General features: G+C 38.4%; 19 protein-coding genes, 7 long non-coding RNA genes and 2 pseudogenes across 48 annotated transcripts in view; 14 read left to right on the top strand and 14 right to left on the bottom strand.

Moving 5' to 3' along the window:
* Positions 1-4,614: 4,614 nt before the first annotated feature.
* LOC113681072 (GATA-binding factor 2) lies at positions 4,615-25,090 on the bottom strand. Of its 10 annotated transcripts, XM_089192001.1 has the most exons (7): positions 24,929-25,090; positions 22,603-22,679; positions 22,310-22,374; positions 10,125-11,012; positions 9,204-9,352; positions 8,429-8,554; positions 4,615-6,017 (listed from the first exon to the last, which is right to left on the bottom strand). In XM_089192001.1, exons 4-7 carry the CDS (start codon positions 10,984-10,986, stop codon positions 5,658-5,660), a joined length of 1,497 nt encoding a protein of 498 aa, XP_089048127.1. In that variant the 5' UTR covers positions 10,987-11,012; positions 22,310-22,374; positions 22,603-22,679; positions 24,929-25,090; the 3' UTR covers positions 4,615-5,657. The 10 variants fall into 10 exon arrangements, with proteins under 10 accessions (XP_089048127.1, XP_027053939.2, XP_027053941.2 ...); XM_027198138.2 differs by lacking the exon at positions 22,310-22,374 and having other exon boundaries at positions 24,929-25,032; XM_027198140.2 differs by lacking the exons at positions 22,310-22,374; positions 22,603-22,679 and having other exon boundaries at positions 24,929-25,057.
* On the top strand, positions 15,146-34,917 carry LOC113681073 (uncharacterized). 7 transcript variants are annotated; one of them, XR_016182429.1, is made up of 4 exons: positions 15,146-15,283; positions 20,907-20,977; positions 22,145-22,263; positions 33,758-34,917. It is a non-coding gene; the product is annotated as an uncharacterized LOC113681073 (long non-coding RNA). The 7 variants fall into 7 exon arrangements; XR_016182431.1 differs by lacking the exon at positions 22,145-22,263 and adding an exon at positions 19,638-19,808 and having other exon boundaries at positions 15,184-15,283; XR_003447144.2 differs by lacking the exon at positions 22,145-22,263.
* Positions 34,918-38,533: 3,616 nt separating this feature from the next.
* LOC113681126 (synaptotagmin-10) lies at positions 38,534-46,702 on the bottom strand. The gene is made up of 8 exons (XM_089192003.1): positions 46,380-46,702; positions 45,639-45,859; positions 45,129-45,366; positions 42,939-43,115; positions 42,000-42,076; positions 41,440-41,569; positions 40,367-40,498; positions 38,534-39,532 (listed from the first exon to the last, which is right to left on the bottom strand). The coding sequence occupies exons 1-8, from the start codon at positions 46,584-46,586 to the stop codon at positions 39,461-39,463; spliced, it is 1,254 nt and encodes a 417-aa protein (XP_089048129.1). The 5' UTR covers positions 46,587-46,702; the 3' UTR covers positions 38,534-39,460.
* A 151-nt stretch (positions 46,703-46,853) lies between these two features.
* Positions 46,854-51,960, top strand: LOC149035747 (uncharacterized). Its single transcript, XM_089191999.1, has one exon. It carries the CDS (start codon positions 47,643-47,645, stop codon positions 51,273-51,275), a length of 3,633 nt encoding a protein of 1,210 aa, XP_089048125.1. The 5' UTR covers positions 46,854-47,642; the 3' UTR covers positions 51,276-51,960.
* A 1,754-nt stretch (positions 51,961-53,714) lies between these two features.
* Positions 53,715-63,892, top strand: LOC113681128 (importin-9-like; annotated as a pseudogene). The gene is made up of 12 exons (XR_016182427.1): positions 53,715-54,092; positions 54,240-54,394; positions 56,174-56,235; positions 56,886-56,972; positions 58,060-58,131; positions 58,541-58,670; positions 59,207-59,293; positions 60,226-60,345; positions 61,127-61,286; positions 61,508-61,524; positions 61,833-61,940; positions 63,362-63,892. The product of XR_016182427.1 is annotated as an importin-9-like (transcript).
* Positions 60,511-68,249, bottom strand: LOC113681129 (synaptotagmin-10-like). Of its 3 annotated transcripts, none has more exons than XR_016182426.1 (6): positions 67,913-68,249; positions 67,166-67,386; positions 66,657-66,894; positions 64,473-64,649; positions 62,554-62,782; positions 60,511-62,082 (listed from the first exon to the last, which is right to left on the bottom strand). XR_016182426.1 is itself a non-coding variant. In XM_089192005.1 (6 exons), exons 1-5 carry the CDS (start codon positions 68,114-68,116, stop codon positions 62,756-62,758), a joined length of 867 nt encoding a protein of 288 aa, XP_089048131.1. In that variant the 5' UTR covers positions 68,117-68,249; the 3' UTR covers positions 60,511-62,084; positions 62,717-62,755. The 3 variants fall into 3 exon arrangements, 2 of the variants coding, with proteins under 2 accessions (XP_089048131.1, XP_089048130.1); XM_089192005.1 differs by having other exon boundaries at positions 60,511-62,084; positions 62,717-62,782; XM_089192004.1 differs by having other exon boundaries at positions 60,511-62,782.
* A 1,348-nt stretch (positions 68,250-69,597) lies between these two features.
* LOC149035746 (uncharacterized) lies at positions 69,598-73,910 on the top strand. Its single transcript, XM_089191994.1, has one exon. The coding sequence runs from the start codon at positions 69,659-69,661 to the stop codon at positions 73,502-73,504; it is 3,846 nt and encodes a 1,281-aa protein (XP_089048120.1). The 5' UTR covers positions 69,598-69,658; the 3' UTR covers positions 73,505-73,910.
* Positions 73,911-76,746: 2,836 nt separating this feature from the next.
* On the top strand, positions 76,747-78,057 carry LOC149035745 (uncharacterized). The gene is made up of 3 exons (XR_016182423.1): positions 76,747-76,878; positions 77,130-77,282; positions 77,962-78,057. It is a non-coding gene; the product is annotated as an uncharacterized LOC149035745 (long non-coding RNA).
* A 1,714-nt stretch (positions 78,058-79,771) lies between these two features.
* On the top strand, positions 79,772-101,112 carry LOC113681127 (importin-9). 3 transcript variants are annotated; one of them, XM_089191995.1, is made up of 30 exons: positions 79,772-79,972; positions 81,737-81,798; positions 83,310-83,396; positions 84,430-84,501; positions 84,903-85,032; positions 85,543-85,631; positions 85,770-85,856; positions 86,567-86,686; positions 87,258-87,417; positions 87,529-87,680; positions 87,829-87,927; positions 88,465-88,571; positions 89,074-89,213; positions 90,037-90,115; positions 90,382-90,462; positions 91,045-91,192; positions 91,584-91,662; positions 92,022-92,089; positions 92,735-92,815; positions 93,298-93,426; positions 94,255-94,313; positions 94,629-94,755; positions 94,951-95,040; positions 95,385-95,551; positions 96,003-96,106; positions 96,824-96,853; positions 97,178-97,302; positions 97,521-97,608; positions 99,007-99,089; positions 99,874-101,112. In XM_089191995.1, exons 1-30 carry the CDS (start codon positions 79,837-79,839, stop codon positions 99,988-99,990), a joined length of 3,096 nt encoding a protein of 1,031 aa, XP_089048121.1. In that variant the 5' UTR covers positions 79,772-79,836; the 3' UTR covers positions 99,991-101,112. The 3 variants fall into 3 exon arrangements, with proteins under 3 accessions (XP_089048121.1, XP_089048122.1, XP_089048123.1); XM_089191996.1 differs by lacking the exon at positions 85,770-85,856; XM_089191997.1 differs by lacking the exon at positions 81,737-81,798 and having other exon boundaries at positions 79,821-79,972.
* A 551-nt stretch (positions 101,113-101,663) lies between these two features.
* Positions 101,664-111,881, bottom strand: LOC113681132 (uncharacterized). The gene is made up of 2 exons (XR_016182425.1): positions 111,785-111,881; positions 101,664-102,647 (listed from the first exon to the last, which is right to left on the bottom strand). It is a non-coding gene; the product is annotated as an uncharacterized LOC113681132 (long non-coding RNA).
* Positions 101,794-111,268, top strand: LOC113681130 (protein boule-like). The gene is made up of 11 exons (XM_089191998.1): positions 101,794-101,895; positions 102,388-102,481; positions 102,920-102,985; positions 103,695-103,789; positions 104,611-104,665; positions 105,492-105,551; positions 105,772-105,814; positions 106,184-106,266; positions 108,030-108,068; positions 108,225-108,297; positions 109,503-111,268. Exons 2-10 carry the CDS (start codon positions 102,461-102,463, stop codon positions 108,291-108,293), a joined length of 531 nt encoding a protein of 176 aa, XP_089048124.1. The 5' UTR covers positions 101,794-101,895; positions 102,388-102,460; the 3' UTR covers positions 108,294-108,297; positions 109,503-111,268.
* Positions 111,700-112,729, top strand: LOC149035744 (uncharacterized). The gene is made up of 2 exons (XR_016182424.1): positions 111,700-112,023; positions 112,121-112,729. It is a non-coding gene; the product is annotated as an uncharacterized LOC149035744 (long non-coding RNA).
* A 1,314-nt stretch (positions 112,730-114,043) lies between these two features.
* Positions 114,044-116,052, top strand: LOC113681131 (uncharacterized). Its single transcript, XR_003447149.2, has 2 exons — positions 114,044-114,185; positions 115,302-116,052. It is a non-coding gene; the product is annotated as an uncharacterized LOC113681131 (long non-coding RNA).
* A 2,451-nt stretch (positions 116,053-118,503) lies between these two features.
* On the bottom strand, positions 118,504-121,652 carry LOC149035743 (uncharacterized). The gene is made up of 2 exons (XR_016182422.1): positions 121,273-121,652; positions 118,504-119,160 (listed from the first exon to the last, which is right to left on the bottom strand). It is a non-coding gene; the product is annotated as an uncharacterized LOC149035743 (long non-coding RNA).
* On the top strand, positions 121,456-127,123 carry LOC113681069 (COMM domain-containing protein 5). 2 transcript variants are annotated; one of them, XM_089191993.1, is made up of 7 exons: positions 121,456-121,538; positions 122,232-122,315; positions 122,948-123,137; positions 124,008-124,058; positions 124,680-124,775; positions 125,216-125,291; positions 125,845-127,123. In XM_089191993.1, the coding sequence occupies exons 2-7, from the start codon at positions 122,261-122,263 to the stop codon at positions 125,944-125,946; spliced, it is 570 nt and encodes a 189-aa protein (XP_089048119.1). In that variant the 5' UTR covers positions 121,456-121,538; positions 122,232-122,260; the 3' UTR covers positions 125,947-127,123. The 2 variants fall into 2 exon arrangements, with proteins under 2 accessions (XP_089048119.1, XP_027053930.2); XM_027198129.2 differs by lacking the exon at positions 121,456-121,538 and having other exon boundaries at positions 122,143-122,315.
* An 82-nt stretch (positions 127,124-127,205) lies between these two features.
* LOC113681086 (LON peptidase N-terminal domain and RING finger protein 3) lies at positions 127,206-137,315 on the bottom strand. Its single transcript, XM_027198150.2, has 13 exons — positions 136,491-137,315; positions 134,836-134,954; positions 134,360-134,482; positions 133,693-133,867; positions 132,932-133,019; positions 132,479-132,593; positions 132,222-132,242; positions 131,972-132,072; positions 131,599-131,769; positions 130,623-130,719; positions 130,218-130,302; positions 129,720-129,796; positions 127,206-129,320 (listed from the first exon to the last, which is right to left on the bottom strand). Exons 1-13 carry the CDS (start codon positions 137,059-137,061, stop codon positions 129,120-129,122), a joined length of 1,944 nt encoding a protein of 647 aa, XP_027053951.2. The 5' UTR covers positions 137,062-137,315; the 3' UTR covers positions 127,206-129,119.
* Positions 137,316-138,489: 1,174 nt separating this feature from the next.
* Positions 138,490-146,624, bottom strand: LOC113681070 (uncharacterized). The gene is made up of 7 exons (XM_089191992.1): positions 146,362-146,624; positions 144,661-144,968; positions 143,459-143,659; positions 142,386-142,735; positions 141,948-142,222; positions 140,804-141,061; positions 138,490-140,023 (listed from the first exon to the last, which is right to left on the bottom strand). The coding sequence occupies exons 1-7, from the start codon at positions 146,495-146,497 to the stop codon at positions 138,801-138,803; spliced, it is 2,751 nt and encodes a 916-aa protein (XP_089048118.1). The 5' UTR covers positions 146,498-146,624; the 3' UTR covers positions 138,490-138,800.
* Positions 146,625-151,446: 4,822 nt separating this feature from the next.
* Positions 151,447-163,855, bottom strand: LOC113681087 (integrator complex subunit 9 homolog). The gene is made up of 24 exons (XM_027198151.2): positions 163,760-163,855; positions 163,547-163,674; positions 163,351-163,423; positions 162,486-162,548; positions 161,885-161,968; positions 161,453-161,508; positions 161,025-161,111; positions 160,675-160,734; positions 160,149-160,209; positions 159,770-159,859; positions 159,222-159,378; positions 158,823-158,872; positions 158,185-158,315; positions 157,524-157,584; positions 156,807-156,849; positions 156,130-156,258; positions 155,951-156,006; positions 155,392-155,460; positions 154,902-154,985; positions 154,385-154,471; positions 153,233-153,369; positions 152,784-152,874; positions 152,589-152,645; positions 151,447-151,900 (listed from the first exon to the last, which is right to left on the bottom strand). Exons 1-24 carry the CDS (start codon positions 163,766-163,768, stop codon positions 151,781-151,783), a joined length of 1,983 nt encoding a protein of 660 aa, XP_027053952.2. The 5' UTR covers positions 163,769-163,855; the 3' UTR covers positions 151,447-151,780.
* An 84-nt stretch (positions 163,856-163,939) lies between these two features.
* On the top strand, positions 163,940-167,347 carry LOC113681088 (COMM domain-containing protein 6). Its single transcript, XM_089191991.1, has 8 exons — positions 163,940-164,040; positions 164,130-164,188; positions 164,298-164,363; positions 165,155-165,222; positions 165,623-165,734; positions 166,218-166,268; positions 166,776-166,928; positions 167,112-167,347. Exons 1-8 carry the CDS (start codon positions 164,010-164,012, stop codon positions 167,160-167,162), a joined length of 591 nt encoding a protein of 196 aa, XP_089048117.1. The 5' UTR covers positions 163,940-164,009; the 3' UTR covers positions 167,163-167,347.
* Positions 167,348-168,444: 1,097 nt separating this feature from the next.
* LOC149035742 (uncharacterized) lies at positions 168,445-169,714 on the bottom strand (annotated as a pseudogene).
* A 4,110-nt stretch (positions 169,715-173,824) lies between these two features.
* LOC113681119 (uncharacterized) lies at positions 173,825-179,135 on the top strand. The gene is made up of 5 exons (XM_027198191.2): positions 173,825-174,011; positions 175,535-175,676; positions 176,085-176,135; positions 176,628-176,840; positions 177,554-179,135. Exons 1-5 carry the CDS (start codon positions 173,958-173,960, stop codon positions 178,033-178,035), a joined length of 942 nt encoding a protein of 313 aa, XP_027053992.2. The 5' UTR covers positions 173,825-173,957; the 3' UTR covers positions 178,036-179,135.
* A 281-nt stretch (positions 179,136-179,416) lies between these two features.
* On the bottom strand, positions 179,417-182,118 carry LOC113681120 (uncharacterized). The gene is made up of 3 exons (XM_027198192.2): positions 181,887-182,118; positions 180,550-180,648; positions 179,417-179,613 (listed from the first exon to the last, which is right to left on the bottom strand). Exons 1-3 carry the CDS (start codon positions 182,016-182,018, stop codon positions 179,497-179,499), a joined length of 348 nt encoding a protein of 115 aa, XP_027053993.2. The 5' UTR covers positions 182,019-182,118; the 3' UTR covers positions 179,417-179,496.
* Positions 182,119-184,001: 1,883 nt separating this feature from the next.
* On the bottom strand, positions 184,002-186,205 carry LOC113681102 (uncharacterized). Its single transcript, XM_027198171.2, has 3 exons — positions 185,898-186,205; positions 185,057-185,173; positions 184,002-184,256 (listed from the first exon to the last, which is right to left on the bottom strand). Exons 1-3 carry the CDS (start codon positions 186,075-186,077, stop codon positions 184,134-184,136), a joined length of 420 nt encoding a protein of 139 aa, XP_027053972.2. The 5' UTR covers positions 186,078-186,205; the 3' UTR covers positions 184,002-184,133.
* Positions 186,206-189,599: 3,394 nt separating this feature from the next.
* On the top strand, positions 189,600-222,328 carry LOC113681098 (sushi, von Willebrand factor type A, EGF and pentraxin domain-containing protein 1). The gene is made up of 34 exons (XM_089192901.1): positions 189,600-190,385; positions 191,202-191,363; positions 191,938-192,099; positions 192,304-192,492; positions 193,214-193,417; positions 193,899-194,111; positions 194,718-195,011; positions 195,691-195,936; positions 196,822-197,034; positions 198,044-198,288; positions 199,852-200,182; positions 200,963-201,124; positions 201,610-201,771; positions 202,113-202,274; positions 202,991-203,160; positions 203,467-203,980; positions 207,403-208,029; positions 208,575-208,811; positions 209,613-209,938; positions 210,762-210,900; positions 211,622-211,756; positions 212,264-212,434; positions 212,996-213,109; positions 213,486-213,608; positions 214,224-214,346; positions 215,128-215,307; positions 216,070-216,261; positions 216,842-217,033; positions 217,753-217,929; positions 218,837-219,010; positions 219,681-219,854; positions 220,186-220,521; positions 221,174-221,360; positions 222,021-222,328. The coding sequence occupies exons 1-34, from the start codon at positions 189,674-189,676 to the stop codon at positions 222,217-222,219; spliced, it is 7,947 nt and encodes a 2,648-aa protein (XP_089049027.1). The 5' UTR covers positions 189,600-189,673; the 3' UTR covers positions 222,220-222,328.
* LOC149035741 (uncharacterized) lies at positions 204,214-207,159 on the top strand. Its single transcript, XM_089191981.1, has one exon. It carries the CDS (start codon positions 204,229-204,231, stop codon positions 207,034-207,036), a length of 2,808 nt encoding a protein of 935 aa, XP_089048107.1. The 5' UTR covers positions 204,214-204,228; the 3' UTR covers positions 207,037-207,159.
* A 1,215-nt stretch (positions 222,329-223,543) lies between the features above and the next one.
* LOC149035740 (melatonin receptor type 1A-like) lies at positions 223,544-224,756 on the bottom strand. Its single transcript, XM_089192902.1, has one exon. The coding sequence runs from the start codon at positions 224,609-224,611 to the stop codon at positions 223,691-223,693; it is 921 nt and encodes a 306-aa protein (XP_089049028.1). The 5' UTR covers positions 224,612-224,756; the 3' UTR covers positions 223,544-223,690.
* Positions 224,757-227,844: 3,088 nt separating this feature from the next.
* LOC113681145 (uncharacterized) lies at positions 227,845-234,086 on the bottom strand. Its single transcript, XR_016182559.1, has 2 exons — positions 233,981-234,086; positions 227,845-228,498 (listed from the first exon to the last, which is right to left on the bottom strand). It is a non-coding gene; the product is annotated as an uncharacterized LOC113681145 (long non-coding RNA).
* Positions 234,087-234,741: 655 nt separating this feature from the next.
* LOC149035739 (protein KIBRA-like) overlaps positions 234,742-241,120 on the bottom strand; it is a 7,657-nt gene continuing 1,278 nt past the window's right edge. Inside the window, exons 3-13 of one of the 2 annotated variants that reach the window (XM_089192388.1) lie at positions 241,105-241,120; positions 240,033-240,554; positions 239,515-239,586; positions 239,198-239,278; positions 238,896-239,021; positions 238,260-238,559; positions 237,697-237,849; positions 237,363-237,473; positions 237,020-237,157; positions 236,605-236,678; positions 234,742-236,256 (exon numbers count right to left, since the gene is read on the bottom strand). The exon at positions 241,105-241,120 is cut by the window's right edge and continues 465 nt beyond it. In XM_089192388.1, coding sequence (XP_089048514.1) covers positions 236,178-236,256; positions 236,605-236,678; positions 237,020-237,157; positions 237,363-237,473; positions 237,697-237,849; positions 238,260-238,559; positions 238,896-239,021; positions 239,198-239,278; positions 239,515-239,586; positions 240,033-240,554; positions 241,105-241,120 — 1,672 coding nt within the window. In that variant the 3' untranslated portion in view covers positions 234,742-236,177. The remainder of the gene's footprint in view (positions 236,257-236,604; positions 236,679-237,019; positions 237,158-237,362; positions 237,474-237,696; positions 237,850-238,259; positions 238,560-238,895; positions 239,022-239,197; positions 239,279-239,514; positions 239,587-240,032; positions 240,555-241,104) is intronic. The other variant, XM_089192389.1, reaches the window with a different exon arrangement.

Raw genomic sequence — 241,120 nt, 5'->3', positions numbered from 1 at the left:
TTATACAGCGTCTTCATCGGCCTCTTTGCTTTCGTTCTCATCGGGTTTGTCTTCGTCGTTGCAGCAAAAAGCGATCATCAAGTTTAGTTCCTGTGTGAAGAAGAACATGAATGCTTGGTTCCTTTTTTTAACTACACAGAGTCGAGGTTGAGCCATTTTAGAAGCCACGTGGATTAGAGCGCGAGAGAGGGTGTTCTTGGCCGGTGGCCACACCCTCTTAACCTCTCCCTACTCCACTTCCCCCTTCCCCTAGATCAAAATTTCTTGTTGGCTTTCATGGCGATTTAACTGTTGTCGCTTATATAACTGGGATGAGAGAGGCGCAGTGAGAGAGTAGCGGGTTCTTGAACGCAAAGCTATTCATCATGCTTCCACCAGAGCTACACGACCAGACCTTTTTCTCTCCCTTTTGCCAGAGAGTCTCGCCTCGCACATGTTAAGCAGGAATCAAATGTGATCATGAAGACGTAGATGGAATGTTTTAGCAGTTAGTAATCTCAAGCATTTCCCATCCAGTTGAAGAGGAGATCAAGGAATTTAATCCATCAGGATGGTGCCTGAATGTGTTTAGATTCGAAACCTTCAACCCCAAATTCATGTTGATCAAATTCCTTCGATTAATTCTATGGTATTATTGTTATCAGCTTCTAACAAGTAACAGAATCGGTTTTAGGTCCTTACCATTCTAATGAAAACGAAAATCTATAGATTTAGAACAGTTAATAATGACCCTTAACACTCAGTTAGATATCAGCAAAAGTCAAACTTCTAAGAGTTCGATAATTAAACTGACCTGTAGAATTTTTGCTGTTCTGTTTTCGTTTTGTGTTCTTTTTTCATTGCGCTCTTCTTTTTTTATTTGTTTAGTTTCTTGCTTGCATTTGTTTACTTTGTTGAGAATTTATAATACTCCACTGGAGAGTGGTGCGAGAAATGTTAGGAAAAAAATTAATCTTGATTTTTCTCGGTCATACAAAGAGGTGAACAAAAACTGTACTGGGGCATCTCACGCCCCTTTCAGGCCCTGCTAACAATAATGAACATATTTTTTCAGTCTCCCGAAATAAGGGGGAGATGTCTTTCGACCAGTAGGAAGAGGAATATATTCAGTTCGTAATTCTGAAAATTTTAGCTCAACTCTCTCCGGTTTATTAAATCGATTTTCTCTTGAAAATGCAGTTTTTCCATGGCTATAGCTGACGCGTTCTTATTAGTAAGATATGAGATGTTTGTTCTACATGAAAAATTTAAACTTCAATCTGAGTAAAACACAAAACTTGAAATCTACCTCACAAAGATATGACCTAAATTTAATTACACGCAATTAGACTGGCTATATAAAGAATTATGTTTGCAACTAGATTTCCCATCAGTTGATCAGTGCCAAGGAAATGTCAAAAATACGGAAAATATTCAGTTTTCGAAAGAAGAATATCAAATTTGTTGCACGTTTCGAATTGTTATCTTGCATCACTGACAAATTTATAGAAAGCGAAAATATATCTATGATCGCTGCAATTGTCAAAGCCTTAGTTAGTTCAAGATTCGTCTGCAATGGTCGGAGATGATACTATGAAATTATATTCCTTGTTAAAGTTGTGCTCAAGAAATGGCATAATTCAAAATCTTTATCAAAATTTACCGCGAAGGCTTGCAATTTTTTTCTTTTGGCTTGTTCGAAAGTAAGCAGTCACACAGCGGTTTTAGATTTCTTTTTAATCCCGTTAGAAAGTTAGGAAAAATTGAAAATAAACAAGGCTTAAAGTTAATTAAAAAGTCGGTCAGCAACTTTGAATTTTAAATTTGTCTTCCCTTTAATATTTCTGTTATCGCTGTATTTTTTTCTCGCCTGATGTTGATTAAAAGATAACACCTTGATTAATGGTATTTTCAGATATAGGAAGAGCTTAGAAAACCCATCGGAAGCTACTCTCGCCACATCGGCCGATTTTAATGCTGAAAAAAAACTTTTGAATTCGTTAAAAGCCAAAGTGCTAAAAGACGCTAAAAGGCTATTATGATTCAAAATCACAGACATGTTCTGACATATCTAAGAAACATCGAATTTTGGCACTTCGTCTATTTCATACTTATTTGGGAGATACCACTGAAAATCTCTGGCCAAGACTCACCTACAAAACAAACAGAACTTACACTTTATAATTAAAAACTCATTTGACTTGAAGAAGTGTTTGCGAACTTCGCCCGCAAGCACAGGTGAAGGAAATGCGTAGTTTGGCCTTATCTTGATGGAGATAACACGAATCGTGCGAATCTTAAGCATATCGCGTGTGAATCGATTTCATTAACTGCACGCGTATTGGCGCACCGCGCGCGCGTGCTGTTGACAATACGTCAGTTTTACTTCCATCCCGACTGCCATTCATGAGGCGATGGGCGCACTGATAAGCCAGTAAATGGGGTACAAGCCGAGAGCGGTTCCGACCTGACAATCAATACTTTTTATAGCCGCTATCGAAAGCTTTTGTACAAGAAATGAAACTATAAGCTTCCAAAAAGCTTGGAAGCGTGAATTTTTATCTCAATATCTGTCCATTCTTCTTAGACGAGTCTTAATACAATATATTTTTTTTGCAGTGAAACATGGAATAACTATTAAGCTAGTGGATCCAAAGAAACAAAATTCTTCGGTGCATAAATTTTACGAGATATATTTCCTACTCTGAAATTTAATAAGTGTAAATAAAAATTTTTCTTTACTCTCGTCTAAATCGTGAACAATCTAATCACTTCATCGCGAATGCTGAACATTAAGAAAGATTTGGCAGGTTTGAAAAAAGAAATTTACCATAACACACTCTATATCAGTTCGATAAAACCATATCACAGAAAGTACTTCAAAAAGAAATACGAATCGGGCCTACTACTTTATCGTTTTTAATTCCAGTTCATCTACGATCGACATGCAAGATTCACAGACCTTCCAAAATCTCATCATAATTCTTGTTCACGTAAACGAAAATAGATTTATTTCGTTTTATTCCGCTCAACAAAAATAAACGGCAAGGTACAGTTCAGTGTTCTGACTCCGCGATAGCGATCCACGAAAGTGTCAATCCAAAAAATAGTGCTCATGTCGTTGATAAAATGAAATAAATTTGACTGTGTAAATACTGTTTTGGCTTCAATAAGTTGTCCTCTGTTCTTGCCCATACACACTTCAGTCTTCGCATCGAGGATTAAGATTCCATCGGGTTCGTGGGCAGGGATTTGACATATTCCGAAAGATTAAGCGACTTTCCGACTTCTTGCGCTAAATATGTACCATTTGTGTGTCACAGTACATTACACAGTACCTTACATTCGTGAAAACTGAGCGAGATCCCTTTTTTAGATTTTCAGAAATGGAAAATTTGTTATTTCCCTTCTTAGTACTCAGTAACATTTTGTTCTTCAGAATACAGATTTTTTTTCATTTCCTTAAATAATTAATGTTGCATCAAGGAGTTTCTCGAGGCGAACGAAAAACAAAATCTACCAGTTTGACTGAATGAAATCACTTGTCGCTGTCATTGTGAATTCTATTCGAGCACCGAAAAGTTCGACAAAAACCTGTGCCTTTCTTGCCACACGACAGCTTTTCTCTGAATAAAGAAGTCACAGATCTAAGAGGTCGGCTATTTTGCTGCGCGAAATCGAGAGGCGCGGCCGTTTTTTATCACAGAATGTCGTCTTCGTGTCTAAGGACTTGCCCTCTATCGTGGCCTTTTGGGTAAAAAGGATGCTCGGTATGTCTTTCCCGCACGAAACCATATTTATTTTATAATCTGTTTGTGGACTAACCCCTTTTTCGTTTCCATTTTGTGAAAAGGAGAGGAAATTTTATCAAAACATTTCAATGTTAAAGGGATTTGACATGAAATAGAGTGTTTTGTTTTATGGTTTGTGGTGAGAAAAGCACCAAATTTTGTGTTTCGAGGGAAAACATATTTTAAAGGGACGAGCTAGTATTTGCGAATTAAAAAAATATATATATATTTCTAAACATGGTTAGAAAATTTGTTGAAATCATATTTTGAATTACCTCATTTGATAACTGACAAAGAAGATATTGGCTTTGAATTGAGAAGAAAAGAAAGTCAGATTCGTCTCCAGCACAATTGTCGCATCACAGAAATTCAACTGCCGCACAGTAATTAAAATTACAATTTATTTCTCGTTTAAAGGTGATTATAGCTTCTGTTTATATCGCCAGTTAGACCATTATTAAGAATAAAACCCCGAAGCTGTTAAAAGGAACAAGTCGATTGGGATAGCTTAATAACATGCCACTGACTTTTCACTTCCCCAATCTTTTTAAGTTGCCCGCAGTTCGAACACAGTGGAAATTACAGTGATGTACACGTACATTTGACATGGTTTATGTCAAGAGATTTTCAACGTTCTAATTAGAAATATTAGGGCTAATTTACACCTTGAGTTTGGTTTTGTTTCCGTTTCTGCTAAAAGCACAATCTAGTTGAAGATATCATGACGAGCACGCTTTGATTTCTGAAAGAGTTTTCAGTTTTCGGCTGACGTTTCATCCTTAAAAACCAAAACACGGTTTTCAGTAATTAAGTTACCACAAAATAAAAGCAGTAACCTCAGACATTTTTCTGTGGACATTTTGCTTTATTCTTCTTCTTTCTCCCTTGTTTTCATCTTGAATGTTCATATATTTATATAGATATATATAATATTTTAATGTTTTTCTTTATCGTCTTAATACGATTCACAGAGTAAAAGATATTCATACAGGTTAAGGTAAAGAAGACTTGGAAATAACTGGAAATTTTGTAATTCAACTAAAAACTATTATACTAATAAAGAACTACGATACGATAAAAAGAACTTAACATCAAGTAAAGATATCACAGAATCTTCCTTGACGATAAACAGAATAGCCTATGGAAGACATCAGTACCGCCTGATAACACAACCTGCATGAATTCATTCAGTATTTTCTCGAGTTTAATATTTACAACGAATATCTTCTCTTTGGGGCGATACGGTCTCATATCTCACAGATTTTTCGAACCTTGAGACAAGGAGCGATATACGAGTATTCGATAAAGCTTTTAATTATACACAAATATCATGAAATCAAATATGAGAACTTTTATCGTCTCAGTGAGCAGAGGCAGGGCGGCTTTATCTGTAAGAAAGTTAAAATTCTCCATCCTAACACCTAATCTTATCAAAGCCTTGTACAATATTTAAACTGTCCATAACCCTAAAAAGAATATCATCAAGAATATCATTGCATTTTGTACAAGCGGTTCTCCTTTCAAGATCGTTTGCGAAGCAACTTTTCAGTTCCTTAAATTCTCGCGAGGCTATTCCAGCGCGTGAATTGAAACCCAAGACAGAGCATATTTCGGCTAAGGTACGCTTCGTTTCAACTTAAATTGTACCTGTTTCTCCTTTTCTTTTTCCCTCGGCCTTTACGTGGACGAAAGTTCACTGATTGATTTATGTTAAGATATAGGTGAGAGTTTGTATTATAACTTGGAACGGACTAGCGGGCGTGCCGACCAAATAACGGTTAAAAAGTTTTCCTCTGAAGCGGGCTTGCTAGTTAGTTCCAAATGTTATTCTCGCTTCAAACGTTTAAAGGTCCCTTTAAAGAATCTGCTAAGTCTTTCCGTAATGTCCTACGAAGCGTTTATCGATACAGACGGAGGTGCTGATAAATAACCTGACGGATTGGTGGTAGCAGTCGGAATAAGCGGTCCATAAAGACCTGGGTGAAGCGTCGGAATTCCTGTCATGGATGGCCTTGAAAATGCCGTCGGTGTATGAATCGTAGGACTTATGACAGGACTAATCATGGAAGATGCCGAACTCCCTTGACTGATGCTTGGCATGGAGTCTCTGCCATGACTCATAAGCTTGTCTTCGCTGCCGTGTTTCTGTTCTTGTTTCACTCCCTTGGACTTGTTCTTGTTTTTGGAAGAAACTTTTCTGTTCCTTGTTTGTATACCGTCTTTCTTCATCGAGAGCGGGCGGTTCACCTTCCAAAGGAAAGAAATACAAAAGTTATTCCCTAATTTCCGAGTAATTACAGAATGAAGATGAACGACCACTAATCCCTTGTGTCAACTATTCCCAAGAAATTTGACTTTGGGAACGATCCACAATATGTTAAATTAATTATCACCCGCGATTTAGCCTATAGTGTTTAACCTCGAAAGATCTCAACGACACGATGCTTAGAGCCGAAAATTACGTTAAATATGAACAAGCTTAAGAATCGGTGATCGAAATTCTGCTCGACCAAGCGAGATCAATGAAAAATATCTCGAGGGAAAAAAGAACGTAATGAAAACCCTACATGCAAAATCGGATAACTGTCGTGACTTGTGAAAGCCTGTGAAAGCACTCTATATTCTCATCCATTAGGAACGGAAATTGGATTAGAGTATGAAGTGGAGAACAGAGAAAAATTCAAAAGCCTGACAGCGTAAAGTCTCGTTTTTCATCAAACTTCAATTGCGGTAAAGATTTCTTTAATCTGCCTTATTTTCCTGACGTTTACACCCAACAACTTAATTTGCTTTCAATAGGCGAAATTTGTAGGTTTAAACACGCGCTAGTATCAATGGTCATTTCCCGCTTGCTGGCAATTTTCTTTTTTTTCCTGCTCTTTTGTTTGTGAATGCGCTTTTTTTTTTTTTTAGTAAAACGGAATATTACATGACAATCGCTAAAACAGCAAGAAGAACGGAAAATGTGCCGAAAAGAATCGTCTAGAGTTCAAATCGTTTCGAGGCAACCGATTGTAATTCACTGAATTTCTTTCTTTCATGTCGTAGGCCGCGCTCTTGTGAAACAAAGAAGCCTTTTTTCTTGACATGGCAAGCCATACGTTTTCAGACTGCATTTACCGCGGCGATTTAAACAAAATACAAAAGGAGGTAGGCAGGTGGTCTTTGGTTTAAAATACCAAGCATCTTAGGTTGACCATAGAAGAACCGTTTTACTTTTCAGAGTATTAAAGCGAGATTCTAAATCACGATTTTACATTAGAGAATAGATGTCGAGCTTCCCAATGGAGCGGGTCGCTGTTAAAGCGTTCGTGTACTCTGAAATCAACTCTCAAACGGGTGATAAAGAACAGTACAATTTCGCCAATTAAAAATTCATGCAAGTAACTCATTATATGTTAGGACAACGCGAGAAATAAAAAAAGGCTCACCACAGTACAAAAAATTTAAGGAAGCGAGTTTGATTACCTAATAAACAATCACACAAAAGTATTTTTTGAAACCACAATTACAGAGTTGGCGTTTATTTGAAAGCTTAAAATTTTAGACATTTGTTTCTATGAAAGCCAGATAACATAACAAATATTAAACTCTCATTATCCGCGAAATGCACAGGAAATAGAACCGAATCCAATTCGCCTTAGCGTATGAAAAGGAAGCTATTAATTCGATATAAGAGACAACTTGATCTTTTGAGTTCAAACTTTAGGCAGAAAAACAAAGGGTCTCCCTCTACCAGAAGGCTTCTGTTCTGACAATTAAATTAACGCAGGAAATATGAGTTTTCTGGTGTTTAACGGACACACAAGTCATTAAAGATTAATACATTAAGATTGATTAGCATGGAAAGTCCAGCTTTAAACCATTGAAAAGGTGTCGCAGCCGTGTTTTTGTGAAATTACGAATGTACACAATGCAAAACAAAAAAAAGCCCCTCTATTTGCTTGGAGCTAGCCATGTGAAATACTTCTGGCACACGGAACCAAACAAACTTCATCGGACATGTTAAAACATTTACAAGCTTGCCAGAAAATAATAATAAAAAAAAGGATCGGAAGCCAAAAATGCACCTCACATTAAGCTTTTACTCAAAATAACTCAACCGGATATTGAGATGAAATTACCCCAACTTTGCTAAAGACTAATTGATGAGCTTTGTAATAAAATATAATCATCCCACATAACGGCTTCTGCAACAGCTGGGCACTGTCTCATCGAATACTCCACGGAGAGAGGAGAGACAGAGAGAGAGAGGCATACAATTGGTTCGAGAGACAAATTTGCATTACCATTTAGAATTTTACTTCCCCAAACGCAAACGGCTGGCATGGATGAAGAAAAAAAATTAATTGAAATCGAAAATTTGAACGATTGCACTCGGAACTTTCTTATCTAAACCGAAGGAAATTCGCTTTTCTTGACGTTCTTAAATTCTGTTTGTTTATCGTTTCTAAGCCATTAAGGATAAATGAATTTCTGATGGTGTGTGTGATAAACAGAATCAAGCAGCCTGCGGTTATCAGGGACATCTTATCTTTTATGCTTATTACGTCCATCTCGACGCTTTTCTTTTCCACAAGAAATCCCTTTTTCTCAAACACGAGACGTGTAAAGTGTTCCCTAGCCGCGTGAACACACGCGCGCGATTTTCAACTTACCGCGTGTAATTTCCAGTAAAGTCCACAAGCGTTACAGACAGGATCCCCATTTTGGTTTCGTCGCCACAACGTCGTTTGAGTAGTATGGCAATTAGCACACGATGTTCCAGCTCTGCGGGCTGCCGACTGTTCGAAACAAAAAAAACGCAATTTATAGTTAGAATAGAAAAATTCACAATCCATGAAAGTATGAAATGGAAGCTGTGAGGAAACCCATTTGCTGAAGCGTGGTAAAAAAACTCCAAGGCTGTAAGCCTTGTCTTGAGGCATCTTGTCAAGGGTTCCATTAAAGGCGTTGACAAGTTGCAGTTACGCGTTTGATGTACTTTACACATAATCTGGTCGTAAAAGAGCTCGATTTTAATAAGTGAAAAAGGACACGAAAGCTCTAATTGGCAAATTACGCATCGCCTTAAAATTTTAATCAAATCTCCCATGATGAAGAACTCTAAGATAAGTAAAATTAAAAATTTTCTAACCCTCAGAAAATTTCACATAGGCTTGCACGCGTCAAATTTCCCTCGTCTTTTGGTTAGCAATTAATTTCGAAAGCGCTTTGAGAATTTTCACACTCTTTTCTGTCAACGGTTGAAAATCTATCATGAAAATATCGGCCACCAAATCTGAGATGCGACAATTTGAAAATTAGCTTATTTTACTACCAACAAAATGAAGAGGTTTTGACTAGGACGCGCGCAAATTGTCATTAAAAAAAAAAAAAACTCATGTCTCCCTTTTCTCTTCTTTTTGCTGGAAAACACATCGCGCTACTCACCAATCTTCGTTTAGGTTTAATAAGCGGCCGGCTGGCTCCGTTCATTTTATGGTACAAACCACAGGCGTTGCACAAGTAATGACCGCCACCATCTCTCCGCCATAAAGGAGTTGAAGTAGCCCCACAGTTGACACATTCGCGCCCATCGGCTGATTTAGAAAGACGAAGAAGCCAAGATCAGTTGTCGAGCTTGACGAATTTCCGCGTTTCGAAGTTTTTCTACCCTCCTCTATGGTAACCACTCGCGAGAAATTAAAAAACGAACCGATCACTAAAACAAATATTGCACCAGGTTTTACATTTGTGCGCGTTTGGCCATATCAGATAGAATCGTGTTGCTCAGAGTAAACAGCTTTCCCCAAAGGTCATCCTTAAAGACAACATATAGTGTAATACTTCTCGTCCTCTTTGATCGGCTAAAACTTGTTAACTGTCTTACAAACAGCCGTTCCGTACAACAAAAGCTCCGTTCGCTTTGTGAAATATCAGGAATTCTACACGCGATCACGAAAGTCGAAAACGGAAGATGTAGCGAGAGTTTTGACGTTTGGCCCGTAATCTGTTGAAACTGTCCACCAAAAATTTGCGAAGTGGTTACCATACATAATCTGAACTACAGAGCATAAATACGAAAACGACAAATGTACATACATCATATGGTTATTAAAGAGTCTCTGAAAGCTGGAATGCCGCAAGTAGAAAAGTTTCAACTGTGAAAATTACCGCATTGTAATTAGATTTATTTAAGGGCATAATTAAAAGAGGTAGAGGCTAGAGCGAAATTTTGCGGAGAGGAAAAACTTCAACTCCCGCAGTTTTGTGGAAGGAAGTAACGCTAATCTCGCCGGGAAAGTGGCATTTTGGAGATAATTCGATTTTGGCGATTAATTTTTGTTTGCTCGGGTCTAAATCCTTACTAACCTGAATTCGATCGGCTCTTGGTTCTCGTTCTAGGAAAGTTTCTATTCGCCATTAGCCCGGGCAAACCAGGCAGTGGACCGAAAGAAGACATATTTAGCTCTGAGCCAACGTAATGTGGGAGAGCTTGTGAAGGATAACCTGCGAAAGGTGTTGTGTCAGGTCTCGGGGATACAAGCGGCATTCCGGCTTTCAAACGCGTCTTCTCTTCACTACCGTAGCTGAAAATTTCACTCCCAATGACTCCGCTCTCACCAGAGCTTTCCTTTGGCGGGGTAGGAGGGAAAGGGAACAAGTGCGCGGAGCTGTGAGACAACGACATGGAGCCTGAAACCGCCGAAGGTGGCATTGAAACAGGCACAGGACTCGGTCGATGTCCCTGCTGGAAGGAAGAACACCACACTGACGGTGGAGTTGCGGTGGAACACCCGTGCGACATCAGACCAGGAGCTGGCTTGCTCTCGATCCACTGGATCGGCGTGTGGAAGTGAGGACGACAAACCTGACCGGGAGGAACGCGTGCCGTTGGCAAGAACACCCGGCTACAGCTTCCTTGAGGCCCAGACTGGCTTTGAGGATCTTGAAAAGCTGTTGCACCGTGCGCAGCCATTTGGCACATTGACGGGCGATAGCTTCGGCCGCCAGAAGCGTACGGCCAATTTGTTGCGTTTCCCGAACTGTCGAGGTGGTGAAAGAAAACGTCGACCTCGTCTGGTGGAAGAAGTTGGTTCGTCTCAACCAAATTCATGTTGTTTGCTGCGCAGTTCGGGGCAGATGGCTGCATTCTCTCGCTTGCATGAGCGCTTTCGTGTTGCTGACTAACTGTCGGATGAATCCATCTATGTTCAGGAGTCACAGCTTCCATCTTCAAAGTGCCAACTCGCGAGAAACCTTCAAGAGAACAGAGGTGTTGCTTAAGGCAAATAGAACGCAAAACTGACAGTGAGGCGTATATTTCAATGGTTTAATAAGTCCTGTAACAATAACTACAGGAAATAATAGGTAAAAGGAATTTCATTGTCAAGGCATTATATTCAATGGGAAATTCGGCGAACGGTGCAAGACGTTAAGAAATAGCGTGCATCACCAAACGGAAGTCTCTATTCACAGTTTTTTACAAGTAAAATGAAGCCTACGCTACTTATCTGATGAACACACTCTAGAAATCTGTAGAAGCTATTCAAACAGATATGGAATTTCTCCAGGGCCCCTAACACACAAAAGGAGATCTCCAAAGCTGTAGGGAATGATGAGTGGGCAGATAAGGCGTTAAAATAAAGTGCGTGGCATTAGCTTTGTAAGGCATTAATGGTGCGCTACTTGATTTGTACGTGACGCGCAAGACAGTCTAAGAAAAGAGGGAAAAAATCTCCCAAGGGTCTAATTCCGTTGTGCGCACCTCGTGAGAAACCAGTCCTTCACACGTAGAGAGCCGTTCAAGAACCTGACGGTGTTTTGTAAATAGCTCACTGTTGAGTCTTATGGGTTAAACCCCGCAATGCGCAAGCTGAGATGTGGTGTCTGGTTAAATTCAAACATTATTTGAAAGGTTTTGTAAGCAAACCAGGTTGAAGTTCGCTCCCGCTTGGTCGGCGCCAACAAACCTGCTTGCATACACATTAAGAGTGACAGGTCAAGCTAAGAACCAATCAGATAGCGCGCCCGTTGACATTTTGTTAGATTCTCTTTTCCATTCAAAACTTCATTGGTACACAAATCAAACAATCAATTCTTCGGCTAAAGTGAGCTGCCAATCAAGCGGTTGGACGCCATGTAAAGTTTTCAAACAGTAAATTAGCGGCAATGTTTCACGTGCGCCCTGTTCAGCATCTAACACTCGTGACGGACGCGCGTTCTACGTTGATGGACGCGCGACTTCGCGATAGTGAGCTTTCTGCAAACTTTGCCAGGAAAAAAATACTCGACACACCGATGTATGATTTAAATTCTGACGTGGACCACTAAAGCACACTACTCTTCGAAGTCAGATTTAAATTTAGATCGGTAGTTATCGATGTAAAATCAACGTGTTTGACTGTATTTATTATCATCATATACTGTTCTTACAAGCGATAAATAATCTCATATTTGACGAGTTAAAATTAACGGCTCAGAGAGACGCATTAGGGATGGTTGAGTGGTTTTCCATGACGTCCCGAGAAAACGTCCCATTGAGTCTATTTGTCGAACCTATTTGGTCAACTAGAGTTCATCTGGTTGGGCATATCCGCCATTACGGATCAAAGAAAAACAACCTGGGTGCTTTGCTTTTCAACTAATTATTCAATGCCGCACGCTGATTGGCTACGGTGTTAAGTTCATTGTTAGGACAGGTGGAACGTGACCGCAAGATAAAACCGATAACAAAGATAAGCCCCACAAGGATTTTATTGCGTATTTCAAGGCTTGTTATCTGTGTAAATGTTTGCAGACGAAAACCTCTTTACGGATGATAGGAAATAAATTGAACTCTTAAAGCACTTTTTAGCTCCGGTCAGCCGTGTGATGGCTTTACCGCATCTCGGTACTAGTCGCCCCACGCTATCATCTGTACGTGGTGACCTTTCGCGCGAAGAATGAATAGAATGGCAATATAATTGGTCAGTGTTATCTGAGTTTTCAAACGTTCAACAATGTTGATGATTTGCGTGCGTGGCGATCACTTTCTACAGACAACTTGACGCTGGTTCGCAGCCTGTTTAAACGAGATCTCGACAACTCGAGACGAGGATCATGAACCGTTCCTCGACCTCCGGCGTAGCGTAGTTTTGGCCCATGACATTTAATATTGACAAAAAAATTCCTGTTTTAAAACCACTTCTTTAATCGTCGGTCAGATTCCTGCAGAGTTTGTATCTGTAGTAATGAAAATATTTATGCTTTCGTAATCATGAAGCAGCAGAAATTCGTAAACAAGTAATAAACATAATCGCTGTAATCACGACCGATTACCTAGACAGTACAAAGTTTGACCGGTCTGATAAGAAAGAATCGATCATGCAATTTACACTCTACAGTGAGAGTGTTTCAAATGTACAATGTTTACCGCAGGGATCGCTCTCGCGAAGTGATATTGCAATCCATAACTAGTAATATAACGGAAAAACTCGGGCCTCCTGGGAAAAAAATTCTTTTCTTCTAAATGCTGAATCATTAAAATTTCCTCGCCTCACCTGGAGATAGAACGAAATACAATCAAATCATAGACAGAATGTTTCGATGGTGTGGTTTATGGTAACATCCCACGTGCGAAGTGAGACTAACATGAAATCGACCCAAAGCACGCTATGCTTCAATAAATATAAGAAATTCTTTTTTACGTGATGTCCTTAAAAGTGCTCAAAATAGCCTCTATATTCCCCCTAGTATTCTTAGGTTATCAACATTTCAATTATTTCCCATTATAAGTCATAAATTTTTTAAGCTAAAACTCTTTAGGATAACAAGAAATAGAGATAACCCCTTTATGAAAAAGAATAATAGTTTTTGAAAGAAATTAGAGTATTTATTTCAACAAATGAGAGGCTTCGTTGTTGAAAAAACAAATTGGTCTGAGAGCACGAAAGCTATCCGGCCCTTAGAAAAAGTAGGTTCTTTTAAGATGGTATTAGAATTTAGTACATTTAATAAATCGCACGAGGAATTAAGCGTCCCTAAAATGAGTAAATTCATTTTATCACAATTAAGATCGAAAAATTGAATTACTTAGATGCGCGGAAGAAATAACTTTTTCATACATAATTGATGTTCGGTAAATTCGCACAACTGCTACTGTTACTGCGGTTTTTTCAATTAAACACAGCTTTCGCCTACCGACAAAAAAAAAAATCTCCCACTCCTTCATTTTAAAGGATTAAAACTGTTTGGTCCTCTATATATCCGAAATGAAGCTACGCAAAAAAAATAAGCCGTTTTCTGAAATGGAACTCTAACTGATGGATTTCTTATGTCATACTGGATTAATTTAGCTGAATGCCTGCGCCGTTGTACAGTTAGGACACTATCTAAATTAAAGAACATAAAACATTTACCAGGAAAAGGTGTTTGAAGGCTCTCAGGCAGAGTTTTGCCATAAAACATTGGACACAGACTCCCCAAGAAGCATGTTCCTTGGTTAACAGGCTCCGCAGACATGGTGAAGCGTTCCTTGTCTAGTTTTATCACTAGTTATGCACTCGCACTTAACTACAACGAGATGAGTGGTCGGCCGCTCATCCAAGATCGTGATGTAGACACGATAGCTAGTGTAGTTATATCTATTCTTACACATTGCTCGCGTCTAAATCCATAAAACACACATGCATCGCTTTGCTTAGTAAAGATAAGTCTAAAGAGTAACGGGGGTTATCAGTGTAATATTCCTATTTTTCTTTGTACAGGTTGGCGATGAAATCTTTTGTATAATCGCCAAAGGGCTTGATTGCATTGCTGATTTCTGAAAACACAACTGTTTATTACGTATTTCGCCGTCCTGTTTTGAAAATTTAATCCTAGCAAATTCTTCGCCTCCCAAAGCCGCCGCCCACAAAAAAAGAGAAAACCAAAAGGTTTCATTTTAACGTCGACGGTTCGCGGGTGTAAAATCCATAAAAGCAGGGTGATAATTTGAAAAGTTTTCGAAACAGGAAACTGCGTTTAGTTTTATCAGATGAAGGGGGCTGTCGTATCTTGCTCTCATACTGTGCAAGGGTCTTGTACAGTATCATTTGATCGCTAAAACAAGTCTTAATGTCCGTGATCGATTTTATATCTGGGGACCGAACAGAAGGGCTTTAAAAGCGCCCTCAACAGGGCCAACTGATAAAGCTTCAATCGTGATAAACTCGGATTAAATTCATAAAACGTCAAAACGTTTACGGTTCCAACGGACTCTCTATGGACGAGAAGGAGATAGCGGCGCTTTCGTACTTACGTGCTAATTTGTACTTGTCCATAGTGACACCAAACGTGTTGCGTAAAAACACGGAAAAACAGATCCTTTCCTGGGCCAAAACAAAGGTTGTAAAGTGATATATTTTTATAGCGCCACGACAACTTATACGTGTGCGATATATCGCTTGCACGCAGATGAATATCAAACGCTTTTGGATAGCTGGAGACGTTGTACATGTAGGAATTTTTGTGGCAAAAAAAACCATCTGTGACTAAATCAGTCAAATGCGGTAGGTAGCTTTGATTTTTCTTCTGTTGCTATGTTGGAGGGCTTTAGCTGTCTTCTGTTGGAAAGGGCAGGATATTCTTTATAATGAAATACAGGAAACGCTGTCTAGGGAAATTAGAAATATGCTGACAATATGAAAGAGCTAGTTGCAATGAAGCACGACCACAAGAATTCATACAAAGAAGTGCACTAAAAATTGCGGCGAAACAGCTTCAAAACACATTTACAAACCATCAAGAGAATTATTCTGATTAAATAATACGACATCGTAAGGCGAGTGCGAAAATTAGACCGATGATTAAAACATTTCAGAAAAATTTCTGGCTACTGTTTTCTCTTTCCGTTAGTGGGGTAAACTAAGTGTTAGAAAAATCCATCAACGTGTTCGCAAGTCGATAATTGTGACAGCAATCGAGAACAGACACTAAACAGAATTTATACCACACAAGTGAACAGTGAAGCATGGTTTATTTCAATTCAAACTGTTGAAATCCAGTTTACCGCATAAGGCAGCTGAGCAGCTTGCATTTTCGTGGGTTTTCCTTAGGCGTTTGATCTGGTTAGGCCAGTTTCTAATACTTGAAATAGGATTGCCTTAGTAAACCAAAAGTAACCAAACAGGAAATTCTTCCATTCTATTCGATTTTCGTCTGTTTCTATCTTTAGCTTGGTTTCAGTATCGAGGAAATAATCGGTTGCAATGACTTTTTAAGCTACATGTTTTATGTTGTTAATCTAAACCAAATATCCATTCTCTGATATTGAGTCGGTCCGAAACCATATATTGCGATTAAAAATAGATCGATGTCAAGAACTCCGTTTCTATGTCTGCGTGCAGAAATTCGATTTTAGCTTAGAAAGAAACTAATCTAGTCTCCCATTACTCAATATTGATATTGGTCGACAAAACTCTTAACTCAACCAACAAATCTCGCACACCAAAACAGAACCCTTATCTGCACGAAAAAACCAACAAAAGGTTAACCTAACAAAAACTAAGAGAAACACAAAAAACCGAGCGATAAATCTGCGTCGCGCGCTCCATTGACGCGCAAAATTTCCATAACAATGACAGAGGAGCTGGAGCAACTTGTAAAACGGAGAAGGCGTTTAATAAGATAATATTGGGCCGGATATATCTTACAACACAAATCACTGAGAAACGTTAAAATTTAACGTTAAAAGACGAAATTTTGCAATGAAATTCATGTTGTTGCTGTTGCTCTATCATAAATAGGAACTTCTTCGTGTTTTCGTGCGGTAAACGCCTGTTTTACGATCATTTTCTAAATGCAAATTTAGTTCTTGTGATCTCGTTGTGGGCATGTAAAATGCCTTATCAGTGATAACCAATTTACTAGTCCTTAAAACTCATCATTTCGCCTCAGAGGGGTTGAAAATTACAAAGCGGACCGACTTAAGGTGGTTAATGGCGTACATGAGAACCGGATTTCTCTTTAAGAGATTTCGTGATTGACAATCGGTCTCCTAGACACTTGAATTAGACCTACTTCACCGCGTTTCTAAACGCCTCTCGAAGAAGGATTACTTTATACAAGACATGTAAAGCAAGCCAATTCAGTCCTAAATGCCTTAAATGCGAGGCTCTCTTAAGGGGATAAGATACATTTCTCTCATCGAAGGAACTCGCAAAAACTCTTGAACTTTTGTTGAGAAAAGCAAAGTTGTTTGTTCAACAGGATGTTCCTTTGTCATTTGGAAAAAAAAATGTGAGAGCAAATAATCCTTTGTTTCCTAAGTAGGTAAATTCACTTAAATTAAGATTCCTAACTACAAATGAAGGAAGTAGTAATTACAGATACGGTATACGTTGCTAGTTCCTCGATGTCGCACTATCGAAAACCCGCTTTTCGTTGCCATCCGGTGGATACACGCTATTGCGTGATCTGTTTGCGCTAAAATTCAAAAAAACCTATTGTGTATAATTCGATAAAAATTACAACAAGTTTGCATGTTTCCTAATCGCCATACTGGGGACAAAGCTAGGATACCTAGAGCGAGCTCAAGAAAGCACAGTGGAGAACAGATACTCAACGAACTTTAATTAAGAGGTGTTTTCGGTTCAACACCGTTGAAGACGAGACATTCCCTCTAGAAACAGGGACATTGACGCGTGCTGAAGCCGCTCTAGAATAATAGATGTTTCTAAAACTAGTGATTCTGTTATCTTTTCAATTTGGTTAAATTTTAGGGCCGAATGACCCGGAACACTTCGCTCTATTGTTCTGTGACTACAACAGTTTTTAATTTATAAACGCGCTCACGAATGCGTAGCAAGGGCGTAGTATGGCAGTTTGGTCGAGAGCTAAGAAGCTTTTTTCGCAAGATTATCTTGTCCCCACGAGTCCGCTAGGCTACCTCTGAAAGCTGGCCCGTCAACTGCTCTCGAAGTAGCTAAAGTAGCGGTGTAAAATAGCATTTTTGGCTTAATGGGAAAATTCTTCAGGGGTCAGGGTGGCGACGTGGAGTCGGTTGTCGGTGTCTTTGATTTCTCAACACTATGATAACCTCCTCAACAGTTACAGTTTGTGCAGAGTGTGTCTTAGTTCCAGTACCAGAAGTTTATTTATTCTGCGCAACGCAACCAAAAACAAATCCCCTCTAGCTTTACCACAGATCAAATCTAGAGAGTTCACTCTCTCGAAATTAGGTTAAAGGGATGTGATCGTGGTCCGGTGCCGGAAATGCCAACGGGCTCTCGATATAGCAAGCCACGTTCCTCGGTCATACAGTACTTGCCTCAGCTGATGTGTCTCACGTCAGAGAACTAAAGCCTTGCTCAACTTATCAATCACTCTATCTAAAATCGATAATTGCATAATTATCACGCTTTTGGATCTACGCTTGATACTGAAAGATATGAATTTTTACCTACCAGGATTGTAATGTTTCTCTCGGTTTGATGTAAACTGGCTTGAAACAAGGATGCGACTCTCGTTGACGATATTTTTCTCCTGTTTGCTGTTTTCGCGAATCGCATCGCACCTTTAACCCGACCACATGGTGGAAAATGCACTGGTTTGCAGCTTAAAATTTATTGCCAAATAAGCGCGCTAAATAATTCATCTCGTGTCGTCTGTTCTGATTTCCCACCCTTTTAGCTTAAAATTCAATAACTCGGTGATTTGATGGTAATAATTGTTTATTCAAAGGGAGAGAAGGATAAATATTTCTCGATATTTGCACAAACGTGTGCTGATATGATTGTCACAAGTGAGAACATTTCCCTCCCACTTCATTGGCAAAAGTTATGAAAGCAAACCTTTCTTAGGAGCCGATTTGATAGGTTGTGAGCTATTATGCCTCTCATTCACGGGTTTTGTCGATCCATTAATTTTTGATAACTTTGGCTATCCACTCTCATTTCGCGACTAATTGAATCTTCGCAAACGCATTTTAAGTTTTTAGGAAGACGAATGAGTCGCTGTCAGAACCCCGCTTAGTTTTGGTCAATTCTGTGTTGTCAGTGTACTTGTATAATGGCTTAGCGACACAAGTTATCCGCATATCAATGGCAAAAGATAATACGGCTAATAATAACGACCTAAGTAACTTGTAGCAAACGGGGTAACAGATAATTGCTCAATCGAAAACCGAAACATTTTCCCGTCTAAGTTTAGCAACATAGGGCCAATCTATTTTCAACGTGAACTGGTTGGTTGTCACAACTGAATCTCAAAAGCTTCTCGCAATTAACTGAGCGTGGTTTTTCAATATTTGCGTGAAGCATCTGCCTGAATAAGTGAGGTAAAAAAGCTGTTTGAATAAAAATGAACGTAATTTTATAATGGCAACCCTTTTGTCCAGTGTGTGAATAATCTATGCATAAGTGATGAAGCAAGCCATCAAGTCTCACACATTTCTAATGGTTTGATAATAGGCTTTTGGCAAATTTCGTATTGAAACATCTGTTTTTTAACCTCGAAATTGTAAGGTGTTTCTAGAGAAATGTTTTTTCAGAAACCGAAAATTTACCAAGGAAAGAATTCGAACGTAGTTTGATTCAAAGCTGTGATCACCTTGGCTCGTAATAAAATCACAGTCTCTTACAAACTACATAAACTATCAGTTAGATACGAGTTTGAAAAGTCGACCAATTCAAGAAACGGAACTTAGATATTGGATTATCGACAGCACTTAACGATAAGGCGGGTGGGTTTTATTAATATTCTCCGAGAGTGATGTGTAGGTATTTACAGAAATCAGTTTGTTGTTTCGTTGAGCGAAGCTGCATCCTTATCGAGATAAACTCATCAACCTCCCGTTGTGATAGCGCAGATACAGCAATTTTCATTGATCAGCGTGATAAAACGAAGTCAAAATCTATCTTTCAGCGCTACAGGGAGCTTGTTCGTTCAAATTAGTGTGTACAGAAATCTGGCAGGAACTCGTTACTGCTCAATGCTGCGGTTCGTTGGATAGTCAGAGACCTTTGCTGCCTTGCAGTATAGAAATTGCTCAGATGAACACGCAAAAAACCTCACCACAAACCACCGAGGCGCAAGGTAATCCGATTAGATTTTGCTCAAGTAAAACAAAAGCTACTCACCTCGTCGGAGATTTATTTGTTCAGCGAGCTCCAGCGAGCGGTGACTTTTTCTCCTAGAGAAAGTACACTTTGAAAGCCAGAGCTAGTGTTACATGCTATTTATATGACTTCTGAGCTTCGGCGCCAATGGGGCGCCAAGCGAACCGGTCTAATTCACTGCTTTGTCTAACATACACATGCTTTGCTTTGCCGACTTCTAAGCACGCAAGATGTAGCTGAGATTTGTGCTAAATCAACCTATTTTCTAACTGCAATGTGTTAAGTTCGACCGAGCGAGTCACTGCATTTAGAGCGAATACCGCACAAGATGACGAAGGTTTAATCAAGTGTGACGGATTTGTGGTGTTCATATCCGCGCGAAGTGTTGGCGCCGAAATTGTGTATTGCGCTGGATACGCTATTTTGATTGAATCCATTCGTTAAGCAGGGCAAGAATTAACCGGCGTTGTACACACGGTATTTAATAGCTCTTAACTCGTGCATGAGTGTGGAGATTCGAAAGCCACAGTGAAACAAGCAATAAATTTCACACATTAATCTTTACAGTGAGCGTTACATGTCCCGGTGTGACCCGATTACGAACGGAAATTGAAAATTGTTCACGTTGACAGTACTCGAGGGTAGGTAAGTGAGACACGCAAGGAGAGGAAACCCAAAATTTAGCGTCAAATGACAAAAAAGAAGGCCCACTAATTTTTGGTTTAGAGGGAGTTGACAGACTGACGGTTTTTTTTCCTGGATATTGATCCTTGGGATGTGACGTACGTTTTATCCAGTTATTTTCTTTTTAAATCGATCCTTCCTGCTCTCTCTCGAGAAGGGAAAAATTAACATCATGGGATCAACTCTATAAAACCGAAATAACTGCAGCAAAAATTTTGATTGAAAAGCGCTGTTAAAATTAAATTACGAAACACAAGAAGGTGTGTTTTCTGTAATAATCGAGATACAAAGCCGCAAACAAGACATTTTTAACACGAGGATCGATTGAAAGACGTAAAAGTTTGTCACTTCAATAATTTCTTAAGTCATGTAGTGATTTATCTCTTTACAGGACAGCTAGGAAACTGAAGTATGACAACAGAAAAGACCGCCTTCATTCATTTCTGTTGAGGGTAACTGATGGTAAGGCTAATTATAAATACATTGTCAGTTTCTGACTAAATTCTTTGATCCCATCTGGCTCGTTCGGAGCCACAAATCTTGTTTCCGTATACAAATTCGCCCACCTATGGTGACTTAGAGCGAAAAAAAAGTTCCTCAATAAAAAACTGAATAATAACAAATTAATGAGCGTGTGCGGAATTTGTAAACACCGTATTTAGACTGAGCAAAAAAGCCAAGGCGGCCATGCTTCAAACATCTGCAGTACCGTACTACCAAAACTGAACGCATTAAAAAAACTGATCTGCGCTTCAATTTCGCTGCCGCCTTACTTCGTTTTCAACAAAAGCTGCGCTTGTAACGGGATCTCTTAATTTTGACATTGATATGTTGTATATTAGAAATTGTTTGAATTTCTGCCTCGTCTACCAAGACTTTTGACGCCAATGGGTTATTTTGTGAATTGGTTGCTATACATCCCGCAAAAGGCGGGGTTTAGTGTCTTCTGGAAAGTTCTAAATGTCCTACACGAAAACCTAAAACGGGATATGTTACGCTAGTTCTCTTCAATTGCAAAAAATTATGATAAATGGCAATTTTACGCGCGACAATTAAACCATTTACAATGCGTAGGCCTTACTGATGCGTCTTTTTAGAACAAAGTTTCCTTTAGTTCGTTTACAATGATTTCAGGCCTTGAATTACGCAGATGATGAATTGAAAACCACACGCCTAGCAGATTTCATCCCTTTTTCTACATAAACTGGGATCACATTTGAAAGAGAACAACGAGCAAGCTTGTACCATCGCAATATCTCGCTTCATCAAGCATCTTGCTAGCATTCGACGAGATGACCATTGAAATTTAGAATTGACTGAGAGGACGTAATCATCTACATACGATAACTCTTAGCTTTCATAAATTATTGAATTTAAAAATATGTTAAGGTTATCTCTGTTTGCAGGATGGAAATAATCCTCCCTAATACAGTTACTCCTTCTTCCTTCAAACTACAGTCTACTCCGTACTCATTTGTTGACGAAATAAATGTTACGAAATTCGTATCAGCTCTTAGCTGCAACATCGCCTATCCGTTAGAGGAAAAGGCCTCTTAAATATATATTTCCTAATTCTGCCCACCACGTACATTCTCTCATATCGTAAACATTTCTTTCTTTCCTTTCCAGAATTCTCAACCATGTTTCACATGGACAGTCGGCAAAAATTCCGCGCAATTTGGTGTCATTACACTAAAACAACAAACTACATCCTAAGAGCGCCTTTGGGTTTATCTAAGATTTGAAAGGTAGATATTTAAGCTTAAGTTTCATAACAGAAATCTAGAATCTCACCTCAGGAAAGATTAGAAGGTTTCGTGAATGATTTAGTTTATCTTTGAAGCTGATGTCTCCGACTCCTGGGTATACAAAATTCAAGTGTTTGCGCTTACGAGTTTAATAAGGTGATAGGTGTCAGAGAACAGTTTTGATTTGCGGAAAAAGACCTGAAAGGTCACCTAAACGAAAAAGTGATCTCATAAACAAGGAACGCATTCAAAACTTGCCTAAGTAAAGAGAAATAAATTGGACGATCTTAAGTCCGAGAAAAATTGAAAAAACAGCAAAAACTTTATCCAAATGCTTACCGTGTTGTAGACGATGGGAAAGATAATCGAGACTTCTTGTTTTGCCCTTGTGATATTCGCGTTCAGAGTGGTTCAGTCTAAAATATGGCGAGATTCGATTAACTGAGGGGAATTGAAATATTCTGCCTATATTTATAAAACATATTAACCACATAACATAATGGGACTGGTTTCACATGCATGGCTGCTCGACCAATCTCCCGCGCGCGTTGTGGAGCTGCGCGAGCGATCCGCCCACGTGACAAACTTCGTGGAAGCAGATGTACTACATCGGTCAGTTGCGTATGAATTGAAAGATCAAAGTGACCCTGTTTTCTTTGTGATAAAAATAAAACGGAGGCATCACTCTGAGAAAATGGAAAATTAAAGAGTCTTTTAAGACATGAAAGAACACAGTTTACGTCGCAAACGGCTTTTCGTAATTAATTAAAAAGATTTCTTCGCTGCATGGGTTCGTTGGCAGCACCGACCAGTTTGCGTGTCAGAAATAAACTTGCGTGCTCAGAATGACAGTGGCTTTTACTGGACTTGCACGTTAACTGTATTTAGTGTCAGATTTCATAGGATTAAGCATTAAAATTTAACCTGTACACGACCTTTGTTCAGTAAGAGTATTACGCATGCTGGCTGTATTGGAAATATTTTAGGGGTAAATGTTTATACCAACAAAACCTGCCGGTAAAACTGAAGCTCACCTCGAAGACAGAGTCTCTTTAATATTAAATTTTTTTGAATATCAATCCACCTTCTCAAGAAGATGTTATTAAAACGATTTACCTTTGTGAAATAGTGTCAACTAATGGAGATATAAAGATATTTTAGTTTATTCATCGAAAGGTATGTGAATCAAATTAGAATCTTGTTTTGCAGTCACTCAAAGAATCTATAATAGTGTTAAATTGAAGAATTATTCCTCTTCAAAAAAACACAAATCTGCCATTTTGTCGCATGAAACGTAATAACCTTGTTAATGCTGGATTTTTCGTTGTAACACTTCTGGGATAACTGTTTCTTACTTAAGAAAATACATATCCTGAATACCGGAGAAAACAAGATGGCCCATATCTCCGTAGATTTCGTCGTTTGCTAAATATTGTATCTATGAATAAAGAAGGAGAAAAACGTTCCGTCGAACACAATTAACGAGAAATTAATAGTGTTGAAAAATTACCTCAAAATTTAAACAGGGTTTTCTATTCAAAATATGGATTAAAATCTTTATGGATAACCTGCTTGAGTACTTTAAGATCGACACCGCGTCTAGTGCGAGCGATTTTTAAGTGTGAAGTAAATTCCGACGAAATCGGAAGGGGTGCGTTTTTTGGAGTTTGCCAAATAAAACGATAAAAAGCCTCTCTTCTGAGTCTGGTGAATCAATGCCTGTCAATAGTTTTGAAAAGAGAAGGTACGGTTAGGAGGGAAAGCAGTATCGAGATATACAGTTGTTTGGAAATAACAATAACAAACCAAGAAAATAAGTACATAAGGTGACAAAAATTCTCGCTCAGGAAGCCAGCGAGATCCTAAGCTTTCCTCTCAGAGACCATAAGAGGATCAGATACGTAAAACCCAAAAATATAATCCTCTGGGTTTCTCTGGCAATCAGATCAATGCATATAAAACACGAATAAAGTTAACAAGTGAGGTTTAATTATGAGATAAAACTCTTCGGCTTTTACATGCTGTTTTTTCAAGGGTCTACACCATAAAATCACGATATGTTTGGGAACTTTGGAAGAGAATCGAAAAAAGCCAACATATGACAAAGCAGTCTCGATGGAAAAAAAAAGTTATGAAACTTGCCCTGTGAAACATGTTTGGGTTTTAAAATGAAGTTTCTTTCTACCTACCAATGTCTCGCTGCGATATGACGATGGCAAGACTTAAGCTATCGACAGAGATTTAAATAAAACAACATAGGTACGAACTAACTATAAATTTGTCAATAATTTATCGTGATCGCGCTTTGAAAAACCTATCTCCAAAAAAATATATCGCGAGATGTCTTCGCAAAACATTTAATCAGTTATGTAGATATTCCAATTTTAAAGTCCTATATTGAGGTAATATTTTTCACTAAATTCATGCCTTCTTTATCGATAAGATGTCTATTATGAAACTTAAGTTTAAGTTTTGTGGAGAAAACTTGTGATGTATTTGAGATATATGTTCAGTACTAAAAATGCAGGGACATGAGGAATCGAAAGATCTGTCTATATTGTCCAAAATCTTTAAAGGGACAGCTGTAGTGACAGACATTCATTTTATCAAGGAAAATACAACGAGGATAATGAAAGAGAGAAAAAAAATTGAAAAAAAATCCCACCTTCTCTATCTTGGACAGTCCACAGGAATCAAGGATTTGGAAAATTTTAGATGAACAGCTAGTCTTCTGGGATCGACTGGATTGAATCGGTAAAGCGATTGAAAACTCTATTTAAGGAAGTTTTTCTTCTTTTTAATAACCGACCACTCTTGAGCTATTTCAATAATCGAGACGGTATCAGCACTTTTTTGCATGATCTTTAATTTGTTTATATCAGAGACTAGGGTGCGGCAGTAAAGTACAGGGATTTGAATTAAAACTATGAAAACACAGTCTCGGCCCAATTTATTTATTTTATTTTTCCCCCTTACCATTGCCGCATTAGTTTCTAATAGGAAAGAATCAGTTGAATACATAAACATTAGTGCAAAGAATAACTAGACAAAAAGCGGTGATTTGAATCGAATGAGATTTTCATTAATCAACGGGAAACGTTCGCCACTGTCAACAGAGAGGCAATCTCATTGTGTCTTGATAACGATCACATCATACATATTTCATGTAGGAAACACATTTTCAAAAACCCTGCCAAGCCTAGATTTTTCACTCTGATACGTTGTGTTTTGGTTTGTTAGGTGCACTTTGCATAAACAGTTCGGCTGCCGAGTTCCAACTTCCGTTGACAAGCATTTTGGAAGATCTTCAATCGCTCCGGCGTAAAAGCGATCTCTATCAATTGATCTTTTATCTTCGCTTTTTTAAAGTTTTCATCTCGAGAGGAGATGAAAATTGAGAAACCTAATATCACGTTTGTTTCCTGTTTTCTTTTTGAAACTTTTCCCTTAATCTGATGTCTCAAACTCAAGTAAGAATGGCCCCACCATTGTACCTTTCTTCAAGTAAACCGAACGGGAAAAATCTTCGAATTAAAGCAAGGAATGACCTTAGTAGCTGCTTCAGTAGAAGTAACTCTATCGATGAAAAATGTCCCATTACCCAAACATTAATAACTTCTTTAACCATTCTTTTCAAGAATCAAAACTGGCTTTCCCTGTCATCAGTGTCAAAAATCTTATCGGTCGAAACCTGACATTCGACATTAAAATATTGAAAGAAAAATCAGAGGGAATCGGGAGCCTTCGTTATAATTTAACAAAAATTCTTCTTCAGGGTTCGAATTTCATTTCTTTCCTCGGTAAAAGTTTTAGCTCTGTATACCTAATTCAATTTTTTACCTCGCCACATGTACATCATTCAGAAAATATTTTTCTCACGAAAACTGCCGTGTCGTTATTCACTGATCTCGGTCAATAGTCTAATCACAGACACGTATCTCTCACTTTAAGTGGCTCTTCTAACACTTTCATCAGTGTCATGAAATATCTGACTTGGAAAAGATATTAACAAATGGTGTTCCCGAAAATTGCGAGTGAAAACTGATCTTCTCGAGAGTTATTTTCACAAGGTGTTTCTCCCTTAATCGAATTGCGCAATCTTCACGCGGTATCACGCGTGAAAATGCGACATGACACACCACGGTTTTAACGCACGTTTTTAATCACTTACACGATCTCATGTTTATTCGCTATGTTCGTGAAATTTCTATAACTTTTGGGTGCTAGCTTAAGCCTGGATGAAAGCAAACTTAACATAACTTGCTCATTTTCCAAATCTTCGTGAAGAAAATTTCACACGATGTAATCACTATTGTGAACAACGACTAGGCAGGCATCTCGCTGTCTGAAAAGTTTTCCTTCAACCTTACTTTCCAAAAATTTGTATTTAACAGGGTTTTCGCGCCCCCTTGAAGCAAAAAAGTATATTTGCCTTAGCCACTACAGAGATTTGTAATTAGGGGTAAAAATTCAATTTAAGAATCTTTTGAAAAAATTAAATTTTTTCAGAAAGTAACCGAAAGAAAAACAAAAGTCACTAAAATTGTACCTATCGTCATTCGATAGGTAAATGAGCTTTCCGTAACAGCTCGCCTGAAGGAATAATATTCAGAATGTGCGGGTCTTTTTCGAGATAAAATCTCTTTCACTGCTTAACTACAAGCGCATACAATAATTTACAGAGAATCACGGAAGGTATAACTTTAAAACTCAATTAAGATGCGAAATTGAAAGAAAATAAAGTTAAAGTAACATTGATTTCTACTCGCAGATGGCGAAAATGCCGAAAAAATCTCTCAGCGAAAATTGCGTTGTCTTTATCAACTCTTGAATTCTAAGGGCATGAAAAAAAGTTGCTGAGAAGAATTTATTTAAACTTTTTAAATAACTTGAGGTGAACGAAGAAACTTTCATGAAACAGTTATATTCATCGATGTAAAATAACCTACGAGGGAAGTAGTAGTGTTCTTTGAGAAAGAGAAACGTGTCCAGTTTCGATCAAAAAAAATTCATAAGTGCATTGAATCAGTAAAGAACTATTATTTTAACTCCCTCTATATAATCATATCTTGGTGAAAAACTGATAAACTTTTCAAACCAAAACAAAAATACCTGTTTTTGCAACACACCCTTGCACTGAACAAAGTCGAAAATTTAATAACCTTTTCTAGCAGCTCGCTAGTAGAATTATATTAACACATTTTTTTAGGTGTAGCAAGCTTTCCCACGCTATCTAATTAACTAGAAAGTCACTCCTGAATTGGCGTAAACTGATACAAACTTTCTCTCATTTTGACCCCATATTTACAACACAAGTTTTTTTTCGAGGCAAGACCACATCCTAAGTGACAACTTGCCATTAGTTAGACAAAACATAAAACCGCGTTCAGAATATTTTCTAACTTGGCAGAGGCAAGCCATTAATTAAAACAACAAATAAAGATTACCAGGTCTGAATCAATATTTTCAGAAAACTTTAAAGGAAAAAAATGCTTCGGAATTTGGTGGAAGGGGCAAGCTCATCGGATGGCTTTGAAAAACTTGTTTACTGTTGAACTGGTTAGTAAATATCGGTTGTATCGCACAGATACGTGGGAAATTCTGTTCAGGTCCACTATGTTTGATAACTAATAACATTGTGGGCGAAATTAAAAACATTCTTTCTGGCTTGGGGCAAGGTAAAAATATGTAGGAGCGGAAATCCAGAAAAAACAAAAGATCTGCGTGATTACGCATTTCCTTTGGCATGAAACAAACCTTGTTTTTAGCGCAAGACCACAAGGCACCTTTTTCCAGAAAAAAATCCGTCATCTTGTCGGTTCAAATTGATAATCATATCTACCCTAGTTACGATTGTTAATTAAGGAAACTACAAATGTTTCAAATAACTCAAGAGCAAACCACAAAAAAACTAACGTGGGCAGGAGTTAAGTGCATTTGGTTTGAATTTCAGTGTGTCAGCCAAGACCTTGAGCTATTTCAGTTGTGAGAAGCTACTAGCATTATTTCCTTCATCAGTTGATGAATTCTCATATTCTCTCTACTTGTCTACCGAAAAGCACTGAAAAGCACTCGTAATAAAGTAACAAGATTTTGAAATTTGAAAACACCGTGGAGTCAAAGGTTTAACGGTACGTGCCACGATGGTTGTTTTTAGGTCGCGACGGTATCGAAGCTAAACTTTTCCGCCTTTGTTGTCTAGAACTAAATTATGATTTACCAAACGTTAGGTAAAGAGAAGAGGTATGATAAATGATTTCTGCCTGAGTGGTAAACAGTTGATGTCGGTTTTTAAGGTAAAAATGTCTGGTTCGGTCATCTACGACTGACAATGTTACCAAAGAGTTTTAATTGATACAGTAGAACCTCCCTTAGTCTATTCACTCCAACTTTCTAACAACTCGGTCCAATTTACTTTCTGGTGTCTCCAGTGACTCAACTTTGTTTTTAAGTACTAGAAATACGAATTAGCAGTGTATTTTTTGGATAAAATGTAAGTTCATGAAAAACAGTGAGCGATGAGTTGACAATTAGTTGAAGTACTGCTTCCCGTCATGTGCATCAAATTTTCCTGTGTTACACGTGAAAATATTCACAGCTGATGAGTCGGTCCAGCATTCAAAGTTTCAAATAGTATTGCCATTTATCTGATTAAATCGAGATGTTCTTTTAAGGCGCCGATTGTGACACAATAGAACATTGGCACATTCCCATAATCGCTTCAAGGTGTTGAGACTTTGTGACGATAAGCTGAGACGGTTGTGAAATCAATATTTGGCGGTTACAGCGACATACTGCCAGGATCATCTGATTTTGGCCTGTACTTAACCCCGACTAAACGAAAGAGACTCGCAGAAACTCTGACAAGTTTAAGGATTCTCTTAGAAGTAAACACACTAAATGACTGTCTAAATCTTTGAAAGAGAGGATTTCTGTTCCTAAATCGCTGCAGAAATTGTTGACTTGACAAAACATTGCCAATTTCTGCCATTTTTGTCGTCGGACCAGTAAAAAAGCAGGATATACACAATTCAGCGTGCTCTATTACTAGACAAAAAGCCCAATTTTTTTTCCAGGGTGCCCTTTGATAATCGCACAATTAAAAAATCATTTCAAGATGAAATAATTTTTGAAATATTTTTGGGAAGGTGTTTCTTCATTGAGAAATAAATGTATCATTTATTTCCTTTTTTATTGATTCTGGGGTTCAGGTGTAAAAAAATGTAAACGAAATTGAAATGAAAAACTTTTGACAAAACGAGTAGAATTATGTGCAAGCCTTGTGACATTGTAAGTGTCTTCACTAGTGAAGATCATAACATAGTGGCATGGGCTAGCAATCGAGGTATGGTCACACGCTATCCAAGACACGATAGTTCAACAAAAACTGCTGGAATTAAACAATAAGCTGAAATAAAGTTAGAGTTGACTGGCAGAGACCATCAGACTAAAGCTGATACACAAATGTTTCACGGTTTAGCAAGAACGTTTCCTGCTACAAAAGCGCAGGTATAAAAAAAAACAACATTCGAGATATAGCTAAATGTAAACGTTTTAGACAATCAAGAAAATCCAAAGCGGACGTTTGTCTAAGTTATTCGTCAAACCATCTGGAATAAAGAGTAAGTTACTCACAGTTCTTCACTTTTTGCTTTCTGTTTGGCTATCCTTAATGTGTTTGTGGCGTGTTGAAGTTAAGAATTTGGATCTCATGTATATGCTCTTTCTTAGCTGTTTGTAACAAAACAAAGTTGGAAAACACTTTCAGACCCAGCTGTTGTTAGGCTAAAATAAGTTTTTTTACTTTTCTAGTAAACAGCTGTCCCACGAATGGCATTTAGTTCTTTTTATAAAAATAATAATAATGATAATCGTTATTTCTATAGTGCCATTTCTACTGATTTACCAATTGTGTTTAACACAGTTGCTAAGAAATATATAAAAATTGCATCATAAGCTACGATTTGTTAACAAACAAGTCTGAGGAGAGAAAAATCTAAAAGGAACGACTGAATAAAAAGTTCTTTACTGTAAAAAAAGAACTTAGGCATGCTGTAGTTCTTAGTTGGTGTGCTAATTTGTTCCATGGTGAGCGAGCAATAAATGAAAAGGTGGGCTTTCCATAGGACTCAAGATTATACTTAGGGGCTACTACCATTTTACTATTTCCACGACACTTTACCTAAAGCGACTACAATGTATGTATAACTTGTCAAAATGTATATGGAGAATCGGTTCTCGGCCGGGATGGTGTCATGATCCAACCCGCCCCATTTCCCCTATTTCTCGGTCGTGAACATGAAGGGGGTTAATTTTAGGATCTTTGAAAATTCATTAAACTAAAATAGATGCGACATTAAGTTTTTCGACTTTGTTAACAGTAAGACAAGGAGATTTATTTTGTCTTAAAAAAATTTTGAGGTTGGCGGCACTTTAAGAAAGATTTATTTTATTTAACAAATGAATCTGTCAGTTTATGGGCCCTCAGTTTTTTAGGGTCTCAATGGTCTTTACCCTTAACACCCTAACATCAGAATCCATATCTCTTCACTCTTTATACAAATTCATCGGTACTGACGAAGAGAATTTGTTCAACAATCAAGATTTTCTTGGGTTGGTAATCGTTTCTGTTATTCTCATGATCTTGATGAATGATTCAGCAATATTATAGAGAGGAGAAATTAGATTTCGGTCAATCCTAGGGTTTAAAGGGTGAACCGTTAGCAGTAAAACGGCCAAAACAAGTAACCGTTAAGCGTAAATACTAACAAATTTTAACCGTTAGTCGCAAAAAAGCTAACCGGGAAATCTTTTCGGCTTTTTTATAATCATAGACATCGAAGAAAGTTGACCGTTAGCCGCAAAAAAGTTAAAACCTTTTCTTTGTATCACAGAGGAAGTTAACCGTTAGCCGTAAAATGATCCAAATTTTAACCGTTAACCGTAAAAGCCATCATCCCATTGAGATCCTTGTTTTTCGCAGATAACATCGGAGGCTTTTTGAAGGCGAGCTCGGTTCTGCAACCCGGAGCTATATTTATCTATCGTAATACCTATTTCTAGGGGAGAATTGGTCAAGACGATCGATTTCAGAAAGGTCACGGTTACTGGGAGGTGCTGACGTGCATGTCAAAAGGTTGTTCCATGTCGATGTTTACAGCTGGACTTTTACGCTTACAATGTAAAGCGTATTGTTAGTTTGTTTTGCTATTTTGTATACGGCTATTCATTGCTGTGCCTACTTAGCGTAATAACTTTTTTTTAAAGGTTGTAATGCAGTAACAACTGCAAATGAGTGGCTCTATGAGGTCATCAAAGGTCATGACTGTCATTTTAATGTATAACGCTAGAAAATTAATGCTCTTTACCTCAGATAAATTTCAGGCCTGTTGCCTGAGAGGTAGATAATACTAGATATCATCTAATAAGTCGGAGACTTCACCACAGATTTCTTCGTGGTAAATTTTTCCGCGATTGCCAACGAAGACAGAGTTAAGTATGACAGTAAAACAAATTTGGAAGGACTTGTTTGAAAATGGATATGAAAACGTGAAGCGTCAGTAAATCGTGCACGTAGCGTGGGAATGGGTACGATAAAAATGGTTAACGATAGTGGGCGAGGCAGTAACGCGTAAATTCGGGCCCATTCCACAGATCGGTGGTTTTCCTTTGAGTAAACAGAACGGGAAGTCTCTTGTTTTTTTGGCCAAGTTGTTTATTGTGTATATATTTTTCCTTTATTGCTATGATTTAATAAGATTTCCTTTCATAATAAAAATGTTATTTCTTCATCCATCTGTAACGTTTGCGAAAAATCACTGAATTGGATATCACTTTATTCGGACACAGAAGACGACAACAGATTCTTGCACCATGCTTTTTATGAAGAAATTCAGTTACTAAGATTCACGGGATTTGTAAAAGTTTCTGATAGTCTTCTAAACTGTGCCTGACCTTTTAAGGCTTTTTGAACAATAAGGATAAGCCAACGTAAAAGGTATAATATGCAGAATACTGACTTGACCTAAAGCTCTGTTGTGAATGTGAATACCAGTTCTCATGAACGATAGTATTTCCAGATCAGTGTCAGAATCTAACTGCGCATCTACCCCTCCCATAACTCAACATTAACCCTAAGTTGTAATCAGTGGGCTGTTGTTGGGTTAGGGGAAGGGGTGGTCGCGCAGTTGCTCGGATGCTGACATTGATCCGTGTTTTCCTTACTGTACAGCTGGTGATCCGCAGGATCAATTAAAAAAAAAAGTAATTTCAAAATATGTAGGATTCAGAGCAAAAACAAAGGCAGATTTGCTGATCTTATTAGGTTAAAACTTCCTCCAAGTTTGACTCATTTTATCTTTCTGGCATCCTCACCATCGAAGGAAAAAATTTCCTTTTTTCAAATGATCGTTATATTTTCTATACTGAGCACTGGGATGAGCGATATCATAAACAGTGAGGTGTCACAGATCGGAATCCTTTTGAGTGTGGCGTCGGAAAAATAAAGGAAATTAAAAATAGAGAAAAAAATTTATGCTTTGGCCCTTTACACCCTAACATCAGTATGCATATTCTCCAAACTGTTCTTGATAATTTTCTTAAAGTGCTTACAAGGAGAATTTGTTTAAGCTTCTAAATTGGGGATCATTCTTGTGACTTTGATGTTTGATTCAGGGTTGATATTGTAAGGAGAAATTAGATGTTAGTCACTCAAAGGGATCAAAGGGTCAACAGGGACCTTGAATAAATCTTGTTGTCCAAAGCAATGCACAAAAATTAGGTTTCTTGTCATAAACAGCGCTAGCGTTTTCAGCGTTATGCTCATCTTTATTTTGCGAAAGAACGCCTCTTATATGTTGATCAAAATATCTGAATATCATTTTTCGTATATCTAACCATTACCCTACATGCTTGCTAAACTGAAGCGGAAAGGACACTTTTTAAGTTATTTTTTACTCTTTCGGCTCGGATATAACGAGATGAATTTTCTAGCCCTGAAATACTCATATTGATGCAGCATAGGAGGTCAGGATGAGCTAAACCTCTCTGCGCGCTTTCACCAATTTGGAAGTTCTCTTTCATGGTGAGTCCATCAAGTAGAAACATGTCATGTTGGCATGTGTACTCAGAGAACTTTGAAGACAAGTGACTAATGCCCGGTGTTCACTCGGTTTCAGAAACTAAACGTGCTTAGTTTAGCGCTTTCTCTATCATTTATACATGTATAGGAGTAAGGGAGTGGGAAAGTGTCCGTGGACAAACCGGTCAGCGGTGCGTACAAAAATCATGTTATAACAAGAAGTGAGAAATGGGAAGTGGAAACTGAGGAATTGGAAGTGAAAATTAAGGAATGGTGAATAATGAATTGGAAATAGGGAGAGGAAGTGGGAGTTGGGAATGAGAAAATAATTTTGATCGATTGTTTATAGTACGGAATGCATTCTCTTCAGTCTGTGATTATCGATATTCATGTTTTTTTTTTTTTACTTTCTAGGTAAAAGTGAAAGAGACGGAAAAAATCCATGAGTTCAAGACTGCTACTCGACACCTGAGAGAAAGGACTCGGTTCCCTCTGCTGTTAAAACAGCCGGAAAATATGCAAGGATGTGGTCAAAGGCATTTAAATGTTCGAAAAAAGCAAAAAAAAAACCTTGTCCTTCCTGGAGGAAAATAAAACCAAAGGAAAATCAGCAAATATGATACAGTTTAAGTCACGTGATAAAGCACGTATCAAACACGACAAGGCTCGGCTAAGATGATCTCATGCAACTTTCGTGCGCTTAGATCGGCCTCAACGAGATCGCTTAAGACTTTTGGCCTTTTTTTTTGACAGTTACACCACGGAGTTCGATTTTGGAGAAGGTTCCACTCAAAGAGACGCTTAGATCTCAACCTTTTTATCATGGACGAGTGTCTGTTAAAGGAATGGTCCTTAGTTATCGCCTGTGGGGGTAGGGGGTATCAGAGGATTTTGGTTGTTTCAGGATAAAATTTACCTGATCCCTTTAAGAGGCTCTGTAATATTCTTATGACCCTCCCTCCCCTCCCCTCCCCTTCATTGGTGGGTAATCAGCAATCAACTTTCTACCGTCCCCTCCCCCTTTATACTCTGTCGGAGACGACTGACCCCCTCTGTCTGAAAACTATGTGATCCCGCCAAAATTGTCCACTCCCTGACCCCCCCCCCCCCGACGATAAATATGACTGGCCCCGTAACAATTCATTATTTACCTACGTGAAGTCATTTAAGGTTGGAAATTGACTTTGACATTGTTTTAATATTTGTGTGAAAATGTTTCTACAGATTTTATTTACAATAAGCTTTAACTAATCGACATCTCATAACAACGTGTTAGCGGTATTCCATTATGTAAACATTCCAGAAGAAATTGAGATAATAGAACCTCAAAGGTTTGTTGATTTATTTATCCAGAAAACACTTGGCAATTATGTTGTACACCAAGCCTTTTATGATGGAATGTTTTCCTTTGTTTGCTCAATCGAGGATGATATCAGGCTACTTGAAGTGTGCAGCATCAACTGCTCTCGCGACGAAGGATAAATCTCTTCGTCAAGAAATTATTGTCCTAAGGACGATTGCTTAAATAAGATTGATATCAGACTAACGAGAAATAAAAATCAGTATAATCACTATGTTATATCTGTATTTCAAACACGCTACTTTGATAAAACTTGGCGTGTTTACATAAAATCATGAACTGTGACATGGGATAACTTAAATAGCAGCGTCTCTTAAGAATACAGAATGGCTCATAAGCCAATCTTTAAGAGAATGATATCAAATAGTTGAGTTGAACGTGCGACGCGCGAGGCTTCCGCGTTTGGTTCCTACGGCGTGATGACGCGCGTGACCAACTTGCGCGTGACCGTCGCGCGCGATTAACCGGCGATGCGCGAAGCGACTCGAGGGAGACAGAAGAGCTACCTCTTGCAAGTCGCCTTGAGCAGAATTAAACATCAGAGAACGAAAGGCTCACAGAATTTCAGTGTTGTGGATTGTTTCTTCCAAGAGGATGCACAACAGACCAGTCTTTTGCAACTGCCATCGACTAAACTGACTTATAATAACTAGAACAGGACCGCTGCATGAATTTATCTTATGTTATCTAAACTGCACATGGATTTAACTTCAATATGCGACAATGAGTATTCCTCTACGGGTGGGTTGTCTTTTCTGGTTTAATTCGTCAACGATCACAGTTGACATGCTACCCACTTTCACCAGAACGAGCAGAAACGTCTGACTATGGCTTAAGACTTTGTACAGTATAGTGTAGTGTAGTGTTATCATCGGATAACATCGAGAGTACCAAATGAAAAAACAAAAATTCAAATGCGGATCCTAAAAATTAATCAATTAATTAATTAATTAATTAATCTCGAGTCGAGGGAACCAAGAATATGTAATGCTAGTGAAGTGCTACCGAAATCCATACTGACGTTACAATATGTTCTCAAAATATCTTCAGCTACAAGAGAGAAAAAAAACTAATAATCCTATAGAGAAGGGGGAGGGGATGGGATCCGCTTTTGACAAATGAAAACCGCGAACATACGCTTTAATCGGGATTCCTATCAATCTTAATTAAATACTTTTTTTTTCCTTCACACCTTGACAACGAGGTTGGAGTCGTTGGATCCCTATCAGTACCAAAAGCGCAATACGTTAATGTTTCATTCCTGAAGTTTGATTCCTCACAATGACTCAGAGTTATTCTCTGTCACAATTTGTATGCTGTCGCTAAATTGCCATTTTTGTGCTGCGATCTTTTCCATTTACAATAGTTTCTTAGCTTCCTATCTGTCATTATTTATTTGTGTTTCTTTTCTCTTTAACAGTTCCATTCAATGTTCCCTTACGTATTAAAATATCTGTTTCATTCGAGTGGCAACGTTTGCTTTACAACAACCTCAATGTTTATCCGCTTTGAAATGTGTTAACAAAAAGCCTCCACAGAACTCAGTCAACGTAATTCGGAAACGATGAAGGGCGCTTTTATTTCGTAAATATTTGCTTGGCACGTTGGAAAAACAATGCCAGAGTGTTTCGTCTAGACACTTTGTTTCTGTCGTTAGAAAAAGAACACGAAAAAGCCTGTTCCTCAGGCTGGAGAGGCCAATAAATAAGGATAGAACTCTCAATTTTTCTTGTCTAGCAATCAACTCTATCCAGTACATATTTAACACCTCAAGTATAGTTTGAATTCAGAGAGTCATTTATGGAATTTTTAAACAACGCCTCTCTCACTGATGCCTCACTGATGTGAGTGATCGATTGATTCACTTCCAAAAAAATCTCTTGACAGGCAGTTGGATTTCCATATTTATCATTATTTTGTTAACGCTTGGCTGCTATTTTGTTCAATCATTATCAGTCTGTTTTTGCTGAAAGCAAGAAAACAAAAACAGTCATCCTTGCAACTAAATATGAGTTATTTTGGCATATTTCACATAATAACAATATGGCAGTCTAAGTGTGTTTCTCAATTTCATCGCCGTACTGATTGAATTTTAAATGATTCAAAACGTTTTCGAGATTGTCTCAGCGTTCTTTTAAAGATAAAGAGTTTGTTTAATATATTCTATTATTTTGATAGCAAGGCCTGATAGCGTTTATAATTGTTCTGGACAGTCATGTTTCCTTACAAGAGCAGATCGGAGTACGGCGGCAAAGCAAATGCTCCACTCCTCAGTACCGCCGTTTTCAAAACAGAACGTTAGAGCAAGCTGGAATTTTATGCTAAACTGGAAGGAAAGCCCTGCCTTGCTGATGCCTCGAATTCCTGTAATTCAAATTAGTAAAAACAAAAATTGTTGAATGGTAACTTGGGATAATGTTGGGCCGGAAAAATGTAATTAAATGCTTTATTGGAGATAACTTATGGAAACCTTTCTCTTATTTTGATAGCTTATCATTCTCAATTCTAAGTGTTTAAGCAATTTCTATAGGCGGGCGACAATAACTATATTTAAAAGTAAATTAATCAAGGTTTTAGAAAACACTCGTGTCCTTTTAGCTAGACAAAAGAACACGAGTCGTTTGTGTTCCGCTTCGCCAAATTTGTAACGGAAAAAATGATTCCTGAATCTTCGATTGGCACTTAAAGGTTACTTATTTCAGTCGTTTTTTCGGCTTCGCAAAGCTTTCTTCATTGCTAGGGAGATCATGGTATACTAGTGCGGGAAGATAAAAAAGAAGACACAAAACAAAACAAACAAACGACGCAACTATTAACCAACAGAGAACAAAGATGGCAAACAAAGTGGAAGATTGAAACAAATTGCAAATGGAGTTGACAAGTCAGCCTTACTTTTAATTAAATTCATCACTGTAATGAAATTATTAAGAGTTTAAACCGTTCTTGTTGTCACCGCATTAACTGTTGAGAACATTATCGAAGCTGTTTGCAAACAAGCGCTTTAGGCTATTTACACCGCGTGTAATAGACACCTGACCAGAACGGTGTTTTACAAAGAAAGAGACCTGTTTGGCGCTACCCCGGAATCATGCAACAATTAACAACAGAATGAACAGATGACGGCAAAATGACCGGCAAAATGTCGCCTGGATGACAATTCCGTTACCGCCCTCCTACCGAGGCCAAGTGAGCTGTAACGAACCTTATTGTTCAATTGTTGTGCCTCCGTGGGAATCAAACTTGTACAACAGCCAAAACATTTTGCGCAAAAGACAGCATGTCGCAAGTTGAACAATTTATTTTTCGTCACCCACTGAGCGAAAGTGGCTGGTCTACGTGCCGAATTGTTCTCCGCCTGTTAGATAAGTCACTTGTTGCCGACCAACTGAGTCAGCCAAGTTCCTTTGCGGATTTCCGACAATATGGTCTGATACATGTGGGCCCCATGTTTTGAATTATTAACACACTTCTAAAATGTTCATTTCCTCAAAGAGACGGAAAATAATGAACTTTCTGAGTGATCAAGTAGAGCTCCTTTAAGAACATGATATACAAAATTGCTCAAAGAAATCTTTCCATCCAAATTAGGTGCAAATAAATAAAGTAAGTTTCATCCAACGAATGCGATAAGCCCTAAGCGAACTCACACTAGGTTCGAGTGTTTTCTGTCCCTACAATTTCTTTTGATGAACAGACTGTGGTGAATTGCCGAACTACACAGCTACAAGTTTATGTTTCACTACATTATAAACACACTTTTAAACAATTACATCTTTGTCCCTCCACTCTCTCTACAACATACTTATCATCACACCACACAGCCACGCGAGTGACGTAAAAAAGCGTTTAATAAGAAACAGTGACTATAAATAATCATAAAAATAAATAACAAACATCACTAGAAACTAGAACTTAACTAATACATGTCTCTCACGAGGAGGTGAAAACCAACCTTGGATACTACTTTACAAGGGTCTATAAATAACTTTTTCCTTAACCCTTTACACACTAATATCAGTATGAATATTCTCCGTACTGTTCTCTATACATTTCCTAAGGAGCTGACAAGGAGAATTAGCTTAACGATCCAGAACCTCTGTAGTTGTTGATCATTTCCATTATTCTCCTAACCTTAGTGTGTGATTTAGGAGAGATATTTTGAGGAGAAATTAGAAACTAGTCACTCTCAGGGGTTAAACTACTGCTGCTGTAATAAGCGGCTGTACCCGCCGAGGAAACGGCCGTCACGTAAAACCAAGCCCGCAGGTTCAAAAGACGGTGGTAAGAATGCTTGTAGGCGGCGGTCCACAAGCTGGCTTTTGTTGAAACAGTGAGTTATTAACAATGACATTGGTGGAAAGAGTGAGTGAAGTTTAAGTCGATTCGTAGTCATGAAAGTGTTGAACAAGATCGAGCGGAGAAACATGAATTCGATTGGTTCATTACGTTTAACATTACGGACGGAATTTAACTATTCAAAGTCCTGAAAACAACTTACCGAAGCGATAATAAAATTTCAAGATACCTACATGTCCATATCGCTATTTACATACAGTTTACCTTTTTCCACGTGCGAAAATAACGTACTCGAAGAGTGCTCCGAACAATTCAGCTCAAAAGCAACTGAGTTTAGCTACAGGAGTATATAGATAAGGCCATTGATAGGACACGTATGTGCGTTTGCAAGTAAGGATGTTAAAGCTTCTTAGTTCTCTGATAGGTCATAAAAAAGACTTCCAAGAAGAACGACGGTTAGTTTAACCGGGTATGCCATTGACCAGGAACACTTTGGAGGATGAACCGGCGCTGCGACTGCTCAATGAGTACAACTAAAACGAGAGAGAGACACAAGGATGTTATGCGAAGCCACAAAAGACCAGACAAACAGTAAAGGAAAATACTTGAAGGATAAGTTTCTTATTCGAGTCACTAACTTCCTATCCTTATGAAAGAGTGGTAAAAGATAACTAGACACAATTTTAACAATACCGCATAAAATCGACGAAGCTTACGCCACTTTTTTTTTTTTTAACTTTTAGTAGATTACCACCATTAAGCAGTTTTTTGCGTTAACCCTCACACCTTCAACCAGCGGAGGGTGAGCTACACCGTTATGAAGAAAACGAAAATGCGTCTTGAAAATAAAGACTGCATGCAGTATTTACGAAAAGGTAAAAAAGTTTTGTATCGACCTTCAAAGATCATACGATAAAACGGGCAAAAGTGTTCCGGACACACCCTTTCATCTTGAATTCCTTAAGATATTAGAGTTTTCAATGACTTTTTCTATGAGTGACTGCTGAGAGAGCCTGGTCGCAAGGTAAACAGACGGTGGTAGATAGCCTACGTGTAGCTGTACTCTCTCCCTGAAGGGGAAACGTGTCCCATCCCCTTGGGAGAGGGGGTACGTCTACATGTAGGCTAGGTAGTAGACAGTCGGTTAGCGACTTTTATTGAAACCCCAGAGATACACAAATAATACCAGGTACCCCGAGAGGCTGAGCCGGGTTGATTGACACCCCATTAACACTAATCGTGATTTAAATAAAAATATCAGGAGACGTGTTGCTGAAGATCGCGCTTCAAAACATCAGGCCCAGCAATGCATGATTTCTAAGCTGTCAAGGTTTACTTAAATTAAAAAGCTGTCTCTTTAGTCTTACCTTCCGCCCTTTAGTTTCGATACCACGCAAGAAAATGGGATGTCTGTACAACGCATGCGCGTACATGGCCTCCCTGAACTCCTGAGCTACGGCATTCTGTGCCCATTCTGCTCTCTTGTAAGATTCATTTTTCTACCACAAAAATTGGAAAATATAATAAGAATTTTTAAAAGTTAATTCTTAGCTAACTCGTCAAGTACGTCATGTGGACTCCACTTGAACCCCGCCCATCCTTAGAGACACTACTTGCCGATTACTGATATCTCCATCTTATCATACGGTCATATTGTATTGTCTCTTCACCATGAAGGAAGTTTGACAGAGCGTAAAAAAAAAACTAGACCCGAAAGAAATAACAGAAAGTGGTTACTGTAAAATCGTATGTCATGTGACAGAAATTGGACCTGCAAGAAAATCTCTTCGAAGAACCGAAGATGAGCCATATTCAAGTTTTGCATGTGAAACGCGTAGGTCCTGGAACCTAGACACCACATGAGTTTCGCACCACCTCTCCACCTAATCAAACCTTTCAATTAGACCAGCAATTTTTAAACTGAAATGAATAAAGGTTCTTGTTGACCAACTTTAAAAATTAAAACGGATTCTGTTCGATTAAAGATTTATCTACCATTCACCGCGCGTGACAATTTGGAGTGCAAGTAGGATTTTTTTTTAACAAAATCGCTATTGAAAATAGCTTTTAAACTAAAAATGACCGAATTTTGGGCATAGTCCTTCTAATCGTTAAATGTCTCGTATTATCAATTTGTATCGATGGTACATCTTTAATCTTCAAACATTCGTGCGTAGAAGCCGAACTTTGCTCTTTTGCACCTCAGAAAAGCGAGTTTTAGGAAGCCCGGCAGCTAGCCAATTTTGAGCCCATTCTTCTCTAATTTGGAGCAAAGACGACTTTAAATTTGCCTCCTCAAACCAATCATAGATCGTCATTACACTAAACCAACGCAAACCAGATTTACTTCCGACAATTCATGGAAATTGTTCCAGGAAGACAAAGTTTATCTTTAAAATTCTCCACATGCGAAGGACGCAAAACTAATTATCTCAGTTACCAGATCAGCTAGAGGGTATCGTTTTCTGATTGGCTCATCCAAGTCTAAGTACTTGAGCTCTATGTTGACTTGTCCAAGTGAATTGTTGCTACCAACAGTTTCCTTGTCGAAAATGTGAAACAGCACAGCCCTGCAGACAAAACGAAAAAAAACAAGAGCGGAAACAGCAGTGAATTGCAATTACATGTCCACCACCATAACGTTTCCGGCAAAAAACTAACTTTGGACTATAGAACTTGGTTAACTTTTTAAAAGTACAATTGCGGAGATCTAGGACATGCAGAGAATTTAAACAGCGAATATACACCCCACTCACCGTCCGCTCTAACTCTAAATAAAACATGTGATTGCGAGCTCGTAACGTTCCCTCGCCCTAAAAGGACTCCGTTTCTGCAGGCTAGGATTGACGTCCACGTACATACAAGTAACTTTGGCTAGGATTCTAAATTTTGTATTCTAAATACTAGGATTAGGATTCTAAATTTTATATAGCTTTCCTTTCCCACTAGCGATGAATTATGTTATACAAGGAATTATAAATAACATACACACTTATTTACCTCGACGAAAACTCCTCAGGCGGAACAGTAAATTCAAACGTTTCTTCAAATTCTGGAAACAACGTACCACTAACAACCTGTAGTTAAAAGGCACAATATTTGTGAGATTGGAGATTTTCATACAAGAGCCACTGAAATAGGGAGTTGTGGAAAACAGTGAAGCCTTGTTTAGCTTGAGGAGCAGACAATTTACGGCGCTCAATTTTCAGAACAACTGAATTATTCAATCGCTTTTTCTTTTAATAGCTCAATCATAAAAAGGAGGTATACACAAGGGCTTATTTCATTCAGAAGTTTAAAATGGGGCGCAACTGACTGAAGATACCAACTTTTGGTTTCTTGTAAGTTTTTGACGAGTGGTTGATTTGTGTTAATAAACACCTTAAAAGAATAATATTGTCTAAGAATACTTACTTTGTAATATGTGACTTTTTACCTCAGCAGATCACATCAAAATATTATTTAAAAAAATGTTGAGTGAATTAATTGAATAAGGATGACATTGAAACAGATCAAAGCCTAGAAATCTTTTCAGAGAAGGAGTAGTGCCCATTGGAGAAGGAAGCTTGAAGAAGAGGAGGCTCAAGAGCATGTTCAAAAGTATATACAGTATAACAAATTAAACAAATCAATGTGACCCTTTGACTCCCAGAAGTGATTAACATGAAACTTCTTCCTATAATATCCATACATTGTACAGCAAACAAAGTTATTATTCCAATCGAACACCAAATTCTCATAACTAATTTACAAGGAAATGTGTAGCAGCTAGAGGGGAGAATTAACAGTCAGATCTTGGGAGTTAAAGTGATTTAGTGATTTAGCAGCTCTGTTCTAACTGGGGACTGTGAAGAGGAGTAGATACAACACAAAATCATAAAAAAAATCCCCAATGGCTGGGAAGTTACCCAGTTGGCTTTTTAAAGATCAAACACACACCTCAGTTTCATATTGAAAACTAGTTCCAGAAATTGCACAATTGACAAAGGCATCAGACGTGTTCCTCAGCGTGTTTCCAGCCTTGATGTTGAATGCTTTGTGGATGGTTACTATCAGAGTTTCAGGTTCTTCATATTCAAGACTGATTTCTATTTCTCCTTTGATGCTGAAATCAGTCTGCAAATGAAGGTTGATGAAAATGAGCTTAATAACAATTTCCTTGTTTGTGTTTAAAAAACTCCTATTTTCCACTAATTCACTTGCCAAGTTGATATTGGACTGTTCAATAAGCCAATCACATTCAAAGTTGTAGTTTAAATCAAAATTATACCTTACTTTCATAACTTGGCTATTCTTCTTTCATCAGAAATTGTAATTTTTATGATTAATTGGTAATAAGGCTTCATGTTGTTCACTTCAGTCTGTAATCATACTCTGATGCCGGTTTTTTTATCACTTACATGATTACAGACTGACTTGGACTCCACTTAGTCCTATTAACATTACTTATTATGATATCATTATTTTTTTGTTTCATCAACAGGTGTATTCCAAATATAGACCTTAAGATTCAAATATGAGATATCCTCAAAGTCTTAGACTTTTCAACCACAAAACAGTGGGTAAGCACAAATCTCTCTTATTTTCAAATTAGTGGGAAAAGTACAAGGACCCTCAACATTATCCCCTAGGGTGAGTTTTTACAAAAATGATGCTGTAGCCTAAAAAGATACCAACAAGTTGGCAGTCTCATAGTTTTACAGCAGAGAAAGAGTTTGATTGTATCTGATGACAAAAGCTTTGCAAAGTAAGTTGCTCAAAATGTGCACAATAGAGCTTCATGAGGGATATATTCCATTTGTATTTATCATAAAACTTGAATTCAAATCTAGTGCTTGTAGCCAAACTGGTCCTAGAATTTAAAAATCTCTAATAAAACTTCAGTGCTTACATGTATATTGTTGCATTATCAAGATGCTAGGGATTAGGGTTATGGAAAAGACGGGGTTGAATTGGATGTCAACACTAAGAGAGATCCTCCAGACAAAAGACAACTTACAGGCACAAACAAACTTGAAAATGCATGGGGAAGTATTTTATCCACTTTAAAATAACACATAGAGAAAATTCCCCCCAAACCTGTTTTTAATCTCTAGTTTTCCAACAATGTATAGAAAACTTTTGCAAAATAGTGGTCTTTCTTTTCCTTAACCAAGAAACTTGGGTGAGGTTTAGAAACAGTTCATATTGATTTCCTTCTTTCAAAAAATGGATTAATTGCTTTCCCTTTAAAAGGGTTAATAACAAGTTAAACCCCTATCCTCCTTACAGTAATTTGTCACATTTCCCAGGCAGTTTATTTCACTGGTAGATGTTCATAATCTTGGGCTAGGATGTTCAAAACTGGGTTAAGACTAAACCCAGGGTTAGTGTGAAATCTGCTTTAAGATATGAAAGCTTTGAAGTAAAATTCAGTATAATTTTTTTTGTCTACAATTTGCTGATTGCATGCTCTAAAGAGAATAGAGAAGGTTAACTGAAAGAGGCTTTTGAAATGAGGAATCAAGAAATCTGTGTTGAAATTTAACCCTAGGTTAGCACTTATAGGCCTAGTCTTCCCCAAGAACACAACACCATTAATTCTACCAGAAAGGGCTCAAACCCAGACCTCTCTGTGCAATACAAAGCACAAACCACAGGGCCACTAAGTTTCTCATGTTTCTCTACAAGGTCAAGACACATCAAGTTCATATTCAATCATTCAAAATTTCTGACATTAATTAGATGCACATATCAAGCAATTATTGCATGGGGTTGAGCATGATACCAATGGTAAGGTCTGTGTTATCTGCCTCGGCCTCTGGCTTCAGCAGATAACACAGACCTGAGGCTTGATAATTCATTATATCATGCCCAAATTGACTTCAATAATTGTTTTATTATTCTTTTTTTACACAATCTGCAAAATAACACACTTGTCTCTGATTTTGCAAAAGTTTGAGAACACTTCACCTACTAGGGGGCTTGGAAACTAAGCAGACTTTAAACTCAACATGATATCCCAATATCTGTGGCAGATATTGGGTTATCATGTTAACTTCACACGCCATAATTGTATATTGACAGTATGCTCTCGCCCAATCAGAGTTTTAATTGTAAGTCTTATTTATAATAAAAGTAATAACATACCGCAAGTTGAAGCATAAACCAATCGGTATGAGTTCCCGAGTTAAGACTGATTGCAGATAAGTCCACTACACCTTCACCATTAAAGTCATCTTCACCAAAAAAATCATGGTCCCAAACAGCCACTCTTAGCTTTGTGTCTGCTATGCGTGAATGATCCAATTGGAATGAAAATATTTCATTGAACACAGGGTTGAGTGTCTTGGACTTGTATCCAGTCTTTTTCTGTCCTTCTCCATTTCTTATTAAATAAATTATACAGAAGATATTAGACCAAGTTATGACAGTCATGCAAATAAAAGTAGAAATAGCTACATGTGTATCTATTCTGAATTTTGAATAAATTTGTTTGATGAGTGTGTAACTTCTAGTGTGTATGAGAACTCTGTAAATTTTGATGAGGGTGTAAGACCAGGCCTTTTTGACATGATGCAAAAATGAAAAGAAAGTACTGTATTTATCATCTGTAGACTACATCGCTTGCCAAATATTGTAACAAAATATCAGACTTACACATCCGGGACTAGATCTAACACAGCATATGGGTCTGATTTTCCATTCAGATCTCTAGGAACAAGGTCTCTAGCTCGAATGACTTTAACCAGTAAAAGCTGTTGTTTGTGATTGTACTTGAGAGAGAGTTGTATATCTCCTTTGATATCTCCTGTGTCAGGTTGTGTCACAGTTGGGTCCATGCGCTTGTAGAGTTCTTTGATAATATCTGTTCCATCAAGCTTAACAAAGAGTACTTAATAAGCAAGTTTATTTACAATACATTTTCAAAACAACAGTTCAAAAATTTTAGGCCTGTTTCAAGAGTTTTACTTTTAATGCATCCAAGTATATCATTTTAATCTCTCTGTGACAAGAAAAAAGCGAAACAGCATCCTTTTGATAAAGATGAGACAGCATGTGAAAGTGTGATTACAACTGAGTGGTGTTAACCTTACAGAAGGGAAAGTTTTGTAAAATTTTGTTGAGGCGAAGGGATAGAGTAGAAACGGCATATTACCCCAGTGTAGAAGCCCCTCCCCCCCTGTGAAAAAGATAATAGAGAACTTCACAGGCGAATCAAAGTTATCAGTTATCTAATAATCATTCCGTAAGGAGTAAATCTTAGAAAATTTTGCTCAAAAGTAAAGCTCTGCTGTTAATTAGTCGTACCTTGGAAATTTTTTTGTTATTCAAAAATATATCAAGTAGCCAGGGAAATCATGAAGGGATTTTAAACTGCAAGTTGTAAACTTCAGATACCTGTTTCTGGAAACACGCCGTGTTCTTCTCTTTACTTTTGATCTTCAAAAACTTGTTTTTAGCCTCCACTAGTTTCGTCATTCCAGTCATGTCGTTTGTAGGAAGGTTCGCATTTGCGGCCGTACGCGGTCTTACATCTTCAACAGCCGTATTATCTTCATCAGCTGCGGTCCACTGCTGCCTTGATGCACTAGCTCCCGTCCCCATTACTAATCACCGAACCTGTTTACTTCTTGTACACGATTTTAGGTCATTTTCTTTTAGACATACATTGTTTACTTCACTACGGTGGAAGCCATACTTCAAGAATATGTCGATTTTATGACGTACGTCGTGACGTCATTGCCATAATTTGTTCTTGGGTTAGGCCTGAGTAAAACGGGCCGGTGGTTAATTTTCTGACATTTTTCGAGTAGGATTTTTATCATCCATCCTCTGTAATCAAAGGAATTTTGGTTAAGAGGCCTAATTTATAGGAGTGTCTTGACTTTTTTTGGTTTAACGCAAACGGAGACTGAGCCTCCCTTAGGTAGGTGCCTAGCCCAACAACGCCCCATGGCGTGCCACAAGTATACAGCGGAGTTTTTTTTACTAAATTAATCAGCAGGACTTTTTTTTCTTTTCCCCAATTTAGTTAGAATTCTGGCCGTGGCATTTATGACACCAGCGTTTTAAGCGGAGTCTGGCGTTTAATCTAGACATCATGGTATGTTCAAAAAAGATGGTGTATGTTTACTTTTAAGTTCGCCTTTCTCTTTTTTCCATGCTAGATTAAATTAAAGAAATACATTGTATCTCGAATTGTATCCATACATTAGTCAGCCTTTTAAAATTCCCCTTTCCCGGACATGAGCAGATAAGGGAAATGACGAATCAAAGAATCTTGATTACATTAAAACTGTTCTGTCGCTTCCTGCGACTCCTCATAAAATCTTTTCAAAGCTCTGCCTTAGCCTTGCACCCTATTTGATCCTTTGACACTCCCATGTTTTTGTTTTTTTTATGGGCTCATCCCTTACAGGTCCGGTCTCAAATACCACAACAAATTTAAATGTACATATTGAACTGCAATCGTAACGTAAACTCTAGTGTTTATAATATTCCCCCAGAAGAAAAAAAAGCCTCTCCGATCGAGCTCTTTCCGATAATTCCGAGGGAGTCTGAGATGAGCGCACCTTGGACACTCCTAGTCACGTGAATTCTTCAGAGTAAAATTCCGAAAGAATTTCCGTAGTTGCGTTGAAGGAATAATATACGCTTTCAATGGAGACTGTCAAGGAGTATTTTCTGGTAAAATACTTTAGCTGCGTCGGGTACATTGGTGCAGTTTTTCACCTTCTAGCTTTGCTCTCACTCTTATTACCCACTTTAACCTTAAGAAACAATGAACGACTTAGATTTAGCTGCCAGTCTGCTACCCACCTTCGTGATCATTGTTTGGTGAGATATGACGAACAGTACACCCCTCTTCCACTCTATGGATTTGTCTTACTTTGCTTCGTTCCCTCGGTGGTTGTGTGTATCACTTACTCCTGGTGCTTGATGAAATCCCGTGTAGATGAGCTTGAAACCGCCTTGAAAGCAGATCCGGAAAACCCTCGCCGCCGGCCGAGGAAAGCATCTCACCGAGTGTTTTGTTGTTACTTCATACATCTCCTTTTACGATGTTTAGGGGGAATTTTGTGTGCTGCTATACAAAAGTCTCTGCTTTATCCCGCTGGATTTCCAGCAGAATTCGCTTGTGTTTCCCCGACCGTAACGCCAACTGTAAATTCGACGAATTCGAATGCAACCAAAGATTATTCCTCGGTCATGATCAACTGTGACAATTCTGTCGCATCAGACAAGATGTGGTATGCCACGGTAATTTTGGTGGTAAATGTTGTGCTGGCGCTGCTGGTTTTTGGAGAGATGGGCTATCTTTTGGTTCGAGCGTTATGCAGTAAAAATTTTACCTTCGACTCTGAATTCTGTCAAAAACACTTTTGGAACAAGAAAACCATTTCACTCACCCTGGGTAACTCGATTTACCTCTTGAAGGCGCAAATTCTGATGGAAACGGATACCATAGAGCCTTTGATTGCTGAATCCGATGGCAAATTTAAGTTGGACGATAATTTTGTCGACCTTGTTATTTACACGGGAAGGGCAGAACACGAATTTGCTGACTTGTCTGTTAGACACGAAATATTCGATGTCTATTTGAAGCCACAACGTGGATCAGTGGCTATCAACACAGTCAAAGAGTTATTTCTTCCCAACAAAGATACTCAAAATCCATCTAAAATTCTTGTGATTGGTCGCCCGGGGATTGGAAAGTCCCTGCTGTGTACGAAAATATCGCGTGACTGGGGCAAGGGTGACTTGTTGCCTTACTTTCACCTATTTTATTTGATCCGATTTAGATGGTTCAACGATGAGACATTACAGAAGATATCTCTCAAAGAATTGTTACGTCGTTTACACCCAGAAGGCAGCGATGATGATGAGCTACTCCAGTACGTTTTAGACAACCCTAAAAAAGTAATCATTGTGTTTGATGGCCTAGATGAATTTAAGAACCATTCACGCTGTCTGGAAGATGATGAAGCATATGGTGGAAACAATGCAAAGGAAGAAATGCCTCTCTCTGCTCTTTATGTTAAGCTAATGAAAGAAAAGCTGCTTCCAGGAGCCACAATTTTAACAACCAGTAGACCTAATGCAGTACAGAGCATTGCACACCTCACTCAATTGCGCTTTAACAGGAAGGTGGAGATAATGGGTTTTACAACTGAGAAGATCAGGAAGTATGTGGAGAAACATTTTGATGAAGAGAGAGTAGATGGAATATGGAGTCATATCAGTAGCAATTTGGAGTTGCTGTCATTATGCTACATCCCAGTGAACACGCGCATTATTTGCTCTCTGTTGGAGGAATGCCTCAAACTCCAAGAACAGAATCCAACTCACATGGCTTTGCCATCAACTTTAACCAAAGTTTACAAAGGAGCTCTGAAATTGTTTATCTTCAAACATCATTCAGAATTTAAAGGTAAACCATTAACAGAGGACTTTCTTATGGGAAATGTTGACTTCCCCGATCCTGTAGAGAAAACTTTGATTAAGGCAGGAGCATTGGCAATAGAAGGCATAAAACAAGGACGACTGGTCTTTTATTCACACGAAGTGCAGGGAATAGAGAAATGTGGTTTGTTTAACCGCATGCCAAACAAAAAAGTTTCAAGCTCCAAATTTAAGTCACAATACTGCTTTCTTCACTTGACATTTCAAGAATTTCTTGCTGCAAGGGAAATTGCTAAAATGGACCCTGGTGAGCTCGAGAGTTTTGTCAGAAGAAATGCTTCAGACCCAAACTGGCATCTGGTGCTTCAGTTTGTAGCAGGTCTACTTGGTGATGAGAGAAATACAGCAGCTATTGTTTTTGTAAACATGCTTGATGAGTCCATGAAGAAATCTGAATGTAAAAAACCATCATCGCAGATGGCTCTCCTCATGATGAAATGCTTGCATGAGTACCAAGACGAAGTTACAGTAAAGCAGGCTGCTTCTGAAATTCAGAGGAGTATCACATCTGAGAAAACAATTTATCTGAGCCATTGTAAGGTCACAGCTCCTGACTGTGCAGCAATTCTTTTCTTTATAAAACATCTCCATAGAAACAATGTGTTGCACCTTGATCATAATCATATAACAGACGAAGGTGTACCATACTTGTGTGCTGCACTAAAAGATGAACATTGTAAACTCACAACATTGAACCTTTTAGCCAACAATATATCAGACAAGGGTGTATCACACCTGTGTGATGCACTAAAAGATGAACATTGTAAACTCACAACGTTGGACCTTACAAGCAACAATATATCAGACAAGGGTGTATCACACCTGTGTGCTGCACTAAAAGATGAACATTGTAGACTCACAGAGTTGAACCTTGCTGCCAACAACATATTGGAGCAAGGTATATCAGACCTGTGTGCCGCACTAAAAGATGAACATTGTAAACTCACAAAGTTGGAAATTTCAAGCAGTGACATATTAGACCAAAGTGTATCACACCTGTGTGCTGCACTAAAAGATGAACATTGTAAACTCACAACGTTGGACTTTTCATACCCTGAACCAGGGCAAAGTATGTCACACCTGTTTGTTGCACTAAAAGATGAACATTGTAAACTCACAGAGTTGTACCTAAGAAACACTGATATATCAGACCAAGTAGTATTTCACCTGAGTGATGCACTAAAATATGAACATTGTAAACTCGCAAAGTTGGACCTTGAAGACAACGCTATATCATCGCAAGGTGTATCTTACCTGTGTGCTGCACTAAAAGGTGAACAGTGTAAACTCAGAAGCTTGAACCTTAGTCACAACAGAATATCAGACACAGGTATGTCACACCTGTGTGTTGCACTTAAAGATGAACATTGTAAACTCACAGAGTTGAACCTTTCAAGCAACTGTATATCAGACCAAGTTGTATCACACCTGCCTGCAGCACTAAAAGATGAACATTGCAAACTCACAGAGTTGGACCTTTCAGACAACTTTATAGCAGACAAGGGTGTATCACACCTGTGTGCTGCACTAAAAGATGAACATTGTAAACTCACAAGGTTGGACCTTACAAGCAACAATATATCAGACAAGGGTGTATCACACCTGTGTGCTGCACTAAAAGATGAACATTGTAAACTTACAGAGTTGAACCTTTCACGAAACAATTTATCAGACCAAAGTTCATCACACCTGTATGCAGCACTAAAAGGTGAACATTGTAAAATCACAAAATTGGTCCTTTTGGGCATAAATATGTCAGACAAAAGTGTATCACTCCTGCGTTCTGCACTGAGAGATGAACATTGTAAACTCAAAAATTTGTGGCATTGAAGGATTAGTAGATCAGATCAAGTTGTGCTACACCTGTCTGCAGAACTAAAAGATGAACGATATAAATCTGACTTTAACCTTATTGACAACAATTAAAAACTAGTTGTATCACTGGTGTGATGCATTGAAAGATGAACATTGTAATCGACATGATTTGAAGCTTGCTCGCAAGACAATATGAGACCAAGGTGTTTCACGGCACTGTGGTGCTCTTGAAGTTGAACTAACTTATTGTTATTTAAGAAAACTATGAAATTGAACACAAAGCTAATTTTAAGAATTATTCATCTTTTAAGGCAAGTTTAAAACTGAATTATGGATGTTTCAAAAGGGAAGGAATATGAACTCCACAGCTCCTAGAGACATGTATGATGTCAGAGAGAGCGACCTCTGTTTTCCCTGATGATGTTAAAATTTTCCCCTGTACAGAGGCCTTTAAACAAATTGATTCTTTCATAAAATAATTGAGAGACTATGTACACTATCCTTTGTTTATAGGTTTTTTTGACAAGAGTGTGTAAACATGATTTTGATGTTTTAGATTTGTTGCAGCATATCAGCTCCTTGTTTGATAAGGTCAAAGGTATTTAATTGCAAAAGAAGACAGAGAAGAAAATAATTTAGCATCATCATTGCTACCAAACAGAAAGGCAAAAGTAAATGTTAAGTTGCAATTAAAAACCAAGTCTTTTGTTGTTCCTTTTGGAGTAGAACTGAGATTTTACTTAGTTACAAGGCAGGGCTTTATTAAGAAACAAATCTGGGCATTAGAACAGAGATGTGGAAAACACTCCTCGTATGAGTCCACTTAACGACAGATGATGGATAAGGAAACAGATAAGCTAAGGACGATCAACTTAAACCCATCAAGGCATAGGTCATGCTGATCAGTTAAATTTTGTCTTCCTGTCGTGCAGTCACTTTGTCAATTAACTGTAGATTAGTGGTCCACATTCCAGTTTTCACTCTCATTGCCAGAACCACACAGTGATATCAACTCTGCCATAAAAGCATTAGGTCAGCACCTCGATCACATTACATCCGCCGGGGTTACTCAAAATTACAGTCTCTGGCCACCATGCCTTAAGGGTCGCTAGGGTCATTATACCAAATTAAAGTTTCCACGAGACGTGATTCGGTAAACTTAAATTTTCAGCATACCTTCTCCACCACCAGAGGCTTTTCCGAGAGTTAACTTTGTGACTAAGTCGCGTTAGAATTCTTGTGAATTGATATGGCCTCTCCCAAAGTTGCCAGTCGTTTCTTTCCGTTGACATTGAGACCTGCTAGTCAGCGGTCAAAACTCTCTTGAAATTTTTCCCGCTAAAGTAATCGCATGCGCAATTGCCTTCTTTGATCCGAATTTCCAAGATGGCTGCTGCAACGACACAAGCGACTAAATACAGGAATGGCTCCGACCTGTAATTGGATGATAAAAATAGTAAAAGTTAATAAGTTATATCTTAACTCTTTGCTCGTGAGTATTGTTAACCGCGTGTCTCAAAGCGGAACAATGAAATATCAATGCGAGTGAAAACACCGATCTGTAAAAAAAGGAATGATTACTTACGCAGCGAAGGGAAGGCAGCCTTTCTTATTCAGCGAGGTCGTTCAGCGATATTCCAGCGATGAAAAAGTCATCGGCTAACAAGCTCCGCTGACAAAACTCATTTGGTCAGTTCAGGCGGACGACCAGAGACTGGAGCCATTCCTGTATTTCACCGCTGACAGGAATAGCTCCGACTCAAACGTTTATTAATTTTTTTTCAATAACTTTTTAGTAATTTTTAAAAAAAAAATTTTAAAAATTTAAAACTAAAATGGTGAGCAGTGCTGTACGAACAGTAGTTGTAAAACTTCTTTATTCTCTGACGCGTTTCGTCTAACTCTCGTAACTTCTTCGGGGAGTTTTACGAGGTAACACTAAACGCGTATAGTTATAAACCATTGTTAGCAGCTATGACCAGTGACCATAAGGGCTTACCTGGACCTACGAGCAGGAATAGGCAAAGTTGTGAAAATTTGAAAATTTCTTTTGAAAATTTATTAGGCAAGATGCGAAATATTTTTTGGGAGCCGCGGTTTTAGCTGAAAATTTTCAAATTTGAAAAATTGAAGAGGTTTTTTACAGATGATGCCTGGAAAGCAGTTGGAAAATTAGGTTAGGATGGCTCGTACAGAAAATGTAGTTTACGGTCCACTCATTCTTTCTTAAATTTAAGTGGTATAAATACCTTGTCTAAAACAGTAGTGTGATACGATAACTAATGAGATATACTCGTTCCAGTACTATGTCATGTGATGAACAGCCTTCATTAATTTTGGAACATATTTTATAAAATCATTTTACTCTTTCTTGTTATAGCCAAAAACTGTTCAAAGATACTTCTCCAGTAGAGCATACTGTAAATTAAAAACATCGGTGGCAGCGTCACGCAACCTTGCGTGATCTTTCAAACATGGTATGCAGTTGCTGCATTATTTTAAAACTTAGAAACTACATGGCCCTGTAAAAATAAAAGAGGGCTTCATTTGCAAGCACTGTAGACTTCAACATAAGAAGAACCTAATAAATAGCTCTTTCACTTTTTATCTGTATATAAATTATTTAGCCAGAGCTAAAAAATTAATATACGCATGAGTTGGAGCCATTCCTGTCAGCGGTGAAATACAGGAATGGCTCCAGTCTCTGGTCGTCCGCCTAGACAGACTAAATTAGTTTTGTCAGCGGAAATTGGCAGCGGATGACTTTTTCATCGCCGGAATATCTCTGAACGACCTAGCTGAAGAAGATAGACTCTGCCTTATCTTCGTTATGTAAGTGGCCATTTCTTGTTTGACACGTCGGTGTTTTCGCATGGATATTTCATTGTTCCGCTTCGGTACACGCGGTTAACAATACTCACGTGCAAGGAGTTAACATATAACTTGTGAACTTTTACTATTTTTATCATCCAATCACAGGTCGGAGCCATTCCTGTATTTAGTCGCTTGTATGGACGACAGGAATCGATCATTAAAACAGGCCCTCATAGATAGCCTGACGGTCATCCTGTCGCCAGATCAACAGTCTAGACAGATGGCTGAAGAACAGCTCAAGGTTCTCGAGGTCACAGAAGGTAGGATTTGTGAGTTGCTGTAAATTCACTGGGAACGCTGTGCTCTCCTAAAGATCAAAATGAAAAACGTGCTGGTAGATTTACATTTCACGAAATGGTCACTTGTATGTTAGCCGGATAGTTTGAGCTCAGCTGGTTTAGTGATTGTCATTTAGAAATAATAAGCTACGTATTCTGACCGTTCTTAGGCTCTCACGTGTATTTTTCTTCGTGCAAGTCAATGAAAAACTTTCAAGAAAGCTGAAGTAAAAAAGTTCACTCTGCAAGCAAACTTTCTGAAATAAGCTCTGAATGGTTTCCCAAGCCGCCGTTTGTATGGAAATCAGTCTACAGGATTCATTTTTTTGCGTTATTACCACCAAACCTTAAATAAATTGGTAATTTTTCTGTCAAATTCAAATTAATATATACACAGTGTATTAGGACAGTAAGTGCATAAGTTTCTCATGTTGCAGTTATTGCATAGTATGCATTATGTATGGAAATATGTTGCATTCTTCGTTTGATGAAAAAATAGAGTGGCTTCAAATGCTGTTTGTGTCCTTCCATCCTCTTCCAGTGGCACCTTCAGGGGTCTGGTAGCTTTCTTTTCAGGGACCTTGGATTACTATTTTCAATTGCTTTCTGAAGTTGGATGGAATCCTCAATATTTTACAATGTTTGTTCAATGGCAAACCTCAAAAATTATCCTTCTTTACTTCCTAAATGTGGTGCTTTTGATACTGCTGGTGTTAGTACTATGCATAATGCTTCTCACATATTCTCCTTGTTAGTTCAGGTTATAGAGCACCAAACTGTTGTGTGGGAGGGCTAAGGTTCAAGTCCCAGAGGGGACCAATGCTCAAGGTCTTAAAATAACTGAGACAAATGTGTTGCCTTTGCTATGACATCTGCAAATGGTTAGATGTTCTAGTCTCCTTGCATAAGGATGATAAATTGTAGTCTCCTTCTTCTGCATCTTCCTGGTGCTGGTAAGCTGGTGATGTTAGAGAACACAAGCACTTCTTGTTAAGATAAAGGAACATAACACTGGGTGTAGTGATCTGGGCTTGTTTCCAAAAATTCTGGGCACCTTCTAAACTTCCTTTGAAAAAATGTAAACTGCTCAATGCAGTTTGGCCAAAGTGGTAGGCAAAGTGTTGTAAAGCCTGTTAGAGCAAATTAACATGGAGAATATGCTCTATAAATTCATTATCATTATCATATGATTTCATTGCAAATCATCACCCAGCACAGCTACAAGTCATTTGTGCCAAAAACTCAGATCTTTACTCAAGGATTTCTCACACTAATGGCTTAAGTTTAGAAACTTTTTCACCTTACTTGTGAAACATTTTCTCTTAAGAAAAACCTGGAGTTATGTAACATCAAAGATTCATCTAATGTTGTTGAAAAAACTCAGCCAAAATTTTGAGGCTTCAGTAATACCCCTTGTTTAGGGAAAGCTTCCTAATCTGGTGGTGAAATTTGGACTTCTTCATGATTAATTAATCCTTCTGTTTTAGTTTTTATGATCAGACTCAACAGATCTACTGATAGTGTAATGATCAACATTTTCCTGTAAAAACTACCATTAGGATATAATCTTTTCCTCTCCCCTTCCCATGTCAGATGGTCTTCAAAACCTCTCCTCACTGATCAAGAAATTGCAGTCTTGCTTGTGTGTTCTCTTCATTATTTTACATGTGCAGCATCCCCACCCTTCTTATAACTCATCATGGTTTGCCAGATGAGAGACACTTGCTAATCAAAGTTTTAACTTTACTTCATAATTTTTAGAATTTGGTGTCCATTTAGCAGAACTCACAGTTGACAGAGAGGGAGCTCTTGCTATCAGACAGGTCAGTGACAGCATTTTTCAAAATAATAAGTAACAATTAACAGAGAGATGTTGCAATTTAATTAAAGTTTGTGGGTTACAGTTTAGTCACTTTTAAAACCAGAAGGCTCATCTTGTAGATTTAACAAATAGAGAAATCTTTTCACTCCCCACTTCTTGAGTTGGGAGAAATACCCTATATTCTCATAAAGAAAACTACCATAAGCCAATTGGAATCCTTGGTAGAATGGTTGAAATAATCTGATTGGCTGAATGAGACTAAAGCTGTCAAAAATTTTAAACCACCAAAGTTCACAATCTGCAATAGTTTACAAACTGAAATTGTTTGGCAGTTTGAATTTAACACTTTTGTCTAAAGCTGTTTAGTCTTGATATGGATTCTGAAGGCATTGATAGAGTTACATGTACATCTAAATGTCGTGTGTTTGAACAAAACTGATAATCTTTCCTGAGCTTGCTTGGTTGGTCAGTTTGTCTTGTAATTTCACTAAAAGATGAATTTGTACTAATTTGACATGATCACTATTTCTTTTAACTGTTGCTATCAAGCTTGCATGAATATTAAGTCTGATTGAAGAATAGTCTTTTGCTTATTTAGTGTAACAGAGAGTAAAAAATTTGATATTTTCTTTGAACATAAATCAATTTCAGCTTGCCTCAGTCATTCTAAAGCAGTATGTTGAAGCCCACTGGAATAGCAGTGCTGAGAAATTTAGACCTCCAGAGACTACAGATGCTGTAAGTACATTTTGAGTATATTTCAAGTCTTATACTGTAGTAAATGTCAGTCCTCTCTGTGGAGCAATTTAATGAGTTTTCTTTTTCAAATTCCATATATAGGTATAGAGCTATTTTCAATTTTTTTAACCCTTTAAATTCCTAAAGGGAGAAGTTTCTCCCATGAGATAGAGTTTTTTCTTAATAAATATTGATTAGGGCATTATAAGTTGACTTAACACCAAATTCTGAGCACTTATGTCATATGAATTGTATGGCAGACAGTAAGGAGAATTAGTATGAAGATCTTGATGGTGGAAAGGTTAAAGAGGGTTGTGTATTGGGGAGGTTGATTCTTGAAGGGAGGGCTTGTGAAAGATTGGGTGTTTTAAAGTGAATTCTCAGAAATAAGTATTTGGGTAGTGTTGCAGAATGGCGACAATGTTTATCATAAAAACTTGAGGTTTTAATAGCCAAGTTCTTAAGTACACAACAAGTATGAGAGTACTATACCAGTGAATTAGTAAGCAATATAAACAAATAGACACACAAAAAACAAAACTTTGAAAATCAATTCATGCAGATTCTAGCACAGAATGTGTAGCATTTTACTTATAAAGTTCTTTGCATCAAGTATCCAGTATTTTAATTATGGTATACAACAGGCAGTTCTATACTAAGGAATAGTATAATAGTCCTTTCCACATGTTCAGTGGAGAGGAGGCAATCATGAGGTGTATAGTAGGGTAATTTAGTATTATCAACAGAATTGATAACGTAAATTGGCCATTTTAAAGAGTTTAAAAGCTGATGTTTCAAGCGTTAGGCCTTTGTCAGAGTGATTCAGAAGGGCTAATGCTCAAAAAATCAGCCTTTAAAGTCTTTACTGTGGCTAATTTAAGTTATCAAGTCAGTTGATAATACTGAGTTAGCCTGTTGTACTCTCCCACTGATGCGCACCACAGTTTCTTTAGAAACTCACTCCCTTTATTCATAAGTTGCACAGACATAGTCAATGGTCGCTTATTTTAGCGACATTATTACCATTCTCTCCTACATTGCTAATTATCAAAGGTTACTGATATCTTCTCTTTTCATTGTATTTCAGGCCAAGGAAGAGATTCGTCGTCTTTTACCAGGGGGTCTACAGGAATCAATCAGTAAAGTCAGGTCAAGTGTGGTAAGTTGTTTTCATGCTCAAAGGGTAATCTATCATGAGAGGTTATTCTTGGCATCTCTCATGATCAACTTAGTGTGAAAGGTTTTTTTCCCCTCATGGCCTGGGGGAAAACTCAAGCTCTAGAAGCAGTTACTTGTGTGTGACTGTTTTTACCGGATGACACCATGAGTTACCAGGTATGCTACGAGTTACACTGAGAGAGCAGGTTCAAGAGAGGAAATGACATTGAGACTTACAAATGTAAATTTGCAAGGACCTAACTCTCAATGTACTTCTGAAAGTTTAAAAAATCTCTTGCTCCATAAGAAAAAAGCAATAGTAGGTTCACAGTCTTTTAATAACATTTGTACATCTGTAAGTCTTCCTCAACACTTGTAGATTTATACTTATTTCCACTATATATATTCAGGCATATGCAATCTCAGCCATAGCATACTGGGATTGGCCGGAAGCTTGGCCACATTTGTTTGGAAATCTGATGCAAGCATTGACAAGTGGTGATGGCAATTTGGTTCATGGAGCCATGAGAGTTTTAACAGGTATGAAAAACTGTACTTCACTAAAGCTTATCAGGGGTGAAGGAACAGCTACTGGAAAATGGAACCTTTTAAAATGGTGTAATCCTTCCAACTTGTTCGAATGACGGTTAACACTTTCACTCCCAAGATTTTAATTTCCATTTTCCACACTGTTTGCTATACATTATTTTCTTATAACTTTAGTTCAAGAATTTGGCTTTTTATCCTAATATTATTATTTTTTCACTTCTCATCACCTTCTGTTGGATATTGTATGGATATTGTAAAGAGAAATTCATCTTTGGTCACAGCTGGGAGTGGAAAGGTCAACTGCCCCTTATGTCCAAGGAAATGTGCACTGTGAAGTAGGAGACTGTAACATGAGAGTTAGGAAAGTTTAAATTGTAGGTTTAGAAAATTATGCAAGTGCATATGTAATGCACTTGCATAATTTGGGAATATCTGTCGAAAGTATTGTTGTCTAGCCTGTTAAGGGTTTCTATTAAACTCACTTATTTCTGAGCAGCAGTGTGAAGTGTTTGTGAATCTATCCTCAGAGTTCTGCTGTGAGGTGACCGACACACAGATGCCACGTTGCACCTGTGATCCTGCCTGAAATGTATAAGATATTCATTCATGCAGAGGTATGTTGGTGGAAATTGTGCACTATCTGTTCAAATACAGCTGAAGATTGAAATGTTGTTGAGGTCTGCATACCTGTATTAACCTCTCAACATAATGTGGTGTGGTCATTCGTGTTTGAATCTTTTTTGTAGAAGTACAGTATCAGAACAAGATCCCGTGCTGTGGATATATTTAATACTTGTGCATCACTAATCTGTGCAATGGAAGATGCTGCAGTGAGATCATTTGCCACTTAAGGGAATTGGGTCCAAGATTATTCTTTTTCTTTTGCCCTCTTGTGGGATTTTGAATGGAATGCTGGTTACCAGAGTTGAGTTCTTATTTGAGAATGAAATTTAACCCCTATACTCTTGGTGAGACTCTTCCTCTCCTAAAGGAAGTACGTCTATTACAAAGACAAGTGTGCTTATGTAGGACCATTCCATCATTGTTTCTATATTATTTTCACAAATATAGAAGGGGAAAAATAGGTTTGGGGAAAAAGAAATTACTCACTTGGCTACTGGTATTGTTTTTTGTTTTGTTTTTTTTTTTGGTGGGGGGGGGGGGGGGAATGGTGAACAGTGGCATTAGGGAATTTTGAGATCTTGGAATCATACAGGTGTTTCATAAACCCAGAGTTGTTGTGTGGGAATAGGGAGGGGGTTCTGGGGAAATCCTGTTAGGGTAGAGGGGGAGGTAGACAGGTAGTTTGTTTCTGTTGCTGTCAGAAGAGGTGGAATTTTCTTTTCAACTTAACATGAATTCTTATAGATTTACCAGAGTGTGCTGAGCATTAAATGTTCTTACCTCTGGTTATGCTTTGGTATTTATTGTGATATGGAAGCTGTCAGACTAAAAGTTTTGCATGCAAGCAGTAGTATTACAATTTTGTTTGTTATTCATTTTTAATTAGAAACTGGACAATATTTTTAACAAATTCTCATTACAGGGTATTGCAAAGGATGTCCTCTTTCCTCTTCTTCCACAATTCACCCAAGCATTTGTTGAAGTTCTGGCAATGTCTGATAGGTCCACACTTGAATGTGGCCTGAAGATGGAAGTGCTAAAGGTTGGTTTTTGATTAGTCTGATTTTATATAGCAAACCTTTTTCTGTGTTTATTGTATGGATTGCTTCCTTATTCCTTGTTTCATGGTATGCTGGCTTCCTTTTGTAATTACACAACCCACACTACCTTTGGCTGGGAATGAGAGTAAGAATGTAGGCCTGCAATGCATGTATGAATTGAAATTTATTGTTATTATCATATCATTATCTTATGCTATATATGCATACTTGGTACAATGGATAAACCTTCTCCTCACAAGCCAAGAAGTTAAAATGTTTTTTTTTCCAAAATTTACATTCCTCATCAAAAGCATATGAATTTCTCATTCCATCCAGAAAGTCACTATTTTTTGTGCAATCATTGGCATTCAAGAAATCATTTATTGAAGCACGGCTTTTTTTATTTACTTTTCCTGCTCAGAAAATGACATGCTTCAATCCCAAAGATGAAAATTCCAGGAAGTGTATTAAAGATTCCAAATTCCCTTTTCCTTTCTTTTTGTAAATCACCAATAAACTCAACATATCAGCTCTGGTTCATTCATTGTACTTGTACATAATTGAGCACTCTTATTCAGTGTTAATCCAAGCAACTTTCCATCTTGTATTCATTAAAAAACAAAATGTCATTCACTTTATCCCCATCAAGGCATTAATGACATTGGCTAAGAACTACACAAAGCAAATGGCACCACATTCATTGAACAACAACAATTATTGTGCTGAAAAAATCAGTTTGTGGAACATTACCTCTTCTTACCATCCCTACTTTTTCTTTTCTAGTATCTTAGGAGAAGCATTGGGATTTGAAAATCTTGTTTTCAGTGTTTTTTAGTTTATCTGTGGACTTACAGAAACACCAAAATGCAAGAAAACTGTCAAGAAGTTTTTAGATGAACTTGTTTATTTCCTAGTGTTGTACATGCAAATCACAGAAGAGCAGGTGGGTTTTGTTTTTCATTTTTATTTCCAGCCTATTATCTCTAGTCTATTTTGCACTCACATAATCAACAACAGGTGGCTTCTAGATACTTGTCACATTGATCAAACGATAACCTCTTTTGTTGTTATTTGCCTCCTTCAAGGCAAGTGTGACATCCAATCCAAATCAATTTGCTGAAGATGAGGATGATGACACCTTTTCGTTTTCTGTTTGCATTGCAGCTCAAGATGTTCTCTTGGTAAGTGAATGGAACAGCTTCAACATTCAATTCACACCTTCAGTCTTAGTGTGCACACCGTTTTCTTATGGGGCTCACTTATTATGTTACAATTGGCTGATTGTGCGTAATTTACCAGTGCATTACACAAGATTGCATTTGATTTCAATACACCCATTGGTGTGTTTCAAGCATGTAAATTGGATGTGAAACACACACACAAGATGTGCTTGTAATAATTTTATAAACGTGTCCAGGTAATTATATCGTGAAGTGGTTTCAAGGAATTGTAATAAACTTTTGCATAGTCTTCAACTGATATTTTGTAGGTGTTGCTGCTGACTTTGTAAAAAGGAAAGGGCAGTCACATTGACAAAAGCACTCAACAAACGCTTACAGGAATCAAATGAAAGAAAAAGCCAAGGAGATGTTAATTGGTAAGTATGGTGAAGTCAAACTGAGTCAAGCGTGTGTGGTTTTCTTGCCTCAAATGATGGTTGTGGCTGAAAGACAGTGATGGCCTATTATAATGCCCAAGTTTTAGCATGGCTTGAGTGCACACAGGCAGAGGCTCCATACCTAAGAAAACATGGTAACCATAAAGCTGGAGAATATGACTGTTGTTATGCAATGTGTCTGATCATCCTTACTGATTTCCAATTGACTGACTTGCTAAAAGACAGTAATTACTTAATATAAATGCCTTAGTCTTTGCATAGCTTGAGAGCGTACAAGCAGAGGCTCTTCACCTAAGAAAATATGATTACCAAAAATATGCTGGAGAATTTGTTGTCATGAGATGCGTCTGACTGTTCTAAGGAACTGACTTACTATTAACTGACTAGCTAAAGAACAGTTATGGCATACTACAATGCCCTAGTCTTAAGTGTAGCTTGAGTGGTTCTTTTTCTTTTTTGATTCTTGAAATTCTCCAGTCTTTCATGAGTTTTGAGAGGCCACCAAAAATTTCCTACTGCAGAAAATGCCAGGCTAAGATAGATGTTTGGGGTCCTTCAATAAGTAAAGCTGAAGCAAAAATATGAAATTTACCTTGTAACAGAAAGATGAAGTTGTTTTGGAAGAAGTACTACCTTGTAGTATCGCCTTTTGTTAATGGTCACGCGGTATGGGTGGCAAGTCATCTTACTCCTTATTGTGGGCAAGGATCCCTCCATTTTGATGCTACAAGCAGTTTATCTTTGAGCTCTTAGCTTGTTAACATTTCTCGTGTTCAGCTTCATCAAAGCATCCGTCACAATTCTTCAGTCAGCACAGTTGCCTGCAGTTAGAATATTAGCTGTAAGAGCTATTGAGGAGTAGGTGAACCAATTTTTTTTCTTTTTTACTTATTATTCTTTTATTGAAGTCAAGAAATTGTTGGCTAATGTCAACAAACACTACTTCAGTGAAAAAAAGATACCAGCCATATCCCCCTGAAAACCTGGATTCTGAAAGGCATAAACCAAGATGCAAAATTCTAAACTGGGATTAACTTTTGTCACACTAAAGGGCCAAAATGCAAGTAAGTTTTTTGAACTTTGCACCAACTTAGTTTTTAAAAGAAGAGCCAATAAGATACTAACCACTGAGATGTTTCTTTTAACCCTTAATTCTCAAGATCTGATAGTTAATTCTCCCCTCTGGCTGCAACAGATTTCCTTGTAAATTAGTTATGAGAACTTGGTGTCAGATCAAGATAGCCACTTCTACCTGATAAGTTTGAGTATTCTCATTACCTATTTGCTGGATATGATATTATAGGGAGAACTCAGATGTTTATCACCTCCAAAGGGTTAAGCTTTGACATCATGTGTCGCCAATTAGTCTTGTAGTCCTGAATTTTAGTGAATTTTTGCAGATTCTGTGCCCACCTTAAGATGTCAAATAATACACAGATCCTAACACCTTACCTTGTCAAGATCATGGAAGTGTTACTGACCTTGGCGACTCAAACAACAGATGATGGGCTAGCTCTCATTCTTGAGTCTCTTAGAATAGTCATGTTGATGAGATGATGGCTAAGGATTGTTTTGTTGGAGCAATTTTCAGTTGAGTTTTGAAAGTAATTGGGAATCGCATTGTCCATGCTTCACTGCCATTTGTGATTGGTCTCTAAAATTTGTGGCACCCTCTCAATCAGTCAGATGTTAATCTAATATAAGACACAACCTAGTCAATTGCCTTTTTGCAGCCTATGTTTTGCCATATTCCCACCCAGGAGTTTTTCAGCTAAAAGTAGGGTAGCATTTTGGAATCCTTATTAATGGCTCCTTTTGATTTCTCATTTTATTTTGATAGGCTGGTAATAATTGTCAATGCTAAGCACCTGTCACTAGTAATGAATGAGTAGTTGATTTGTATTAATAAATACCTTTAGAGAGTTACCTGACAATAGTTACTCTGTAGTATGTGAATTTTTACCTCTGCAGATCACATAAAAATATTATTTAAAAATGTTGAGTGAATTAATTGAATAAGGATGACATTGAAACAGATCAAAGCCTAGAAATCTTTTCAGAGAAGGAGTAGTGCCCATTGGAGAAGGAAGCTTGAAGAAGAGGAGGCTCAGGAGCATGTTCAAAAGTATATACAGTATAACAAATTAAACAAATCAATGTGACCCTTTAACTCTCAGAAGTGATTAACATGCAAATTCTCTCTATAATATCCGTACATTGTCCAGCAAACAGGTAACGAGAGTACTCAAACTTATCAGGTTAAAGTTATTATTCCAATCTAATGCCAAATTCTCATTACTAATTTACAAGGAAATGTGTAGTAGCTACCTGTAGAGGGGAGAATCAACAGTCAGATCTTGGGAGTTAAAGGGTTAAGCGATTTAGTGGCTCAGTTCTAACTGAGGACTCTGTAAACAGATAGTTGAGGAGTAGATACAACACAAATCATTAAAAAAAATTCCCAATGGCTGGGACATTATCCAGTTAGCTTTTTGAAGATCATACACACACCTTGGTTTCATATTGAAAACTAGTTCCAGAAATTGCACACTTGACAAAGGCATCAGACATGTTCCTCAGCATGTTTCCAGCCTTGATGTTGAACGCTTTGTGGATGGTTACTATCAGAGTTTCAGGTTCTTCATATTCAAGACTGATTTCTAATTCTCCTTTGATGCTGAAATTAGTCTGCAAATAAAGGTTGATGAAAATGAGCCTATAAACCTAATCATAAAAATTACAATTCCTTGATTGTGATTGCTTTCAAAAATTCCTTTTATCCGCTAATTCACTTGCCAAGTTGTTATTGGATAGCTTGTTTTGGACAGCTCAATAAGCCGATCACACCCATAGTGTAGTTTAAATCAAAATTTTCCTCTCTTTCTTCTTTTATTCTATTCGTCTTTTCTCAGAAATTGTAAGTAATTTTTTATGATTAATAGGTAATAAAGCTTCACGTTGTCCACTTAGGTCTGTAACTTCACTCTCCACTCAGTCCTATTACCATTGCTTATTCTGTTATCATCATTTTTTTGTTTCATCAACAAGTGTATTCTAAATATAGACCTTAAGATTCAAAAATGAGATATTCTCAAAGTCTTAAACTTTCCAACCACAAAACAGTGGGTAAGAACAAATCTCTGTTATTTTCAAATTAGTGGGAAAAGTACAATGACCCTTGACATTATCCCTTAGGTTGAGTTTTTGCAAAAATGGTGCTGTAGCCTAAAAAGATACCAACAAGTTGGCAGTCTCATAGTTTTACAGCAGAGAAAGAGTTTGAGTGTGTCAGCTGACAAAAGCTTTGCAAATTAAGTTGCTCAAAATATGCACAATAGAGCTTCATGAGGGATATATTCCATTTGTATTTAACATAAAACTTGAATTCAGATCTAGTGCTTGTAGCCAAACTGGTCCTAGAATTTAAAAATCTCTAATAAAACTTCAGTGCTTACATGTATATTGTTGCATTATCAAGATGCTAGGGATTAGGGTTATGGAAAAGACTGCGTTGAATTGGATGTCAACACTAAGAGAGATCCTCCAGAAAAATACAACTTACATGCACAAACAAACTCGAAAATGCATGTGGAAGTATTTTATCCACTTTAAAATAACACATAGAGAAAATTCCCCCCAAACCTGTTTTCAATCTCTAGTTTTCTAACAATGGATAGAAAACTTTTGCAAAATAATGGTCTTTCTTTTCCTTAACCAAGAAACTTGGGTGAGGTTTAGAAACAGTTGATATTGATTTCCTTCTTTCAAAAAATGGATCAATTGCTTTCCCTTTAAAAGGGTTAATAACAAGTTAAACCCCAATCCTCCTTACAGTAATTTGTCGCATTTCCCAGGCAGTTCATTTCACTGGTAGATGTTCATAATCTTGGGCTAGGATGTTCAAAACTGGGTTAAGACTAAACCCAGGGTTAGTGTGAAATCTGCTTTAAGATATGAAAGCTTTGAAGTAAAATTCAGTATAATTTTTTTTTTTTGTCTACAATTTGCTGATTGCATGCTCTAAAGAGAATAGGGAAGGTTAACTGAAAGAGGCTTTTGAAATGAGGAATCAAGAAATCTGTGTTGAAATTTAACTCTAGGTTAGCACTTATAGGCCTAGTCTTCCCCAAGAACATGACACCATTAATTCTACCAAAAAGGGCTCAAACCCAGACCTCTCTGTGCAATACAGAGCACAAACCACAGGGCCACTAAGTTTCTCATGTTTCTCTACAAGGTCAAGACACATCAAGTTCATATTCAATCATTCAAAATTTCTGACATTAATTAGACGCACATATCAAGCAATTATTGCATGGGGTTGAGCATGATACCAATGGTAAGGTCTGTGTTATCTGCCTTGGCCTCTGGCTTCAGCAGATAACACAGACCTGAGGCTTGATAATTCATTATATCATGCCCAAACTGACTTCAATAATTGTTTTATTATTCTTTTTTACACAATCTGCAAAATAACACACTTGTCTCTGATTTTGCAAAAGTTTGAGAACACTTCACCTACTAGGGGGCTTGGAAACTAAGCAGACTTTAAACTCAACATGATATCCCAATATCTGCTGCAGATATTGGGTTATCATGTTAACTTCACACACTATAATTGTATATTGACAGTATGCTCTCGCCCAATCAGAGTTTTAATTGTAAGTCTTATTTATAAAAAAAGTAATAACATACTGCAAGTTGAAGCATAAACCAATCAGTATGAGTTCCAGTGTTAAGACTGATTGCAGATAAGTCCACTACACCTTCACCATTAAAGTCATCTTCACCAAAAAAATCATGGTCCCAAACAGCCACTCTTAGCTTTGTGTCTGCTATGCGTGAATGATCCAATTGGAAAGAAAATATTTCATTGAACACTGGGTTGAGTGTCTTGGACTTGTACCTAGTCTTTTTCTGTCCTTCCCCATTTCTTATAAAAAAATTATGCAGAAGATATTAGACTGAGGTATGACAGTCATGCAAATAAAAGTAGAAATAGCTATATGTGTATCTATTCTGAATTTTGAATAAACTTGTTTGATGAGTGTGTAACTTCTAGTGTGTATGAGAACTATGTAAGTTTTGATGAGGGTGTAAGACCAGGCCTTTTTGACATGATGCAAAAATGAAAAGAAAGTACTGTATTTATCATCTGTAGACTACATCACTTGCCAAATATTGTAACAAAATATCAGACTTACACATCCGGGACTAGATCTAACACAGCATATGGGTCTGATTTTCCATTCAGATCTCTAGGAACAAGGTCTCTAGCTCGAATGACTTTAACCAGTAAAAGCTGTTGTTTGTGATTGTACTTGAGAGAGAGTTGTATATCTCCTTTGATATCTCCTGTGTCAGGTTGTGTCACAGTTGGGTCCATGCGCTTGTAGAGTTCTTTGATAATATCTGTTCCATCAAGCTTAATAAAGAGTACTTAATAAGCAAGTTTATTTACAATACATTTTCAAAACAACAGTTCAGAAATTTTAGGCCTGTTTCAAGAGTTTTACTTTTAATGCATCCAAGTATATCATTTTAATCTCTCTGTGACAAGAAAAAAGCGAAACAGCATCCTTTTGATAAAGATGAGACAGCATGTGAAAGTATGATTACAACTGAGTGGTGTTAACCTTACAGAAGGGAAAGTTTTGTAAAATTTTGTTGAGGCGAAGGGATAGAGTAGAAACGGCATATTAGTGTTGCCCCAGTGTAGACGCCCCTCCCCCTCTGTGAAAAAGATAATAGAGAACTTCACAGGCGAATCAAAGTTATCAGTTATCTAATAATCATTCCGTAAGGAGTAAATCTTAGAAAGTTTTGCTCAAAAGTAAAGCTCTGCTGTTTATTAGTCGTACCTTGGAAATTTCTTTGTTATTCAAACATATATCAAGTAGCCAGGGAAATCATGAAGGGATTTTACACTGCAAGTTGTAAACTTCAGATACCTGTTTTTGGAAACACGCTGTGTTCTCTTTACTTTTGATCTTCAAAAACTTGTTTTTAGCCTCCACTAGTTTCGTCATTCCAGTCAAGTCGTTTGTTGAAAGGTTCGCGTTTGCGGCCGTACGCGGTCTTACATCTTCAACAGCCGTATTATCTTCATCAGCTGCGGTCCACTGCTGCCTTGATGCACTAGCTCCCGTCCCCATTACTGATCACCGAACCTGTTTACTTCTTGTACACGATTTTAGGTCATTTTCCTTTAGCCATACATTGTATACTTCACTACGGTGGAAGCCATATTTCAACAATATGTCGATTTTATGACGTACGTCGTGACGTCATTCCCATAATTTGTTCTAGGGCTAGGCCTGGGTAAAACGGGGCCGGTGGTCAATTTTCTGACATTTTTCGAGTAGGATTTTTATCATCCGTCCTCTGTAATCAAAGGAATTTTGGTTAAGAGGCCTAATTTATAGGAGTGTCTTGACTTTTTTCGGTTTAACGCAAACGGAGACTGAGCCTCCGTTAGGTGCCTAGCCCAACAACGCCCCATGGCGTGCCCCAAGTATACAGCGGAGTTTTTTTTACTAAATTAATCAGCAGGATTTTTTTTTTCTTTTCCCCAATTTAGTTAGAATTCTGGCCGTGGCATTTATGACATCAGCGTTTTAAGCGGAGTCTGGCGTTTAATCTAGACATCATGGTATGTGCAAAAAAGATGGTGTATGTTTACTTTTAAGTTTGCCTTTCTTTTTTTTCCATGCTAGATTAAATTAAAGAAATACATTGTATCTCGAATTGTATCCATACATTAGTCAGCCTTTTAAAATCCCCCTTTCCCGGAACTGAGCAGATAAGGGAAATAACGAATCAAAGAATCTTGATTACATTAAAACTGTTCTGTCGCTTCCTACGACTCCTCATAAAATCTTTTCAAAGCTCTGCCTTAGCCTTGCACCCTATTTGAGCCTTTGATAGATAGATAGATAGATAGATAGATAGATAGATAGATGAATGGTGCCAATTTCCTCACTTGCAGCCAAGGGCTGAATTGCGGAGGAACCAGAGAGGTGAGATCGGACGTCAGCATATTAAAGGCGCCTCTGGCAGCCGCTTTAGTCCATTGTGATCACACCTCACCCACCCAGACCTACGACGGCACAAATCGAGATAGACCACAACACCGGGCACTACGTGCCCTACTCTTTGCGAACAGTGCGTGCGTTCTTTTACGTCCCACAATTTATTTGTAACATAGAAGGGTTGTGAGACGGGACCTCCGGCTTTACGTCTTATCCGAGAGACGAAGCAAAGTGGGTAAAGCATCTTGCTTAAGGATACAGCGACATGTCCCTGGTAGGACTTGAACCCGGGCCCTTCGACCCAGAGTCCAGCGCACTAACCACTGGACCACTGACGCCCCACGACACTCACCCACACCCACACCCCACGACTTTGACACTCCCACGTTTTTGTTTTTTTTTTTATGGGCTCATCCCTTACAGGTCCGGTCTCAAATACCACAACAAATTTTAATATACATATTGAACTGCAATCGTAACGTAAACTCTAGTGTTTATAATATTCCCCCAGAAGGAAAAACAAGCCTCTCCGATCAAGCTCTTTCCGATAATTCCTAGGGAGTCTGATATTAGCGCACCTTGGACACTCCTAGTCACGTGAATTCTTCAGAGTAAAATTCCGAAAGCACTTCCGCAGTTGGGTTGGAGGAGTAATGCACGCTTTAAATGGAGATTGTCCAGGAGTATTTTCTGGTAAAATACTTCAGCCGCGTCGGGTACATTGGTGCAGTTTTTCACCTTCCAGCTTTGCTCTCACTCTTAGCAGTCACTGTAGCCTTAAGAAGCAACGAACGACTTAGATTTAGCTGCCAGTCTGCTACCCACCTTCGTGATTACTGTTTGGTGAGATATGACGAACATTACACTCCTCTTCCACTCTATGGATTTGTCTTACTTTGCTTCGTTCCCTCGGTGGTTGTGTGTATCACTTACTCTTGGTGCTTTGTGAAATCCCGTGTCGATGAGCTTGAAACCGCCTTGAAAGCAGATCCGGAAAACCCTCGCCGCCGGCCAAGGGTGGCATCTCGCCGAGTGTTTCGTTGTTACTTCATACATCTCCTTTTACGATGTTTATGGGGAATTTTGTGTGCTGCTTTACAAAAGTGTGTGTTTTATCTCGCTGGATTTCCAGCAGAATTCGCTTGTGTTGCCCCGACCGTAAAGCCAACTGTAAATTCGACGAAATCGAATGCAACCAAAGATTATTCCGCGGTCATGATCAACTGTGACAATTCCGTCGCATCAGACAAGAACTTGAATGTCACATTAATTTTGGTGGTAAATGTTGTGCTGGCGCTGCTGGTTTTTGGAGAGATGTTGTATCTTTTGGTACAAAAGTCACGCAGTAAAGAGTTCACCTTGGACTCTGAATTCTGTCAAAAACACTTTTGGAACAAGAAAACCCTTTCAGTCACTCTGCGTCACGCGATTGCCTACATGAGGGAGACAATTCTGAGGGAAACGGAAACTATAGAACCTTTGATTGCTGAGTCCGATGGAAATTTTAAGTTGGACGACAATTTTGTCGACCTTGTTATTTACACCGGAAGGGCAGAACACGAATTTACTAACTTGTCTGTCAGACACGAAATATTCGATGTCTATTTGAAGCCAAAAGATGGATCAGTGGCTATCAACTCAGTTAAAGAGTTATTTCTCCAAAACAAAGATACTCAAAATCCATTTAAAATTCTTGTGATTGGTCGCCCAGGGATTGGAAAGTCCCTGCTGTGTACGAAAATATCGCGTGACTGGGGCAAGGATGATTTGTTGCCCGACTTTCACCTATTTTATTTTATCCAATTTAGATGGTTCAACGATGAGACATTGCAGAAGATAACTCTCAAAGAATTGTTGTGTCATTTACACCCAGAAGGCAGCAATGATAATGAGCTATTCCAGTATGTTTTAGACAACCCTGAAAAAGCAATCATTGTGTTTGATGGCCTAGATGAATTCAGGTACCATTCCCACTGTCTGGAAGATGAAGCATATCATGGAAATAATGCAACGAAACAAATGCCTCTGTCTGCTCTTTATGTTAAGCTAGTGAAAGGAAAGCTGCTTCCAGGAGCCACAGTTTTAACAACCAGTAGACCCGATGCAGTGCAGAGCATTGCACACCTCACTGCAAAGCACTTTGACAGGAAGGTGGAGATAATGGGTTTTACACCCAAGAAGATCGAGGAGTATGTGCGGCAACGTTTTGCACATGATGAAGAGAGAGGAGATAAAATATGGAGTCATATCAGCACCAATGAAGGGTTGTGTTCACTATGCTACATCCCAGTAAACACGCACATTATTTGCTCTCTGTTGGAGGAATGCCTCAAACTCCAAGAACAGAATTCAACTGACATGGCTTTGCCATCAACTTCAACACAAGTTTACAAAGAGGCTCTGAGATTGTTTATCTTCAAACATCATTCAGAATTTAAAGGACAACCATTAACAGAGGACTTTCTTATGGGAAATATTGACTTCCCAGATCCTGTAGAGAAAACTTTGATTAAGGCAGGAGCATTGGCAGTAGAAGGCATAGAACAAGGACGACTGGTGTTTGATTCACATGAAGTGCAGGGAATAGAGAAATGTGGTTTGTTTAACCGCATGCCAAACAGAAAAGTTTCAAGCTCCAAATTTAAGTCACAATACTGCTTTCTTCACTTGACATTTCAAGAATTTCTTGCTGCAAGGGAAATTGCTAAAATGAACCCTGGTGAGCTCAAGAGTTTTGTCAGAAGAAATGCCTCAGACCCAAAATGGCATCTGGTGCTTCAGTTTGTAGCAGGTCTACTTGGTGATAAGAAAAGTAAGGCAGTTATTGTTTTTGTAAACATGCTTTGTGACTCCATGGAAAACTCTGAACTGATGTCAGGGTGGATGACTCTTCTCATGATGAAATGCTTCTACGAGTACAATGATGAAGCCACAGTAAAGCAGGCTGCTACTGAAATGCTGAGTAGTATCGCATCTGACATCAACATTGATCTGCAAGATTGTAGTGTCACAGCTCCTGACTGTCCGGCAATTGTTTACTTGATAAAGCATCTCCAGGGAAACATTGTGTTGCACCTTTCTCATAATCTTATAACAGACGAAGGTGTATCACACCTGTGTGCTGCACTAAAAGATGAACATTGTAAACTCACAAAGTTGGACCTTTCAGTCAACAATATATCAGACAAAGGTGTATCACACCTGTGTGCTGCACTAAAAGATGAACATTGTAAACTCACAAAGTTGGACCTTTCAGCCAACAATATATCAGACGAAGGTGTATCACACCTGTGTGCTGCACTAAAAGATGAACATAGTAAACTCACAAAGTTGGACCTTTCAGACACTATATCAGACAAAGGTGTATCACACCTGTGTGCTGCACTGAAAGATGAACATTGTAAACTCACAGAGTTGGACGTTTCAGGCAGCAATATATCAGACGAAAGTGTATCACACCTGTGTGCTGCACTAAAAGATGAACATTGTAAACTCACAAAGTTGGACCTTTCAGACAATATATCAGACAAAGGTGTATCACACCTGTGTGCTGCACTGAAAGATGAACATTGTAAACTCACAAAGTTGGACTTTTCATGCATCAATATATCAGACAAAGGTGTATCACACCTGTGTGCTGCACTAAAAGATGAACATTGTAAACTCACAGAGTTGTACCTTTCAGACAACAATATATCAGACAAAGGTGTATCACACCTGTGTGCTGCACTAAAAGATGAACATTGTAAACTCACAAAGTTGGACCTTTCAGACAACAATATACCAGAGGAAGGTGTATCACACCTGTGTGCTGCACTAAAAGATGAACATTGTAAACTCACAAAGTTGGACCTTAGATACAACACTATATCAGACAAAGGTGTATTACACCTGTGTGCTGCACTGAAAGATGAACATTGTAAACTCACAAAGTTGGACCTTTCAGGCATCAATATATCAGACAAAGCTGTATCACACCTGTGTGCTGCACTGAAAGATAAACATTGTAAACTCACAAAGCTGGTCCTTTCAGGCATCAATATATCAGACAAAGGTGTATCACACCTGTGTGCTGCACTGAAAGATGAACATTGTAAACTCACAAAGTTGGACCTTGGACGCAACCATATATCAAACCAAGGTGTATCACACCTGTGTGCTGCACTAAAAGATGAACATTGTAAACTCACAAAGTTGGACCTTTCAAACAACAATATATCAGACAAAGGTGTACCATACTTGTGTGCTGCACTAAAAGATGAACATTGTAAACTCACAAAGTTGAACCTTTTAGACATCAATATGTCAGACATAGGTGTATCATACCTGTGTGCTGCACTGAAAGATGAACATTGTAAACTCACAAAGTTGGACCTTGGATACAACAATATATCAGACCAAGGTGTATCACACCTGTGTGCTGCACTAAAAGATGAACATTGTAAACTCACAAAGTTGGACCTTGGACTCATAAATATATATACATCATATATGTCAAACCAAGGTGTATGACACCTGTATGCTGCACTGAAAGATGAACATTGTAAACTCACAAAGTTGAACCTTTTAACCGTGTGAGTTAAAGGGTAAATGCAAGGTTAAAACTGAATTATGGAGGTTTCAAAAGGGAACGGAAAAATATGAACTCCACAGCTCCTAGAGACATGTATGATGTCAAAGAGAGTGACCTCTATTTTCTCTGATGATGTAAAAATTTCCCTCTGTACAGAGGCCTTTAAACAAATTGATTCTTTCATAAAATAATTGAGAGGTTATGTGCACTATCATTTGTTTATAGGGTTTTTTGACAAGAGTGTTTAGACAAGATTGTGATGTTTTAGATTTGTTCCAGCATTTCAGCTCCTTGTTTGATAAGGTCAGAAGTATTTAATTACAAATAAAGACAGAGAGAAGAAAATAATTTAGCATCATCATTGCTACCAAATGGAAAGGCAAAAGTAAATGTTCAGTTGCATTTGAAAACCAAGTCTTTTGTTGTTCCTTTTGGAATAGAACTGAGATCTTACTGAGTGACAAGTCAGGGTTTTATTAAGAAACAAATCTGGGCATTAGAACAGAGATGTGGAAAAATGCTCCACGTATGATAGGGAAACAGATAAGCTAAGGATGATCAACTAAAACCCATCAAAGCATAGGTCATGCTGATCAGTTAAATTTTGTCTTCCTGTTGTGCTGTCACTTTGACAATTAACTGTAGATTAGTGGTCCACATTACAGTTTTCACTCTCATTGCCAGAACCACACAGTGATATCCACTCTGCCGTTATAGTATTAGGTTAGCACCTCGATCACACTACATCCGCCTGGGTTACTCAATATTACAGTCTCTAGCCACCAAATCAAAGTTTCGACGAGACACGATTCGGTAAATACCTTCTCCACCACCAAAGGCTTTTCCGAGAGTTAACTTTGTGTGTAAATCGCGTCAGAATTCTTGTGAATTGATATGGCCTCCTCTTTCGGTTGACATTGAGACCTGCTAGTCAGCGGAAAGCACTATATAACATCGTCCTAAACCAGATGAGCCCACGACATATCAGCGGCATCTTGTATGAGTATCCGCAGTTTACAATGTGACTTCCGCTTATTCTTGTTAAAGCGTATTTTACAGTTTACTCATGGAATAGGAAGTGCGTTTGAGCCAGTTTCTGGCAGATTTGAACAGAAAAGCGGGTCTTTTGTTGGAGTGTAATGACATTTTCATCGATGGCGCTGTTAACGAAATGTTTGGCTGGTTCGTAAGTTGTCGACCTGGTTTCGGTCGATCTGATTAATTGACAACACCCCTAGGGCAATACATATCATCGTCCCAAACCAGATGAGCCCATGACACGTCAGAATCGTAGCGAGAGTCTTCTATTTTTCTGCTCGTTTCCAGCGAATCAAGAGACCGTGACCTGTGTGACTGACGATAAAGCGTCGTATTCTTCAATATTTTATTGCGAAAGTATTCTTCCCATAACTTGTACAAACTAATTTCTGTCTAGATCACATATTTAAGAAAAAATCTAGCCTGTTATAAAGGCGTTAAAAGGAGGATCGACACTTAAATATGACCGGCCTAATAGTTTCGGTCGATGTTATCCTCTGACCTCGCTATCGTCGACCAAAAGCAGATTCAGGTCAAAGATCATTTGCATAACTTTGCACTGTAAAATCTTTCGATTGGAACAAACATACAGTTCTTTTCTGTTTGTAATAAATTATCTTTACGTTTTATTTGACCATGATCTCTTGGTTTTTGTTCAACATCTTATTTGCCACTAATAAATATATTTGCCAAGGGGTGGTCCAGTTAATATTTAACACTCATGCATTTATGTTTTGCGGCTCGCGGGTAAATATTGGCGGGAAATCTAAATGTTTGGTAGAAGAACAAACATGGCTGATAACAGTACACCTTGGGCTTCAAGATGGACAGTACAGTTTGACCCTTATTCCGGGTATGTTAACGATGAAAGCAGCGCTGACGAACTCATAAAACAGTACGAGATAGCTACGACGACACGCTTCACTGTATTTAAACAAACAGGAGGATTTTCTAATTGCAGTAGGCTGGGTAAGTAAGCTCACATGTAAAGATTTACAAAATAAACCATACTGACAGTAAAGTAAAGTGAAGTATAACTTTATTTAGACACTATAGGTATTTAAAGCCAGGGGCGAGTGAGATCGTGTTATTAACATGAAATATAGATAAATCAAAATAAAAAAAAGGATTTAACTTTTTTCCAATAATTATTGATATCTTAAGAATACATGTACACATCATTATTCTTCGGTTTACCCTGGTCAGTTAGACTTTCAAAATTAACATGTAATTAAAATTCAACTTAGCTTCAAGTGTCAATTTACTGTGAGCCTGCAGCAAGAGTTGACAAGAAATGCTTAATTAATTAAGATCAAGCTTAAAGTGTCAAAACCCTACTCAGTGCTATTGACACACAGCTGCCAGCATCCCCATCCATTACACCAGTCCTTGGGCTACATCTGGGTGGGGCAGGCTTGATTTTCAGGCCCTCCATTTTAAGCACCCATGTGTACATATGTACGTATGTGTTTGTGTACATGCATCGTATTGCTAACTTAGCTTGGTTCCTCTTCTCACATAAAAGAAAATGCAGATAAAAATGCTAAGAACCACCGTTTACAATGGGCTGACTCACAGGAGATGACAGGATGCAGACTAAGTTTTGATGGCATCCCATTCCAAATTGTGGGGGTCAAAGTTTTAGAATGCCAAAATGGGCCAGACAGAAATAAGGCACTCAAAAGGAAGGAGGCTCAAAAGAGACTACAAAAAGATGTAAGCATGCATAATAATTAACTAAATAAGAATGTAAACAAGATGATATTATTACTTAAGGACTCCCAAAGAGGATATCATATGTAGGGCATTACATAGTTATTGATTTACCTTCACCTATTTGCTCTTAAGCTAACAAGGTGGTAAGTCCCAACTGATTTTTCTAAGCAAGTTGGTGGGCACTCACCTCTCCCTCAGGGCTAATAGCAGGCAATAATGTTTTCTTTTTTACCACTTGCAAGTAAAAGGACATATCACATTTTATTTGTTAAAATAAGCAAAGTCGCAAAAAAGGACCACTGTGACTGCAGTTTACAAGGTAGGAATCAAGTACTATTTTAAAGGATACTTTTCATTACTTCTAAGTTTATTGATAACTTGACTATTCCCATATGACTGCTCTATCTAACAATCCAATAAATCTATTTGGTTTCAGAAGGAGAATGATGATCACTGCTATAACAACACCAAACAGCGCTTTATAGTACAGGATACGAAGAAATGTGACTGTCCAGCAAAGATCCACCTAAGGAAAATAATCAAGTATCCTGAAAATAAGGTCAGTTTATTTTAATTATTGAATAAGGGTTCAGGGGGCACTACCATTAACATGAATGATCACTAACCTAATAAAGGGTGCTTAATCCTAATGGGCCTTGTGTTACATGTAGGTGAAGTGGACATATGATAAGACAAGCTGGACATTTCGTATTGCAGAATTGAAACAAATTTACCTGTAATGGAAACAGAGTGAATATTTTAGAAACCAATTTTTCAAATATTATTTTAATTAAAACATTGTATCGTTAGATTTCAGAGAACACAAAGAGTAGAAGGGAGACAATGTCAAAATTTCTGAGAACATCCCTAGAGTCAGAAAAGAAGCAAACAATAGCTACAGAGGAGCGTATTTACATATTACTTCCTAAACCTACGGATCACTTATTTCACCCCATGGGGAGGGTAAGCACTTGGCCATCAATTAAATTTTTTTTGGAACCAGGAAACTGAAGTTTGGTGGGGAATTGAAGGTGACTTAACTTCACACAGATCATCAGTCTACTGTAGACTGTGCTGCTTCCACTGTCATGTCGAATATATATAAAGAATGAATAAAGATTATACATCACAACAAAAGACCAATAAAATGTACTACATGTAGAGCTTCTTTTAGCTACACTGGCACTCATTCCTCAAACTCAATGTCAAGACTATAATATCACAATTTTATCGGAGAGGGATTTCCACTGGCACTGTTTTAATGGAATGCTGTCATGGACTTTTTAAATGGATTTTCTTAAAAAATACAGTGTTCAGTACTCTGTAATTATAACATTCTGTAACTATTACTGAAAAGCCCTACCAGAGGACTGCCGATAGTAATGTTGGTATAATTTGCATTAATATTCATTCAAAATATTTCCCTTTTCTGAAAGGTTAAAACCACTCACATATTTCATCATAACCAGCTGCTGTTGACCAAATTTGGAAAAAATTTTCTCATATTGAACCAATGACATCAAAAGCAGCCGGCTCCAGGTTATTGAACCGTTGACCAAGAAAACCTGGGGATGAGGTTGTGTAATTTTTTAAATGAATAAATAATAAAGCAATTATTCTTTCTTTCTTGTTGTGTAACCAGACTGCTGGGCTACTTCAGCCTATTGATGAGACACTGGTTAAAAAAATTCATGAGCTTGTTGGAAGTGGTTTGTGTTTCTGAAATGCAACGGCACCTGCATCATTATGTAAAGAAGGAACTTTTCACAGGCCAACAGCATCCAGATCTAACCAACAGACGGTTCTTCCCAACAACCATGGATGTCAGGAACCACATGTATTGTGCCACAGTGGTGTGCAGACATTCACAAATTGATCAAGAAAACCTTGACTTAAAAATCAAGAAGTGGAAAGAAGAAAGCCCAGATGATAATTTCTTTTTCAGGCCTTACTGCCTTACAAGTGATAGTGAGTCCTATCAACAACCACAGTCACTGAAGGAAGAAGACGGCACTGATGTAATTAAAATAAGTATAGGTGATCCATTTTAAACAAGACAACATGGCTGTGTGATTCTGAGATACATGCTGGTCAGATCCTCCTAAAACAAAAATTCCCTCTTGTAGATGGTCTAAGGGACCCTGTTATTGTGGGTGCATTAGTCACTCCAGCCATTAGTGAGTTTGTACAGATCATAAACACTGGCTCACACTGGGTTTGCCTGAGCACAATAGCTACTAGTCCTGGAACTGTCAAGGTGTATGACAGCTTATATCAAAATGTAAGCGCGGTTGCCATTGATCATTCATGTCGCATGCTATTGTATACTGGTTCTACAGTCACTTTTTGTAATGAAAGAGTACAAAAGCAAACAAATTCAAATGACTGTGGCTTGTTTGCACTGGCATTTGCTACAGATTTATGCCATGGCCTAGACCCCACAGCGCAGTCTTACGACTAAGACAAAATGCGCAAACACTACATCAACTGCCTGGACTTGCATGATATGGTTCCTTTCCCAAGAACATCAAGACGGGTACCATATCATGCAATCACCAAAAGAAAAGCAGTGACAATCTAAAAGTCTATATGTGGCTATGGTCTGAATGATTTTTAATTCAAAATTATGAATGAATTCAAAATTATGAAAACTATGAATTTCTCCGTCAGTTTTCTGCCTAACTCAGTTTTCTGCGTAACTTATTTTTCCTTGTTCTTGAGTTTGTGGTGCTTTAATATCATGATGAAAATTGCCTGTAAGAATTTCATGGATGATACTTATAGACCCACATTTAATCCATAGGTTATATTCTACAAGTTCAAATTGAAATACTTAACATTTAGGAGGAAGCTCAAGCTGAATATTCGAATGTTGACCGTCGGTGTATTGTCATCACACAATCATCTTAAAATTGTGAAATATGTACATCAATTTATTTAATACAAGTTTGAAGGCTTATCATGTGATAAACTTCTGATTAACTACCTCTTCAGAAATTTCTGTACATATAAGTTTAGCACAAATGCAATTAAAATTAATACTTATCTTTCTCGAGTATTTTGATGTCATTGTTCTTCTGCTCACTTGGCAGCTATGAGGCTTAGGTCGATGGTGTGTAGGATTTTCAAGAGGTGTTGCCAATCAATCAGATCGACCGAAACCAGGTTGACAACTTACGAACCGGCCAAACATTTCGTTAACAGCGCCATCAAAGTATCATTACAGTCCAACAAAGGACCTGTTTTTCTGTTCAAATCTGGCAGAAACTGGCTCGGACGCACTACGTGAACTTCCTAACACTCGAGTACACTGTGAGTACGCGTCAACAAGAAAAAGCGGAAGTCACATTGTAAACTGCGGATACTCATACAAGATGCCGCTGATATGTCGTGGGCTCATCTGGTTTAGGACGATGTTATATAGTGCTTTCCCTAGTCAGCGGTCAAAACTCTCTTGAAATTTTTCCCGCCAAAGTAATCGCATGCGCAATTGCCTTCTTTAATCCGAATTTCCAAGATGGCTGCTGCAATGGAAGACAGGAATCGATCATTAAAACAGGCCCTCATAGATAGCCTGACAGCCATCCTGTCGCCAGATCAACAATCTAGACAGATGGCTGAAGAACAGCTCAAGGTTCTCGAGGTCACGGAAGGTAGGATATGTGAGTTGCTTTAAATTCACCGGGAACGCTGTGCTCTCCTAAACATCAAAATGAAGAACGTGCTAGTAGATGTACATTTCACGGAATGGTCACTTGTGTGCTAAACGGATACTTTGAGCTCGGCTGGGTTAGTGATTGCCATTTAGAAGTAATAAGCTATGTATTCTGACCGTTCTTAGGCTCTCATGTGTATTTCTCTTCATGCAAATCAATGAAAAAACCTTCAAGAAAGCTGAAGTAAAAAACTTAAGTTTACAAGCAAACTTTCTGAAATAAGCTCTGAATGGTTTCCCGAGCCGCCGTTTGCGTGGAAATCAGTCTACAGAACTCGGATTTCTTGCGTTTTACCACCAAACCCTAAATAGATTGGTAATTTTTCTGTCAATTTCAAATTAACATATGCACAGTGTATTAGGACAGTAAGTGCATAACTTTCTTATGTAGCAGTTATTGCATAGTATGCTTGATGTATGCAAATGCGTTGCGTTTTTCGTTCAATGAAAAAACTATTGAGTGGCTTGAAATGTTGTTCATTTTGTTCCATCTTCTATTAGTGGCACCATTGGGGGTCTGGTAGCTTCCTTTTCAGTGACTTTGGATTACTGTTTTCAATTGCTTTCTATAATTGGGCAGAATCCTCAGTATTTCAAGGCAAACCTCAAAAAGTATCCTTCTTTACTTTATTCCCACATGTGGTGCTTTTGATACTGCTGGTGCCAGCACTATGCATAATGCTTCTTACATCTTCTCCTAGTTAGTTCAGGTTTTAGAGTGCAAAACTGCTGTGTGGGAGGGCTAAGGTTTAAGCCCCAGAGGGGACCAATACTCAGGGTTTTAAAATAGCTGAGAACAATGTGTTGCCTTTGCTATGACATTTGCAAATGGTTAGATGTTGTAGTCTTCTTGCATTAGGATGATAAATTGTAGGTTCCTTCACCTGCATCTTCTTGGTACTGGTTAGCTGGGGATGCTAGAGAACCCTAGCATTTCTCACAAAGATGAAGGAACATAGCTCTGGGTGTTGTGATCTGGCCATGTTTCCAGAAATTCCAGGCACCTTCTAAACTTCCTTCAAAAAATGTAAACTGCTCAATGCAGTTTGGCAAAAGTGGCAGGAAAAGTGTTGTAAGGTCTGTTAGAGCAAATCATCATGAGAATATGCTCTATAAATTCACTATCATCATCCTATGAATTCATTGTAATCAATGCCCAGCACAGCAACAAGTTATTTGCGGCAAAAACTCAGATCTTTATATGAAGAGTTCTCACACTAATGGTTTAAGTTAAGAAACTTTTTCACCTTACTTGTGAAACATTTTCTCTTAAGAAAAACCTGGATTTATGTAACATCAAAGATTCATATAATGTTGTTGAAAAAAATTAGCCAAAATTTTGAGGCTTCAGTAATATCCCTTGTTTAGGGAAAACTTCCTAATCTGGTGGTGAAATTTGGACTTCTTCATGATTAATTAATCCTTCTGTTTTAGTTTTTATGACCAGATTCAACAGATCTATTGATATTGTAATGATCAACATGTTCCTGTGAAAACTACCATATAATCTTTTCCTCTCCCCCTCCCATATCAGATGGTCTTCAATACCTCTTCTCACTGATCAAGAAATTGCAGTCTTGCTTATCTGTTCTCTTCATTATTTTACATGTGCAGCATCCCTACCCTTCTTACAACTCCTCATAGTTTGGCAGATGGGAGACACTTGCTGATCAAAGTTTTAACTTTACTTCATAATTTTCAGAATTTGGTGTCCATTTAGCAGAACTCACAGTTGACAGAGAGGGAGCCCTTGCTATCAGACAAGTCAGTGACAGCATTTTTCAAAATAATAAGTAATAGCAGATAGATTTTACAATTTAATTAAAATATTTTGTGGGTTAATTACAGTTAAGTCAGTTTAAAAACCAGAAGGCTCATCTTGTAGATTTAATAGAGAACTCTTTTCACTCCCCACCTCTTGAGTTGGGAGAAATGCTCTATACTCTTATAAAGCAAACTACCATAAGCCAATCAGAATCCTTGGTAGTATGGTTGAAATAATCTGATTGGTTGAACAAGAAAGCTGTCAAAAATGTCAAACCATCAAAGTTCAAAATCTGCCATGATTCACAAACTGAAATAGTTTGGCAGTTTGAATTTAACACTTTTGCCTAAAAATTTTTAGTCTCAATATGGATTCTGAAAGTGAAATGTTCTGCGAAATCTGGCCAAATTATGGCTTATAAAACACAACAGTTTTTTCACATGACAATTAGACAACAAATTGCCTAAGGCCCGTGTTTTATGGATGAACGACAGCTAAATTCACAGGAAGATGAAGCTTGCCTGGGATGACAGCATCATAAAACTTGGCTGCTGTGACAGATGTGGCCGTCCACTCAATATATTGGAAAGGATATCTGACAAAGCTCTTGGTTGTTCACTCAAATGGTGGCCAAGGCTTGTTGAGGCTTGCCTCACTGTGATGACCGTAGATCATCGCAATGAGCTACTAGTTATGGAACATAGTGTGATGGTGGTCGCTCTGAGACTGCCATGGTTTGCATGAATTATAACAGTTATGCCAGTTTGGCTATATTTTTCATTATTCATGTTTTGTTCTGTTTTGTTTTTCAACATGAAACTTTATATATATTATGCAAGAGTTGGCTGTGTTTGATTCTTATACTGTAGGTATGCTTACAATCTAACTGAGCATGAATACCTGGAAAACTTGGGTTGTCAATTTTGTTTTCTCTTTGAGGAATTTTTCATCTCTGTTCACATCATTATAACCTCAATTACAGGGCTTGGCATGTTTACAAACCTTTGTTTGGTTGTACTTGTGCTACTTGGCAGCTCGCTTGTTGCGAACTTTCACTTTCAGTTAACGAAACAAAGCCAGTCTAAGAGAAAAGTTCAGGAAATGGTTGGACATAGTAAAAATTGGCAGAAGGTGTGACGGCTTTAGCTCAGCTCCATGCTTTGGACTCTGATGGAACATGCTCTGTCAACCAATGACAGCGTGCTTTATATCCAAACTACTTGGATTGTATGATTGCATTGAAAAGTTACATATACATGTAAATGTCGCATGTTTGAACAAAACTGATAACCTTGCCTGTCAGCTTGATTGGTTGGTCAGTTTTTTCTTGTAAGTTCACTAAAGGATGAATCTGCTCCAATTTGATGTTATTACTATTTCTTTTAACTGTTTCCATCAAGCTTACATGAATATTAAGTCTGATTGAAGAATAGCCTTTTGTTTATTTATTGTAACATAGTGACATAGAGTAAAAAAATTGATATTTTCTTTAAACATAAATCATTTTCAGCTTGCCTCAGTCATTCTAAAGCAGTATGTTGAAGCTCACTGGAATAGCAGTGCTGAGAAATTTAGACCTCCAGAGACTACAGATGCTGTAAGTACATTTGAATATACTTCAAGTCTTACAGTGGTAAATGTAAATCATCTTTGTGGAGTAATTTAATGAGTTTTTTTTCAATTTCCATATACAGATATATAGCTATTTTCATTTTTTTAACCCTTTAAATTCTCAAAAGGGAAAAGTTTCTCCCATGAGATAGTTTCTTCTTGAAAATATCAATTAGGGCATTATAAGTTGACTTAATACCAAATTCTCAGCACTTATGTCATTTGAATTGTATGGCAGACAGTAAGGAAAAATATTATTAAGATCTTAATGGTGAAAAGCTTAAAGAGGATAATGCATTGGAAAGGTTGATTCTTGGAGGGAGGGCTGGTGAAAGATTGGGTGTTTTAAAGTGATTTCTCAGAAATAGGTATCGTAGTGTTGCAGAATGGCGACAATGTTTATCATGAAAACTTGAGGTTTTAATAACCAAATTCCTTACTACACAACAAGTACAAATGAATAATTAATATAAACGAATAAACACAAAAGACACATAACTGTGAAAATCAAATTATGCAGATTCCAGCACAGAATGTGTGGCATATTACTTATAAAGTTCTCTGCATGGAGTATCCAGTATTTTAAGTTATGGTATACAACAGGCAGTTCTATATTAAGGAATAGTATGATAGTCCTCTCCACATGTTCAGTGGAGAGGAGGCAACCATAAGGTGTGTCGCAGGGTAATTTAGTATCATCAGCAGAGTAAATTGGCCACTGTAAAGAGTTTAAAAGCTGATGTTTCAAGTATTAGGCCTTTGTCAGAGTGATTTGGAAGGGTTAATGCTCAAAACATCAACTTTTAAACTCTTTACTGTGACTAATTTAAGTTATCAACTCAGATGTTGTACTCTCCCACTGATGCAGCACCACAGTCTCTTTAGAAACTTACTCCCAATATTTATAAGTTGCACCGACATAGTCAATGGTCGTTTATTTTAGCAACATTATTATCATTCTCTCCTACATTGCTAATTATCAAAGGTTACTGATATCTTCTCTTTTTCTTGTGTTTTAGGCCAAGGAAGAGATTCGTCGTCTTTTACCAGGAGGGCTACAGGAATCAATCAGTAAAGTCAGGTCAAGTGTGGTAAGTTGTTTTCATGTTCAAAGGGTAATCTATCGTGAGAGGTTATTCTTGGCATCTCTCATGATCTTAGTGTGAAAGGTTTTTTTCCCCTCATGGCCTGGGGGAAAACGCAAGCTCTAGAAGCAGTTACTTGTGTGTGACTGTTTTTACTGGATGACGCCATGAGTTACCAGTTATGCTATGAGTTACACTGAGAGAGCAGGTTCAAGAGAGAAAATGACATTGAGACTTACAAATGTAAATTTGCAAAGACCTAACTCTCAATGTACTTTTGAAAGTTTAAAAAATCTCTTGCTCTATAAGAAAAAAGCAGTAGTAGGTTCACAGTCTTCTAATAACATTTGTACATCTGTAAGTCTTCCTCAACACTTGTAGATTTATACTTATTTCCACAAATTCAGGCATATGCAATCTCAGCCATAGCATATTGGGACTGGCCCGAAGCTTGGCCACATTTGTTTGGGAATCTGATGCAAGCATTGACAAGTGGGGATGGCAATTTGGTTCATGGAGCCATGAGAGTTTTAACAGGTATGAAAAACTGTACTTCACTATTAAAGCTTAATAGGGGTGGAGGAACAACTACTGGAAAATGGAAGATTTTGAAATGGTGTAATCCGTCTGACTTGTTCAAACAGTGGTTAACACTTTCACTCCCAATGTTGTAATATCCTTTTTCCCCACTGTTTGTCATACATTATTTTCTTATAACTTTCTCATCACCTTTCTGCTGGATATTGTATGGATATTGTTAGGAGAAATTTGTCTTTGATCACACCTGGAAGTGAAAAGGTTAGGAAAACCTAAGGTCAAATGCCCCCTATGTTTAAGGAATGTGCACTGTGAAGTATGAGACTGTAATTTGAGAGTTAGGAAAGTTGAAATTGTAGATTTTGAAATAGAGAGAAATGCATATTTGTGATGCACTTGCATAATTTTGGATGTTCATTGTAAGTATTATTGTTTAGCCTGTTAAGGGTTTCTATTAAGTCTCACTTATTTCTGAGTAGCAGTGTAAAGTGTTTGTGAATCTATCCTCAGAGTTCTGCCGTGAGGTGACAGACACACAGATGCCTCATGTTGCACCTGTGATCCTGCCTGAAATGTACAAGATATTCATTCATGCAGAGGTATGTTGGTGGAAATTGTGCACTGTCTGTTCAAATACAGCTGAAGATTGAAATGTTGTTGAGGTCTGCATACCTGTATCAACCTCTCAACATGGTGTGGTGTGGTCATTTGTGTTTCAAACTTTTTTTTTTTTGTAGAAGTACAGTATCAGAACAAGATCCCGTGCTGCAGATATATTTAATACTTGTGCATCGCTAATCTGTGCAATGGAAGAAGATGCAATGGTAAGATCATTTGCCACTTTAGGAAATTGGGTTTAAGATTATTCTCTCTTTTTTTTTTCCCCACTTGTGGGATTTTGAAGGGAATGCTGGTTACCAGAATTTCACTTGTTAATTTTGAATTGATTTATTCTTATTTGTGAATGAAATTTAACCCCTACTCTTGGTTAGACTCTTCCTCTCCTAAAGGAAGTACGTCTATTACAAAGACACAAGTTTGATTATGTAGGACCATTCCATCGTTGTTTCCCCATTATTTTTGCTAAAATATATGAGGGGAAAAAGAAATTACTCACCTGGCTATAGGTATTCCTTTTGGGGGGGGGGGGGGAAGGGGTGAAGAGTGGCATTAGGTAATTTTGAGATCTTGGAATCATCCAGATTTTTTAATGAACCCAACGTTGTTCACTGGGAGTAGGGAGGGGGTTCTTGGGAAACCCTTTTTGGGTAGGGTTGGGGGGGGGTAGGCAGATAGTTTGTTCCTGCTGTTGTCAGAAGAGGTTGAATTTTCTACTTGACATGAATTTGTATTGATTTACCAGAGTGTGTTGAGCACTAAATGTTCTTACCTCTGGTAATGCTTTGGTATTTATTGTGATATGGAAGCAGGAAGCAGTCAGACTAAAAGTTTTGCATGCAAGCAGTGGTATTGCAATTTTGTTTGTTATTCATTTTAGAAGTTGGTCAATATTTTTAACAAGTTCTCATTACAGGGTATTGCCAAGGATGTCCTCTTTCCTCTTCTTCCACAATTCACCCAAGCATTTGTTGAAGTTCTGGCAATGTCTGATAGTCCCACAGTTGATTGTGGCTTGAAGATGGAAGTGCTTAAAGTTAGTTTTTAACCAGTCTGTTTTTATATTGAAAACTTTCTTCTGTGTTCATTGTATGGATTGCTTGCTTATTCCTTGTTTCATGGCATCCTGGCTTCCTTTTGTAATTACACAATACATAATGCCTTTGGCTGTGATTGAATGTGAGAGTGTAGGCCTGCAATGCATGCATGAATTGAAATTTATTGTTAATATCATATCATTGTCTTGTGCTATACATACTTGGTGCAATGGATAAACCTCCTTACGAGCCAAGAAAGTAAAATGTTACCATCATGGTAGCATCAATCTTCTTTTGTCTTTTTTGTTTTGTTCTTTTATTTCCTTTTTCATTTTTTTTCTTTTTCAAAATTTACATTCTTCTTCAAAAGCATATGAATTTCTCATTCCATCCAGAAAGTCACCATTTTTTTGGTGCAGTCATTGGCATTCAAGAAGTCAATTACCAAAGCACAGCTTTTTTATTTACCTTTCCTGCCTAGAAAATGACACGCATCAATCCCAAAGATGCCAATTCCAGGAAGTGCATAAAAGATTCTGAATTATTATTTCCTTTCTTTTTGTCAATTAGGCATTAACGACATTGGTTAAGAACTACACCAAACAAATGGCACCACATTTAATGCAGATTCTTCCTCACATGTGGAATACATTGACGCAGAGTGCTGATCGATATGTCCGCACAGTTGTAAATTACACTGATGATGCAGATGACCCTGTAGATTCTGATGGTGAGTTAATTCTACAATTGATTGAAAAACAATTTTTGCGCTGAAAGAAAATCAGTTTGTGCAACATTACATCTTCTTACTATCACCAATTTTTCTTTTCTCGTATTTCAGGAGAAGTGTTAGGATTTGAGAATCTTGTTTTCAGTGTTTTTGAGTTTATCCATGGACTTATAGAAACACCAAAATTCAAGAAAACCGTCAAGAAGTTTTTAGATGAACTTATTTATTTCTTGGTGTTGTACATGCAAATCACAGAGGAGCAGGTGGGTTTTGTTTTTCGTTGTTTCTTTTTTTTTTTTCAGCCTATTACCTCTCGTGTATATTGCACTCACATTTCCATCCACCGGTAGCTTTCAGATACTTGGCTCATTGACCAAACAATAAATTTTTTAGCTGTTATTTTACGTACAGGTTCAAGTGTGGACATCTAATCCTAATCAATTTGTTGAAGATGAGGACGATGATACATTTTCGTTTTCTGTTCGCATTGCGGCTCAAGATGTTCTCTTGGTAAGTGAATGGAACAGCTTCGACCTTCAATTCACACCTTTAGTATTAGTACGCACCCCGTTTTCTTATGGGGCTCACTTATTATGTTGCAATTGGCTGATCGTCTGTAATTTACCTGCACATCACACTAAATTGCATTAGATTCAAATAGACCCGTTTGTGTGGTTGAAGCGCGTAAATTGGATGCAGTCACGAAACACAAGCGCGTCAGTATGCGCTTGTAATAATTTTATAAACGTGTCCAGGTCTGTATGGGTCACGCGCGTTTTTTGCCCGCGTGAAGATTAACCAGGGGTCTGGCACAAATAACTATTGGTGCCGGACCCTTTGCCGACCTCTCGCCGGCTCTTGTTGCCCAAGGCCTCGTTCTTTCCGGCGGGCAAACAGACGAAACGCTGACAATGAGGGTGTGCCCGTAGGCGCGAGTCAACACCTACCCCCCAATTACCCTCGGCCTTTGTGCAGCTAATTCTATCGTTGAGTGGTTTCGAGGAATTGTAACAAATTTTTGCATAGTCCTCATTTGATATTTTGTAGGCAGTTGCCGCTGACTTTAAAAATGAAAGTGCAGTCGCATTGACAAAAGCACTCAACAGACATTTACAGGAATCAAATGAACGAAAAAGCAAAGGAGATGTTAATTGGTAAGTGAGACGAAGTTTAGCCGAGTCAAGTTATCTGTGTGGTCCTCTTACCTCGAATGGTGGTTGTGGATAAAAGACAGTCATGGCTTACTATAATGCCTAATTTTTTAGCGTTGCTTGAGTGCACACAAGCGGAGGCTCTTTACCTAAGAAAATATGATTACCAAAAATATGCTGAAGAATTTGTTGTCATGAGATGCGTCTGATCCGTACGAATTTCTGGTTGCCTGACTGGCTAAAAGACAGTTATGGTGCACTATAATACCCTAGTCTTAGCGTAGCTTGAGTGCATTCAAGCGGGGCCTCTACACTTAGGAAAAGATGGTAATCTATTAAACTGGGAAATTTGTGGTCATGAAATGCGTTTGACCGTCCTTACGGATTTCTGACCGATAGGAAAATAATGGCCCTCGAAATTGCTCCGTGGCTAAAAATTAACCCACTAAAGCTCCCCTCTTGGGTTTGGTTAAATCCATGTTTTTATAAAATTTATTTTCTTCAGGTGGAAAATACACGAGTCGTGCATGTTGGCAATGGGTTGTATTAAATCACTTATTATTGACAAAGTCTCCAATGGCAAGGTTTCTATAGATATGGCGTCATTTCTCACCCAGGTTGTGCTAACAGACCTTCAGGAATCAGGTAAATACTCAATTTATTTTGAGAAGCGAGACCGTTAAAAGAGAAATTATGGGATTCGGATGATAGAAAGTGATTAATATCGAAAAATAGCTTGTGGTTTGTCATCGTGGTAAATAACACATTCAAAGGAGAATTATAATCGTTTGTCTCACGATGTGATCACGATGTGGATCGCGACGTCTCGACGACATACTGCTAGTCTTCTTCACGTGATTATACGTCCTTTGAAAGTACATAGCAATTATTTGCAGGTCTTTGCACCCTATCAAATTACCTAAGAACTTGGAAAAAAGCTGGGGAAACCGAAATTGAGCTTTGAAATTTGCAATAGTAGCAACTGCTTTATCTCTAAAATGAGCTTTAATCCTACTCCCCCATATTCAAAGTATTTCAAGGCGTTAAGTCATACGTTGTAGTTAAGACCACAAAGCAACGCCGACCAACTTTGATTCTGAGGTGGAAAGGGGTAAAGTTACAAAAATATTTTTGGCGTGGAAAATGTTGCAGTGATAATTAAATGAAATGGCTCACAGAACATGATGCAACAAAAGCAATTAATTCCCAAATTACTTTCGAGTAGGTATCTACGAGAAAACAGCTTTTAGTTTTTTTTTTTTTTTTAGTTCTTGAAACTCCCTGGCCTCTCACGAGTTTCGAGAAGCCACCAAAAATTTCCTGCCGCCCTAAATGCGCGAACGGAGGTTTGGGGTCCTTCGAGGAGTAAAGCCGAAGCAAAACTTTGAAATTTACTCTGTAAAGGAAAGGTAAAGTTGTTTTTGAAGAAAAATTTTATTCGAAGTGTTTTCTTCCTGTTATCTCTCAGTATCGCCTTTCCTCATCGGTCAAGCGTTATGGGTGGCAAGTCGTTTTACTCCTCTAATGTCTCAAGAACTTTTAACAAGGTAAGATGACTAATGCAGAGTAAATTTCTCCAAAGAATTGACGTTTTTTTGTCAGAATCTTCTTGAGCTCAGTGAAATTAATTTTCTAAGCATCCAAAGTATTACCTCAGAACATTAGTAGCTCATAGACTAATAGGCTTACTCTACAATGATAAAACGAAAAAACAATTTTCATTTCAATGTTTTGTGTGCGAGGTTCCCTCTCTTTTGATATTACAAGTCGTATATCTTTGAGCTCTGAAACCGTTACCATTTCTCATGTTTAGCTTCATCGAAGCATCCGTCACGGGTCTTCAGTCAGCACAGTTACCTGCAGTTCGAATATCAGCTGTTAGAGCTATTTATGAGTAAGTAAACCATTTTTTCTTCTTTTTGATTTATCATTCTTTTATTGAAGTCAAGAAATCGTTGGTTAGTGTCGACAAACACCACTAACGTAAAAAAGGCGAGGAGGCTAGAGAATACCAGTCATATGCCCCCGAAAACTTGCTTTCAGAAAGTCATGACCCAAGATGCAGAATTCTAAACTGGGATGATTTTTTATCACACTAAAGGGCCAAAATGCAAATTAGCTTTTTGAACTTTGCCCTAACTTAGTGTTAAAAGAAGAGCCAATAAAATGCTAACCACTGAGATGTTTCTTTTAACCCTTAACTCCCAAGATCTGATTGTTAATTCTCCCTTCTAGCTGATACAGATTTCCTTGTAAATTAGTTATGAGAACTTGGTGTTAGATCAAGATAGCAACTTCTGCCTGATACGTTTGAGTATTCTCATTACCTATTTGCTGGACTAAGTATGGATATTATAGGGAGAACTTACATGTTTATCACTTCTGAGAGTTAAAGGGTTAAGTTTTGACGTCGTTTGTCGTCAAGTAGTCTTGTAGCCCTGTTTGTTATAGACTGGATTTTTGTGAATTTTTGCAGATTCTGTGCCCATCTTAAGATGTCAAATAATACTCAGATCCTAACGCCTTACCTTATCAAGATCATGGAAGGGTTACTAACCATGGCGACTCAAACGACAGACGATGTGCTGGCTCTCGTTCTCGAGTCTCTTAGAATAGTCATGTCGGTAAGATGATGGCTCAGGTTTGTTTTGTTGGAGCGATTTTCTGTTGAGTGTCGAAAGTAATTGGGAATCGTCTTGTTCATGCTCCACTGCGGTTTGCGATTGTTTTCTAAAATTTGCCACACCCTCTCGACCAATCAGATCTAAATCTAAAACAAGACGCGACTTGGTTCATTGCCTTTTCTAGCGTTTTGTAGCTTATGTGTTGCCGAACCCTCCCTTCCCCAAAGGAGTTTCTCCTGGTTGGGGGGGGGGAGGGTACGGCTACATGTAGGCTAGCGTTTTGGAGTCCTTATTGGCGGCTCTTTGTGATTTGTTCTTCTATTTTGATTGGCTGTCAATAGTTGTCGATGCTAAGCATCTGTCATTAGTGATGAATACTGCTTGCTTTCAGGTTAACAAGGAATTTACAACGTCTTGTGAAGGAAAAATAACACCGCTGACGATAGCGCTCTTTATTAAGTATGCTCACGGTAAGTGTGAGTGATAATGAAAAAATTGAAAACAGAAAACTAAGTTCTCGCGCCTGACTTATCTCACTAGTCAAAGATGTTCGTATGAGATTTTGCATTGACTTGTTATCAATTTGTACTTGTTTCTCAAGAGTATGATGACGCTATAACTACATTATAATCACATAAAACTATTGGAATTTTTCAAAAGAAATGCTGTTCCCGGGATTTTTCTGTACACAACGTAATATTTACACAGCTATTCAGGCGAAGCTCTGCACACAATAAGTCCCGAGATTACAAACGCCCCTTCGTGTCCTGTGTTGAGAGTCAATCCAAATACCCCGCCACTTCGGTGTTAACTTTGTCTTTGTTTTCAGATGCGGCTCTTATTCCGTTGATAGAGGACTTATTCAAAGAACTTGCCATGATAGAGGCTTGTAACAAGGTAATTCCTTTACTTCCATAAAAGCTTCAAGTCGGGGAAAAAAGCGCAAGGTTTGTTTGGAAGTGTGACCTAAATGGGCTGCAACCTGCACAAAGAAGGCAGATCCTGCCAACACTCAAATTTAGACGAATCCTCCAATATCTGACAGGAAATCAGACAAAGCTGCTGGAAATACGAAGGATCTGATCGGAATCATATGGAACTGTGCAAAATAAGACAACTTCCTTCGATATCAGACGGAATCAGACCTAACTGCCTGATTTCAGACGGCACCGTCCGACATCGAACAGAAATGTCTGAAATCAGAAGTAATCTTTAGAAATCAGACAGAACTGTACAAAATCAAAGGAAACCGTTCGAAATCAGACGGAACGGTCTGAATCAGACGAAACTGTCCGTAAATAAGACGAAATGATCCGAAATCAGACGAAACCGTACGAAGTCAAACGTAACGGTCCGAAATCAGACAGAACTGTTCGAAAAAGGGAGAAAAACATCCGACATTAAACGAAATTATCCGAACAAGGACCGAACAGGAGTCCTTTTATGCTTGACGTAGTTCTCGTGCTATTTCTTTGAATCTTTACTTGTTTACTCCTCTGTTCATTCTTAACAAAATTCTCTCTTTTTTGTTTTCTTTTCTAGCTTCTACAACAGAGGTTTCTGCCGACTTTAATAAGTATTTTTCAAGCACCGCCAGAAAAGACACCTTTAGGAATAAATGCTGTAAGTTGAAAACACAGAAACATTTAAAGTTAAGAACAAGCTCGAACGAATTTTAGATATTGTTTTGTAATGTTTCGACAGCTTTCTTGTTTTCATTTTCCTCCCTCGATCCTTAATGCTCCCTTACAGGAAAAACGAAAACATATCCGCCATGTTTTCATTTTTCCTGCGTGAAAAAATCGATTAACTCTTCAAACCCTAAGAGTGACTTTAAAGGACATGATCGCCGACCTTAGAAGCTTTGATTGTTAAACAAATTCTCCTAGTCAGCACCTTAGGAAATGTGTAGATAACAGTATGGAGAATATGCATGCTGATGTAAGAGGTAAAAGGTTACGAAACCAAAGAAAAAAGTTCCTCGCCTGTGATCGTACGTTGCGCCTACCATTCGTGTAACTCAATGTCGGTTAAACGTATTTCTTTAACCTGTTGAATTTCCACCTGTCGCTCGATGTCACTCGTCCGTATTTACTTCTTTGCAGGTCTGTATGGATATCCTATGTAACATCATTCGGTGCACACAGCCTCCCCTTTCCGATCTGCTACTGAACTCTGTGTTTCCTGTCGTTGTCAAAACAATACTCGGCTCTGATGACAATGCGGTGTTGCAGGTAATTTAGACATCACTTTTATTGCTCAAAGAACGTTGGTGTGTTTGCACACGGTTCGCTCTTCATTAAAGAATATAACCTTAGCTAGTTGCAATCCTTATCAATATTCTGTATCTGGAACAGTTTTAGTGTCTTTTTCGGTTTCCTCTAGCCTTGTAGGTGTTTTTTTTTTACCCTGGCAAATAAATATGTAAGGTTTTTAAAAAATTAACCTTCATTTTCAGACACACAAAAACAACTCAGGTTATTATTATGTGACGTAGCTTCATTTACGATGATTAATCAAGAATGAATAATTTTTCGCTACGAAGTGAATAGCCTCTCCCAATTCTTACACGCCTGCCTCTCCCCATTCTCACAAGCTTGCCTCTCCCCATTCTCACAAGCTTGCCTCTCCCCATTCTCATAAGCTTGCCTCTCCCCATTCTTACAAGATTGTCCTTACGTTGGTCTTTTGATAAAGTTTTCAAAATGACAGCATATCTAAGTTTCTCTCGGACACAGTCTGTTTGTCAGAGGCGAAAAGATCTGCATACTTGTATTTACACTTTGAACTCGCAGGTCGAGACGTTCGGGTTCGGATCGTAGCCCTTTTCATTTTGTTGTGTCCTTACGTCATACAAGATACTGAGGTTGGGGGGGGGGGGGGGAGGGGGTTGGCTTCTGATTTACAAGAAAATTTGACAGAAAGCCTGAAAGGTGACCTTTTATAACAACAGTATTATTATAACGAGGAATCGTACTATTCAGAAACTCAGTTCCCTTTGGTTTGAACCATTTTTGCCTGAGTGCTGACTAAGAGCATAAATATCCTCGTTTTTACTCTAGGGAGGCGGACAGTGCCTTCGTGCATTTGTCTACGTATCTCCTGAGCAGATGAGTGCTTGGTGAGTAACCTTCACCCTCTCATTTTTCCTTGAAAATTACATTCCCTACAGTGATGAACTCAACTGTAGTGAGTTTCTTTTTTACAGACATTCTCTTTGGTAGAGACCTTCCCATAACGATCGCCTTGACAAAGCCTTCTAGTGAAACGAAATTCGATATGATCATCATGGCCAACCCGAATAAAGCACTGATTTCTCTATTATCTGGTGTACTGACACTGTACCGTAACCCACTTGCTTAAATGCGAACACCTTTATTTCTTACAACTAAATCTTGAACTGTGCATTTCTTTCTAATTTAATTTTGGTTTCTAGGCGGGATTCTCAAGGAAATAGCGCCATTTCTTACGTTGTTCGAGCAACTTCACACCTACTCGACCCCAGGGCTCCAGAGTTCACGGCCTCCTTTGTTGGTAGACTGGTGACTACTTTAATCAGTAAGGCAAGTGACAAAATCCCTCGTACTTAATGAGTTTGTGGATACATATTAAGGAAAACCTGTAAAACATTTTTAAATGCTCTTGACTGTTGGTTGATAAATATTCTACACTTTACTCACATTACAACTTGGAATTTTCTGTGGACGCACTTAAATCCCTTTAAATCACCAGACATAATTTTCCTCTTCTCATTGTAGGTCGGAAGTAACCTCGGGGACAACCTTGATTTGCTTTTAAGAGGAGTCCTTAGCAAACTTCAACAGGCAGAAACGTTAAGTATAATACAGGTGAGACACTTCATATGAAATTATTATCAACCAACAAAGTTTTTCGTTTCTGAAGGTTAGATTATTTTGTGGGTTATCTCAATCTATGAAGTTTCCCCTGTAGTGCAGAAGAAAAGTTTCCAAGTAAACGTTGAAATTTTTTGTCTCAGCCAACCGCCTCCACTTGTGAATTACTTATTTTCGATGAAATCTTCTGCGTTAGAGCTCTCTCCAAGTTTGCTTTGTCTATCTTTTGGGAGTTCAGTCACGGTTCAATGGTAAATGAATTATCCTGATATATAAATACATACATATGTCTACATATATATATATATATATATATGTATATTTTTTTTTTCTTTCAGTCACTGGTCCTTTCGTTTCTTCATTTAATGAACAGTCAGCTAGAAACGATCCTCAATTTTCTGAGTGGAGTCCCAGACCCAACTGGCAAGTCAGCGCTGGAGTATGTGGTCAGGATATGGTGTGCAAGACAACCCGAGTTCTTTGGCGTATATGACAGTAAAGTGAGGTAACTCAGAGGCAGAGTAGAGCGAGTGTCGCAGTTGAAAGCCAAAGTTAACACATTGTTCTATTAGAATTAAGGAAAGCATGCTAAGGAAGCGCTGCGAAAGAAAGGAAATGAGCCAACTGGCTAAAGCGCACGGAAATGCGCGTGACCAAGTTGTTTAGTTTTTCATCTAACTGGTTGAGAAAATGGCGTGAGTTTTCTGACCAATCACAGAGCTGAGGTCGTGAGCTTTGTTACCATTTTCGCCTGGGTGCGCTCTTTGTGTTAACTTACTGTATACCTTCTCATTTTATACGAAAGTACATAATGCCCAGTTATCAACTCCCTGTAAGCACGCCGTTGGAATCAAAACTTGTTTGGAAGAGGAGTTGGTGAGGTGAGGAGAAACGTTTCGTCTGAAGTATTCAACTGTTTATCGATTCCTTTTTTTTTTTTTTTCTTTTTTTTTTAGTACTATGGCCCTTTGTAATGTACTACAGTTTTTCGTGAACACTGGTGACAAAAGACTTTCAAGTATCATTGTGAAAGGCGAGAGGATTTTTCAGCAAGATGAAGGTACCGACCTGAGCTTTTGCTCTAATAAGCTGGTAACCCTGTGAGAGGCTCCTGCAGAGAGAGGGGAGTACTTTAAGATCTAACTTCAGGGTTAAAATTTTTGCCAAATTTTATTTCCAGTCTAAGCTCTTGTCTTACTTCAATATTATGCCCATTTTTTATCGTTTGTGATTCTCAGTTCCAGAGACCTAAAAACCCATGTTCCCCATGAATAAAAACAAGGAATACAAATCTTAGTTTTAATTTCAATCGCTCAGGTCCCCTCCTTAAACCCCCAAGACATGATTGACAATTCTCCCTTCCTGTGGCTATACATCTCATTTTGAATTAGTTAAGAGAATTTTTTACATTTAGCAAGAGAAATTCTCTTACATCAAGATAACACTCTCTCTGGGTTAAGTTTGCCCTTTTTTTTTCATCCCCTGTTTGACGGATAATGTATTGAAAATGTGACAAGAAGCCCCATGTTGATGACGTTTAGCGGCTGGGGATTGCATTGTAAATACGAGTTGCGAATGCGGATAAATGTCAGTATCTAAACAACTGCACACCTACCCTTCCCCTAACCCAACAACAGTCGACCGGCAACAAGTTGGACTAGGGGAGGGGTAGGAGCGAAGTTGCTCAGATACTGGAATTGTGAGTACTATGCCCAGAGTTTATACCAATGGTGTGTCATATTAAACTCTAGAGGTTTCCTTTCTGTCTTTGTGGTAGGTATCCGAACAAGATCAAGAGCTGCCAAAGGTAGGTCACTGATAGCTTCACCCAGCTTTTTATGTGGTTGTCAATTATACACAATTTTGCATCCTTTTCTCAGCAACTCCCTGAAAATATTTTTTTAAATGCCTTTATTTTCCCGCCAAAATTAAATCGGTCGGCGCGTAGAGCATTTTTCTCGCCTAAATATGAAGTATTTTGTGCATTTTCCCGCCCAAATAGTGCTAGTAGTTGTGTGGCGCATTTTAGTGTCAACTTGAGTCTATTGAGTACGCAGAACAATTTCCTGCCTTAAGTTAGTGGGACCTTGTTACTCTTTTGTTTGATTTTTAACATTACTTCTTGTGTCAGCTCCCGAGCAGTGGACATTGATCCCCGTTCCAGTCAAGCTCTTTAAATTAATCATCAATGAGCTGGGCACGTTACTGGAAAGTGCTACGGCGGGTGACGAGCATGAGGACGGGGACTCGGACGACGTAAGCATACGAGTTCCTTCCTTGATATAGAGCCTAGCTGCTTGCTCTATGAGACTTTTCTTTTTTTTTGCGCAGTCTTTGACTCACACTTACGATTAACCACATAATTTTCTAAGCGTGTATTTCTTCTCAATATTTACGAAATTATGACAGAGCTGTTTATTGATCGGTATTAAGCTGATAGTCCTGTTAACTCACTGTGCTTCGTTTGTCTCAAGGGAGAGGAGGGTTGGGAGGACGTGAATGATGAAGAAGAAGGCATCGATGCTTCTGGATCACCTTTTGCGCCTGCGTCGGATTACTTAGGTACGATCTTTTATTCAGACCACAAGTAGCCCAAGTTCACACAATGAGCCTCGGCAAACATGGAAGTATGATCATCTTGCACAATGGGCGAATAGTGTGCTTTAATACAAGAATGAACGGTTGCACTCTTTACCCAAAAATCTGAAGTAGTTTTTCATGAAGAGAAACTCCCTTCACTTCTTCGTTTGTTCCTTTGAATATGGAGAGTTTTATAGGCTGGTTTAGGGCTCGTTTTAAACTGGCAACCTCTGCACACTCCTTAGAATATAACACTCGTTCATGATTATTCCATGATTTACCCCGCGCTTAGCGAAAACAAACGTTCATGAAATTATCACGAATTTGTAAGTCGCCTGAATTTTTGTTAGTCCTAATATCCGCGCCAGAGCCCAGAAGTGGAAGCCATGGTTTTATTTCCGCGACGATTATTTTAGTCCCATTTTCTCATCACCTTCCAAACATTTTTGACGCGTGAGAAACAACAGCTTTTTATGTCGCACTCTGCAATTAAACTTCAACAAAGTCGGTATAATTGTCCTTACAGATATAACCCAAAGTGACGAGATTCTGCCCATTGACGACTACTTTTAACGTTAATTCTACGCCCATTGTTTACGTTAGTAATTTTTGTGTCTAGTTATACCAAGTGTTTACACAAACTTCTTCCTGTTGTCTCCAAAAATTCTCTTTCCTCGCACAAGACGCGTCACTTTTTCTCATTTTAGCACCTCCAATGCATTAATTTTGTTTATTCAAATTGAAGCAATTTCCTCATCAGTTCGCGTTTATCTGAAAGCCCTCGTTTGTGGTGTCTGGTTGCTGCTGAGGAGGAGCAGAATACAGTAAATATGGACGGAAAATTTTGAATAGCTTTCGAAGAGGCCTTAATTATTAATAGGGAGCTTAAGCACAAACGTTTTTGAGACGCAGGCGGAAGCCGGAGGTTAAAATATTCTCTTCATAGTGCTCACCACACTTTTTTTGGATCGGCACAGTTTGGTTTAAAATGCTAAAGCGACCACCTTACAGTCGCTGCATTGACCTCAAAGTGCGCAAGAATGAGTTTTATTCATCTTCCTGTAGCTGTCCAAGTCTCAAAAACGTCTCATCTTAAGTTCTCTATTAGCGTCGTAGAATGCGCGTTTCACCGCACGGGAGAAGATACGAGACGAGTCGGGAAGAGGTTTTCCCGGAGTCTGGCACTAATTTTTAGTAGTAGAACCTCCGGTTCGCCAAGCTCAAAGCCTCATTTTTTACTGCGGGCAAAGAAACGCCCGCAACGAGGGCCTGCTCGCTGGGTGAGATCTGAGTTCGTGTAGCATGACGTGTGGTGCACTTTACTGGTTTGTGTACATAAGAACAGCTGTCCTTGATTATCTGAAGCTTCTTATCGTCCAGGTTTTGATCAAGAAGACTTTGAAGATGAAGATGATGATGACCCAGAGATAAAGAGTGATCCTATTTATACACTTGATTTACAGGTAAACTACTGATTATTTTATCCTTCTGTGATTTAACCTCCCGCTCTAAGATAAAAGATTAAAGATGACAAGTGCGAAAATTGACGCAAAGCGTCTTTACAAACAAACCCTTCACTTATCAAAATATTTATGCAATGGATACTTCTTTTTCGTGCCCGAAAAGAGCCCTATCAGTATGAGCAAAAGGGGTAAGTTTCCGAGAATCTGTGGTGCTGCGTGGGTGGGGTGTTTTTACAAGATAAATTCGTTGAGAATGTAAATTAACCACCGCGAAGAGTTGTTAAAGCTGACGTTTTGAGCGTCAGCCCTTCGTCAGAGCGAACGGGAGTTTGAGGCCGTATCACCGTATCAATTTTTGGTCACCCTGCACTGATTTCCTACATTTGTGTTAATTTCCAAGGGTCCATCTCGGCTTGATGCTCAGGAAATGTTTCATAACAACTCGCCATTCGTAACCTTTGATTCTTAAAATGCCTGTTAAATCAACATTGGCATACTCTTGTTAGCCTGCTCGTTATTAGCACTGCCAGACGAGCGTTTCTCCGTCTCCGGGAAGATTCGAGACGAGTTCGGGAGGGGTTTTCCAGGGATCTGGCGCTAAAAATTTTCAGTGCTAGACCGCTGGCAGATCTTTCGCCGATTCGCGTTGCTCAAAGCCTTTAACAACTTTCCCTAGACGAAAAAACGTTCGTGCCGATGCGCAATAATACCAAATTATCTGTTATATTCTTGTTGGTTTTTCATTTTGAGTGATTGGCCTCATCTCAATTTTCCTTTCACCCAGAGTCACTTGATCAAGTTTCTACAGACGTTCGCTCAACAACAGTGTTATCCGAGCTACTTACAAGCACTGAATGCACAGGAGCGACACACCTTATCCAAGATCGGAATTGCTTCGTAAAAAGCTGCAGGGGTTTCCTATTATAAAATACCCTCAGTCACAAGACAAGACAAGCAAGGAGAAAAATACTGCGTTGAAGCGTGACTTTCTACTGTTGTATCTGATGTGACTGCGAACTTGCACAAAGGCGGGAAACGCGGTCCATTCGGAGCTCAGAGTGAAAACTAAATGTGAACGGATTTGCAAATGAACTTCTAGGTAGCGGCTGAAAATACAGTAATATGAGACACGAATAATTTATTTGAGAAAAAGAGTGCGGTTTGGGGTGCAGAAAGCCGGATTCGCTGGAAGCAGCGATAGAGGAAATTAGTGGTTAACTGAGCTCAAGCTTGCGCACCAGGTAATATTTCTTTTGGCAGGTAGAATTCTCGAGGCCGATCTAAATGTGTGAGAGGGAGTGTAGTTCGATGTTAATCTAGCAGAACGTCTGTGACATTGAACTGTTCGTAAAAAAATTCAAGTTTATTCGCGATTTTTAGAAAGTATTTGTAGAATGAAAACTTGAAAATATGTTGACAGATAATATCAAAATTAACGGAGCCTTTTGAGCCTATGCTGGCGAGAGACTTTAAGAGGCTGGAGCTTTACACATTTCCTTCCTTCCTTCCATCTTACAGAGAAATATTTTTCCCCTTTTTTTTTGTTTTTTGTTAAAGACTTAAAGACTAGTTGATATATTAGCTATATCCTTGTTGCTTAATCGACGTAAAACTATCCGCAGGTGGAAATGTTTGAAAAATGAAGAAAAAATGTTTTAAAAATGCTGAATATTTACCAAAGGACTTTTGCAGGGCAGAGAGGTTCTAGGAGATTTTCATGTGAACTGCTCTGTTTTGTTGCAAAAATGATCACCACCACCAGGACTAGAATCAAAAGGATTAGAGGCAAACGATAAATGATACGTTAGCCCCGACAAATCAAAGTCCTGTGAAAAATAGCTACCTGAACGTATGCCCTTGGCAGTTGAAGAAATTTTCAGAATTTTCGAGCGAAACTTCGCGTTATGTTTCCGGCCAAATCGCTGGCTTAACTGCGCTATTGCACATTTGTGATTCCCTGTTTGTAAATGGTATAGTGTAATTATAGGTAGGAATTTGCAAATAAAGAAGCTCGTTAAACCAATACGTCAAGGTTATTTTTTTGGTACAGGCCTTACTTCGTCCTTGTACTTCTTCAGACATCGAGCTCTTAAAATCGCGTTACTAAATGGATGCAGTACACTGACCCTCAGAGAAGTACGTCAAAGCTGCATATAGTTTTGCCTTCGGAGCTCGAGATAAGCGTTCAAGTTTTCGGCTTTCTTGCAGCTTTGTGTCGAGAAGACTTGCCTTTTACACACGCAAAGCCTAAAAGTGGTCCTTAACTAATATATCAATGGAAATATGATACTCGTCCGCTTAGTAGTAATACTTCTCAAAATAGCTCACAACGATCAACTTTAATTTGTAGTACAGCCTAAAATAAATATCTAGCAGCATTTGAAAATAAAGCTTTTCTCATGGAGACAAGAATCTTTCGTCTACAGTGCAAAACTGATGAGGCTCCGCCCGAGTTTCTACGAGCTACACTCAAACAGTGTCTGGAAATTTACCATCCGAAAGGATGTTTGGCTGGTGGTTTATTAGCTGAGTACAGTTTTTTTTTTTCGGTTTTCTAAGTTCAAGTTTGAAACGAGAGACTTTTTTTTACGTTAATACTGTGGTAAAAAGTAAGCAGTGACGTCATGGTGTCACTCAGGAAACACCCACCCGCCAGATAGTCTGGGAAAAGTTTCGACCCCCCTGTCATTTTACGCAACACTTAAGTTTCATTTTCCGCAATACTTCAGTTTCTTTGAGCGTTTTAACCAGATCACCGAGGACAATTCACTCTTCAAAACACCTCAGCAGGAGCAATGTGTAAAAGGTACTTTATCTTGGGTATCGATTTCCTTTGACATTGTTATCTACGGTCTTTAAAACATTTGTTTTCTTTAACACTTTAATTGAGAAGTATCAGTTAGGAATCTGGATTGATTGATGGTATATTAAATACTCGCTAATCTCAGATTAAGGTCTTCTTTTCTGCGATTAATATCATATGATTGACATTTTAAGGAAATGGTATCCTTTGTGGAGCTGTCATCAGTTGTGTTTTGAAACACTTTTCCTTTTACGTTGACAAGTGTTGAGTCCCTCCCACGTAGATTTGGAACACACTGTTTTAAGATGATATATCGTCGTTTCGATGCTTTCGTTAGATTTCTCTTCCTCGATCCACTTATTTGTTCTTCCGCACGGCTTTCATTACTTATTCTTCCAAAAATGGAATCTGACGCGTTGCTTTACGAAATTGACATGTTATTTCTGTATTAACCAATCACATTGCGTAACGTTGACAGTAAACGTTGACTTTTAGCATCAGCAGTGGAAGTTTACGCAAAATAACGAGCGTACGACTGTGATTGCTTCTAGAAGGCAAAGTACTGGAAATGAACAAAACAGCGAAGTCGGTACGTATGAAGTTATAACTTGGGATATTTTTTCCTTTTCTTCACTCTGTGTCTTGTGATGCCTTGCCTTTTTGTAAATATTGCGATAAAGATCTTAAGACCTTGTTAGGGTGACTCCGTGATGGTTGATTCATATTGGACTAGGAAAAGAAATAGTTTACTTGAACTGAAAGGGTCAAGAAACATAAATTGTTTGAACAGTCTCTTGAACTCGTTCACTTCTTTGTTAACTATTTAAACATTACAACTACATAATTTAGAGTAGCTTTCTTCATCTTTAGAACAATGAACCCTGAGAAGCTTGTATAGTTACGTAAAACACCCGTACTTTTCTGACAGTAATCGCTACGCATTCCTTGGTTTACAGTTGAATGAATGGCGCTGAAACTTCTAAGTATCACATTTTAAAACTATTTTTCTTTCATGCGTTTGTTCAAGGTTTCAACTGTACCCGATGGACACGAAATTATCAACCGGGTCTTCATCGGAGGACTTGCTCGCGATGTAAGTTGAGCATATTTCTAGAGCATCCTCCGAAGTGTTATTTACTTTTGTGGTTCCACTGGAAGTATCCGATCTTAAAGATCTCGCGTTTATCATTCGAATGATGGTGTAGTTGTTTTCAGTTGCGAACGCATAATCGTAAGGTACATTTCGAAGTTCATTCTGCCCAGTTCAGTTGTGCATACTATTGCAAAGCAGAGTTTAAGCTTAACGTCATTTTTTTCAGATAAAGAACTGCACATGTTTGTATGTTTTTTTTGTTTGTTTGTTTGTCTGTTTGTTTTTTGTTTGTTTGTTTGTTTGTTCTATCTCATTTGTTACGAATTGAAGTTGTGTTAGAAGTGGCCATTTCGCCCACTTGTTGTACACCTGTTTACGTAGTGAACTGTAAACAGACTTTTTGCTTATTTTATTTGCATCGAAAGATTATTACAACATATTTAACATTGAATTTAGATGTTTTTCGAAATATTTTTTCAGCTATTCTGACAAAATTAAGTAAGTAAAGGCGTTGTCGATCTGCGGCCTTGAAGGCACAAATAAGTAGTCTTCTGGAGAGACGTAATCACAACTTTGGTTGTAGAAACTGATTTAGTGTATTTGTGGAATAAAATAGCTGCAACAATTCTTGCTTATTATCAATTTAGCCAAAATTTCAAGCTATGTTTGTGGCTCAGTCTGACAAACCAGTTTTTTTTTCCGCTAACAGACAAGCGAGTTGGAGCTCGAGAATTTCTTTAGTACGTTTGGTGAAGTGACGGATGTTCGCATTGTCTGCGATAGGAAAACTGGCTTCAATAAAGGGTAAGTTAATTCAAGTGAAGAACTAAATTTTCCAAACAGGAAGTTCCACTCAGTTATTTTTTCTGTCAACCATGAATATGCAAAGGAGAGAAGACGTTACAGCGAGAACGATCCCAAGCTCTCGGTTCATCGCGCCTCCACCGGTAACTCTTTGACCTATCAGAGGAGTCGGGTCGTCAGCAAGGCGCCTTAAGGTATATCAAGACATTGCGATAACGGCGCCGTCGAAGAAACGTTGGGAAAAAGACCTGTCTTTCAGTTTCTTGAACCAAAAATTTCTCTAGTGGCTATAACTATGTTCAACATGGCTGTGACAGCGTTAGAGATATCCTCGGCAGAATAGTTCAAAGAAATGATTCACCTTTTAATCAAGAAACTCAAAATTTGGCCGTCAAATTAATTACGCTTATGAATCGGAAAGAAATATACACTGTGGTTTTAATGTGCGTGCAATGCCACAGTTGGGCCAGTTGTTAATTTCGGCTGTTTTGTCATCGTCTCTGTTTGCCTGTAAGATCGTAATACAATCATTTCGGATGGGAGGCCTTTTCTTTTTCACGTAGGGTCAGCAATTTAGCGAAGGTTCGCTCTTTTAAAAACAGGCGTAGAAGCCCCAATATGTGAACTGAACATGGCAGTTAGCCTTTGAAATAAATGACTTCTGTTACATTTCAAGGTTGAAACCGGTAGCCGTGACTCTGTCGATTGTGTTTCTTACAGTGGCACGGAAATTTTTCTTTTCTTAACCTAACGTTCTCTCTCAAGTTTTTAGGGTTACATACGTCTGTAGTTTTGAAGATGTATTTTTTTGTCTTTTGCAGTTACGGTTTTGTTACATTCAACACAACGAAAGCTAGAGATGATCTCATTGAAAAGGTATCTTTATATCTGTTTTTTGTTAGTTAGCCAGATCTAACTGAAGGTCTATAATATTTGAAACAGATGCAGAACTTACAAGCATCATTCAAAGAAGGAAAAAAAATAAGCTTTAACCCTTTCACTCCCACAAATGACCAAGACAGAATTTCTCCTTACAATATCAATACAATATCAAGCAGGCAGGTGATGAGAATAGAGAAGAATATCGATTATGGGATTATTATTTGATCCAACACCAAATTCTCTGAACTAACATCATAAGAATTGTATGGCAGATAGTAAGGAGAATTACTAATTAGATCTTGGGAGTGAAAGGGTTAAAATTGAAAGAAAACATGACCAGGATCACTCAGAGACTTGGAACAGACCACACTCACCACAACTTCTGCAGGTAGTTGTAGAAGTCTTTGAGTGGTTATGATCATCTAAGATTTGATATATTTTTTTGGAAAATTTTCAGAGATTATTTAATGGTCTTTGATGGAGTAAATGTCTTTCATGATTGATCTGAATAGCTTCTAGGTCCCAGATCTGAGCTTAGTATTCTACAGTTAAATGACAACAGCTGTGTATTATTTGGAGCTCACAACATGAATCACATGCTACTTTCAGTCCCTAAATGCAAGGGGTCTGGATCCTAACATATTACCAGCCGCAAAACTAATGGAGATAGCAGTAGGTTATATTAGTTGTGTAGAATTGACTCCTGACTGTGCAAGTCCAAAGCACATAGCAGCATATATGAAATCACAGTGTACTGAGGGGTAGATATCAATTTTGTGTTTCATATAACAATATTATTCAGTAATATCTACCAATTTAGGGAACAATTGATTACAAGGGTGGAAGGAAACTGCGCCTCCGAAAAGCAGTGAAAAAAGAGGTAAGAATCAACTCATGGGACTGGCCCTAATAATAAAGAAAAAACAAGAGTCATTTTTTGGTTTAAGCTCCTATCCCTCTCAAGTGCAAATTATTTAGATGACAATTGTTTTTTGTTAAATTAAAGGGGTTCTCCCTTGAGTACCAGAACAATGTTACAACATCTCCTTGATTTCTGAACTGTGTAATATGATGTTCTATAAAAATGTTTTATTTTTTAGACAGGGGGACAGTTCTTTTCAACAGGATCCAGTAATCAAATAGGTTAGTTCAGGTTGCACATGGTGTAGATGCAAAAATTACAGTGATCACGATGGATACTTTTTGGTCCCAAGTTGTCAGTCACTCACTTCATGTGTTTTTTGGCATTTATTACAAAACAATGTAGAGTGTTAAGTCATGAGGCTATCTTAACACAGGAGAAAAAAAAAGTACTCTATTCCTTTAATGAAAGATATTCTGTTTTCCAATTTTAATCATAGAAAGTGTGATGTCAGAACAGTACTGTGCTTACAAGAAGAAAAAGAAGCTACAAATTATGAAAATTAACATTTGGAAAATAATTTTGTATAATACATCAACATAGCTTCATTAAATTTTGACTGAGGCATTATGTTTTGATTTCTTATTCAGGGACACAACCACAACAACTGGTTCTTGTGCCTGTAGAGCCAAACATGAACATGAATATGCCTCCTTTGATAAATTGCAATGCGGTTAGTTCAAATTCTGTTGTATGGCACAATGCACCAATTATGGAAGCCTTAGTTAACAAACTTAATTGCTATTAGAGACTTTTTGGCTGTTTTTGCTAATACTTATTTATTTTATTCCTCTTTTGTTTTATTACTAACCATTGTTATCTTTTTAGTTTTTAAGAACTATGCCATGCATCTTTTAATATCTTTTGGAAAATTACCTTACAAAGAATTAAACCATGCAAGGCTGTGCTCTAACGGCGCCCGGTCGCCTGAGGCGACTAACATTTGGCCTCGGGCGACTGAAAATATTTTCTTGGTCGCCCGGCCGGGCGACTGGCTGGCGTTGGTTTCTTGATTTACAGTCAAAAAAAAAAAAAAAAAGAAAATGTTGTTCAATCGGGCGCGCGTTGATATTCAAAGGTCGTTCCACGTGAATTTACGTGTAACATAATCATCGACTTTGATCGTGACAAGCTGCACAGTTTTCGATTTTAACCGCTTTTCCAAATAGTATTATAATTTTTCCTTTAAATTAGGATGGCTCGTTAGTTAGTTTTTGAAAAGCAATTGTTACTTCTGCTCTGACAGGCGTAAAGTACGGTCGACGATTAATAAATCGCTAAATGAACACGGGAGTCGTTCTTTTAAAAGAAAATGTTGTTCCATCGGGCGCGCGTTGATGTTCAAAGGTCGTTCCACGTGAATTCACATGTAGCATAATCCTTGACTTTGAACTTGACTAGCTGCACAGTTTTCGATTTTAACGGCTTTTCCAATAGCATTAAAATTTTCAAAAGAAGTTGTTACTTCTGCTCTGATAGGCGTAAAGTACGGTCGGCGATTAATAAATCGCTGAATAAACACGGGAGTCGCTCTTCTATGCTAATTTAATATTTTAGCCGGCTTTTTACTGCCGTGTCTGCGAGGCAAAAACATAACTTAAGATTGTTTTTCCAGTAAAACACGATGTATTGTTATAATATGTTATTATTATTGTTGTAATATTGTATTGTATAAAAAAGAAAAGATACGTTTTTTTTGTGATTGTTTTAGAAACGGGTATAAACTCTATAAGTCCCGCATTGTCCTTGGTGTCGTGACAAGTTATTACGTATCACGCACTAAAAATAAAATCGACCGAATCCACAAAAAGCTCATTTGTCTTGAACATTTCACCGATAGGTTTTCAGGAGGTCAAAGGATACGATGTTTCATGAACATAAAAACAATAAATAAATGCACATAGTTCTATTTGACTCGTTACGAAAACAGTTTGTTTAATTTTTAATAATTAACTGACTGATTTATTAATTTGGGCGACCAACTAGGAGGCCCGGGCACCTCAGCTAAAATGTTTGGGAGCCCTTCGGGCTCCCCGAAATTTTGATTTGGGCGACCATCTTTTAGGCCTGGGCACCCAAGCTAAAACGCTTGGGAGCCCGAAGGGCTCCCTGAAATTTTCCTTAGAGCACAGCCTTGCCATGTAATCCAGAAAAGAAATTTGTGTAATGTTATTTCACTCAACAATATTGTTTGGAATTAATTAACTTTCAGCCTCTTTTTTGTTCAACACATTAATGAATTCAGAGAAGTTTAGAAAGAAATGTTTGTTGAAACTGAAAAAAAGGTGCCAATTTGTTTTGTAAGGCATATAAAAGATGGGTGAAATTATGTCTATTCTTCATGACTTGTGTCAAGGCCATTCAGCAAAGACTTTACATTTTCTTTAGAGAATGCCTTAGACATTTTCATTCACATCCTATTCATTTCATGATTAGGTATACAATCATCCAATTCAGCAGCCCATCAATTATGTGGTATGTAGTGTTGAAATACGACAGTGTTGTTCCCTAAATATTGGCAATGAATATGTTAAAATGTTTTCAATTTGTTTTATATGCAAACCTTCCAATGGTTAGTGTAAAATATCATAATTGTAGCTATATCTATATAATTTGTTTTTTGTTTTTAAGGCACCCCAGTATACCGTGCCAAGCACAACCCAATATACTGTACCAGCATTTTATTATTACTGTTATTAAAATGGTAAGTATTGGTATGGCAGTTTGTCTTAATTCCTCAGTTACATAGTTTTACATCACTTGGTAATTAAGAGGTGTTTTGGGGAGGCTGTGTGTTTTACTCTAAGAATTAGAAACAAGTAATTTGTTCTAGTTCCTTTCATGCATGAAGAGGGTAAATATCAGGTTCAAAAATGGTCTTGTCACTAGAACATAAGCTTTGTGGGTATAACATTGCAAGGGAGCATCTCGGCACAGATATCTGGCGGGTTATGGTGCAGTGGGAAAGTATTTAAAGTGTTCTGTGGATTCCCTGTAAACTAGCAGATTAAGCTAAGCAGAAACTCCTCTTTATATGAATTGTCTAATATCCTATGACTTGTAAGCATCCTTTCTTTGAAGCAATTACACCTCATGTCTCATCATAGGCGGCCCAAGCTCACGTCTCGAGAAAAAGCCAACGATGAATTCATGAACGCGTCACGCGTTGTGTGACTCGGTGTTAAGTTACGGGAGGAACCGTTGAAAATTTGAACACGTTATAAGGCATAGTATGGGGAACGAAATATGGTCGATTTATAACGATAAATATTTCGAAATCTGAATATTTTACACGTAAAATCAATAAAAACTTACTCATGCCCTGTGTATCCGTCGAAGTTTCTAGCGATTTCTGCTGTTTTAAGCTTGCTTTACCGTCACTGTTAACCATGTCAAAAGACGAAATCGCTAGAAACTACGACGGATACACAGGGCATGAGTAAGTTTTTATTGATTTTACGTGTAAAATATTCAGATTTCGAAATATTTATCGTTGTAAATCGACCATATGTCGTTCCCCATACTATGCTTTATAACGTGTTCAAATTTTCAACGGTTCCTCCCGTAACTTAACACCGAGTCACACAACGCGTGATGCGTTCATGAATTCATCGTTGGCTTTTTCTCGAGACGTGAGCTTGGGCCGCCTGTGGTCTCATGTCCATTTAATTTACAGTTGTGTGCTTGGTTGCCAAGCCTTTGAATAGGAGTGAGGCTAAGGTTGACCTTGTTTTGATACAAACCTTGCTGCTTTTCAAATGCAAATTGCTTTGTTATCATGCCAACTAGATACTGGTCTCTATCACGGTAAGGTCACCTTCAGCCTCACTCCAAATCAGAGGCTCGGCAGCTAAGTACACAGCTGTAAAATGGCCAATGTGTTAATTCAACCACATTTTGCATTTTTAGGTGACTAATGATCCCTGACCGTTTTAGCTCTATGAGCTACATGAATGTCCAGTGTCAAGACTTATTTTTGTTCAAAGTGAATGATGTGTGGCTGCATTAAACAGTGGTTGAAACATGACTGAAAGCTATCGCATGTTATGTAGCTGTTTATTCCTTTCTGAGGGGTGGACGGCTACTGGTTAAGTGTGATAACAATTATTTTAGTATTGCCAGACATTTATACACCTTCTTTTAACCGATATATATATTTTCAGGCATAAGACAGCTTTTTACTTTCAACACAAACATTTTTATCTGTATTTATGGTTTTCTTTTGGTTTGAGTGATGATCATTTTAACTGCAATTAACTAAGGAAAAATCTGAAGTGCAAGCCCAATTGCCATATAGCCTTATAATCAAGAGCAATTTTTTTTCATTCATATTTTTAGAATAAAATCTACATTCTTCTGGAAGGGAAGTTTCAAAACTTTTCATCTTTTGCTCTCAGGATTATTCACCGACATTGACGTAAAATATCAGAGATTTATACACCTTCTTTTAACAGATATATATTTTCAGGCACAAGATATAGCTTTTTACTTTCAACACAAAATTTTAAATCCTTATTTATGGTTTTCCTTTTTGATGCAAATAATAATCATTTTAACAGCACTTAACCAATGCAAAAATCTGAAATATAAGCCCTCACTTGTGAGGAGAAAATTTTAATTTCCCATCACTAGGTATTCAATTTTCTTGAGTAACTAAATCTGGTCATCTGGATGAAATTCCTTGTGGTTCTTCCTTGGGCAGAGTTGATTTCCCCCCATTCAGTCAAGGCCTGCCTGTAAACCTCCTGTGAAGGAATTTGGGAGGGGTGTGAGATCATTCCCACTACAAGGGCAGGTAATAAAGTCTTAGTTGTTGCCTTAAGTAGGTATTCTTTAAAAAAATTCTGGTAAGCTGTGTAATTCAGATCAATGGTGATTTGCAAAATACACTAGTTGTACAGAGCTTAAGTGTTGTGTTTTTTCTTCAGATGTCTGAAGCTATTCATAGATGCAAAATTGAATAATTATTTCTTAGATTTGTATGCAATCTGGTATTTGTAAACTGCTTGCTGTTGATTGTGATTGCTGGGTTAATCATGTTGACTTGTATTTGCATTTTTCATTCAATCCAAGAAAATTTAGATAAATTTTGAAGATTTGTATTTGTTTTGTTTTTTTAAATTTTAAGCCTCCAACATAATTTATTACATAGATTTGTATGTGAATTTGCTATTGCTGCTTGCTGTTAACCCTTTATCTTCCAGAAATGATCAAAATGTAACTTCTCGTTATATTTATACATCATCAGCAAATAGGCAACGAGAATACTTAGTTACTTGATAGAAGTTGTCATCTTGATATAACCCCAAAGTCTTGCAACTAATTTACAAGGAAATGTGGAACAGATAGAGGGGAGAGTTAATAATCAGATCTTAGGAGTTGAGGGGTTAATTGTGATATTGCAGCAGGTTAGAACTGATTGATTAGATTTGTTTAGGAATTCAGAATCTGTAACATTGCTGATTTTCGATTGTGATTGCTGGCTTCATCGTGTTGACTTGTATTTGCATTTTTCATTCGCTTGAAGTAATTTTAGTCACAGATTTTTGAAGAATTATATATTTTTACTATTTAGCATCTAACATATATAACATTGCTTTTATCCATTTTAAATCCATTTTATATCTGTAATGTTTACAAAATCTTCATTAAAGGACGGTATTTTGACAGTGGTACGTGTCGAAGCATTGTGCATTTGTGTGATCTGCTTTCAAAGTAGGGCGTCAAGGATAACGAAGGAATACCTTCATGGGTTTTTTCCAGAAAGGGAAGAACAGTGGATTCTTTTTTCTGCTCAAAGAAGTCACTGAGACTCTTAGCATCCTATTATAGTCCAAGGTTTTCAACCTCACCTAACTATTCGGTGTTGCATTCAGTATTCCATAACCAGCTCGAATAACTATGTTATGGTGAATGAGGCTTTTCCCTCAGACAACACCGAAGAGTGCTTTTACTTACGGCACCAAAGAACACTAAAAAGAGAACTTTAAGGCAGGAGGCTAAGACAAATTTTACTTTCGAAGTAATAGATCGGAGCAACTGCAGAATACCCGGCCACTCATTTACATGTCATTGAATAAGAATACCGTCTATTGTGTTATGTCTCGATCTTTAAAGCCTCCCGACACATGTAAGTGAGGCGGAACAAAGTGGCCGGGTATTCTGCAGTTTAGCAAATAGGGATTTCATACCTTAAAGAAAACTCACTGAGTTTTTGCTTAAACCCTTGTTCATAGCGTGAAATACAACACCGCCCGTTGGAGAAGTCGTGTTCGTTCGTGTTACGAGCTTGGGGTAACTGTGGTTCAGATAGAGGAGTAACGCAGTTACAAACAAAGGTAATCTTTAAAAGGTCACACAAGAATAGCTTTGAACTAAAGCGGAATTCGAGAAAGCCAGGTTAACTCTTGAGAGAGGAGAGAGTTCACCCGTGAGTAAGAGCCACGATTGGATCTTGACTTTGTTTATCTATAGAGTATTTTCTACGCCTTTTTCTAAATATTCGTGTTTCGGGTTCATATTGTTAGGAATTCGGCCACGTTGCGAAAATGAACGTGCTGTGGGCAATCATTTGGCTTCTTTGTCTCTGGTTTCTCGCTTGGCCTATTGGATTTTTTTGCGCTGGTTGGTACGTGTGCCTTTCACCATTTGAAGCTTGCATCGATGCCATGAAAGGAATTACAGAGCTTTTAATGCGTGGCGTCAAATTACCGCTTGAAGTGGCCCAACACATGGTCGAAGGAAAGCAAGGCTGGTAGTTGAAGCTCGATGCCCCCCCTAGTTTAGAGTTTATCTTTGTGGAGTATAATATATGTAAGAGAAGATGCACCTATGGGACGTTAGAACGATAGTATATGTAAATGCTTGATATCTACATTCGCTGATGTAACAACTGCAGTGCTTTGAAAGGACACCGGTATGGGAATGATACACTCGTGTTTCCTGAAACCAATCAAATTATCTCAAGTGTATCACTGTAATGAATTAACTTCAAAAGCCTACTGCAAACTTTTGTAGCATTTAACTCTTCAATCTTAATGAGATCATCTGGACTAAAACAGGGCTTTATATCACCATCTCATTCGTATTTTTTGCATGAGTGGCGTAGCTTCTGAATAAAATTTACACAAAGACAACAGTTTTCGGACCCGTTCAAATTTAAATTGTAATAACCTCGTTCGTTTCCACCGATCTTTTGCTTTTATTTTGCTTAAGCATTTCCAAGGAATTTTTTTTATTACCTTAATATAATTTAATCGAAATATTTAATCCTGTAATGGCAGGTTGAAGCCTTTTTGCGAACAAAGCTAACTACGAAAGACTGTTTACTCGTCAAAGCGATATGCAAATTGTTCTGATCATTTGGAGGTTTCGTTTATCCTTCCAGTCCAAGTAATCATTTTATAAATGAAAAAATCTCAATATCGATGTTTATTCGACCTTTTTTTAACCTTGCAAGCGGTAACGAATTAAATGAGCTAAGATATTTCGTAAATGTAAGCTAATAATTTAAATTTTATTCCTTCGGCGGTCACGTTTCCTTCACGAGTGTACACATGTCACGCAAGCTTTATGGAACGAGAACTGCAAATGACGAGGCAGGCGGCAGTGTGAAGTTACCATGGTAGAAAAAGTGATCATTTGAGACTTTTTCAAAGGCGTTTCAGGTTTTATTTTGTCATCCTATTCATTGAAATATTATTGACTGAGACATAATATCAGCTTAGCAAGTTACTAATGGCAGAAGCCCTTGACAATCAGATGGTCAGAGAGGTAAATTGAAAACGTATAACGGTATTCAAACTCGAAAGAGATAACTTTTGATGTCTCTTTGCAACTTTCAGAGGATTGTTTCTTCCGCGAGGGCTTGCCCAATCCTTCACACTTCCGGGATTTGTCTCGAAACTGAAATTTTATCTTTGTTTTTGGAGGGAGGCAGGCTTCTTTCGGATGTTTATTCCTTTTTCGAATTATTTTTCAGAGTCAATTGAGGATCACGAACTTCGTGCAAAGACAATTCTGCGAAATAACTTTATTGGCAACTGCACGAGAGTAAAAATGTCGGATTAAAAAATTCGGATCGCAAAATAACGCAAAAATAAGAGAAAACAAATAAACAAACTCGAAAATTTAAAGTGAAAAAAAGGAAATCGATTACCCAGCCTCCCGTCTTATAACTTTCTTATGGTCCGTTCCGTGACGGAAATCGATACAGCATGCGCGTGTCATAGGCAGCCAGTAATCATATGACGATGCTCTCTACGAACATCTTAAAACTGGTAAAACTATTGCAATTCATATTCAAGAAATACTGGGCTTGTATAAGGCCAAAATGGATATGCATAACCTACTCAAAGTCCGTTGCTGTACGCAGTCATGCAGGCATTAAAGTCGTTGCGTTACCGTATGATGCTGTATGTTGGGATGATGACGGACAGCACAACTCGTGACTCGCGTAAGTCCCAGCTGAAGCGGAAGGCAGGCGAATTGTTAGTCGCTGAAAAACTAAAACTTTCTGAGTGAGACCGATTCCTTCCATTCTTTGCGGGATGTTCATGTTTTGATTTATCGACTCACCAACTGCAAGAGGAGGTGGGTTAATTTTTGATTGGTTTTTTTTTATTTTTAATCTTCACCATTCCAATGCAACCGAAGGAGATGGCAGTTACAAAACACTACAATCACAAATTACACAGAGCGGTTACGAACCATAATGAAAAACCATAAGCGAGGAAATGATCTTTGAACTGATGGTTTAAAACGACAAATTACATTCGCTTATGGCGCAGTCTACTTTAGATAAGATTACAAAATTTCATAACAGAACCACAGGCAGACAACCCTGTGGGTCGTCACTTATTTGATACGCTAGTTGAACTCTTACATTGTTTGTAATTTGCAACCGTCGATCTCGGCTAGACGGTAGTGATCCCGATAAATGTTTCATAAATACCGCAAATCGAAACATTTCATCTCCAAAATGACAGTCAGATAAATAAAGTTTACTTACCTTCGTTTTTCTTTGTCGTCTCGAGTGATTTTGCGGGGTTTTGGGACGGTTGGTTCCCCACTTTGCACTGATGCCCTTCCAAAGGCAAAGGAAAAACACAAGGCGTGCAACTTCCAGGACCGTCTGGGCCGAAAGCCTCCAGAACTTCGCCGAATTTCTTCCGCTTCCAAATGTCGCTCACCTCCCTCACCTCAACTTCGGGCACGTTAAATTCGGTAAACGTGTTAGAGCCAAGCCAAAAATCAGTGCAATTGCACGCCTCTAACCACCTAAAAAGCCTTCTCGATTTTCGACATCCGGAAGCGGGGGAATTGGGAAGGGGAAAATCTTCATTCCCCTACCCTCACCCTCTCCTTATTTTTGACCGTCGACCGCCCCCTCGGTACAAATTGATTTCTCTCCCCAGCCTTAAGCTGCCATTAAAATTAAAGATGACGGCCATAATTTTCGTTATGAAATTACTGAGCACTCGCTCACCAAAATTACGCCTGCTCTACAGGCTAACCCACATCTAACCCATGAGAACTGTTAATGAACATGGTAATTAAAGAGCTTAACTGCGGTTAAATCCCTAGTGAAGACCCTGCGATTGGGAAATTGCGTGTATGTCTCAAATTGCCTTGCTGAGCCGTCAAAAATGTGAGAAATTAAAAGGAAATATCTGGAATGATAACAGTAAACGATTTTCTCCCATGCAGGAGGGAAACTCCTCGATCGGAGGACGTCCACTGAGCCTAGACAAGACAAGTAACTCAATTACAGCGCAGGCTGAGCCGATTTGAAACAGATCAACAATCAATTCTTACATAGTTTGTAATGGATGGAAAGAAGATTCTTTGGGGGATCGTCTGGTTCTTTTTCCTAATCTTGATAGCCTGGCCAATAGGATTCTTTTGTGCTGGTTGGTACGTGTGCTTGTCCCCATTTGAGGCGTGCATCGATGGGATGAAGAGCTTGACAGCGTTACTGATGAAAGGCGTGACTCTACCATTTGACATCACGCATCGCATAATTAAAGGCCAAAGTTATTCGAAGATTTGATCATTTATTGAAATGAGATAACGATAAAAAAAATGGTATTTACGTAATTGGAAGAATTTTGCGGGATGGCTACGAGATATTGAATTAAGTAAAGAAGAAGAATTGTATTTGTAGCAAAGAACACCTAGTGCTCTAAGCTCTAGACTCACGCTATTTTTACTCCTGTCACTTGTAACTTTAGTTACCCCTCGCTTGTGCACATTCTAGTGGCACCAGTGCTAATAATTCTCTTTATCGGAAGAAGTTGTTTGAAACCTGATTCACCTTAACTGGGAATTGCCACTTAGCTTCGTGAAAAACCCTTACCTCACCATGGCATTTAGATGTGGATTACATTCCCTTTATTTGTAACAAAGTCTAATTGAATTTGAAAAGGTTCTTATTAAAAATAGAAAGATAAAAAGAAAAGAGTATAGTCAGGTGATCATGTTAGCGTCGAACCAGGATTTGCAGGCGAGGATGGGGCGAGGGGGAAGGCGGGAAGAAAAATAGCAAAAAGCGAGAAAAGGCGTTTCACTCGTGACTAGTACTAGCTCGGCCGTTCAAACCGAAACCTGCTCATGGGCGAGCGTCGAACGATTCTACTTGGATAGACTCCATCTATGTAATATATGTGTCTGCCCTATAGAATTACGGAGAAAGGCCAGGGTTCTTTAGCGCGAATACCTCTACCCCAGTTCCAGGACGCTGAAATTATGTATAAACCATGATTTCTTGGAATTAACCTTTGAACTGAAAAAAGATTTGCTGACGCAGTAGAGTTTTGCGATTAAATAAAGGCGAATACTCTTTGGTACCGGTGGTAAGCGTTAGTTTCGGCTCCTTAGAACCTTATAAAAAGTCCCCAAATTGTTAGAGAATTTTGGCTGTGTTCCAGTAGAATTCTGGTTGTGTTACAATAAAATTTATAGAATTTACCTGGTAATGGTAGCTTTATTTATACACGGTAAATCCTTCAGCAAATATTATAAAATGATACAAGATCAACTAATAATCCTTAACTAAATTAACTAGCCTAAACTACATACTAAAAGCTGCTTTACGAGGATGCCGTGCTAAAAATCATTCAAAACTGTGGTGACGTATTTTAAGTTTAAAATCATGTAAAGATGTTGCTGCACCAAGGTCACCAAGGTCACCAAGTAGGCCGTTCCACAACCTGGCTCCGCTGTAAGAGAAACTCTTCTTCAAATAATTGGTGCGGGGCTGCGGAGGAGCCAATTTCTTTTCAGTATTCCTTTATCGATATGATGTTATGTCGTTCCGAAACACAAATGTAGAACTCAGATACTCAGGGGTCATCCCATGTAAAGATTTGTGCATCATAACAGCAGCTGATTCAAATCTTTGATATTTGAGTTTACGCCAACCCAGTACCCAGAACAATTCATCGATATCAGAGTTATAATTGGCACACATCAAAATACAGGCTGCATAATTTTGGAGCTTCTGAAGCTTTTCGGAGAGACCACTGCCACAGTCACCCCAGACAACACTACAATAATTAACATATGGCTGAACTAGGCTATCATATACATTAATTAATATATTAAACGGTATAAGATGTCGTATTCGCTTGATTGCGCCCAATGCAGAAGCAATCTTTTCGCAAATGTTCTGTATATGACATCATCAGTTCATATTTTGATCGATGTGCACACCAAGAGATTTCGTAGATGACACCTGCTGTACTGGATGGTCATTTCTACTGAAAGAAGGAATTTCAGGAAATGTTGATAACTTTTGTCTCGACGCGACTAGCATGAACTCAGTTTTTGTTAAATTTAAGGTCAATTTATTGGCCGACAGCCATTTATATACCCTGTTTAAATCATAGTTAAGACAGTCGTCAATATGTTTTAAATCTACGCTAGCGAAGGTGAGGCTGGTGTCATCCGCATACATTCTAGGTTGTAAAAAATACAGACAATCTGGCAGGTCATTAATATATAATAGAGGAAGTAAAGGTCCTAGAATTGTTCCCTGGGGGACACCACATTTGACTAATTTTGGAGTAGACATAAAGGAGTTCATTAGACAAGTTTGTGTGCGATTGCTTAAATATAATGCAAACCATTTGTGACAAAAACCGCGTATTCCATAGGATTGCAATTTTGTTAATAGAATATTGACGGTGTCGAAAGCCTTTTTTAAATCTAGAAAAACAACGACATTGACAAAACCGCGATCAATATTCATAGCCCAACTATCCGTAGCTTGGAGTAACGCAGTAACCGCAGAATGTAGAGAACGAAATCCGGATTGATAACGAGAGAGAATACAGTCTTCACTAAGATGGAGGTATAACTGGTCATGCACTACCCGTTCAAATATTTTAGCCATGACTGGGATTACTGATATTGGTCGATAGTTTGTGGGATCATTGCGTTTTCCAGAATTTTTATACAATGGGTCTCTATAGGGCTTTGCAGTATTTTTATGGGGGGGGGGGAGGGAGGGGGGAGGGGGGGAGGGGGGGAGGAGGGAAATCGGAGAATTTTGGTCGTGTTCCACTAGAATTTACCTGATCCACTTTATGGCTTTGCAGCATTCTTAAGATCCTCCCTCATTTGCAGTCAATTTTCTTAGCCATCCCATTACTCTGTTAGAATCAACTTACTCCTCCCCCACCGTTCCCCCCTGAAAACCATGCATTTTCCTCAACCCTCCCCCCCCCAGTAATCGGTACTAACCCTTAGGGCAGTTGTTCAGTAATAAAGCAGGAGGGTAGCCTTTCCAGCTCGGACAAAAACACCCCTCCTTTATTGCCCTAAATTATAGAGAGGAGCAGTTCACATTGCACAAATGGCGAATCAAATATGTCATTTAACACTGATATCGTTCGACAGGTGAGTACAGTTTCAGTTAAATTTTTTCGCTTTATTTTTGCTTGTAAAAAATTTCTAGAAAGGTAGTGCAATACTGACGACACCAACGGGAGATAGTGATTTAATGACAGTCAAACTCAACTAAAGCAGGAGGCTAACGCATCTGCTATAAAAGAGAAGTACAACCCTTAAAAAACAGATGAATCCACAACTAATATGCTGTGACAAGAGAATGCTTTTCGAATACCGGTCATGTGCGTAGCTACATAGTTGCAATCTCAATAAAAGTACAACTGACATAAGATAAAAAATTTATCAATGTACAATTTTTTACTAAATGAGATTGATGAAAAGATTTTTAGAATTCGTATAAATACATTAATTGTTTATTGAAACAATATGAAATTCAAGTAGCTTAGGTTTCCCTTTTTTTTATCACCATCCAGCTTTACCCTCTACCATATGCTTTGCGACCTCTAACGGTAACATTACACCCTTCATAAGGAGCTCTGTGACGGCCTTGATGGCATCGACGCAGGCTTCAATCGGCGACAAACACACGTACCAACCAGCACAGAAGAACCCAACAGGCCAAGCGAGAAACCAGAGAACGAGAAACCAAATGATTGCCCACAGAACATTCATGTCTTCGTTGTCACTTCACTCCTCTTCAAACCGTCTCGACTGACTGCAAACGTTAGAGGAAGTTAAAGAAGGCAATTAATCAAATTTTCAGCCACATTCCCGGAGACGATATTCGATTAAGAACATTGAGTATCGTAAGTGATCCGGAATTGGATTGTGTTTATACTTTAGTTAGCTCTGTGATTGCATGGTCGATACTTTTACCAACTTTTCTACTAATCAAATGAAAAACCATATAACCAATCTTGACGCCACGTTCTCTTAATTTTAGCTCCTTGTGATATCTTCATTTTATTATGATGTTGGTATTGGTTTCATTAATCAAAATCGCTGGAAATATGAGGATTCTGTGTTCCCTGAGGAGGCTCGTGTTTCAGTGCAGAACACGAGTCAGGTCAGGCTGTACTACTGCCCATTCAAGTCCATTTAAAATATCATTTAGAGAAATAGAATCGTGATAACGATACTGACTTTGAATAGTCTTTAATTTATGGTGCTGTCATAGCATTTTGTGGTGAAACAGTTCACACGCTAATTTGCCCCGCTTCAGGGGTCTTTTCCTCTACTGACCCGAAAGCGCTTAAGGTGCAGGGTAAGGAGGGAGACTGGACCATAGGAACGGATAGTTAAAGCTGAGTAAGGGTCACAAGTGTTTTTTTCTCTTTTGAAAGAGCAACCAACTTTTCGTAAATCATTTTCAAATATGAAAACAGTCGAGTATGAACCCGCCATTTTGAGAACTTAGTAACCTGGCCACACAAGCGCAGGTCTGAAACGGCTTGCTGCTCTAATAGCGAAAAAAAAAAAGTTGTCAACATTTCAGTCATAAGTGGCTTTATTTGCAGCTTTTCATTGTTCAAGGAAATCGCTAAACTTCGCTATGTCGCAAGTAGGTTGTTAGGCCAGGTTTTAGGAATGATAAAAAATAGCTGCTTCTCAGTGTAGATGATTTGGATGTCAGACAATTTCGGATTGGGTTGAATTACTCTTGAGAACCTTACAGAGCAGTCAGTGTACATACTTTTCTTGGTGGAGATAAAAAGTACACGGTTTCTAAAGAACTATTCTCTTTGTTAGGACGCGAACAAATCGTGACTAACTAAATTTCGGATATTCGTTACTCAGCAGCTTCAACATTAATTACTATCTCCAATTTTCTCTTGTTTATGTTTGACGTGTTTCCAGGGTTTTTAATCTGTCCCTGCGAATCTCAGCAGATGGTCATTAATTTTTCCATGCAATAGAATAATAAAAAACTCTCATTAACACCACCAGAAAATATTTAAATCTGCCACCAGTCAGAACCTTCCGTACTGAAAGACAATGGCCGTCGACGGCGGCGCTGTTGCCATTTTGACGGACATTTTGTTGATTAAGTCATTTTTACTCAATATTGAAAAATGCATGATTTTTTGGACCCGCCTTTCACATGAAAAAAGAAATGGAAAATGGCCTTAATATTAGATTTTCTGCGTTACTTTGTGACGAAATTCAATTAAATGATCGAGCGGCAGACACGACAGTTTGATAAAATTGCAAGGGTCAAGCTTTCTGGCTCAAAACAGTTATCAACTTGTTATCTTATCTAACTTGCAGAGTCAATACCATGTAAACATAATGATCCACTTCACGATTTGTGTACCTCAGCCAGCCGTCTAGAAGTGTCAAGAACATTTTAACGGCCGCAGGGTCATGATAGCCTAATTTATTCATCGCGTGTGAAATCTTTGGGGTTAGGAAGGAGCCCTCAATGTTGTCGTTATCATGTTATGTTAGGGTTACCGGCTGGCCTTTTAGCTGTTATTTGCTGAAACTCATATCCCCTCGTTAGACAATTCAGAAGTACTAAAGTATTGATCGTCGAGACTATTTCGGCTTCACTGCATTTGCACTACATCTGACGGTCACGAACTTCGCAGCGCTAGACGACTGTAACCATGAAATTAAAATACAGCGGCGCTTTAACTCAACTGCCCTAGGCGAAAACCTTTAAATGCGAAAAAGTAAATAAGACTGAAGAAATTATGAGACGAATTATCAGTTAAAATGCGTTTTAAATTGCTTCAATGAATCAGCAGCTTACAAAGCTAAATTCTCGCCCTCACTCAAGCACGCGTAATAAATTCAAGTTACAGAATAAAAATATTCAATTTACCTTGTTTTCGCTTGCTGTGATTTGGCTCTCCCGGGAGATAGTTAGACGCCAAACGACTTAACGTGCTAACGTCTTTTCTCGCAAACACAACGTCAATAAATGAGATATGATAATGCTATCCCTCTGATGCAAATTGACTTTTTCTAGAAGAGTGTCACGCCCAATATGTAAATATTGTCATATGTTGAAACAATAACTCCAAAAGACTAGTGTTGTCCTGAGAAATCTTGTCCCAATCATCCCGAAAATGAATTTTTGACGAAAAGGTTCGTTCAGCGAGGTAAAGAATATGAATTCCGAGTTTTATAACCATGAAAATCCGAGGTATAATTGTGGCTGGCTGGCTTAATGAAATTCAACGTTCATAAATCATTTAATACAATGCAGTAATACTGAACAAAGGAGCAAGTCGTCGTACTGTTTTTGCTTTTGTTTTATATCAGCCACAAGGGGCGATTTTAAAGCAGCTCGCCAAGAGGGTAAGAAATTTCCGATACAAAGAAAGAAAAATACACTTTGAGATGAAATAGCTTGCTAGTAACAAGTTAGGCGGGCAATCAGTTGATTAGATATGCTTCTATTAAATAGTTACCATCGATTTAAATAATATTTTCCGCAGATTAAGATACCAGCAGTATTCCATCCTGGTTACTCAGCCAAATTAGGAGCGTTTGAGAGCAAACAATTTGCAATTTTTACCGAGTGACCACGTGGTTGTGCCTTCGTGTCAAAGTTTCAAGGAGTAATTTAAAAAGTTATCAAGCGTACATGTAAAATAAAATGGTGTAGACGAGGAAGGTGGGTGCGTTAGATGATATGCGGGGAGGGGGAGGGAGGGGGAGTATGTTGGACCAAGAGAAATGGAGGCTGGGAGGCCTGGATCGAGGGGAAATCCAAGATGGCGCGTGAACGCGCTAGTTCTGCATTAACTCCTTTGACGGAAACTACTTTGTTTGTAGGTCCAAAAATTCCAGATGAAATCAAACGAATGATACCTCATCTAACAAAGATAGATAAGGCTTTATTCAGAAAGATTTTACAAGGTAGGTTGCCGAAGGATCCCCCTAAATTATCATTGTAGCATTTGGCTCTTCAAATCTCTATATATTTTTATGCCTGGGGAGGTCATATCAAGGACTCGTTAGGAAATTACATCATAAATCTCAGGGTCTTTCTTATTATATTGATTTGCTTTTGCTGACTAAGTATGAGAAAAATGTGTTTCTTCGTTAGCTACGTTTTTCACCTATAAATAATGCGTAATAATGCTTTGTAGCACTCTGGAAGCACACAGTTGTATTTCACTTGACTACATATTTGTCAACGATAAAGATCAATTAACACAGAATTGATTTTTAGTTATTTTCCTCTAGATTAGAGATATGATGTCATCTGACTGTAATTAGGCCGAAATTCAAATTAGCTGGCTTTACTTTCACGAGTTTCCTCTACCCTACGTATGATCCCCAATTAGGGATCACTATCTTACAATCCTAGACAGGAATAACAGAAACAACCATAGATCTTCATCTCCTGTGAAGCTGAGTAGGAGTTGCACTGAGAACATTTGAAAGAACATTGGCATCACTTAAATATAGGGGCAGGGGAAGGGAGAGTGCATACAAATGTTACATTCATTGTGAGTCCCTGAGTTCTTGTCTTCGGCTCTTGGCAGTTATTATTTCAGTTTTGGAGGGAAAGGTTCCTGATGATGGTCTGCTCCAGAAGCTTCAGTCAGAAACTGTAACAGAGGATGTCATATCCTCTCTATATGCTGGGCTGTACTCACTATTGCGCAGTGCTCTGCGTTTGCCCCAGACATCTTTAAAACCAGAACAGTTTAAGGCAGACCTTGGAGAACTGAAGTAAGTAAGCTCTTGAAACCTTTGATTTATATATCACAAGCAATTTTAATCACTGAATGTGCTAATAGTATTAACTTTAACCCTAATTCCTGGAAGTGATGATCAGGTAACTTCTCTGTATGATTTCTATACATTATCTTGCAGTTAGGTAATGAGAATACTCAAACATATCGGTTAGAAATTTGTTATCTTGATCTAACATCAAAAGTCTTGTAACTAATTTACAAGGAAATGTGTAGCAGCAAGAGGGGAGAGTGCTCTAATAGGCCCTTTGAGGAGAGTTTACTAATTTCTAGGGTCATTTAGGAGAAGGTTAGGCTAATTAGTAACAAGAGTGTAAAAAAAGATTTCGATATGGGCCAAAATGTAAATTATGACTTTTCTTCGGGCCATCATCCAGCTCTATTGAAAGTTGTTTATAGCATGGATTTCTTGGGTAGGAAAGCTACAATATTCATGATGCACAAATATACATGTAGTTTATAAAGCAAGGCTATTAGCCCAAGTGAAAAACAACACTTTAGTTTTTGTTAAGAGGAAGAAAGTGGAGGCGCAGCTTATCATAGCATTCAGCAGTTTTTGCTTAATTTTGATTTCATGTTTTTACACTTACCTTGAGAATTGTGTCAGTTAACACCGTTATACAGAACTCTGTAGTTCTCTTTTAGTTCTCTAGGAGAAAGGCAGTGTTCATGCCAGTGAGTCTCTCTTTTTATTTTTAACAATAATTCATGTGTGTACATGTCTACCCATGCATCCACCTGTGCTTGATTCAACCTGTTAGCCTGGAATTTATAAAATTTCAAATCCTTCCTTATGCTTGAATGACTTCACATGGTACCAAACTGGTTTTATTGTTTTGTCTGAAAGGATTCCTACTGAATTAATTCCTGATCTCTCAAGCATTGTGTTTGGAGAAAAGTAAGTGTGTTTATAAAATATTGTGAAGTTTTACTCTGTTTATTAGGCAAATGCCTCTTTGCTTTTGTGGACTGGTAACCATAAAATCTTAGACGTATGGATAAATGAGATATTAAAGAAATGTTTCACAATGATTCCACGAGCACTTGTTGGATATGAGGTGGTAAATATAACCAATCTTACATCCAATTTTGTATTACAGGGTGAAAGGAATAATTGTTTTTTTAGTTTTCATTGATTGAATCCTTAATGTGTGAATGGTTTTAGGCTTTTTACATCTCCACAACAGTTGGTGCAATACATTTCAATATTAGGTGACTCTAAATATGAGCTGATTACCAGAATTGATGTGAACCAATCAGAGCACTAGAAATACTTTATTTACAGTTGAGAAATTACCAATAATCTGTGGTGCAATTTGATATTCTCATTTGTTTGCATGTGTTTTTTTTTTCAGAGTGTGATAGTTCCAAAAATACTTATTTATATGAAGAAAACATGCACTTGCATCCAATTTGCTTCATATGGACTGATCTGGGATGTAGCAACAAATGAATACCAAGTTACTGTATCGTGAAAGATTATGGATGCATATTTTTTTATCAATATCTTATTTTGTAGAAGACCAGCATTTGATGCAGCTGCTCTTCAAAACAGAAATCACCTTCCAACTTTAGATTCACTGCGATGGCGAGTCGATGTTGCTATATCCACGAGGTAAGTCCAGGTTATCATCTGGGGATGAATTGATGAATTGATTTTAAATCATTTATTATTTGAAAAATTAAACTTCTTCTAACATGAAGTAAATATGTTGCAAAACTGTTGGGACATTTTTATGTTTCTACACACTCTTTCTGATATAGAGAGATGGGAAGATGGTGAAAATTTATCTGTGTGAGTCAATGCTCAACTTTTGACAGAGTTTCTTTGCAACTGTGTTGAGAGGCTCATTACATACCAGCAACCATTTTTTCTGCGTGTAGTCTTCATAGTATTTATAATGGGTGACAGAAGGTTTGTATGTGATGCGTGATTAAGGCTAAAACCAATTTGTCTAAAATTTGTGTGAAACATAATCAGGACCATCCTCCCCTCCTCCTTCCCTCCTCTAGTTAGCCTCTTTATAAGGTTTATGCAGTGTTATTATTTTTCAGTGCCCTGAACAGAGTGTTGGAACCAACAGTGCTTATGGAGCTGAAGCTCAGTGATGGAAAGGTCCATACATTTGAGGTACAGGTGTATGTGGTCAATTATTTCGTAGTCCTACATTCATTTTATTGTGACATTGCTTAAACAAAAAATTTCCAATATTTGTTTTTATGTGAAGAGCCTTGTTTGTGAATTGTTATTGTTGTTTTTTCAAAAGATTGACTTATGTTTTATTTTGTGATTATCAAGAAATTAGACTGCTCTTATAGAACATAGATTGAATAAAAACAACATCATGAAAGAGGTGTTAAATTAATTTTTTTGTGGGATGTGAGGCATAGGAGGAGTGTCTAGCAAGATTGCGTAAAGTTGATGGAGTCCATTGACCCTTCAGTGAACATGTTAAGTCCTTCTTTACCAATAAGGAGAAAAAAGGAAGCCAATGAGTTGGTAGCTGTAGTAAAGTTTTATGCCAAGAGACACTATATGGGCTGTTGTCTTTTTTGAATAGGCTTGTTAATGACCCCAGTCCTAATTTAGCTCCCAGAGTTCTTGATCTTGTTCAACTGTGCTGACTGTCAGCCCACAGACCACCCAGTCTCAAATCATGCTGATTTAATTTCTTTTATTACAGGTGTCCTTGTCCAAATTTCATGAGTTACGTTATAATGTGGCATATGTGTTGAAAGAAATGGAGGAAATTGAGAAAAAGAGCATTTTGAAGATACAAGATTAATTTTCAGCCTCTAACAGTATAGGTAGGCTAGGAAGCTATAATTTTTTGTTTAGTGGCCAGTATTTGATTTAATAGAGAGCAAAAGGATAAAATGTTTGTGAGATGTGGACAGTGGCTGAAAGTAGAAAGTTCTTTTCCCAAGCTTGATACAGATCTTGTCTGTGATGCTGAGAAATTTGCTTTCTAGTGTGCAATTGTGCCAAAGTAGGTGTACTCGCCTTCCAATTACTTTTCATTTGTCTGTGCTCAACTTTCCTCTTGCCAAGTTGCTTCCTGACAAAATCAAGTAACACTGAATGCCTGCACTATCTTAGTAACGTGTTATTGTGTTAATCAGGCTGGAGAGCAGCAAGACTCATGAAACAACCACAGAATTTGACTAGTTATGGTTTACTTGTCATTGTTCCAAGGGAGGGTTTGCAGTGTGCTTATTGTTTTTTTAGTTGACAATAGCAAAATTTTGTGCTGGAGAATTATGGTATCTTCTTGTATTTTTCAGATTACTCTAAAATTTGTTGTACAAAAGTTAGAAATAATCATGTGTTGAGAGACCATTTCAATCTTATTTTAGACAAACCCAAATAGTTTTTCTAAGAAATAAGGCAAAAAGTGATGGAATAAAAAGGTGCATGCTAGTTTTGAACACAGCTAGAAAGTTAAATATAACACAGTGTGGGTATACTGTAGCATATACTCTCCTTGTGTCAAAAGCTTTCTTGTGTTCTCTACGGTGTTTGAAATCTCTCCAGCAATCAGTCATAGACCACAACTCTACATGGTAACGACAAAACACCACAGATGTAACAGAAAATTGTAAAGTGCTTGATGTTCAGTAGATGTGATAAATAGGAAAATTGTTTAGTAGTGGGGCATAAGTATTTTTGCCTCCCAGTTTTCCCAATTAGAAATATTTCTGATAAGAGCGAAGCATAAGAATGAAATTTTAATTGTCATGTTCAGTGCAAGTGTACCCAATGTCTACTCTTCCAGCTCTGTGGAGTTTGTGTATTCTTGTAATTAGTTACTTTCTGTCATCAGGAAAGGTATCTAATTTTTTATGAGATATTTCTAACCTTTTGAAATATAATTTAAGACTTGTTGTCATCGTGATAAGAAATTTTAGACCCTTCTTGATGTAGACTATACTTATGGAAAAATAAAAGTTAACCAGAAGTAACTAGGTTGGCTGGCTAATGATAGAAAAGATAATTGTGTTAAGTTATGAACTTGAAAGATGCACATGTCAAGAAATACAACACTTCCAGTGAGTGATTTTATTACACTTCCAATAATCAAGATTTACTGACAACACAATGCAATGCAAAGGATTACTTATTAAAAACTACTGTACACATAGCCTTAACTTAATCATTACAAACAATACAAGTAATACTGTGTAGTGTTGGATCAATGTCACTGTCTGAGCAACTGCACTCTTACCCCTCTGCTACCTTAACATCCTTTGCGACTTTTTATCAGTTGACTGTTGTTGGGTTAGGGGTGAGGTAAGTGTGTAATTGCTAAGATACTGACATGGAACTGTAAAAATTGACCTGCACCAGATTACCAGACTCCATGATGATCATCACCATTAGTATTATCATTGTCAACCTTATTATCAACTCAATGCCTTCACCAGCATCATTACCATGACCATCCTTAATTTAATTCTTCCATGCTGAGACCCATTTGCATTAATTAAGAATGGATTTTTCTTTATTTTGTCTCAGAAATGATCTTTTCAGACCGGCAAATATGTTTGAGGCTAAAGATTTTGATGAAAAGATACATCCAATGTCAAAGTTTATTTCATGTCCCTCAAATAATGTTTTCAGGCAGCCTCATTTGGAAGATGGAACTTTTGCAGTCTAATGTGAAATCACTCTTACTATGATTAAGTTGGCACTAAATACATTCTTACATTACACTCAGATGTCTCTGCTAGAAACACTAGAAATAAAAAAAATATTAACATTATATTATCTGGAGATTGAAGAATGTCATTATGATACAAGTATGATCTATTAAACTTTTGGCTATTTTCAGTTGCATTTTAATAAGAGTTCCCTACAGAACTAGTTAAATAATTCCCTTCAGGTGTACTGGTGGATAATGCCTACTATTAAAAGATCTATTGGTAAAAAGAACTGTTTCCTGGGGAGAAAAGCTGTGAAATTTTTACAGGATGATTTTTCTGCACATTTGAATGAGAACAATAAGTTAGTTTAAAAAATGACCTCAGAATCAGTGTTACACGGTTGATCTTGAGAGATTACAGTGATCAGTGTAATTGGTAAAATTAATTCACCATGAAAAAGTAAGGGTTATCCATTTGCCATCCAAATACTCCTCAGTGATCATGCAGGTACTTGTCTATTTGAAAACTGTCACAATAAGTTATTTACAAATTTTGAGAAATACAATTTAAAGTATGTTCTTCTTTCATCAGCTAAAGTCATATCAATGCAGACAGTAAAATAATATAACACGGCTAACCTAAACATTTACCCTATAGAGTTGTTAACAATTAACCCTTTGACTCCCAAGATCTGATTGCTATTCTCCCCTCTAGCTGCTAGACATTTCCTTCTAAATTGTTTCGAGGAATTTGGTATTAGATCAAGCAAAAACAACTTCTATATGATAAGTTTAAGTATTCTCCTTACCTGTTTTTCTAGAAAGTGTATGGATATTATGGGGAGAAGTTACCTATCAATCACTTCAAGGAGTTAAAGGTTTAACTAAATTAAGTTTATAAAGCCATGCAAGATTTTCTTCAGTAAAAAGTAGGTAAATTTGTGCCATCTTTGTGGCGACAAATTTTCCTGATATTCTGCTATGATGATGTAGCTGTATAAACTATAAAATTGTCAAGATATTTTAATTACAAATTTGGAGAAACGTAATTTTAAGTATGTTTTTCATTCATCAGGAAACTAAAATTAGATCTATGTAGACAATAAAATACTAAAACATGCTCATCCTCAAAATTAACCCGGAGGAGGAGTTTAAAATTAATTAAATTATGTCTCAGCTGTCCAAACTTTGCTGCAGTACAAGTTGGTAAGTTTGTGCCTTTGTTGTGGCAACAATGAACAGCTGTATTATTTACAAAAATACTCATAACATATTCTAATATCAATTCATAGGATCATTGGTTAAATTCCTTTCATTTATGTTTGCATGGAGGAGATTATCTGTTGTAATTTTTCAAGGCGTTTTTTCAATGAGGACATGGAAATGAATTCTAGCTGTTCATCAAGGGGCAGTGGACAAACAGAAAGAAACCACCAAATCCAAACAGGTCCCTGAGGTAGATTCTGAGGCTCTGCATCACAGCTTGGCATTTCTGAAAACATGTTTATAATCCTTCTCTAAATGGGACAAATTGAAAATAAAACATGATTATTAATACCACAGACAAACAATAGCTGTCTTTGATAAACTTTCATATATTTATAGTAACAACTATCATATAATCATCATAATTGTTGACAGTGTCACTGAATCCCATTATTTCAAAATACAATTTCTTCATTTTTGATTAATTGGGAGTAACATCAATGGTTTTAGATATCATTAATAATAATAATAATAATAATAATAATAATAATAACAATTGCCATAATCATTTAATTTTTTATCAAAATTTTCATCATTCTCATTGTTCATTTATTTCCTTTTTTTTCTTTTTGGTACATCAGTATTTTACCGTATAGAGATCTTGAGGTACAGCCCTACAAATGAGGAAAATTCTTTAATTTATGTCTTACCCTTGGAAGGAGTGGTAGATTATTAAACCAAGATTTTGTTTCATCATAAACTTGTCGATGAAGAGTATTTACATGTTCTGAAGATAATAAGATATACAAAGGGTTAATTATAACATCCAAGATTTATTTCTAGAGTGCGAAGTTAATATGTCATAGGGGTAACTGGAAGATTTAAATTCTTGCCATTCATAAAAACACTGTACAATGAATATAGTAGCACAGTTCTCTTACTTTTAAGTGACATATACATGCATGACAGATAAATTAATCCTGTCCATTTTTAACTTCCCAGATATGAATGGTAATTCTCTTTTTCAGTTACAGAATGTTTTGGCAGTAAAATAGTTAGTAAACAAAGGCATAACATTGGAAGGGTATCTTTAAGCTGATGCAGTTTTCCTTTCTCATGACCTGCTTCTCAAAAGATGTTCTGGCAGTGAGAGGAGAAATTACAAGTTGACCATTTCTGCAGTTTTAAAGGGTTGCCTATATAGTTACCAAGTTCTTCCTCTGGAATTGTTTCATCCTTGATCCATTCTACTTTAGCAGTGTGGTATCCATTTTGCATTCCTCTTTTAAGAACCTACATAAGCAAATAAAAGAAAGTTCAAATTCATTTTCCAATTCATTGAATTTAATACAATTTAATACAAGTTAATACAAGTCCTATTTGAGTTTGAGATGATCAATGTAACTAATGAGGAATTTCTCCATATATAGGTGTTGTTCAAAGGTAGAAATGATCTTTAAATACACTATGACCATGGCAACTTAGAGTGACAAATCAACCTTGATTAAAATTATTTTAACTTGAAGTTGACATGTTAAACTACTAATTAAATAACAACCACCATGTCATAATGCATATTTATGTGTACAAGGAGAAAGAGATGAAACAATTACTTTAAAACGTCTTCCACCAACACAGTCAACAAAAGATCTTCCATCTGGAAGGTATTGCAAGTCTCTTATCTCAAGCATCACACCATAATCAGCAAAACTACAAAGAAAACCAACAATAATTAAAACAATCAGTAATGCTTCCATTGAAGACAAGAGCTTGGACTGGGAATGAAATTTAGGAACATTGTGCCCCTAAAATTGGATCAATAATTACTCTCCTCTTTCTTCAGGAGCCTCTAAACCTTTTTGCTCTAAAGATCTAGAAAGAATTAGTAATTCCCTTACTGTTTTCCATACAACTCTTATGATGTTAGTTCAGAGAATTTGACATTGGATCAACTAATAATCCCCTAATTTATATTTTTCTATATTCTCCTCACTTTTCTGCTTGATATTCTATTGATATTGTTAGGAGAAATTATGTCCTGGTTACTCAAGAGGAATATAAGCTAGTGGATTTGCTTAGGAGATAATCCTATCAGCCTACAAAATGTGGCTTTCTATAAAAACAGGCAGAAGTTCTGTTCTGAAGCAAAAAGAGATTGGGATGAAACACAGCTGCATTCCTTCAATCAGAGTGGTTAAAACTTGTTGTGTATCAGCAAAACTGCTGCCCACATCCATTTGCTTTTCTTCACTGGCAACTCTGCTTTCAAGTTCTCAGTAAGAGAAATAGGAATCAATCTTAAAACTCCAATATTATTAGGATGTATATTGAGTGAAAATGATGTAAGGTTCATCTGCAAATATCTAAACTTCTTCATAGTTCACCCTTTGATTTCTATAATTTTGGAGAAGAAAAGCCTCAAGAGGGCTGAAGATAACATTCAGGAGTACCTTAATTGAAACAAAAAAATTTGAGCCTTTCTTGATCTACAACTGTGCATCTGTTGTTAAATGATCTTCTTTCAATCTGTCTAACAGCAATGTTAATATTAAGCTAACAGTCATCCACAGCACAAGGGTTTGGTCTTACCCTTTCTCTTCATCATGCAGACACATGCCAAACTGCTGTGACCCTGATTCCATGCATTGCCTAACCATCAGACGATACCGAGGCTCAAAGATATGCAAAGGGCATGGCTGGGATGGAAAGGCTAAGGTGCATACAAAAATAGGCACATCTTCTGTAGTGTCACTTGCCACACTGTTGGAAATATAATGAAAATAACTATGTTATTAGTAATTGCAATCTTGTGAGTTTTCTTGAAAACGAAATCTAACTAAAAATCAATAGTCTAAGAGTTTACAATTGATAATTTGATCTACAAAGTAACAAAGGGTTTTGTGTCTGGTAACTATCACGAATGACAAAAAAATTATCAAAAAAAATTCGGTACAAACTTCACCTGGCTAACTTTTCCATTTCTTCTTCGTGTAGTTTCTTCCTTTCTGCAAACTCCTCTGGTAAAGCAGTTTCTACAAGCCTGCTTATGGCAACTGTAACAGTCTGTTGAGACATGTTGGCCTTAGCGAGCGTCACAAGTATGATCTCTTATGTATAGTTAAGCAATGCTATTTAAATCTTTCACTTCCTTTTAATGCATTCTTTAAAATATGACTGACATTTAAATTATCTAATCCGTGAGCAGTTCTCACCTGATTTCTCTCAGCAAGAAACTGAAATATCAAAACAAAGATAAAACATACAATTAGGATACAATTAAAATACAATAAAACTAAATTAATAAAATATTTTCACCCCATAGTCGTGAGCCGCAGTGGTATAATAAGTTTATTGATACCTTCATTATATAAAAATCAACTGCTATTACAAAGCAAAAAAAATGTAAGGTTTACATCATATGCTCTTGGAACAATAGCCAAGGAAAGATTATGGACAACACTTGCTACACCTTTCTCAAGGAAAATCTGCAAATTGGACAGGTTGGTCTGTGATCAAGATTGCAATTGAGGCAGGAACGACAAAATGCATGGCCACAGGGTGTGGTTACAGGTTCATAGAGCAACCTAAACAAAAAAGTAAAAGAAGATTTTGTTGTGAAAAATCATATTATTCAACCCTGAAGCTTGATGAATTGATTGTCACTTATTAGTGCCTAATTAAAAGCATTTGGAGAAAGTGAGGCCTGACCAAAGAATTCTCTTTGTTCTCAACATGTGGCTATGAAGCCTAATTGATATTGGTACCCAGTTGCATTATCTGTAAGTCATGCAATCAAGTAAGTTCAATATATTACTGGTGATTCTAAAACTAAACTATAATAATTCTAAGTATTACACACTTTAATTCCTTTGACAACAATTCAATTTGGAGCAAAGATTGTGCAAATTAGAAAAGATAATACCTGCAGCATAGTGTACATTCCACATCTTCTACGCAATATCGCTTGTCAAGTCGTAACTTTTTCAGGTCAGGCTCACCTTCCATTTCATCTGGAAAAAAAACAGAATGATTTCAGAATACAAATGAGGAAAAATACCTAGTAAGCTAGACTGGTTTACCTCTAAATAATATTAATGGACAGTTTTGATAGCTTTAAGCTTCTGGCTTCAGTTATTTGAAGAGAGGATACTGTTAACCCTTTAACCCCTAAGAGTGACTAGAATCTAATTTCTCCTTACAATATCACCCATGAATCACTCACTAGGTTCATGAGAATAATGGAAATGATCTGCAACTACAGAAGCTCTGGATTGTTGAGCTAATTCTCCTTGTCAGCACCTTTGGAAATGTATAGAGAACACTATGGAGAATATGCATACTGATGTCCGTGTGTAAAGGGTTACTAATAAAACCTGCACACTAGCTGATCAGAAAGAAAAGATGAAGGAAAATATCACAAGCAGGTTTTTAGTGAAAAACTCAACACAAAAAAAGCAAATTGCCCAATGCACAGGAAAATTCAAGTGTCCAAGTTGCCACTGATTTTAGTTTTGAGTCTGATTTGTTGAGAAAATGGCACAATGAGTTTTCTACGCCAATCACATAGCAAAGGCCAAACCAAAACAATCCTGTATTTAACTTTCCACATTCAATTGGAAATTTTTCTAACACAAACACTCAACATCACCACTTCCTGATGATCTATATCATGCAGTCACTTACCAGTGCCATTTTCTTCTTTACTTTGTTCTACTAGTTCCACAAGGCTTGTAAATCTGTGAAGAATAATGTTGTTGTTGTCTTCATCTGTGGAGGTACTGTCACTGTTTGCAGTTCTAGCCCGCTTTTGGCCTCGGCTGGAGCAAGAAATTCCTTCTGTAATCATCTCATGTAGAAGCTGTAAAATGAATGCAAAATGTGGCTGGTGAGGTAATTTTCTTTGATGAATGAAATTATGCTTATTGCTGCCAGAAGTTGATCGTTAGGAAAGAATAGATTTGGGCACAAGTCTTTCCTCAAATCTTTAAGAGACTATGTGTCCTTTTGGTGGCTGAAAACACTTTCTGAATCTTAAATGCAGTCCAACTTCTCTGGGAACAAAACAAATTGCATAGAAATAACAAAATGTAAACTAACTGCAAGCATTTTTGTTTTCTGAAGGATCAAAGTAGGTACTCCTTAGAATTGAGGCAAGATATGCCCATCAGATGCCACGATTTAAACTAGTATTAAGTTTAAAATGTTCAAACCAGTTTGATGTTTGTATTTTAGAATTCTCTCCAATGATGAATATGGAAAAGGATCAACAACATATAACAGTTTCACAGATTTAACATTTTAATCCACAGCTAAGTTAACCACATTATTGCTCAAGTTCCTTCAGCCGCACCTTTGCTATTGATTTTCTAACAGCTGGTTTTTCTGGGTCCCTTGCAAGGCAGTGCATAAAAGCCACGACTGCTTCAGCCTTTTTATTGAGGCCAAGCAGAGCACAGCCTTTCCTGTAGTACCCCTACAAGTTGAAAAAAAAAAAAATGGAAAGAGATACAGCTTTTTAGAATTGCATTAATTAACTAAGGCCTCCCTTTGCCTTCTGCTCACTGCCAAAATGAACATGAGATTGTTTGCAGGACACAAGAAGTTCTCTCCTCTTTCATCTATTATTTTTCATCAAATTTCTCCAATTCAACAATCATAAAGCCAAATATCCGCTGAAAAAGCAAAAAAAGTTGCAACACCACAACAGTTCATGGTTTGAACCTGGAAGTCTTCATGACAAGTTGCTCTAGTGGTTGTAACAGTTATAAACCTTTGATCCCTAAGAGTTAGAGAATGAGCACATCTCAAGGTTAATACAGCACTTGCCTTTGGCCATGTTGGCTGAAGTTGACAAGTCTTGTTGGCTCTGAGAAAACCCTCCTCAAAACGACCCAGTGAGATAAGAATACAGGCAAGGTTACTCTGAATCAAGTGGTCAGACTTGTCTGTAATAAGAATTAATTCAAAATAGGCATGTCATCAAGTCTGATCATAATAGGATATTGGTAAGGATGGACCTATACTGACAACAAATATTCAGTACCAATGATACAGAGGTCTGATTGGAAAAACATCAATACTAACGAAAAGTATTGGTGTTTTCAATTCTGCAAGTGACCTGTCTGCCCTTTGTCTTGCGCCAGTGTCCAACCCCTAACAGAGCGCCAAAAAACTCTGGCCTCGAGATCAGGAAATGAGCACCGCAGTGTTCAAGTCTAAGTAGCGGCATGTGAGTGCTGCAAGAGTGAACTCATTGATGACAAGGAGTTTCGACTTTATTACCTCCATAATGTGCTTTTAATTTTTTACTATCTCATTGATGATTTTGTAGAGTTCTAAACACTGCACAACTTGAACAGTGCAAGATAACCCTTAATTTCTTCAATCAAATCACTTATTTAACTCAATGACATCACAATATCGCTATGGATTTCGATATCGAAGAAAAAACATCAGTATCTACTTGATGTAGTATTGATTTCAAAAAATTGTATCGGCCCATCCTTACCAAGTGGCTCATCTTACAAACAGTCATCAAAGTTTCTGTGGTATTCAACAGCTAAGCAAATATGTAAAGTTAGCCCTTTAGCCCCTAGAAGTGAACAACAGCTAATTTCTTCTTGCAGTATTACGGCTTAGCCAAACATTAATGCTATTAAAACAGAGGAAATGAAGGCCAACCAAAGATTGTTTCGTTGTCAAACATGCTATCCCTGTGAGCACCGTGAGAAAAGTGTTGGAAATATCGAGGAGAATATCCATACCAATCGATGATAGGATTTAAAAAATATATTGAAGGGAAAGCAAACAAGAACAATACAAATTATGTATGCAGATCACAGTGCAAATCTAGAAAACAGTCTGTTTTCATAGAAAGAGGGAATTGTTCAACGATTGCATGATGAAGACACCTTTTCAAAACGGCTTCTTTCCTTTCTCAATTCCACGGACAAAAAGCGAAGATTATGCAAAACGCATCTTAATATAATTAACATTCAGTAACGTAACAGTTGTAGTTTCGTTTCTTGTTCTCGAATGGCAAAATAACATTTTTTTTTTTTTTGGAGAAACAGTTGACGTCGGGATCGAACTCATCAATCCAGTTTTTCTTTCAAATGGCTTTTATCGGCGACGATATGGATGGTTTCATTTTTTGAAAGAGCAACTTTAAAATGTTGCAGTAAAAATGTACCATTCAATTGAAACTCTAAAATTAGCACGTTGCGTCTTAACGCCATTTCAAGGGTAGACGATCACATTTCATATCACAACAGCTATAAAATGGCTATTAATGAAATTTTCAGGATGAGAGAAATTATCGACAACTGATATTTTTACTTCGCGCTATTATTATCGTTACGTAATTCATTTGCTCGACATTCTTGTTGTCATATGGTAGCTGTTCGCGGCAACACGAGCTCGATTCTACAGGTTGAAGAAATCCAATTTAAAATTATAGAGAGAGATACTTGAATACTTACTTAGTTTCTCTGCCTCGAGGTATTTCTCGATCGCGGCAAGGCTTTGCCTTTTTCTATGCAAATTGTTCCCCTCTAGACGCAACCGAGTTGCTCCCAATTCCTTTTCGAACGACTTCTCAAGGATGTCTTGCAAGATAACATTTGCCTTTAAAGACATGTTTGCAAACGAACTTTCACAATGTTCGCATTTCTTCGCCTCTTGTTTCTCCAAGCACAGTTTACAGAACGAATCTCCACAGGGAAGAGTAACAGGATCGCACAAAATACCCGTACAAATCATGCATTGCAAAATCGTGTCATAATCGTCGTTTGCCTCATATTTGTCCAGTTTGCTTTGTATGATAAGTGTCAAAGCGTCGACGAACTGAAGCAGACGATTGGGCTGAACTTTTCCGCTTTTGAAAGCCTCGCTGTAGATGGGCAACGAATCCATCAAACGTCCTTCTAGAACAAAACAATCAGCCTTCCCCAGCAGGTAATGAACTTTGCTTTTGTCTTTCCTGAGCAAGTCGTCGAACAATTCGTGAGCTCTGCGGAAGTTCCCTTTCTTCATTTCTTCCTCAGCTTCCATGATACCTTCGATGAGTTCAAAGTTGAATAGTACTGCTGGCCTTTTGAATGAAAAAGGCCGAAACTTTGATTCACGAGCGATGACATAACTTCCTACGCTGCATACTAGATCAGTACATAAACATGTGTTTTAATTGGTTCGCAATTGTTCTCTATAGGCCACACCTACAAAAGATCTGCTGTCCAGGCTCCCAAAGTTTACGCAAAAAGACTTTGGACACCAGTAAGAGTTGCTCTCTCAAACAGTTGTTGCATGTCTTAAGCCGGTGGCGTTAACCTTTATCAACACATTTTTTCTGACTTTTAAATGAGGTGATAAAAGGCAGTTGATAGTCGTTTGAATTCACCTCCTGACTGAAATGACCTCGCAAATATGATTGGCTAATTGGATCACGCTAAAAGGCCGGATGTAAATAGCATGAATACCTGATTAACTTTGAAATGTTAAACAGTTTTGAGATGAATATTCGAACAATACTTTGCACTTCCTTCGTAAGCATGATTTGATCATTCAGAGGTTTTGGCCTATTTCGGAAGTAATCAAGGATCAAGTGCACATTTTTGAGAGCACTTGCGTTTCTACTTTATTCGTTCTTCTTTTGTATTAAACTGCTATTGTAAATAAGCAATTCCCTTTGAAGGTAAAAGGAATGATAATAAGCTTCTTTTTAGCAACAGGGCATCGAGATTTAGTTGTATTTTAACCTGCGCGGAGCCTCTCGTTATTGGTGCTAGATTCAGTAAGGGCGCTTCTTTGTCTGCGAATAAGTTTAAGGCCTTAAGGCGCTCAAGCCACCGTCTGGAATTGAGCACTAATGAATGCCAGATCCCTTGTAGACGTCTCGTCTGCCCGCTTGTGTCAAACGTTTGTGCTGCAACGCCAAAGTCAGCACATTAGCCAAAGACCAGTTGTTTAAAACGTACAAACTTTTCATCTGATAGGTGCTCGCTTCATTTAAAAATTCCAACCTTGCCTCGGTGGGGATTTTGAGTCAGAACTTCCAAATCTTTCCTGCGGATAAACGTGTTTATCTCTACTGTGAAGTGTTTAAAGGTAAAATTTTTCACTCTAGCGATCAGATGGCTCGGAAGAAAGGGCATACAAGAAAGTCACGGTCGCTAATCTTGCCTTTTACAAAAGAAATGACGTTCGAATCTGGCCCTTGGGTGGGACATCTCAACACAAAAGTTCAAATGCCCAAGGGATAGGTGTTGAAGCTTCGAATCGATCAACGCACTAGTCTTACATAACTTTTCAAGTATTTGTTATAAAGTCAAGTTTATAGACAGGTTATTTATGCTCTAGATGTTTCTCATTGAAGGCCCTGAGGTGTAAACTGGGTAATCCTTAGGGAAACGTAACGTAATGTAATGTAACGTAATGTAACGGCACGACACGAATAGGGAATGACACGAATAGGAAACAAAATTAAGTGCAGAAGAGGATTGTATATTATTACTTCTTTACTGGCGTACGAGCTCTAAATTCCCTGTTTGTGAGACTTCTTCACGTTAAGTCACCATTCATCTTTTGGTAACAAAATAAACTTACTACTTGCTGAAAATGGTGAAGTGTGAATAAGCGCACAAACTCGAAAAAAACGCCAACTTCGAATAAGCGCCCACTCGCAAGGCCCTAACGTGTAACAGGCGCGCAGAACGCTCGATTGAATAAATACAGTGTCATATATTAAGTATACTGGCACGACAGGTGCTTCCTAGAAGGAATAGTACCGCTGTTTAGATAAGTAAACAAGCTTTGGATTCTGCTTGTGTGGAGCTATTTGAACCGTCCACTTCACCTCCATCCACATTAAAATGGACATTCTTGTGCTCTTTTGGAGACACTGGCTCGTTGCTTCCAGCCTCCACTCCGTGTTCACTAGGGCCAGGCTGATCACAAGTATTTTCACTTTCGTTGCTGATGTCATTTCGATGAAGTTCTACTCCATTTGATTCAATTTCTTCAGCCATGGTATCGTCAGTGTTAACTTCTGGCTTCACTTCAAGTTCTTCAGTATTTCCGGCTGGTTTTAAATCGTCCATATTGGTCTCTATCTTAATTCCAAAAGCTGCTTTCCACGACACCGCTAAACCGTCCTCTCGTTGAAGTGCCATCTGTACCCGCCTCCATTTTTCCTCCACCTCGTGAACATTCAATAAAACTCGATTATCAAGATCCAAGTCCTTGCTCTCATCTCCTAAGAGCCTCTCAGAAATTGAAAAGGCGGCGCACCTCAGACAAAACGCGAGATCTACATCTATGTCGTTTCCGTGTGCCAGCCTATGGACCTCATTTTGCAAGGCCTGATCTAAAACTTTGCACGCCCATCTGTAATCGTTGCATGAAAATTCACTTGGGATGAGATGGACGTAAGAGGGCTTCGGAGGAACTACACCTACTGGGACAGGGAACAGCACTCGTCGCGAGGAACCACGGTTTCGACAAATGGCAATATTAAGTTCTTGAACAAGTTCGTTCGATGTCAAGAAAGCCGACGACAAGAGCGGCACAATCACGCGGGCCACGTCCAAAGACTGCACTCTTGAGAAGTCTTCTGCTTTAGGTTCACTAATTTTTAACGAGGGAATTTTCTCGAGAAGTAACTGCTTCAATACCATCGCTGATTTTGAATCTCCTGATGCGAAACTCAGTGCCACATCACAAGTAGCTGAACTCGAAGATTTCAATTGTGATGATGTAGAACTTGATGATGTCACTTCTGTTGATGTGTTGTGCGTTGACGGATCTACACCAGCCTGCTGTCCATCGACAGACGTGGCTGCATCACTGGTATGACTCGCCCTTAAGGAATCCTCGTCGTTGGAGGTCGTGAGATTTACAGGCTTACTAAGGACACCTGAACGAAGCACAAACACTGATTTCCTGTGGTGCTCCATGGACGATTCCAGCGTGAGACTTTCTTTCTTCAGGTCTTGCACCCGTTGGGCGTTATTGGCACCTATGAAAATAAAGCGGTTACCAAGCTGCATGGAAACAAGGTTTGCGAAATGGAAAACAGGAAATATAAGCTAAAACTCTGTTTACAAACACCAAACCCACAGATGTTTAGTGACCTAATGCTCAGTGCGCTGGACTCCTGTTCGAGAGGTCTGGGTTCCACACCTGGCCGGGTCATTGTGTTGTTTACTTGGGCAAAACACCTCACTATCACAGTGCCTCTCTCCCCTCGCGAGTTTAAATGAGTACTGGCAAGTTGTCAGGGAAGCCTGATGAAATAATGCTGGGGGAACCTTGAGAGGGACTGGCATCCTATGAGGGGAGGGGGGGGGGGGCCCGCGGGCAACAGTAATACTCCTAGTCACTTCATGCCATGAAAACCGAAATAAGCTTGGGGTGAATGGGCCCATTGGCTCGAGTACAGGGTTAATCATGACAATGAACATAAAATTATTGAAAAAGGTAGAAGGTAAGTTAATAGATAGACCTAATTATCAGTTACTTCGACGCTAATGAGGAAAAGCTTAAGCATAGAGGTCCTTTAACCTCGAACGATGGTCTACATACCAGGCGCTCGGAAGAAGGCAAGAAAGACGCACACAAAAGGGAGAGAAGAGAGCAATACTGATAATGAGTCAATCCTTGCTTGGGGCGGTGTAGATCTGGCACCCTCTACACAAGCTACTGAAACAGTAGCAAAATGGAAGACTTTCTCTTCCATGAAGCGTACATTTCCTGCTACAATTAAAAAAATTTCGACAGCAATTGTAAATTCACTCACCTTTCAGTCTGTTGACCAAGTCAGTACACACCGAAGAGAGAACTTGGTCCGCGTCCACTTCCGGAGGGGTACAGTCTACAGGGAGGGGCTGTTCACACCACAAAGGAAGTTTCTCCACGGGTTCCACCAACACACTCACCAGATCCATCATACTATCTTTATCCATAAACAAAGCGTGTGAAAGGCAGAATTCCTCATAACAGACTCTAGATTTGATGTAGTCAGGCGACAACAGGGCAATGGTACTTCTGGACGCATCTAGGAATAAAAGAGAGAGAAAAAGTGTTCAAGTAGAACTAAGGTAACGGTCGAGTATTACTACAACGTTGAAGATGTATCTCAAGTTCTTATATCAACTTAGGTAATTAAAGAGATGCGCGCGCTCTGATTGGTCGAGGATTGCCTCATATCTCGCTGTAGTCACCTCGCTCCAATGCTTTACCACTAAGCACAGAGACTCTACGGCGAGTAAGGTCTATTACGAAGTTTATATGACACACGTCCTGCATATTGCTAGGAGCAGCAATGTCGATAGCGTCATATTTGCGCTCTTACCGCGCTCACGTGGAGTCTCTGTGGTTCAGTGGTAGAACATCAGAGCGCGGAATCCGAAGGTCTGAGGTTCGATTTCAAAAGGGAACTCAGAATTTTTTCTTTGTCCCACGCTCGAGACAAGACGAAAAACATCTTTCTCAAAACTTTCTATCTCTCTCAATAATAATAATAATAATAATAATAATAATAATAATAATAATAATAATAATAATAATAATAATAATGACTTTATTGGATAACACAATTACTGGTAGAACCAGTAGTTCTCCTTGTGGTCCACTAAAACTTCAAATTCAAATAGCAAAAATACGAAGTAAAAATACAGTTAAAAATTAAGAATTAATTAAAAAAATTCTGCTTATAGTAAAATTATCAACTCTGGAGTTCCAATCTATATATTTCTTGTATAGTTGATTTTTAAATTTACAAAGGGAAGTGAGACCCTATAGTGATCATGTAATCTATATGGCTATTCCAATTAAGATGCTTGTCTATTTTCACACCAAGCAGCTTTTCGTTGACGGCCTCTTCGATTTCAGTGCCTCTTAATTATTCTATTTACAAATTCAATTAAAAGTTTCTTTCTTACCCAGTGAGTTGTACAGCTTTTGCTGCCAAGATGTTCCAGTATTCAGACCAGATGTATCAATAAAAATCTTTAACTCTGGATCAAGAGACGTAAGGGTTTGTAGCACTTTCTCCGCGTGAGCTTTGTTCTGATGTGAGTATGAAATGAACACATCATAATTTAAGGTTTCAATGGTCTTGGTCTCCGTCACACCAGTTAGAACATCTTCTTGCGGCCTCTTCAACGAATTTGCCACATGATGACTGGCTGCTTTGATCTTTTCTGTGTCCTTTTGCCTAAAATAAAAGTGCAAAGACAAGAGAGCAAACTTAAGTACTGTTTAAGTGTGCATTTTTCAGCATGATTGGGTACATAGAAAAGTTGTAAATTAAAATGAGAGGATGATATTTTAAGTCTGTGCTTATGTACTCCTACTATAAGCAGTAATCGGTAACATACCTACAGTCTTCATACTGTATAAGACTCATATATGTTGGCATATAGTCCATTGAGGTGATGTAAAACGGAGCCAGAACTGTTTCTTGCGATCGTCTGTTTATACACAAGGCCATGTTGTATTGTTCTATACAACTCTCTGTCTCCAAGTAACCTGGACTTAACAGAGCAATGACACGAGCACACTTGCTCATGATGTTAAATATCTCCTCTTGCCAAGAATCATCATCATTTAGCTCTTGGAAATCATGAAACACTTTGATTTTTCTCTCAGTTCGTAAAAACTTTGCAATGTTCAGGGCAGTTTGGTGGTCTTTGGGACAATGGGACATATAAACATCGTAGATGATCTCCTACGGAACATCAAGGAAGATCCAAGTTATCATAATGATTGCAAATAATGAGTCAAGGAAATGAATACTGAAGGAAAAAGACAAATGATCCAGTCTTGTGTTGGTTCCAAAAGAGCCAAGTTGTTTGGAACCAAAGTTACCTCCTGTGAAGGGGATGATGGCTTTTTGTTATAATCATTAATAATAAATATATCACAACTAATAAATTTTAGCATTGCTGATCACTTAGGAAATTTAGCTTAATTATTTTGTAGTTTGTGTTGAGGTGAGCGGTAACTCATAACCCCTCCAAGATAAGTAAATATCATTTGAAGATATTTTCATTAAGAATTAATGTACAATTGGAAAGAAAACTCAGCTAGGATGACAGACGGGGGTAAATCAGCCTACCTCCTTAACCCTTTAACTCCCAAGATCTGTTTGTTTATTCTCCCCTTCAGTTGCTACACATTTATATGTCCATAAGTAACAAAGATAACAACTTCTACCTGATAAGTTGGAGTATTCTCATTACCTTATTTGCTGGATGATATATGAATATTATAAGGAGAAGTTATATGGCAATCACTTTTGGTAGTTAAAGGGTTAAAGGTCTCTTCCGTGCAGATAAGCAGGGAGTGGAAACATATCAAGAAAATGAGAGTATCATTTAGCAATAAACCGAAAGTTACCCATAATTTATAGTTCTTGTTAAAAATATCTTTTACATAAAGTTTTACTAACCTGTACAGATGTTAATTCTTTGTCTCCATAAGTGTCTTTCAGCTTTTGAAAGCTTTCAAAGAGTGGCTCATGTGACTTGTCAGGCTTTGTAGGATTTCTTGAAAACAAAACAACTTTCAGGGTCTTCAATTCTAGGCCAGTCTTGATCCATTGTATTGCAGAGTTCATTATGAGTCTTAACATCAGTGCCTTAGAGTAGCCCTTTATGAAGATAATGAAAAAACACTTGTAAGTTTTAGTTGTGTGTACATCCCGAAACAATATCACAATTATTATTAATAACTACTTCTTAATTCTCAATCTGAGCAATTTGCACCCTTTGAGGCGAAGAAGACAGCCTGACATTAGGAGAGAAGGAGGATCACATTCTCTACCCTATAGTGTATGTTTAATATAAGGGGAACAAATGGGACTAAAAAAAATGTTTAACCTTTTAACTCCCAGATTAAATTTGTAATTCTCCTTACTGTTAACCATACAATTCTTAGAACGTTAGTTGAGAGAATTTAGCATTGGATCAATTAATTATCCCAAATTGATATTTTTCTTTATTCTCATTATCTGGTTGATATTGTATTGATATGGTAAGGAGAAATTCTGTCTTGGTCACTCATGGGAGTTAAAGGGTTAATAGGTAAGTGTTAACAACTGGGTTAAAAATGTAAATTAGCCACCGTAAAGGGTAAAAAAGCTGTCATTTTGAGCGTTAGCCCTATTGCTCTGATGAAGGGCTAACGCTCAAAACGTCAGCTTTTTTACCCTTTTATGGTGGCTAATTTACGTTTTCAACCCAGTTGTTAACACTAAATTACCTCTTATACTCTCCCACCGACGCAGCTCCACAGTTTCTTTAGAAACTTACCCCTTTATTAAAGGGTTAATAGTTTGTCTCAGGGTGTAAGAGTTAGGCTAATCAATTGGATATTGATTGCAACACTTCAACTGCTATATACTTCTAGACTTCATTGTTAACACATACTCCTTGTCAGTACCATGATGAGAAATATATGGAGAACAGTATAGAGAATATGCATACTGATGTTAAAGTTAAGAGAGATTGAGAGAAGAGCAGGAAGCACAATCACAGGTAACGATTTCCTACTTTCATACAAGGAATCTGGAATATTAGCTTGATACACTGTGGGTCAAAAATCTTTCCTCTACAAATCAAAACTACTCCAGAAGAAGCTGAATTAAAATACCTGATCCCCAGATGCAAGGAGAGGCATTATCACTGACCCACCCTTGGAATCCTTCCCACTAAGAATTGGTATGAGACATCTAAACACAGCCCCCACTACTTTCGGTGGTGAGCTTCCACGGCTGCCAAATCCCCCCTCAAAACAGAGGATCCTTCTGAAACTGTGCCGTTCATGAAGTGGTTTGGACCACCAACAGAAATACTGTTTACGAAGGTCTTCTTCCTTGTCCTGCGAGAGATTACGCACACTGATGCCAAGATTGATGGAAAGAGCTCCTATTAGAGAACTAGGTGTGGGGGAGTAGTCACCTGTAAGAAAAAGTGGGTTCTATTTAATTCTCTCTTCTATCTGCTATACATTCCCTTGTAAATTAGTCATAAGAACCCAGTGCTAGATCAAGATCGCAGCTTCTACCTGATAAGTTTGAATATTCAGTACCTGTTTGTGGAATAATGTATGGATATTCTAGGAAGAAGTTTCATGTTAATTGCTTTAGGGGTTAAAGGGTAGACCAAGATCGCAGCTTCTACCTGATAAGTTTGAATATTCAGTACCTGTTTGTGGAATAATGTATGGATATTCTAGGAAGAAGTTTCATGTTAATTACTTTAGGGGTTAAAGGGTAGACAAATAGATTCCATGTTGCTGATTGTATGTTCAAATAAAGCAAATTGATGGACAGAGGACAAAACTTTTGATGCTTGTTAATTAAATCCATTTTGCCAGATATGGGACTGGGCATTATGCCCCAATCAATTTGAAGATTCAACATCCCCCATTGACCCCTACCCCTCCCCCCAGTGGTTACTTGAAACATTTAAGAGACAAGTAGTAGCTCCTTCCCTTGTCTCAAATAACCACAGGCAGACCATTCAGCTTCCAAATGCTGTTTGAACAGTGAATTTACAATGAATCTATTGAAGCACTGGCTACATATCCAGCCCTAGCTCAGTTTGAACACTTGTACAACTTACAGGAATTTCAACCCACAGATCTCCTTTAATTCATAATTCTCCTTGCTGTCTGTCATGTAGTTCTTTAGACGTTAGTTAGGCAAGTTTGGTATTGGATCAACAACTAATCCCCAAAATTACCTTTTTTAAAATTTTTATCACTTGTGTGCTGGTGATTGTATTGATTGTATTGTAAGGAGAAGTTCTATCTTGCTCACTCATGAGTTAAAAATGTTTGATGTTGTAATGATTCTATAGTTCTTTACTTCTATAATCATAGCTCTATATTTCTATATTACTCTATAATTCTAAAACTTTTGAATTCTGCCATCCTAAACTAAAATTCTACTTTGCTTTGTATCGAGCGTTATCAAATAACTGCTTGCTCATTAAAACAATATTAATTTTGTACATCTTAAGTCTTCAAAATAATCTTCAAGATTCAAAAACCACAGTGGCGTTACTGAAGCGATTAGAGCTGGTAAATATGTGATGTTTTTTTTTCCACGAAAGAATCTAAGCTGTTTTTTATAAAAGCTTATCTGGATATTTGATATGTGGGCGACGTGACAAACATCTTAAACATCTCCTTTGCATTAAACATCTCTCATTTAAAGGTCTTCATCGACTCGTTATCACATTATCAACTTACAGAGCATATGTACTGACATCGAGCATTTGGAGCTCGAAATCGCCTAAAACTCTTCTAGTGGTCTTGTTGACCTTCTCTGTTTACATCGCACCTCACCTGGGAACGCAGAAACAACCAAAACATTGACTTGTTCTTCCTTCGACAGCTTCGTGATGTCTCCGATACACAACTGAATACTGCTTACTCCGCTTGAAGTTGTTAGCGATATCGTGTCGTGAACAATCAGCGACATTTTGGCTAAAACTGTGTTTACATCCCATGTACATGTACCTTTCCGCCGGCCCTTATCCGGAGAAGTTGTGTCGAGTTCTCTGGTCAGAAAGCATATTGATCACATGGGTTATTTAAATCGGCATACTTAGATACCGCCAATCACAAGGCGCGGCATAATTGATGATTATTGAATGATTATTCCGACGACAATTTATTGCATGAGGTGCCTGTGGCATATCACGGTAAAAATCCGGCCTCTGTTTCTTTTTCGGTGCGTGGACAAATTTCAAAGCCAGCCAAATAGGAATACGTAAAATCTTTATCAATTTTTTACCTAGGATAAACATTGGCAGCTGGATTGATTAGAGGCGGAAGATATTAATCGTGTGCTTTTCTGACAAAAGAAAACCTGTGAAATTCACTTCTGCGTATCTTATATTTCATCCAGTCAAAAGAAAAAAACAGCGGTAACATTAAGTGCGTTCTGAGGTATTTTCGTTCCGAGGCAGAAAAAAGCTAGAGAACACTGTGTAAACAAAGATCATTGCATTAGAATGCAAATGTATATTGAGCCATCGTGAGGCGATAAGTGACAGAATTTGAAAATAGTGGAATTTGGTTCGTGCAGGCGAAGTAAGATTTTGATTTCAGCGGCTACATTTGACGAATTTTGCAAACGGAAATTTGATAGAGATCAGTAGGTGGTGTTACAGTTTGTTTCAGAAAGTCCAAAGGTTTTTGAGCTGCCACTCTCCACTATTTTCAGCTACAAAAACAGTCACGGTTTTTTTCAACACTAAGATTTTCTACAGCGATTTCTTCGGCTGATCAAACTGACTTATCATAGTAGTTTACAATAGCTGCACAGTTCCTTTCAATGCTATGCACAGCACAGGCGGCCCAAGCTCACGTCTCGAGAAAAAGCCAACGATGAATTCATGAACGCGTCACGCGTTGTGTGACTCGGTGTTAAGTTACGGGAGGAACCGTTGTTGAGTAAGTTTTTATTGATTTTACGTGTAAAATATTCAGATTTCGAAATATTTATCGTTATAAATCGACCATATTTCGTTCCCCATACTATGCCTTATAACGTGTTCAAATTTTGAACGGTTCCTCCCGTAACTTAGCACCGAGTCACACAACGCGTGACGCGTTCATGAATTCATCGTTGGCTTTTTCTCGAGACGTGAGCTTGGGCCGCCTATGTGCACAGTAGCCAACGCATCCCACGGTGACGCCTTTAGGCGTCTTGTATTGGTAATACGACCGAGTGGAGTCAAATAATGAAAATTAGTAAGAATTGTAGAATTAGTCGAATTATGAAAGAAAGGGAAACTTTGTATTAAAAGATTGATTTAAACTACAACTTTGAATGCGATTGGTTGATTTAAACTACAACTTCGAATGTGATTGGCTTACTGAACTGTCAGCTAATAAACTGTCCGATAACAACTTGGCCAGTGGAATTAATGGAAAAATAAGTTTTAAAACCAATCACAATCGAGGATGATTAGTGAAAATAAAGAATTTAATTCACCAATCACATTTGAGGAATTGTAATGGTTATGATTAATAATGGTAATAGATCCGAGTGGAGTCCAATTCGGTCAGTAATCGTTCGAGTGATTAACAAAATCGGACTACCGTCAAGCGGGAGTCCGATTTGTTAAACACAAGTATCGTACCACGAAATCCTGTCACCAATCATCAAAACTATGACAAAATTTGAGAAGGAAACCAGACATCGCATATATTTTGTCTCACTTAAATATTACTTTGAGTTGGAAGATGTCAATTTAAAACATTAAAAAAAAACAATAATTATATATATTTTTCTTTTCTTTCTTTATTCCATCATAAGATAAAACTACATATCTTATGTTACAATGAATTGAAAAACTACAGAAATCTACATACATATTATGAATTAAAAAGTATATCATCACAATAAATGGAGCTTAAATATCAACCTATTTACAAATGTGTTCATAAAGCGCTGTGTATTAATTTTCGGGCGCGCGCAGCCTTTTTTCCTGAGATTGTGTAGATATGTCTTTTGGACAGGAATGATATCTTTCAGGGGGTGGCAATCCGTTGATTTTAGTTTCTTCAAAATGTTTCTGTCTTGTTTGTTTAAAAGGTTCTTGATAAAGACTGGAAATGAGATAAAACCGCGTTTATGACATCGGTCTAAAAAATTTTGTACAACCGTAAGATCGGACTCAGATGCCCCATAGACTGAAAGTGCATAGCTAAAATTAGCCAAAACAATCGATATAAAAAGATGATCAATCTCTGCCTGAGAGTAATGTTCCTTTCTCAATGTTCGTAGGACTTGTAAACACTTGTTTGCTTTGACAAGCTTAGTTCTTACATGCTCATCAAATTTTCCATCACTCTGTAAAGTTACTCCTAGTAGAACGAGGCTATTACATTGGGGAATATCATTAATTGGAGAGTAGAGTACATTATGATTTTTCTTTCTAACAACCAGCTCTTTACATTTGCGAGGGTTGCAGACCATTCTATTGTCTTTACACCATGTTAAGAACTGTCCTACTAAGTCGGCAGACGGGTCACTATTCCTAGTGATAGGCGAAAGAATAGTGGAATCATCGGCATATTTAAAAAGCACAGGGCAACCATTAAAAAAAATCTCCAAATCGTTCAAAAATATATTAAAAAGATACGGTCCGCTTACACTACCTTGTGTGGTTCCTCTATTGACAAGTTTCCACTGTCCCAAAAAATTATAACTAACAACACGTTGTTGTCTTGCATAGAGGAAACTATGATACCAATTGATAATGTACGGATTTAGAGGTAGCTGTTTCAGTTTGGCAGACAAAATAGCATGGTTCACAAAATCGAAAGCCTTACTGAAGTCCATGGTAAAAATTCGCACTGCGCCATAGTCACTACTATCTAAATACTTGTATTTCTGGTGCTGGATAGCGAGCAAGGCATTTGTGCAACTACCCGCCTGTCTATATGCAAATTGGGTGTGGCTCAGGTTGCTCTCAATGACTGACTGTGCTTGTGTACGATACACGACCTTCTCAAACAACCGGGCAATAACGGGAGTAACATTAATACCACGGTAGTCTGAGTCCTCTATAGGCATGTTCACTTTGGGGAGAGGATTAACATTTGCCCTTTTCCAGGAGTCTGGCCATGTATGAGTAGACAGCGACAGATTCCAAACGTGAGTGACGATTGGTGTGAGTAGCTCAGCACAGTCTTTCCAGATCCAGTACGGGAGGTCGTCTGGTCCCGTTGCGGTTTTCTTTACATGAACTAAGGTATTCCAGACACACCGCTCAGATATTTTCGGGGGCTTTACACTGTCCGGGATATCCATATCACTAGGTCTAACGTAAGTGTCATCATAGCACAGGTTGGCGAAGTAGTCGTTCAGACGAACTAGAGAGTTCTTGTCCAAATTTATCAACGATGACCTGCGACGCTGCGATAGGGCGTCCACGCCCTTCCACCACTCACCGCTACCAATGGCAGCCAGTTTTCTTCTGTTCTCGGTTATCAGCTCAGAAATGCGCTTATTAAATAAAGACAGGCGTTCCTTATTCTTTAAAGATATATGGGACTTAGTCCTCAGCATACACTTGACTAATGGGGACATCCAAACTGGGTCACGCGATAACATGCGTACAGATTTTTGCGGCATAAACTTATTCATCACTGCATATTCTTAGATCTATTTTAGCGTATGGAAAGTATACGAAACAATCAGTTATTGGATATGGCTGGTGTAAGCATGCTAGAAGAAAGAACGAAATTCCAGGCTTTAGTTTTGGTATATAAATGTATTCATAAAGAAGCCCCAAGGTATATAGAAGAATTTTTTAAGATTAAAATCTGCAATTATGGTTTAAGAGGATCGGGGACACTTTTCACGTTATCCAATTTCAATCTGGAATGGCGCCACAAGTCATTCTCATTTTAGGCAGCAAAACTTTGGGATTCGTTACCTACGTATGTTAGAAACGCTAAGGATATTTCTACTTTTAAATGTCTTTCAAAGAAGCAAGTTTTAAGATAGATTTAAGAATGGTAACTTCAAATTATTTCCTTTTCTTTTAACGTTTTTCGTTTCACGCACATGTTTTAACGAGTTTTTGTCACTCGTAGATCTAGCGTGGATAAATAAAATATTGTCGGAAATGAGACTAAAGAATCTTCTATGTTCCGAAACTTCACGTTTTATTCATAAAATGAACTTGATCTCCCTTTCTCTATCACCGTTCTCGTCTCGCGCTCTGGTCTCTCTCGTTTTGTTCAATCATCTGTCACTTACCGCAAAAAATCAACCGGAAATCAATTAACGCTGAATAATCTCTTACAGTATTGTACTGTATGGTATTGACACCAGTTATACATTTTCATAAGATAACAGATAACTCGGCGAAAGTTATTCCCCTCAGTAACATCAACAGGGATAGCGGAACCGAAATTCCTGAAGCATGGATACCAACAATTAGGAAACACAACAGGAGACCGGAACGACGGCAAACCGCCTAGGGAACAATGCAACTTGGAGTCAGACCTCTCTGAAATCCAGAACTCACCTGAACAATGGAGATCGAAATCCGCCAATCGCATTAGATCGCCGTAATACAAATCATAACGCGTAAGCAGTCGACTCTATTACCCGATGAAGACTGGGAGTAAGCAGTCCAAGCGTCGCGATCTACATCTCAAGTGACTTCATTGTGAGACAAACGATTAAACAATTTATTATTAGTTTATAATCTCTTGGTACTGTTTGGTTATTTTGTATGTCTTAGACCTTTTACATAACTCTGTTTGTGCACATAATGGTCTAGACATTGCAGATCCTGGCAGTATGTAGATAGTTGGTTAATAAACCCAAAAAATTCACTTCTGGTTCGTCTTCTAGATCTACGAAGCCCAGGGGTAAGCATCAGAAAACGAAATGCGAAGGTCTGAGGTTCATTCTGCATCGGACCGTTAGCAGATTTTATTTCTTTGTACCACGTTCGTGACAAGACGCACACCATAATCTTAGCTGACTCTACAGTTATCTAATCTTTAATGTTTGTATACGCATGCAAAACTTATGTACACTTTTCTCTTTGTACTTAAAAAAATTGATAAAACGACTTAAGACTTCGTTCTTTGCGCGCGCTTCTTCAACCCAATTGAAACTGATGCGACGTTTGCACTTTTGCAGTTCATTTGATGACGGCATGTCCGGCGTTGAACACAAAAGTTTTTTCCCTAGAGGTAACCACCGAACTTCCTGGACGTTGATACGCGTTTAAAACTGTGACACGCACTCTAGAAGCGAATCCCGGATGTCGATTCTAAGAGCCTCGTTCCCGTGCGTGATAATATGCGTCCCACTACGATCCAGTTGAATCATAGCATCGTGCTGGGTCTGCAAACAAAAATAAAAAAGCTGACCTTGACTCAATAGTTATATGTAGGGAAGTCCAAAAAGTAAACTGGAATACTTACATACTTACATAAATTTCTCACCCATTGTAGGCGAAGCAACCGAGGATGAAACGCTTTACATCGATATTAATTATGAGCAAATCGTGTGCGCATGATTGTTTTCAACGTTTTTTTGGAAGGGAGGGGTTGGTGTTTGGCTTAAGCGTAGAACAAAGAAAAGCTTTAAGTTAAATACTTCGGTGTTTTTTAAAGATTTCCAGCCCTGAGTGAAGCAGTAACCGTACACGTGTAAAATAACGATAATGTTTTACGTGTGTTGATTTCACCAACCAGCTACTGACACATCACTCGCCTTGGGACTTTTCTCGCAAGTAAACTCCTGTGGTGTTCAAATCAATGTATACTCATAAATAGAGTCTGGTACATGGTTGCATGTAGATATAGAATTTCTCTTCTCGTCTTCAACTCAATATCTCACCCGCACGCTGCGCTCACTCCTGAGGTATCAAATTGAACACTCGAAGAGAAATTCCATATCCACATGCGCCCAAATAATATACTCGATTCATTGCCTAATATGCGAGCGCTCATTACATATAATCTTAATAGTATCAAGAACGCCAACTTAAACACTGGAAATGTCCTTTATTGAGTTAGCTTTCACTCACCAAGTGGAGAGTGTGTCCCCCGTGATCAGAATCCACGTTAACGTCCTCAATACCACGCTGAGAAGACAAAAACGGCAAAAAGTGAGCAAAATTTGGGCGCTGAGAAAGTAGTCATAAAAAATCTCTAATAAAAATATTTCTCCGTATTGATGAGATTCGGCAGCTATGCGAGGCAGCCTTGTAATGACACTTCACCTTCGCTAAAGACTTTACGAGATCTTCCACGAGTACGCTCCCCCATAAATGACAGGACTTCTGGCCTGTTTTAGATTCCGCCTTTGAATCCCTGTATGAAGAAAAAGAATTTCACATTAAGACAAAAAAGACTTAAATTCCAGAAAAAAAAAGTATTGCGAGAGAAATATTCGTCAGAGCAACATACACTCTATTTTAAAAGACACTTAAAATTGGTCCTAACTATAAAATTAACCCTTTGACCTCTAGAAGTGACCAGCATCTAATTTCTCCTTACAATATCACCTCTGCATCACACATTATATCCTGAGAATAAAGGAAATGACACCAGCTACAGAAGCTCTTGATTGTTAAGCAAATTCTCCTTGTCGGCTTCTCAAGAAATGTATGAAGAACAGTAAGGAGAATTTGAATACTGATGTAAGGGTGTAGAGGTTTAAGCGACTTACTTTGTCTTGTTAAATCCGTCGCCCGTCAGATCTAACGGTTCAAGAGTGTATCTGTTGTCTTTCGATACCAAGGTTCCCGTAACAGTGGTTACTGCGATACCAGGTCTCACTTCCTGAGGGTGGAGCCCGCTGGCCAACTGAAAAAGGAAAGCAAATCAAAATGTATCCACATGTTTTGACTGACTGACTTGTTTGGTAAATATCATCAATAAACATAGCTTTAAAGACGCCTCTCTTCACCGAGAAATCAGCCAACTGAGAGCCAAGGAAACCTAACAGTCCACTGGTGTGTGTGTGTGTTTAAGAGGGCGTGGAAGAAAAAAAGCAATGAGCTGGCAATCCTATCGAAGGAAAGTTGCAACACTTCTGGTCGATTTATGTTACAACAGTTACTATTTACTTACGATCGAAGACTAGTGTCTAAAATCAGGCCCTACCGTCTAAAATCAGGCCCTACTGTCTAAAATCAGGCCATACTGTCTAAAATCAGGCCCTACTGTCTAAAATCAGGCCCTACTGTCTTAAATCAGGCCCTACTGTCTAAAATCAGGCCATACTGTCTACAATCAGAAACTAGAATCCGAAATCAGACACTTGTGTCTAAAATAGGACACTAGTGTTCAAAATTGGACACTAGTGCCTAAAATCGGACACTTATGTCTTAAAGCAGACACTAGTGTCTTAATCGGACACTAATATCCAAAATCGGCCGATTGTGTCTAAAATTGGACACTTCGGTGTAAAATCGGACACTATAGTCAAAACTCGGACACTTAAGTCCAAAATCGGACGCTAGTGTCTAAACACAGACACAAGTGTCTAAAACTGGAAATAATGCTAAAATCAGACACTAGTGTCCAAAATCGGACACTGGTCTAGGCTCTAGTGACCATTCAAATTAGAAATTAAGTAAGGAGGGCGGCATTGTGTTGTTTCATCGAGTGTTTAATGCGATCAGTACAAGCGAACCCCGCTTGGCTTCGGGTGAGCGCAAAAAGACTGCGCTTCGAAGGCCAACCTTACTTTGCACACCTATTCTCTGGCCTCGCGAAAGCTTCGTAAATTCTTAACTATGAAAAGCAGCACTTGACATCAAACGCCGGCGAAGCATTCTTTGCGTAGATTGTCTCTACCTTAAAGACGCAAACTAACCTCGTTCGATAAGACAACTTTCTCAAACTCTCTTTTCACCGACAGCGATAGAACATCCAAATGGCTAAACGTCGAGATCTTGCACTCCTAAAAAAGGCAAAATAAAAAATCGTAAATCAAATTTGCTCTCAAAGGCATTCCAAGGGACAATCGTTCTCCAGTGACACATGCAACACGCGAGGTTCACATAACATTATTGCCGCAACGCCAGACACCTGAAGTCTAAATAAAACTTGAGAGCAGCTTAGCTTGCGTTGCTGGCAGTTTTACTCGCGCTATGAATCGTAGGCTGCGATGGTCTGGGAAGGAAACTGTCCAACACTTTCATAGATCGATTTTCAACCTGCGTCGAAAAACCGCTTGCTAAGCATGCTAATAGTAGTTAACATAGGAGTAAGGCCTTTCGGGTGGTTCAGTCTAGAAAATCGCTCCTCTCTTGTTCACAAGTGATTGCTCGTGCAAGGACGTCTTCTGATCATTGCCCGCGATGAACATCTGTTAGAGCAAAATTGTTTACCGTATCTTGAATAGTTAAGTCTGTTCTGTGCGGCAATAAATCCGGTGCTCTGGTGTATGTGTCCGGTATAGCAAGCTGACCAGGCTGAAATAAAAACGAACAAAAAGTAATAATGATACCGTATCTTTCTCTAAAGATCACATTCGAAAATTTAAAATAGTTAGGACTGAAGAGTAAAAGTAAAGAGACAATTATCACAATTGACCCCATTACAACCTTTAAAAAGCTGTAAGGGAGCTAATAAAAACGAGGTTTAGGAAATGAGGAGTTCAGAAAAATGGAGGAAGGAAATAACCCGAAAAGGTAACAAAAACATAATCGTTTTAGCGAGAGGTGGGATTTGTGGAGGATGCAAGTAACCAGAGAAATTTTCAATTCGCCGCCTAAGCTACGTGACCTAGAGTACAAGAGAGCAATCTTCCGCGAAGGAAAAAGTTTCACTGTTCCACTCAAAACTCTCTATAACTGTCACCGGTGTAAAAGAACTGACCTGAAGTTCACGAATAAGTTTGTTAGCTTGTGTAAAGTTAAGTCTTGGATCAATCGGACAGTAACAAGCCTAAAAAAAGAAACAGATGAACAATAACCCAAATTGAAATTTAATGTGTGTTTGTGCGGAAAAATACAACTTAATTACTTTTGTTTGCAGCTTTTAGTCTAAAAGTTATCGAGGTACATAGAACAATTCCCTAGCTCCTAAAAGAGTGGACGAGGGCGCTCGAAGCACAAGCAAGAAGGTCGACCTTACCTCCTCTCCCTTCCGAAGATTTTTTCGCCCGTCCTCTCAATTGATTCGTTAATTTATTTGTTTAATTACATTTAACACGATTAACCCTTTACTCCCTCACATCAGTATGCATATTCTCCATAATACTCCCTAGACATTTCCAAGGGTTCTGACAAGGAGAATTTGTTCAACAATCAAGAGCTTTTTTAGTTGCTGATCATTTCCTTTATTCTCATGACCTTAACGTTTGATTCAGGGGGGATGTTGTAAGGAGAAATTAGATGTTAGTCACTCTTAGGGGTTAAAGGGTTAACACACCTACCTTCATTGCTAGAGGTTGATATGGAGCAAGAGCCTCGAGGTATGGAAACTCTGGCTCTAAAAGGAAGACATTTAATTTGACTCGTCAAACTGAAACAAAATTATATAGAAAACGGCATATGGTTTTCTAAACAAAGCGGTTTCTAAAGGGAGTGTCATAATCAAGGACACTTTTCTTACCAGTGAATATAACAGTGTTTCCATTTGATTTTCCCCAAAGTTCCATGAAGTGCACTACATCTCCATATCTTAACGATGGATGTCCAGTAAATACGACACAGGGCGTCTTGAAACAACTGCTCAATCCATCTGCAAAAATCACTCTTTATGAAACTGACGATGTTCACAGGCATAGTCACCCCAATGGCTTATGCATCGATCAATTCGAAGCTTTGACACACCCCCTCCCGCCCCCCGGGTCACCCACGGGCGGTGGGGAATATAAGATTTTAAACGTAAGGAGTCTCCTTTCTAATGGCTTAGAAAGACAATTTCACATCGTAGAGGAATGATGCATAGAAGCGAAAAACCCAAAAGCAACACCAAAAACTAATACGTGACTTTGCAAAATTCTACAACATTCGGTGATCACACAAAGAACCGTTCAATATTGGGTGGGGCAGCTGAATGCAATGTTATTATCATACCGATGTAATTGGGCTCTGGTGAGGAAGGAAGAACTCTAAAACTTTCAAGGATTAATTAAAACAGTTGCAGTTGTATCGGCTGCTCACTGGTTTAAAATGGTCTGCTCGAGTTCGAGGTCATTATCGGCAACAATACTCAGTTTATAGCACTTCACTCAAAGATGATAATTTACTGTAAAACGGGAGAAGTCAAGATGTATGCTATCTTACCATGGATGCTGGGAAAGTGTTTCAGACGGTTTGCTTTTACAAGCTGTTAAAAAAAATAGAAAATGGCTTAAAAGGTGGTAAGAATATCAGTGCCACACTTGGCTGTGCCTCGAGTGCCACTTTTCCGACTTTCGTTCTTCCCCATTTTTTACGTCATCTGTTATCTTTTCCGGACGGACGCATAGAAAATCGGAATTTATTTGTTCAATTGACACAAATACGTTTTCAACTGGATATCGAAGGTAATCCGCAAATATTTCGGTTTGTTTGACTTCCATTTTGACTGATCCAAAAAGATTCGCGCCACTTTTTCAACCAATCAGACCCAGAACTAGAACCAATCTCTTACGTTTTCCCGCGCTTGAAGCTTTTTGCGTTTCTTTACTCTGGATTCTCACTGGCTCCTCGTGATATTTTTCGTACACCTGATTGGCTGCTGTGATATCGTAAGTTTTGTTTTCCGACGCTCGAAAAGCGCTCAATCAGCAAGGCGATGTGGTTAGGGTGTCACGCCATCCTCGGAGACCCAGCAATTGTTAGTCGATTTCAATTCAGGGCGGGAGAGCCCGACTTGAAATCGACTCAAAACCCCTGGATCTCCGAGGATGGCGTGACACCAAACCCTCAAGACGATCCAAAAGGGAAGTCTTTCGTAGATAGCTGGTAGATCTGGAGGGTTAAAATTGGTAAAACAAGAGCAAGGCTCTGTACATGTACCTCAGCATGTGGAAATGGTGGCTCTGGTAGATAAACTTTGCTTTGCTTACTCTGACAAAGCCTTAAAAAAGAGAACAAATTGGTCAGTGTCTTCCACAGAAATACAAGAATACATTAGGAGGACTTCATTTTCTCTCTGACGAAGGGGTGATGCTTTAAATGTTTACTTAAGACCTCTCCCCCGTAGGCCGATTCAAATTAACAACTCAATTGATAAAACCAAATTATTTTGTAATACCTTTCACCGACGCAGCAACACAATTTCTTTACAAAACCCCCCCTTAATTTTTACACCTTAACATCAGTATCCATATTCTCCTATGCCTTCTCTATACATTTCCTTTGGTACTGACAAGGAGAATTTGTTTAACAATCAAAGCTTCTCAGGTTGGAGATCATTTACTTAATTCTCGTGATCTCAATGAATGATTTTGCACTATTTCTGTACGGATCAATTTAGATGCCGGTCACTCAAAGGGATAAAAGGATATATACAATAAGAAATGCTTGTTTGGTTGTATCTTATTACTGTCAACAATATTTCAGAGCTCCTTCCTTTCTTGGGGCCTCTTTCAATGCTGATCACCTCAGGGAAACAATACAACTAATTTTTCCAAAGGGAGAAAACGATTGCAAAGTTGAGTCAATTCTTTTCACTTACCACTCTGCAAAAATATTAGAGTAAGCTAAAGAACTATCAGCAACAGGAGAGATGAAGTAGATAGGGATGGCTGAAAGATTGGCACCATCCATATATGAGTACAAACACTCAAAAAGATCATAGAGAACACCCTGTGATTAAAAAAAAAAAAGAATTAGTTGGCATGAGGTAATTGAAAGGAAGGTAGAGAATGTGCCATGAAGACATGGAAAGTGTTTCAATAACTTTTCCCATAAGCTGCAGTCGCTGCTGCAATAGGTGGCTATGCCATAAGGTGAAACTCAAACATGAGACTTTGCTGACAAGCTAAACAAGCTAAACAAGCTAAGGCGGTGAAGGATCTTATAGGTGAAAGATTGCTTTTATTTAAACCTCTGATGGAGGAGGAAGTTTGGAATGGAAGATAAAGAGGCTGGGTAAGGAAGACAATTAAAGCGTTGCCTTTTTATCCATTCTCTGATTTCAAATACTTTACAAACTCATAATTCAAGGAAACTATTATTTCTCCGCAACCATTTTTGTACATTTCTATATCATTTTGCATTCTTGCCTTTACTCATTGAATTTAACACCATTTTGATGTTCTACTGGTGTAATTAATGACTGTTGGTCAATACAAGCCTTATCAAACAACTTACAGAGGGGCAGCAAGGCACAAGAACATTTCCTCCATTTCGTAAAGTGGTAGCTGTAGAATAAGAAGAAAACAAACAATTATAAATCATATCACTATACCATGCTTCTCTTAACCCTTTACACCCTAACATCAGTATGCATATTCTCCATACTGTTCTCTATACATTTCCTAAGGTGCTGACAAGGAGAATTTGTCAAACAATCAAGAGCTTCTTAAGTTGGTGATCATTTACTTTATTCTCATGACCTTAATGTGTGATTCAGAGGAGAAATTGTAGGGAGAAATTAAATGTTGGTCACTCTTAGGGGTCCAAGGGTAATACAGCCTAGATTGCATAAGATATTTGACTTTGAAACACCTTAACTGTACATTCCCATGTTGTTGTATTTGTTGTACTTACCTAAGTGAGTGCAGAATTCCCCCAGCATGGCATCAGGGTTTGCAGTGGGAGCTTGTGTGATGCCAGTCATAATTAAGGCATCACTGTTCTTCAGCATGGACTGGTCCATTGGAAGAGGATGAGTGGTGAATGTCGATGAACAAGAAATATAACTGACCTGTTATAAACAAATATCTTGTGTTTATTAAAAGTTAAGTTTTTTCATTTTGTACTGCACATGTGTTATAGGAGGGAAAATGAGTTAAACATATACATAATGTCATAAAAATAGTTTGTTTTGTTTTGTTTTTCAATTTTTTTTTCTGTACAATAACATTACTTCTTTAATAAAAGGGAAAACCAACCAAAAGAATGAAAAAGGTACAAACATTATAAACTATAATAAACTTTAAACACCTAAACACCAGCTTAAATTTGATACACACTGTAAAGGTAAGTTGGTTTTGTACACCAGTGCTTCAATTCAAGTTATAAAAAAGTATTAGTAATACTAAGCTTCCCAATATTGTGTTACAATAACAAATCAAACCTAACTTCATTTAACAAACCTTTTCATAGTCAGATTCTATGACCCAGTTACAGCTTCCCAAACAATATCCAGAACTGAGGGGAGTGAGCTTTAGAATACCAAACAGATCCTACATTGAAAAGAGTTGAGATTTGAAAGCAGTCAAACAAAATTTTTCCTTGGTTTAAAACTATTCAAATCAGTTTGATTAGACATTCGTTTGTTTGGAATTCATTGTCATCAATGGAAACAATGAAAAGTGAAATTCAAACTGGTTTAAGATTGAAAACCAAAACAAGAGAAATTGTAAGCACAACATTTTGGTATTAGCAATCTAATCCTGCTCTCTTTGGATGGAAGTAACAAGGAGTTAAAATTGTGAAATATAATACATTTCAGCCTTTTCTGACAATACTTACAATTCTCTCTGAATATCCAACATTCTGAATCTTTGATACTGAAGCCTTTACATCTTTTTTGCTGTCATAAGGAATGTGCCAAAGGAAAGAAATCATTTTGCAGGAGAACAGTTATTTCAAATGACAAAAGTTACAAAGATGATTTTGAGCAGTGATTTTGTTTCAAATTCATATAGGCCTCCCTGCATTCCTTAGGATATTTCATGAGCCTGGATTACAAACTGTTCTGAAATGGGTGTTTCTGAGGCACATTCTCAGAATTTCATACTTGGTTCAAAAACTCGTCCATGCAACAAACTAAATTTCATCTTTTTGCAAGCCTCAATTGAGTATATACCAAGAATTTGGTGGCTCTCAATGCTTTTGGAGCTGATATGATCTACATGTAAATCTTACCTGAAGGGATTGATCAATTTTTAAATTTTTTTTTATCAAGTTAGAATACAATACACTAAAACAGAAGCTGTCAACTAGAATATCATTTATAAATCACCTTTCAATAACTTGTTGTAATTTCAAGATTCACCTGTAAAGTACTTTCCATGACTTTGTCCCCTTTAAGTCACACAGAGGAGGAGGAAGACATCTGAAACAACAAAATATTAAATGAAAAAAAAAAAAAAAGAAAAAGAAAAAGAAAAAAAAATTAAAGGTCTGCTAAAGTGCCAGCCCCAAAAGTATTGTGACCTTGTTAACTCAGTCTTCACTTACTTTGGTTGACCATTCCGGGATCTTAAAGGAGATGTGGTAGCCTAACAGAAACGAGCTGAAAATCCTGCTCGAAAGGTCCATTTTAAGACCTGACTAAGTCATTGTGTTGTGTTGACTCATTGCGTTGTTTTGAGAACCTGGGAACATAAAAATAACAAAACAAACCTTAAAACTTCATTGTCCTTCCACATGTTTCCTTTGCTCACTTTTGGAACTCGCTCTGCATACACCACCATCTCTAACATTAGTTCTCTGCAGATAAAATTCCTCAATAAAATAACATGCTTACACATTTTAACTTAGATTCTCACAATCAAGGACATAAGCAAGAAACAAGGTCTCAGACTTTTAAAGGACACTTAATAAATTACCTGTCTGTACATCACACAAGGTAATTAAGTATTGTCAACTGATCTGATAATGTAAATTGGCCACTGCAAAGAGTTAAAAAGCTGATGCTTCTAGCATTAGCCTTTCAACAGAGCGATTTATAGTACTTAGTTACCCTGTTATACTTTCCCACCAATGCAACACCAGAGTTTCTTTAGAAACTTACCCTCTTTGAACACCACACAGATCAGCACAATTCTTACCTTCCAATCTGAACTGTTGGTTCAGTGGCATAGATTTTTCCTTTGAATCCTGAATGCTAAGGAAAAGTGAAAGAAAAGTCACAACAAAAACATCTACCATGCATTGCCATTCACATTGTCACTGCGCAGAAGCATTACATTTTGACATCATATCAACCTCCCTTTCCTAGAAGTATATGAGAAGTTCATCATCAAGAGCCTAATTAAACAGCCAGCCTGCCACCGGACTCATACAGTTTAGTGGTGAAGTATCCAAGATACTAATCAGAAGGTTGTATGCTCTCCTTGAAGTTCCTTTTCTCCAAGTATGCCTGTTTTGTTCACTAAATAACATCACCTTTCACTTACACATTGATAATTTGCTGAAATGTTTGTTAGGAATGATCCAAATTATCCATGGACTGACCCGCGACATTATCAATTACAACTTACCTCTGTTATGAAAGGTAATGCCAACATGAAATGGTAATTAGATATAAGAATGATGTCAATGGTGGAAATATCCAGCAGACAATCCTATCAAATTAAAGTAAATAATCACCAACAAAAGTTAATATCCTAATTAACCCAAACAAAAATTAAACTTAACAAAGACTGTCAAGCTTGAGATATCTCCATGGCAATCTTTCCTTCTGTTTTTCAAAAGGTGCATTACTTGCTTTGACAACAAATTGCTTCCTCTTCTTCTTTGGGTTAACTCCTTCAATGAACCCTTTGCACCCTAACATGGGTATTTATATTCTCCACACTGTTTTATATACATTTCATATGGTGCTGACATGGAGAATTAATTCACCCATCACAAGTTTCTCTTGTAAGCCATAATTTCCTCTAATCTCATAACCTTAATGTTTGATTCAGCAAGGACACTGTAAAAAAATGTTAGATGCCAATCACTCTTAGAGGTTACAGGGGTTTAAAATAAGAGGTTTTCTTTCTCCAATTCAAGAATGTTATATTTTTACCATACTTACTGAGCACTTCATGAGAGTTTAAAAAGCAAAGTGTTGCATTTCAATATCATCTGAATTACCTCTGGAGGGCAAATTTCTGGTTCCTCATCTATGAATACTTTCCCACCAATTTCCTTTAAGTTCTGAGGAGTATTAAATTGAGCAGTGTCAGGTACATAGACATGTTAATTCCTTAACATTCTACCATCAGTATGCATTTTCTCCATACTTTTTCTAAGTTGCTTACATGGAGAACTTGTTTAGCAATTGAGAGCTTCTTTATTTGGTGATCATTTCCCTCATTCACATAACCTTAATGTGTGATTCAGGGGTAATATTGTATGATAAAATCGAATGCTTATCCCTCTTTCAGGCCAAGGGCTAAACAACAGCATAACAGACAGCATGGAATGATATAAGGAATTATGGAAAATATGGGATCATATGTGCCAACTCTCGCAGATTATTCTGAAGTCTCCCGGATACAGAGCCAATCTCTGGCCCCCCTGTACAGAAGACCAATATTCCTGGATAAAAGGAAGTTTGGATCAGTTGCCCACAAAAAACTAAGCTCCATATATTCCAAAATTTCAAAATCATCCGACTTCTTATCCTTGTATTTCGTTTCTGGCTTCATTTTCTTGTGTGATGCATGTTGTTCATTCCAAACAAAAAGAAGAAAGTTTCTTGTTTGTTCCTCCTATATAGGGGAGAAACTGATTAGATTGAGTATTCAACAAATTGAAGTCATTGACAGATAGATCCATATTTTTCCTGCAAAATTACCTGGAGGGGGGGGAGTAGGGGGTCTAAATCAAAAGAGAAATTTTCGGGGGGGGGCCGCATTGACGAATTCGGTCGGGGGGGGGGGTGCTGGTCTGAAAAAAAATCTCCAGATTTTAGATCTCCATCTCTGGGAATGAAGTCATATCATAAACAACTTACATTCTGGGCAGAAAATCCCTCAATATCTTGGAGTTCCCTGGTTGTCCATGGTTTTAGCTGACTTGTTCTTTCACTATTTACATAAATATTACAAGGAAAAAATGTTACTCGCACACCTTCAGGTTTACTGAAAACCATGAATTCTTAATTGAAATTGTGGTTGTAATTGTAAGTACCTCAAAATCGATAAACTCACTTGTTCACTAATGAAAGAGGCATAAAGTGCTGCAGAGTTGACACATCTAAAGAACAGTCCAACATTATACTTGCTCCTTTGAACTGCAGTACGAGACATGGCGCCGAGCTGGTTCTTCCTAGGGAATACTGTAAAAGAAAATGAAACAACCCCAAAATTAAGAAGAAAAAATAATTGTAATAAAATGAATCAGAAACACCTCCATATCCTTACCAGCTTCATAGTTTATTTTGATTTTCCCAAAAGATTCCTAAGTTCATCCTAGTCCTGATTGAGCCGCCATTTTGAATTATTAGAGTTAACCGCTGGACAAATACCCAGTCCTCCCAAAAAATACTCATCGCTAAAGTTCACCTCTTCCGGATAAAATTCATGTCGCATAAACAACCAAATATCTCTGCAGGAGCAACTGCTGTTCATATGAAGGAAGAATTCTGCGCCTCTGAGGCCAGAGGAAATAAAGATGTCTCAAGTGTTCGTGGATTTACCTCAAGGTTGTTTCATGTCTTTCTCTCGATTGTTGAGGAGTATTTTCAACTCGTATTGAATTTTAACCTCTTTCTTTTTGTTGGTTGATCGCTAGGTTTTAACTCTGCAGTGGAGGCACTTAATTCTGTACCACAAGACATCCTTGTTGAAATGGTATATGAATCATAACCCTATAATTACTTGCAAATATTGCAGAACGATGCCAGTATCACATGTTTGAGCTCCACTGTGATTTATTTTTATGTGCTCTTTTGTGTTGTAGTGCCAGGATGTAGCAGCATTTCTTCAGTACAGAGTTGCACTTCTTCCTGAGGAACATTATCAAAAGGTACTGAAGATTTTTGCACAACTTAAGTTTATCATGAATCAAAGGATAGATTACTTGTAACATTTATCAAGTGAGGCAGATCTTTCAGTGCTGTGTAATAGCCAGGACCCCATTAAATAAGAATCTTTGCGAGAGACATAATGCATTTGTCAAATGACGTAAAATGACTAAACACAGGCCAAACGCGTGGAAATTGGTCATTAATTAGTTAAACCACCCGAAACCAATTGACAGGTTACCAGTGAAACATACTGCACAACAGATAGACAGCTTTTCATTACTACTCTCTCCAATGTTTAGATCGGATCCTATAGTCATTTTTTGTTCTTAGCTTCTTACTGGTTGTTCCTAGTTGTCTATGGTAACTGATTTCCAGGACACCTTTCTTTCTCAGTCTTTCTCAGCAGAATGCCCTTATGTCCTCAATAGGGACACAAGCACTATGGGTAATTCTCTTTCGCAAGGACAGGCTCTTATTGTAATGAAAGGTTACATAAATGGAAACATGCATGTGCAAAAAGATCTTGCTTAGGATCCTGAATATACAGCACACAATTCTTACTAATGGTTGAACTGAACCACTTCTTTTGTTTTGTTTTTTTTGTCATCATTCTTTGAGGATATGTCATTTATCTTTTTTCCACTGATGACAAATTTTCAGGGCCTCCAAAGGAATTTTAGTTTTGTTGATTTTCACCTTATCACAGCAATGTTGTTTTTTTTTTATTTAAAAAAGAGTGATCAATATCCAAAAAATTTACTTGTACCTGTTATGGATTTTCTTCTTGAAGTGTCTTAAGGATGCTGGAATATCATATGATGCCAAGCTGTTACTCAATGCCATTAGCTATGTATTCAGGTAAATGCTTATTTCTAATGTTAGCACACTTTCTAAAATGTTCTAGCTGTAAGTAAAATATTATTCTGCACTTAAGCCAGGTAGTCTATTTAATCAAAGCTTATCGCAGTTTCCACTGCATGAAGTAGCTAGGAGTGTTGCCCCTCCTCCCTGGATAGGATACCAGTCTATTGCATGTTAAACCCCAGGATTTCATCAGGCTTCCCTGATAGTTTGCTGATATCTGTGTATCTCCTGGATGGAAAGAGGCATTATGAAAGTTGAGTCTTGCCCAAGAACACAACACAGTGACCCATTCAGGGCTTGAACGAGGACTTGTCAACCTTTAGGTATTTGAGTCCCCCATAGTTTACCACTTTATATTGCAGATAAGATTCAATCTGTTACTATTTTTCAACAGGTCTGCTGCTAAGGCCAAGTTACCTTCTGAGAAACTAATTGCAGAACTGAAATCATCTTTATGCTGGAAGGAGAATACTCTTTCAGTTCTTAAACATGTTTGGAATGAACAGGTAATATGCTGCTTTTCTTAAGTTTCTCTTAGTATTTCTTTAGTTATCTAGTTCAATGGATTATTAATATTTTTGGATTGTTTTTAAGTTTGTGCAGACTTTTGTAAGTGTTTGTTTTTGAGTCAGTTAGTCATGTTAAGGTAAGAATATTATTGTCATGTAAAGTTCAAGGTGAACTGTCGCAAAAACTGGAAGATGTCATTAGTTTCTTCTGAAATGCAATAAGTGTTTTGTTGCCAGTTGAGATCTTTCTAAGGTTGCTGAATTTAGATAAATTATTTTGGCCAAAACATTTCTTTAACATTATCTGTGGTGAATTTTTTGATTTTAGAGCCCACCCATGGCAACTGCTTTTCCATTACAGCTAAATGATTTAATAGTCTTGAGTCTGGAAACTGAAAATAATGATTCATTTGAATTTGATTTTAATTTTGTATCTCAGTTTATATGTGTTCAAACTCCTGTCTGCAATCTCTCTTTCAGGGAAAGATTTTAAGCAGCTCAGACTTAACACAAACCCTGAATGTTGGGCAGGTATCAAAAAAATGGTGTCAAAGTAATTGATTTCGATAAATACACTTGAAAGCTATTTTGAGAGATCAGCACAGTACAATGCAAGTACTGCTAAATTTTTTTCTTTTCAAGAATGCTACTGACAGTAATTTTAGGTTTAAGGTGTAATCAGTGATTTTTAGTTGGGTGCCATAGAGGGAAGGGGGAAATAAGGTCAGAAATGTAGGAAATATTTGTTCAGGAAGTTCCATGCCTTCTCATCAAAACTTGGCAATGCCTCTTCTTCCTTTTTTTGAAACCTAATGCTCACAATTTTCTTTTGACACAATTCATGAAACATTACTTTAGTGATGAAAAAGATAACTGTTTGGTGTCACAGAATGCCAATTGTTGGGTTTCTTAAGACTTTGAACGTTGTATGCAATTATTCATTCAACCAATATGCATATGATACTTAGGGTTTTCTTTTTTTTTTGGTTCTCTCAATGTTGAATGTAATTAATGATACAATATAATTGATCTCTCTAGTTACTTGACATGAAATGGAAACTTTCTGTTGGAGTGAGTTCTAGCTCTTGTCGCAGTCTGAATTCTCCCTACATCACAGCTTTAGTAACAGTGACAGACCCCTCTGGGGCGATCACTTCAAAGTCCTTTGAAATGACCATTGGCGAATTTAAGGTGAGTTTCTGCAAAAGTGAGAAGTCTCAAATGTCTCCTTACCTGAGCTTAACTTGATGAAAATACAATGTATGCAACTCCTACAGCAATTTTGGTATCAGTCGTATCACGGACGGTTTTTCTAAAAACAGTTTTCTGACTTATAAACAAGCAACAGTTCTCCTTTCTTTTTTTTCCTGCCAGAAATTTTCCAGTCAAATGAGGGAGATTGCATCAGTTCTGGAGACGGTCTAACGGAGGAGTTGTAAGAGAAACATTCGTTCTGTGGAAATTGTCAGATGTGTAAAATACGATTGGGAAGAAATAACTCTGTAGGACAAAACCAACCGAACAAGTGTAAAATACGTTTTATAGCAATAATTTTGTAAGAAAAATGCGCCTTTAAAATATCAATGAATTTCAAGATGTTTGAGTTTGAACCCTCGTTTTATTGGTTCATCGTTTACGATTGTAAAGGTTATAAAAACTTACAACTGTAATACACATTTTAAAGATATGATTCAGTAAGGAAACCATGCCTTTAAAATATTTATACACTATAATATGTTTTGAGTTTAAGAAGTCTTGTTTTATACATGAACCTCTCCTATTTTGGGCCAGAGGTTGAACTTCTTCAAAATAACTAAAATCGCAAAATACTGCGAAAGACATAACTGCATAATTATATTGAGATTTTATGACACAAAGCTCAGACTTATGGCAAAGTAGAAGACAAAAAAAATTCTTGTCAGTTCATTTTTACAGAAAATGCAATCCTTTTTACCTTAGTTTACAAAAACGATAACTAGAGAGCATAAAGCTCACCGTTTGCCTCTCAAGTAGCATTGGGATGTTTTGACCCTGGGGAAAAAACCCTTTCATTTCAAAACAGCTTTTTGTTTTGTTTTCAATATAACAGTATTCGATTACTACAGTACTCGATTGCCACAGCAGGAGTATTTCTAAGAAAAATAATTTTAAACAATGCAGAACTCTTCGCAAACCAACTAAAAATTGTTCACACGCAGTTGTCTGGAAGGAATTTGAAAGTGCTAGGGGATCACATAGGAGAGTTTTATTTATCGTTCAGTAAAAAAAAAAAATGCTGACAAGTTGAGAATTTTGAAAGTGCTAGGGGATCACATAGGAGAGTTTTATTTATCGTTCAGTAAAAAAAAAAAATGCTGACAAGCTGAAAATTTTGAATGATGCGTCAGCTTGCAGCTCTAGTGATCATTAGGATAAACATCTAATGACAGTAGAAATATCGCAACAAGCTTAGACAGGTGAAATTGTCCTATTTCGGGCCAGAGGTTGAAGTTCTTCAAAATTTCTCCAATTGCAAAATACGGCGAAATGCACGTAACTCCATAAAAATGATGATATTTTATCACACAAACTCTACCTTAGGCATGTCTTAGACTTCAATATGACATGTTGAGATAGACACAAAACCAAAATGCGTTCTAATGACTTCAAGCTTTCCTAAACAAGTACTGACAAAATTTTCGTACCTGACTAATGAAAAAGATTAATGGCAGGATATAATATGTTAATACCTATTTCAGTTCTAAATGCTAAAGGACAAAACATGTCGGAAAAGTTCGTTGTTTTGGTGTAATTTCCGTCTTTCTTGCCCTTCATTCGAGCGTCTTTTCCACGGCCGTAAATAGTCGTTAGAAATCATTCGTTTTTCTTTTCCTCTCCGGTAATTCCGCCATTCTTGTCGACACCAAGGGCACGTACCACGTCTTCTCCGTGGTTCATGGTTTTCAAAACATAATCGCAATGCTTCACAAATCCGTCGATGGCCTGCTTATGGAAGAACGCCATGAAGTCGCTCCTCAGGTTCATAGAAATTCCCTTCTTGGAGTTTCCTTTCGCCTCATCATCATTCTCGTTGTCAAGGCTTTCCGAGAATTGCTTTAAATTTTCTGCGTTGTCATGTTTTGAGATGAGCTCATATTCCACCGAGTGAAGTGAGTATGCCATGTCTAGAACTTTCCCTCGACGGATGACGGCTACTCGACCAAAGACTAGGCTACCATCGTCTGCCTTGAACCCCAGCTTATTAACGGCAAGGATATTTCCACCGGTAAAAATTTCTAGCTCGCTTGATTGTCTTCTTAAGTTTTCCCGGCATGCCGGTCAGATCAGCAATTTCGTCGACAGTCACATCGTATTCATTGTCAGGAATGCCCTCTTTGAGGTCACACAGGTTATTCTCATCGTAACTCGCAAACGTCAATGAGTTAATTATGCTTTCTGCTTTCGCTACGTTTCCTTTCACTTCTGTCGTCTCTTTAGTAAAATCAACAGCACCTTTTTTAGCTACATCTGGGTTCTTCTGCACAGTACCACCATCTTGAGCGCGGTCGCTTTCCGGTCCGTTAGAGTACTTTTCTAAGAACTTTACAAATGCCTCCACAAGGTCGTGAGGAATGTCAGAAACTACCTCAAAAAACTGGTCTATGGCAACTTTGCATTCGTCTGGCTTATTGCAGAACACTTCTGCGAATCTATGGGTGGTGTTGCGGAGCTTGGACAAACTTCCTTTAGCTTGGGCGAGGCTCCAGGCGAGTGCGGAACCATTCTGTGGGTAATACTTCATTGCGATCATGTCACCTATTACGGCAAATGCCAGTGATCCAAAAATCATCTTTAGATAAGCGATATTTAGCTCAGTACTGAGAAATAACTGTAAACCTCTTCGCCAAGCAGCCTGCAGGTTTGTTATTCAATAGATTGGTGCAATGCCTGCGTTAGGCTATTTATACGTGGATCCAAACTATCACGTAACAATTACAGTTGAGGGCAAATTCCCTTGCATCATCCCACTTTCAAAATATTGTACTGTTTACATTTCAATATGACCACACTCACCCGCTTTAGTGATAACGTTTCATGGAAAAAATGTTTCAAACAATTCAATTTCCTTAGCCAATACACATAAATTGTCTCTTGAGTTGTATTTCGTTAGATATGTTACCAACGGGGCTGAAAAATCACTTGTCTACGACTTTGATCTCAGAATGAAATACTCGTTCAGTTTGTCATATTTCAGTTTCTAAAAATGCCTGGATAAGGTTGTTTGACAAAACTGAAACTGTGATAGAGAGAGTTAGTTTCTAAAGAAACTGTGATAAAGAGGTTAGTTTCTAAAGAAATTGTGGTGCTGCGTCCAAGATGATTTGTTTTAATCAACATAGCTAATACAGTAAATTGGCCATCGTAAAGATTTTTTAAAGGTGCTGACATTTCGTGCGTAAGTTCTCCATCAGAATGAATCAAATATCCACCGTAGTATCGTGTTATTGGGGAAAATCCTTTTGTTAGAAAACAAAATCACAGCAAAGGGGAATCCAGGTTCCGTATTTCTCAGAGTGAAAATAACCCCAAAAGTTCCCTCCAATTCATGCTCAATCAGATGTCTCTTTCTCGTAAGTGTTACAAATGGAATTTTTAACCATGACCATCACGAGGCCAGAGCGAAAGCAGAGGTAAATTCCCTTATCATCTTAAGCTCGCTGTAGTCGCAAATATTTTCACCTTGGTTTACAAATAGCCGAAACCAGAGAGTGGGAAGATCACCGTTTCCCTCCCAAGTAGTATTGGCAAGTTTGACCCTGGGGAAAAAGCCCTTTCATATCAAAACAGTTTTTTGTTATTTCAATATAACTGCTTACTTCAGCAAGCGTATTTCCCAGAAAATTACTTCAACAATGCAGAAGTCTTCTCCAACCAGTTAAAAATTGTTCACGTGCTATTGCCGGGTAGGATTTTGGAAGGATTACGGCTTCACACAGAGGAGATCCTGAAAAGGAACTTTTTCGATGATGCGTCGGCTTGCAGGTGCAGTGATCCTTAATATCAGATATGCTTCTGATAACGGGGAAAAATATCACGGCAAGCCTAGACAGACAAAATTTGTTTATCGATACGTAACTGGAGCGCTTGCATACAAACATTCAGCTGCAAAGTGCCCTGTCAACTAATATTTTGTATATGAGGTTCTTTCAAAATTCTAGCACTAAAATAAAAGGAACTTTGTCAGTTCATCATAAATTGTATATACTGAAATAAAACTTGGATAAAACGTATTGTCATTTCCCTAAAGTTACTAAGACCGCTTTGAAGATTCTTGTGTTAATCATCAAATTTTCAATTACGAGGTAGCGTTGTAAGTTAAAATTTTGTTTACATTGACGTTTTTATAATTTTTGACCTTCTTGCTGCTTTTAAGCGTTTACTTTGTAACAGAACGTGGGTAATTTTTATCTTGTGAAGAAATTAAGGCTACCGCTTGTATCTTTCCATCTGTCTCTGCCTCGGATCTCCGAAGGCGACAAGTGGTTTCGTGTGGACACGAGACCGGTCATTGTCTATCGGGAATGGTGAGTGGGGGGATTATCTATCCACCTCGATGTCATACGAGAGCGGAGTTGAATCACGTTGACTAAGTCCCGCGGGCTGGAAGACGGATGGCTTGAAGATATGTGGATAAATTGCAACCATTTGATCGAAGGACATGAGTTACTGAAAATCAGAACTGTGAGCCGCCCCACCATTTGATGTTTACAAGTTCTATTGTGCCCTGGATTTTATTACGCTGAGACAAAAATAGGCTAGATCGAGCGTACTTTACTAATCCATGATTAGTACTAGTCTTATCATTGGATGTTAGTTATTTTCAATTTTATCAAGGAGCAAACGGCTCAAATATATAGTTGTAATCGTATTTCAATCTAAAGTCTTTCTGTTTCTCATTTTCAATGATCTTAACACGCGTGATGTGCTTGAAAGACGACCGCAATATCCGCTCGGGCGCCACTAGGGTGACCTTTCCTCTGAGACTTCCGGTCCCTCCCGACTGAATTATTTCCTCTGAGTGAAGCGGAAGTTTCTTTTTGTGGACTCTCTGTATGTGCTCTTTGAAACTTTGGGTTAGATCCATGTGAATTCAACTAATTTATTAGCAAGGAAAGAAGGAAGTACATCCCGAGGGAGGAAGGGGGGAATACTTCCAACCCGCCTAGCTCTCTGCTCCTGACCGTCTTTAAGACCAAAACATGCATGTCATTTTGCACACTCACCTCCATACATGGCCCCAAATCCACACCAATGTTCCGGCAGAGCTAACGTCTTTCAGATGTGCTTGGTTTTCGCACCATTATTAGTACTCTGTTAGCGGCGACTGAGATCTGAACTCTTCTTGGTTTTTCCTGGAAACCATGTCTCCCTAAAATCTTCCTCTCCCCCCCCCCCCACCCCCTCCCCTACTAAACCAGGGGATAAGTAATGAATGCTCCCTTAAATTGTGTGAGTTTTCTCTTATGGTTCTGCCGACGTGAAGAAAAAGCAAACTCTTAATCTAGTAACTTCTTCTTTAAATCTCTTCTCTTTCAAAGCCCTCACTCCATATCGTGAGAAAAACGGACTCATCGAAAAAAAAACCTCCAAGATGACCACTAGAGAGAAATACAGTCACGCCTGCATGAAACTGAAGAAGGTTTAAGAATCGAGAGTATGAAGCCAACTCCTTGAAAGGTTTTGTTGTAATCACTGGCATTTTCTCCTTTAATGTAATTTTTGAATCTACAATATGAGTAGTCTCTTATCACAATTTATTGTAAAATCTTAATCAAACCGCCATCTGCTGAATTCTGTTTTAAAGATCTCTGTTTCCAGACAGACAGTTTCGAAATTCGTCCTCGAGTATTGTCAAGATAGCAACTAAGATCGATAGATACAAGGGTCTATTGGGATTAGGCCTTTCCCGATTGTGCTTGGCGACTTTTTAGCCGTTTTGCCCTTCGGAGCAATTTATTCAGTAGCAACTTCAAGTTTAGAGCACGACAAAGGCAACTATTTCATACAAAACTTCGATTCATGCAATATTGAATGTTCGCAGGCCTATTATCTAACATTAAAAAAGAAATTAATGGTTAGAAGCCGCCTTTATTGCGATCAACTCTTTGGAGCCAATTAAGTTTATTATTGCGACGCACAAAAAATACAGTTTTTACTTTACGTTTATATAAAATATCCAAATTTTTAAAAGGCAACTTTTGTAATTTAGCTAGCAGCTTTATGGACTTTTGGCAATTTCTTAGCAATTTTTTGGCACTCCAGAGAGCAATTCTCCAGCACTTTACGAGCACAATCAAGATCAGGACAGGCCTATATAGCTAGTTGCGACCTGCGGGTGAATAATACTCGGCCAGTCGTATCTTAGAATACGTTAAAGACTTGTCTAACTATAGAGAAAGGGAAGTTGTTCCAATATGTCCAAAAATTTCCCCGTTTTATCTCTTTTCATATCATTCCATGGTTCCGGTTTCACTATCCCATTTCGCTTAAAGGGTGTTTCCGCCCATTTGGTTTTACTTCCCCACTGAAAGGGTATTTACAATATGAAACGGAACTATCAAACTGATCTGGCAACACGCGACACAAGAATACAAAATATTTCAGTTTGCCGAGCCTTTTTTTGTGAAAATATCAGTTGTCTGGCTTGCTTTCGAGATGTACCTCTAAAATGCTGCAATCAATTTAAAAAGAGTCAAGCCAGTGCCACGTGTTGATTGACACAGTATTAGTGTGATCATTAATACATCTGTCACGCCTTACCAATCGGAAATGGCTCTACACAATGTAGCATCCGGTCATTGTTTTTCATCATCTGTTTACCAGGCTTTAAACACATAACGAGTTGTAAAATTATCTTAAGATGACCCAAAAAAACCACCATATCACACCTTCACATTCTAAGAACAATAATTTTGCACGATAAAACTGATTTCGTCCGTTTCAACAAGAACCGCGATAAATTCATTATGGCAAAGCAAAACAGGAACTTTGTAAGTCACGCGTGATCAATCCAGATCAACATGAAGCCGCCGCAATTGTGACGTAATTGGGGGCTAAGATTATAATAGCATTAACGCAGTATATAAGAAACAACGCTACCCAAGTTGTTGGTAGTTGACAGCGCTTGAACTTGATAACGACTTAAGTCTGTGCGATTAGTCCTCAGCTGAGAGGATCAGGATGAAGACATTGATGTGTTTATGTTTTTTCATCAGTTTAACCCACGCTAATAACGTGAGTATCTCTAATTCCTGAGTTTATGTCAACCTATAACGTATTTTATTCTCTTCGTAATATTTGGATTCCGTCCGTTCCCCGTTCCGGAAGGTTGATTCCCGTAAAATCAAACAAAACATGTCAAAGAAAACATACCTACCTCTCTCACTTTCATGCATTCCTATCGCTAGAATCGTTTCAGTCTTAATCACGTACAATCTTAGCTTCATAACTAGTGTTTTGTTTTGTTTGCTTTTATGAGACCATGCTGTAAAGGTCAAAGTAGAAATGACAGTTGTTAAAATTATTCAAGTGAATCAAACGGTTAAGATCAGACGAAATCCGTGATCATGCCGAGATGTCTTCAATAAAAAAATCAAAACGTTGTTTATTAGAAATTGCCGCTATAACGTTCGATCTGCATGTGGCTATTTTTAAAATAGTTCCACACCTATCTTCTGTGACATTCTGGCTTTATGCGGAAAAATAAAAATTCACAAAGCTGTAATATTGTGGCCACTCAAGCGTAAATGACAACAAATAATCCACATTCGGTATGATTCAACAAAAAGTTAACGCAAATGTGATTTAAGGTGAGGGAAATTGTTTCAGCTGAAGGAAGTGAAGATTCGGGCGCAAAGCTGGATTCTTTCATCACGTTATTTAGAAAAAGGCAAAAAAAATGAAAAATAAAAAAAAAAGAAGAAAGAATTGAAATTGACACTTGTCCGAGCCTCTTCATCTAAGTTCTGTACTCGCAATGGCTTAGTGTATAGCAAAATTTTTTTCTTTTCGTGAAGGAAATTTATGCTCGATGCAGAGCTTAGATTTAAGTTCAACTATTGTCCATACAAAAGGTTTCAGCTGGGCGCCATTCGTCTAACGCGATGAAAAAGGAGTTTTCGGTTCAAGTTTCTTTCCGGTAACCTAGCTATTTTTATCGGTAGTCAGCGCTCTACCTGAGCTGAGCACTTTTTTCCCGTCATGGCAAAGGCCTGGTTATTCAGTATTTTTCGCTTGCGAAGGTCGGATGATCAAAACGAATCACATTGTCAGCCACCTCCCTCCAACTGCTTTCATCTTCCTCCGCACAGAAACCATTGTTTTCTCGCAAGAGAAAAGTTATGGGACGTTATTTTTACTTATAGTTTTAGGGCAATCGCCCTGGAAGTTCGTTACCGTCGCAAATTTTCCCGGTTTTCAACCGTTTTCCCTGTTAATCGTTTTTCTTTTTTTTTTCATTCATCCTCTTTCCCTTTGCGCTCGCTATTTTCAACCTAGTTTGTTTTTGTTTGTATCTTTCCAAGAGATTGTTCCCTTGATCCTATCGAATTGCAGCGATTAAGGTCGGAGGCAAAACGAGATACATACGCTTTTGCTTTGTAACTTTCCACACTCTGTGACTAGTTCAAAAAAAGCTCTCGCCGCCCTCTCATCCAAGTGGTTCTGAGGCGCACACTCGAAAAGCGCCCAATCATTTTGTGGCTTCTTGCTCGCTGTGGCTTCTTTCCCGTTAACCTATTGTATTTGTTTTATTACAGGTAAGGAAGGTAGCCATGCCGACAGAATTGAGGAATGTTATGGCCGACGTAACTTCCTTGGACTCTTTCCTGCGAGCTATGAATGCTGAAAAGTTGAGAGCCGTCATAAATGCAATAGGGGTCCCTAGCGGAGGCACTAAAGGTGCGAGAAACTATACGTTTTTAAGGGTGGTTCATTCATGTAAGCTTGTCATTACTTCAATTTGCAGTCATAGTCATATCAAGCCTTCAAAAGCAAGTCTTCGTTATTTTAGCTTCTGTGGAGATCAATGTTTTATTTCTTACAAAGAGCTCGCTATAAAGGCCACTTCTCTACGAAAGCTAACTACTTTTACCTCAACTTTGCTGCTGATAAGTGCAAATAATAAGAGAGAAGGCGTCCCAAAAAGACGAACTTTCTGACAGGGCAATGTTAATTGTTCAATTCAATCTTAAATAGGAAATAAAGGTCCTTTTTTTTCCAAAATGATAGAAGGGGAGAGAAGGGTAAAGTAGTCCGCCCATTGAGATCACTGCTGTTGTTTGACTGATCACTTGTCTTTTAATTTAGGTCTGCGACATAAGCCCAAGGGTTCTGGTGATCTTTATTCACCTAAGAAACGTAAGCTAACTTTTATTCTGATGATTTAAATTGAAAATCCGCCCACGTTTTCAGTTAAAGTTATTATTTTGAAAAAACAAAAACGAAAACATAAAAATATGTGGTTTAATCCTGATACCATTCGTCTCAAAAACAGTTTCAAAACGGTCAGGCGATTTTATTGAACACTACCCGATAGACGATTGGCAGTGACTCTCTTGACAGAGAGACTGTCTTGGAAAACTAAATTTCGAAGCTTTGTTTGAATCAACCCTTCAACTCTCAAGATCTCATTAGTAATTCTCCTAACTGTCTGCCATATAATTCTTGTGATGTTACTTTGGAGAATTTGGTATTGAATCAACTTTTAATCCCCTATCTAATAATTTTCTTTATTCTCGTCACTTGTCTGCTTGATATTGCATTGATATTGTAAGGAGAAATTCTATCTTGGTCACTTGTGGGAGTTGAAAGTTAAGGCATTGCTAATCTTTGATTATTTTCGCTTCATAGCTGAGATTCCGAGCCAACTGGCAAGAGTTCTCCAGGATTCTAACCTTCCCTATGTCATTTTGGATGATGCCCGTTGTGCTCCGCGTCCTGAGGTTATAGAAGTACCTCAGCCTAAATATGAAAATGCTTTCTATTTTCCTTTCTTTGTGACCTTACACCGTTGTGGCGGCTCCTGCGGCGCCAGGCCGTTTGAAACAAGTTGCCAACTGCAAGGTAAGTCAAATGGATTACTAGTTAAATAGCTATAGAGAAAGATGTTTTTCTGAGTCCTCATGCGGAATTCAACCTCAGACCTTCCGATTCCGCGCTCCTATGATCTGCCTCTGGGCCACAGAGACTCTTTGCGAAGGTGAGCGAAGCCTATTACGAAGTTCATATGTCACACGTTCGTGACAAGTCGAAAAAACATGTTTCTCTATTTCTTTACCGAGCTCAAAAGTTACCAACTCTCTTACTCTTTATAAAAATTTAAACTACTGTTATTACTAAGCATTCAGTCTCACCCAGGAATTGAAATCTTAAGAGACCTGGATTCTGTTATAAGAGTATTCGGAGAAATAAAACCAAGAAAATTATTTGCGAGGTTAACCCCCCCGGATCTGAGTCAAATCCAAAAGTTCTCTATAAGAAAAACGGTCTAGAATTAGCGGGAGTGGATCCTTCTTCACTCTCTGATTGGTTCAGAAAATCTCAGGAATGAGCTAAAACTATTCGTATTAGCTCATATATCTAGAGGTTTTGTCCAACTGCAAGTTTGCTCCAAACCACCTTTACAAGTTTACCTCTGAAGAAAAACAATTTCGCCCCCACAAACCCTGTCCCTTCTAAGTTCTTTGCTGCGCTTTGCTCTGATCAGCCAATCACAGAGCAGTTTTACGACACTCCCTCGAAAAGTGTGTTACATATATGTTTTTTTCCTCACACAGAAAAAGAAGACTTCAACCTTCTTGTGAGTAAGACTTCTTGGTCTTCATCATCAGACAGACTGAACGAGACCTCAAATGAAATTACCCCAGTCCGCATGACGAATCACTCGAGTTGTTCGTGTCAATGTAAAGTTAAACCTTCTGATTGTGATAATCGAACCCAACGCTACTCTAAAGAAAACTGCAGATGCGATTGCATAAGGGGTTTTATGCCTTGTCGACGCAACTACCGCTGGGATCCCATAAAATGCCAGTGCATATGTAGTCCAAGTAATGCAGTTAGAGCCGAGTGCACAAAACGTGTCGAGTTTGATATGGAATCGTGCCGGTGCACGTGCAGTAAGAAACGTTGCAAAAATCGTGCAAAGTTGCGTGATCCTAAGACCTGTAGGTGCAAGTGTCCCAGGTGCCCGTTCGGGTTGAAGGAGGATCCACAGTCATGTGCCTGTACACGAGCTTATAGAAGACGTCGACAACACTAAACCGAGTTGAGAAAGTCACGGGAAGACTTAAAGCAAAGTGCGATACGACACAAACGAGAACGAGGAGAAAAAATAGCAGAACAATGGCTTGGGCAAGCTGCCTTCACTTGTTGCTAGAGAGGAGATCTGACGTCATTAGAGATCTTTAATTCAATGAGCTAACCTTGAAACTATTTAAGGGACGTAAACTTATTCTTTTGATCAACGCCCTCTCGACGTCGCTGTCGTCAATGCTTTAAATCCCTATAAATTTTTTATCGTGACTCTTCATAAACATTTTGTATCATGAGTGGAAACGAAAAAAGAGGGAAATCAGATCTATTCCACTCAGTCCTACCACGGCCATTTTATAATCAACAGCCACAGGATCATAATTTACCCTCAGTAACTGGAAACTGAATGACGGTGACCGTTTGATACCGAACACTGAACGGCTTTGAGTAATTTTCAGGCAAATTGCATGATCTTACTTTGATTTCTTATTGGTTCGTTGTGATATTTTCCTTAATTTTGATTTGCTGTCGTGATTACGACATCTAAATTAGATTAAGACGTTCTTTAAATCTTCTATGACCTTTTATTATTGTATCTTATATATTTATAGGAATATATTTGTAGTTATCATATGTAATTAGTAGTTTTTATTGTAGGACAGCATTGTTAGTTAACATTAGAACCTCTTTGCTGAATGGGCTACCCTGAATAAATAAAGTTTATCATCTTAAATCACATCATATCACGTCAATCAAAGTTCACTCTATAATGAATCGCTACTGACTAACGTTGAAAAATGCAATTTTGTAAGTACATCTTTGTTTTATATGGATGTAGACCTCTTAATTATAGTTATTCGACCAGTAATGCTTGTATAACCTTGAAAATATCAATCAGAGTCAAAATATCTAAGATAAAGTAGATAAGCAAATCAAGTTATCAAAGGGAGAATATGAGTGGAGATAAACTGAGGTTAAAGATACATATGAGACTGACTATACTGTGCAACTCTGAAAACCGCGATCATCAAAATATTTGTTGAATGTTATTGTGTTCCAGGGAAACATTAAGTATAAACTAAACGGTTCAGTGGTTTGTGGTTTGAAGTTTTCTCACGTGTTCTTATCTTTGTTGTGATGTGCCAGAACACTTTTAACCTGCTGAAATGAAATCAAAGTGTTTACAGTTTTGAGAGTCACACAGTAACTCGCGACGTGCGCGCTCCTCCAAAACTGACGTCTCAATAAGTCATGATGCAGTGGTTTCTTTCCAAAGTTGCCATCGTCTCGAACGAAAATTAGCTCTTCAACAGGGATGGGGTTAAATTTAGTTATCTACAAATTGACTGAGGTGAAACTCGATCGAAAGTAAGAACATGGCGAACGAAACTTTAAAAATAGCTTTATTCATGTTCACTGAATCTTTCATTCTCCATATCTGCCGTTAACAAGAAAACGCCGGGTCGTCTTACTCAAATGACACGTTTTCTTTCAGGCATCTGAGAAAAGTTTTAAGGCATGTCATTCCATTATGATGCTGGATCGCTTTGGTGTAGCATCCCTCAAACTTGTTCTCACAGGAGCTCTGTACATTGAAAGAATACAGAATCTAACAGTTATTAGCCTGCGCAGCAAATGTAGTTTTAATGTACAGGAGCTCTGTACATTACAATAATACAGAATCTTACAGTTAATATATAGATTTAGCCAAGCCTAAAAGCGGAGCTCGCATTTTTTTTTCCCGCACGTCTTAAGAGCACAACGCCTTGCCTCGGCCAGGACTAGAACACGGGTCGTCCGACTCGGAGCTCAGTGCACTGACCACTAGATTACTGGACAAAGCCGTAGCGTTGGTGTTCCCGCGGTACAGTTGACCACGCATGGTAAAAGTAGCATCTTGTACGGTCGGTCGTACGGTCGTAAGTCCAAATTTTTTCGGCTTGATGGGTTACTGCTATTTTGTATAATTATGGAGCTACGCTCTGCGAGCTCTGCTATTAAACCTGCACAGCGGACGTAATTTTAGCGAGCGAGTACTCAGTATTCAGTCTTAGTGAAAATTATAGCGGCCAGCAGAGATTTTTACTGCAGCGGAAGGCTCAGGAGAGAAAAGAAACTGTATCAAGGCGGTCAGTGGGCGACGGTCAAAAGGTAGGGGAGCGGAGGGGATGGGGAACATTTGTTTTTAACTTGCTTTGTCCTCATCTCTTCTTGGTCACCATTCAGAGGTCTGACTTCTTCGAGAACCTGTTTTTAAATGGTCGACGACCTTTACCCCTGATCTTGGCTCGGTACCTGATTAGTGTAAGGAGGGGGTAGGGGAAAGAGGTGGGGGAGGGGGAGGGGAGGGGAAGTTGTAGCTATGGACTAGCACATGAGCTAGTGGAAGGAGAGGATATCCTCAGTTGCAGTTTCATGTCAAGGGAACTTGGATAAATTGATATAATTATGAGGTCTTGAGTTGATGTAGTTATGACTTTGAAGCGGAAAGTTTATCAAGTAGATAGGATGAGGTACTTACGGCCGCAGGAGGAGGATTCAGGTCTGTGTGGAAGTCTTTGAAGCACTGTTTCAGTTTTTTTGTGTCCGATAGACATTTATGCAGCTTCGTTAGACTTTCCTGCAATACAAACATCAATAGTGAACACATTGGATTGACCTCAATTGATGTTGACTTTTGATCTAAGATCGCCTTTTTCGATTGCGCGTCGTAAAGCTGAAACCGCAGCAGTCGTGTACAACAGCCAATCAAAGCAAATGAAGATATCGAAATACGCTGATGGAAAATCAAAGTAAAACAGGTTAACTGCCTAAAGCGCAGGAAACTAGGAGTGACCAAATCGCGATTGGTTTCAGTTTTGATTCGAGTTGGTTGGAGAGGGAGGCGCGGGTTTTTGAGACTAACCACCGCGCCAAATAAAGTAAAACCAGATGCGTGTTCCGATTATTTTCGACTGACAATTGAAAACTGTTCTATTGAATAAACTCAGCTCACTAAGCCGTAAGTTGATGCCAAAAGGGGCGTTGCGTTGGCATGCAAAACTGGCGCGATCAATTTTGCGCTTTCAAGGGATCGAAGGCATATATCAGTATTGTTCCTCTCGCTTGTCATCCGCGTCTATCGCGTTCGCCTCGTCCTTCCCTTCACTCGTCACACTGAAAACTACAAAACGACTACTTCGCTGCGAAATCAGTGACTAACGCCAAGATATGAAAAAAATTTTATGAATACGTGCAGTTTTAAGGAAATAAGAGTAAACTGAAACACCACATTCAGATAATATATACTGAATTTCATAACTGTTCGTGTATTTCAAAAGCTAGTAAGTATAATACAACCAAACCAATAATGGGCAATCTCAAGCCTAGTTCCTCTTAAAGAAAAAAAAAAAAAAAGATCAGAAGGTTGAAAAGGCCATTCAAAGGGAAAAATCGAAGAAATCTGAAAATGGACAAGCTTAAAAAATTTGAAATGCGGTCGGCCCGAGATAATAATCCTAATTTGTTGCAGTGTATTATTCTTACAATAATCACAATTGCACCTTGTTTGTAACGAGGAGTTCTCAATTCAATTGAAAACGATAATTTTTCCCTAATAGGATGACCTCTCTCCTTTCAGGAGCGAATTTTTTTAAAATTACGACAGTAGCGAGTTTAAACATAAAGCTATTAGGAACGGCATTCATTAAAAACGAACTCAGATTTCACTCACTATTTCAGTAATACTTAATAAACCCTTTATAAAAACAAAAAAAAGATCCCTTTTTCGTAGTAAAAGTGGATATTTTCACCTCAGGAAGCCACGAACTTTACGCATTCGTTTTCTTAATCACTCTTGTCCTTGTTTGTAATACTTACGGCTATCAAGTCCTCGATCTTTCTTTTCATCTCTGGATCTTTCAGCGGTGCATCTCTCTTTATATCTACCATGTGCATGGCTGTCGTGATGCCAATAACGGCAAAGGATAAAATAACCAACATTAACTTCATTGCAATTCCGAGCAGTTAGGTTACGATTTTGTAGTTAGTAAGTTGAACGTTCACGAAAATGTTATCTTAACCGTAAAAGCGCAAACTTTTGGAATATTCATGTACCTATTCGATTATTTGATCACCTGTTAGTTATAATGCACATAATCGTCACTTTTTGGAGCTATTTATTTGTAGATAATATCTAAGGAAAAAAAGGCTTACATATTTCGGAATAGCTGAATTCGTCACGATCTCTAAAATGTCTTGAAATTGGCTCCTTTTAGAGGGAAAGGCCAAATAATTGAAAGTCGTTCGCCGTGCTGGGCTATAAAGAAGAAAGCAACCGCGCAAGGGTCCAAAATTTCGTCACAGATGGAATGTTAATAAGATCAATCCAAGAGTGCTTTGTAGAATTAGTTTATCTTTAAAGAAACTATCACGAATCGGAATATTTCAGTGAAAATAAGTGCCAAACCTATTAAATTTTTTATTTCAGATATTTGTAACTGTAAATGATTATTCGTTTTTGAACGATCGAGTCCATAAGAAAGACAACAGCTGTGTGTTTTACAGGAGTCTGAAATTGTTTATCCAGCTGTTATAGTCTGTGAGAGGAGCTTTTGATGATAGCCAGTTTTAATTTTTTTTCGAAGAAAAGCAATTTGTTACATAGATAGTGATGAAATACCAGGATTTTTCTTTTTACTTAAAAATCATATCTTCATCGCGCGCAGTAAAGATACTATTTTTATCTTTCACGTGTGAGGATATTGGTGTCGCCATGGTTACTAACAAGATTAGCCAATTACAAGAGAGCTTCCCGCTCAGGTGCGCGGCCGGTTCTTTTGCTGTTTCGGAAATGAATAAACAGAACATCACATGGCCGCTTGGGGATACGAATCTTATCTTCTCGTGCTGAAAGTATCTCTCACGAGTGAGCTTCGCTCACTCATGAGAGATACTAAGACTAATTTTACGTTACGCCGGTTTTACTCTTTGAACTTCTCTATGTTTTCCACATACAGTGGAGCCTGTATGTATATGTATGTATATATATATATATATATATATAGAGAGAGAGAGAGAGAGAGAGAGAGAGAGAGAGAGAGAGAGAGAGAGAGAGAGAGAGAGAGAGAGAGGAAAGGCACGTTTATTTCCCAAGTTCTTTTACACTTTCAAATCTCTTAAGCCTATGAATTAGATCTCTAGCTAACAAGTTCTCCGGATGTGGCTACAAATATACCAAAAAGAGCCAAATTTTTTTAAACTTCGTGTTTCATGTCAAATGTTATGTGGAAAGCCAAGTATGTATGGAATGAATTTGTTCAAGCACTTTTAGAGAGAATGCAAATTAATAAGAATTGCGGTGTTGAAGGTTATTCATGAAAATTGGGGCATCCCGCATATAGTATTGTGCCACGTTGAACTCTTTTGAACGGTTCACAAAGCCTTTAGTTCCGGGAGACATTTATCCCGTGTTATTATGCTTTAATGGCCACATTGGCACACACTGCCAAAGGTTACCCGCGGTTTTTGCAGCATACTGATCTTCCTGCAAGGGCTAATGGCCCGTCACATGAGAACTCTCCGTAATAGAGCAAGGCTTTCCCGTTAAAAAGCCAGTATCCATCATTATGCTCTTTAATAAAGGGACTAAATGTGAGAGGTACGTGCTTTGTGTAAATACTTTGTGAGTCTAACTTGATAGCAACAAGGCCATAAGCCGAGCTAGCTTTCATCGTCTCTAGAACTGGCAGTAGCCCCCTGATAACTAGCAACTATAGAACATTTAAAAAATTTACTAAAAGTAAAAAACTACTAGCCACAAGGCTATCAGCCCAGCTCATGTTTGTCGTCTCGAGAGCTGCCAAAAGCCCCCGCTAAGCAGCAACTTTAGAAGATTTAAAAACTTTACTTCAAATGAATCTTTTCTTTCTAGGCGATATATGGTACATTGAGAGCAATTAAAGCCCTGATTGACGCAAAAATATTACGCAGGAGTTTCTGTTTTGAAGATTTATTTAACTGTAGACAATTGTCTTCATCTACACTATAAACACAACTTATAACTTGCTATTCCCCGATGGTGTATGTGACACATAGAGTACACGATGGCTACAAAGGAAATTTCAACTACTTTCCAGAGCCATCTGCTTCGTCTTTCATGCAGTCTCTGAAATCCCGCATGCATTTCATAGGTTTGTGCCCTTTTGGTGCTCCTATACATTCCTGAAAACTTTGTTCGGCACATTCAACCTGGGAAAGAAACGAACATAACTGAGTAAGGTAACCCAAAGAAAAAAAGGAAAAGTAAAGGATGGAAATAAGGAAAAGAAGGAAAAGAAGAAATGAAACAGAAAAAGAAAAGGAATGAAAGAAAAGAAAAGAACAGACCAGAAATTATGAATTATAGAGAGGAATAAATGCAAGGGTAAGTTTTTAAGGAAACTGTAGTGCTGTGTGGGTGGTGGAGTATTGACAAGATAAGTTAGTTTTATCAGACTTACCACTAGAGGTTCGAAGCTGACGTTTCAAGCGTGGGCTTTTCGCCATTCGCTCTGACGAAGGATTAACGTCAGAAACGTCAGCGTTAAACCTCTTTACGGTGACCAATTTACATTATCGATCAACTCAATTGATAAAACCAAATTATGTAGTGGAATAGTTGAGTTCAGTCTTGAGAAGTGTAGTTTATGGTATGGTATAATTTGTTATATATATATATATAGGATTTCTGACTTGGATCACTGAGGTTTTAAGTATTGCCAAAAGTTTAACAAATAGATACCATCTAGTGGTACGTCCGTTCAATAATTAGCACACGAGGGGGGGGGGGGAGGGGGGCAGCCCATGCTTATATAATAAAGAAATAAAAATGGTTTATTATGGTGACCTCAGCTACGGGTCTGTTCTCCAATAGATCACGAGTAGGAATCAGCTTATCATATAAACTTTGATAGATGTCAAGTAGGTCGAAGAGCAGCAGAAATCGAGTGATTCTTTAAGAGACGGTGTCATGTCTAAGAAATAAGCTTACTTTAAATAAAATTACTTACCACTCTCTCTACATCGGGGAGATTGTTAGGCAGTGCTTCTCTAAATTTCCTTTTACATTTCTCTTTCATCTGACCATTTTCTTCTCGGAAACAATCCAACAAAAGTTCTACGGCACCCTATGGAAAATGGAATAGTGCATGATTAGCCTCGCCTTAGTCCCTTCTCTGAATATTTACTTTGACGTGAGAACAGGATAATAAACCTTCCTTTAAAATGGCGATCGAGAAAACAGCATTTCTGTTTGGTATCGTACCTATTGTCTGTTGTTAGAATGAAATGGAGGTTACATCAGGTATACGAGAAACCCAAAATTTTATAAAAATAAAAAAACTTGCAGGTCTTCATAAATCTATTCTGATTTAAGTGAGATCACCGAGAATATACATTATAAGGCAGATTAGCAAGATTCATTTAATAGAGAAAAGAAAACACTTTAAAATGCTTAAAAAAGTAAGTGTTAATGGGGACAGTCCAAGATAAAAGGAGAAGAGAACAAACGCCTTTGATTTTATCCTAGAGAATTGCTCTCCTAAATGTCGGCCAGAAGCCTACTTTAAGTAAACACAGTGCAGTCGAAGGATTGTTATAATATGGTCTTAACACATGTGCCTAGTATTAACATTACTTGCAATGGCGGTATTACTTACAATCTTTAATTTTCTTAGAAAAGCAGCAATGCCCACAGCACTAACCATAACATAAAGTATTAACATTACTTACACATTTTCGAACAGTATCAGCATTAGTCGAAGGTAACTGGTAGCAAAAGCTCTTTCAAATAAGATAAACCCCGAATCAAGACAATGTGAAATAAAATGAAATGAAACATAGATCACTCACATTCAGAGATTTTATTGGCTTTGGCCTATGTCTCATGTGTGGGTCTTCAAGCTGCCATGGCTCAAGTTCATTGAGTTCATCTTCCAAGCCCTCCGACAAGTCTTCTTCCGTGAGATACCTTCCCTTCACAAACGCTACAGAAGCAAAGAGTAAAAGACAACTCACGAGGCTGATTTTCATCTTGTGTCGCTTAAGGTCGTGAAATTTAATGCACTCCAGTGAACCTTGCTTAGCTGATGTCCGGTGCAATTCTTGAAGAGAGTGCAGATTCTCCTGTCTCGCAAGAGTGAGGCATGGATAATGGGATCGACTTGGAAAACTTTTGTGTACTCAGCTTGCCATGGGGTATGCTCATTACCATAAATTTTGTTTCTTTATTGAAATTAACAGTAAAAAAATGTATTTCCTTTATAAGATATTCCTATTAAGCCTAACTGTAATGATGTTTGGATTCACAAGAAAATGAACAAAACCAAACTTCCATACATTCCCTATGTATTTGTCAAGGTTTCAACTTAGTTGACTTCAAAACGTGGCCTAATTTCAATAGAAATGATATTAGTCTTACTGTAACAAAAGAGAGTGTTGGGCATTTGAATGGACTAGTTTTAATTTTATAGCATGAGTTTACTTTACTGATTCCATGGTATGTGCTGTTTGAAATTGAAAAAACGCACTGTTTCTTTCTGTGACCTTGAGGACATTAGATTTTTTTGTTGTCTAATTTTTCATCAGTTATGTCCTTCAATGTATTGACTTACTCACTATAAATCACATCTTAATTACTCATGAGGATGTTAACGCACTATCTTTTACCAAAAGATTTATGAGTCGAAAAACATTTCAAGTGTCATAGGACCAAGGATGAAAGTGGAAAAGCTGCGGATATTTTTCATTTAAAACACTGTGGATGAGATATAATTTTGAGTAATTTATCTTGAAAAAAAGTTTAAAATTTTCAATGTGTGAAAGAAGCAGCTGCTTCTCGACTTCAGATGGAGGAGATTTAGGCAGCTGTTGCATGATATTGTTTCATCTTGTCGGTAATACAAAGGCTTTGATTGGTCAATTTCACATCATGTCGCGTCTCGCTGCATATTCCTTCTTTTTGCGCTCATGAAAATTCTTCCTTTGCACGATTCAGGACATCTATGTTACTATGATTACTGCCATATCAGATAGTAAGGGCTGAGTATCTTGTAGGACTCCAGCGCAGTCGCTTTAAAACTTGGTTTTTTCATGTTTCAAAATTATGTGGGTCAAAACTTTAAGAGGAAAGCGCCTTCCATTTTGAAATTTCTCCAGTATTGAAATAAAGATTGATTTTTGTTTAAAAGAGCAAGTCACTGTAAAAATTTGTTAGTCAAGGAAAAGCTTCAAGCGTTGATGTTTCACAAAAATTGGATATCCATACAGTGATCAAGATATGTTCGTGATATTGGCGATCGATTGTCAGAAACAGTAGCCAAGAGTTGTGACATGTATCAATTTCTAACAGTTCTGAAGTCTCATTAAATATTTCCGTTTAGCAAGTTGATCTCTCGTTTTTGCTTGACGTCATAGCAGCCATATAAATGTACCACAGAGACTATGAAGAATCTAGATTTTGCTTAATTCAGTTTGCATAACCGCTCACTTGGTAAGCGAAAATGCGAAAGAGCAGTACCGGCTTTGTTCAGCTGAATTCTTCACACAATGCCGACGAAAGAAAAAAGATTTTTCTCGCACGAATCCGGACTTCCAGCTTCTCGTTAAGGCTAATTTATGGCTTTATGGATGTATAAAAGTCAACAAATAGAAAACCAACTCCTTTTCCTCTTTCTCATTAATAATATGGAGATATGCAAAAGTTGTTGGCTGAGCGTTATTCATCTTTTACAAGCACTGCTTTTTCATAATCATAACTTCCACAATTGTCAGATCACTGGTATTTTTTTTCGTTCAAAATGGACTATTCAGATTCATTGTGCTGATTAAGCATACACTCAGCTGTATTTTCATTAACGGCTTTATGGAAGGTAAATATGAAACTATACTATAAAATTACGTTAGTCACTTCTTCCTGTTTGTGCACCTGAAAAATGTTTGCCAAACAAACCAACTATCTCGTTATGAATGAACAAATTTTATGCCGCAGTCCCCCGGACGCAGTCTCACAAACGTGCCGAACGTTACACAAACTGCCATTATCTTCGGAATTTACAATTGGTATTTGTATGATATTTTCCTGCGTCAATATACGTAGATTTTTCATGCTTTGTCCGCAATCATACCGTGCGCCAAACCTGGCGAAAACGATCCTAAACACTCGTTGTTTTAACCCCTAAGTTTTAGACACTGAAAAAATAACACCGAAACAAAAAAGCCTCAGTTAATATCAGTGTCAACTGAAAATTGAAATTGGTAAAATGACGTTTATCAAAATAATAAATAATTACAAAGAGAGGAAGGAATCAATTAAAATCTTGATTAAGTAACGCAAGGAAGGCTTCTTAAACACGAATCCACTTCATTCGCTTTTTACATACAGTCAAGCTATTTAAAATCTTTTTAGAATTCATCTTATCTTAAAGTCAGCCAGATATCTAAGGCTGCATTTCACACAAGCAGTAGTAAAAAATCTGCTCATCTGACGTGAAAAGAGAGTTTTTCTTTGGATAGTCAATAGTATTTCTGACATCAAAGTCATCCGCAGTGGAGCTAAGATGTTTTAAGTTTGTGTTGAATTCTGAAACAGTTTTATTTGTGAGAATGTTTTTTTAAGTTACCTGACAGCCCTGCTATCGTTTAACATCAGTTTGCTATGAGCAGAAAATGAAAAGGTTGTTGCCAGCTTCATGGCTGGAATATAGAGGATTAACCTTTCATAACGAAGAGAATACGAACGAAATAAATCCCAGTTTACATGTCAGGAACGCATGCAACCAAAGTCTTATTTGCATGGATCCAAAAAAATACAGTCGAACTTACATTAAGCGGCACCGTAGTAAGCAGTCATCCTGTATTAAGCAGACGGTTTTCAAAGTTTTTCCAATGATTTTTCATCCAATGATTTTGTCACGAAAAAGTTGACGTCATTGGGAGCCTAGTGACAAACGATTTTGAGTCGCGGACGGCATCCGGAGGATAAAAGTTCTTATTTCTTGTGTTCCCTACAACTTTTTGGTCTGCAAAATTTGGTTGAAATGCTAAAATGATGAATAAGATAAAATGATAGTCGATGCATTGACGTCAAAGCGTAACAGAAGTAATTTTATTCATCTTTAGGTTGCCGTCTTTTTTCAGAAACGTCTCCGCTTAATTTCTCTGATAGTTGCAGAAAATTTATAGCACTATTTGCTTTAAAACGAGTTCCTTTTTTATTTAGAAACACTGGAAAATAGTTAGATTTTAATGTGAAGACAGTGCGTCGATGATGAAAAATGATATATGTGAACTATAATATTTCACTTACATTTTTTACTAGAGCATAATTTACTCGCGTTTTCCAACTGTTAAACGTGATCTCGCGCAATTCATTACAAAAATTGAGTATCGGCCTTAGTCATTAAATAAGCTAAATGTCACGAACGAAGAAACATCCCTGAGAAATTCACAACTGGTGTTGTTTAGGTTGATTGAGCATTGTTTGCATAGCTGCTGAAGACCTGATTGGGATAGAATTCCTCTGTAATTAGTGTACCCAGCTGAGTTTTAACGAACTACTCTCAGAGTTAATGGAGCGCGCAGTTCTACTCTAGGTCATACTGTCCGTTTGACCAAACGTGGATTTCGATATGGGGAAAATGAACTTCCCCATCGTACTTTTATTTTTGGCGTTTCTACAATTTATCACTGCTCAAGATTGGCTGAAAGTCTCTAAGGATGAGCTTTTGAATCTCAGGAATTCAGTCAATGCTTTTGAGAGTAAGAAATCCGACATTGTGTTCTTGGTTGACACTTCGGGCAGTTTATACCGAAGCGAGTTCGACGAAGAAAAAAAATTTGTCATGAATTTGCTCAACGAGATGAGCGTAGGTATGCAAGCCAACCGCGTGGAGGTGATTCCGTTTGGAACCTCAGCTAGCAAGTTCATCACCCAGATTTCAGACCCTAAGCCAACGAAGAACAAGTGTACATTTAACGAAATATTCAACCCAATGCAGCAGAGTATTAATGGGTATATGACGAACATGAGAGATGCTTTTGAGCTAGCATGGCAGGTTTGCCTCAACAACGCGTATAAGAGAACGCCCCTGGCTGAGATCAAAACTGTCGTTATTCTCCTCACCGATGGTTACTGGAATTATCCTTACAATGATCCCAGTCCTTTGCAAAGAGCACGGGAATTGGTGACAGGCACTATTGAGATTTTTGCTATAGGAGTTGGAAATGGGGTTAATCAGGCAAACCTTAGGAGCCTTGTTGATCAGAATAGCATAGACAAGCACGCCTTTTTCTTGCGCGACTTCAACGAATTTGCGGAACTCGCAACCTACATTAGAGGAGGTAAGTTTAGTCTTGCGCAATTTTAACCAAAACATAGGAAAAAAAACTAGTGATGCACATCTGTGACCTGGATTTACAAAATTAAATGATCGAGCCGAACATTTCATACGATTTAAAACCTTTATCGTAACCATTACAATTTCCTCAAATGTGATTAATACATTAGCCGCTTTTTTCACTGATCATTCTGAACAGTTGTAATCTGACAGTCGGCTGTAATCGGACAGTTGAAGCAGCCAATCATACTAGGTTCACTCAGCTAAATCCATGGCCACCAATAATAGAATTGATCACAATAACCATAGCAACAACCACCTATTAAAAAAAGAAAAAAAAAAGAAAAAAAAAAGCATTAGGGAATTTCCAAATTGAAGACATTTTTACGTTAGACATTTCTCTACCGGAGATGTTTGTCCGAAATGTATTTGACTTTTTTTTCGGAAATTTTAACAGTTATGATTAACTGGTAACAGGACATCTTGTCGTTTAATTCTGTCAGTAATCATACGAGTAATAAACAAAATCAGACGAACGCGAAGCGAGAGTCTGATTTGTTAATCACGAGTATTGGACTCCAATCGTATATTACCATGATTTACAGTCAAAGAGCAAATCTCTTCATACGCTTTAAAATCATAGCACTTCATCATATGTACAAAAGGTTTGAATCCATGTCATGATGGATTTACAGCGATCATGATATGAAAAACATTTTACATAAAGATGAATAAATACGCAATATATAATGTTACGTTATTTTATTTGTTTGTTAATCAGACATCAGATATGAACTAAAACGTTTCCCTTGTCTTTTAGACCCTTATGAATTCTTATGGCAAACTGAAAATGTGGACACGTCAAAATGCAACGGCAATTGTGATCCCTCCGCCTATTGCTCCTGCGGGTTGGTGTATGGCGACTACAAGTGCTCATGTCCCAAGGGATTCGCGGGATCTGGATACGTGGGCCAGTGTAAAGGTACTTACTGAGTAGTTTAAAAAGATACTGCACCCCCTTTCTGTGTGATAAGTCTCAAGTAATGTGCAGCTATTTTGGACTAATTGGGTCATTTTGAAAGCAAAGAAAACAAAATTAGCTTTAAAAATGGAACGGGTGGCCAAATTGGAGGAAGTTTCGATAGATGAACACACTTATGAAAAATGGTAAAAATTTTAGCCTGGTCGTCGAATTATTAGCTGAGAAAAAGAAATGTCATCAGCCAGAATAATAAATGTCCGTTAATGAGAATTTTCCTCATACTTCTCTAGATACACCTGGCTATGCTAAAAAAACCCCTCAAGCTCTACGTTCACCACGAAGCTGAAATACAATGATATCCCGCAGGACGCACAATTGATCAAATCAAACCTTACTTTTGCAATGACTGTGCCTGCCCTCATAATGTGGAAGCGATGCTTTATATTCTCAGATGGAAGCGTAAATATTTCCTCTAGCCTTGAGCCAGGTTAAAAGCCTTTAAAAGGCTTAATCCCAGAATTCTTCAAACGATAAGTCTGACCGTGAATTCTTTCCATTTTTCATTGTAAACTAGCATGTCCAGCCTCCACCTACAAGTCATTCCTTGGCTACGCACTCTCGTGTACAGCCTGCCCAGTCAACTCAGGTCATTCGAAAATCGGCAGCATTACAAGGGGTGATTGCAAGTGCTTTGATGGATATGAAGGAACACCTGAAAACGGAAACGATTGTACACGTAAGTCATGTGTGATCCATGCTATCGTGATAGACTACGAGCAGTCCTTGCTCTTCGCAGAAGTAAAAAAAAAATAAAAAAAAATAATAATAATAATAAAAAATCAGTTAATAACAAAAAGAAAAACTGCATATTAATGCGCTATGGAAGTAAGGCGTTCCGATCTTTCGGCTCCTGTCCAATAAAGTTATTTTCTTTTGACAGTCCGCAGTTGTGATGCACTGACAATTCCCGCAAACGGCGCCCTACAAGGAAACTGCTATCGCACGTACGGATCAAGCTGCACGTTTGCGTGCAATGAGGGATTTGAACTAGGAGGAACACCCACAAGAACATGCACTGTCGACGATGAAAATAAAATTTTCTATAGTGGGACTCCTTGGACATGCACAGGTAAAGTGAAATATCACATATATCAAAAGGTTAATCATAATTACGCTAAGAGCTCCAGATTTCAACCATGTTGTCGTCGATGAGGAAGAAGCTCGAGTGAACCATCACTCAAGTAAAATTGAGAGCGAATAATCTAATAGTCATCCAGAACTTAACGAAAAGATGGGCCCACGTTTTTTTTCTTCCTTTTTTTGTAACCGCACGCAATGAAAAACTGCACTCTTTATTCATTCCTTATCACCGCACGGATTGGATGGCGTGTAGCGAAGCCTGTCAGTTTGCAGCATAGTTAATAGAACGCAGATAATTTTTTTCTAAACTCGAATTTTCGCTATACAGTAGCATTTTTTCCCTTTGGTCTCAAGGGCGTGTTCCTTAAGGAAGGGAGAGTGGACTATTAACAGCCTAAAATATGAAATTTCGTCCTTAGCGGGCATTTCCTTTTTTTTTTCTTCAAAATCGGCATGTTTTGGAATAGGACGTATCCTAAGGAAACAACAGGATATTTCTATCCTTCTCTCCAAAGATAACTATCAAAACGAAAGCTAATCAAAGACAGTATGCTCGTGTATGACGGCCATTCCGCCTATGATTATGATGTAGCGGAAACATAAACAACGTAGAAGACAAACCAACGACGCTAAGTTTTGTACTAATAAGACTTCTAAAACAGTGAAAACATGTCTAACCTAAACCGTTGTTGTCGCTGATTCGTCAATAGTTATTAGGTGCCCAGCGCAAAAAGTGGATTATGGAGAGCCTCCATCGGGTACATGCACCGATGAACACGGAAACGAAGTGGCAGACTTAGTATATGGAACAAAATGCAGTTTCACATGCAGAAGTGACCGCTACCGCGTAGGAAATGAATTCAACACATGTCAGCTGGACAAGACATGGTCACCAACAGCTCCTAGTTGCGAACGTAAGAGATTCAAACAGTTACTTGATTGAGACGCTGTAGAAACAATCTTAACCCAATGAGAGATTATCAAGTACATAGATTTTCAGCTTAGTACATTATCGGCCACTCTGCCTCTGTGGAGACGGCCGGAGTGGCCGACTTGTTGGGGCGCTGGTCTTGTTTGGTAGTCTCAGGTTCTCGCCCTCCGCCCCGCTACTCGCCAGATTTGTTTTCAGTTGCCCTGAGTTTAACTCTTTGGCTGCTCTTTGTATGGATGTACAGCTAACCAGTCTGCCTCCTGCCAATTGGGGTTCTAAGACACTATGTTCATTCCCTATGTTTATTTGTTTGAATGAATTATTTCTAAATTTGTCAACGCATAGAGAATAGTGAAATGCATCCTGCGAAATGTCATCGTAACAGTTGTTATTTTTATTATCATTGTTATAAACCTTTATTATTTATGTAACCAGGCGTATGACTGTAAGTTTACTTTTTTAAGCGATTACATGTCCTGCGTTACCCAAAGTGCCAGTTGGTACGTACAACCCATCAAGCTGTGACAATGGTACCATGACTTACCCATCGAGCTGTGAGCTGATATGTCCATCTGGTTACCACATAAATTATCTACCAACAGCAGTTGGGTCTGACTCAAGATCCTGCTTGGTAAATGGGACTTGGACGTACAGGGAAACTAGCCCGGCATGCTTAGGTATATTTTTTTGTACTCTACAAAGAAAATATGCTACCTATTTTTGAATTATCATGCATGTAACGTAATCTTCCAAGTTCTTTATTTAGAATCCGTGTTAGCCCTCTTCACACATAGCAATAGTATCCATATTCTCCACAACGGTTCTTTTAAGTTGCTAATGGCGTTTAAAGGGAGAATTTGTCTGAAAATCAGGAGTTCTTTAAATTAATGATCATTCCCTTTAGGCGATTGAAGGAGCAATCTTTATTATCCATGTCCATCTTCTTTCCTCGATGATTTTTTTCCTCTTCAATCTTCAATCTGCCTGTTGTGAAGTGATTACCTACGGCGCTCAAATTGGTGCAAAACATCGTGTAGTGTTTCCTCTAAGTTCAAGGGTGTGGCTGGGGGAGGGGGTTCAGGAGTGCCCGTGACTCCCCTCCCCTTTTAGTTAGCTTTTTTTTTCACATTTAATAGAACATAGCGTGGAGGTTGACTTAACAATTTGGTGAGTACCCTATGGTTGACTTTGTGCGACCCCCTACCCCCCACCCCCTCTTTGAAAAATCCTGGTTACGCCATTGGAGTTACATTGTAAAATCAACATTTCCCCTTCTTTCTCAGATTTTCAACCACCTTCATTTGGCAACAGCTGCCCGACACTTTTGGAGGTAAACAACGACCCAGGAAAAAGCGTAGCGACAGTAAGCTGGAGTGTAAGTTGGACCGACAATTCTTTAATAGCGGACGAGCCAGGAATAACCGTTGACTCGTTCTCGGTCGTCTTGACAATAAATGACAAGAACGTAGACACAAGTCTTCCTAAGCTGATTGGTATCGATAGAAACATTGTGAAGTATGTCATCACAGATGCCGCAGGGAATTCTGGTTCGTGCTCCTTTACCGTTGCTGTTGCAGGTGAGTGCTAGCTTTTTCATGACTGGTAAGAGTATGCACAAGAGAATAAAAAGAGTTGTGTACGTGGCGCAATAAATTTGCAAATAAAAAGACTAAGTGTACCGTTGACAGCCAGAGGGAACACGAAAGTATTAAATTATATAGAATTAAAGATTCGCTATAAGTTGTACCTGCCGCCCAGGGCTGTGTTCAACAACCAGCAGATATTGATGTGACCACGATTTTTCCATATACAAGTCGGACGGGACAGATAAAGATGTTGCTTGCACCTTGCTTTCACGGAAAGAAGAGACCTTAAATTTATTGTTATATGTGTGGAGTAACCTTACAGAATATCACTGCATGGACGAACAGGTGAAAAAAATTTACCAGAAAAGCAGCTGTTTGCGAGACACACGTGGTGGTCCCTGCCATTTCAGTTCATTTTTGGGACGTTATGGGTCTAGGTTCCTCAGTTTTCATAATGCAGGCTTCCATTGTCGGATTTTAAGCACAACTTACGCCAATTTAAAACAGTGTGAGTAGTTAATTGCCATTCATACTTTTGAATGGCGAAAAAAGATATTCCACCGTTTCTTTGGAGCGGAGCTTACTTCTCCTTTAATCTTAATTTGCATGTCAAGATCTCGCACTAAAATCGAGTCTATCCAATATCATTGCACTGCTCTCGTTTTTGTAGATACCGAGCCACCAACTTGCGGCTACTGTCCGACCGACATTACCATAGACAACGCTACCGAAATTGAAATCAGAGTCAATTGGGACAAGCCCAATTGTACGGATAACTCTGGCAATCCACCAAACATCAATTCTAACAGACAATCTGGTGACCTGTTCAGTGTGCCAAGTTCTAGCGAAGTTGTCTATACTGTACACGATGGCAAAAACGAGAACAAAAACTGTTCATTCAGAATAACCCTCAAGAGTGAGTATCTTGCTTAAAAGTTAAACGAATGTTTGAATGAATACCTCCTTACGGGGCAACAGTGCTGCCATCATAAAATCTTTCTGGCACAAAGGGTTTTTTTCATTTCTGGGAGTCCTATGCCAGCCTGAGTAGATTAATTCCAATTAAGGTCTAAATCCTAGACATTTACCTATGCAGGCTGCACCGATATTCACGGTGCAGCCTGCATATTGCACGGCTCCATATCACCCTTACCTCCATACCCTTTTTTGTTTTATCGGACAAATGTTCTCTGAGGGCAACTAAAAAGATCATTGTGATTTCTTTCAAAGGCATCTTTTTTTGGTTCCAACGTTCTCTCTTTCTATAAAAAATCCAGACTGTATGCATAGGAGCAAATTGTACACGATTCACCTTACTTGTCGATCTCAGTTTACCAAACTCATATCATTACGATAAAAGTTCCTAGGAAAGTCAAATTTTACACCAGCACTCCAAGGAATACCCTTTATTTGGTGTCTTAATTTGGCCTCGTAGTGTTTCATCCGAGAAAATCATTACTTTGAATTACAAACTTGTTCAGTGGGAAACATTAGTTGAGCTGCACTGAAGACCTGGCCAGGTCATTGTGCTGTGTTCTTCGACAGGACATTTTTTACGCTACCTCTCTCCACCCAGAGCTAGAGATGCAAATGAGCAACGGTGAACAGTTGGGAAATCATGAGGTAAGGCTGAAAGAGGGGAGAAGGGTAACCTGCCACGGATGAGCATCTCATTCAGGGGTAGTGGAAAATGGGGAGAAGCTTCGCCGGTGAGGGCCAGTTAGCTCGAGTGCTGACTGCATATGTTATACGGTTCTGTTGTTAAACTAGACTCATTTCCATGGTATATTTCATCTTTAAGAAAAGACTTGCCCTTCGTATGCGCCTCCGAAGAATGGTGCTTTGAGCTGTCACACCATTGGACAAGATCCCACGTGCAGCGTGCAGTGTCAATCAGGCTTCGATTTTGTTTTCAATCCTCCCTTCCTTTACTACTGTTCATCTGGAGAGTGGAAGTTTTATGGTTTGCCAAGTATTCCATATTCAACGGAATTACCCTGGCCCGATTGTTCAGGTATTTAGGTTGACATAACTGTGATCATCGGTCAAATTGTTGATACAATTACAATTACAGTTAGGAAGCCGCGTGGTCGAGTGATTGGGACGCTGGACTTGTAATCTTGTGGTTCCGGGTTCAAGTCCTCCACCCTGCCATTCTCTGGATTTGTTCTCGGTCGCCCCAAGTTCAACTTCTTGGCTGCGCTGTGTAAATAGTCTGGTCTGCTTCCTGCCAGTTGGGATTTTCAAGCCCTTTATGTCTGTTTGAAATATTTGTTCCTCTCTCCCCCTCTCTCTTTTATATTTTAAAGCGCTTAGATAAGCGCTATATGAATGGTAAATTTAATTTAATTTTCCGTGGAACCCGGCAAATTCCAGTTTTTAGGGGAAACTATAGAAATTTCGAAATAGCAAAGAGTGCGAATCGCTAATAAAAGACATAAACCAAAACAATATGCTTCGGGATAATTGATTTCGGTTTTTATGGAGAAGATTAATCAATGGATACCTTTGGAAAGTGTTCCACCAAACTGTAAAACTTCTCAAGCACGCCTTAGGCTATGGTTTAAGGCTAGCCTGTAAGCTGATTTTTTCGCTCTAAATACCTAGGGAATTTCGGTTTCACTGCAAACCAGGTGCCTGTGAATGGTAAAAAATAGTGTTAGAGAAGTTAACTTCTTCCAATGTTGTATCCCAGAAACATTTCTCCCTGGTGGAACAGAGTTTTGAATTTTTTCATGATCAACCACTGTCTAGATATAAATTTCCTTTTTATCGTTTAGATTAACAAAAGCCTAGTTAGATAATATAAACAAAAGCCTAGTTAGATAATATAAACAAAAGCCTAGTTAGATAATATAAACAAAAGCCTAGTTAGATAATATAAACAAAAGCCTAGTTAGATAATATAAACAAAAGCCTAGTTAGATAATATAAACAAAAGCCTAGTTAGATAATATAAACAAAAGCCTAGTTAAATAATCAATAGCTGTTCTCTTAACAAATTGGTTTCTTTATATTTGCAGCGACTGCGAATCCTTCATTTATAAAAATGATTGGTATAGCCGGGTTCTATTACGATGGGGACTGCAATGACCCTAATGTGCAAGATCAAATAAAACAAAACTACCTTACACTTCTTAATTCCTCTTTTGTTCCACCATTCTTCTGCGAGGAGAAACCTGACGAGTGTAATGTCAATACTATTGAAGTCTCATGTGGCGAAAAAACAGCTGCGCAGAGAAGGCGAAGACGAAATTCGGAAAAGGTGGTAAGTATCAGAGGGGTTCTGTAGCCTGTTTCTCGAAAGTCCTGGCGAATTAACGGGCCCAAAACTGTATTTTGGAATCAAACTTTAAAGAATAGAAAAGCAGGTTCTTACACCCTAACCAGTAAATTTTGTTTCTTTAGCTGAAAGTTTTATTGTACAATTTTCAAAACTTTTTCAACCCTTATATTGAATGAAAAGAGAACAGCTTTACAGCCCCGATAAGTTACCGGGGCGTTCGAAAAATGGGCCCCTGATTAGGAGAGTTTAAGGGGGTGATAGTTTGTCCAACATCCTCTATCATTTGACAAACCCTAAAGAAAACTTACCCCCGTGTTTCTTTAAAAAAAATATTTAAGCCTTTCAGACGCCAAGTGGTGCATGGGACATCGACAAGCTTCTCCCTTATCTAATTGGTCAAAGCTGAGGGCTTGCTTCAGTTGTGGTTTTGAGTTTTGCCTCAACTGTCCTTCTCCGAGCAAGATAAATACAAACAAACATGAATTTATATGGTGATATGCAATTATTAGGTGAAGCTGAGCACGATATCCTGAATTATTAAAGCAGAGGTCTGATAATTCCTGATATCATGCGAATAACTAATTAATTAATTTATTGTTTTATCATATATTTCTTAAACAATCTGCAAAAGAAGACACTTCTCCCTGAGTTTGAGACCTCTTCACGGACGAGGGGTTTATTAGGCAGATTTTGAACTCGGCATAATAAACCAATATCTGCTGCAGATATATACAAGTCAACTTCACTCGCTACTGTATATTGATTATGCTCTCTAATGCATAATAATCTGAATTATACACGCAATATCATTGGCCCTTACTTGTGATCTATTGAAGGAAAGACGAAAAGATGACGTTACGTTGACTGAATGTTGTTGTTGTTGTTTTTTATCATGTAAAATAAATAGATTCTATGTTGCTCTGGTTTGTAAAGTAAAAGATCACCAAATAAGTCAGATGTAGTTAGAACATCGGTGACACACTCGGCTGCGTCTCGTGTGCTACGTTTAGTTTTTTGTGCGATATTTTGAAGTCATCTTTGGTCTATTACTGGAAAGACGCCGGGCAACATGGAATCTACTTGTTAAAGAAACATGTGCACATAGCTATTTATAACCAAGCTTTACAAAAGCGTGTCTTCTGATTGACTAAAACACTCGATCCATTTGCCCGTGGGTTGCATGCTGATGCCAGTTTTTATTTTTCATCACGAAACGAAAGATGTTTGAAAGTCTAAATGTTAAAAAGAAATGTGCAGTTTGCAATCATCGAAACTCCCAAGTGCATCCATAACTCAATGATTGCGCGCTGCACGCTAACCATTTCTTAAACATACATACGTACGTACGTACATTCGTAATACTTACGTACATACGTATGCACATTCATGCTTTATTGTATAGGGGTTCTCTAGTGCTATACAAAAATTGGAAGACTGGTCAATTTGAATCCGTGTCCTCCAGATTTTTAAATCCAACTCCCACCCCCACGCGGCTATTCTGAGTCTCACACTTGAAAGTAATTCTATTATTTTTGTCTACTCAAGGTAAATATCAAATATATATACGTTGACAAGAATACTGGGCTTACACCAGGGACTAATGACGAAAAAGGTCAGGATGATTTCAATGCACAGAAAACTAAGACTGAGGGGGACAGGACTCAAGTTCTGGACGGGATCAAGCAAGTCAACTGGGTGGAATACAAGGCAAACTCTGGTTTAGAGTTGATCGACTACAACGTCGATAACTTTAATCTCGGACATCCGGAAGCTTTTTGCTCAGAAGACGGTGCTGTGGTAAAGAAGTGTACCGCAGCCAGCTGTTTTGCTCCACCTTGTAAATGTGCCGAAGACACGGGAGATGTCACGAAGTGCAGTAAGTAAACTAATACGTTTTTGAGTACGAGAAGTTCTTTGATAACATCATGGTGCTACCAGAACAATCCAGCTCGGCTGTTCCTGTTCAGCAAAAGAACAATTCTTGAGTAATTGGAGGCCATTTATCCCGGGATTTAGGGATCATTCATCTACCAGGGGAGGGGGAGGGGAACGAGGTTCGAAGGACTCTTGGGGATGATCACAGATCACATGGTTTTTTAGTAAGAACACTGGTCAACTTTTGTTAAATTGTTAATTTGCAAACTACTCGAAACTTAGACACTAACGAGGTGTCAACGGGGTTTCTTGGGAGGACTCTCTGCCTCAGATCCATTTAAAATAGCAATATGGGAGTATTTTTCCAGCAATCTTCGCAGATAGTGAATATCCCTCAAATTTTCGCAATTAAAAAGGATCAAGAAAAGACTTTAGCGAGTAGCACCTAAAGTCAACCGTTAAGCAACGAGCAGTGCCTCCTTCTTCGCGTTGTCCACCTCGCGGTGAAAAAATTAGCGAAGAACTAGTGATGTTAATGCGCTACGCGGAATCTTACTTTTAGTGCGCCTTACTCCAAGAGTCCCGCTGGCGTGTTAATTTAATTTTTTTCTTCACTGAATTTTTTATTGCCCTGCAAGATGGACTTAGTTGAAGAAGACAGAATGCTTGTACTCTAGTCAATCGCTGTATACATAAATTCAATCATAAATTCTCAGTTTCTCTCCAGTCTTAAACGTAAGATAATTTGGAAATGCTAAGTGATTATGTTTTCTTCTAACAGCACGTTGTCCCATTGGAACATACTACAATGTTAACAAAGATGACTGTCTTTTGTGCCCTGAGGGTCAATACAGCCCTAATGAGGGTGCCCTGGCATGCGAAAAATGCCCTGAGGGGACTTGGACACAGGGTACCAGGAAAGAAAACTTTACAGCTTGCACAGGTAATGCACATTATTTCTTGTTTCTTCCTTGTGAGTGAAAGAGTCTCTGTGTTGAGGAATAGAGAAATTACAAATAGACAGCTTAGAGATGTTCACAAAGCTTTCTCTTTCTTTTTAATGTGTTCTTGGATGGTTCTTTGCATCATGCAATTCCTAAATCAGCGCTGGTTTACTTAAATGTCATTTCTCGACGTTAATGATATGGCATCGCTACATCCTCCTGAACACCCTCTTAATTTTAGCTTCATGTGCCCGTCTATAACTGAAAAAAAGGGATTTTGGTAAGACGACTTTATTTATTGTTCAATTGCAACCACAAAATCAAGTTTCATATTTCTACAAAATTTTATAAAATTGCTGAGGTCAGGTTAGGAAAAATTTAGGTGGTTCTAAAATATTTTTCAATGCCCTTTTTTCTAAAGTTTTACTTCCTCGAGAATTCAGCATTTACTTTTGATTTATTTATCTGTATTTGAACATTACAGATGAATGTGGCCCAGGATTCTTTTCTTCAACTGGCGTAGCCAAATGTTTCGAATGTCCCACTGGAACGTACTCATCAGATCAACGTAACAAAGTTTGTACACAGTGTCCTTTAGGTACAACGACTGTCAAGGCTGCTGCTAAAGGAATTCATGACTGTGGAAGTTAGTATATTCCTCTCTCAATTGTATATTGCCAGTAAGAGCATTTTAACTGCTTAATTGAAAACCTTCCTCACGCAAAGTCAAGGCTGTAAATAATAAATCTTTGTAGGTTTATCGATTGTCTTCTTCACCTCCCAATAAATACGCAAAAGGGAGCTGCAGTGAGTGTGGAAAAAAAATTGGAAATGGCAAAGCCTTACTATTTGTTCTCAACTCCTAAAAAACTCTACCATTTTACAAGATCCATTGCCCTTCGAAGGCCTGGATAATCAGAAGTCCATTATATCTCAGTTAATTTGCAAAAAAAAAAATTTCAAAACAATATCCTTATTTTCACACAGTGGAATGTGCTCCAGGAACCTACTCAGACAATGGTGTAGAGCCTTGTTTACCTTGTCCACAGGGTACCTATCAACCAAATTCTGGCCAAACGACATGCCTGCCTTGTCCTGGACAAGAATCTACACATGGAACTGGGGCGAGCTCTCAAGCGTACTGTGGAGGTATGAAAATGTTTTATTTATCATTGTTATTACTTTGGGTAACCCTTGTTATTGGTGTTTGAAATGATCGAATTTGCTCTTTTATCATGTTTATATATATATATATACACATATTGTTATCCTTAAATATTTTTAAGCAGGGCCCCGAATATTATGAATAAATAAATGAATCAATTGAGCAGAAAGTTGCTTGGTGTCATGTGCACGTGATCAAGGGACCTTTCTAAATGTTAAGTGTGGGATCACGTTTCTTGTCACGAAGTCACGAGATTTACTTTTATAGCGCGAACAAGATGTCGCGCTGATCAACTGTTTCTAGATTTGTCTATACGAAAAACATTGAAAAAAAAGGGGTTTACCACGTGACATGAAGTTGCTCATTAAAAAATAGAAAACCATACAATAAGACAAGAAACAAACCAAACTACGTGAGCAAAACGAAAACATTTTTAACTGACCATCAGCCTAATTTATTTCCTCAGCATGTTCTTCTATCTTAAGTAATACTGACTAAGTGATACTGATAATGATAACTGTAATAAAAGCCTCATCACGAGGCTTCGATTACAGTTATTACCGGGTATTTGTCGAAATGGCTTTTATAAAAGAATGTATTTCAATTAGAAACTTTTCCCCCTGTATACCGGTTCAGTCATGAGGATATTCAAAATGTTTGTTGGTCAACTTCATAAATTCAATGTGTAATTCTCTTTCAGAGGTTAACACTTGTATTTCGAGTCCCTGCAGCAATGGTGGAAAGTGTGTGAACACGAAAGAATCATATCGATGTGAATGTCTACCTGGCTACCAAGGGAAGAACTGCGAGACAGAAATTAATGAATGCCTCGCGACACCATGTTACGCCTCCTCTACTTGCGTCGATAAGGTATGCTTTAGAACGAAAACTTAGTCATCACCTTTTTAAACAGTAGCACCAACTAGGCGCGAAAATAGGCGCGGATTTTTGTTCGCGGACACGATCTGTTTCGAAAAGCGAGCAGTTTTTCGGGAGCCAAGAGGTTCTTATGGTCGTATTTTTTAACAAATAAATGTATTTTCTTTTGTGACAACGGTAATCGCTGTCTTCCTCTACACGTAATAAACAATCTACCTGATCATTTATATGCATTGTGCAATACATGCATGATCGTGAATCATATATCAAACAAGTTGCATTGTTCAATTTTCATAGATTGGTGCATTTGCATGTCTTTGTCCTCCGGAATACACCGGAATAGAATGTGAACTACCGTTTCTCCTCTGCACACGAGGATACTGTCAAAACGGAGCAAAGTGTATCGATAAAGCGGGAACATTCGATTGCCAGTGTCAACAAGGGTACAGTGGAAGATACTGTGAGGTGAATATCGATGAATGCGCGTCAAATCCGTGCCAAAACAACGGTGTGTGCATTAGTGGTTTAGACAACTACATGTGCAAGTGCCAACAAGGATACAGTGGTAAGAACTGCCAGATAAATAATGATGACTGCGCCGGCGATCCCTGCCAGAATAACGGGGTCTGCGTGGATGGCATTCAATCATACAGCTGTACATGCCCAGCTGGGTACTCTGGGAAAAACTGCGAAGTAGCCATCGATCATTGCGTTGGACAGCCCTGTGCTAATGGTGGCACGTGCACGAATACGCCAACAGGTTACACATGTAGCTGTATGCCCTCATATTACGGATGTCGCTGCACTAAAGGTAGGGCGCAAATTTTTTTTCCATAAGCAAAGGCACTGATAAATAGCTGTCCATTGATACTCCACTCGAGGAACGAACAGTTCCTTCAGAGTTACCGTTTGAACGCTTTACTTTGCTCTGTGATTGGTCAAGAATGGTCGCACCTAGAATGAGATAATGTGCTGTCCGTCAATGCCGTGCGAAATCGATCAAGCAGCCAAAGGGGCGTAAAATCTGCCTCAATATTGCCACCTTTGCGTGGCTTTAGAATGGCCTCACTCAATATAAATCAATTAACTACACATATAGACGAACTAAGAATCCTATTAGTAAACAACGATATAGATATTATTTCTATAAACGAAACAAAACTGAACGAGAGCATTCAAGATCACGAAGTTCATATTCCGGGATACGAAATAATTCGCCGCGATAGACTTACGAAAGGCGGCGGGGGTGTATGTTTCTACGTTAAAAATTCAATCAACTTTACAGTACGATCTGATCTACATATGGATGCATTAGAGAATCTTTGCTTGGAAATCCATAAGCCAAAAACAAGACCTTTTGTGATTGTTACGTGGTATAGACCACCTGACTCTCCCATTGGAATTTTTTCACCTTTTGAATCCCTAATTGGGAAATTGGATAGTGAAAATGTAGAATTTTTTGTACTGGGAGACATGAACTGTGACATGGTCACTGCACGATATGACAATGATACATCCAAATTAAAGAATATTGCTGATGTCTACGGACTCGAGCAACTCATCGCTGAACCGACGAGGATAACACCCACCTCGTCAACTTTAATTGATTTAATTTACACCAACTGCTCGGATAAGATCGCCTGTTCGGGAGTTTGTCATGTTGGGATAAGTGATCATAGCATGGTGTATGTTTATAGAAAACTTTCTCTGAACGGGATGTCGAATGGACATAATTCAATAACATACAGAAATTTCCGAAAATTCGATTGCCAAAATTTTCGAGATGATATTCAGTCTCAATGTTGGAATAATGTATATGAGTCTTCCTACCCAAACGAGATGTGGCAGCAATGGAAATGTACATTTCTAGCTATCGCTGACAAACATGCCCCACTGAAAAAGATGCGCGTTCGTTCACGAAGTTCTCCGTGGATTACCGCTGAGTTGAAAGACTTGATGCATAATAGAGATATATTAAAAATCAAAGCAATCAAAACAAATGATCCCAACAATTGGGCAGTGTTTAAGAAACAAAGAAATTTAGTCAATAAGCAAGTACGCTTAGCAAAGCAAGTTTATTACCAAAATATTTTTAACAAGCACACTAGCGACTCCCGAAAGACCTGGCAGACTATAAACGAGCTAACTTCACGTAAATCTGTGAAAATGTCAGTGACATCACTAAAAGTGAATGGATTAACGATAACTAATCCACTGGAGCTATCAAACGAATTCAACAACCATTTTGCTAATATTGGTCCAAAACTTGCCAGTGAGATAGATTTTGATAGTAGTAGCTATAAACGATATCTTGCCGGTACAGATAAACGGTTTGAGCTCCAACCTACTAATCCAAATAAAGTATTTTCACTTTTAAATAAACTAGACAAGTCAAAAGCAACGGGCCTTGACACAATATCTGCTAGGTTTATCAGGGAATGCGCTGACCTTATTTGTGTGCCGATATGTGATATTTTCAATCAATCTATTAGCCAAGGGAAGTTCCCAGATGATTGGAAATATGCAAGGGTTACACCTCTCTTTAAACAGGGTAACCGCGATGATGTCAACAATTACCGCCCAATATCGGTGATTCCAATAGTGGCGAAAGTGTTTGAAAGGATAGTTTACGATCAATTGTATGCCTATCTGGAAGAACATGATATTCTATATCAAAATCAATCAGGGTTTCGTGCTACTCATTCAACTGTAACAGCATTGTTGGAAGCGACAGATTCTTGGGCATATAATATTGACAACGGGAAAATCAATGGAGTCATTTTTCTAGATTTGAAAAAAGCTTTTGACACTGTTGATCATCAGATCCTCCTATCGAAATTAAACTATTATGGCATACATGGCAAATCTTTCAAATGGTTTCAGTCATACTTGGAAAACCGCACACAGAAATGTTCTGTGAACGGGTCGCTGTCCAGCAGCTGCTCATTAACTTGCGGCGTCCCCCAGGGGACCATCCTCGGTCCACTATTGTTTTTATTATATATCAACGATCTTCCAAATTGTTTATCAAATTGTGAGCCGAGGATGTATGCTGACGACACACACCTTACATATGCGGGCGGTGATCTTGAGAGTATACAGCTTTGTCTGAATGAGGACTTAACAAACGTTTTCAACTGGCTACAAGCGAATAAACTCACACTGAATATGACAAAAACCGAATTCATGCTAATAGGGTCAAGGCAGAGACTGGGTACTCTCACAGCTTCACCAACAATTAGAATGAACAGCACTCAGGTGAGCCAGGTTACTTCTACAAAATCGCTTGGTGTGATTATAGACGATAGGCTCGATTGGCATAGTCACATCGAAAAATTAACAAAAAAGATTGCCTCTGGTATCGGGTGCCTAAAGCGAGTCAGGCATCTGATCCCAGCATCGACCTTACATCTGCTTTACCAAGCTTTAGTAAAACCTCACTTTGATTACTGTGACATTGTCTGGGGTATCTGTGGGATAACGCTACGAGATAAGCTGCAGAAATTACAGATTAGAGCAGCCCGTGTTTTGACATTTTCCAGCTATGATGCCGATGCAACTAAGCTACTTGAATTTTTAAGTTGGAAAAATCTGACAAGCCAGCAGGAAATTCATAGAGTTACCATGGTTTTCAAATGTCTGCACGGGCTAGCTCCTGAATATCTTAATTCTAAGTTTAAATGGCGTAACTCTGCTTATGACCTCAGGGACTCTGAAAATAAACTCAATGTTCCTCTACCTCGCACTAACTATTATCGAAAAAGCTTTAGCTATAGTGGAGCCACATTATGGAATAGTCTTCCATGTGATATAAGGAACACAGAGTCTCTGGGGTTATTTAAACGCAAGATCAATGCCACTCTATAACGCACGGCATTCACGGAAAACAGCTTTTAAATATTAGTTAGTGTTTTAATTTTTAAATAGTTTTAGTTAATGTAATTGCTGATGAATTGTTTCGTGCTTAAATAAAGATTATACATTATACATACATACATACACCACTTTCTCAACCAATCAGATACAAAACTACAACTAATCACGACTTAATCGCCTGCGTTTCCCGCGCTTTTGGAAGTTAGATTGTTTTTATTTTTATTTCACATTTGCCCTTACATATAGAGGATTTTTTTTTCGCCGATGTGACTACTTACCCTACTTTGGTCTTGCGTTTTACGACACTCAATCGAAAAGCGCTCCATTGTAACTAATCCTGTTGTTTTGTTTCCACAGTGCTCTCCACCGACTACGACTTGTCTTTTCAAGTGCGACAAGCCAAGTCCTATTCTCGGCTCAAAAAGCAAGTTTCAGACATTAGCGCTCTAACCATCTCATTTTGGATGCGTACCAAAGACACAAACCCGGGTACAGTACTTTCCTATGCCACAACAGTGAACAACGTCTTACAGGACAATGCACTTACCCTACAAGACTACGCTGGGTTTAATCTATTTGTTAATAACAAAACTGTTTTCACGGGCGTGAAGGCAATTGACGGACAGTGGCATCATGTAGCAGTCACATGGGAAAGCTCTGGAGGCACGTGGCACTCATACAAAGACGGTGTTAAAGTGAAGAGCTCTACTGAAGCCTTTCAGCAAGGTGAAATAATAAAGGGCGGAGGCGTCTTGATTCTTGGTCAAGAACAAGATGAACTTGGGGGCGGCTTTAACACCGAAGAAAACTTCATCGGCGATGTAAGTCAGATGCACGTATTTGACAACGTCCTGTCCGCTACAGACATTTATAATCTGGCATACAGTTGTGATCATGTCAAAGGAAATGTTGCATCTTGGGGTGACTTCAGAGAACAGCTAGATGGAGAGTATCATGTGACTGACAAGTCATACGCTTGTGACTGTGAGTATTATGTTGGCCTATATCCTTTCTTTCAATATCTGTGGTCCACGACTATAGTTTAGAAAAACCTATGATGCCGTCGAGGACAGTTTAACGAGTGCAAAAATTTGCTTGTGTCAAACCTTAGTCAGCCCAATGACGACTGTGGCTTGAGAGGCTTAAGATTATTCAGTTACATACTTTCACTGACCCAATGGTTCGCGCAGTGAAATCCTAGTCAGGAAGTTTAGGTTCAAGCCCTGATTAGATCACTGTGTTGTATTCTCAAGTGGGGGCAAGGAGCTTGACTCCCACAATGCCTCACTCCAACCAGGAGTATGAATGAGTAGCTGCAAATTGAGGAAATAATAACTTTCATTGTTGCTTCGTGTTACGAAAACTGGGATAATCTCTGACGACGTAGGCAGGGGGCTCGAGGGTAGTCGTACTTACCATGCGTTGTTCATGAGTTGAAAACGAGCAGGCTGTGATTTTATGCAAGTCTTATGAAAAATGATTCATTGCTAAACGGCTTACTGAGAAATTGTCTTCTCAATCTCTTTCAGTCAACGCTGCTCAGAGACAATTCTTCCTGACGTACAACTCATATATATCTGGAAGCGACGATAAAGTGGTGCAGAACACCTCCCCGGAAGCCTGCGCTTCGTCTTGTCGGTCGGAAGCTTCGTTCATCTGTCGATCCTTTGAGTTTGACAACTCAACCAACCGATGTGCCATGAGCAGCAAGTCGTCTTATAACACTGGACTGGCGAGTGCATCAAATTATCGATTCTTTGAGCTAAGTAAGTGCACATCACTAGCAGCTATTATATATTCTTTATGATTCAATAGTGGTGTGTATTTTGAGGCTTTCTGTTAGTGTCACCAATAGTGTTGCTGGGTAGCTTTTTGTGTTATGCTGTGGGCTTTATCAGGTAGCAGTCTTTTTTACCATTCATGAGTAAAGGGGGTAAGTTTCTAAAGGAAAATGAAAATTATCTTTCAAATCGGCCCTTTATCCCCAGAGTTTTAACGAACGCTTTTCACTCAACTAATATATTTCTGTTTTTCTTGTTGCCATGTCCCCACCAATAGCGTAGCTCCATTTTCTGCATATAACAAAGGCACGCACAACCTGTAATTCCTCAATTCACTCTGACGAAGGGCTAACGCTCGAAACTTTAGCTTTAGAAACTCTTTATAGCGGCAAATTTACATTGTCAACTCATTTGATTTAACCAAATTACTTTGTACCATTCAGTTTTTTGATCGTATCATCAAACAGAATATAGACACTATTTTCACTGGGGCATCCTTTACTCACAATTTATCATTGCTAGTATCTGAATACTTTTAGGGATAACTAGAGCATTTGTTATGAATGTAATTTAATCAACTCGTAGTCTGAAGTAATACGGCAAACAGTATTAATAACATCACTGAGTTTTACTATGATGTTGCAGGGGCAACCTTTCGTACGAAACACCTCAAGGAAGGAGAGAGTGCTGTTAGTCCTTAATATTTGTCTCTTCCTTTTGCAGACTTCCTAAGAAATCTTCCTTCCCCTTGTAGACTGCCTTAACAGTCTTTCTTTCTTCTTGCAGATTGCCTTAAGAGTCTTGGTGTAGGAGCTAAAAGTCGCATCCCTGACTCTGATATGTCAGCATCATCGCAGTATGCCGCAACCCACGCCGCGAAATTTGGTCGCCTAAATGCACAAACTCAGCAAAATTCAGCAGGACAGGTAGAGGAAAACGGAGGCTGGGCTGCTTCAACCAACAATGCTAACCAGTATCTCCAAATCAAGTTTAGCGAGGTCTTCCAGATTTCTGGGGTGATAACTCAGGGAGCAAGCGACGCTGACCAGTGGGTGACGAAGTATAGACTTGAGTACAGCAGCGACGGAGCATCTTGGACTTACTATCCTGATGTAAGTAAGAATGACTCGTTTGGCGACAAGGAATCAAATCTTTATTCGATTATGAAGGGGCTAATCGATAGCCGTAAAACGGCCAAAAAATTCAGCCGTAAGACGTAAAAATTGACCAAAATTGACCAAAGTTCTAGTGATAACAATGGAACGATATTAACCGTTAGCCGTATAAGCCATCACCTTATAGAGAAGTAATTAACAGAGGTGGTGCTTACGCAGTTTCTCCTTATGATTTCAATATATTGACCATCAAACGGGTGATAACAACAATGGGTGTTAATATCATAACACACCAATTCATTTCGTGTGTTTTATAAAGAAATTCATGGCAGTCTGGTTGAGACTTTCAAAGAGGACCTCAAGAACTACGGGATTGCAAAAGTTGAAACAAGATTGAAAATCGTGTCATTCAAGAGGGATGTAAATTAAATGAAAAAGTAATCCTCGATAGCGAGCTGAAATTTTTTAAGCAATTGCAGGAAAAAAAGTAGGTTGAAAATATTCAAGCTACGAAGGTTTTCCAGCCGTTACCCACAAATTACTAGAAAACGAGGAGGAAGAGAAAAAAAATTTGAAAAAAGAAAACCGAGGAGGCGAGCAGTTTCCACCAGTGCTAAACTGGGAGGGAAAGATCAAGTCAATTTTTAGTAAAAACATAAACAAAACACACTTGGCAAAACAACAACAACAACAACAGCAAAAATATAAGAAAAAATATAAACAAATAAATAAACCATATTGAAAAATTAGGAAGAAATAGTTAAGACATTGAGCATTATCTGTTCTTCCTCTTAAATATGAACACATTGAAATCTTTCAGACTCTTAATGGCAACAGTGACCGCAATACTGAGGTCCGCAATGAAGTCAGATTGTTTCAAGCCATGTATCTTCGATTCAGACCCCAAGAATGGTATGGCCATATAACGATGAGAGTTGATGTGAATGGTTGTCCATTGCGTAAGTGCAAATATTTGAATTTTTTTCGTTACTGAGGTGTTCATTACATCATTCTTACCAAATGTGTCAACGGGAATATGGAGCCCACGTCTTAACTTTAGAAAAAAACAACCTTCTGCCAATAACGTGAAACAAACAGCTAGATTTAACATAGATATAACTTTAATATAACCTTGTTGTGTTGTGGAATAGTTATTTCTCTATGTACAGGTTTTCCACTTTCTATTCAATGTGAATTCCTCTATGATTTATATCATATCTGATGAAATATTTGTGGGACGGGGGGGGAGGCTTACTTTGTGTCATAACTCGGGGTCACTCCAATTTTATTCATAGTTCACTACCGACTTACTACAGGAATAAATGGTCTATCATGTCACCTGTCATATTTGGATGATGCTAAGAATAAAAATACTAATACTAATGTTAATGATCATAATAATGATGATGCTTATAATGATTATCTTAACGATAATAATAAGTATTATTGTATAATCTATCAAAAACAAAAATATATTATTTACTCGAGCGAGGCGAATACTTTAACATTACAAGAGTAATGATTCGCTACAAAGTAGAAGAAACGCTCAGTGGAAGAAGAAAATTATAAAAAAGATGCTTGTATGGCATTTTAGAACAACATTGCAGGATCATAAACGTGATCGCTTGTGAATCAGAGAAAAAACTTTAAGACAAGAATTGTACATTTTTTTCCCCAAAGCTGTCGCCAAACCAGCAGATAACACGGATGAATGCAGCAACTCACCTTGTAAGAATGGAGCAGCGTGTTATAACAGATATAATGACTACCTCTGTATGTGCCCCGGTGGCTTTACCGGAAAGAACTGCGATACAGGTGAGCAACTGCTGATATACAGTCTGGGGAAAGGACGATAGAGTTAACCACGGATAATCGACGTAATAAACGAGACCAGCTTAACAGATACTCATGCATCATAAAATAGAGGAGGGACAAAGGAAACACATAGGCAGCTAAAGAAAGTAAGGCAAACAAGACAAGAAGCCGTTCTGCAGATATATGATTGGTAAAGCGAAAATTCAGGGAACGAAGAGGCACATAGACAAACCGAGAGTCATACAGACGACATACAGATAGATTCACTCAGATGGGCAACAAAACAAAGCTTACATGCAATCAGGGTAGAAAAAAAAGACAGACTTCCCTACACGTATAGACACGCAATTGAATGAAAGATGAAGAAGAATAGAGCAAATAAATAACCAATGGAATAAAACTGTGAGTTGTTGACACGTGGGACAGCCTAGCAAAGGAATCACCAGTGTCGTAAAGATGTTACTTATTTTAATAATGAGAGCTTACCTTGAATTTATTTCTGTTTAGCGACCAACTGTAGACCAATCGGTGCACCACTTTACGGCTCAAAGTCTGGTTCCAATTACAACGCAGGAAGCACAATCACATTTACTTGTAACGCTGGTTATACCATGCGGGGATCTTCGTCCAGAACGTGCCAGGGAGGAGGATGGACTGGGTCCCACCCAAGATGTCCGGGTATGTATCATCAGCTTTTTGAGCATGATCGGTTTCGACATTTTCCCGCCATTTTTTAGGTACCTTTTACTCAGAGTCATAAAATAAGTTAGGAGAATTTGCTGCCTTTGGTCTGTTATCCGCAAATGGTTCGGCATTCTAGTCTTCTTGGATGGATAGGACGTTAAACTGTAGGTCCCATCTCCTGCATCTTCTCTGTACCGGTTCGCAAGGGACGTGTGAGATCCCACTCACTTCTCGTAAAAAGGGGAACGTAGAGTCACTCTGTTAAATATCACAAATGAATGAACACATTTTGTGACTTGGATAAAAAATTTTTCTTTTTAATACCCATGTATAACCTTCGAAATAGCACAAAACTTAAAAAGTGACACAAAATATAATGGTAACGAAAAATGTAACTACTTCTTCTATTGGACAATGTGATTAGTGGTTACACAACATGTACTGATAGAAGCCACGCTAAATGTAATGTCGCAAAATATAATAACCTTTTCACAAATCTCTCCCTGATCATTTCAAATTTTATTGATGTAACTGACTTAATTTCTTCCTTCTCAGATACGGATGAGTGTGCCAATAATCCTTGTAACCAGTTTTGCACAAACACTAACGGTGGATACGTCTGCCATTGTCATAAAGGATATGAGCTTCAAGGAAATACCAACTGCGTTGGTAGGATAAGAGATGACATTTATCGCATCCTTAAATATATATATTTTTTTAATATTTTCTTTAACCGGATATTCAAACAACGACACAACTTAGCTTTGAGTTTTAGAAACCACAGAGCTCTCAAATTTACAAGTCTAATCATCAGCTGCTTGGGCGTGGAAAGAAAAAGCAGCAACAACTATTACTTCGATCTCAGCTACTTCGACTTGTCATTAGAGAGATTACTCAAGACTGTCAATGAAGATGAATTGCATGAATTTTTCTGAGCGAGTTTGACAAGTAAACATTAAAAAACACGAAACTGACAGAACCAATTCAGGGCTAAGAACTTTTCATTTTGTGATTTTTTTATGTTCTCGTTATGTTCGTTTTCCAGATATTAACGAATGCTCAACTGAGAACGGAGGCTGTTCCCACTCTTGTCACAACTCTGCTGGTGCATTCTCATGTTCCTGTCCAACCGGGCTCGCACTGGATTCTGGTAAAAGAAGCTGTCAGGGTAAGATTTTATAAATATATGCTATGATTAATTTGACGAAAGGATAACTGATATGCTTCTTTCTGCATACTAACTGTATTCAAGTTAACTAAGAGACGAGAGAAAGATAGAAGGCCATAAATTTTCTAATCAATATTGCAACTAAGCACGTTGACTTTCAGTGGTCAATCCTCGCATTCCTTGAAAAATTCACTGTTCTGTTGTTTTAACGATGGAAGAGGTAGTCGATTGGCTAACGCGCTGGACTTCGGTTCGAGAGATCCAGATTTGGGTTTAGTCCAGCTCATTGTGTTGTGGTATTAGGGCAAGACACTTTACTCTCACACTTGCTCTCCTGTATCCTGCGTCCGCAACCTTTAATGCCGTTGTTTCCTGGATTTTTTTGCAGTATAAAAATAGTTTACATTTTAATTGATTTATCGATATTTTTTCGATATCAAAAGACCTAAGTAGTGAAAATGACCTTGGCAACTATGACTTAGAAGTAAGTAAATCATCATGATGAGTAGCATTCATGAGTCAAGAGAAAGAGAACAATAACCATGACGCCATTAATACCTCTGATACCAATTACAGTAGTCGTGGTCCTCACGCCATCTCATTGTTCACTTTCAGATGTCGACGAGTGTGCTACTAACAATGGTGGCTGTGAACATTCTTGCGTCAACACATACCAGTCCTTCACCTGTGTTTGCAGACAGGGATACACTTTGGGCGGGGATAAAAAGACCTGTCAAGGTAACTGAATGCGGGTATGATTCGGTAATGCGAGCTTTCAGTGAAACGCTTGAGTAAACGCTCCGTTAAGGTAATAATATGATTTCGAGTGAGTGCAATTTTGTGTTAATAAGCTCGAGTATATTTTTTAAAGACAACAAAATTGCAACGAGAAAGTCAAGAAAGACGAAATTTTGAAAGCGTGCGCGCTATTTGTAATTTGCACTTGTGGTACAACTTTGTACTCGTATTACTTGCGAATGCACACGTTTTCAGCCAATCAGACGGGAGTAATTTTTTTCAAGTACATTATTCACACATTCACATCAGCAATATTTTCTATAGATTTCTTATGGTGCCAACAGTGAGAATTCATTTAACATTCACAAGCCTTTTTAGTCGGTGATCATTTCCTTTATTCTCATGGCCTCAATTTATGATTCAGGGGTAATCCTGTAAGGAGAAGTTAGATGCTAGTCACCCTTAGAAGTTGAAGGATTAAAAAGTGATTGAACAGTTTTATAAAAAGCGAGAAAATCAATTACTGTCACTTTGAAACGTGTTGTCCATTTTCTTACGCAAAAATTCCGTTTGGGAACACTTGGAACCTGACCCATTTAATATGACATTTAATATGATGATAACACACGTTTTAAAATTAAAAGCTTGCTCACTTTCGAAACGGTTGCAGTAAAATCACCATCATGATGTGATTGCATTAATCTTACTCAGCCTTCAGTTCGGATCACCATCTACCAATCATATAATCATCATGTTGCATGTTGTTTTGTCATCTTTGCAGCAATTTCATGTCCCAGTTTAAGCAACCCTGGCAACGGAAACGTGGCACTGAGTTCGGGGCTTGTTTTGGGAAGCACCGCAACGTACACTTGCAATAATGGCTACCGAGGCTCATACGGAAGCTCAAAATACTATTGCCAGGCAGATGGGCAATGGTCGGGTAAAATACCTACCTGCACACGTAAGTGTATCAGACACTGTAATATTGAAAGGTGACAAAGTTTTAAAATGTTACAATTGATGCCAAACTTTTTTCCAAAAATATATAACTAATTATGCGCTGATCAAGAACCCAACATTTCAATTTGACCAGAAGCACGTGCACGACATTGCCAACCTGACCAGAAGCACCTGCATGACATTGCCAACCTGACCAAAACCACGTGCATTACATTGCCAACCTGATCAGAATCACGTGCATGACTTTGCCAACCTGACCAAAAGCACGTGCATGACATTGCCAACCTGACCAGAATCACGTGCATGACATTGCCTCTTAATTATAACTCTTAATACCTATAGAACGGCATTAACAGAGGACTGCAAAAATACATGCAGTAAAGGATCCAGGATTTATTTATCGGAGGGTGATTCAGAATCTTTCCTAAAACAAAGCCTAGATAAGCTGAGACATCTTTCTAGGAAAATAATTTTAGATACTTCAAATTAAGCAGTTTCTTGTAGTACGGCCCTGCAGGAATTGTGGCCCCTAGGTCTAATGGAGGAAGGGGGAGAGTTTGGTTCCGGATTCCCTGGACTTCCCCTTGGGTCCGTCTCCCACATGTACAGGGAGAGTAGCCACACTCACAACTTGCTTCATGGAAACCATCATGGCTTGAACAATAATGCTTAATTCAAGTTTCTTGTAAACATTTTTTTATTCAATCCCACAAAGACTGAAAGAGTTATACCAAAACAAATGAATTTCCTTTTGTCACTAAAGGTGTCCAGTGTGCAGAAATCGGAGAGGTAGAGAACGCCAATCCAGTTGCTTTAACTGGGCAAGAAGGCGGAAAAAATATTCTTAATACCAAGGCAACCTTCTCGTGTAAAGCAAACTACGCTATGGTGGGTGATGCAGTTAGGACGTGTCAGCAAGACGGAACATGGAGTGGAACTCAACCCAGATGTATCGGTAGGTTGCACTCGCGCTCTTTTAGCTAATGTTAAAATTCTTAGTTTGGAAAGGAGTGCAGTGAGCAGAGTGCTCGCTTCCCACCACTGTGCTCCGGGTGCCATTCCCCGACCTGGCTTCACATGTAGCCTGAGTTTGTTGCTGGCTATTTTCGTCCTTCATCGAAGGATTTTTCTCCGGGTTCTCCGGAATTCAACATTCCAAATTCCAATTCGATTTAGAACCTGGCCTTAGGGCAAGTAAGAAATAGATTTCATGCAATAGATGTCTTGAAAAAGGAAAGGAAGAAAAGAATTTTAGAGTACACAGCAGACTCTGCCAAAAAGATGTTGAGTTCACTTCGATTACAAATTCGTCGGCAATTTTTGCTTCCGTCCAGTGTGCCTTGTTTTAGTTTTCTTCTTCGAGATGCACTCGTTTATCTTTCCTTCCATGTCTTTTTACATTAAGTAATCGTTGTGAACTAACTTCTTAAAACTCCTCGATGATTTATATCAAACGGATGCCGCACTCAGTTGATATATATAATATTTGCGCAACTGAATAAGAAGGGTTACTTACGCTAATCTCTCTATCACAGCTGCTTTCTGTGGTCCAGTACCAGTCCCTGCTAATGGCGCGGTTCAAGGTTATCGGTATGAACTGGGGGCTACTCTTCGCATCACTTGCAACGAGGGCTACAATATGGTTCCAGCAAGCTCTGCATTCAGGACTTGCATTGCAGATGGCAAAGGAGGAGGAAAATGGTCAGAGACAGATCCTGTCTGCGAATGTAAGGACTCTATGATAAGTACCTATTGACTGAAAAGGAGGGCCGGACGGGAAAATTTTTGGCTCGAGGTGATGACGTATTGACCGAGTACCAAAAATTTTCCTTTCCGCTCCTCTCAGTCAGTCAACATACATTTTATCATCTGACCACTGCCACTCTCTTTCTTTCTCGTTCCTTTTTGCTCGCATCTTCTGGGCCGTGCGGCTTTTTCCAGCCCTGCACACGCCGTCGTGCTCAGCCCTCAGACGTGGAACTTTAATTTTGTATTTTTTTTCTTTAATTGAAAACGCGCGTGGGGCTTAATTGGCTGTTTTGCGAATTCCGCACGGTTATATGTAACCCGTAAATCCATCACCATGATAAATGTCCAAAATCTTCTGCGTAGGAACCGAGTACATCTACATATAACATTTGTATGGAACAGTACAAGAAAAACACGAACGCCAATAAAAATTGATGTGGAACATTCTGATTGTTAGATAATATTCTCAGTGTACTCTTGCGACAAGTTTCGTATCATATTTTATGAGCTGAATGGGAGTAGTCGGCCAATCAGAAAGCGGACTTTCAAAAAGCCTACTTTTATCAGCTTGATGTACGTCCAGTTTTATTTTTGCAGAAGAACCGAGTGCATATGCATTTACATGCATCATTTCTATGGTACAGTATAATAAAAGGGTGTAATTCAAATTATCTTTTGCTCTCTCTTCCAAATCTAGTGGTAGACTGTGGTGACCCGGGCGACCCTTACGGTGGATACCGTCATCTAGCAACTGACACTAAGTACCAGGCCAAAGTGACATACACCTGCAAAGCAGACCATCATTTGGAGGGAGATGAAAGCCAAACATGTCAGGCTGACGGACAATGGAGTGGAACAAAACCTGTTTGCTTAGGTATGCACAGTTGACTTAATAAAATATTTCTCATGACAAGTTTGCGATGGGCAACTTTTTCTCAGTACCAAACAAAAAAAAATATTGATTTCCTACTCGGGACGTTTCGTTTTGTGCCGAAAAAAGCATTTCTGATTTCCTCCGTGGAATCTCCTCGAAAAGATTACCACATATTCCAACTATAATGCCGTCCAGCTGAAGACATATTTTTGTGTGAACAACTTAAAAAATGAATGAGCAACAATTCTGTGTGATGACGGGTACTACAAAAGAATCCACAAATTACCTTGGTCTTCCTGTTGTAATAACAAGGCCAATAGGCCAACTGACAGACGTGTACTTAGCTGCCAATCCTTTGATTTGGAGTGAGGCTGAAGGTGACCTTGTTGTGATAGAGACCAGTGTCTAGTTAGCATGATAACAGAGAGATTTACATTTGAAAAGCAGCAAGGTTTGTATCATAACAAGGTCACCCTTAGCCTCACTCCTGTTCAAAGGCTTGGCAACCAAGCACACAACGGTAAAATGGACTATTATGGTGGACCGATGGTGAATCGTTTGACTAAAAGAACTTATTCCACTTTCACACCAACAAAACATGTTTAGATAAACCGGGTTTAACTGAATGAAAGTCAGAGACAGTGGACTGAATTTTTGACTGAATGAGACTGAATTTTTCATAAGATTCAAGTGGTCACTAGCTCGTACTCTCAATGTGCTAAATTTGAAGTCGAAAAACTTAAAAAAGTTTTAAAAACAGTGTTTAAAACAAGTGTTTAAAGAGTGTTTAACAAACGACATTAAAAACGTGTTTAATTTTTCTTATGAATGATGTATTCCTTGGGCTTGATAAATACACTAACAACACATTTTTTACATTAAAATCTTTTGTCGATATCACTCAAAGAGCGATCCTGTGGTAACCCTGGTACTCCTACAAATGGAAAGAAGGATTCCACCAATTACAAGTATGGGTCTGTCATCAGTTTCAGCTGTGATGTCGGTTACAATTTGGTGGGATCTCAAACTCGGACGTGTCAGACAAATGGAAAATGGACTGGAACGCAGCCTACATGCCCAAGTAAACGAACTGACCCTTTTTATATTCATTTTTTGCAAGAGCTTATGAATAGGAAGTTTTGTTTCAAGGGTGTGGCCAGGGGGTCCTGGGGTGCTCGTGACAACCCTCTCCCTTTGTGAGCCTTTCTTTGTGACATCGAGTAAAACACAGCGTGGAGGTCGACACGAGAATCTGGTGAACACCTGGTGTGACCCCCCTTTAAAAAATCCCGGCTACGCTCCCGTGTTTCCATTTGCTTCTTGAGTCAACCCTTTCCCCGCCAATAGCAGCTTTTAAAAAACATTGGTTCAAAATAGAGCGTGTGCGGTAATGACAAACTTTGAAATAAGATTAACACTGTAGCACAAATTATTTCTTGGTGCTCAAACGTGCTGAGGCCGTGGAAACACTCTCTTAATTCCTGCGAGTCTGCGTGTAGGTCCCGCGAAACTGCGTGAAAGGGATTTTGGGACATTAAGACGCGATTGTCATACGAGATGATGAACGTATTAATCAGTTAGCTTCTTGTATCTCTCCTTACAGCCCCTCGTTAAATTTAGGGTGGTTCTTATAGAAGAGAGAGATGAGAAAAAAGAATTAACAGTAGGGGGGGGGGGGTGTCTATATCTACAGATGTATCCAGCCGGGGTATGTACATATCTAAAAAAACAAATATTTGTTTTATTTGCAGTCGTTAGCTGCGGTGATCCTGGCGCGCCGGCCAATGGCGTCAGGTACGGAGACACATTTACCTATCAGAGCGTTGTAATTCTTGAATGTGACCCTAAGTACAAACTTGTTGGAGACCTCACTAGGACTTGCCAAGCGAATGGACAGTGGTCCAAATCCCAACCCACATGCCAATGTAAGTAGATCATTGATGTTCCTTATTCTGTGTGTGATACGACATTCTTTTTGGAATATTCTTGGGTTGGGCACGCGCGTAATAGAACCAGACTTAGCCTTACAGTCTCTTGGATGGTAAGAGAGAGACCAGTCAGGGCAAGAAGAGGTGAAACAGGGTTTTAACATGCGTGAGAGGTAACAGTCAATCCTTTCGCTTAAAAGATATTTGTTGCTCAAGTAACAAAAAAACTGTAAGCCCCCAAACTACCCACCCCCTCTGAATCTGCCACCTGACCTTTATTAGATAGAAAGAGAACCATTTATTGACCATCTCCGTAATCTGCTCATAGCAACGAGCTGCGGCACATTTTTAACCGGACCAAGCGGGACTGTCACATCGACAAACTATCCTGGAAATTACAACGACAACGAATACTGCACATGGCAGATTCAAGTTCCGGTGAACAAGAAAATTAGACTTGACTTCACTGAATTTAAGACAGAGACTGGGAAAGATTTGTTGATGATCTACGATACAAGTCGCTATGATAGTCCGATTATCGCATTTGACGGAACCACTTACAAACCACCGCCGTTCACCTCATCTGGAAATGTCTTACGAGTTCGATTCATCAGTGATGGAGCCACCAATAGGAAAGGATTTAGTTTCAACTACAAGCAAGTCGGTAAGTACACAATGTTCAGTTAACTTTAATTAGCCGATTAACTATTCTTATTCTGATCGCTTTCACGAGGGGCTAACGCTCGAAACGTCGACTTTAGAAATCCCCTACGGCAGTCAGTTTACGTTATCAACACAGGTGATAAAACCAATTGACGTAGCACAACAGTTTATTTAGATGCTAACTCCCTACTTCCTCTTATTTATCTTATGGTTTATGCATTTGAAGCTGAATTTAACTTACATCGTGACCGGAGTCGCAGGAGTAATAAGAGGCGGATAGAGATTCGATGCGGTGAAAATTAAACCAACGGAATCGGAAGGCGAGTGCAGATGCCGATTGTGAATCTGCGAAAATTGAATTGCTGGAGGCGTAGGCGATCGGTTGGCCTGAGAACTTGCATTGTGACTTGTTGATTATTCTGCGTCTGCTTGCAACTCCGACAATCTAGTTTTCACCAAAAGCTAACGGTTAAAACGTCGGCAAAAAATTGGTCAATCTTTTACGCCAGATGGCTAAAGGTTGACCCCTTTGAGACCTTCCTTAATGTGCTGTGAACGATTGATAAGGAGCTGACTTAATTTTAGCTTGCTTCAAGGGAATATTGTCATCAGACGATGCGTTCTTCTCTTACTTAATTCCCTTATTGCACTAGACACAAATTGCGGAGGCACATATGAGGAGGGAAGTGGCACCATCTTGTCCCCAGGCTTCCCTGGCGGTTACGCCGACAATCTTGATTGTATGTGGCTGCTTTATCGCGCCGTGGAATATCCTGAGTTTATCTTCACTGAATTCGAAACGGAAAGTAACTATGATCTAGTGTCTATCTCCAGCGGGAGGTGAGTTGTAGTTACCATACCTCATACCTCAGTTACCCTAATCGCTCTGACGAAGGGCTAACGCTCGAAACGTCAGCTTTTTTACCCTTTACGGTGGCTAATTTACGTTTTCAACCCAGTTGTTAACACTAAATTACCTACCGATATATTCGCTTAGTACCTTGCACTTTGTGCTGTAATGAAAACTTGTCTGAATAAATAAATAGAGTAATGCCAGATCAGTACAACGACAATAACAACAATATCTAATATACTTTTCCTTTGGAGTCATTTGCAACTTTTTATGGCCCACGGGTAGCCAATGTTAGTCTTAGCAGGCCAGTCTATAAAAATCTAATTACAAACAGTACAATACAACAAGAGGAAAAAGAAACACAAATAACGAATAGTTTATAAAATGTAAAACGAAGGAAAAAATGGAAGCATTTACTTTAGATATTCATTTCAATAATCATCTCACATATCACATTACCTCTTACTTTTCACGTTTGTGATTTTCTGATGTGCTTAAATAACTGAATCTTCCTCTTGGAGAACGCTGAATAGTATGTTTTGTTTCTTGAATTCCAATGAATTTTTTTGTAGCGCTCTCAAAAACCATGTAATCTCAAGCAAGCTACGAAGGAACTATAACTCTCAATTTGTTTTTTTATTAAACAGGTTTGCCGAAAAGACGTTGACGAACGGATGGGGAGGGCATGCCCTTCCGTCGGGTTCTTTTTACGACGAATCAAATCACTACCTTTGGGTTCGATTTACCACCAACGGCGGAAATGGGGATGGACGATTCCACAAAGGGTGGAGTGGGAAATACCAGAAATACTATCCTTATGTCAACAAGAAGAAGAGAAGAAAGTAATGCGGCAACAGGGGGGGAGGGGAGGGGGGATACCTCCCTGGCATAATAAAGATGCAAATGCAAGAAAATGATATGTAATACCGAGTGATAATAAAGGTTGAACCAACACATACTCATGTTTCAGTGTTATCCATCATCACGCCTTTGTCAAAAGTTTATTTCTTAACTTGCAGGATCTTCAATTTCTTCACCCAACTGAAAGCGGTACGTTTCTTCGGCGGCCAGTTCTTGGAATAAAGCTGTAACCGTAACCTAAAATCTATCACTTATTCAATTCTTTTCTCTGTTGTTACTTCTTACTAATGTACAGAGTCAAGAAAGACGTAAATTTTAACATCGCACGCTATTTGTAATTTTGCACATGTGTTACAACCTTGCACTCGTGTTACATGAGAATGAACTCGTTTTGAGCCAATCAAACGCGCGTAATTTTTTTCATGTATATGATTAGTATAGGTAACTGTATGATTTCGAGTGCAATTTGATTTTAACAAAAATAGAACGATCCAGTTGGGCGAGCGTAATTTGTGGTCTTTGAAAAATTTACAAGAGCTTATTTGCACCAAATTTCACGAGAAATCATGTTGTTACTATTTAATAATTTACATGAAAAACGCATCACAGAAAATCAGGACGGACTAAATTTTGGCGGGCACGCGCGCTATTTGTAATTTGCACTCATGTTAAAATTTGCACTCGTGTTACATGAAAAATGCATTTGATTTCAGACATTGAGACGCGCGTAATTTTGCCATGAATATTATAAATAAAATATCAGTAAGTTGCCAGAAGTGTCGAAATTTGTCGAGAGGAGTCTGTTCGCTGGTAATATATTAAGCCAGCTTTCCAAAGCCAATCGGTGGAAGTAGTTGGTTTTGCACGCAAAACTGCGACGAGCAGAGTTCCAATCGATAGCGTGGCTCGTTACTAAATGATGCTTTGTGCGGGAATCGGTAAATCATCATTTCCTAACATTCTTTGGTGTTTCAGTCCTGTACTGAGAATCTTTTAGGTTTCTCCGATCTAGGATGGTAGACAGTCTGACCACTTGATCTGTTCACTGAACCGCTTCTCGTGTCTTTTGCGTTGTTCACAGCCCCATTTCAAACTTAAGCTATGTGTAAGCTAAGGTTCCTGTTCTCTGAAGTATAGTGTTAAATCTACCTCGCGTGTTGCTTGAGAGCCAGATAGGAAGTCTAAATGGGCGGCGCATGGGAAGTCAATCATACCAAACTTCTTGGCATAAGATTGCGGGATACTTTTAGATTAACCTCATTCGCTCGAAACGTCAGCTTCGAAACTCTTTAAGGTGGCCTATTTACATTATCAACTCAGTTGTCAACTCAGATTCTTCGGGTCCAAAAATAACACATCATCTCAGGAATAAGGTCAAAAAATAATTTAGAACCCAGTCACTTTAACTCGGCAATGAATTGATGACAGCCATCATTAAAAAAAAGATAAGTTTGTATCAATCCTTTCTACAAAATAGTATGTTCCGAAACTCGTTTCGCATGGCACGGTTCATGATACCATAAATTACTGGATTAATCCAGGCAGAGAGGGATGAAAATAAAGGGTAAACTGACTTTGCTGAGGAAGGAATTGATACCTGAAAACCAAACTCCAGCATCGACATGAAAATAAAAGGACACCAGGCGATCGAAAATCCAAGTACGGCAGCAAAGATTGCCCGAGAGGATTTCACGTCTTGCGCATTAATTCTTCCATGGTTGTTCGCTCTCTGCAAGGATGGGACAACTACGTTGTTGTGTTGTTTGACAACTCGATAAATGCTGTAATAACAAAAGACGACCACGGACATTAAAACAGCGGAAAAACAAGCAAAGAAGACGAAAGAAATCCTCTCTGAACTTTCACTGTCAAAAGTTGTTCGGCAATATAAACTGTCAGGGATCCATCGAAATTTTATTGGTGCGGTAAAAACGAAAATCAGTAATTCAATACAGAGGATAATCCAGACCCCAAGTAATGAAGTTACAGTTTTCCTGTGAGTGAATAACAACGAGTATTTATTTGGTTTCACGACGCAGAAGTATCGATTTAGCGAGGCTAAAGTCAGAATGGAGAGTGACACTTGAACCCAATATTGTACGACAAAACCGGTTAGTTGACAGAAGTGGTGTCCGAAAAACCATTTTCGCAGTCCTGAAGCGGTCGCTTGGAAAGGAAAGCTTAATATAGCCATCATCATGTCGGCCAATGCGAGCGATACCACATAAAAATTCGTAATAGTACGCAGTCTCCTGTTTCTGTACAACGCGTAAATAATGAACATGTTTCCGGTGAGTGAAAAGATCGTTGCATGAACTAAAATAACAGTGTGAATGACAACCGCCACTGTGCCTCTAGTGTCCTCTTCCGCAGCCATTTTTTTTCAGAAGGTTTCGACAATTTTGGCTTAGCCTAAAAAAGGAATTTAACCTTGTGAAATCACTGGTTTTGCTGTTGAATTATTCGAAAGAGGGTTTCGACAGTGTTGGCTAAGCCTAAAAAAGGAATTTAACCTTGTTAAATCACAAATGATGTTGCTGTTGAATTTTTCGAAAATTTAACATATCTTGCGATGTAACTTTATAGCACTGTGTAAATTCTGCTCATACAGTACACCTGCTAATAGAATTTTAACAGCCTTGACACTTTCAATGTCCTTTTTGTTTACTCCGTTGTTCAGTAACATTTGGCGATCTAGCTTATCACAAACGAGAGAAAATAGTCACTCTTCTTTGTCTGGCGGTTATTGACTTTTTCGACAATCTCAAGTTATGTCCTAAATGAACTTTTCATGAATCGCCACAAATGTAACATTACAATAAGTGATTGTTAACAAATAGCAACTAGAAGGGCATTAAACCCAATCGGCGATGTTCTTCAGATTAAAAACCACAAATCAGCCATTTTACCTTTGATTTGCATAAAATAAATGAGACAGAAAAAATAAGAGGAAGTCTTCCTCGATAAATGTCTTTCGATGTTTACATTACATTCGCACGTCAACAAAGTTTCAGATAGCAAGTTTGTATGAATTCTGCTTTGATCCAAGTTTTTAATTAAAGGATGAGATTGTTGAATCCCCGATCAGTCTGGCGCTGACCCCTTTTATCTTATCATCGTTGATCGAAAGATTCCCTTGGCAGTGAGACAACAAACAAAATTTAGTCATGAAACAAATGAAACAATTAAATAGTCAGGTATATTTGTTTCGTATGTAAGATAAAGGCCCAGGATTGAAAACGTGCATGATCTGCGGCCAAATTTTGTTCTTAAAAGACCATATGAAAATTTCGGAAATAAAGGGTAATTAACGAGCTCGAGGTACATAGATTATCTTCAAATCACCGTTAACTTTCGTGCAAAAATTACAACTGAGCCCGTAAATATCACGAAATGTTCCGAGCCTCTCTTAAGACCCCAAGAAAGGAATCATTTCACTTGCAATCTGAATGCACGCAACCACTACATCATAAGAACATAAAAAACTACCTAACCTATTCTGTAGACTACAAATTGCCGCAAATGACCTCAAGCCGTCATTTTTTGAGGATTGCAGAATTGAAAGCCCCTTTTGAAATCGAATCAGATATTTCTGATTGATAATCTATGGAGTTTCCTATCGGTGTTTGTTTTATTTCCTTCTCGTGACTTTATTTATTCACCGACAAACTTTAAGCTCGAAGGGTGTGCCCGATTTCGCTTGCTTAGCTCGTCTTAGAGGGTGGTGCGTAATCCGTATACGTGCCTTTGCATTACTCTTGTTCAGAGGACGACTAAGTACAACGTGTTTTCAGGATTTGCACCTCACTTTTTTCGCGGCAAATGTCGTGGCAGATCACGACGTCATCAAGGAGGAATGGTAACGAGTGACGCAAGGAGGATCGAGCAAAAAGGCAGAAATATTGGCGATGGTGCATCAAAATGCATAGATTTCTACAGAAGGGAAGGGCGTGAGGAAAAAAGCAGAGATCATATAAACAGCATTGTAACTTGGGAGAAAAAAAACAGGTCGAAAAATTTGTTAGGTACAAAAGAAGTCAAGACCTTCATGGAGAGTGAGAGAGGATTAACGTCACAAACGTTGTATAGTGAGCTCTTCTCTGGAAAACGAACAATTGAACGGAAGAACAGATGTTTTAAGGAGTCGCTAAGCTTAGCTAGAAAGTCATTCAAAACAAAAACAGAGGCTGTTTTTGATTACGAAAGAGAGACGCTTTAACATCAAACGACGAAACAGAGCGTTCTGTGCGACCTAGACCGAAGCTTTCAACCAGGAAGTGAATGCTGTTGACAGGTCAGGACATTATATCTTGAACCTACTTCAACTCTGTAAACTCGGTTTTGTCTTTTGAATTGTTACAATTATTAAGAACTGTTCCTCTTTTCAAGAAAGTGTCGTGGCCGTAATCAAATATATCAGTTGGAAAAGTTTTCATATCGTTCGTTTACAGCCTTATATTAGGATCTGCCAGGATTGCGATCCTTCTGTTCCCTTTTCTTTTCTCTTCCATAGCTTCTTTATTTATGAATTGGCCAGTTGTTCATAGACGTAAAAGTAATCAAGAGATTTCTACCGAAAAAACCGGGAGCAACGTGTACATATAAAAGAACTGGTGCACAGGACTCTCATTTTCGGTATAAAAAGTTTGATGAATCATTACTCATCCATTAATCTATGATATCCGATGGCTTATTTTCGCGCTCTTTACAGCCTCTTCGAAGCATTTCTCCAACAACGATTTAAACGATTTAAACTTGGGAAGCGACAGTTAAATTTGGTTTACTCCTATGATGCTCTATGTAGGGACGGCAAGACATGATCTATCAGGGACAGTCTCATTCATCACGGGGGGGCACCGATCCCTTACACCCTTAGGAAGGCTTTGAAAATTTGCCTTTAAAATTAAGGAGGCTGGAAAGGGTTTTTAGATGCACGCGCGCGCGCAATCTACACGCACCACAACTAAGATGCACGCGTCAGCTGAATGAATCAAAATCAGCACACCGGAAGTTAAATGTTGCTTGAAATTGCGCGAACCGGAAATAAAATCTGCGAAATACATTTGTTTCTAGCTCGAAATTTTGTTCGGTGACCTATCTTAATTTTTTGCATGCACGCACCATTCACCATGGCACTTCAAATATAAAAGTTTCGGGAAAAATTATCTAGTATAATTTTCTGTAAGCCATAAATCGCATTTTCTTTAAATATATTTAATTCTTCTGAATAAATTTTTTCCATACTGTCTGAAAATTTAAAGAATTTAGGGAACTTTCCAACAAAGAAATAAAAATGGTAGGTCACCGAATTAGTTTTTCAGATAATTTACAAAAACTAAAATTTAGTGGACGTTTTTGTGGACCTTGTGCATTGCCATGGTAACTGATATGACGTCACAAGTACCCTCAAAGTATAGCCCAACAATAGAGTTGCAAGGAGACATATAGTTTGCCGACCCCATTAAATATCCTTCTTTGTAATATCCCATCGTTTCACAAACACTGCAACAACGAAAAACCTTTTCGAGCGTCGCTAAAGAACGCAACACAATTAGGGCTGAGTGGATGGAACTCCGTTGAAAATGAATAAATCATGCAGTGAGAGACAAATAATAATGGAAACTGTTTATTGATACACAGTAATCTCGGAGGAAATTGTTTAAGTGTTTTTTTTATTTCATTCGACAGTTAAACAATCGCATTTTTTGACATTGAATATTAACAATTGCTTTCGATATTACATGGCCTAGTATTTTGCACGCATCACTTTACTCTAAATATGTTATGGACTGCCAACTTTCTTACAGTCAACCATCTAAAACTTAAGCTTCCTCGTCGAATTCCTTATTTACCAGAGTGTCACAATTTATTTTTCACTTGTGGATGAATATTCTTTAACAATTTACAATATACCCTAGCCACTTCTTTTAACGTCCAGAGTACTTCGAGATTCCGTGTATTTAGATGAAATTACTTTACAAAGTCCTTCTTGAATCCCTCGTCGTTGTCTTTAACATCATCTTCAGGGTTGAAACGATCGTCGAAAAAACGAGAGAAAAATTCTCTTCTAAGTGTGTTACACTCTTTGTAACAGTTTTCCCTTGTCTCAGTACAATTATTAGCGCACAGTTGATCATCACAGTCGTCCAGACATTGTCTTGATACGCTGGTACAGTCAGTCACACACTGAGATGACTTGGAGGACACAAAATGTACGATGAAAATCGCGGCAATAAAGACTGCAAGTTTACAATTCGCCATGATCTGAAATAACACTTAACAGATTAGCATAACTGTTCGAGCTTCACTTCACTTGTTCCAGGCTTTCATTTAGTAAAACAGGGCGAAATATTGAACGGCGCGACGACGCCACCCAAACCTCCCATCTCATGCCTTTTCGCCCGCCGCTATAATCGCGCCGTTTATTATTAAGCCCCGTTTTAATTTGTTGGCGACGACTGATCCCCACTCCGTTCTCCCTGAAAACCATGTGATCCTCCCATTTTTAATCACGCATGTATTTTTAAATGATACGTGTAAACTTTGAGGGTACGTGTATTCAATCTGTAAATTTTGTCTCTCTTCTAAGATTATTATAATGGAAGGTTGGATATGATAAATCCAAAATCAAAATCTAGGCAGAATTTGGTGCAGCTGCCATGATTTGGATCTTAACCGCGAACTTGAATCTCTACGCACTATAAAATCTGACAAGTCCACTGCGTTTAGATCCAAGCGAAATGCATTCTGGTAAAAGCGTCAGTTCACTCTACTCGAGGCGCAATGCATCCTGGTAGAAAGATCATGTCGGTGTTTATTTTGAGATTATGCATGACAATTTATTAGAGTTTTTATCAGTATCTGCTGCTCAGTATCTTTTATCAGTATCTTCGTACTCCCCCGAAATTAATAGACGTACGAATCGTGTCTGAAAGTGTTCTTATTTTTGTCCCACATTCAAGGACGTTCGAGTTGGATAAGGCGAAATTCACCAGCAGCCGATTACAATCGATAGAAATCCATCAATTTACTCGAGGAGACTTTATCCACAGACACCAGTTGATATCAATTGATCGACTGATCACCGATTATCGGCGTTCAGATCATGGTCAGGTGATCAGGTTGGATGCACAGTTTGAGTGATTATCTTTTTAGTTTCGCCACAATTCACATGTTTGAATACGAAATGATAAGCTTATTGTTGGCCGATGATGTCCGCTCCTCCTTTAGCGGCGACCAATTCAAAGGAAGCCAAATTAGCAATATCTTAAACCCCTCAGAGAAACACATTTTATGGACATTTTCATTTGAATCGCCAAGCAGGTCCTTAAACTCTTCACAAAAACTGACGTCCATTTTCCGCGCTAAGCAGATGATGTAACATTGGATAAGAGTAGATTATACAGGTATGTTAAAAAACCTAAAACTCGCCTCCACGTTTGATTTAATTCAAAGGTAAAAGGCATAACAAACAAAGCATTAAATAACAAGTGAAAGCAAAAGATAAAACCTCAGGCGCATTCACGCAGAAATAAAATAAATTATCATAATTACCTTGGCGAGTTTGAAAACGCGGAAAATAACAAAACAAAGCAAATGCCAGCGCAAGTGCCAAAAATACCAGCTTTACTTTCATCCCGATTTCAAGCTCCCAAATTAAAAAGAATTTTTTCTCCTTTTCCAAAGTCTGATATCAAGTCCGAGCTACGAATTATCATCAAGCATTGGATAAAACAAATGGCCAGAACAGCGGCCAGAACAATAGAGTCTACATTAGATACTCCACGACTGGTTAAAATAAACTAAACAGGCACCAGATCGGCTTGCTTTCGCTTACATCAGGTTGAAGAACGACATCACTTGGTACTAATTTCTAAAATAGCTGGTTACTTACCGATTACCGTGTTTTGTCAAGAACGGAACTTCTTTATCTTTAATTACTTCGCTCGCCTCGATCTGCTGAATGAATTGTTATCAGACAACCGTTTGTTTTATAGCTGCAGGATTAATTTATGTCAGTTCTTGACAAGAAGAGCACCATCTGCTGGGAAATAGATCTTTGTAAAGTGTCGCCACAATTATTTATGGAGTATTTTACCGCAGTTAATGGCAGCTTTTGGAAAAAACACTTAACCACGCTTTGTCATGTAATTATGCTTGAATGCGTACGTATGTGCAATTTATTTTGTGCTATTTGATTAACTCGCATATGTTAACTTAATGTCCTTAATGCCTCTTTTCCTCTGAATTAAGTAGCAATTTCACTCAACCCCTAACATGGCCAATTTGCCCACCTCACGGCAGGTCGCTCCCGAGAGAAATTACAACGATCTTAATTCCGTTCGTCAAAGCAAACCCAATTTATAAAATCGGTTTGGTTAAATGTATGAAGAAAACGAAAGAAGGCAGATCGTTCTAGTAATCACATGTAGAAGTACTGTGTTCATTTAGTCATTCAGCTGCCCAAAAAACCTGGTCTTTTATTTCGTAATTAACTGAAACCTATTTTTACTCGTTCGCATATTAGCATAAAAGTTCACGGCAATGCTATGTCTACAAAAATACGTTCCAAAATACTTCCTGACATGAACGGTTCAGCGGCGACCTCCTTAAAAATAAACATTAAACCGTTACAAAAACTTAGAAAATGTGTGTTATTTCAAGGTTTTATCCCACCTATCGTGAACTCTAGTCTAATACAGCTGCCTCGATTCATTCAAAGAGGGCGGGGGTGTTGACGACCGAAGGATCTCTTCCTCCGCTATTGTGCGTGACAGCAAGAAAGATCAGGCGTGGTAATTGCTTAACCACTTGTAATCTGGATTAGTTGGCATTAAGAACAGTTTCAAACTACAAAATATTTCAAGTTTGACTTTAACTTGTCTAGAAATAACGATCATTGACGCGTACATCACGTTTGTCCTATTCCCGATTGGTTTCTGCGCCACAGAATGATAAAAAATGTCATGAGACTAGTTTGGTTGTTCACAACCTTCACCGACCATTTTGCCGACTCATTTCTGCTTTTTACTCAGGAAAATCAAATCGTCTTCCGCACAACTTCACTTTCCAAGCCATTTGTGGGGGAAGAGGTCAAATTTCAAGGTTATGGACTCTTACGTTGCTCAGTCTGTAAATTACCCTTTATCAAATCCCACGTAGTCGTCTCCCATTTCATTACAAAAAAAAAAAGAACAAAAACAGAACAAAACAAAACAAAACAAAATAATAGAATGAACTAAGGTTAAAATCGGCGCCCCAGTTGGTGCAGTTTTAGAACTCTTCACTCAGGGTTATTGAATATCAGTTTTAGGGGCTACGTTAAAAGGTTTTTGCCTGTCAATTACTTCAAAATGATTCTAATGTCTCGAGAGGTGAAATTGAGTATGTTTTTGATGGAAACAATCTGGCAACCATATTAGCGATAATTTTCTTAGCCTGGTGCATTGTGTTTTCTTTTTTACTTTTAATTTGAGGTATACGAGTCTCATCTGAGTAAAATAATAACCTCGCGAGACAGATGAATAAAGTCAGAAATGTAAGCAGGAAGTCTACAAGTTCACTAGACTCACGCCCACGCATGTACTAACGGGAAAAGAAAACTATATCCTTCCGCTGGAACCTATCTAAGAAAACACCGACAATTAAAAAAATAAGAAAAGGGAAATTGAGAGGTGTTATATCTTCTCGTTTTCCTAGAGCCCATTTTTTTCCCGCCGCTTTCCCGTATGTGAAAGGAAACCGGTTGGCTGGGTAAAAAAACAGAAACAAACAAACAAAAAATCAAAGCGAAAAAAGAAATGATAAGAAAAGAAAAGTGAAAACCGACCAAGGTGGTTGATAGCTTGAAGGTGGAGCGGGGGAGTTTGGTGGGAAGCAATTTTTTTTAAGCCTATCGTCGCTTATGTTCCTTAAGTTTGTGGCGTTGATAAGGTCTTCTTAAATACCTTCACACAAGCTCTTTTTCCAGTTCAAAGGCTTTTTTGTAGGATTTTGTTTTGTTTTCGCCCACAATGAAACTTTGCTTATCAGACAGTCCATCTGCGACTTTTTCACATATTATTATTAATTAATACCGGCCGACGGTAAACGAATTATGACGAAAAGCAAGACGACAATGCATATATCTTTTAAGCATCAATTCCCTGCATTAGGAACATAAAATGAAACACACTACGCGCAAGGGAAATTTGCGGTCAATAGGCGCTATAAATCAAAATCACGTCAAAGCAAGTCGTGACATTTGCCTAGGTAGAATTTTGAATCCTTATTATTTTTTAAAGTATTATAAAGGATGCAATTGGCTTACACTGACATTTTACATAGACGCAACTGCAGGTTCAGTTTAAGGTCCTGAAAAAAACATTTCCTATGGCCCCTTTTTTTCCGAAGACAGTTAGTTTCGCAAAATGTAAGAATTGGCACGCGTCTAAAGATTTTATTTTGGCGATTTTGAAGGAAACTTACAGTTTCCAGTTAAGGGAACTTAATTCGCAAATAATTTTTTTTTTACTACAGCGTTTAATTTAACAATGGGAACAATTCTAGATATCGGTCTCAGGTACTGGCCAGATGACTTATTTTGCCCCACTAAAATATTGTTTTATATGCAGTATTAACTGTACTTCTGGGGTATCAGAAAAACTGAAACGCTTTTGAAAAGTGAAAAGATTTTAATTTTACAGTATCGTTTGCATGGAATTTAAGTGGTTAACAACCAAATTAACGACATGGCCGATTTTTTTTTACCAAAGTTCAATGTATTTGAATTGTAGATTTAAGTTCATGTCAAAATTAAACGTAAGGATATGAAATGAAGTGCAAATTTGTGTCGTTAAGTTTCGCGAATTTTATTCTTTTTTTGCAGGACTTTAATTTCGCGATATCATAAAAATTCCCGCAAAATCGAATAATGATAAAATATGAATATCTGGCTTAGTGTTTTTCTCTTTTCGATTACCACCGCGATTGGAGTTTTCCTTTCAAAAGATATTTGTAATATGCTTTTGAACACGACTTCTCAGTCAGAAAACTATTATCATCGCAGCTTGTGTTTATCCTTAGACCACAGGTGTACCAATTGCTCAGTTTGTAAATGGTAGATATCTAGTAAGCTTATCTGACTGTTGAATATTTGTTCTTTGAAAAGTACAAACGCATAAAAGGAGTTTGAGACAATTCTACATTTGAGACATTTCTACATATTGTCGTTCCTAATGATCGGTAGGTCGTTAGAAGTCGGTGAGTGTTTCGTCGAATGTAATCGTCATCGTTGTTTTTCTTGACAAAGACACATCCTTGTTATTTCCTTCTGTCGCATGGGTTGTTTTGCGTTTTAGTAAACAACTTGCGATCATGTTGATTGGGTCATAGTGGTGGCAGTTTTTCTTTTTTTGCGATGTCGGATTGTAGGACGACTCGTCTAATTGCTTTTGTTTTCCTGTAACCTTCCGTATATAATGTTTACTCTACTATGTTCGATTAAGAGGTCGTTAAATGCATGTATTTTGTCTTTGGATATGGCGGTAAATGTAGCGTGAACGAAACTTAAACATAGCGGTATCGTTTGTCGGCAAGATGTAATTGCGCGTTCCTCGATGACACTTGGTTCAAGTCCACCACTTCGGCTTTACGAAAGCTATCGGACAATCTGCAGAAGACGTTATGCCATTTCCTTTCCTTTGCCTAATCTTTACTTCCTTAAGCACATCGATAAACATTACAAATACTTTAAAGGAACACTTACCTTTACGTGCACAATTTTCTTTTTTGTCAGAGATACTGCGAAGTTTAATGAACCAGAAGTTTGAGCCACCAGACTGACAACCGACTTCTGAATTGAAAATAATGACAATTACGCTTAAACTGTCCGCGCCCAGCTGTAACCGACAAAAGTCGTTTCCAGGACTTCTCCATGCGGACGATCGGACTCAAAATGATAAACAGTCACACTAATATATCCTTTACTGAACACTCTGTTGCGAAAAAACCTTCTGAGTCAGCACTCCCCTTGCTGGTGGTCCAGGCCACTTTTCTAAGTAAATGCTTTGAGAACTTACTGCTATTCTGATTATGGCTGTTGGTTCCAAGGTTCCAAGGTTCCAAGATTTCAAAGTTAGTCTCCATGATAACCGTGGCATGTTTTGTTGATGTGCCCACTTTATATCCCTCTAAATAGCGCAGAAAGCAGCACATATCACATACGAAACTAGCTATAGCCTAATGACAGAGTTCTTTAAGTTCAATGATAGAGCACTGGAGCGCGGAATCCCAAGATCTGGGTCACTAATTTTCGTGGGGAACACAATTCTGTCATCGTCTTACGCTCAGCATTATGTCCTAAAAAAGAGGGGGGGAGGGGGGGGGGGAGAGGAAGTGTTACTCCTCGTCGCTTCACGCAAAGAAATTGCGATTAGCTCCAGCTGGGTGGGCCATTTAACTTAATTACAGCCTTCACTCCAGGTGATCGAAAGAATGGTGTTAGAATAACAAAACAGTGAACGATCGTACGTAAAATATTGTTTTCTCCTTTATTAACCTATGTCGTTTTCTAGAGAAACGAACGATTTTATATACCAAACAACACGACCTAAGCTGGTCATTTAACTATGAGGGTACTCCACAGAATATAATGCCTTATATATTAAAATATTATTCTTCAAAAATGGAATATATAAGTGTATGAAGGTAATAAATAAGTATATACAGCCCATGTATGAACAAATTTTGGTATACAATTATTTTTTTCAAGAAATTACCGGGTCGGGGTCTATCTGTATATGATTTTATGGCGTCACATTAATTATTTTTTAGTTTCCTTTAGTTATTTTGTTAATATGTCTTAGTTTTGGGTTGCATAATATTGAGAGCTTCTCTGTGAAAAGATATATTGTCAGTGATTTTGACTTAAAACTTTTTAACCACGACATTCTGCATCAGCGACATGGAACCTTCACCGCCTCAGCACAGCTCTTACCAAGAAAAAGGTAAAAGATCCTACCAGTTTGACATTCGAAAATATTCCCCCTTTTTTTCCCCGAAAATTAAGTATTTAGGCCAATGGAATCGAAAGGGTTTAGCCCTTGACGGAGTTATTCTCAGCCTCATCATCAGGGCGAGGCCACAGCAGGGTCGTTCATTCGAAAAAGAGCTAATAGACATAGGTAGCAAGACTCGTTTTGACAATGAGGCCAGAGCTTAACCAGAAAAAGGCTTTCGGCTGACGCAATATTACAAACATATAGTACAAAGCTAACTCTGCGGTCAAGTTAAAAAAAGACGTTTGAATATTATATTACAAATTGATAGAAAACGCGCGTTGCAACTGGAGGTAGCAAAGTTATAAAAATACGAACTTTAACCTAACCCTTTACCCCCTGACATCAGTATGCATATTCTCCTCACTGTTCTTTATAAATTTCCTAAGGTGCTGACAAGGAGAATTTGTGTAATAGTCAAGAGCTGCTTTTGTTGGTGATCATCTTCTCTGTTCTCATAACTTTCATGTTTGATTCAGGGATGATATGGTAAGGAGAAATTAGATGCTAGTCACTCTTAGGGGCTAAAAGATTAAGGTTTCTTCTATTAGAGAGTTTTCCTCTTTCACAGCAACAGGTATAATTTAAGCTACTTTTTGAAAGTTCTTGGTCAGTTTATACAAAAATCGTTAGTTTTAATACTAACAAAAAGAACTACCTAGAAGATTTGCAACTAATCACCAGCTGAAATGGTCGTCGATGTGTGCCAAGATGTGTTCCAGAGCTGTTTTATTCTTGTTTTTGTTCGCCTTTGCGTACTTTTGTCGAATTCTTTGGAAGGTACCACTTTCATTTGGTTCTCCTGTCGTTTGCTGCACGTCAATTTCATTCAAATAACTCCAGTGAAGATAAATTCAATATTTCTGAAGCTTGAATGTTTCTTCTTTGCTCATTGCAATGAGCGCTTTACACCCAATGAGTGTCATTAGCGTTTGAATTCCCGGGCGACTTAGCTTGCTTATTATGCAAAGGGCTGAATCTGTCTCTACAAAAAAAAAAATCAACAACAACAAACTAATGAGTAACAATCACAGTTTGAACCCAGTGGTAAAGGTAAACACCAGAGCTTGACAGAGTGACATTTCTGAGGATTTCAAGGTCCCATACCCCAGATCTCAAGGCCACTACAAACTAAACTATGTTTTCCCTCTGAACATGAAAATTTTAAGATATTCTTTCTTGTTGAACAATAGTCTTGAGACAAATTTTCAAAGACCTTAAAGTTCTTTGTGCAGTTTTGAAAACGAGTTGGATAAGAAACCCCAGAGATTTGAGCTTGATTCTGATTGGCTAAAACGTACTGCACTCGCGTCGTACCAAGAAAACCTCTTACCTAAAGGCCTTGTGGCTTCTTCTCGAGTAAGGACTTCTACCTCGATGTCCAGGCATGGTGAGGCTTCTGAAGGCCTGCAAACAACGGAGACAAGGTCAAAACGAGTGTTTTGGTGTTTCAGATCCTGCTTGACGCGACTATCGTCCGAGTGTGAAATTGAAAAGTTACCTAATGATTTCGGTGACACCAAACGATGAGAATTTCCAAGTGGCGCGCTCTTAACAATTTGTTTAAGTCTGTTCAAAATACATCGTGGTTTACAAAGTGAAGACGGTGGATCGAAATTCTGTGGAGTCACGCTGTGTAATAGAACTCGTTTTTTGTGCTTTTGTTTACGGTTTTTCCAAGGTAAACGTTTTCAAAGGAATAAATGTGAGTCAGTCTGTGTAAAAACTAGGTGATTCTATCGACTCACCTCTACATCTCTGAGGAGAGCCTGAAATTCTTCGCTCTCCTCCATTGATTTTGGAATTTCGGTGCATCCTCCGTCAATTGCCTCCTCGATTCGTTTCTTCAGCTGCGACAACCTTCGAATATCATCGTTTACCTGCAGCTAAACACACGAAATTAAGCCACGTTAGTCTCTCCGATGTGAGACACAATAATCTCCTCACACTCCTAAGGTCGTGCAACCGCTGCGAAATTTGCAAATCGAGTCCCTAGATAACTCGTTCCTATGCTTCGCATATCTACGAGTAAAAAGTGCTTGTCATGCATGTAATCAGAAAGTTTTAAAAACGAATTTGAAATACACCAACCTGTTTGGCTTTAGAGGCTTCTAGCTGGAATTCAAGGTCCACAGCCGCCCGAGCATCAAGATGATTTAACTGTTGATACTGTCGTATTCCTTGCCATGACATTGGGCGCTGCTGGTGGAAAAAAAATTCTAAGTTATAACTCACGGCAAATGGCAACCCCCTTGAGGGCTTAGTTAAGCAAGGTGTAAGTCTGCTATAGCCACAAGCTTGTTGCAGAGCCTATCAAGTTCAGCACCAATACTAGTAGATGCACCACGCCTTGCGCCTTTCACCACCTTAATCACCACTTATTATATCCTTTCGTTAGCTTTCGTTGATATTAACTTATAATCACCTTTTTCCTTCTCATGCTGGTCCTTTCCACAGACATTCTCACAAATGGGCTGGCCTCCGTTTTCCGCGTGGTACAGTCCGAGTTACTGCGATTAAGAGTTATGTCACCAACCAGCCGACTCAAAGGCATCATGTAAAGCTCATCGAATTCTCCCTAAAAAAAAGTAATATAATGTCGGTTTTAAATTGAGTATTAGAAGAAGGAACCAAAGACCAGTTAGATGCAAAGACAATCGCAATCGCCTCCTATTCAAATGCACTGTACAACAACTATGCGCTGTTTTCTTTGACCATCACGCAAGCTTTCCCGTCTTAAATGGCGTTCTTTTTTTACGCAGCCTTCAGCTCTGGTAAATGGGTGACACGACTTGCCTGCGCTGGCATGTTGGCATTCTTTGTTTTCGTGAGTTTTATAGACGAATAGCCCACGCCAAGTAAGCTCAGCAGTTCGCAGTTTCAACTAGCCGCTGTAAAGGCCTAGGTTTAGTTTAACCACAGTGCAGCTCCAGACTCGTCTTGTGTAACATGTTTGATTTTAACAATAACCACAATATTTGAACTTACGTGGCCTTGGAACGACAGCGGTTGAGGATCAGAAAACTTTCTCGAATACTTCGACTTCAGCATGTTGGGTCTGGGCCGAGCTACAGGTGATCTATCGAAGTCACTGTCTCTGTCCTGTAGAGAGCCTCCACTGATGACACTATCACCTTGAGACTGCGCTCTTTCTACCGGCCTTCCAGCGGTGCGCTTTCGAACGGGTAGACTTTCCATACCCTCGTTAAGTACTTCTTGACTCACTGATCTACAAGGGATACGCTCGAATCCAACCACTGACTCCAGGCTTAATGTTGAGCCTTCGCACTGAAAAATAGGATGTACAAATTATTTTCTGCAGTTTTTGCCTGATTGGCTCTACAGATGGTTTTACGACTAAGGCCTTGACATCAAGCCGTAAAAATGATCAAAAGAGATCTGGCTATCTCTGAAAAAGTGTTTCATCTCTAAATTCCGCATCGTAAGTAGTATATTAACGACTTGCTTCTGCACGGAAATATTTTCAAAAAAATATTCTCCACAAAGCCACAATTCACTCAGGTTAATTAATGGTTAATTAATCAGATTAACCAACTTTTTCAGTTTTTGTCTGGACTTCGTCTATGCACACAAAATCATTCAGAATTATTCGTCTATACTCACCCATGAGTTGGGTCGTAAGTTGCCTCTCTTTGGCTCACAAACGCAGTCCATCGAGAGCGAACCAATTGCAGGCGTCATGGTATTTATCTTGCCATGTTGATACTTCGCAGCTGCCGACTGGAAGAACTGTTGACAAATAATTACAGTATTACCCTTATGACTACGAGCGTGGCTAGTGTTGGATGCTATTTTGTCGTATTCATCCTCTTTAAAAGTAGAGAAATTTGTTTTATCAACTGAGGTGATAAAACCAACTAATTAGTCTAACTCATGACGACCATTTGACTTATGTGTCAACTTACCGCAAAACTCAATAAGTTATACCATCGAAATTTGACAGGAGTTTGACTATTGAAATCCGCAAGGCTGATCTGCGTCCCACCCTGAAATTCAATAAGAAGAAGTTGTTAGAAAAACCTTTCAGTGAGAGAATGTTCCCATGGTATCACAGTCAGACCAATTCCTCAAAACTAATTAACAAGGAACTGACGAGCAGCAAGGAAGAAGAATTACTAACTAAATCAGATCCTGAGAGTTAAATTTTACAGCGTTGATATATTTTTATGCACAAATACTGAGTTTTTTTTTTGCATTTTTTGACCAAGAAAGTTAAACTCACCAGAAGCTCTTCCGTTTGAAAGCTGGATCTAACGAGGAGGTTCACCTGGAGAGTCTTACTTGTCAGTTTGCTCTGCTCAAGGAAAAAAAACAGTGATATGTTGAATTAATTTCCTTCTAGAGCACAACTCTACCATCACAAATGCAGGATACAACAGGCTAGGGCAGGAAATGAGAACACCTCTATAACATAAAAAACCCAGGAAATACAGAGAGAGCAGGGAGAGAAATTTGTTACTCGCTATTCAATTAATCAATTACGGAGTCAGTAAGTCAGTGAGTCATTCTGCCAGGCAAGCGATAAGTCAGGGATTTCTACAGTCTGTCAATCCGCAAGTCAGAAAGTCAATCAGAAATTCAGAAAGACAGTCAGAAAGTCAGTGAGTGAAACAGTCAGTTAGTCAGTCAGTAGTCAGTCAGTCAGTCAGTCAGGGGTCAGTCACTCAAGAAGCGGTCATTCAAATCATCAGGCAGCCAGTTAATCAATCAGTGATCAGTCGGTCAGATCTGTCCTCTTACCTCGGGAACCGGAATATGAAACTGTTCCTCAAACACAGGATTGTCTTGGTAATCACAACGCTTCGTTTCCAAAACGCAGCTTTCACTAAGCGAACTCGGCAACAAAACGGCTTTTGCGAACACTTCTTTATTCTGTGTGGTGTTGCCAAGAGCCTTCAAACCCTTTGCTTGATCGATACACACGATCAGAGCTTCGCGATCAACATCGTATGAGAGTCCTAGTTTCATTTGCGCCGTGTCCACACTGTCTTCGTCGAAGTCTCCTCTCTGGGTAGCTTTCAGGTTTTCTTGGGATGCGTCAAAGACTCCGCTATCAGCCGCCACGGATTCGTCCGAAGGCGCAGCAGTTACGGGCCTTGTCCCAGTTGGTGGAAGATGGACCTCGCATCGTCTCAGCGGAAGCGACGGAATGCCTTCCGTGATTGGAGACATAGGCGTAAAAGGAAAATTGTTAATCGATTCGTTAGACTTAGAGTCTGCGGTCAACAGACGAAGTCGCTGCTGAACTGGGATTCCGTCGGCCTGAAATGACAGAAGATAAGAAAGTCAGTGATAAATACTTAGGGCACTAGTGCGCTACAAAGTTTTCCTCGCCAAGTTTTGACTTAAAAAGGGTTTATTTCCATTGTCACGTTGACCGAAAAAAAAAATCATAACCAGCGAGCATTTACGATTCTCTTTGGCTATAACCTGATATACGAGGTTCCGAACTCTTGCCAAAGGAAAACGTGTTTGTAACAAAATTTGACTGAATTTAATCTGCCGAGGTAAGCACCAAAAGGGAGCGAAAATTTACTTTGGCAAGTTTTTCTTATAAATAGTCGTACAAAAGTTTTCTTTGCTGATGAATTTAAGAAAAAAGTTTTCATTCCCAAGTTTATTTAGTGGGCAAAATTGCATGCGTCAAAGTGTGGCTTCACCTATGTCAAAGGGGCTAGCAAAGTAAGGAAAGGTTAGGATATTTTTGCAACTTACACATTCACTTGGAATGAAGTTGGGCGTTTTCTCCGCGGACTTATGAACTGAATACTACCAGATGACTCCGCTTGAAAAATGAACGAACAAAACAAACCTGGGGTAAACAGCTC

The sequence above is a fragment of the Pocillopora damicornis genome, chromosome 13, assembly GCF_964200805.1.
Source record: "Pocillopora damicornis chromosome 13, jaPocDami1.2, whole genome shotgun sequence".
NCBI classification, from domain to species: Eukaryota; Metazoa; Cnidaria; class Anthozoa; order Scleractinia; family Pocilloporidae; genus Pocillopora; species Pocillopora damicornis.
The sequence above is the reverse complement of the archived record's forward strand: the minus strand, read 5'-3'. Positions and strand labels throughout refer to the sequence as shown.

What these genes read in the sequence shown, in the direction of transcription:
- LOC113681072 (XM_027198133.2), bottom strand. Translation starts at nt 22,756, where the DNA reads ATGTGGTTAATATGTTTTATAAATATAGGCAGAATATTTCAATTCCCC. An exon ending in CAAGAGCCGATCGAATTCAG is followed by an intron (nt 9,353 to 10,124) that starts GTTAGTAAGGAT and finishes TTTCTAAATCAG; the next exon opens with CCGATGGGCGCGAATGTGTC. An exon ending in TTTACTGGAAATTACACGCG is followed by an intron (nt 6,018 to 8,428) that starts GTAAGTTGAAAA and finishes TTCCTTTGGAAG; the next exon opens with GTGAACCGCCCGCTCTCGAT.
- LOC113681126 (XM_089192003.1), bottom strand. Translation starts at nt 46,586, where the DNA reads ATGGGGACGGGAGCTAGTGCATCAAGGCAGCAGTGGACCGCAGCTGAT. An exon ending in GGTTTATGCTTCAACTTGCG is followed by an intron (nt 43,116 to 45,128) that starts GTATGTTATTAC and finishes CTTCATTTGCAG; the next exon opens with ACTGATTTCAGCATCAAAGG. An exon ending in CCTGAGGAGTTTTCGTCGAG is followed by an intron (nt 41,570 to 41,999) that starts GTAAATAAGTGT and finishes TTTTGTCTGCAG; the next exon opens with GGCTGTGCTGTTTCACATTT.
- LOC149035747 (XM_089191999.1), top strand. Translation starts at nt 47,643, where the DNA reads ATGGAGACTGTCAAGGAGTATTTTCTGGTAAAATACTTTAGCTGCGTC.
- LOC113681129 (XM_089192004.1), bottom strand. Translation starts at nt 68,116, where the DNA reads ATGGGGACGGGAGCTAGTGCATCAAGGCAGCAGTGGACCGCAGCTGAT. An exon ending in CAGCGTGTTTCCAAAAACAG is followed by an intron (nt 67,387 to 67,912) that starts GTATCTGAAGTT and finishes CTCTTTATTAAG; the next exon opens with CTTGATGGAACAGATATTAT. An exon ending in TTAGATCTAGTCCCGGATGT is followed by an intron (nt 66,895 to 67,165) that starts GTAAGTCTGATA and finishes TTTTTTTATAAG; the next exon opens with AAATGGGGAAGGACAGAAAA.
- LOC149035746 (XM_089191994.1), top strand. Translation starts at nt 69,659, where the DNA reads ATGGAGATTGTCCAGGAGTATTTTCTGGTAAAATACTTCAGCCGCGTC.
- LOC113681127 (XM_089191995.1), top strand. Translation starts at nt 79,837, where the DNA reads ATGGCTGCTGCAATGGAAGACAGGAATCGATCATTAAAACAGGCCCTC. An exon ending in AACAGACCTTCAGGAATCAG is followed by an intron (nt 89,214 to 90,036) that starts GTAAATACTCAA and finishes GTTATCTCTCAG; the next exon opens with TATCGCCTTTCCTCATCGGT. An exon ending in AAGATCAAGAGCTGCCAAAG is followed by an intron (nt 96,854 to 97,177) that starts GTAGGTCACTGA and finishes TTCTTGTGTCAG; the next exon opens with CTCCCGAGCAGTGGACATTG.
- LOC113681130 (XM_089191998.1), top strand. Translation starts at nt 102,461, where the DNA reads ATGAACAAAACAGCGAAGTCG. An exon ending in TCGGAGGACTTGCTCGCGAT is followed by an intron (nt 102,986 to 103,694) that starts GTAAGTTGAGCA and finishes TTCCGCTAACAG; the next exon opens with ACAAGCGAGTTGGAGCTCGA. An exon ending in AGCAGCCCATCAATTATGTG is followed by an intron (nt 108,069 to 108,224) that starts GTATGTAGTGTT and finishes TTTGTTTTTAAG; the next exon opens with GCACCCCAGTATACCGTGCC.
- LOC113681069 (XM_027198129.2), top strand. Translation starts at nt 122,171, where the DNA reads ATGGCGCGTGAACGCGCTAGTTCTGCATTAACTCCTTTGACGGAAACT. An exon ending in GCAGACCTTGGAGAACTGAA is followed by an intron (nt 123,138 to 124,007) that starts GTAAGTAAGCTC and finishes TTTGTCTGAAAG; the next exon opens with GATTCCTACTGAATTAATTC. An exon ending in GATGTTGCTATATCCACGAG is followed by an intron (nt 124,776 to 125,215) that starts GTAAGTCCAGGT and finishes ATTATTTTTCAG; the next exon opens with TGCCCTGAACAGAGTGTTGG.
- LOC113681086 (XM_027198150.2), bottom strand. Translation starts at nt 137,061, where the DNA reads ATGGAAGCTGAGGAAGAAATGAAGAAAGGGAACTTCCGCAGAGCTCAC. An exon ending in TTAGAAAATCAATAGCAAAG is followed by an intron (nt 133,868 to 134,359) that starts GTGCGGCTGAAG and finishes TTCATTTTACAG; the next exon opens with CTTCTACATGAGATGATTAC. An exon ending in GCAGATTTTCCTTGAGAAAG is followed by an intron (nt 132,243 to 132,478) that starts GTGTAGCAAGTG and finishes TTGATATTTCAG; the next exon opens with TTTCTTGCTGAGAGAAATCA.
- LOC113681070 (XM_089191992.1), bottom strand. Translation starts at nt 146,497, where the DNA reads ATGTCGCTGATTGTTCACGACACGATATCGCTAACAACTTCAAGCGGA. An exon ending in GGTTGTTTCTGCGTTCCCAG is followed by an intron (nt 144,969 to 146,361) that starts GTGAGGTGCGAT and finishes TTTTTCTTACAG; the next exon opens with GTGACTACTCCCCCACACCT. An exon ending in AAGAATTAACATCTGTACAG is followed by an intron (nt 142,736 to 143,458) that starts GTTAGTAAAACT and finishes GATGTTCCGTAG; the next exon opens with GAGATCATCTACGATGTTTA.
- LOC113681087 (XM_027198151.2), bottom strand. An exon ending in GGAATTCTGCACTCACTTAG is followed by an intron (nt 158,873 to 159,221) that starts GTAAGTACAACA and finishes CTTATTCTACAG; the next exon opens with CTACCACTTTACGAAATGGA. An exon ending in AAACACTGTTATATTCACTG is followed by an intron (nt 156,007 to 156,129) that starts GTAAGAAAAGTG and finishes TCTTCCTTTTAG; the next exon opens with AGCCAGAGTTTCCATACCTC.
- LOC113681088 (XM_089191991.1), top strand. Translation starts at nt 164,010, where the DNA reads ATGTCTCAAGTGTTCGTGGATTTACCTCAAG. An exon ending in AACATGTTTGGAATGAACAG is followed by an intron (nt 165,735 to 166,217) that starts GTAATATGCTGC and finishes TCTCTCTTTCAG; the next exon opens with GGAAAGATTTTAAGCAGCTC. An exon ending in TGACCATTGGCGAATTTAAG is followed by an intron (nt 166,929 to 167,111) that starts GTGAGTTTCTGC and finishes TTTTCCTGCCAG; the next exon opens with AAATTTTCCAGTCAAATGAG.
- LOC113681119 (XM_027198191.2), top strand. Translation starts at nt 173,958, where the DNA reads ATGAAGACATTGATGTGTTTATGTTTTTTCATCAGTTTAACCCACGCT. An exon ending in GTTTAACCCACGCTAATAAC is followed by an intron (nt 174,012 to 175,534) that starts GTGAGTATCTCT and finishes GTTTTATTACAG; the next exon opens with GTAAGGAAGGTAGCCATGCC. An exon ending in AACAAGTTGCCAACTGCAAG is followed by an intron (nt 176,841 to 177,553) that starts GTAAGTCAAATG and finishes TTCCTCACACAG; the next exon opens with AAAAAGAAGACTTCAACCTT.
- LOC113681120 (XM_027198192.2), bottom strand. Translation starts at nt 182,018, where the DNA reads ATGAAGTTAATGTTGGTTATTTTATCCTTTGCCGTTATTGGCATCACG. An exon ending in AGATCGAGGACTTGATAGCC is followed by an intron (nt 180,649 to 181,886) that starts GTAAGTATTACA and finishes TTTGTATTGCAG; the next exon opens with GAAAGTCTAACGAAGCTGCA. An exon ending in TGAATCCTCCTCCTGCGGCC is followed by an intron (nt 179,614 to 180,549) that starts GTAAGTACCTCA and finishes TTCAATGTACAG; the next exon opens with AGCTCCTGTGAGAACAAGTT.
- LOC113681102 (XM_027198171.2), bottom strand. Translation starts at nt 186,077, where the DNA reads ATGAAAATCAGCCTCGTGAGTTGTCTTTTACTCTTTGCTTCTGTAGCG. An exon ending in AGCCAATAAAATCTCTGAAT is followed by an intron (nt 185,174 to 185,897) that starts GTGAGTGATCTA and finishes CATTTTCCATAG; the next exon opens with GGTGCCGTAGAACTTTTGTT. An exon ending in TCCCCGATGTAGAGAGAGTG is followed by an intron (nt 184,257 to 185,056) that starts GTAAGTAATTTT and finishes TTTCTTTCCCAG; the next exon opens with GTTGAATGTGCCGAACAAAG.
- LOC113681098 (XM_089192901.1), top strand. Translation starts at nt 189,674, where the DNA reads ATGGGGAAAATGAACTTCCCCATCGTACTTTTATTTTTGGCGTTTCTA. An exon ending in AAACTTTACAGCTTGCACAG is followed by an intron (nt 201,125 to 201,609) that starts GTAATGCACATT and finishes TGAACATTACAG; the next exon opens with ATGAATGTGGCCCAGGATTC. An exon ending in CGGATGTCGCTGCACTAAAG is followed by an intron (nt 203,981 to 207,402) that starts GTAGGGCGCAAA and finishes TTGTTTCCACAG; the next exon opens with TGCTCTCCACCGACTACGAC.
- LOC149035741 (XM_089191981.1), top strand. Translation starts at nt 204,229, where the DNA reads ATGGCCTCACTCAATATAAATCAATTAACTACACATATAGACGAACTA.
- LOC149035740 (XM_089192902.1), bottom strand. Translation starts at nt 224,611, where the DNA reads ATGGCTGCGGAAGAGGACACTAGAGGCACAGTGGCGGTTGTCATTCAC.